The 227,895-nt window shown below is 52.9% G+C and overlaps 7 protein-coding genes, 2 long non-coding RNA genes and 7 other non-coding genes across 20 annotated transcripts in view; 4 read left to right on the top strand and 12 right to left on the bottom strand.

The window, feature by feature from the left end:
- Positions 1-576: 576 nt before the first annotated feature.
- Positions 577-27,137, bottom strand: CWC25 (CWC25 spliceosome associated protein homolog). The gene is made up of 10 exons (XM_062216428.1): positions 26,963-27,137; positions 22,657-22,829; positions 12,603-12,839; positions 10,899-10,968; positions 10,320-10,447; positions 9,591-9,654; positions 8,639-8,850; positions 8,043-8,141; positions 3,249-3,410; positions 577-1,951 (listed from the first exon to the last, which is right to left on the bottom strand). Exons 1-10 carry the CDS (start codon positions 26,978-26,980, stop codon positions 1,837-1,839), a joined length of 1,278 nt encoding a protein of 425 aa, XP_062072412.1. The 5' UTR covers positions 26,981-27,137; the 3' UTR covers positions 577-1,836.
- A 124-nt stretch (positions 27,138-27,261) lies between these two features.
- Positions 27,262-32,728, top strand: LOC133776980 (uncharacterized). Its single transcript, XR_009868469.1, has 3 exons — positions 27,262-27,495; positions 27,958-28,317; positions 32,076-32,728. It is a non-coding gene; the product is annotated as an uncharacterized LOC133776980 (long non-coding RNA).
- TRNAC-GCA (transfer RNA cysteine (anticodon GCA)) lies at positions 31,847-31,918 on the bottom strand. Its single transcript has one exon. It is a non-coding gene; the product is annotated as a tRNA-Cys (tRNA).
- Positions 32,564-35,105, bottom strand: SPMAP1 (sperm microtubule associated protein 1). The gene is made up of 3 exons (XM_062216337.1): positions 34,899-35,105; positions 33,464-33,563; positions 32,564-32,819 (listed from the first exon to the last, which is right to left on the bottom strand). The coding sequence occupies exons 1-3, from the start codon at positions 35,103-35,105 to the stop codon at positions 32,662-32,664; spliced, it is 465 nt and encodes a 154-aa protein (XP_062072321.1). The 3' UTR covers positions 32,564-32,661.
- Positions 35,106-39,389: 4,284 nt separating this feature from the next.
- Positions 39,390-43,188, bottom strand: RPL23 (ribosomal protein L23). The gene is made up of 5 exons (XM_062216367.1): positions 43,114-43,188; positions 42,450-42,533; positions 42,021-42,149; positions 39,632-39,745; positions 39,390-39,531 (listed from the first exon to the last, which is right to left on the bottom strand). Exons 1-5 carry the CDS (start codon positions 43,124-43,126, stop codon positions 39,449-39,451), a joined length of 423 nt encoding a protein of 140 aa, XP_062072351.1. The 5' UTR covers positions 43,127-43,188; the 3' UTR covers positions 39,390-39,448.
- Positions 42,284-42,419, bottom strand: LOC133747396 (small nucleolar RNA SNORA21). Its single transcript, XR_009864349.1, has one exon. It is a non-coding gene; the product is annotated as a small nucleolar RNA SNORA21 (small nucleolar RNA).
- A 3,432-nt stretch (positions 43,189-46,620) lies between the features above and the next one.
- Positions 46,621-46,692, bottom strand: TRNAC-GCA (transfer RNA cysteine (anticodon GCA)). Its single transcript has one exon. It is a non-coding gene; the product is annotated as a tRNA-Cys (tRNA).
- Positions 46,693-50,133: 3,441 nt separating this feature from the next.
- Positions 50,134-50,205, top strand: TRNAC-GCA (transfer RNA cysteine (anticodon GCA)). Its single transcript has one exon. It is a non-coding gene; the product is annotated as a tRNA-Cys (tRNA).
- A 1,430-nt stretch (positions 50,206-51,635) lies between these two features.
- On the bottom strand, positions 51,636-51,708 carry TRNAC-GCA (transfer RNA cysteine (anticodon GCA)). Its single transcript has one exon. It is a non-coding gene; the product is annotated as a tRNA-Cys (tRNA).
- Positions 51,709-52,391: 683 nt separating this feature from the next.
- LASP1 (LIM and SH3 protein 1) lies at positions 52,392-92,339 on the top strand. The gene is made up of 7 exons (XM_062175473.1): positions 52,392-52,562; positions 58,829-58,923; positions 66,885-66,969; positions 75,642-75,749; positions 86,986-87,148; positions 87,375-87,475; positions 89,637-92,339. The coding sequence occupies exons 1-7, from the start codon at positions 52,494-52,496 to the stop codon at positions 89,808-89,810; spliced, it is 795 nt and encodes a 264-aa protein (XP_062031457.1). The 5' UTR covers positions 52,392-52,493; the 3' UTR covers positions 89,811-92,339.
- A 2,184-nt stretch (positions 92,340-94,523) lies between these two features.
- LOC133777024 (uncharacterized) lies at positions 94,524-96,861 on the top strand. Its single transcript, XR_009868472.1, has 3 exons — positions 94,524-95,186; positions 95,405-95,511; positions 95,655-96,861. It is a non-coding gene; the product is annotated as an uncharacterized LOC133777024 (long non-coding RNA).
- Positions 96,862-103,035: 6,174 nt separating this feature from the next.
- Positions 103,036-133,972, bottom strand: FBXO47 (F-box protein 47). Its single transcript, XM_062216842.1, has 11 exons — positions 133,913-133,972; positions 129,615-129,821; positions 128,402-128,572; positions 123,814-123,890; positions 121,317-121,394; positions 117,149-117,257; positions 111,491-111,667; positions 108,503-108,649; positions 107,710-107,852; positions 103,973-104,132; positions 103,036-103,489 (listed from the first exon to the last, which is right to left on the bottom strand). The coding sequence occupies exons 2-11, from the start codon at positions 129,793-129,795 to the stop codon at positions 103,377-103,379; spliced, it is 1,356 nt and encodes a 451-aa protein (XP_062072826.1). The 5' UTR covers positions 129,796-129,821; positions 133,913-133,972; the 3' UTR covers positions 103,036-103,376.
- A 35,375-nt stretch (positions 133,973-169,347) lies between these two features.
- PLXDC1 (plexin domain containing 1) lies at positions 169,348-209,473 on the bottom strand. Of its 2 annotated transcripts, XM_062215992.1 has the most exons (14): positions 209,392-209,473; positions 202,616-202,794; positions 192,440-192,583; positions 192,119-192,188; positions 191,464-191,586; positions 190,767-190,885; positions 189,844-189,943; positions 183,849-183,944; positions 180,809-180,890; positions 176,986-177,046; positions 176,063-176,198; positions 175,743-175,778; positions 172,220-172,380; positions 169,348-170,698 (listed from the first exon to the last, which is right to left on the bottom strand). In XM_062215992.1, the coding sequence occupies exons 1-14, from the start codon at positions 209,465-209,467 to the stop codon at positions 170,579-170,581; spliced, it is 1,503 nt and encodes a 500-aa protein (XP_062071976.1). In that variant the 5' UTR covers positions 209,468-209,473; the 3' UTR covers positions 169,348-170,578. The 2 variants fall into 2 exon arrangements, with proteins under 2 accessions (XP_062071976.1, XP_062071977.1); XM_062215993.1 differs by lacking the exon at positions 175,743-175,778.
- Positions 209,474-211,286: 1,813 nt separating this feature from the next.
- Positions 211,287-211,358, bottom strand: TRNAC-GCA (transfer RNA cysteine (anticodon GCA)). Its single transcript has one exon. It is a non-coding gene; the product is annotated as a tRNA-Cys (tRNA).
- A 242-nt stretch (positions 211,359-211,600) lies between these two features.
- Positions 211,601-211,672, bottom strand: TRNAC-GCA (transfer RNA cysteine (anticodon GCA)). Its single transcript has one exon. It is a non-coding gene; the product is annotated as a tRNA-Cys (tRNA).
- A 10,824-nt stretch (positions 211,673-222,496) lies between these two features.
- CACNB1 (calcium voltage-gated channel auxiliary subunit beta 1) overlaps positions 222,497-227,895 on the bottom strand; it is an 18,552-nt gene continuing 13,153 nt past the window's right edge. For 2 of the 4 annotated variants that reach the window (XM_062215881.1, XM_062215882.1), the window contains 3 exons: positions 226,694-226,789; positions 226,119-226,304; positions 222,498-224,614 (listed from right to left, as the gene is read on the bottom strand). In XM_062215881.1, coding sequence (XP_062071865.1) covers positions 224,150-224,614; positions 226,119-226,304; positions 226,694-226,789 — 747 coding nt within the window. In that variant the 3' untranslated portion in view covers positions 222,498-224,149. Of the gene's footprint in view, positions 224,615-225,753; positions 226,305-226,693; positions 226,790-227,895 lie in introns of those variants that run through there. The other 2 variants (XM_062215880.1, XM_062215883.1) reach the window with 2 other exon arrangements.

Raw genomic sequence — 227,895 nt, 5'->3', positions numbered from 1 at the left:
GGAAAGGGTCCCCTGTCCGGGACCCCACAAAAGCCAGGCTTCGGCTCGTTCTCTCAATCCGGACTGCCAAGATGGCTGCCGCGCCACAGCTCCGTGAGGGGGAGGCGGGGTGGGACGTACCATCCCCACCCCGGGGGAGACGGGAGAACGCAGGGGGGAAAAGGAAGTCCAGCCTGGAAAACCAAGGAACGCCCCCTCGCCCCACCCAAGCGTGGATCTTCCCACTCCCCCGGACCGAGGGCGCGCTCCACTCGTGGGGCACGCCCCTTTCCCCCAGGACCAATGGGAGGAGTGGGCCGGGAACCCAGGGTTTTATGAATGGGTCCCGTGCCCACCCACCTGTCGCCTGGCCTCCACAGGCCGAAGGGTCTAGTTAAGACGCTGCTGGCGCAGCGGCCACCTACCCCGAAAACCGTCTAAATATCTGGCTCACTTGAGATGTTTGAGTAAACTGCTCGGGCTTTGTTACATAATTCCTCGGGGAGGAAGAACCTCCTATATTCGATACAAATCACCAGTCAACATTGTTCCCGGGGCAGGAATTCATAAACCCAGTACTCCAAACGTGGTCTCTCTTTAAACAGTTACAAAAATAAATGTAACCTTTATTACTCAGTAATAAAAACCATAATTAGCCATAGCATAGGGAATCAGGATGAGGTGATGAAGTGACTTCAGAGTTATGTTACGTTCTCTCTGGGAAAGACTGGTTTTAAGCATGGAAGTGCCTGGCTTCGTAAGTGCTCAAAAATATATATCCGAATATGTTTTAAGCACAAATAGGAATTAACAAAACAAGAACCTAGCTCACCCAAGGTGTGTATCCAGAGTCCCTAGGAGTTTACTGGACAAACGAGGCTTCAGGTCAAAACAGAAGGGAAAGGGTGAAGACGAGAAAGTAGCCTCGGGGGGGTTTTTTAAACACAAGACTAAAAAAGACTAGCAAACAACTCCTGAAAGCCCAGACCCTACTAAGACTACTACATGATAAAAGAGGCCAGGAAATAAACAGCTTCCATTTTATTTCCTTTAGGAGCCAGGAAGCGCACTGGCAATCTTCCTGACTCCTCACATCCTGACTGCGCCACTAGACTGCAGCATGGAAGCCGAGCAGCAGTAAGGGGGAGATCTCTGGATTCCATCCACAAACCTGGGCTCCTCCTACACCTGCTGGATTCAGAGAGAACAACTGACCTGCCTTAACCTGTTACCCACCAACAAGGGTCAACAGTAAAGGCATTTACCAAAGTAGTCTCACAAAGCATTTAAAAAAAAAAAAAAAAAAAAAAAGCATGTAGAAATCATACATTTATACATATGTACAGTTTTCAGCTCAAAAGACCAAAGAGTTCACAGTTCATCCAGGGCTTTTGTACTGCTTCCCCTTCCAGACTGTTTGCCACTGCCTTGGCTCTCCCTAGCCTGACATTATCCGGTCACATTATCTACTAAGTCAAGTAAATGTTCACTTGTACACCATCTAGCGGGGTGATTTTGAAGAGGGTTCTGAGAAGCGCAGTCTACACGCAGGTAGACATGGCCTGTCACAACCCAGGGAGCAGTCTCCCAGCAGGATGAGGTCCAACACCACCGGTTACAGACACAGGCAAAGCCCATTCTGCACCCAAGCAGCCATTACTAATGGTCTCCTACAGGGTTCTACCAAGGGTTCGCCCAAGAAGTGAGCTGGTTCAGGAATCCATGGGAGAAGGTCACTTTGAACAGTGGTAGTTTAACATCTGTGGAAGAAGTCATCTGAACTCTTATAAAGAGAACTTTGAAGGGGTCAGCAGCCTCCCTGGAAAATTCAGGAAAACCAGTGCGAGGAGACTGTATTCATCTTTTCATGAAGTTCTTCTCCAGAGCCACCGAGGTTCTCTGTAGGGAGTAGATGTTCCGCTTGACTCGGTCCTCCAGGGAGGAAGTGGATGCGCTCTGGAGCTTCATGTGACTAAGAAGACAAGACAGGCGAATGGAAGTCAAAAACGATTTCAACTAGGCAACTACCTGGCAGAATTAGAACAAACAGGTTGCTAGCCACAGAGCAGCTGCAAAAATGCAAGCTCACTTTAGCCCATACTTAGATAACTTTCCAGTGACTCCATCTGGAAACAAGTTTTTTAAATCACTGTTCATAAGGGGAGATATATCTGTTTTGGAAAACAAGTCAAAGCTTCATTGGGAAAAGGCTTCCTGAGCCATACATTTTTATTTCAAAGGAAGGCCAAGGATTGGCACAGTGATGCAGCAGGTTAAACAGCCTGCTGCAGCACCAGAATCCCATATGGGCACCGGTTTAAGTCCCGGCTGATCCAGCTCCCTGCTGGTGGCCGGGGAACGCAGCTAAAGATGGTCCAAGCGTTTGGGCCCTGCTACCCACGTGGGAGAATTGGAAAACTGGCTCCTGGCTTCAGCCTGACCCAGTCCATCTGAGGAATGAATCAGTGGATGAAATGCTCTTTCTCGCTCACTCTTTCAAATAAATAAATCTTTATATATATACATAAATATATACATATGTGTGTGTGTGTGTATATATATATATATATATATACACACATATATAAATAAAGGCCAGGCTGGCACTGTGGTGTAGTGGGTAAAGCTGCCACCTGCAGTGCCAGTGTCCCATAAGAGCGCCAGTTCAAGTCCTGGCTGCTCTACTTCTGATCCAGTTCTCTGCTATGGCCTGGGAAAGCAGTAGAAGATGGCCCAAGTCTTTGGGCCCCTGCACCCATGTGGGAGACCAGAAGAAGCTCCTGGCAGCTCTCTCTCTCTCTCTCTTCTTTCTGTGTAACTCTTTCAAATAAATAAATAAAAAGGTCTCACACTGGAATCAGGGCATGTGGCCCAAAAGTTAAGGCGTGCACATCACACAGGGCTCCAGCTCTGGATTCCAGCTTCCTGCTAATGCAGACCCCGGGAGGCAGCAGCGATGGCTCAGGTAGTTGGGAGAACTGGATTGGGTTCCAAGCTCCCAGTCTGGCTCCAGCACAGCCCTGGCCGTGTGGGCATTTGGGGAGTGAACCAGCAGACAGGAATGTTCTTCATCTGCCTCTCTAATTAATTAAATTAACTAGATTGCTTTAGGGGGAGCCTCTCTACTGTCTGGCCAGAAGCTGGGAATGGTAACAAAGTAGCCGGAGCTGATTTCCTGTTCTCTACACAGACCCCAGAAGGCCGGGACACAGAACCAGCGCCCGCCCTGGTCAGCCTCCCGATAGCCCTGGGCGGGAAGACGCACTCACTGGAGAAACCTGCCGTCCCGGGCGCCCAGCTTCTCCAGCCGCTGCTCCCGCTCCTCGGCCTTCGCGTGCTTCCTCAGGAGGCTCAGCCGCTCCTCCTCCCGCCACTTGGCGTTTTCCATCATCTCCTGCCGTTTTCGCTCGAGTTCCTCTGCTGAGAGCTTCCTGTGCACACAGAACCCATCCTGTGAGGCCTACTTCTCTCCCAGCGAAAATCCTGAAGCTGTGCAGGCAGAGGGAAGTGGGGGCGGGAGACCCGGCTCTCCGCTCTCTCTCCAGGGAAATGCCCAGCCCACAGCAAGCCGGCCTGAGCTGCTTTCCTTCCTAACAGCCTGGTCAGGGGGTTTCACCCGGTTTCAAAGACCTTCACTGAAGGATTCCACAGATTCAGTGACCCCCAGAGTGATTACTTGGAAACAATAAACATGAAATACACTGAGGACAAACCAGAAGTCCAAACCTATGGCTGTCTACTCTACAACTTCCAGAAGAACACAGGACTAGGCCACCCCGCGAATGCCGACATCCACCGTCCACCCACTGCAGGTAATCAGAAACTCGTGGCCACAGCCCATGCATGAGGAACCACGTTAGGATTATGCCACGAGGGAGAAACTGGAATGACTCAACCTAACCTCAGAAAGTAAGAGCAAGAAGAAAAGGACGAGGTGAACCAGCTTCGTCACTACGTAACCACGGCAGGCACCCAAGCCCTTTGCTTCTTGAATGGGTGTCATATACAGGAAGAATAATATCAGAGTCCTGTAAGAGAGTGAAGCCTAATTGGGGGATACAAACTTAATACTAAAACCTGACAATGAGTTATCTTTAAGGAAATTACTGTACTCTCACCATAAGGAGAATAGAGGGGAACCTAACAGCGGGTAAGAGACGTCAACAAACTGTCACAAGACAAAGGAGTGGTGACACCTTTAGCAGACTAGAAGAAACTGAATTCTGAGTGCCCCACACTAAGGACAAGCAAGTGGACTCATACTGCAAAGTCCAGCAGAGTGGCAGGCACTAGGGTGTGGTCAGTTAGGCTGCCACCCGGGACACCCCCACACTGCAGTGAGCTCCAGCCTCAGCCACTCAGCCTCCAGTCCAGCGCCCGCTAATGTGTCTGCAAAGCAGCAGATGGTGGCTGGAGAACTCGAGTTCCAGCCACCCACAGGAGACCCAGATGGGATTCCCGTCTCCTGGCTGCAGCCTGACCCAGCCATTTGACGAATGAACCAGAGATGGATGACTCTCCCTCCTGTTCCCTTGCATTTCAAATATATAAATAAATCTTTAAAAAAAAATTCTATGGTGGATAAGAAAGACAAAGTGCGACAAATTCAAGTAAAAGCAGATGGCAAGAAATAAGAGCAAAGTATAAAGAAGCTTAGTCACGTGCTGAAAAACCATAAAACCTAAACATGCACGCACTCACAGGCATCACTAAGGGCAGCATAAATTACGGTTCACCTGAAGGGCTGAACCCATCTCCCCAGTGGAAGACTAAGTTCTGCATGTGCGCATAAGATATTCTGTGGAAGCAGAAAAATGTGTAACATACTTTGGAAAGCTGTCAGTCAAAGTGAAATCAAATCTTTTGGGGCCAGCGCCGTGGCGCAGTAGGTTAATCCTCCACCTGCAGCGCCGGCATCCCATATGGGCGCCAGTTCTAGTCCTGGCTGCTCCGCTTCTGATCCAGCTCTGCTATGGCCTGGGAAAGCAGTGGAAGATGGCCAGCCTTGGGCCCCTGCATCCACATGGGAGACCCTGAAGAAGCTCCTGGCTCCTGGCTTCGGATCAACGCAGCTCCAGCCATTGTGGCCAACTGAAGGGTGAACCAGCGATGGCAAACCTCTCTCTCTCTCTGCCTCTCCTTCTCGCTCTGTGTGTAACTCTTTCAAATAAATAAATAAGTCTTAAAAAAAAAAAAGTTTCTGTTCCCTGGAAACTTGGGAAATCAGGCAATTAAGAATTAAAAGGGGGGCTGGCACCATGGCTCACTTGGTTAATCCTCCACCTGCGGCGCCGGCATCCCATATGGGCACCGGGTTCTAGTCCCGGCTGCTCCTCTTCCAGTCCAGCTCTCTGCTGTGGCCCGGGAAGACAGTGGAAGATGGCCCAAGTGCTTGGGCCCCTGCACCAGCATGGTGATGCACCTGGCCATTTTAGGGGGTGAACCAACGGAAGGAAGACCTTTCTCTCTCTCACTGTCTAACTCTATCTGACAAATAAAAAAAGAGTTAAAAGGGACCCTCAAGTCCATGGCTCTTCTGAAAGGACAGTAAATAAAACAACTTCATTCTCAGTGTTGGCTGTACAATGGAATCACTGGGGAACCTCAGAGATATGACTTTGGGGGGGGGGTAAGCATTTGGTGTAGAAGTTGAGATGTCACTTCCCACACCCCAATTTCGTGCTGGGTTCGTGTTGCCCAATTCCAGTTGGGTTCTGCCCGATTCCAGTTTTCTGCTAATCCACACTCTGGGAGGCAGCAGGTGAGGATCCAAGTAGTTCCGTGCTCTTGGCTTCAGCCTGATGCACCCCAGCTATTGCAGGAATTGTGGTATGAACCAGCAGACTAAAGATTTCTGTGCCTCTGCCTTTCACATAGAGAAGCAAAGAAACAGACATACTGACCTCTGGTCCAACTCTAGAGATGATGATGTAATTGGGCTAGAGGATAGCCAGATAAAAAGATTGCTTTAAAAAAAATTATATTTATTTGAAAGGCAGAGTTAGAGGGAGAGGGAGAGGGAAAGAGAGTCTTCCATCCACTGATTCACTCCCCAAATGGCTACAACGGCCAGAGCTGCACTGATCTGAAGCCAGGAGCTTCTTCTGAGTCTCCCATTCGGGTGCAGGGGCTCAAGGACTTGGACCATCTTCTACCGCTTTCCCAGGCCATAGCAGAGAGCTGGATCAGAAGTGAAGCAGCTAGGACTTGCAACAGCGTCCATATGTGATGTTGGCACTGCAGGCGGCGGTTTAACCGGCTATGGCACAGCGTTGGCCCAGGATTGCTTTTTAAGTATCCCAGGTATTTCTAACGTACAGCTAATTTATTTAGCAGCACTGGTCCAGGGGCTGGCATTGTGGCGCAGCAGGTTAAGCTACCACCTGCAATGCTGGCATCACATATGAGCACTGGTTCAAGTCCCAACTGCTCTACTTCAGATCTAGTTCCCTGCTAATGCATGGCCCATGTGCTTGGACCTCTGACATACACATGAGAGATCCAGTTGAAGCTCCTGGCTCCTGGCTTTGGCCTGGTCCAAGCATGGCCATTGCAGCCATCTGGGGAAGTGAACCAGCAGATGGAAGATCTCTCTCTATCTCTCCCTCTCTCTGTAACTCTTTCAAATAAATAAAGTCTTAAAAAAAAAAAAAAAAAAAAAAAAGGCAGGCCGGCACCGTGGCTTAACAGGCTAATCCTCCGCCTTGCGGCGCCGGCACACCAAGTTCTAGTCCCGGTTGGGGCACCGGACTCTATCCCGGTTGCCCCTCTTCCAGGCCAGCTCTCTGCTATGGCCCGAGAAGGCAGTGGAGGATGGCCCAAGTCCTTGGGCCCTGCACCCCATGGGAGACCAGGAGAAGCTGATCCTGGCTTCGGATCAGCGAGATGCGCCGGCCGCAGCGGCCATTGGAGGGTGAGCCAACGGCAAAAAGGAAGACCTTTCTCTCTGTCTCTCTCTCACTATCCACTCTGCCTGTCAAAAAAAAAAAAAAAAAAAAAAAAAAAAAAAAAAAAAAGCAGCCGCAGCAGCACTGGTCCATACCTTGCAACCTAGAGACAGTCTTTCATGCACAGAGCCAGCTCTGCAGGTCCCAGGGCTGCCCCCACCCCACCCCGTGCTCTCTCTGGCCCACTCCTCACCCAACCCAAATTCTCAGGATTTCTAACCCAAGGGGAGCATCCTCTTTCCCTTTCAGTGGATGCCTGGAGAGAGAAATGTGGTTTTTTGTTTTTGTTTTTGTTTGACAGGCAGAGTGGACAGTCAGAGAGAGACAGAGAGAAAGGTCTTCCTTTGCCGTTGGTTCACCCTCCAATGGCCGCTAAGGCTGGCACACCGCGCTGATCCAAAGGCAGGAGCCAGGTGCTTCTCCTGGTCTCCCATGCGGGTGCAGGGCCCAAGCACTTGGGCCATCCTCCACTGCACTCCCGGGCCACAGCAGAGAGCCGGCCTGGAAGAGGGGCAACCGGGACAGAATCTGGCGCCCTGACCGGGACTAGAATCCGGTGTGCCGGCGCCGCAGGCGGAGGATTACCTATTGAGCCGAGGCGCTGGCCGAGAAATGTGCTTTTAAGATTCTCCGTGGAATCTCTGAAAATTAGCACACTTAGAGATGGCAGAGACAGCCACTCAGCAAGTGTTCACTAAGCTGAAGCTCTTTACTTTGTCCTCACAACATGCTGTACATGAGGAGGAAGACCACTAAAGGCTGACAAGCTGGGGGCCAGTGTTTAGCCTAGCAGTGTGGATGCTTGTGTCTCCTATCAGAGCACCTGGGTTCTAAGCCTGGCTCCAGCTTCCTCCTGATGCAGATACTCGGAGGCCACAGTGAAGGCTCGAGTAACGGATTCCTGACACCCACATGGGACATCTGGACTGAGTTCCTGGATCCTAGCTTCAGCTTGGCCCAGCTCTGTCAAGGGGATCTGGAAAATGAACCAGCAGAAGGAAGACCTCTCTCTCTGCCTTTCAAATAAATAAATAAATATTTAACTAGGCCTCATTTAAGCCACCCTGGGTTGGTGCCCACAGTGTCTGAAATTAACCTCCAGGGCTCCTGACTCACCTGGTGTATCCAGGAGCATGCCGCCTTTGGTAGACTTCTTTTTTAGGTGATGGGCTCTTAGTCTGGCCTCGTTCTCGTTTGTTTACCTTAGAGTTGTGCCTGTAATGGTCACGGGGGGGAAAGTCTTTTCAATTCAGGAGCTTATAATTTACCCCCCAAGGAATGGAAGGAGAGCTAATAGTCACAGAATTACGATCTGAATGGACAAGAATAGAGGGCAAAGTGGAAGAAAAACAAAGGCATAGGGATTCCTAAGATTTTATATAAACTTACCCTAGAGATTTTACTAGCACAGCTTACTCCTACAAACATATGATTCTGGGGGCCTGAGCTTTATTGAGGAGGGGAAAAAATAATTTAAAAGTAACCAATAAGGGTAGATGTACCCTGCAGTTTTCTAATCATAAAACTCCAATTTATTGTGTCTTTATGTATCATAAATGATACTATGTCAAATGTGTTGTTTTTAACATAATTAAACACACAATTTTAAAACCAGAAAAAATAAAGTAGCCGCCAAGCAAACAGTAGGCAGAGTATCGCTAATGGGGAACAGCTGCTGTGACCAGGTCCCCTCCCAGCAGAATCTCACTCACAGTTTGCTGGGCCTTGGGGACCGTGACCTTCCGCCTGGGGATCGAGACCTCCTGTCCCGGAGCCCTGCATCCCTGCTGCTCTTCTTGCTGGCGTGTCTCGGGGGTGAAGAAGAGGAGCTTCTGGATCTGGATCGGTTCTTCATCCGATGCACACCTCTTTGCTCTGCCATCAAAGGGTCCTGCGGTCCCTGGTTTCGGTCAGAGTTCCTGACCTGTATCATTAAGGAAAGAAAGAGAAGCTACTAAGAGGAAACCGCAGCAGTTCAGAGAAGATGAGTGAACAAGGAAGAGAACGAGCAATGAGGTCTGGTAAGGAACAACAGAGAAAGAGCACAGAGGACTGGACACGCTTGGGAACAGTATCTCTAGAACCCCCTGGAAGGATGAACCCCCGTCCCAAGCACCTAGATTGGCTTGGCTTTTATAACCCAAGGAAGTGTCAGAGGCAGAGGCATGCAGGACAGGACCTACGACTGGAACTACAGTGATGTACGTTTGTCTGAAGGCATTAACCTGGGGTACAGCAGTTAAGTCACTGTTTGCGATGTCTTCAATCCCATATCAGAGTACCTGGGACTGAGTCTAGGCTACACCACTTCCACTTCAGCTGCCTGCTAAGGTGCACCCTGGGAGGCAGATGATGTTTCAAATACTTGGGTTTCTGCCACCCACCCACCCACATGGGAGATCTGGATTGAAACACAGACTGGTGGCTTCAGGCTGACCAGGTCCCAGCTGTCGCAGGCATCGGGGAGTGAACCAGTGAATGAAAGATCTCTGTCTCATCTCTCTGCCTCTCAAATAAATGAATACTAAGGAAGCTCAGCGACAAGGATCAGGCCTGTTCCCCAGCAGCCCCAGTCTTCCCCATCTAAACTCCCTGCATCTGCAGCTGTCCGGGCACCCCACTGCACAGCCCCACAGCCACTCCTTTGAGAAGCCCGATCCCTACCTGTAAGCCATATCCAGGGACTCTGGACAAAACGGGGACAGAATGTGCCATCTTCTTTTGAGATCTAAGAGGATAAAATACGCACACACTCTTGCTGAAAACGTGCAAAGGTCTGCTTTCAATCCCTCACGCTGAACGTGCCTGCTGCCTCCGCTGCGACCTTTCTCAGCTCCCAGCTCCTTCTGGGCAGTGGTGGCTCTCTACTGGGGCTGTCTGCTGCAGGAAGCATCAGCACAGGCAAGTGTTTCCTGGGAAAAAATGTGGGCCGAGCAGCCCCGACGCCCAACACATCCTCCTCTCAGCTCGTGTTGCTATTCCAGGGACTAATAGTGAGTCAGCAGCAACAGTGCTGACAGTTCCCACGGGGAAGGCACGCACAACAGGCCCACGTGGACCCGTTCGCCCATTAAAAAAAAAAAGCCCACATCAAACCCACAGCAGTCCTGAGGACTCTGAAGCTGAGAGAAGAGAGAGCCACACCCAGGACGTCTGACATAGACCTGTGAGGCTGAAGTCAGCTCTGTGAGGGGTCTCTCTCCAGGCACAGAGACCACCCAAGTTAGCACCTCGGAGGAATTCCAGGGCTAGCTGGTAGCTCGGCGGGCACAGCGCACGTGTCTGAGAGCTCTCCGCTGAGAGCCAGGGCTGGCAGTTCTCGGATCCTATCTTAGGAAAGATGAGTGAACGAGCAAGGGAGTGAGTGATGAGGGCGCAGCTCGCGACACTCACCTGCCCCGGCTATGCTCGTCGTCGCTGCTGGAGCGATCGCTGCTGGAGCTTCTATGCTTGTGTTTCTTGTGCTTCTTCTTTTTCTCCTTCTTTTTCTTCTTCTCCTTTTTTTCCAGACTCATTTGCAACTGGAAAATGCCAGAACACAGCTAACAAGATTACGGAGACCCCCCACACACAGGGGACTGGGTCATGCAGACTGCCTGACTCTGCACTCCTAAAGCAGTCCAGGCCATTATGGGAAGTTTCCCGTCAACAGAGGGGAGGAGGCTGATAACCTAGCTATGCACAACCCACCACTGACCACTGAACCAAACTCGGGGAGGTGGGCCAGCAGTCTGAGCTCAGGAGCAGTTCTGAACCACTGTTGAGGAGTTTCCATTCTACGTCAAAACCAGTCCGACTCCATTGAAAGCAATCAGATACTGTAAGGGCAATCCCCCACCAGGGGATGGGCTCCAAAAGCTAACAATTTGTAAGGCCACTGTTTTTCCTCTCATAAGGTAAGAGTGAATGGACAGAAGCTGTCACATTAAGTAGCTAAAAAAATACCTAGTGCTTATTTGATGTACAACTTACCAATTCTTTGATTTTCTTCATTTTCACGGGATTATTCAATACCTCTCTTTTTTTCTCCTCCTCTTTCTTCCTAAATAGAGAAAGTAATAAAAAACACAACTCCTTTTGGAGAAAGGACTAAGTCATTATAATCTCTACCCTCCACGTAACAAACTCTTCGCCACAGACACAGGGACAGGTCCTATGCTGCAATCTACAGAGTGCTCTGGAAGCCAGAGATCTCCCCCAGATCAGCACAGGACACTGCATGTTGTGGAGAAAGCTCGCACTGGTGTATTCTTGTGCAGCCGGCGCTGTGCTGATCCGAAGCCAGGAGCCAGGTGCTTCTCCTGGTCTCCCATGGGGTGCAGGGCCCAAGGACCTGGGCCATCCTCCACTGCACTCCCGGGCCACAGCAGAGAGCTGGACTGGAAGAGGGGCAACCGGGACAGAATCCGGCACCCCAACCGGGACTAGAAGCCGGGGTGCCGGCGCCGCAGGGGGAGGATTAGCCAAGTGAGCCACAGCGCCGGCACCCTGACAAAATATTTGTAACAATTACAATATACTGAACAGATAAATAACTTTAAAAAGAATTTGCAAAAGAGAAATGTAAAAAACATTTTTCAGTGTTTAATCTTACACACTAGAAATAAAATAATGCAGGAGTTGGCATTGTGACATAGCAGGTGAAGCCACTACCTGCAATGCTAGCATTCCATATGGGCACTGGTTCATAACCTGGCTGCTCCACTTCTGATCCAACTCCCTGCTGGTGGCCTAGGAAGGCAGATGAAGACAGTCCAAGTATTTGGCCCCTGCTACCCACGTGGGATACCTAGAAGAAGCTCCTGGCTTCTGGCTTCAGCCTGGCCCAGTCCCGCCATTTAAGGAGTGGACCAGTGGATGGAAGAGTCTCTCTCTTTGTAGCTCTGACTTTACAACAAATAAATAAATCTATTTTTAAAAAAACTAATAAATAAGGCAAATTAAGCCAAAGTAAATGTTATGCATAATATGATCTCATTTAGTACCCGAAACATAGCTTTAGTTTGATTATTTGAGAGGCAGAGAAAGAGAGACAGAGAGAGTTCTCATCTGCTGGTTCACTCCCAAAATGCCCTCAGGAGCAGAGCTGAGGAGCCACAGACTCAACCCAGGTCCTCCATTTGGCTGGCAGTAACCCAAGTACTTAAGCCATCATCACCGCCTCCCAAGATCTGTGTATTAATAGGAAGCTGAAAACAAGACCTAGCGTCAAACCCAGGCACTTCAATATGGGCTATGGGTGTCTACTACTAGGCCACATGACCCCTCCTGCAGCTCTATGTTTTATGTCATATATTAGGATTTCATCTAAGAGTCTAACATTTCTTTTTAAAGGGTTCTGCTGTGTCCCTCTCCCCCAAAAAGGGGGTTCAAGCAAGTAAAAAGGCCTGTTCACCCACCCAGCCAAAATCCCAAAATTTGCAAGAATCTGACAGTCTTGCTTCTGCCTGCTATTTTTGCTTAATGGCTAAAGGAAAATGAATAAATCTGGTCTGGTACACTTGCCAACACCTTTCCACATGGCCTATGTCAGACACCCTAACAGGAGCTCTTTCTCAACATCAGGAAGCCCAGAGACAAATAATTTTGCATGGTAGGTAAAGCCCAGGGGAAACCAACTGTACAGAGAACAGAGCCTTTGCAGAGTCACAGCACCTCCGAAACAACCCCTCGTACCTGATGATGAAGAGTGGGTCCTCCCGGATTTTGCTGGCCATGTCGAGAAGGGAATTGGCACCCGAGGGGGCAAAGATGGAGCCAGGGAGAAGTCCAGTCTCAGAGGAACAGCCCGCCTCCTTCTCCTCCATCTTCTCAAAAACATACTTGTCAATGGGACGTCCCAGCAGGTACTCATCACGGTTCACCATCCCACCAGGACCCTGGTACATCCAGTCCAACTTTTCTTCTTTCTTCCTGGTTCAAAGAAAAACAACAATAACAACAAAATACAATCAAAGAATAAACAGACTCCTGCAAACCTGCATACAAACTCTGAACCGATCAGAACAGGATTCAGTCTACGACCACAGACCCTGGGCTAACCACTGGACCCCACAAGAACAGGTGGTGCTCTCACCTTCACGGAGCCTATGACTGAGTGGACATGAACACAGCTCACGAGGAAATAGCCTTCCTTGGCCTGGGGCACAGACCTTTGCCGCAGGGCCTCTAGAGCCCCCTTCGCAAAGTCTTCCCATCAAGTTTACACTTCAAAGCTGGTCTAATAACATCTGGTGTTTTATGTCATTACCTCATCGCTAAGAACCACCTCAGTACCACATGTGCAGTTGTATGCATTGTGCATTTTGGAGCTCGCTGGCACACAGGCAACTCATTATGATACCCAATGGGGAGGAGGGGTAATAAGAAAACAACAGAGCTATCCTAAGAAGGCAATGACGCTTTTAAGCCAAAAGAGGGGTACCATGTGCTCGCTTCGGCAGCACATATACTAAAAGAGGGGCACCAGATTATGTCACTGTATCAAGCCAAACAAATATTTCCCTCTGCTTCTGGAAGAAAAAAGTAGTGAGAAAATGCAATCTTCCTATGACAAACTACAAGGGCACACTGAATTCGTCACAACATGTGTAATAACATGTTCACACTACAAATGGCAAAGCAGTCTCATTAAAAGAGTATAGTCTATAACATCTTATTTGAATGATATTGTTGTTTCAAATTTTTATATCTTCGTTTTTAAGGTCACAGAACAACTCTAAGCATAAGGAATGACTTCCAATACAGGTGTTTCGCCTAGCAGTTAAGATACCCACGTCCTACAACAGTGCTCGGGCTTGGTTCCCAGCTCTGGTTCTTGACTCCAGCTTCCTGCTAATACAGACCCGAGGAGGCGGTGGTGACGGCTCAAGTAAGTGGGTTCCTACCACTCAGGAAGCAGGGATGGACTGCATTCCTGGCAGGCACAAGCTGATGTAGGCACCTGGGGAATACCCAGTGGATGGCAGCTGTCTCTCAAACAAAAACTTTTTTTTTTTTTAAAGAGTGTCTTCCTAGTTGCATGTTCAGACATTTTAAATTATTTATTTATTTATTTTTATTTGAAAGGCAGAGACAGATCCTCTATCTGCTGGTTCACTCTCCAAATACCCACAACAGCCGAGGCTGCAACCAGGAGCCCAGAACTCAATCCTGGGCCCCCACGTCAGTGACAGGGACCAACCACTTGAGCAATCATCTGCTACCACCCAGGGTGCACATTAGAAGAACAGAATTACAGGTGGAGCTGGAACTCAAATGCAGGCATCCCAAGCAATATTTTAACCAATGCACCAAATACTTGCCCCTGGACTTTTTTTTTAAGATTTATTTATTTGGAAGTCAGAATCAGGGGGGAGGGGGGAGACAGAGAGATATCTCCCACCCATTGGTTCACTTCCCAGATGGCTGCAATGGCCAAGGTGGGCCATTCGTTCCAAAGCCAACAGCCAGAAGCTTCATTTGGGTCTCACATGTGGGTGGTAAGGGTCCAAACACCTGGGCCCTCCTCTGCTGCTTTTTCTAGGCCATAGCAGGGAGCTGGATCAGAAGTGGAGCAGTGCAGACAGGAACCAGCACGCATATGGGATGCTGGCAGTGCAGGCTGCTGCTTTACCTGCTGTACCACAACACTGGCCTCCTGTCCCTGAACATTTTTAACAGGAGAAATTTAAACCAACACTGGAGAGCCTGACCCTTCAGAATTTTTTTCCTATTAAGAGGATAGGTTTGAGAAATACTACAGTCTGTAATTAAGAATCGATTGTGGGCTGCTGGGTCACTCATGCAGGTCACCCAAGACTGCTCACCCGGCTGCAGTTAAGATGGAGGCGTATGTGGGAGAGCCACACTGTGAACTGTGACCCCCGCGGTGGGACCTTTACCATGAGTGCCATGTGGTGGTGGCTTCCAGCAAGCAAAGGTGCTCCCAGCTGTCCAGTGTAAGTAAACCACAGGCCAGGAGGAAGTCTGACAGCTATTAGACAGGGCGCCACTGTCTTGAGTGAATGGGAACTGAGGCGAAAAAGGAAACACAACCAGGGCTCCACAGTGAGGAAGGAGCTCTGCGATTCGGGGAGCTCTGTTTTTCACGAGTGACAGCAGAGTGGTTCACTGCAAATCTATCACAAGTGGTGCCTTACAGGAGCCATACTGGCTTCCAGAAATGGCCCGGTGCCCATGACTGTTGGGTCTGCCAAGGCTGGTGACATTCTACTAGGCTTAATTGAAGAAGCTGGTATGCTCTTGATAGGAATTGCCACTGAGCAGTTGCCCAACAGCCCTAAGTTGGCTGAAGATCCCTCCCAGTAGCCTTCAACCCAGTTACCAATCTTAGTTTTCAGAGACTACGGACAGTATCAATAAAACTCCTTTCCTGGGCCAGTGTTGTAGCATAGTGGGTTAAGCCACCACCTACAATGCTGGCATCATATGGGCGCTAGTTTGTGTCCCAGTTACTCCACTTTCGATCCAGCTCCCTGCTAATGTTCTGGGAAAAGCAGCAGAAGACGGCCCAAGGGCTTGGGACCCTGCCACCCACGTGGGAGACTTGGAAGAAGCTCCCGGCTTTGGCCTGAACAAGCCCTGGATGTTGCAGCCATCTGGAGAGTGAAATAGCAGATGGAAAATCCCTTCTCAGTCTCAGCCACTTTCTCTGTAACTCCGATTTTTCAAATAAAAAAATAAATCTGGGGGGGGGGGGTGTGTGTGACAACTGCTTTCCTTGGATTTCTTTAAGAGAATGTGCTATACTTCAAGAAAGATTTCAGAAGATCAAGTTTTAGCCTTTTTTTAAAATCACATGTAGGACAACTATGGACAAATGAGCTGGAAAGAGACATTTAGCACTTTTGGTAATTTAAAGGAACATGGGGGAACAAATACGTGTGAAAAGATATTATGTTTATTCACTAACATTTTATATATATATATATATATATATATATATATATATATATATATATATATATATGAAATACAATGGCTTAGAAAATGAAGGACCACAGAGGGAATAACAGGACCATCACTTCCTTGGAGACTTCTCAGCCTGATTTTATGTTCTGCTATTCACACAATAAAACGTGCTAGAGGTGGGAGAAAAGTATTTGATTATGAAGAGCACACTGTATCAGCTCCTAGGGAAGTCTGAGCAGGAAGATCAGTGGTGTGTAGCATAACCTGAGAAGTTCACTTTTTTAAAAAAAGATTTATTTATTTATTTGAAAGTCAGAGTTAGAGAGAGAGAAAGAGAGAGATCAATCTTCCATCTGCTGGTTCACTCCCCAAATGGCCAGGGCTGGGCCAGGCCAAAGCCAGAAGCTTCTTCTGGGTCTCCTGTATGGGTGCAGGGGCCTAAGGACTTGGGCCATTTTCCAGTGCTCTCCCAGGCCATTAGCAGGAAGCTGTATCAGAAATAGAGCAGCTGGGACGTGCACCAGCACCCATACGGGATACTGGAATTGCAGAGATGGCTTAGCCTACTGCGTCACGGCTGCTGGCCCCAGAGAAGTTCACTTTCTTGAAAGTGAATATAGCAGAACAGCTGGGAATGCAAGTTCTAGAATCAGGCAACACGGATTTGAGGCCTGGCTGTAAAGCCAAGTAGCCACCCTAAGCTTGGAGTTCTCATCTATAAAATGGGGATAGAGTAGGCATTTGGTGCAGTGGTTAAGTCACTGCTTGGGATGCCCACATCCCATATTAGAGTGCGGGTCCAAGTCCTAGCTATTTTACTCCCCATCTAGCTCTCCACTAATGTCCCTGGAGAGCAGCAAATCATGACTCAAGTACTTGGGTCCCTGCTACGCATGTGGGAGATGTGGACAGAGTTTCAAGCTCCTGGCTTTGCCCTGGCCTGGAAGTATTTGCAGAGTGAACCAGCAGAAGGAAGATATCTATCTGTATCTCTCTGTCACTTTGCCTTTCAAATAAATTAATTAAAAAGAAAAAAGATGGCCAGTGCCGCAGCTTACTGGGCTAATCCTCCGCCTGCAACGCTGGCACCCCAGGTTCTAGTCCCATTTGGGGCACTGGTTCTGTCCCGGTTGCTCCTCTTCCAGTCCAGCTCTCTGCTGTGGCCCAGGAAGGCAGTGGAGGATGGCCCAAGTGCTTGGGCCCTGCACCTGCATGGGAGACCAGGAGGAAGCACCTGGCTCCTGGGTACGGATAGGTGCAGCAAGCCAGCTGTAGCGGCCATTTGGGGGGTGAACCAGCAGAGGGAAGACCTTTATCTCTGTCTCTCTCTTTCTCACTGTCTAACTCTGCCTGTCAAAAAAAAGAAAAGAAAAGAAAAAAGATTCAGGCAGCTGGGTTGCCTAGGTAGGCACACGAGTCAAGAAATCACCCAACAGGGCCAATGTGAGCACATGTGGTGAAGGGACTCAGGGACACTCAAAGGAGAACTGCCTGCACGCAGCCGAATATACGGAGACATGGAGTCATCACCATGTAGTAGAACACTGGCGCTAGAGGAATGAAGGCATCTCAGAGAAAAGGAAACATGTGCAAAGCCACATAACTGAAGGAAAGAAAAGACATAAGAGGAGAGGCAAAAAGGCCAGGAACCTTCTGGTAAAAGAACAAACATTTTTCTAGGGAAAATGCAACTGGGTCAAATACAGAAGAAAGAATATGCAAAATGAAAACAAATCCACCTATAAAGCAGTCACTGTATCACTCTATCCAGTGTCTTTTAAAAGTTTTACTTATTTGGGGGGCCAGCAGTGTGGCGTAGCAGGTAAAGCCACAGCCTGTGGACTGGCATCCCATATGGGCACTGGTTCAACTCCTGGCTGCTCCACTTCCAATCTAGCTCTCTGCTGTGGCTTGGGAGAGCAATAGAAGATGGCTCAAGTCCTTGAGCCCCTGTACCCACATAGGAGACTCGGAAGAGGATCCTGACATATGGAAGACCTCTCTCTCTCTCTCTGCCTCTCCTCTCTGTGTAACTCTTTCAAATAAATAAATCTTATTTTTATTTTTTATTATTTTTTATTTTTGACAGGCAGAGTGGACAGTGAGTGAGAGAGAGAGAGAGAGAAAGGTCTTCCTTTGCCGTTGGTTCACCCTTCAATGGCCGCCGCAGCCAGCGCACCACGCTGATCCGAAGGCAGGAGCCAGGTGCTTCTCCTGGTCTCCCATGGGGTGCAGGGCCCAAGCACTTGGGCCATCCTCCACTGCACTCCCGGGCCACAGCAGAGAGCCGGCCTGGAAGAAGGGCAACCGGGACAGAACCCGGCGCCCCGACCGAGACTAGAACCCGGTGTGCCAGCGCCAAATAAATAAATATAAAAAAACAATAGAAGTTTTACTTATTTTACTTCTTTGAAAGAGAGACAGAGACAGAGATCTCCCATCCACTGGTTCACTCCCACAGGACTGGCCAGGCTAAAGCCAAGAGCCAAGAATTCAATCCTGGTCACTCGTAGATAGCAGCCATCGCCTACTGCCTCCTAGGTTGCACATCAGCAGGAAGCTGGAATCAGCAGGAGAGCTGGGATCAAACCCAGGCACTCTGAAATGGGATGCCAGTGTCCAGTTAGCATCTTAACTGCTGTGCCAAACATCCACCCTCTGTCAAGTCTTAATAGGACTCAGCTAATGTCAGTCCTTCTCAGGCCCTCAGGAACAGGGCGTGCTACACAGCAGAGATCCACGGCCACAGGACTCGGCTTCTGACTCCTTTTTTTTTTTTTTTTTTTAGGATTTATTTATTTGAAAGAGTTACAGAGAGAGAGGAGAGGCAGAGAGAGAGAAGTCTTCCATCCGATAGATTGGAAATGGAATAGCCAGGACTAGAACCGGCGCCTATATGGGATGCTGGTGCTTCAGGCCAGGGCATTAACCCGCTGTGCCACAGCACCGACCCCGGCTTCTGACTCCTCTAACCAACCCACTGAGCAGCCTGGTAACTCTGGTCATTTTTATTTTATTTTATTTGAAAGGCAGAGTTGGGGAGGGGGTGGTGTAAGGCAGACAAAAAGACATTTTCCATTTGCTGGCTTACTCCCCAAATGGCCACAATGGCTGGGACTGGAACTCCATCCAGGCCTCCCAAATGGGTGGCAGGAGCCCAAATACTTGAGTCATCTTCTGCTGTTTTCCCAGGTGCCTTAGCAGGAATGCTGTATCTGAAGTGGAAGAGCAGGGACTCAAATCGGCACTCATATGGGATGCAGGCATCACCAGTCACAGCTTAACCCACTGCGCCACAATGCTGGCCCCGGGCCTGGTACTTCTATGCATCTCCATATCTTTACCTCTAAAATGGAGCTAGTAGCTTCTCGCTGTCACTCTGCATGTTCAATAAGCAAGTATTTCGGGAAGGAAAAGCATGTAAAAGCCAAACAACCTGCAGAGTTTTTTAATTGCTGTCATTAAAGATGCAGGCCAGGGCCTCCATCAAGACTGCGTTAGGATCACACCAGAACTTTTTTGAAACCACACAGGTGCCCTTGCCCCACATACCTTCTTGTCTTCTGAGAGAATCAGCTTGCATGGGCCTCCTCACATCCTTATTTACCTTCCAAACCCACTTCGAAGCTTAAGAATTAACAAACTCTAGCACCAGTGCCGCAGCTCACTAGGCTAATCCTCCTCCTGCGGCGCCGGCACACCAAGTTCTAGTTCCGGTTGGGGCGCTGGATTCTGTCCTGGTTGCCCCTCTTCCAGGCCAGCTCTCTGCTGTGGCCCAGGAGTGCAGTGGAGGATGGCCCAAGTCCTTGGGCCCTGCACCCCATGGGAGACCAGGATAAGCACCTGGCTCCTGGCTGCAGCGCACCAGCCGCAGCGGCCACTGGAGGGCGAACCAACGGAAAAGGAAGACCTTTCTCTCTGCCTCTCTCTCTCACTGTCCACTCTGTCAAAAAAAAAAAAAAAAAAAAAAAAAAAAAAAAACACGCACACACACACACACACAGGTGGGCATTTGGTACAGCATTTAAGACATCACTTAGGTTGGCTCTGCTCCTGACTCTAGCTTCCTGCTTATGTGCACCCTGGGAGGCAGCCAGGTGATTGCTGGGTCCTATACCTACAAGAGAAAATCAAATTCAGTTCCCAGTGCCTGGCTTTGACCTGGCCCATCCCAGCTACTGTGGGCATTTGAGGAGTGAACCCGTGAATGAGTCACTTCTGGCTGTCTTCTGCTCTGTGTCTCTGCCTTTCAAATCAATAAATTTTGTTTTTAAATTTAATTTAAAAAAATTTTAATTTCAAAATAATTTTACCTTTTGTTAGTGTGAAATTAAACTCTTATGATTCTTGGATATTCACTCTAAAATCAATATATTTTAAATTCAAGGGTTTGGGGCCAGCGTTGTAGTGCAACAGGTTAAACCACCACCTACAAGCACCAGTTCAACTCCTAGCAACTCCACTACTGATCCAGCTCCCTGTCAATGCATCTGAGATAGCAGCGGAAGATGGCCCAAGTACTTGAGCCCACCATCCACATGGGAAACCCAGATGGAGTTCCTGGCTCCTGGCTTAAGCCTGGCCCAACCCTGACTGCTGCTGCCATTTAAGGAGTGAACCACGAATGACAGATTTTCTGTGTCTCTTGCTCTTTCAAATAAATACATAAATCTTTAAAATTAAATCAAAGGTTCATAAAATATAAAATTCCACATATCACACTATGTATTCACTTTATAAGTTACCTAGGATTTAAACCTAACCTGTGAAATTTCTTTAAATTATAATATAGAGTACATAATCTACATGAACTATGTACAGTTAAGTTATGTCTGTGGTGAAAAAAACTTCTCTTATTTATGTATTAACATCCTGATGAATGTATTGTATTGGATTTGGAAATTCTAAAATTCCATTTATTTTACTTCCAAATTTCATACATTCAGTCAGAATAGCCTTCTCCCAATCCATTTTCCTAAAAGAGTGTCTTAGGCAGGCTTAAGTCCACATCTTTTCCACAAACCAAAACAGCCTCAGAAATATACAACCTTGACCATCACAAATCTGCGAGTGGTGAAATGCCTGAGGAGAGGTCCAGCAGCTGGTGGGGCCGGGTGCCCTACAGCACCCTGAGGCCCTGCCCCTGCGGACAGCAGCGAGGAGAACACAGGCGACTGCATCGTCACCCGTCTGTAGCTTTCACTTCACCTGGACTGAGGAACGCACTGTGTATTTTACGCGTTTTGTTTCCCAGAACATATTCACTCCTATCTCGTTTGTTGAGAGAGCAGGTAATTATTCAGTGCTGCTCCTAGGCTGTCGGAGGGTCACACAAGACACAGCGGGGCCCATGGCGCAGTAGTGCAATCCTCCGCCTGCAGCACTGGTATCCTATATAGGAGCCGCTTCTAGTCCCAGCTGCTCCTCTTCCAATCCAGCTCTCTGCCGTGGCCTGGGATAGCAGTAGAAGATGGCCCAAGTGCTCAGGTCCCAGCACCCCGCACCCACATGGGAGACCAGGAAGAAGCACCTGGCTCCTGGCTTCAGATTGGCACAGCTCCAGCCATTGCAGCCATTTGGGGAGTGAACCAAAGGAAGGAAGACCTTACTCTCTGTCTCTCCTTCTCACTGTCTGTAACTCTACCTCTCAAATAAATAAAATAGATCCTTTAAAAAAGGAGGGGGGGGGGAGGGCAGGCAGCTGGCACTGTGGCATAGGGGGTCAAAGCCCTGGCCTGATGCACCAGCATCCCACATGGGTACCAGTTCTAGTCTCGGTTGCTCTTCTTCCATTCCAGCTCTCTGCTATGGCCTGGGAAAGCAGCAGAAGATGGCCCAAGTCCTTGGGCCCCTGCACCCACGTGGGAGATCCGTAAGAAGCTCCAAGCTCCTGGTTCCTGGCTTCGGATCAGTGCAGCTCTGGCCATTGCGGCCATCTGGGGAGTGAACCAGCAGATAGAAGACTCTGTCTCTATCTCTCTCTGTAACTATCTTTCAAATAAACAAATAAATCTTAAAAAAAAAAAAAAAGAAGAAGAAGATACTGCCACACGCCATTCCCCTTGTCCCACAGGACCTCACTGCCCCTGACGGGCTGCAGTACATCAACAGCAGTGGACTGAGGCCCCCACACACAGAGGCAGGGCAACTGCAGCCACCCTCAGTCACAGCTACCGACTCAACCGCCTACAATGAGCACGGCCTCCATTGCACTTGACCTGCTGTTATTTCATCTGATCCCCAACAAACTTAAGGACTTGGAACCTGGATTCCCTTGGTTCTACTGAAATAACCAGGGCACCCAGACTTGCTCCTGGCTGCACAGCTAGCATGTGTGAAGCCAGCGTTAGGGCCCAGGAGACTCTAACTGCAAAACCCATGCTCTTGGGGCCATGCTGTGGCGTAGTGGGTAAAGTTGCTGCCTGCGACACCAGCATCCCACATGGGCACTGGTTAGAGTCCTGGCTGCTCCACTTCTGATCCAGTTCCCGGCCAGTGCACTTGGAAAGCAGCAGAAGATGGCCTGAGTACGAGGGCCCCCACACCCACGTGGAATACCCAGAAGAAGCTCCTGGCTTCTGACTTTGGATTAGGCCAGCTCCAGCCACTGTGGCCATTTGGGGAATGAAGCAGCAGATGGAAGACCTCTGTCTCTCCTTCTCTTTCTGTAGACTCTGCCTTTCAAATAAACAAATTAAAACAAAATAAAACAAAGCACCCATGCTCTTAAGCACTCAGCTGCCACACAGCAGGTGGAGGAGGTCCCCCCAGGCAAATGCACAACCGCCTGCACCAGAGGCCACCAGCCCTCGCGTACTTGACGGCACCGACGTCCTCGGCGTAGCGCTGCATCTCCTCCCGGGCCCTCTCCTCTCGCAGCTCCCGCTGGAGCTCCTCAATCTTCTTCCGCTCAGCCTCATGCTTCTGCTCAGCCTTCCACACTTTCTCCACATTGCGCAGGGTCTGCGGGTGCCAGCTCTTCTTCAGATTCTGTAAACGAGAGGAGGGGAAGCTCGGGGAATGTAACTGGCCCCGCCTCACTCACCCATCCCACAACAATCCACATGCAGCAGATGTAGGGTGGGCTGCGGCACGCTCGAGTATATAAAGCTTCAGGAGAGAACAGGTCCTTCCTGCGCTCCCACAAACACTTAACTGCATACAAGTCCCCCAAGACAGGAGGACTGAGGCAGGGAGCGGGGAGGCACATACTGTGAAAAGCAATGGAACTCAGGCTCCTCTGGTACTGAGCATTTTTTTTTAAACCAAGAGCTCCAAAATGCTACCCCTCTCTCCAAACTCCTACAAATATTGAAGCCGACTCACTAATAAATGTGGGAAAGCAGCAGAAAATGGCCCAAGCACTTGGGCTCCTGCCACCCACATGGGAGATCCAGATGAATCCCTGGGGAGTGAATCAGCAGGTGGAATCTCTCTCTCTCCCTGTAACTCTGCCTTTCAAATAAACCTTTAACAAACAAAAAGGCCCTCAACTCAGCTCTCCCACATGGCTGGCAGGACCCAAGCATCAGTGTGGCCTGCACAGTGCACATCAGAGGAAGCTGGAACCGAAGCTGAGTCAGGACTCAGGCTCTCCCACAGGGGCTGCGGGCATCTTAGCCCCCAGGCTGAAAGCCCGTTGGACACCACTCTAATGAACACACCCTGTCTGACCTCAAGCCCACTTCACTCCTAAGTCCCCACACTTGCCTGGTTACAACCCACCTGAGACACCTTTCAACTTTCCTCCCCAGGAACCTCCCCTGGGTTCTGAACCCCCCTTTACCCTCAAAGAATGCTGCTTCTTGCTCTCCTCCCATCATCAGCCTTGCAGTTCCTCAAGCAGGGAAAATTTCCTGGAGGAAACAACTAAGAATTATGATAAATTGGCCTGCTGATGTGGGAAGTCAGGAGTACAGAGACCAGAGGAAAGAGAGAGAACCCAGCACATGTCACTCTATGTGGCTGGGAGAGGAGCACCAGCTGGTGGGAGTAGGGGTTCCGGATTAAGCCAACTATGAAAGGAGATAAAGGACCTTAAAGCCATGAGAAGAAATTGTACTTTAGCCTGCTGACAGCAGGAAACAAACTGTCAAATGCAGGTGAAAGCATCACTAGTCATCATGTGAAAAACAGACCGGAGAGAGCTGGCGCCATGGCACAGTGGGTAAAAGCCACCGCCTGCAGTGCCGGTATCCCAATTGGGCGCTGATTCAAGTCCCGGCTGCTCCACTTCTGGTCCAACTCTCTGTTATGGCCTGGGAAAGCAGCAGACGATGGCCCAAGTGTTTGGGCCCCTGCATCTGCATGGGAGACCAAGAAGCTCCTGGCTTCTTATCAGCTCTAGCCATTGTGGCCATTTGGGGAGTGAACTAGCGAATAGAAGACCTCTCTCTCTGACTCTGCCTCTCTGTAACTCTGCCTTACAAATAAATAAATACACATTTAAAAAGAGCAAACAGATAAATAATGTTATAAAAAAAAAAAAAAAACAGATTGGAGAGAGCCAAGACTACAGATTAGGAAACTCATTAAGAAGAGTAAGTGACGGTCTGGCGCTGTGGTGTAATAGGTTAAACCTTCGCCTGCAGTGCCCAGGCATCCTATATGGGTGCCAATTCGAGTCCCGGATGCTCCACCTCCAATCTAGCTCCCTGCTCATGGTCTGGGAAAGCAGTAGAAGACAGGCTAAGTCCTTGGGACCCTGCACCCCACAAGGGAGACCCAGAAGAAGCTCCTGGCTTCTGATCAGCCCAGCTCTAGCTGCTGCAACCATTTGGGAAGTGAGCCAGTGAATGGAAGACCTCCCTCTGTAACTCTGCCTCTCAAATAAATAAATCTTTAAAAAAAAAAAAAACTAAATGAGAAAATACACACAAGAACCTGGCCTGTGGAGAGTGCCACTGAGCACTCCTGTTCTTCCTTTTCCTTCTCCCTTCTTTTTATGAGCTGGGTCTGTCCTGTCATCCCCCCGTCCTCCCCCGACACCCCTCCCTGTCCTACGGTCTTCCCTTCCCTCTGTCCCTCAACTTCAGGTGACTCTGCCCACCAGGGGACATGTGGTGATGTCTGGAGAAATTGTTGATTGTCACTCCGGGGAGAGTGACATTTAATGGCATTTAATGGCTAGAGGCCAGGGATGCTGCTAGAGATCCTACAATGCACAAGACAGGCCGCCACCATCACCTCACACATCCTTACCCACAAAAACCAGCTGGCCCAAACTGCCAATAGCTCTGAGGTGGAGAAACCCTGGATCAGTGTTCCTGGCAGTTGCCTGAAAAAAACAGCCTAAACTAAACAGACCATTATGGGCCCTAGAACTTATCCTATTGTGATCAGTTCCAACAGGGCTACTGCACAGGTGGCTAAGCTGATGTATTTGCTGATTGGATTTGCTTCATTTCCAAGAGGTTAGTATTCTACTGATCATACACTCACTCTTGAGCATATATGTGCCCTACTTGGGGCCTTAACCCCTACAAATGAATTTCAAATTAAGAAAAACTGTCACTTTAGAATGGTAGTAGGGGCCGGCGCCATGGCTCAACAGGCTAATCCTCCGCCTAGCGGCGCCAGCAAACTGGGTTCTAGTCCCGGTCGGGGCGCTGGATTCTGTCCCGGTTGCCCCTTTTCCAGGCCAGCTCTCTGCTATGGCCCAGGAGTGCAGTGGAGGATGGCCCAAGTGCTTGGGCCCTGCACCCACATGGGAGACCAGGAGAAGCACCTGGCTCCTGCCTTCAGAACAGCACGGTGCGCCAGCCGCAGCAACCATTGGAGGGTGAACCAACGGCAAAAGGAAGACCTTTCTCTCTGTCTCTCTCTCTCACTGTCCACTCTGCCTGTCAAAAAGTAAAAAGTAAAAAAAAAAAAAAAAAAAAAAGAATTGTACTAGGGCTGGCGCTGTGGCATAGTGGGCTAAAGCCTCCTCCTGCAGCACTGGGACCCCATTTGGGCACCGGTTCAAGTCCCGGCTGCTCCTTTTCCGATCCAGTTCTCTGCTATGGCCTGGGGAAGCAGCAGAGGATGGCCCAAGTGGATGGGATGCTGCACCCACATGGGAGACCTGGAAAAAGATCCTGGATCATGGCTTCGGATCAACCCAGCTCCAGCCACTGCAGCCACTTGGAGAGTGAACCATTGGGTGGAAGACCTCTCTCTCTGACTCTCCCTCTCGCTCTAACTCTACCTCTCAAAATAAATAAATTTTCCGCCTTGCAGCGCCGGCAAACCGGGTTCTAGTCCCAGTTGGGACGCTGGATTCTATCCCGGTGGCCCCTCTTCCAGGCCAGCTCTCTGCTGTGGCCCGGGAAGGCAGTAGAGGATGGCCCAAGTCCTTGGGCCCTACACCCGCATGGGAGACCAGGAGAAGCACTTGGCTCCTGGCTTCGGATCAGCACGATGCGCTGGCCGCAGCGGCCATTGGAGGGTGAACCAACGGCAAAAAGGAAGACCTTTCTCTCTGTCTCTCTCTCTCACTATCCACTCTGCCTGTCAAAAAATAAATAAATAAATAAATAAAAAATTTTTTAAAGAAAGAACTGTATCTATGAAGTACATGAATTCTGTTCTCTGTATATTAATAAAACAAACTGTCACATAACATAAGTGCTATGAATTCAGAAGAAAGCTCTGTCAGTACAGATCAGAATGCAACACGGAAGAAGGAATGAAAGTGAGAAAGGTGGGCTTAAAATGGACCCCTTAAAAATGGCCTGGCTCAGGACCAGGGGGCACCGGGCGCAAACTCCTAGAGACCAGCCTCTCAACTCCTGGCTAAGGAAAGGGGCTGTATCCCAAGAAAATATACACAAAGCAAAGGACACGACAGGGCCTCGACGTCTGACTCCTTCCCTAACCGTGGTTCCAACTGTCCCCCTCCCGTCCCACCTCCCACAATTTCCAGCCGCTACGGCCCTGACCCCGACAGCCACCCTTCGCGACACACGTCGCAACACCTCCCCCCCAAATCGCAGCTCCGTCTCCCCGCGGACCTAACGACCCCTCCTGCCAAAGGCAAGGCTTCGTTGCCATGGTTACCCACCTCCTCTCCCTCCACCTCCCACTCCCACCCCTGCCATGTTCCAGTCGGTATCTCCGGCCTCAGGCCTAGCTCCACTTACCAGGTCTCCGCCCCCCATGATGCTGGCGACGTTTCCTCACTACGCAGATCTGAAAGACTCAGGGAGGATCCGAGGAAAGACAGAGAAATACTTCAGGGACACCTGAGCAGGATCTAGTCCCGAGAGACGCCGGCCGCCTCCTTCCCCGCTAGATGTAGGGGCCACTTCCGGGAGCAGCGTCATCTCCCCGCGTCGGCGTCGCGGGGCGGTGACGTTCACGACGCTGTCGCGCAGTGTGACGGTGGCCTCACGTACAGTTTCCGGCCCTACCTGCGGCGCCGTCGGGGGTCTTACTCGGTTGCCGGTTGTCGGTTGAGTTCCCGGCTGCCGTGGGCTCCCCAGCGCTGGTTTCTCTAACAGTGCGCCCGGGCGTCCGGCTCTGAGCTCCCCTCGGCGTCGCCCAAACGAGACCCCGGGTGGAGCAGCCCGGCCACCTCCCCCGGCACACAGCCCCACACACCGGTTTTGCGAAATGGCTTTTCACACTGGCGCTTTCCTCAGACCTCGACTCGCTGCCAACGCCGTGGCTCCAGGTCTGTTTTATGGAGACGGTAGAAAAAATAAGATCGAAATTGTCAGCGCACGTCTTCGGAAGCGGACAGCTTCCTAGTGCCTTCCCTTCCCAGGGAGCACGCGTGCTTCCCTCCTGCGGCTTTGCCTGCCGCTCGCCTCTGCGTCCCGTCCCTCCCAGGCCGTGTGACCGTTCTCCCCTCCCTGTCCCCTGACCCCGACAGCCACCCTTCGCGACACACACGTCGCAACACCCCCCCCCCCCAATCGCACGGGCCCTCCGTCACCAGCATTTCTGCCACGTCCACACGACCCCATTCCTCCTCCCCGGGGTCTCCAGGAGCCCCTGCGTTTGAATCACGGGCACGTTGCAGGCGCGGTGGTCGGGACTGTCCTATGCAAATACGTTTCTCCCGCAACACCGCCCAAGTTTTCCTCTTCTCGAAGAGTGTCTCTTTTTCTCCTCTTTGTCTCTTACATTCTAGCTCTCGTAATCGGCCCTCCTTGTGCTGCCAGCTCCTCACAGGGCCTCAGTTTCCACATAGAGGTGGCTGCGCCCCAAACCCTTGTCTCTGGCCGTGTTCTCCCAGGCTCCAGAGTTGTAAGTCTGGCTGCTAGGCATTTACAGCTGGGCATCCACAGCACAGAGGGAACTCACGGTCTCCCCTAATCCAGCGCTTTTCAACCCTGTTACGACCACTTGTCCATCCAGACTTCATTCTAACTTCTTCCTGACTTCAACATCCAGCCAAGCACCAAGACTCCAACTGCTAAAGATCTCTCAAATCCGTGATCTCTGTCCATCCCCAACACCACCCGCTTGATTCTGGCCGCCGAACTCTTTGGTGAGTCTCGTTTCCCCCACCTTCCGTGTTATTCTTTTTTTTCTTTTTTTTTTTTTTTTTGAGGTTTATTTATTTACTTGAAAGAGTTACTCAGAGAGAGAGAGAGAGAGAGGTCTTCCATCTGCTGGTTCACTCCCCGGTTGGCCACAATGGCCGGAGCTGGGCTGATCTGAAGCCAGGAGCCAGGAGCTTCTTCCGGGTCTCCCATGCAGGTCTCCCATGCAGGGGCCCAAGGGCTTTGGCCATCTTCTACTGCTTTCCTAGGCCATAGCAGAGAGCTGGATTGGAAGTGGAGCAGCCAGGACTGGAACCGGTGAATATATGGGATGCCAGCACTGCAGGCGGCGGCTTTACCCACTATGCCACAGCGCGGGCCCCCCATGTTATTCTTTACCACTTCATTCATGTAATAGCTACAAATGATTCCTCTAAAATGCAAATCTGACTGTATCAACTCCCTGCTGTAAACTGTCCGTAGCTCCCTATTATTCATACTGTAAAGCCTACATCTTTTTCAGAAGCCTACATTTTTATTTTTAAGGATTTATTTATTTCTTTTGAAAGGCAGAGTTACAGAGAAAGTTACACAGAGAGGTCTTCCATCCACTGGTTCACTCCCCAAATGGCCACAATGGCAGGAGCTGGGCCAATCCAAAGCCAGGAGCCAGGAGCTTCTTCTGGGTCTCCCACGTGGGTGCAGGGCCCCAAGTACTCTGGCCATCTTCCACTGCTTTCCCAGTCACATTAGCAGGGAGCTGGATCTGAAGTGGAGCAGCTGGGACACGAAGCAGTGCCCATATGGGATGCTGGCATTGCAGGCGGCGGTTTTACCCGCTATACCACAACACTGGCCCCTGAGTGTCTTCTTAAATACCGAAGATTCCCAAGCCATACCCTGACCCACTGAACCACCTTTTCTGCGGTTAGTTTTCACGGAAAAATAAACGAAATGGTCATGTCCCAAACCTGAAAACATGGCTGTGTGTTTGGTGCAGCGGTTAACTTGCCACTTGGAGCATCTGCATCCCGCATCAGCACACCTGGGACAGGCCCTAGCTACTGCATTTGGAATCTGCCTTCCTGCTGGGAGGCAACAGATGATGGTCCAAGTACTTTGGGGGGGGTAAGAGTTCTTTACATGTCTGGACACCCCATTTCTTTGTCAGATAGATGTTTTGTAATAATTTCCCCCAGTCTGTAGCTTAACTTTTTTTTGAGAGTATCATTTGATGAACAGACATTTTAAATTTTGCTAAAGTCTAACAATATTTTCCCCATGCTAATTGTCTTTGTCTAAGAAACCTTTTCCCCATCAGAAAAGATATTTTCCTCAAACAGCTTTATGGTCTATGATCTTTCTCCAATTAATTATGTCTGCAGGGTGAGATTCACCCTTTTCCATATGGATATCCAGTTATTCCAGTGTGATTTTTTAAATTTAGTTTAGTTTTATTTGAAAGGCAGGCTGACAATGCCAGACAGAGAGATATTCTCTCTACTGGTTCATTCCCCAAATGCCCACAACAGCTAGGGCTAAGCCAGGCCAAAACCAGGAGGCAGGAACTCCTCTGGGTTTCCCGCATGGGTAGCAGGGGCCAAGCACATTAGCAGGAATGCTGGGTCAGAAGTTTAGAATAGCCAGGACTCAACCCACAGCCCGATATAGGATGCAGTGTCTAAGCAGTGGCTTAACCTGCTGCACCAGAACGTCTGTCCCTCCAGCATGATGGTTTTTGGCAGGGGGCAGCCCAAAGACAGGAGGCTGGAAATCCACAGGTGTCTTCCACATGCGTGCAGGGGCCCAAGCACTTGATCTTTTTTTTTTTTTTTTTTTTTTTTTTTTTTTTTTAACAGGCAAAGTTAGAGAGAGAGACGAAGAGAAAGGTCTTCCTTCCATTGGTTCACCCCCCAAATGGCTGCTATGGCTGGCGCGCTGCGCTGATCCAAAGCCAGGAGCCAGGTGCTTCCTCCTGGTCTCCCACGTGGGTGCAGGACCCAAGCATTTGGGCCATCCTCCACTGCCATCCCAGGACGCAGCAGAGAGGAAGCACTGGAAGAGGAGCAACCGGGACAGAATCCAGCGCCCCAACCGGGACTAGAACCCAGAATGCCGGCGCCGCAGGTGGAGGATTAGCCTAGTGAGCTGCGGCGCCGGCCACTCGGTCATCTTTTGCTGCTTTCCCAGACTCATTAGCCGGGAACTGGATTGGAAGTGGAGCAGCAGGGACTTGAATCAGGGATGCTCATATAGGATGCCAGCATTGCAGGTGGTGGCTTAATCTGTGTCACAGTTGCTGAGCCCAAAAATATGTTCTTTAGATCTGACAGAAATATCCCTTCAAAATTTAGAAATGCGTCTATTAGAAATCATATCTAGGGCCGGCACTGTGGCACAGGAGGTTAACGCCCTGGCCTGAAGCACAGGCATCCCCTGTGGGCACCAGTTCGAAACCCGGCTGCTCCATTTCCAATCCAGCTCTCTGCTGTGACCTTGGAAAGCAGTAGAAGATGGCCCAACTCCTTGGGCCTCTGCACCCATGTGGGAGACCCAAAGGAAGCTCCTGGCTCCTGGCTCCTGGCTTCAGATCGGCACAGCTCCAGCCGTTGCGGCCAATTGGGGAGTGAACCATCGAATGGAGGACCTCTCTCTCTCTCTCTCTCTCTCTCTCTCTCTCTGTATAACTCTGACTTTCAAATAAATAAATATATCTTTTAAATAAAGAAATCATATCTAGTGGGTACATATTTGTAAAAGGTACATATCTTGGGGTTGGCGCTGTGGTGTAGCCAGTAAAGCTGCCGTCTGCAGTGCCTGCGTCCCATATGGGCACTGGTTCAAGTCCTGGCTGCTGCACTTCTGACCCAGCTCTCTGCCATGGCCTGGGAAAGCAGTTGAAGATGGCCCAAGGCCTTGGGCCCCTGCACCTGCATGTGAGACCCAGAAGAAGTTCCCAGCTTCAGATTGGCTGAGCTCTGGCCATTGCAGCCATTTGGGGAGTGAGCCAGCGGATGGAACTCTCTCTGTCTCTGCCTCTGCCTCTCTGTAACTCTGCCTTTCAAATAAATAAATCTTTAAAAAAAAAAATGGTACATCTCTTTCTCGAGCGACAGTTGCCCCTTTCTGCCAGCTGCACGTGAACATGTCACCTCCCATCAGACTGAAAGTTCCCTGATCAGGGACCCTTCTTTCATCTTTTTAAATTCACAGCAGCTTTGCTTGTGCTCCGTTTGAAAAATAGGTAGTGAATGGACATCTTTGTATTTACTCCATCATACATCAGATCGCTAGACTGTGTTCACAGCCTGCAGGCCTAACCTTAAATCCTAGAGCTAGAATTTCCTCTAGGACTCTGCCCTCAGTGAAGCCTGGGGCTGGGGGTCCTGCAGAAGCTTTGGCCTAGTGATGACTCAGATGGTGGCAAGCACTAGTATTTCAGGACAAGAGGGAGTTGAAAGTTCCTTGTCTTTCCCAGAGACACTGTGGCTGGCAGTTTTTACTCTTTCATTTAAAGGACTTACAAAAAGGAGGAGGGGGCACCCGGATTTGAACCGGGGACCTCTTGATCTGCAGTCAAATGCTCTACCCCTGAGCTATACCCCCACACCCTATAAAGGCCTCTTCCTTGTCCACTTTATGGTGACTCAATGCAATCAGTTTCCACCCACACAAGAGTTCCAGCAGGCTTTGTGTTCTGAAGCCTCACCTTCTTTTATATCTAACATCTGCTTTGGCTTTTTTCTTGGCCACCACTCAACAGGGTGGAGACACTTAAAAGATGACATCCTGGAAAGCAGCTGCAAAGGACAGTGACATAACCCAAGCAGAGAAACTGCCCACAAGTCCAGTATGACTGTACCTGAAGACTGGGGTGAAAAAATATTGTCTGGTTTACCTGCTGGCTTTTGGTGACCTGAGACCGCTGAGGATTTTGGATGGAAATCCTTCTCCTCAGAGCAGCCCACCATGCCTGGGGCCATATTGCATGCTGTGCTAGACATTGGAGCCAGCTTCTGACCCCAGGGCCCTGCGGATGCAGTGTGCTGGGGGTTAAGAGTGCCTGCTTGCAATCACACCGCAGGGGACAGCCAGGCCTCTAGGCTCCTTGGCCAGGAGTGCAAGGTCAGTGCCCTGACAGACCCTGTCTCCTCTCACTTCCCCTCCAAAGGGTAAAGCCGCTGAGGGTGGAGAAGCTAGCCTGCCCCTCCTCTCACCTCAGGGAAGAAGCAGTGCACTTGGAGACACAAATAAGATTTTTTTTTTTTACATGTAAAATCACATTGAGAGTCCATCTAAACATCTGTCTTAGCAATTCAGGTGGAGGACAGGGGAGGGGAGAGAGGCTGTTAGAAGAGGGGGAATGGCGTGACCTCTCCGAAGACAGACAGACGCTGGCGGAGGGCTGGGGTGTTCCGGCGGTAGCCAAAGCGGCCGTTGAACCCGGTGACGAGTTTCAGATCCCTGTTGTAGTGGTCATGGCCGGTCACCTGCTGGAGGGAGTGCCCTTGGGGGCAGAGACAGAGGCATGAGCCTGCGGCATGCAGCCCCTCCTGACTTCCCACTCCCATGCAGCTGCCCTCAATCTTCCGATGTCCTGCACCTCGCCAAGGCCGGTGAGGTCAAGAACATAGAAGGCTTCCCAGAAATCAAACCCCATGGCAGGCTTCCTTACAGGAGGACCTTGAAGAGCATGTGCTGGGGCAGGAGGGCTCAGAAACTCTGGGGCTCGGGCTGAACTTGTTTTGCTCCCAGGATAAATGAGAACATTTCATGTTGCCTCTGACCCATCTGGAGAAAATGGGTGACATCAACTTGGCCCCACGGTACAAAAGATCACATGACTAGAGGGTGGCGAAGTTGGGGTGGGAGAAGGCTTGGGATTCCCATCTCAGCACAGCCCTTCTTAGCAAATCAGTTTGAGTCAGTAAGTCTGTTTCCCCAGCTGCAACAGGGAATAGTGGGAGAGTCCAAGACATTACAGTAGGTGCTCAATACATGCATGTTAGGGAAGGGGTACTGGGCCGGCATCTGCTCACCCTATGAGAAGCGGCCCCCGGGCCTCCTCCCCAGCCAGGACCCTCTGCAGCCCAGTTTGTCTCTGAGTGGAGGGACAACAGGGAGGCTGGAAAGGGAAGAGGTGACACTTGCCTGCCCCTGCCCAGTTTCTCCTGTTAAGGTACCGCTGTCCTTGCCCAAAGATGTGGAAATAATCTACTACCCAGCCGTCTCTTCCTGTGCCGCCATGATCCTGCAAGTGAGCAAGAACACACAGATGCCCATTAGTGGCCTTGGGGACAGTGCAGGGTGCGGCCCCTGGGGCACGAAAGCCCAGAGACAGGGGTAACTGGGCCCGGACAGACGGTATTTCATCACCCAAGGCTGCGTAGCTGGGTGGTTAGAGCTTCAGTCTCTGCTGCCAGGAGGAGCTCCAGCTCCAGCTCTCCCCCCAGCAAACGCTGTGCCCTTAGGCCAGCTACTGGCTTTTCTGGAGTTCAGCTTCCTCATTAGGAAAAGGAAGGTTGCTGTGAGATTTACGTGACTTAGTTCAGCTATAGGGCCTGGCCCAGTCCAGATTTAAGAAACATATGGAAATGAAACACACAGGCTGTTTTTGATGATTAAAGAATGCTTTCAAAGTTAAAGTTTCCCAAATGTGTTCTAGAGTAGGTACTTCAAAAAGTTCGTGGAAAAATGGAATGAAAAGATAAGTTTGTTTTGGCGCAAAACAATTTTGGAATCCATGTGTAGCTTTCTTCTCATGACCAGCATTTTCCACGACGCTTGTGAAGGGTACACACCACGTGACTCCCGTGCTTTCACAGACACGTCCTTCCCTGCCCTGGCGCCCCAGCCGCTGGCGCCTTCTGTCCTAAGATGAGCGGAGGCACAGCTGTGTGTCCAGATCAGCAGGGCTGGGGGGCTTCAGGAAGTTCCTGGACAAAGGAGATTGATAACGTGGGTTTCCCATGGCCTTAGGAAGGCACCTTTGCGTATGCACGGGCCACACAGGCACGCACACCAGCCCTGTGGGCCACAACAGGGGGTCGCGGAGTAAGCCCCTTCCCCCGAGCACCGCGCTAAAACAAGTGCTGGGGCAAATGGAGCTGTCCACCAACAGCCTCAGGGTCTTCGGTCCCGGAAGCACTGTGGGGGCTTGGGCAGGAAGTGAGGTCGTCAGGTTAGGAGAGCTCCTTCGCTTCTCCGCGGTCCCGAGAGCGAGCTCTTCCCGCACGCTTGACGTCACAGGAGGGCGGTGCCAGTTCCCTTTGTCCTGTTCGGTGAGGGCTCAGAGGTTTTCGCATTTTGTAGAATTTGGAGTGAGGTCACCCAAAGGGCGGGCCTGTGACGTTCCAATGGACAGTTGCACCGATGAGTTTGGGAGAGGCAAGCCTTGAGCCCTGGACGCTGCTCTCAAGTTCCGGGGCGGACGGTGCTGGCGAGCTCAGCGCCCCGGGCTCCACACCTGTCACTCGGCTTCCCGTTGAGGGGCTGTGCGCACGAGCCAGTGTGGGAGGTCGGCCCCGCCCCTAGGGCGGGCCCCAGGCGGGTGGAGAAAGTGGGGTCCTCCCCGAAGCTCCCCTACCTGACCGGTCTTGCGCAAGATGGGCGGAACCACGTGGCTCTGGAAGTACCGACGCGCGTGGTAGTCCTGTTGCGCGTTGTAGGGTGGAATCGCCGACCACAGCTTGGGCCTCGTGCGGTCATAGGCGCGGGCCACGCTGCTCACGGCCACCCCGTCCAAGATAAAGCCCTTCTCCAGCCGCAGGGGGCACTCGTACAAGTGGGACATCCCAAGCTCGGCAGCCCCGGGGGCCCTTCCCGCAAGAAATGAGGGCCCGGTTGGGAACTCCCTTGCCCATTGTTACGTAGGTCATGTCAAGGCCCCTGCGCCACAAACCCTGGGGTTCGGTGCCACGGAAGACAGATGGAGACAGGACGATGGAGTGTGAGCATTTTGAATGCACTCGGCCAGCTCCCTGGCTGTTATTGTTTTAATATATCAAATTATTGGGTGGGAAAATCACTATGTTCCTAAATCTGTATACGTGAATTACATGAAATTTGTTCACCTTAAATTTAAAACATATTTTTTTAAAGATTTATTTATTTGAAAGTCAGAGTTACACAGAGGAAAGGTAGAGAGAGGTCTTCCACCTGCTGGTTCACACCCCAATTGGCCGCCATGACAAGAGCTGTGCCAATTCAAAGCCAGGAGCCAGGAGCTCCCTCCGGGTCTTCTCATGCAGGTGCAGGGGCCCAAGGACTTGGGCCATCTTCTACTGCTTTCCTAGGCCATAGCAGAGAGCTGGGTCAGAAGTGGAGCAGCCGGGACTCTAACTGGTACCCATATGGGTTGCCAGCACTGCAGGCGGAGCCTTTACCAGCTATGCCACAGTGCTGGCTCCTAAATTTTTTTTTTTTTTTTTTTTTTTTTTGGTATTTATTTAAGAGACAGGAAAACAGAAGAGAGAGCTCCCATCTGCTGTTTCATTTCCCCAAATGCCCAAAACAGCAGTTAGTTCCTTTTAATTTTCCTTTAAAAAAAATTTTTTTTTATTTGAAAGGCAGAGTTACAGAGGGAGGTAGAGACAGAGAGGTCTCCCATCCACTGGTTCACTCCCCAAATGGCCACAAAAGCTGGAGCTGGGCTGATGTCCAGGAACTTCTTCTGGGTCTCCGACTAGGGTGCAAGGGCCCAAGCACTTGGGCCATCCTCCAGTGCTTTCTCAGGCACATTAGCAGGGAGCTAGAGTGGAAGTGGAGCATCAGAAACTTGAACAGGCGCCCATATGGGATGCTGGCACCGCAGGCGAGGGCTTTAACCCGCTACGCCACAGCGCCAGTCCCTCCTTTTTTATTTGAGAGACAGGGACAGGAAGGACCTTCCACAGGCCGATTCATTTCCCAAATGCCTGCTACAGCCCTGGCTGGACCAGGGTGAGGCCAGGAGCCAACTCAATGTAGATCTCTTACATGGATGGTATTAGGCTTAATGAGTTTAGGGCTCAAAGAAGGCAAGGAAGCAACCAGTTACAGTAGAAAAGACTTTATTTCAAGGCCGGCGCCGTGGCTCACTAGGCTAATCCTCTGCCTTGTGGCGCCGGCACACCAGGTTCTAGTCCCGGTCGGGGCACCGATCCTGTCCCAGTTGCCCCCCTTCCAGGCCAGCTCTCTGCTGTGGCCCGGGAGTGCAGAGGAGGATGGCCCAAGTACTTGGGCCCTGCACCCGCATGGGAGACCAGGATAAGCACCTGGCTCCTGCCATCGGAACAGCGCGGTGCGCCGGCCGCAGCGTGCCTACCACGGCAGCCATTGGAGGGTGAACCAACGGCAAAAGGAAGACCTTTCTCTCTGTCTCTCACTGTCCACTCTGCCTGTCAAAAAGAAAAAAAAAAAAAAAAAAAACTTTATTTCAGTGGGGACAGAATGCAGGGGGCAGGTAAAGAAAATGGGGGTTCAGCCTGCTGGGGCACAGGGGTTTGCAGCCAGGCTTCCTTCCATTTGGACAGCAGGCACAGGCTCTGAAGCAGCTTGTTGGGGTAGGTGCGGGCACTACATGGACCCTGAGAGGGTGGCTGGGGAACTTGCACAAAGGGTCCTTGGAAGTGTTTACAATGCATGGTCTTAGCAGTTTGGAATGTCCCAAGTGAAGGGTTTTCCTGAGCAATAAAGATCCCATTTGCCTTTAGATTACCTGTGCCCAGTTTCATCGGGCTTGGGCATCAGAGGCCTAAGAGGTAACAGAGATCCAAGTTCTTGACCATCACCTTCTGCCACCCAGGGTGTGCATTAGCAGACAACTGGAATTGGAAGCACAGCTGAGGCTTAACCCAGGTTCCAAATGGGGTCTTACTGGCTGCACCAGACACCTACCGCAGCTCCCCATTTTAAGAGCAACTTGGTGTTTTCTCCCAATCTATATTAGTTTCCCTAACCTGGCTCCCTTAGGGTTTGTACTCAGAATTGGTAACATAGTTCAGACAGCTCCTACTTCCAACTCTTCCTTTTGCAGAACTGAAAACTGAAGCTTAGAGTCCCCAGATGTAGTTAGTGGCAACACTAGAACTCAGATCAGAGGCCACATCTCCCCCGCCCACTGGATCTTTGCATTAACTGGTATTCATCCTTCTACAAAAACAGAAGTGGGTCCATCATAGCATTTTCCCTTCTGCTACTCTAATGCGTATGCTTGTTGTAGAATACAGCATAAAATGTTTTCTCTGGTTGACTCCAGCTGATTGCTTCCTATGCTATTTCTCCCCTAATAAATCCTTACATAGATGTTTATATGTCAATGCACCTTCTAGAGTACTCACAACCACCCCCTTAAGGTGCTAATTAACCTAACTAGACAGATATCAGGGGCTTAGGGGATTTTACTTTGAACTTTTACTTAGAAAAGCAAGACAAATCTCCCATCTGCTGGTTCACTCACCAGTGCCCCTAACAGGGGTAGGTCTTATGGCACAGCAGGTTGAGGCACCCTTTAGGACACCTGCATCCTATAGTGCATGGCTGGAGTCCTGGCTACTGCGCTTCCAATCCAACTTCCTGCTAATGCATCCTGGGAGGCAGGCTTATGCTTGGACCCCTGCCACAAACTTCCAGCCCTGGCTGTTGTGAGCATCTGGGATGTGAACAGATGGAAGATAAACATTAAAACACACACATAGGACACTGCCTGACTGGGTGATGGTACACATCCTAGCTGCCTCACTTTAATCCAGCTCCCTGCTAATGGCCTGGCAAAAGCAGATGGCCCAAGTGTTTGGGCTCCTGCCCCCCCCCCCCCCCACACACAATGGGAGACCAGGATGATGCTATTGGCTTTGGTCTGGCCCAGCCCTGCCTGTTGCTGTCCTCCTGACTGAACCAACAGATCTCTAACTCTTGCACTTTCAAATACACAAATGCTCCCAGTGACTGAAGTCAGAACTGGAAGTTCAAGCACAATCTTCCATGTAGGTGGTTGGGATCCAAGTACAGGAGCCACCCCCTGCTGCCTCCCAAGGTGCACTAGCAGAAAGCTGGAACCACAGCATGTTTGTATGGGATGCAGTCTTCAACGTTATGCCAAACACTTCCCTGGGATGTATTTCATTTTTGCTAATACTTTTAAGATACATATGGAGCCACAACTGTGGCATGGAAGGTAAAGCTGCCACCTGCAGTGCTGGCCTCCCATATGGGCACTCGTTGGAATCCTGATCGCTCCACTTCTGACCCAGCTCTCTATGGCCTAGGAAAGCAGTGGAGGCGTGGAACAAGTTCTGGCCATTGTGGCCATTTGGGGAGTGAACCAGCAGATGGAAGTTCTGAAAACTCTGCCTTTCAAATAAATAATCCACATTGCCTTAAAAAGGCTGCATTACACAGCTACAGGAAAAAAAAAAAAAAGTTCTGGCCACGTCTTTTTACACTATCTCAAAAGCCTTCCTCACCATAGGACAATCAGTGTACATGAAGTAACCTGTCACCAACTAGCATTTAGCATTTACAGTTTAGGGACTTGAAAGCCTACAGCAGAAATTGAAAATACTGGAGCAAATGTTTAGCTTAGAAAACCCAACACCCATAGCAGAGATCCTGGCTCAACTGCCAGCTTGATGGCACCTTCCTGCAAGTGCACGTCCTAGGAGACAGCAGTGGTTGTCCCTGCTGCCCACGCGAGACCAGGCTTCAGCCTGGCCCAGCCCTGAATTTGGTCAGTGAATCTATAAGTATATCCGTCTCTCCACCTATCAAATAAACAAGCTTATGGCCACTGGTTCACTTCCAATGGCCAAGGCGAGGCCAAGTCGGAGCCAGAAGCCCAGAACTCCATCTAGGTATTCCCTGTCAATGGCAAGGTGCATCATCAGCAGGGAGCTGGATTGGAAGCAGAGCAGCCAGGACTAGAACCAGCACCCTACTATGGGATGCTGGCACTGCAACAGGCAGCTTCACCTGCTTTGGCCCCCAGAATGGTATCTTTGTTTACATATGCCCATGGAAAGCATGAACTGAACAGTCTCATTTTACAAAGCAATGGGTAGGGTGTGTCAGGAGGTATAGAAATGAACAGGAAGGTAAGGACTGGGAGCAAATACTTTTTAATGCGTTATTTATCTTTTTTACAAATACAATGGAGGATCACGCAATGCTGCCTGCATTGGATGCAATCCTAGGCCACAAGTCTGCACACTCCTTTGCAACTGGTCCAGTGATGGCAGAACCTGTGTTAAAAAGAGGGACAGTTAAGACATAAGAGTTCCTTGCCTGTACCCCTGGACCAGAGAGTTAAATCATTCAACCTCAGACACAGTGTTTTTTTACCTTTCATCTCGCCTTTATTGTTTACTATGACTCCTGCGTTATCTTCAAAATAAAGAAACACGCCATCTTTTCTCCGGTATGACTTTCGTTGTCGAATTACCACTGCTGGATGGACTGAGGGGGAGGAAAGGACAACAGTCACTGACCTGGCAAGCCCCAGAGCCGCCACACAAGCAGCTCATCCCTCTGGACAGAACATATACTTCTGAGGCCAAACCATCAACCTCAGGTAATATTCCACTCAACTATGTGTCAAACCCCCAAGAAAGCATGTACCCAATCTATAAGTTAGTTCAAAAGAATTTGTCAGAATTAAAGATGTATTTAATGTGCCAAGCTTGATATTAACTCATTCACATGACAATTGCCCCCAAAAAGCCTTCAACTGCTAGTGTGCACAATGAGGTATACTTCAAAATGGATGCAGGAAAAAGGAGTAAGAAGTTTAATGGGGGGGGGGGGGGGAGGAGGCATTGTGACACAATGAGTTAAACTGCCACTTGGGATGCCCACATCCCATATTAAGTGTCCATTCCAGTCCAGGCTACTCTGCTTCCCAGTTTTCTTCTGATGAACTTCGGAGGGAAGGCAGATGTTGGCCCAACTACTTGGGTCCTGGCCAACCATGTGGGACACCCAGATGGAGTGAACCAGCAAAGAGAGGTTCTCTCCAGCAATCCTGTCACTCTGCTTCTGCAATAAGTAAATTTAAAACAGTAGTAATAAAAATAGAATAAGAGCAATAATGACATGCCCACATTGCAGATCAAACACAGGAGATAGAAATAAGCCAGGGTTACTTCAGGCTAAGTATCAGACAAGCTATCTAGGTAGGCAGCCACGGGACACTTACTGAGAGCAGCCTTCTCTACCATGGCACATTCCTCCTTTCATAAACCACTAACGCTCACCAATGCATGAAGCAGACGAAGCTACGAACTTCCAGTCCTGCTCCCTCCTCCACATTTCTAGGCTTTCGTGTATAAGCCTATATCCAAGGTGAGGAGATATATTGCTCAGCTGATACAAACAGTAACAGAACTGGAAATTCACAAGTACAATTAAAACCACCAAATATTCCCCGGTCTGTCCCACCACTGCCTGAGGCCGACAGTATCCCCTGCGGCCACCGCACCACTAAGGAATGGCTGTTTGCTCTGCTCTTCTCTGACAGCTCCCTGGTCACCTGCAGACCCAGGAAGTGTTCTGAGAAGAGTTTGAAAAAGCCCTTGCATCCTCTTCCCTACACACTGACTAATTGATACTTGGTCACAAGCAGTGCCCACATCTTCAAGTGATAGTCAAGGGAACAAAGTAAGATTTCTGACCAAAAAGACCAAAACCCTACTGAGATGCACGGAGGCACATGGAGTCGGCTGCAATCCAGAGCGCTGACTTGTCACATCACATGTGTACTCCACCTCAAAGGGTGGTTCGACGTCTGTGCAGAGCAAGACACCCTACAGCAGACATGGGGAGAAGTTGAGAAAGCAAATACTAAAAGTTCACTGGATACCCCAAGTTCTTAAGCCAGACAGGACACCTGGAAGTGTCGCAAGGCCTCCCATTTCAATATGTACAATTGGGGTCAAAGCTTTGACAGGGGTAACCATAAATAAGCAATGAGCAGCCCCTTGTACCCACAACCTTGCATTCATCAATCTATAGAGAGTCTGCCTGGAAGCATACCATCTGTTATTCTGTGCTGACCAAGTGCTAGGCAACAGGCCAGATGCTCCACACCCTCAGCTCATCACCTGGCCTCACAGCACTTGAAAAACTAACTACTTGATTCCCTTTCAAACCAGTATTCCTGAAAAGGAAACCCACCTGGTGTGATCTCCTCTGTCCAGCTAAGTCTCTTACCAAGCATACATTCTTTCTCACACACACACATTCACGAAGCACCACCATGTGCACGTGTAGCCAAGGTATCAGCCAAGAACTGAACACATGCTCTGGTCAAGGAACCTCAGAGAACACCTTCCACGTCGCCAAAAAATCTGCACTGGGATTATCTGTTGAGGGGGCGAGGAAGATGTCATCAAGGCAGTGAGCTGGGCTGAGCTATTTCAGGCAGGGGGCACAGCGAGAACTCCAACTGGAAAAGGAAGAGAGCTGGGGCCCACAGCCAGCAGAAGAGGGCAGAATGTTAAGTTCCAAGGGGACAGACCTTTGCTTCTATAGGTATAAGCATGGGAGGCAGTCGACAAGGGGCCGATGAACTGAGCTGGGGGAGTGGCAGGGTAAACACGCCAGGCCCAAGTGAGAAGCAGCTCCCCAGGGCAGAACTCTTATTTCAGTTATTTATCTCAGATGGTCTCTCACCAGCAATCAAGCATGCAAGTGGTCTGTCTGCAGGACTCACTGTCCACTTCCCAACACTCACCCTTCTTCCTGAGCTCCGGTTTGCCTTTCTTGACCGTGGCCATCACCATGTCACCCACACCAGCAGCGGGAAGTCTGTTCAGCCGTCCCTTGATCCCCTTCACGGAGATGATGTACAGATTTTTGGCTCCTATGTCAAGATACAAGCAAAACTTCATTTTTTAACGAGGTAGGCAGCTCCACCAGTGTTCACATTTCCCAAACACTTCCAAGTCTCTCCAGCTCTGCTCCCCGCCCCCGAGGTTTGTCCCCGACAGTGGAACATCTTGTCACACCACCGATTGAAGCAAAACAACACAACACGCTGCCGCTTTACCCAAAAGCGGTGCTTTTGGCTCTGCCCCTTCTGGACGGCTCGATGGGTCATTAGCAAAGGCCCACTGAGTGCTTTTAAAAGGGGGGATGTAGCAGGCGCCAGCCAAACTCTCACCCGTGTTGTCGGCGCAGTTGATCACGGCGCCTACCGGAAGACCCAGGGAAATCCGAAATTTCGCGCCGGAGGACCCGCCACGTCCTGCGGGTGGGAAGGGAGACAGGGTAAGTGGTCACTGAACGGACACGGTCCAGTCTCACTGTCAAGAATAAACTCACTGCACACGCTTTCCCAGACTATACAATGCACATCAACTTTCCCTAGGCCTCCATTTAGTCTCTTGCTGGGTCCCACCGCCTCGGCCACCAAACAGCCAATGCCTTATTACTATACTCATGTGGAGATTAAGGGGCTTGGATAACTCAATTCTCGCTCCAACTTGGCAACAGTTCTTCCTACAAGGCGAGAGACTGCCTAAGTCCTCCAAACTGAGGCCTAAGCCTTGGCAATTTGAACTTCACCAAAGCCAACGACAAGCACGGAATGAGGATTCCGCCCACTACAGTCTAGAATCACGTCGGGATGTCGCCGGCTGAACTCCCCAGGTCCACCACCCCCGCCACTTTCGAGCGTTCTAGCTGTGCTCTCGCGGTGCCTCTCATCTTTCTCTCCGGCCCGAAGGAAAGCAGAGCGCACTAGCTGCTTAAAGCCTCCGCTCCCGGCGAGCCCGGTAAGCTCTACGCGGCCGATGACGAACGATTCTCTAAAGCCCAAAGCTCACCTCGCTTCGACATCTTGAACGCCGGAAAGGCACAGAAAGGAAGTAGGCACAAAGGACGCTGGGATATGAACTTCGATGCCCCGCCCACTTCCGTGACGGGCAGTTTGTTAAACCCGCCTCTTCCCGAGGGCGCTGAATATCTACGTAATAAATCCAGGACGTCCACTGGGCCCCTGGCTGGAAGTGGAAGGTTCACGGAGATCGTTTTTGCCGAAGTGGGTGAAACCCGGGCTTTCCACGCTGCGAGTCGAAAGTAGTTGAGGACATGCAAACATTGATTTGTTGTCTTACCTAGCAGTCTCTCTTTTTTTTCCCAGCAGTCTCTTTTGAGCGCTTAAAATGTGCCAGGCACTTCTGAAGACCAAGAATTCAGAAATAATTAAAATGTGGATTGTGCTATGTGGGGCTCCCCAAGAAACAGAGGCCCGGGGTGTGAGGACGGCGAGCTCTAAACAGTTTCATTAGGACGTGATACAGTTGCTGAGGGGTATTGCAGAGCTACAGATCATTCCTGTCTGTGTTTTGCATATACGGCATTACTCACGTCAACCCCCCACCCCCAGCTTCTTTCCTACCATCGATATTCAAATATTTATTGAGCGCCTACTTTATGGCAGATTCTTTTTATTTCAGAAGAAGAGAGAGAGTCTCCCATGCACTGGTTGACTCCCCAAATGGCTGCGACCGCTGGAGCTGCACCGACCTGGAGCCAGGAGCTTCCGGGTCTCCCAAGGACTTGGGCCATCTTCTGCTGCTTTCCCAGACCATAGCAGAGAGCTGGATCAGAATTGGAGCAGCCAGGACTCGAACCAGTGTCCATATGGGATGCTGGCACTGCAGGCGGCGGCTTTACCTGCTATGCCACACTGCCAGCTCCTATGCCAGATTCTTTTCCCAAAAAAAAATTTATTTTATTTTATTTGAAAGGCAGAGTTAAGAGAGGGAGAGACTGAGAGGGATCATTCCTCCGCTGGTTCATTCCCCAAATGGCTGCAAAGGCTGAGGTTGGGCCAGGGCCAGGGCCAGGCAGGAGCCGGGAGCTTCTGGCCTCCTAACGTTGGAGCAGAATCCCAAGTACAAGGGCCATCTTCCGCTGTTTTTCCCAGGGAAAAGCTTTTAGCAGGGAGCTGGCTTGGAAGTGGAGCAGCTGGGACTGCAGCTGAAGTAGATATGGGATGCCACAAGGTTGAACCCCCTTTTTTAGAGAGGAGGAGAGCCAGAGATCTTCCATCCGCTGGTTCACTTCACGAATGTTAGTGAGGGCTGAAGCCAGGAGCCTGGAACTCCATCTGGGTCTCCCACGTGTATGGCAATGAGCCAAGCACTGGGGCATCTTCTGTTGCTTTCCCAAGTGCATCTTCTGTTGCACTTGCAGGAAGCTGGATTGGAAGTGGAGTTCAGAGCTCATTTGGGATGGCAGTAAGTGTGTCACAGGCCCCTTTATAAGAAATCCTGTCTTGGGCATACGTGGGGTGACGTCAGAGAACAAAGCAGATCAACATTCTTGTCCTTATGGAGTTTGCATTTTGCTGAGATGCAGATGGAGGCAGATATTAGATGCTAAACAAAGGATACGAAAAATAATTGTGGGGGCATAGCAGGTAAAGCTGCCACCGGCAGTGCCGGCATCCTATGTGGGCGCTGGTTTGAGTCCCCAGCTGCTCCAGTTCCGATCCAGCTCTCTGCTGTGGCCTGGGAAAGCAGTAGAAGATGGCCCAAGTCCTTGGGCCCCTGCATGCACATAGGAGACCTGAATGAAGCTTCTGGTTTCAGGCTTGGCCACTGTGGCCATTTGGAGAGTGAATCAATAGATGGAAGATTCTCTCTCTCTCTCTCTCTCTCTCTCTAACTCTTCCTTATCAAATAAATATTAAAAAAATAAACAGCAACAACAGGGAAGACTATAGAAGCAGCAGTTTTCTTGGTTGGTGCTCCTACCAGTGGCTCAACCTGGAAACAGGAAGAAAACTAATCCTCTTCTCCCGGGCTCCCACATCTAGTTTCCAGATCTACCAACTTGCCTCTACTTCCTGAACTTCTCTCCATGCTGCAAAGATTTGCCCTTGGTCCAAGGTTATTGCAACAGTCTGTAAATGATTGGGCCATAGCCTACCATTGGGAAAACCCTTGTGGTGGTCCTCTAGTGCTCATCAAAGGAAGCCCCCGATCCTCAACAGAACTTTACAGTTGCTTCCCAAAATGGCCGTTTCTGCCCTGGCTTCCTCTCCCACCACCTTGGCCCCTGCACTTCATGCCCAGCAGCACCAGACTGCTGAGGATTCCTGGACACATCTTTGAGCTGCACTGTCTCCTGCCTTATCCGCCACGTGTTCCAAACGTGTCAGGCGCCGTCTCTTCCATGTGATATCTCACAACCACGGCCTTCTTACCTTGGTGCTGCCTCTTTACCTGGAGCAGTGGTTCTCAAATATTTTCATCTTAGATCTCCTTATTAAGTTATTGAGGATCTCAAAGAATTGTTGGTTATATAGGTTATGTCTATAGACATTTGTCAGATTCAAAATTAAATTTGAGAAATGTTTAAATAGTTACTAATGTGAGACAACAGTAATACTGCCATTATCAGTTAAAACAAAATTTAAGTGAAAAAATAACTTTTTCCAAACAAAAACAGTTTAATGCCAGGTGTTTGCACAACGGCTATGATGCCACTTGGGACACCCCATCTCGGAGCGCCTGGGTTCTAATCCTGGCTCCACTTCCGATTCTAGCTTCCTGCTAATGGGCACTGCAGCAGCCAGTAGGCAATGGCTCAAGCACTTGGGTCCTGCCACTCACATGGGAGACCAGGATTGAGGTCCCAGCTCCTGGCTTCCCCTGGCTGTCATGGGCACCTGAATCAGCAGATGGAAGACCTGTCTCTGGCTGCCTTTAAAATAAAATGGAAAAAAAAAAAAGATTTAAAAGTGAACCTGGGCAGGATATCAGAGGAGAGAGGCAGCGTTGTGGCACAGCAGGTTAAGATGCCTTTGCAACATTGGTATCCCATATTGGAGTGGCACTCCGATTCCCAGCCGCTCTGCTTCTGATCCAGCTCCTTGCTAATGTGCCTGGAAAGGCAAGCGTGAGATGGAGTTCCTGGCTCTTGGCTTCAGCCTGGACCAGGCTTGAATGTTGCAGCCACTGGGGAATGAATCAGCAGATGGAAGATCTGTCTCTCCTTCTCTTTGTTGCTCTGCTTTTTGAATAATTATTTTATTAAAAAATAATTGTGACTTTGCTTTACATCTTTTTGGACATCCCTGTGAAATCCGGCACAATGAATGAGAAATAGCTAGTTTGGGGGAGTTTCCTCCATCTTATCTGTAGAACAATGTGAGAATTGGCAGCCGAAAGGGTTTCTTTCAGAAACTCACTACTGGTCCAAAGGGATCCAAGTGTTGTAGGGACTACGTTGTAACTTTCTGGGTTTCCTTTGTGACTTTTCTCAAGATGTAGAAGCATCCTTGATTCCCTTCTACTTACTATTTTAAAAGTGAGTATACAAGGGGGCACCCGGATTTGAACCGGGGACCTCTTGATCTGCAGTCAAATGCTCTACCCCTGAGCTATACCCCCTCTGCTGGGAAAAAGCGAGATTACAGCTTAAATGTAGACTCACCATCCATTGTGTCCAGTGATTAACAATAGTTATCCATGATAAAAGGCTTCAAATTTTCTGTAGTAATACTGACAAACCAAAGATTACAGAATCAATCTAGACCAAAACGTTGGGAGAGGAGGGAGAAGTCCACTCTGACCCAGGCTCAACAATCCCGTGGGCCCCCTTTCCATCTCCCCTGCCTGCAACCTGAACTGCACGGAATCCATAGCCTGCTGCTTTGTGCGCAAGACTGCTATCCCTGTCTCCCTGGGTGATCCGGGCCACAAGAGCCCCCATCATCTCCGTTCTCTCCTTCGTCCTCATCACTTTCTCTCTCCAGCTCTTTCAATTGTCAGCAGGTTTCCCCTGGACAAGGAAAACCCTTCTTTTGGCTGTGATCACCTGCCCAGTTCTTGTTTTTAAAGAAAATCTGAGTTCATTTCATCAACGACCTGTCTCAGCACCTCTGTGACTCTGCATTTCGTTGCTCGACTGTCAGTTATTTTTCCCTTTGGAATATATATCTTATTTCTCCAACCAGACCGTAGGTTCCCTGAGGGCAGGGATCATGTCACATTACTTTTTATATTGCCTAAAATATTTGCCAGCCAAGCTGCAGCCTAACTCAGTGCAACTGTGGGATTCCTCCCAGGCTGCACACAGGCAGCTGAATGTTGTTGGAGAAAAACGTGCACGTTTGTGGCACTCCACCAGGTGCAAGTGGGTTTCTGCCTTGGATTCCTACACCCCTGCCCATTTTCTCCCTCTCCAAACTGACTCTCAGACATTTCTCCTGTCTCAGTTCTTCCCCATTTTATCTCGCCTCCTCACTCTCCCAACTCAAGCGCTTGCTTCTTTTTTTGGAGAAAACAGAATCACTCCGTTACAGTGTTGTGTTCACAAATGGTTAACGATCCGCTTTGGGGGAGGTTTTTTTTTTTTTTTCCCCAATACCATTTGCCAATTTCCATAGTGCAAATACACCCACCTGCTGACTGTGAAACATCAAAGTGAAGTCAACTGGCTGAAACATATCCTTGAAATGGAATCATTGGTTCTCACAAGCCAGCTTGAGCCAAATCCAGCACACTTTTGAGCTCCCCAAATTATATTTCCAGGCTGGATCCATCCTCTGAACTCCGGAATTAACTGGATCTCCACCTGCACCATCAACATCTTCTCCTAATGGCCTATTGGGCATCTCACACTCAACGCGGTGGCCTTGGTACTAGGACATAAAGTCCACAAGCACAGGAGGCCACACTCTATAATTTTCTGTGTAGGAGTTTAAAAAAAAAATTCTTGATTTTTTAAAAATAAACTTCCCCTTTGTGTGTGTGTGTGTGTGTGTGTGTGAAATAACTGCACCACCATAAAGATGGTAGGAAAATAAGGAGAGTCATTCTTGGTTCTTCTCTTTCTGGTTTCTTCCCCAAACCATCCAACCAACAGCACATGCTGTGGCTGCCCAGCCATGGTCAAGCTAGACGCCGCAGCCCCAGGGGTGGCGTGATAGCGAGCTTCCAGATAAGTCCACCTCCCAAGCCCCTTGTGAATCCACGTGCGTGTCTCTGCCCTTACAAGAGGAAAAGGACTTTGCAGATGTGATTAGGTTAAAGATCTTGAGATGGGGAGATTATCCCAGATTATCCAGGTGAGCTCAGTGCGATTACAGGGGTCCTTGGAAGAGGGAAGCAGAAGGAGCAGAGGCATAGAATATGATGGGATGGAAGTAGAGGTCAGGAGAGAGGCTGTGCCACTGGCATGGAAGGTTGAAGAACGGGTTTTGATCGGAAGAATGGAGCAGCCATCAGATAGTGAAAAACTCACGTGAGAGGACTCTCCCCTAAGGCCCCTAGAGGGATTGCCGGCATGCCATCGCCTGTTCTCAGTCCAGTGAAACTGATTTTACAATTCTTACCTCCAGAATCGTACAACAATCTGTTTTAAGCAAATGAATTATAATAACTTGTTAAGGCAGCAATAAGACACTACTACACCACTGTAGTCTAAGACATCACCATCACCTCTCACCCACACAATCGCAAGAGCTTTCTAACTGGTCCCTCTGTATTTTTTATTTTTTAAAGCTTTTGTTTGAAGTGGGGAGAGGGAGAGAGGGAGAGTATCTTCCAGCTGCTGGTTCACTCTCCAAATACCTGTAACATGCTGGGCCAGAATGAAGCTAGGAACCAGGAACTCCATCTTGGTCTCCCACAGAGTGACAGGAACCCAAGCAACTGAGCCATCACCTGCTGCCTCCTGGGATATGCATCAGTATGGAAGCTGGATCACAAGCGGAGTGGCACTCTGCTATGGAATGCAGGCGTCCCAAGCAGCCGTTTAACCCACTGCACCACAACGTCCCCTGTGCCCCTTTGCTTATCTTTTGGATATAATGAGAACACTTGATACGAGCGTTTCCTCCCCACAGTCCCCAGTAGCCTACTTGCTCTACTCCGTGTTTCTGAGGGTGTGACCATGTTAGATCGCTCACAGGGGTGTATGTGGAATGATGCATATTTGGCCTTCTGTGACTGACTTATTTCACTTAGCATCACGTCTTCAAGGGTCACCCAGGCTTTTGCATATTACAGGCGTTCTTCTTTTTTAAGGATGAATGGGACGGGTATATATTCTCCAACTGCACTCTTGACTCCCTATAGATCTCTGCCACAGCAGACTGGGTGACGATTTCAGATCCCACTGCTTGTAACTACCCAGGGGCTGCTGCTGCTGCTGCTGCTGCTTCTTCTTCTTCTTCTTCTTCTTCTTCTTCTTCTTCTTCTTCTTCTTCTTCTTTTTTTTTTTTTTTAAATAAAATCCAGGCTCTACACCTTGGCCACCAAACCCTGGCTACTTCTTCAGCTCTGTTGAGTAGTCTGGTTCTGGCCCTCCTTCCTCCACCCACCCTGGCCATAAACTCTTTGCCAAAGCCACTTCTTCTGCCTGGGGCCCCTGCCTCCTTTATGTCCTTCACTGGCTAGTATGAAATTTCCCCTAGTATTTCCCTAACACATCTTATTTTTAATTGGAATGATTTCCCTCATCACTCCTGGACATTCATTTGCGTGCTGTTTTCCTAGTCTGCTCCCGGGAGAGGGGGATCACCCACCCCAGCACCAACTGGGGGGGGGGCTCTCACGGGAGGTGTCTCTTTAGCTGTTGTCTTGTGCTGGGAGTCACTTGAGGGAAAGATTCCCTATCCAGGTTTGCAAGAGGTTATGTTCTGGTTTGTTAGAGGAGAAATGAATACCTGAATTCGCATGTTGCTATGTTTTTAGTTGGTCTTTTAATTCATGCCTCCTTGGTGGCAAAGTCCAGTATCACCCAGTAAAAATATTTTTTGGACAATTTTTTAGTGTGAAAAATTTCCAACCCGTAGGAAAAGCATTTACCGCGGGACTGCCAGCAGAGGGGGTATAGCTCAGTGGTAGAGCATTTGACTGCAGATCAAGAGGTCCCCGGTTCAAATCCGGGTGCCCCCTTCCTGTCCTCCACGTTTTTTTCAGAGAAAGCTGATAGCCCAGAATAACTTCAATAGTAAATTCTGAACCCCAAAACGCCCCTTATAATTTCCTCTTTGGCTGCTCTGGCTCATGTATTTCCCCTGCAAACACAGAACTCCTCCTGTACCCAAGACTGTTGGGGACCCACTGGCTCAATATTAATTCTACTTTGGCTTTGGGCAAAAAAGGCTGAGCAAGGTTTGAGGTTTTTTTTTTTTTTTTTAACCTACTTCATTCCTCGACTTGAAAGACTAGGGGATTGTTTGGGAGGGTTATATATGCAGGAAGTTTAACAGGCAAAGAGAGCAAGGCTAAAAGGCTTAGTTCAAGGGCAGGACTTTGGTGGTAAGCTCCAGGCCTGGTGTCCAGGAAGGAGAGAAGTTGGTTATTTGTGGAATCTGGCCTTTTCATGGCAGCTCTGCGGCATCTCCCTGTCCAGCCCCCAGATGGGGAAAAATGAGCCGCAGTATTCCCAGGAGGGAAATGACACAATCAGATTCCGGGTTTAAAATATCGCAGCTGCCCCCTGACCCGAGCAGAATGCCTCTCCCTTTTGCCTTCATTTTTCCTTTTTTTGGGCAAAGTCTAGAGGGACGGGGATGCCTTTGCTTCTTCCTTCACACTGGCTTCCTCCGGCCCAGCGACTGACACTGTGAGCCACGCAGTCAGCCGATTTTTGTCCCCTTTAGGTTATGAAATTTGAAGTCCTTTGATTATTAGTCTAGAAATTCTCAATGTGTGTGTGTGTGTGGGGGGGGGACTTGTTAGAAATGCAAATTCTCGCCCTCCAGCAGGCCTGCAGAACCGGAAGCTGGGGGTGTTTGATTTAACCCGCCGTTGTGATGCACCCTGAAGTCTGAGAACCATTGCCTTCGCGTATAGTAGGGCATGATTCTGTTTCTGCACATTGAGAGAGTGCCAGGGTGTGCCCTGGCTATGTCACCCTCCTCTGCTCGCTTTCACTCCGCCGTGTGTCGAGGAGCGAGAGCGCGCCCGCGTCCCTGGCAATATAGAAAGTTGAAGTTGGAGGCTCGTGTCTGCGGGTTTCCTTCTCTGGATCCGCCACCCCCCATCGGAGGCCGACGCCGGCTCGCAGCCATCGTCCTGTCCCCAGATTCCGGCACCTCGAGCTGCCTGGCACGTCGGAGGCTGGCGGCCGCAGAGACCGCGACACCGCGGCGCCAGCAGTGGGGACGCGCAGCTTTTGTACTTGATCGTGGTTGTGCGAGTACCCACCTCTCCCCCTGCCCTGCGCACAAAGCAAAACCGAAAGCTCCAAGCGTGGGTTGGAAAAGGAGGAAGGGGCCTTTTCTCCGTTTTGCTTCCTTTTAACACAGGATCCAACACGGTAATAATGTGTCAAGAATGAAAAATGGACCAAACCCTAGCTGGGGATGGAAAAGCCACCGAGGGGGCACCCGGATTTGAACCAGGGACCTCTTTGATCTGCAGTCAAATGCTCTACCACTGAGCTATACCCCCACGCCGGCCCCAACTCTGGAGGCGGATCTTTTGGGTGCTGGGAGACCTCTGTAGCCGTTACACTTGGCCGAGTAGGGAATGAGCAGGCAGAAGCTGCCTGTATCCCTGGAGCCCTGGGGAAGGAAGACCTGCCCGGCTCCGAGGCGCTGAGTCCGGGAGGTGGGCCGGTCCGCCCGGCAAACGTGGGAGAGGATGTGGGCGGGAAGGGTGCTCCCCGGAGGGCGGGCTGGGGGCTCCCGTTCGGCCCCCAGCTTTGCGCCTGGCACGGACCCGGAGAAAAAGTGCCCGAAACAGGCAGATCTGCTCGGGCGTCCAGGAGGGCTCCAACCCCACCCTCGACGGGTGCGCGGGGTTTGCCCGCCTCCCGCAGCCCGGTTCCCCGGGAGGAGCCCCTGCCCGGCCCGGCGCCACCCTCTGCGCTCCGAGGGCTCCCGGCGAGAGACAAGGTCCGCGGGCACACGGCGGGGCGCGGGCACCCCCGGCCCCCCAGCCCGACCCGGAACCGCCCCCCGCGCGGCCCCACGTCGCCCCACGTCGCCCGCGGAGCGCGCCTGGGCCGCGCGCGCCCCTGCCCGCGCCCGCGGCGCGTCCCCGCCCCGGCGCGGCCCCTCCTCCCCGCCGTGTTTATTAGGGGAAGGAGGGCGGAGGCGGAGGCCAGTTCCCGGCTCCAGCCGCCGCCGCCGCCGCGCCCGTGCAGTGGCAGCCGCGGCCGCCTCCTGCCTGCTCGCGGGGGGAAAGAGGACGCGCGCGAGTCTGGGCGTCCCCGCCCCGCCTGCGTCGGAGCCATGAACCCCAACTGCGCCCGGTGCGGCAAGATCGTGTACCCCACGGAGAAGGTGAACTGTCTGGACAAGGTGAGCCCGGGTCCGCGAGCTGGGCTGCGGGGTCGGGGGCGCAGAGAGGGGCCGGGTCTTCGCCGCCTCATCCCCGCGGTCTCGGGGCAGGGCAAGCGAGGGCAGGCAGTGTCCTCGGGCGTGCGGACAGACCCCAGTCTGCAAACCAGGGGATCCACGCGTGGCGGGCTACTGGCAAAGGGTGGGCTCTGCGTGCCGGGCTCGGGCGGACGCTGAGAAGCGGGGTCCCCAGGCCCTGGGGTGCGCGTTGGGGGCAAGATGCGGGGTGCAGCCCCGCCCCCTAGGGCCAAAGGAGTGCGAGGCAGACGGCCGCTCCCTCTCCCCGCCGCGCCGAGCGCCAAGTAGGCGGAAGCGCGGGCGCGGGGGAGGGGGCGGGGCAGAGCCCGGGGGCCCCGCGGAGCCCGCTGCTCGCTCCGGCCGCCGCCGCCTGCGGGGCTTCCTGGCCGGGAGCCTGGGGGTGGGGGTGGGGTGGGGGCGGGGGCCAACGGCTAGCGTCTGGTGGAGGGGGCTCCACGTAAGGACCGAGCCGCACTGCAGCCCCCCCCCCTCAGCCCCCCCTCCACTGCACCCCCTTAGTGGTTCAGCGGTTCGGGGACCAGCAGACGTCCTCCCCGGCTTCCCAACCCCCATCTCAAATTCAAAGGCAACTCCCCGGGCTGGGCGGCCCAGCCGGAGCCGGGCGGCGTCTGGGGCCGGGGCCCGGGCCGGGTGGGCGGGGGTGGGGTGGGGGGTTGCTTCGCAGAGATCCGAAATTGTGCTGGGCCTGGAGACCGGCTTGCAGAACAAAGAGCGAACTTTTCAAAGCGGATTTCTCCATCGCAGGGTGGGGTTGGCTGAGTTCTGGGGAAGCCGAGGAAAGGGAGAGGTGTTTGGGGGGAGGGGAGGGTGGCCTTTTAGAATTCACTGTCCCCTAGGGACCCTTACACGCCCACCCGCCCGTGTTGGACCGTTCATCTGGTTGCCATTATACTTGGGGGGCGGCATAGAGCAGAACTGGGTGTTTCCAGCACAGTTTGGGGTGAGATCCGGTGCTCTGGTAACCTCCCTAAGGCAGACGTGGTCTGCATCCCCTCCCCCGTCTGGAGGGGAGGCCTCTGTGCTCGCCCCCTCCTCCCCCTGCCTTGCACCCACTACCCCAAGCCGGCCGCGGGTCCAGACATTTTCTCCTCTTGGTCTAGCTGGCAGGGGTGGGGCCTTCGGATGGAAGGTGTGTGTGTGTGCACACACACACACGTGTGCAGAGGCCCCCGGGCAAGTTTGTTGCCCACTGGGAGCCAGGCTTTGCTTGGGAAATGATAGTTCCTGGGATACTTGGTGTCCCACCTCCCCTCCCCCTTTGGGAGTTTCGCTTTCCCCAGGGACTTTTGGCCTCTGAGTCAGGGTGAGGAAGGAGGTGCAGGTTCTGAAACAGTTGAACTTGCTCCTGTGGGGAGTGGGCATAGGGGTCCTGCTGTTTGTCCTTCTGGGGCTGGGCTGGGCAGGAGGAGACGAGGTGACTGCCGTGGGCATAGGTGAGGTGCTGATCATGCCAGCTTCTAGAGGCCAAGACCTGAGTGTGGAGCCCCCAGAGGAAGGCGCTGTCTCCCCGTAAGGACTCCTCTGCCTGCGCACACTGGGTTTTTGGCTTTCCCTGGTGGTAGGAGTTTGGCCTCTGCATCCTGAGTTTCCCATGCTCCACTTCCCCTGGGTCGTGAACTGGGAAGAGGCAGTGGGTGCTTTGGCCGGTGTAAGTCCGAAGCAAGAGATAATGCAGGGATCGCTTAGCTCTTGGGGTTGGGAGACCTGGTCCTGGTTCCAGGCCTGCTCCCGTCAGCTCGATGAAGGGCTTGCCCCCCAGTAGTCACCATCTGGCGGATGGGTGCGGTGATGGCATTTCTTTGGGGTGGAAGGAGCACTGTGCATTAAAGTGCCTACCGGAGTGTCTGCAAGGGGTGTGGTCTCAGCTGTGCCCCGCCTACCTTTCTGTATGCTGTCTCCAGCCCACACCAACTTCCCCTATAGTAGGGAGACCTTGGGTGAATTCTGTATCCTGGGGGAGGGGGGTGGGGTCCTGCACCTGCAAGGTGCCCTCCCTGTTATTCTCTCTTCCTGTCTGGAAGTCGGTGTTCATTGGGGGGGGAGGGGGCGGTGCCCTGCTCAGGGGGACCTGGAGATTCTTCCAGGCAGGAAGTGGCCTGGAGAGGCCTCACCTCCCTTCACTGAGCAGGTGACCCGGAATATCCAGGGGTCACACCTTTGCCTCCCAACCCCATCCAGGTAGTAAGGATAGGAACCCGGGATGTGGAGCCAGAGCCCGGGGATGCTGGGCTGGCACCTGGGACCGGGCAAATGCCGACCAGCTTCCCAAGGCTTCCCATGTACGACAAGAGTCAAAGCAGACTCACGGGTTAGCCACAGTGTGGCCAGAGCACAAGCTGTGTCCATGGTACTAAGCCTTTTCCCCTCCCTGAGCCTTTTCTCCCAGGGGCATAGGTGGGTGAAAGCTATGCCACGCCTGCAGGCACCCTGCCCCCAGCCCCCAGGGCTCAGTGTGCCCTGCGCTCTGTGTGTTGCTGCTGAGGGTATTTGAGGAAGGAGGTCGAGGTTTGCCTTTCCAGAGGACTTCTGGGAATAGAGCCGGAGTGGGGGTGGGGGGTGCGAATCGGGGTGACCTCATTCGCTCATTCATTCAACAAATATTTGTTGAGCACCTACTTCCTATCTGGGGACTGGCCTTGTGACGATCGGCCACATCGGTCCCCCTTGGCTCGCTTCCCGGGCTTCAGAAAGCAGGTGGAGACGGGAGGATGAGCAGAGGGTTGGTCTGCTGACACGTCCCCTGGAATCCCCCATTAGGAGGACCTCTGGGCTCCCGCTTGCCCCAGGGTCCTTCTCCCTTCCAAGGAGCAAAGCCCCTGCCCTGTTGCTGCCGGTTCTCTGGCTGCAGGTTTGAGTGCCACGCGGTCAGCGTGTGCCTTCCATTCACACTCAGGGTGCCAGGCATGGGTTTCCCAGCAGCCTCCAGCGGCAGGTGGGATGGTACCTGTGAGTGAATAGCCCTGTTCACAGAGGTCAGAGAGATGGCAGGGCGTGTTCCTCCCTCAGCTGGAATTTGCGTCCAAAGTTCTTTCTGCTCAGCTCTTCTGCTGCTGTGTTTTGCAAAAAAAAAAAAAAAAAAAAAAAAAAAGACTTTGATTTATACTGTTTTATTAGTGCCAGAGTGGGGGCCCAACCCCTTTGGGACCCTGTCTGGAGGAATGCCCCAGGCTCTGGCATCTTGGTGGGTGGGGAAGCTGGAGCCCTGGAAATACTACTGGCGCCCTGGAGGTTTGTGCCTCTAAGCCAGTGTGACCCAGGAGGCCCACACAGCTAGGCTGGTGAACCGGCCAGGGTGGGGCCAGGGGTGGCAGGGAAACTATGACCCCAGGCAGCAGGAAGGGAAGGGAAGGTCTCATACTCCAGCTCTGAGTCATGGCCACCCCAGGCAATCCAGATGCAGAGGGCAAGGTGCCAGGCTATAGGTGCCAGGCTATAGGTGCGGTGACCCAACGCTCACCATATCCCCTCCACCCCCGCCCAGATTCAGAGCCCACGAGGAACGGGAGCTGGCCCAAGCCCAAGCCAGCAGAGGGGCATCCTTGCAGGGCTTCTGCCCCTACCAGCCTGCGTTAGCCTTGCTCTCACGTGGGTCTCAGCAGGTTTGGGGAGCCCTGCAGCCCGGGCTCTGGCTGGTTTCTGTGAGCCGGGGAAGCCCTGGGTGCCCCGGCAGCCACAGGAGGGAGGGGTTAGAGTTGTGAGCGGCAGGTGCCTTGGCCTGAGGCCTGGGAGTGCCTGCTGGAATCTCCCTGGCCTCCATGGTCACTGGGGGGCTGTCGCCACCTCTTCCCAGACGTGGCTGAGACAGGACAGGGCTCCTTTCATCCTGGGGTCCTGGTGCGCTGCCCAGCCTTGGCTCGCAGGGGTTGTTGATTTCTGCCTCCCCAGAGAGGACGCGCTGGCCGCAGCTGCTGGATTCTCCTGACCCTCTGGGCCCCCTGGAGAGAGGGGAGGAGAGTGACACCATGCTGGGTGTTATTCTAGGTGCTGCCTTTGCTGCCCCGCCCTGCCCCTCCCCAGCCCGTGGTTTAAGTTCTACTTTACAGATGTGGACATGGGGGTCATCAGTTAGTTCTTGTTTCCACTTCGCTGCCCCTGATCCTCCTGTGAGGGAAGAGTGACTGTGCTTCCTGGCTGAGAGCACGAGGTCCCTGGGGCTGGGCTGGGAAGAGCTCCAGCCACTGGAGGAGGGCTCCGTTCCTCCAATGGCAGCCCGGGAGGTTCTTGTGGAACCCCTGGACCTGGTGTTAGTCCTGCACCCCAAGCCTGGTCGGGGCACTTGGCGCCCCTTGTCCGCCGGCCTCGGCTGCAGGCTGGGGTAAGGGTGACTGTGTCTCTCCCCCCATCTCCCCCCAGCGGATCAGGAGGCAGCCTGGGCCTGGGACGCCGTGCGTCGTGTGTGTGCACACGTCGTGCGTGAGTGTGTGTGTGAGAAAGTGGGTCACGGTCTGGATTCCGGGGAATGTTTTTCCTGGCAGGCCCCTGTGGGCTTGGGGGAGGCGGGGGCCCAGGCAGGGGCCTCTGCAGCTGAGCAGGCAGAGGCCCACAGACTGGGTGGTGACACGGCTGGGGCGCTCTGCCAGAGCCTCCCCGCCACCGGCAGAGGGAGTCAGCTGTCACTTGGGGGGCCTTAGGAAGTGCCCTGTTTGAGCTGTATGTGTGGGGGTTATGCCCTTGGAGGGCTGTGGCGGCTGCTTTGTGAAGGGGGAGAGGGGCTGGGGCTCTGGGGTGGGTCCAGGTTGGGGCGGGGCAGGACTAACAGCTGGCCTCCCCCACTCCTGGGGGTGGCGGTGGTTCTCATCAGTTTGTTTAATATTCCACCATTTGGTGTTTCCTTTGGGTCTCCTGGCTGTTCGAAGGCTGTGGCCCTGGTGGCATTTGGTTAAGGTGGGCCATCGTGGGAGAGGTTGGATCCCAGCCCCTTGGAAAATAGCTCTTGGTTGAGGAAATGCATTTTGAAAAATGCCACTCTGGGGGAATTCCTTGACCAAGCTGGCCAAGAACCTGACACCTCTGACAGCTTCCTGGGTCCTTGCCTGACCTCTGACCTCTTCCTTTGGGGGTCAGGGGTATCCCCCTAGACTGCTGGGAAGTGAGACCGTGACACCAGGAGGCCTGGGTTCCAGCAGCAGGGCCCCTGGGTGGGGCTGACCCTGGGTCTTTCTCCTGGGCTGCCTGGGGCCGCTTTATTACCTCACTGGCATGGGCTTCTGATGGGGACACCATATGGTACGGCCTGTCCTGCCTTCGTCACCTCTCCTCTGCCAGTTAGTTGGCGGCTGAGTTCCAGGTCCCTGGGCTTTGTGGAGTCTTAACCTGTCCCTCGTTCTCGCACATATGCCTGGTGCTATGGTCGGGCACTGTGAAGCTGCACCCGTACCCTGGCACACGCAGCCCCCAGTGTGAGCTGCTGTTCCTGGCCGGGGTCAACACCTGCCGTGCCTGGCACCTGCTAAGTGATTGCTGCTCCATCGCTCCCCCACCCAGGAGGGATGGCTGGGAGACTGCGTCCTGCAGACAAGGAGACGGGCTCTGAGGGCCAGGGCCTGCCCAGGGTCACACAGCCCATGGGGGTCCATCTCCCAGGCTTTGTTGCAAAGCTCTCAGAACCCTGGTGGGAGCCCAGGGGAGGGTGGAAAGGGTGTGTGTTGTGCTTTCCCAGCCTGGACCACCCACCCAACTCTGGTGGTTGGGAGGTCAGGGCTCCCATGGAAAGTGGAGGCACATGGGCTGGAGCATCACCAGGGTGCCCTTGGGGGCTCCTGTGTTTGAGGGAGCTGGGACTGCCTGGGTTCTGGGCTTGTGGGGGGAGCCAAGGAGCACCCCCTTGGTGTTCACAGCTGCTGCTTAGCAACCCTGGGGCTGCTTTGTCTCTCCAGTCCTGGGGCCTGGGGCGTTGGAGGGGTTCAGGGAACTGACCCTCAGGGGGCAGCTGCCACCTCTGTAACTGGGCGCTCCCTGCCCAGCTCCTCTCCGCCTGACAGCTCTCATGCTGGGGTGGGAGGGGCCGGAACCTGTGACCTGAAATGCCCCCAGCTCCCTTGGGCCTTGCCATATTCTCCCGCACCACAGCTGGGGACCTAAGGCTGCCCCCAGGGTGGAGGCCTCCTGAGCGAGCCTCCCTAGGGCCTGAGCCCCGCTCCCTGAAGTCCTGGTCTCTGACAGTGTCCTCCCTCTCTCTCGGTCCCCAGTTCTGGCATAAAGCATGCTTCCATTGCGAGACGTGCAAGATGACTTTGAACATGAAGAACTACAAGGGCTATGAGAAGAAGCCCTACTGCAACGCGTGAGTGCTGCCCTGGGTGGGGGCTGGGTGGGCCCCTTCTGATAACCACAAGGTGACCTTGCTCAGCACCTCTTCCCCCGACTCCCTACATATGAATCCCATTTTGTCCTTAAGGGCTGTTGTTAGCCCCATTTTCCAGATGAAGAAACTGAGGCTTGGGGGAAGAGGGAGGACTTACGTAAGGTCATGTGGCAGTAAAGCAAGTGTGTTCTCTTCCACTGCCCTCTGCTACCGAGAGACCACCCAGTGAGGTCTACCAAAAATAAGCAACCAACCCTGTCTCTGGGTCTAGAATGGGGGGTGTTGTCCTCCCTCCTGGACACTTCCTTGGCTTTGAGGGCCCCTTCTTCCTTGGCCCCTTTGAGAAAGCTCTGGAGCCCAGGGCCAGCATGAAGGGTCTGCTCTGCCCACGCGCTGAGTGTAGTTAGCTTGGTCTGTGGACCTTCTGCACTGGGACCTGCAGCCTGGCAGAAAGTGGGGGCAGTGGCGTGGGGACCCCATCCCGAGACACGGCTCTCCCGTGGTGGGCGGTGCCAGACAGTGCCATACCTTCCATCGTCAAGGTGACCTCACTGTAGCAAGTGTAATGTCAGTGTCAGGTCCAGGGCCCTGGGGCCCTCTCAGCCAGCCCCTGCTGCTTGGGGAGCTGTAGAAGGTCAGGTCACTTGCAAACAGGTGGTAAGATCTGTGTTCCGTTGCATTGAGGATCCGGCCTAAGCCTACTTTCTGTTTTTTGTTTTTCCATTCTCAGGCAAAAGGCTGTTTGCCAGCAAAGCTTAGCCAGGAAGGGAAACTGGAAATTTGTCTAAAAGGGTTTGGCACTTGAACCCCTTGGGAGGGGCTGCCCCATCCCATTGGGGCCAAGTCACTCATGCCCTCCCGCTGCTGCCGTGTGCCAACCTGTGCCAGGGGCTGGGAAAACAGGTTTCTAAGAAGCCGTGTGAGTGGTGCCCGTGTCACTCCTGGAAGGACCGGGTCCCTGCGCAGGTTGCCTGGGGTTGGGGAAGGGTCACAGCTCTGTCCTGGCTCTTCCTTGGCTGCCCCTGTGGTTAACAACCCCCATCTCTCCCCCTGGCTCACCCCTCCCACCCCCCCAAGGGAAATGGGACATTCTTGGAATTCTTAAGGGCTCACACAAGCCCTGATTCTCTGCCACTTCCTCCCTCTGTTGGGGAGTGGGGTGGGGTCCCAGGCTGGCGCCTGCACAGTTAACCCCTGGGCTGCTGGGTCACTTCAGGCTAGACTCTGGGGGTGGCCCGGGCGGGATGCTCCTTAGAGTCCAGGAGTCTAGAACTGAGTGAGCTTTCAGAGCCAGAGAAAGCTCCGAGGCTTGTCCTTGTCAGTCTTCTCAGCCTGGTGCCGAAGTGCCAGCTTCCCTTTCTTCCAGAACAAGTGAGGGTGGGGGGCTCCTGCTGGGGCTTGGGGCGTCCTGGCTGCTGCCTCGCACGCACGTGCAAAGGCTGAGGCTCCCCCGACTCTGTCCTGGAGATCAGCCACAAGCAAGCTTCCCCTCCAGCTTTCCAGCCCTGGCTCTGCCATTCCCAGCTGCTCTTTGCCCCAGTGGGGCTGTTCCCTGGGAGGGCCCTGGGTGAGGGGCAGACTTGGGCCATCTGAGGCCTCCCCTCCTTTCACTCTGCTTGTGGTTGCACCTTGCCCGGGGCCTGGTGCCACCTCCTTGGGTGTCTGCTGAGCAGCTGGTGTGGGCCAGCAAGCCAGACCTGGGCATTCCAGGACGAGCCACATTAGATGCCACCTGCAAGCAATGCCTGTTGGACTCTGAACCACGGAGCACTCGCTGTGTGCCCAGGCACTGGGCAGTTGTTTGCTGCCATACCCCCCCCCCTCCTTTTTTTAAGACATTTTATTTGTTTGAAAGGCAGAGAGAAAGAGACAGAGATCTTTCATCTGCTGGTTCCCTCCCCAAATGGCCCAAAGGCTGGGCCAGGATGAAGCCAGGAGCCTGGAACTCCATCTAGGACTCCCATGTGGGTGCAGGGGCCGTCTTCCCCTGCTCTCCCAGACAGATTAGCAGGGGAGCTGGATTGGAAGTGGAGCAGTGCTGGCTAGAGCTGGGCCAATCTGAAGCCAGGAACCAGGAGCTTCTTCTGGGTCTCCTACGCAGGTGCAGGGGCCCAAGCACTTGGACCATCTTCCACTGCTCTCCCAGGCCATAGCAGAGAGCTGGAGCATCCGGGACACAAAACGGCATCCACATGGGATGCTGGTGCTGCCCTCCTGTTTTCTTCCTACCTCTGGCACTATGCTTCGGTGACATTCAGGTGCCTGAGCCCTGAGGTTCCCAGGATGTCACTTCCCCTGATTTCTGTCCTGGCCTGACTTAGTGGAACACAGGCCTGGCTTCCTCCTCTGCAGTGCCACCCGCCCTGTGCCAGGCCAAGCCCTGGGCAGGGCTCTGCAAGGCAGGTGGTCTCCCCCAGCATTTTGCCAAGGACTTGGGCATGCAGGGGGACCTCCATGGTCTCTGGCCTGAGCTAGGATCTTGCAGGGAGCAATCAAGAGAGAAGAAGGCTGTGTTACTCGAGATTTGAGATCTGGAAACAGACTCTAAGCAGTGCAAAGCCCTTGTGTGCTTCTCTCCTCGCATCAGGCTGGTGTGGGAGTGAGGCAGGGGCGGGAACACGGCCTAGAGCTCCCCACCGGCCTGTGTGCGTGGTGACCCTCACGGACGTGCAGTTGCACACGTGCCTGGTGCACGGCCAGCGCCCTGGGCGAGCCGGGCTGAATGAATGGGCTGCGCTCACTTCCCCTCTCAGGCAGCCACGGAGGCGTCGCTGTGGCAAGGTGGAGGCCACAGCCCTGCCTGTGCTGTGTCCAGCGGTGGGAGAGCCGCTAAGCGAATTCTTTCTTGAAGCTTCTGGGTGGGTGGGGTGAGGCCGCTCTGTTGGTTGGAGTTTATGCCCTGGATTGTTTGTGTTGTGTACTGAATTTTCCCACAGCCCTGGCCTGGTGCAAACCTGCTTCTTTGTCTCCATGCAAATGGCCCAGGAGCTTGAGGTCAGGGCTGGGAGAGGCTGCCTGCCCTCTGTGCTCCTTCGGCTGCAGAGGTTGGGGGGAGAGTTGAGGAGGGGGTTGCATGCCAGGTCATCACCTTTTGGGGTGTCAAGTGGGGATCATTGACTGCACGTATCGGGGTTCACCTTGCAGTTTCCTTGGGCTATGGGGTAAGGGGCTGGGGAGAGTGGATGTGTCCCTCGTTTGGAGAGCCAGGAACAGTGTCCCTGCCCCGTCCCAGGCCTCAACTGCGAGCTGTGCAGCGGGGAGGCCTGGGGCCTCAGTGTCTGGATCCCAGCAGGCCATTTCTCCTCTGAAGAATGACTTGGAGTCTGGGGTTTTCCTGCTACCCCGGAGCTCTCTGCCTGTGTCGGAGGAGGAAGAGGGGAGTCTGGACCAGGCCTCTCAGGAGCTGTGTGGCCCCCGGAGTGGGAGGGCCAGGCTATGCGTGGCAGGGGTGACGTAGCAGACAGGCAACCAGAGTGGCCAAACGGAGTCCCCAGGCAGCACCCACATCATACTCACCCCTAAACCCTTACACTCAGAGAGATCAGGGCTCATTCTGCCTCCTAGTGAACCCCTTTTATGGATAAGGAAACCGAGGCCCAGTGTTTCTGGGCTCAACTTGGCTGGTGCAGGCTTTTTTTTTTTCTTTTTTCGTTTTGTCTGCAACTGCTGGGGGCTGGTAAGTTCTTCCTCATGTCTAGCCTCGATGGCCTGGACTGTTTCCTCTGGTCAGACAATGCCTGCTTGTTGCTTCCTTTCCCCGCCACTGCAGCCCCTCGGGCCGTGGGGCGGATGGAACTGGGTTAGCAGGGAGCTGGGCCTGCAGCCCGCGGGCGGCGTTCCCGGCAGGGCCCTCGGAGTCAGCGCTCTCCAGAGGCAGGATGTCAGGGCTGGGTTTTTTGTTTTTTCTTTTCATAAAACCAAAAGCTCCTTGTTGCTTTTGTTGCTGTATTTTTGTTCCTCCTTGAGCACAAAGCTGTGGTTTTCTGAGGGGGCCCAGGCCTGGAAGGGGTGGGGCTCCAGGGGAAAGCAGGAGTTGGTCTGTTTTTGCTCTGCCTCTGGGATGTAGCTCATGGCAGGACTGGGGTGTGCAGCTGGTACCCGTGCGTCCCTTGACCTTGAACTTTCTCTGAGTAGGGAGGTGACCCCGAGGGCCCCAGGGACAGCGTCTTTCCTGCATCCCCTCTGGTCCTTACCTGGTCTCTTGAAACGCCTGCTTTGGGAAAGTTCTCAGGCCCAGGCAGCCCCTGACTGGAGTGGCTGAGACCGCTGGGTTGGGTTTGAAGGACAAAGCACCTGTGTTGCACCGACCCTGTCAAGCACATCTTTCCCAGAGCCCTGGGAGCTGGGGGGAGATGGAGGTCCACCTGGCACACAGAAAGCAGCCACCCTTCGCTGACAGGGCTGCTGTGGGATAGGGGAGAGTGTACTGGACAGAGGTCCTGTCCTTGGTGCTGAGCCTCAGTTTCTTCACCTGTAAAATGGGCGCAGTGGTACGGCCTGCCTTTTCTAGCTGAGGCCTTGGGGCGGGAATGTGTGGGGGTCGTCATACATTGAGAAGTCACTTTGGTTCTCCCGCACATAGCTGCTTGGTGGCCCTGCCTCATCCCTCCGCTGGCTGCAGCTCTTCTCGGTTTTGCCTCCACGGATGCTGGGTCCCTGCCCCTGCCCCTGCCCCTCCGACTCTCTGTGTCAATGGCTGTCTCCCCTGTGCCTCGCACTCGCCCAGAGCCCTGTTGGCAGGCAGGGCTGGGGAGGAGCACCTGCAGAGAGCCCCCCCAACCTGGGGTGTTGAACCAGGGGCCCAGCACTGGCTGCGCACCGGACTTGGCTCCACACCTGGCCTCCTCGCCCTGACCCCTTCTCTCTCACCATGACCCAGTCTGTCGTGGGGTTGGGGTTCCAGCGGGGTCTCTAGTGGGAATGTGGGCCCCTCTTCTCAGCATCCACACTGGCACAGACACACACACCTGCCGCAGCTGGGAGCTGAGGGGAGGGGGTGGCACAGAGGAGGGAGAAGTGGAATTCCCTGCGGTTGTTTCTGGAAGGAGGTCAGATCCAGCGGAGCCCCCTTAGAAACCTTGGTGGGGGGAGGGGCACTGCACGGCTCCCTGCTGGAGACACCCACCGCACCTGTGTGCCCCACCTGCCTCCGGCGCAGGCCCTGCAGCCGCGGGCTCTTGGGTTTGCCCTCGCCCTGGGCTCCTTCTCGCTGAGAACCCCTTCCTGTCTGTATCTCTTCCCCCATTCCCGGATCTCCATTCCCCGTAACCTCCCCCTGCTCTCCTGCTCTCCTGCTCTCCTGCCTGGAGCTGAGGATGAGGTTGCCATGGGAACCTGAAGCGCAGCGAGCAGGGGAAGGGAGAGACAGGGCCGTCGCCAGGGCTGGGGGCTGTGGGGAGGGGACGGGTTGACCAGCAGGAGGAATGCAGCCCGCACCGTCTGCCACTGCTTGGCTGCCTGGGGTTGGGCTCAGGGGATGAGGGTAGAGGATTGGAGTCCCTGCAGCGCCTCGTTAATCTAGTTAGTCTGAGGCAGGATTAAAATCGATCCCCCACCATCCAGCCAAATCATCATCAAGCTGGTAGACCCTCCCCTCCGTGGGATTAGTGTTTCAGCTGGGACGGGCTGAGATGGGGGTCTTAGTAATGAGGATCCGCCAACCCCCTCCCCACCCCATCTGAGGCACTTGCTCCCTGAGGGAGGGGCTCCTGAACCTTCTGCTGGGGTGGAAGGGGATGGAGCAGAGGCCCACGCGTGGGGTGTGGGAGGTGAATCAATGCAGCTCCCATGTGGACCTGCTGGCCTCCGTGTCCAGGAGAGCCATCACTGCGGCGGGCATGCTGTGCACTCGTTGTACGTGAGGTGTGTGCGGTGTGCGGCGCGTGCCAGGTGCACCCGCGTGGCCCTCCATTTTAACTGTGCACATGCAGGCGAGTGGGAAGCCCCAGGATTTGCAGAGTGGCCCCCTGCGACATGCGTCGGTCGAGCCTGCCAGCCAGCCCGCCTCCGCGTTGCCCCACCTAATGCCACCAGCGCCGCCTTCTTGGGATTGGATTTCCTGTTTGGGGCCAGAGCTGCCTGGAGGTCCTTCTTCATCTCCCGCCCCTGCCACTCAATCTGTATTCACAGATGCTGGGCTTCTGAATGGCTCAGGTTTTGGGGGAGGGGGTTGTCTCAAGCCCTTCCTCCTGGGACCTCAGGGCCAGCCAGTCCTGCTGGCGATCTTACTGCCATCCCTTCTGCTCTCCTGCAGGAGCGGCCTCCCAGCCACCCTCGCTGGCCCTGGCCTGCGCAGGAATTTCCAGTGCTCAGTGTGGGTGGCCCAGGCTGAGTGGCGCGGGGCCAAGCCCAGGGGCCGGCCCCGCAGCCTTCGCCCCTTCCAGCCACTTGCTTTGTCCTCTGCGGAGGAAGCTGCTTCCTTCCCTGGGCTGACCTGGGCCACCAGAACCTGGGTGGGGGTGGGGTGGGCCCTGCTAGAGTCAGCTGGGTCCACGGCAAGGCAGAAGGACTTGCCAGGGTCACCCCGCAGGCAGTGGCGGGGAGCCCCTTGCGGCTCATTCCTCCGCCCAGCAGCCAGGTCCTGCCTTCCCCAAGTGGTGCCCCCCGGGGGAAGTCCTGTGTTTCCAGGCGGGGCTGTGGCCCCAGGTGCTACAGGTAGCTGGAGAAAAGACCAGGTTAAATGAGCGCACAGGGGGACAGCTCTCAGCGGGTTCTTGGACTTGTTGGCCAGCCGGAGTGGGTGTGGTCTAGAAGGACATCCCAGCGCCGATCTGTCCCTTGCCTGGGTGCCGCCTGGGGGACCAGGGCCTGCAGTGGTCACGGCAGGAGGGGAGGAGGCGTGGGGGCTAACATGGCCCCTGGGGCTCCTGCTAAGATCAGCCACACACACGCCACCCCCACCCCCAGTCCAGCACGCAACACCCAGATCCACATGCCTCGTGCCTCAGGGCTGCCGACCCCGCGGCTGATTTGCGGGCGGACCTGGCAGTGACTTGGGGAGGTAAGAGGCACGTTCTAGCCCTGGCTCAGCTTCAGGGCCTAGTGTGACATTTTTTAGTCCACGGATATTTGTTAAGCACCAGCGACCATCCTGGGGAGCTTGGGATGATCCAGGAACAAAAGACCGAAGAGTCCCTCCCCGCGCGCGGGTGACGCGTGCTGTCAGTCGCTTCACTGGAGAGGAGCGCCAGGGCTGCGGGCTGTGTCCTCCTATGTGGAGGGAGGGGCTGGTGGTCCCTGCAGGCTTGGCTGGGGGGCTGCCTGGGCGGAGACCAGCACACCAGCCCTGTCTCTGGGGTGCCATCCTGGGCCTAGAGGTGAAAGGTGTTGTTGAGCTTGTTGGCCTGCGGAGATTGGCAGGGGCTGGTCTGGACGCCAGCACGTAGTGCCTGTGTGTCTTGGCTGCTGTGGTCGGCCTCCCTGGCCTCAGCAGTGACGGTCCTGACCTCTTTGGGCAGCTGGGAGAATCTGATGAACTAAGGCAGGCACGCCCTTCAGCACGGGGGAAACAGTCACTTCTGACTGTTACTCGTCACCTCCAGGTCACCTCCCCTCTGGTTGCCCGCTGGTCTGTCTGCTGAGCCTCCAGGACTCTAAGCGTTTCCTCCAGGAAGCTCTCCCGGATGTGTATCCCTTTCCACTTCTGTCTTCCTGTTACACCTCTCGCTCTTCCTTCCTGTACACGGTGGTCTATGTTTCTCCCCATCCCCATCTTCTCCCCGGTCTGGCTGGGCCATCCTGGGCCACCCGATCCCCATGACCACCCCCAAACAAGGGTGGACTGAAGCCCTCGGGGAGTGTCCGGATGGCTGGCCCTGCAGCCCTGCGGGTCTGAGCAGTGCTTGCCGCCGCGTGACCAGGGGCGGGGAAAGAGGAAGTCACCAAGAGATCCAGAGCTCCCAGAAACCTGGGTGACCCCTACTCTTTTTGCTATCCTGCAGACACTACCCCAAGCAGTCTTTCACCATGGTGGCCGACACCCCGGAAAACCTCCGCCTCAAGCAACAGAGCGAGCTCCAGAGTCAGGTGAGGGGCGGGGCCGGGAGGCTGTTGTAAGCCCCGGATTTGGCAATGGCTCCTTCCTTCCCCTGCGGTTAGCAAAATCCTCACGCTGGCCTTGTCTCTCCGCCCCAGACCTGCACCCATGTTCTGGGCATTTCCTGCCTCTCAAAGGACTGGGGAGGGTGTGCCCCCTTCTTGCCTAAAGCAGGTTGGATAGATGTGGACGTCTGACTCCTCTCCGGAGAAGAGGGAGGCTAAAGCCCACCTCCTCCAGGAAGCTGTCCCCTCCCTCACCCCTCCATTCACAGCCACCCACAAAGGAGGGGTTTGGGGAGCACCAGGGAGTTCGCTTCTGCTTGCCTTGGAGGGCAGGGTGAGAAGGGCCCGGTCCTTGGGCCTGGCTTTCCCGAGTGCTGCCCACTGGTAGGAGATAGGACAGCTTTCTGGCCCAGGGAGAGCCAAGCCTGCACGTGGCTGGGAGGGCTTCCAGAGGCAGCAAGCTTTCAAGGGTTAGATGAGAGAATACAGGGGGCAGTTTGCCAAGTGGGCAGGGCACCCAGGCCCAGAGGCTGCTGTGGGGGTCCCTGGGCCGCAAGAGGGAGGGTCTTTTCTGATCCTTTCGAGTTGGATTCCTGCTTCCTGATTTATTTTTTAAAGATTTATTTATTTTATTTGAAAGTCAGAGTTACACAGAGAGAGGAGAGGCAGAGAGAGAGAAAGAGGTCTTCCAAATGCATGCAACAGCCAGAGCTGCGCTGATCCAAAGCCAGGAGCCAGGAGCCTCCTCCAGGTCTCTCACATGGGTGCAGGGGTCCAAGGACTTGGGCCGTCTTCCACTGCTTTCCCAAGCAGCAGAAAGCTGGATCAGAAGTGGAGCATCCAGGACTCGAACTGGCACCCATATGTGATGCTGGCACTGCAGGTGGCGGCTTTACCTGCTATGCCACAACAGTGACCCTATTACTTTATTTTTATTTTATATGAAGCACAGAGAAACAGAGGGAGAGAGAGACAGAGATAGTCTGTCCGCTGGCCCATAACAGCTGAGGCTGGGCCAAGCAGAAGCCAGGAGCCTAGAACTCCAGCCTGGTCTCCGACGTGGGTGGCAGGGTTGCAATTACTTGAGCCACCCACCACTTGCTGCTCCAAGGATGTGTGTGAGTAGGAAGTGGAAACTGGAAGTGGAGCTGGGACTCCGACCCAGGCACCCAATCTGGGATACAGACATCTCAAGTGACATTTTTATTTTTTAAAAAATGTATTTATTATTTACTTGAAAGGCAGAGCCACAGAGGAGGAGAGAAGAGACGGAGAGAGAGATTTTGTATCTGCTGATTCACTCCATAAATATTCACAACAGTGAGGACTGGGCCAGACCAAAGCCAGGAGTCTGAAACTCCACCTGGGTCTCCTTCAGAGGTGGCATGGGCCCAAGCTCTTGAGGCATCATCCCCAGCTTTCTCAGGCGCATTAGCAGGGGGCTGGATGGGAAAGTGGAGCAGCCAGGACTTGAACCAGTGCTATTCAGATGGGCTGCCCGAGGTCTGCCACCTGACCTTGACATGGCCTGTCTGGGTCCTGTCGGTGGAGCCAGCCCTGCCTGTGTAGGGCTGTGCACAGCTGCTCTCCCACGGCCTCCCAGCAGCCTGTAAAGAAGGTGCACAGAAGAGGGACTTGCTGAGGTCCCCCAGGCGGGGACAAGGGACAACAGTGCTCCCAGGTAACTGCTGGGCGCTCGGGGCCCTGGGCGATGACCGTCCTCACCACAGCTGGAGAGGAAGTCCACGCTGCTGGCTTTGCATGTGGATTTGTCTAACCGAAGACTCTGCAACTTTTTTTTTTTTTTTTAAGATTTATTTATTTATTTGAAAGGCAGAGAGAGAGAGAGAGAGAGATCTTCCATCTACTGATTCGCTCCTTAAATGGCTACAAAGGCCAGGGGCTGGGCCAGGCCAAAACCAGGAGCCCCGAACTCCATCCAGGTCTCCCACATGGGCGGGTGGCAGGGGTCCAAGACCTTGGGCCCCTCTGGCTGCCTTCCAGGTGCATTAGCAGGGAAGTGGAGCGGCCTGGACTCGACCGGCACTCTGATACGGGATGCCAGCCTCTCGGGCAGCAGCTTGATGCTCTGCGCCCCGATGCCGGGCCAGGCCTCCCCGCCTTTGCATCTGACTCCCTAGAACAGTCCCTGCCTTGGTGAGAGGCACGCAGTCCCTGGTGCAGCTGAGGGCTCTGCAGCTGTGTGCATTCCTTTAGCTGGTTCACCTGCTCTGTGCTTCGTTCCACTCGGGGTGCACTGGAAACCTGTCCGCCCCATTCCACAGGCCGGGAGAAGCTTGGCTTTTTCTCCCCATTGATTGACACTCGCAGTGAGGGAGGTTCCCAGACTGTGCTCCAGTCTTCTCACTCCCACATACTTGTGCAGCCGTGGTGTGGCCCGAGGGTCAGGCCTTCCCAAGGGCCCCGTGGTGGAGCCGAGCAGGAGGGACTGCTGGTTTGTTCCTCCCTCCCCTGGCCCGGCCCCTGCTGTGGCCTGAGCGCTGTGGTTCCTCGGCAGAGCTCACGGCTGCGGAGGGCCCCGTGGTACCCCCAGCAGGAAGATCGCCAGAGACTGCAGCGGTGTGTGCAGGCCACTGCCCGCCAGGCCCTGACTGCTGCTTCACAGTCCCCAGCCCGCGACAGCTCCACAGGGGTCACAGGGACCTGGAAGAAGCGGTGCTGGGAGATGGGCGGCCTGGCCAAGGTGCAGGTCCAGGAGTACTGAATGTACGCGCGCACACCCCTACTCTCAGGAGAAGTTCAGCTCCCTCTGCCATTGTCAGCCCCACTAAAGCTTGGCTGTAGCTCACTTTGCCCCTGGAAGCTGATCCCTGAGGGGCGGGGTCGGCCCCTGCCACTTGCAGACCAAGCAGGTACCACAGACAGGGTTAGGAGGCTCCCGGCCCCGCCCCCACACTCTTCTGTGGCCTGGCCTGCTGCTCACTGGGGCAGGCTGGGAACTCAAGAGGAGGGCAGTCACTATTTTTAAACGTTCGTGTATTTTCATCTACTTGAAAGAGCAACAGAATGAGAGATCTTCCATGTGCTGGTTCACTCCCCAAATGCCAGGTCCGGTCTGGGAGCCTGGAACTCCACCCAGGTCTCCCGTGTGGGTGGCAGAGGCTCAAGCCATGAGCCATCACCTGCTGCCTCCCGGATGCATTAGCAGGAAGTTGCTGTGGAAGCAGGGCCGGGACTGGAACCAGGACTCCAGTGTCATGGGATGCGGGTGTCCCAAGCAGCGGTCCTAACCTGCTGTGCCCCGAGCCCACCCCAGCCGTCACTTTTTGTTAGTGCCCTCCAAGGGCCACACCCCTTAGTGCTCACAGCCACCTGCTGAAGGGCAGGTAAGGAGTGAAGTTCCCACAGTTGTACTCTAGGGGCCACCAGCTGGGTGGGTGAGCAGGGAGGGACACCGACAGGAGTCAACAGACGGACAGACGGAGCTGAGCTCAGCCCATGCCCAGGGGGGTGCCGGCAAGGGGGTTCCGGCTTTGCTGCATGCACAGCCCATTCCCATGATGCGGGGGCCGGGTAGGCAGGGAGAGAGGACAGGGCCTGCCCTTCTGAGTCCCCTCCCACCTCCCTGGCTGCCCTGTGGTCGGGGCCCTCCCACAGAGCTTTTTTTTTTTTTGCCTCCTAACCAGTAAAATGGGGACAGCAACTCAGGGACCCCGAGGCCGGGGGAGGGGCCTGCCGCTCCAAGGTTGGGAAGGGTTGAGCTGGCCTGGCTGGGGCTGGTGACAGGTTCTGGTTGCTGTGGCCACTGTCATGGGGGCAGGGCCAGCTCTAGCTGCCTATGGGAGCCTCTGCCTGCCCCGCACCCCCACCCCCTGACCAGGGCCCCTGCCGTGGGGTGCCTCAGCCTCTCTCCGCCTCCGGGAGGCTGCCCGTGCTATTTCAGCCTTGTTTTCCCATCTCTATATTGGTCCCTAAAGTGGCACTTTGGGTGTCTGGGACACCTGGAGCCTCCGCTTCGGGGACAGTAACCACAGAGCTGTCCACAAATGACCCCTGGGTGAGGCAGGGAGCCGGCAGCTGAACCGCAGCTCTGCCTGCCCCTCTGTTCCCCAGCCCCAAGCTGAGTGCCAGCCGCAGTCCTGGGGTGGGACAGGGCTGGAGGGTTCAGTGAGACCCCCAGCCCGGGCAGAGTGTGAGGAGGGGTCTCCTCTTCCCTTCCTTGTCACCTTCATGGTGCTGTGAGGGCCGCTGCGGCGGGGAGGGGAACGCCCTGAGAGGCCCCGAGCTCTGGGCAGGGATCCACGCTTGCCTTGGCTCCTGTGACTAGCACGTCCCTCTGCCTGAGCTAGCTCCCAGCTCTGCTGCACCAGCTGTGTGTCCTTGGGCAGGTTGTTGACCGTCTCTGTGCCCCCGTGCCTTCAGCTATAACGAGGAAGCGGTGTGGGATGTGTGTGTGTCTCCAGAGACTGGTGAGGATGGGGGCCGGGCAGGGTAGTGTCTGGCGTGGAGCCCACACCCCAGGGTCCACTGTTCCTGTTCCCCTGGAAGAGAGAGGACGGGCACGCAACCTTGCCTGTTTCCCGTGGCCCTGGCTTTTCTCATGAGCTGTCTTCATGAGGTCCTTTAAGAAGCTGGTGGGAAAATGGAAGAAAGGTATCAGTTTATTTTGAGGCAAAAAAATTTTTTTGAAATCCTTGTATAGCTTTGTCATAAAATATATTTTCCATGTATTATAAAAAAAATTGGCACCAAGATGAAACTCCTACTTTTTTTTTTTTTTTAAGACTTACTTTATTTGAAAAGCAGAGTTACAGAGAGAGAGGGGTAGAGAGCAAGTGAGAGCGATCTTTATCTGCTGGTTCACTCTCCACATGGCTGCAACAGCTGGGGCTGGGCCAGGCCAAAGCCAGGGGCCTGGAACTCCATCCTGGTCTTCTGTATAGGTGGCTGGGGCCCAAGCACTTTGGCCATCCTCTGCTGCCTTCCCAGGTTTGTTGACAGGGAGCTGGATTGTAAGTGGAGCAGCCAGGATTTGAACTCATATGGTATGCCGGTGTCATGGGTAGCAGCTTAACCCATTGTGCCACAACACTGGCCCCAAAAACTCCTTTTTTATTTTTTATTTTATTTTTTAAGATTTCTTTATTTATTTGAAAGTCAGAGCCACACATACAGAGAGAGAGAGAGAGAGAGAGATGCTAGTATACTCCCCAAATGACCACAACGGCTGGGTCTGGGCCAGGCTGAAGTCAGGAGACTAGAACTCCATCCAGGTCCCCACATGGGTGGCAGGGGCCCAAGCATTTGGGCCGTCCTCTGCTGGTTCACTCCCCCAAGTGGCCACAACGGCCAGAGCTGGGCCAATCCGAAGCCAGGAGCCAGGAGCTTCTTCCAGGTCTCCCACGTGGGTTCAGGGGCCCAAGCACTTGGGCCATCTTCTACTGCTGTCCCAGGCCATAGCGTTGGAAGTGGCTGCTGCTCACCTGCGTGCCAGGGGCCTCCAGCATCATTTCTGGCCCTAATACAGGAGTTACCAGGGTATGCGGCCTGGGCACCGCTCAGGGAAGCAGTCACCCCGCTGAAGTTGTTGGCTGGCAGCTGGGTTTAGTGGCCTTGAGCAGGTCCCTTCCCTCCACAGGGGCACCTTGATGCCCTGGTGAGCTATCGTCGGGCCTCTGCCACCCCCTCCAGCACCGTGAGGCTCCTCTGAGAATCTTTCCTACCTTGATTCTCTGTAGTCAGGGCCTGAAGGTGCTTACATGCCAGGCTAGGATGCCTGTATCTCACATCAGAAAAACTTGGTTTCATTTCAGCTGCCTGTTTAGCTTTGTTTTTTTTTTTTAAGGTTTATTGGTGGGGCATAGCGGGTAAAGCCACTGCTTGCAGTGCCAGCATTCCTTATGGCCTCCGGCTGCTCCACTTCCAATCGAGCAATGGCCTAGGAAAGCAATGGAAGATGGCCCAAGTGCTAGGGCCCCTGCACACCCACGTGGGAGAACCGGAAGAAGCTCCTGGCTCCTGGCTATGGATCGAAACAGCTCTGGCTGTGTGGCTGTCTGGGGAGGAGTGAACCAGCAGATGGAAGACTTTTCTCTCTCTCTCTCTGCAACTCTGCCTTTCAAATAAATAAATATATGTATATATTTTTAAAAAATTTTACTTATTGGAGCCAGCACTATGGCACAAAAGCTTAGACTGCCATCTGTAGCCCTGGCATCCCACCCATATGAGCGCAAGTTCAAGTCCCGGCTGCTCCACTTCCGATCCAGCTCTCTGCTATGGCCTGGGAAAGCAGTAGAAGATGGCCCAAGTCCTTGGGCCTCTGCACCCGTGTGGGAGACCCGGAAAAAGCACTTGACCCCTGCCTTCAGACTGGCCCAGTTCCATCAGAGTTACAGCCAGAGAGAGGAGAGACAGAGATCTGCTGGTTCACTCCCAGATGGCTGCGACAGCCAGGGCTGGGCCAGGCTGAAACCAGAAGCCAGGAACTGCATCCAGCTCGCACTTTGGTGCAGGGGCCCAAGCTCTTGGGTCACCACTGCTTTCAGGCACATTCTCAGGGAGCTGAATCGGAGGTGGAGCAGCTGAGACTCGAACCAGCGCCTACGTGGGATGCTGGGCTGGCCCCCCGGCTTCCTGTTAATGTGCGCCCCAGCAGGCAGTGGCAATGCCTCAAGAAGGTTGATTCCTGCCACTCATGTGGGAGACCTGGGTTGAGTCCCTGGCTTCAGCCCCAGCCCAGACCCTGCCAATGGCATCTGGGGAGTGAACCAGTACATGGGAACTCCTGTTCTCTCTGTCTCTCTGCCTCATTTTTTTTTTTTTTTTTTCCCATCAAGAAACATGGTCACAGACTTGAGGGGGAGGGCTTTGAGAGCTCAGCTAGTCCACCCCCTCAGGGGACCCAGAGAGGGGAGCCCACTTGCTTGGGGACACACAGCAAAGTGGCCCTGGGCCCAGCTAATCCCCTCCGCCCCCTGTCCCCGAGTCCTGACCTGTGTGGGCTTCCTGTGATAGGAGTGGAATGAATTAGCACCCCCCGCCCCCCAGGCCTGGGAACCAGCTGCTGCGCTTGTGGTGTCGCCATGGCGATTTTCCCCGGATTAGGGGCTTGATCCTGGCAAGGTCAGGAGGCAGAGGAAGGAGCGGGGACACACGTGTGTCAGCCTTTGGACAATGCCGAAGCCCTCCTGTGTCCCTCCTCAGCAGCATGTACCGAGGGCTGCTCCCCACCCCCGTCACCCATGCTCATTATTGGGTGAAACTGCTGGGGGTGGGATTTCCATTTTATGGATGTGGAGACTGAGGCTCAAGAGGTTAAGTCATGGGCCCAAGATCAGCCAGGAAGCAAGTGGGAGAGGGAGCCTGGGTTCAAGTCTGCTCCACCTGGCTCTGTACCTGCACGTGGCACTCGAAGGCTGTGCTGGTGCTGAGCAGGCCTGGGCCCCAGTCCACGGCTAAGTGCTGGTTTGATGGGAGCTGGTGCATCCAAGCCTTTCTTTCAGTCTGGATCACAACAGAGGGGCAGAAGCACCACACACAAGGACCCTTGGGCTCCAGGAGTGGGGTGGGGTGGTTGCGCAGAGGGCCTGAGAGGTGTGGCTGTGGCCCTCGCCTGGGTAGAGTGTGGCTAGCTGCTGCTGTCGCCGTCACCAGCTGGCTGCTCCGAGCCTGGGAGCTGCCTGGGCTTCGTCATCCTGGAAACCCCCAAGGTCCTGACCCCGTGTCCTGAGCTGACCTGTTTGCAGCCCATGGAGGAAGTCCAGACAGCTGGTGGGGCCTGCAACAGATGGCCGCTGAGTGGCCAGGAGGCCGCTCCCGGTCCCACGAGGGGTCCCGGCCTCTGCTCTGTTCTGTGGGACCCCCAGGCGAGCACAAGCTGTTCCTCCTGTTGCAAGTCCCTTAGTGTCCTGGAAGTCCTTGCTGATGTCTGACTCGAGTTTTCCATGGAATTCTCGGAGGAGGAGGGCAGTGGTGGTGCAGCGTTCTTCCCTGGAGCCCGTCCCTCCCCTCCCGGGTGGCGGCCTCAGCGTCCAGCCTGCCCGGCTCCCTGGCCTGGGGCCTGGGGCTCTCACTGCCCCCTTTCTGGGCCATCCCCACCCCAGCTCCTGGCAGGTGCGGCCTCATCCCCTCTTGGGTGAGGCCCGGGCCGGCGTAGGAGCTCTGGGGAGAATCTTCTTCCTGTGAGTTTCCAGGCCTGGGGAGCTGGCGGTGAAGGGTCAGGGGTCAGGCAGACGAGGGTTTTCATCCTGTCCTGAGCCCTGTGACCTGGGCAGGGGCTTTGCCCCGGTGGCTCAGTTTCTTTGTAAAATGGAACAAATGGTGCGCACTTACCTACACCCGCACACAGACAGGAGGGTACTTTAAGAAAAGTTGGTAGAAAATGGAATTAATGATCTTTGTTTTTGAAATTCGTGTGTAGTATTTTCCTGATACCCGGTTCTGGGAACTTTCCAAAGACCCTGCATATATGCGTGCCTGCCGCCCAGAATGCACCCAACCCGTATTAGTGGCTTGTCACTGTCACTGTCATTTGTATTCTAACGGCTGAGGCTCCGCTCCAGCTTGGAGCGGGGGATTCTGACCAGGCTCTTCCTCCTGTTCCCTGTCCCTGTCTGCGCCGGCTGCTGCCTCCGAGGGGCCACAGGCTGGGCCGCCTGATTCTTGTGCCTCTCCCCTCCCTCCCCGCCTGCCAGGTGCGCTACAAGGAGGAGTTTGAGAAGAACAAGGGCAGAGGCTTCAGCGTGGTGGCAGACACCCCCGAGCTCCAGAGAATCAAGAAGACCCAGGACCAGATCAGTAACGTAAGCCCTGGCCCCCTGCCGCCCTTCCTCCTTGCCCCGTCCCGGGCAGCCCCTGCCCCTGCCCCTGCCTTCCTGGGCAGGCCTGGCTGGCTGTTGCCTGAGCAGAGGGCAGGGCTTGGGGTTCCCAGGTGTCTTTCTGTGGGCACCTGGGGTTTTCTGTGCCAGCTCTGCCCACGTGGTGTTTCCCCCATACTTTTGGGGGAGGGGCCCCCTACTTTTGGGGGGGCACTGTGTACTACGTCACCCCCCCGCCGCTTTCTGAAGTGGTTCTGCTTTCCTTCCTGGTGCGGTGGGTGTCAGGCTGGGGGCAGGGCGGCTGCCTCTGGGTGCTGGCTTAGCTGCCATTTCCGCCCTCCCTCGCCTCCTCCCCCACTTCAGCGTGCGCTTCCTTCCTGTGTGAAAACCCCAACTGGGTTTGCCTACTGGCCCCCACCTCCCGGGCCTGCGACAGCATGGGACGGTCTGGCTGCCCTGGTGGGGGTGGACACAGGGAGAGGGTGGTAGATCGCCGGGCCCCAGCATCGAGCTCCCTCCCAGGCACCTGTGGCCAGAAAACTAAGCCTCGGTTTCCTGCTTGGCAGAGCCACAGCCCGGCAGCCTGTGTGGCTCTGTTTGAGGGGAATCTTATTTTGGATGTCGGGTGGGGGCAGGGTACTGCTGCGAGCCACAACTCAGAACACAGGCAAGAGCCTGTGTGGGGTCCTGGGGCACACGGCTATGGCGCGCACCGCAAGCCTGGGCAGGGCCGCCGTGGGCGGGCAGTTGTCTCCGTGTCCACAAGGGAGGACTCACTCAGCTGTCCAGTGTCACTCTGGGAGCAAGGACTGGGACAGAGGCTGGCGAGGGCCTGGCTTTCAGGTCGCCCACCCGCTGGGCCCTTCTCCACCACCACCCCCGCTCCGCCCCCCGCCCCCTTAGCAGGGTGCTGCTTCTGCAGCTTGGCCGAGCCGCCCTGGGAGTGGGCTGTGTGTTTCAGACGCACAGGGCAGCCGGCAGAACCAGCCATGCCCAAGACCACGGCTTTCAAACTTCGACCTCAGTCTATAATAGGCAATACATGTTCCATCGTGACTCACCAAAAAGGCGCTCATTTATTTTGAGAATCAAAACTTTCATGAATGAGTACTTCCTGCTTGAGCGCTTCTCTCGGTCTGTGAGGATGCTGGGTGCCCACTCGCTACTAAGTCGAGTACAGGTACTCAGCAGAGCTCCCCTGGGACCTGGGAGCAGGGAGGTCCTGATGCTCTTTGCCTCAGGCCCTCCCCTGTCCCCGAGTGCCTGAGTCCCAGCCTGGCCGGTGAGGAGGGGGCAGATGGCCTTGGCTCCAGGGCAGGAATCCTGGCCCTTGGGCCTCTGGCTTTTCATTGTGAAGGCCTGCTCCCTGTCTGCAACCCCCAGCCCGCAGCGCGCTCACCCATTGCTGTAGCCTGTGGGTTTTGGAAGAGGGGAGGCCAGCAAGCCCAGGGATCCCTGCCTCCCTTTACAGAAGGCTTCCAGAATATTCCATCCCAGCCTATTCCACCTGCTCCCCCTCCCCAGTCACTGGAGATGTTAATGACTGAGGAGTAACAAAAACTCCCTGTGGCCCAGAACCTAGGGAGATAAGCATCTTATCAGTAACCACGGGGCTACGATTAGCTGGTTGTCCTCTGACCTTGACCTGCTGGCTGCTCTTGCAGCTTTCACTGTGCGGGCTGGCCAAAAACCTGGTTTTAGTGAAGCAAGCCAAAGGGGACCTCCAGACACCTGCATCACAATCCCCCTCTCAGCAATGCTCCCGACCGACTGACCGACCGGCCGGCCGGCCGGCATTTACTGAAAATGCAGACTCACAGGCCCCTCCCCCAGGCCCCCCAAGTCAGCATCTCTGGGAGGGAAGCCCAGGAACCAGCATTTTGCACATCCGGGGTTTCTGTGTTGCTTAATGAAGCTTCAGCGCCTAGAAGTCCTCAGAAACTTCTCCAGCCCCTAGGACACAGGCGCTGGTCCTGGCTGTCTTCCAGGACCCCGGGGCACCTCAGGCCACACCCAGAAGCATTGCTAAATTGTCCCAACCCCCCCCCCCCCCCAGGAGTTTTGGGAAAGGTGATGTTTAGAGCCACACATTTTGTTTTGTATCTGAAATGGTGTTTCTGTCTGTGGCTTGTGCCTCCCAGATTAGCACCAGACGACTTCTGGTGGCTTCTAAAGGTCAGGCCATCTGGCAGTGGGGTGAGGATTTGCTTCCGGAAGGAATGTGCTGCAGACTGGAGTTTTTTGTGTCTTTTAAACATTTTTTTAGGGACTGGCACTGTGGTGCACTGGGTTAAAGCCGCAGCCTACTGCGCTGACATCACAGTTCGAGTTCTAGCTGCTCCACTTCCGACTCAACTCCCTGCTCATGTGCCTAGGAAAGCGGTAGAAGATGGCCCAAGTCGTCGGGCCTCTGCATCCACATGGGAAGCTCCTGGCTCCTGGCTTCAGATCAGCCCAGCTTTGGCCGCTGTGACCATTTGGGGAGTGAACCAGCAGATGGAAGACCTCTCTCTCTCTGCCTCTGTCTCTGTCTCTACCTCTCTCTGTAACTCTTTCAAATAAAAAAAATAAGTGTTTAAAAAAATTTTTTTAGATTTATTTTCATCTTATTTGGAAGGCAGATAGATGGAGAACTTACATCTCTTGGTTCACTCCCCCAGTACAACAGCCAGTGCTGTGCAAGGCCAAGGCCAGGAGCCCAGAACTTAATCCATGTCTTCCACAAGGGTGACAGGGGCCCAAGTACGAGGACAGTCATCACCTGCTGCCTCCCAGGTGCATTGACAGGAAGCCGGATCAGAAGCGCAGTAGCCAGGACTCACACTGGCACTGGCACGGGATGCAGGCATCCAGATGGTGGTTCAACCCACTCTGCCACAACGCCCATTTGCAGCACGCTTGTACAGCCAGCACCTCTGTTTACTTACCAAGCAGCTCAAGAAATAGAACGTTACCATGTCCCTGGCAAAATCATTGTCGGAGTGCTAGAAACAGCTCTCATTGAGCAAGCCCCTATTGTATACTTACATGTCTTATGTAGTTTATGTATATGTATATTATGTACATATGTATACATAGCACACATGCATGCATACTGTGTAATTTAATCATGAGGGAGTCAGCTGGGGGAAAATGAGAAGCAGAGAGGTAAAAGTTAAAAAAGTGCCAGCTACGATTAGCTACAAAGTTGGTTCATGCCCTGCAGTATAATAAAACCATAAACTCTAAAGCTATCTTTGCTACAGACAGAAATTGTTTCCATGTCAGTCAAAAATAATCAGCGCTTTCTATTCTGTAAGTGAACTGTAGTCTTTTGAGTCTGAGCATAATCGGTAGTAAACAGTTTTATCCCGTGGTTTGCTGGTCCGGAAGTAGAATTGCTGGCTCTCAGAGGGTGCAGCTCTTCAGCTTTGTGGGAGAGGGGGAGGGGGAGGGGAAAGCTCCTGTCTGCTGGTTCGCAGCCCGAGTCATGCAGTGGCTGGGCTGGAACCCTGTCACTGAGCCCTCACCACCGCCTTCCAGGGTCTGCATGGTGGGAAACTGGTGGCGGGAGCCCGAGGTGGGTACTAGACCCAGGCCCTTCATGGGCAGGCATTCTCATTGCTAGGCCAACACCCAACTCAGACGTGTTCATTTTAGCCATTTAGCATTAAAAAAAAAAAAAAAAAAGATTAATTGATTTGAAAGGCAGACCAACGGAGAGAGAGGGAGAGAGAGAGCGAGCCTCTGTCTGCTGATTCATTCCCCCACATGCCCACAGTGGCCTGGACTGAGCCAGGCTGAAGCCAGGAGCCAGGAACTCCGCTGTAGATCTCTCCTGTGGGTGGCAGAGGCCCAAGGACTCTCGGACTTGGGCTGTCATCTACAGTTTTCCTAGGCACATTCGCAGGACGCTCGATCAGAAGCGAAGCAGCCGGGACTCCAGCCAGTCCCCTGTCGTGGGATATTGGTGTCGCAAGCAGCGGCTTAACCTACTGTGCCACATGCTATTCTGCATACTAGAGTTTCTTTATGGTTTTACTTACGTCTCTCTGTTACTGATGAAGTTTTCAGTGTTAGAGAGAGAGAGAGAGAGAGAGAGAGAGGGCCTAGCTGCTAAGTTGATTGTGGCATTCAGAGCCTGCCTTCCCTAGCTGGCCGTGACGTGGAACCACGCGGGGAGTCACGTGTGCAGCCAGACTTCTGTTTTCCCTCTACAGTCAGGAAGCAGGGCTTCCAGAAAACGGAACATCAGGAACACCAGGCCGTGGAGCTTTGGGTGGACCCTACCCTTGTCACGCCAGGACTTGGGCCGGCTGGGGTTGGGGGGGGGGCAGGGTTGGGGGGATCCTGACATCGGGGCTCCCGAGCCTCCACACGCTTGGCCCCTGTGGGCACATCTAGAGCGTGGCCTTGCTCTGTAGAGGCCCAGGGCCGTGCACAGGCTGAGCTGCCACCCATACGTCCCGGCTGTGGCCACCCCCACTGGGGGCTCCTGGGAGATCAGAACAATACTGAGCCTGGTGCAGGGCTGAGCCAGGCTCTTGGAGTTTAGAGCAGCTTGCTTTGCCTCTTGGGTGTGCTAACACCCCCTCACGTGCCTATTTGCTTAGCAAACCATGAAGTCAGCCAGCAAAAGCCAGGACACCACTTCCTCATTCTTTGGGGAGAGCCAGGACAGGAAGTTGAGGGCATGGAAATTTTGTCCAGGTGAGGGGGCAGGAGGGAGCTGTGACTTCATTTTTCTGAGCCCGTTTGTCCCTCCTACTGCCTTTCCTGAGCCTGTATGGCTGGTGGCCTCCTCTCCAAGTTGAGGTGACCTTTTGAGTGTGAAAGGGGGTGCTGTGGACAGCAGATTTGAACTGGGACCAGGGACATACCTTTTATATATATGATTTTATATATATGATTTATTTATTTATTTGAAAGGCAAAGAGAGAGGAGAAAGAGAGACAGATCTTCCACCTGCTGGCTGGTTCACTCACCAAATAGCCGGAATGGCCAGGGCTCAGCCGGGTGCCAGGAGCTTCATCCATGTCTCCCACGTAGATGCAGGGGCCCAAGCACCTGGCCCATCTTTGGATGCTTTTCCAGGCACGTTAGCAGGGAGCTGGATCGGAAGTGGAGCAGCTGGGACTTGAACTGGTGCCCATGTGGGATGCCAGCACTGCAGGTGGCAGCTTTAACCTTCTGCGCTCCAGCGCCCGCCCCCAGGGACACACTTGAGCGTGTGGCCCCCTGCTCCACACCTGTCCTGGAGAGGGCCTGTCTTGCTGCGACGTTGTCCTTGTGTTTCCAGCCTCAGCTGTTCGTAAGCAAGGAAAGCTCTGCCCCGGACGTCGCTCACTCTGGGCCCTTCCTCCTCTTCTGCGAGATGGAGCTTACAAGCTGCTCGTTGTCAGGGCCCAGGGAGAGATGGGAGCGCAGGGAAGAGCGTGCGTGTGGCAAGAGTGTTCTCACTGAGGGTGCACGCCGGGTGGGGGAGCAGGTGTCTGCTGTGTCCGGGCTGCCGCTGCTCTGGCCGCCCGGGTCAGCGCGCCCTCACTTTACATACAGTTGTCCCTGTGAGCGGCTTTTCAGGGAGGTAGATGAGCTCCAGCTGCTTGTGCAAAGACAACGTGTCCGCACTGGCTTTCAGCCTAGGGTTTCCTTGGGCTCCTGGAGCTGGGCCAGGCCTTGGGGCTGGCTGGGAGCAGGTGGCACCGTGAGGTACAGATGAAGAAACAGGCCCAGAGGGGAAAAGGTCTCTTCAAGGTCACGGGAGTAGGCGAGGGGCTGCTGATGCCCCAGGAGTGGGGTGGGGCTGCAGGTGGGGGCTGCACTAAGGAGGGATGCGACCCTGCCTTGCCTTGGCCACCCCGAGCCCTTGGTGTCCAAGAGGAGCCCAGCCCCAGACATGTCCCACCGTGGACCCCCTGTCGTCATCACTAATGCAGCTACAGCGACACCCAGGAGGGGCCCCCAGCATTAGGGACACCTGTCCCTGCAGAGCGCCAGCTGGCATCGTCTGGGCCCCATGCACACCTCCAGCTGCCACTGCCCCTGCACTCCCGGCCCAGGTCACCGTCTTCAGCCAAGGGCTTTTTGCATCAATAGGAAGCAAATGAGGGACGCTCACCTTCCGCACCCCTATGACAAAAGTCGCCAGAGCAGCTGCACTGGGAGCCTGTCCCTTTCCCTATCACCCTCCCCCCACCCGTGGGCACAGGGTCCGTGAGGGAGCAGGCCCTGCTGGGTTTGCCCTGTGGCCAGGGCCGCCTGGGACCCTGCGGGAACAGGCCCAGGCTGTGTTGCCCTTTGGCTACGGGTCCCTGCTTGGGTGGGAGGGGAGGGAGAGAACGGAAGAGCTGGTTCAAACCCATCCCGTGTGGGCGGTGGCTGTCTCCAGGGTGACCTGGCCTTGGCCGCTGCCCTGCCGGTTCTCCCAGCCCAGGCCGCTGGGAGCAGTCCGTGGGCAGCCGGCAGAGGCAGTGCCGGCGCCACGCTTGCCAGTTGGCTGCAGCGCCGTGCCCTGCCTGGCCCAGAGCTGACTCACCCTGCGTGCACGGCAGATGCCCGGGGAAGTGGATGGCCAGCAGGACTGCTGAGGCCGGGGCAGCAGGGCACGGGGTCTTGGGTTCCTGTCTGCAACAGGAAGAGCAGGCTTTGCCCTGCCTCTCCTTCTTCCCCCACCTCCACCCATTTCCCAGGAAAATACAGGGCAGGGTCCTGGTGGACAGGAAGCAAGAAGCAGCCTCTGGTCAGGTGCCCATGGCCAGCTCGGGCTGGGCCTGGCTCCTCTCTTGGTCGTACTCCTGGTGTCCTGCTTTCTCTGTCCCCTGGGCGGTGGGGGAGTGCTGCACCTGTCACTCTCTGACCCATTTCCTCCCCGCTCCCAGGCCAGCCCAACACTCACAGAGCACTGGGACCCAGGCCACAGCCCCCTCCCCACCTGGGCTATTCCAGGTGGAGTCTGGGGATCACAGGTGCGGGTTCGGGTCTGGTTCTCCTTCACAGACTTTGAAATTCATATTTTGTGTGTGAGGTTGATGATGTCCATTCTGGATCTGTAAAGTGATACTTCTGCAACATTTATAAAATGTACATAATTGGGAAGATTGAGCTAAAATTTTTAACATTTTATTGATTTGAAAGGCAGAACTGGCTCCCTCCCCAGACAGCCGGCAACAGCCAGGTAGCTGAGCCATCTCCTGCTACCTGCAGTGAGCAGGAAAGGAGAGCAGGGCCAGGGTTCAAACCCAGGCACAGGATGTGGGCATCCCAAGTGGCAGCTTAACCGCCATGGCAAATGCCCAGTCTTGCGCTAAAAAATTGTCGAAGCAATGGGATCTGCCGCGAACTCTTCTGGCAAGCGCAGCTCAGGAGGCTTCCCGGAAAAGCCAGGCAGTCAATACTGCACGAGCCACAACAACCAGAGCTGTGCTGATCCGAAGCCAGAAGCCAAGAGCTTCCTTTGGGTTTCCCACATGGGTGCAGGGGCCCAAGCACTTTGGCTGTCTTCTACTGCTTTCCCAGGCCGTAAATCGGAAGTGGAGCAGCCAGTTTCCATATGGGATGCCAGCGTGGCAGATGGCGGCTTTACCTGCTATGCCACAGTGCTGGCCCCAGCACAGCCCACTGAAATGTCAAGTTCAGAGAAATCTCATATGTCAAGAAATATTATTTCTCTTGTAGTCCTGCCCCTTCCTTGCACCTAAGTATTTAAGAGTGTGAAGCCATTCTCAGCTCACGGGCTGTAAGCAGGCAGGCAGGAGCTGGACACGGCCCATGGACTGAGCTTGCCACCTCCTGCTGTAGGCCGCTGGCTCCCGGGCTTGCACCTGCTCCGGCTTACTTGGGAAGCTTCTGTACGGTGCTCATTCTCAGGAGCAGCTGTTTGGCACAGGGGTTAAGCTGCTGCCCGCATCCCATGTCAGAGTGCCTCCTGGTTTGAGTCCTGGCTCAACTTCTTTTTCTTTTTTCTTTTTTTAAGTATTACTTATTTATTTGAGAGGCAGGGTTTTGCAGAGGGAGAGACAGACAGAGAGAGACAGAGACAGAGATACAGGAGAGATCTTCCCTCTGCTGGTTCACGCCCCAAATGGCTGCAACGACTGGGACAAGGTAAGGCTGAAGCCAGAAGCCTAGAGCTTCATCTGGGTCTCCTGTGCAGGGGGCAGGGGCCCAAGCCCTTGAGTCATCTCTGCTTCTTTCCCAGGTGCATTAGCAGGGAGCTGGATCAGAAATAGAGGAGCTGGGATCTGAACCTGTGCCCATCCAGGATGGCTGCATTGCATGCAGAGGCTTTAACCCATTACACCACAGCGCCCATCCCCACCTCCAGCTGTTTCTGATCCAGCCGCCTGCTAAGGCACACCCTGGGAGGTAGCAGGTGGTGACTCAAATCCCTGGGTTCCTGCCACGTCCATGGAAGACCCAGATTGAGCTCCAGGTTCCTGGCTTTGGGCTGTCTCAGCCCTGGCTGTTGGAGGCATTTGAGGATGGAGCCAGTGAGTGGGAGTGCTCTTTCTGTCTCTCTGCCTTCCAAATAAAATGAAATAAATAGAAGTGCAGATTCCAGAACCCCAGCCCTGGTTTTGTCGACTCTCCGGAAGGCCCTGGGACCTGCATTGTAGCCAGCAGCTCAGGTGCATGGGAGTCAGGCCCTCTGTTCCGTTGCCGGCCCCCACCCTCCAGGAGCCTGCATGCTGTAACCAAACGGCCCAACCCTAGGTATATTAGCCTGCGGATTCAGCCTGGGAGCCAGAGCCAGGGGCCCGAGGAAGAGGGGCTGAGATGGACCTTGGGCGATGAGAGAGGGCGCTGCCCCAGGTTCTGTGCGGTCCTGCACTCTTCCCACCCTTCGGCTGGATGACCTCGGGCAGATTCTCTAGCAGCTCTGGTCCTCAGGGTTAGGATAGCGCCCGCCCCAGCGGGCTGAGTAAGCGGATAGGCGGGAAGTGAGTCAGCGGGACAGTGACACAGTGTCACCATCTGCCTGGCTCAGTGGTCCTCAGTCTGGCGGGGGCTGGCTCTGCCCCACTAAACAGGCCCAGTGTTGGGGCAGCAAAGCGTTGTGAGGCCATGTGACCAACGTGGCTGGAAGTCAGGGCGTCTGGTTTCCACCTCAGCTGGGCCATCCAGGCTGCCCTTGTTGGCCTTGCCCAAGGACTTGGGCCATCTCCTACTGCTTTCCCAGGCCATACCAGGGAGCTGGATCAGAAGTGGAGCAGCTGGAACCGGCGCCCATATGGGATGCCGGCACTGCAGGTGGTGGCTTTACCTGCTGTGCCACAGCGGCAGCCCCTGGCTTTGCCCTTTCTGTTCTTTTTTTTTTTTTTAAATTTTTGACAGGCAGAGTGGACAGTGAGAGAGAGAGAGAGGGAGAGAGAGAAAGGTCTTCCTTTGCCGTTGGTTCACCCTCCAATGGCTGCCGCGGCCGGCACACCGCGCTGATCCGATGGCAGGAGCCAGGTGCTTCTCCTGGTCTCCCATGGGGTGCAAGGCCCAAGCACTTGGGCCATCCTCCACTGCACTCCCAGGCCACAGCAGAGAGCTGGCCTGGAAGAGGGGCAACCGGGACAGGATCAGTGCCCCGACCGGGACTAGAACCTGGTGTGCCGGCGCCGCAAGGCGGAGGATTAGCCTAGTGAGCCGCAGTGCCGGCCCATCCTTCAAATCTTAGCACCAAGGTCACCCACAGAGAATCCAGAAAGGCTGCCTGTGGCCGTGGGTACAGAAGCAGGCTTCCCTCTGGCTGCCGACCACCCTGGCTGCCGCAGGAGGGAGGGCTCAGCCCCGGGTGTCCACAGGCGCACGCCAGCGCCGTCACCACCTGCGGTTCCTGGTTTTGCTTGCAGGTACACCCAGGACAGGTCTTCCAGCCCCCTCAGAGGAGCAGGGGAGGCCGGGAGTCAGGCTCTTGTCCTCCTTTGTCCCCTGTTAGGCCAGATGCTGGGCCTGGGCCAGCCTGGGTGTGGTTGGCGGAGCTGGTCCTGAGCGTGAGGTCTGGAACCCTGGGCGCCCTGGGTGCTGAGTGGCTGCAGGGAGGGAGACCACGGGCAGCCGGTGTGGGCTCGGCCTCCCCGGGCGCCGGGGCTGTGTGTCATTCCTCAGAGGTCAGCTCTCGGGCTGGGGTCCGGGAGGCCTTTGCACAATCCCAGAAGGCCATGCGGCTGGCACTGGGAGCAGGAAAGGGTGGCTTCGGAAACCCGCCACAGAGCGTGGATGAGGGAGGGGCACTGGGGCCAGCTGGGAAAGCGCCAAGGCCTCTGCGGTGGCTTCCCTTGGGGCTGGACTGGAGGAAGGCGGTGGATGAGGGACAGTGGATTCCAGAGGGTGCAACTGGGGCACGGACATCCCCCCCCCCCCCGCTCCCCGTGGACCCTGTGGTTTCTCTGGTGTTTGGGGTGGGTGCTTCCTGTGGCTGGCCCTGCTCAGGCCCATCATAGCGCCCCAGAGGGCTCCTGCCCTCCTGACCTCGGTGGCCGATGCTGGCAGCCTCGAGCCAAGCTCAAGTCTCAGTCCCAGGCCTCAAACAAGGCGAGGCCCAGCTCAGGACTCCTGGGCGCCAGGGATAGAAGTGGGGGTCTCTGCAGCCAGTAGTGCACGTGGGGCGCAGTCTGGATTGAGGGGTCAGAGCCCCCCACACCCGCCAGGGGCTCTGGGCCTCTGCGGAGATGTGGAACATGGTGAGCAGAGGAGCTCCCTCTGAGACCGTGGCCTGCCCTGGGGCCGTGGGGGGCTGGTGTTTCTTGTCCCCACTGGCTGAGGTCCTCAGAGCGTGTCTGTGGGCCCCAAAAGCTGCGTGGTCTCAGCAGCTTGCTTGGCGTGTCACTGCCTCAGTTTCCTTCCTGTGTGCCATCCAGAGACGACCGGGTAAACTGAGTCCGTGACGTAGAGCTCCTGGCATAGAGCCCGGCCTGTTGTCAAGGTGGTAAACGGGCTGTGCTGTTGCTGGCGTTGACCAGGGAGGGGGTGGGGCAGCCACCGGTGGGTACAAAGCACAGCACGCACTTGGCTCAAGCCCTCAATCACCCAGCCCTCGTATTCTGCATCAACACTGACGTCCCATTTTACAGACGTGGGAACTGAGGCTTGGCAAGATCCAGTTGCTGGTCTGAGCACACACGCTGGTGCTGTCTGCTTGGATCCCAGCGGGGGGTCTCTGCCGGCTGCCATCCTGGGACTTGGAGTGGCACCGGGAGGGGATTGCTTGCTTTGCGAGGGGATCCTTCACCCAGCTGATAAATAACCCTCGCAGATAAAATACCACGAGGAGTTTGAGAAGAGCCGCATGGGCCCCAGCGGGGGCGAGGGCGCGGAGCCCGAGCGCCGGGACTCCCAGGACACCAGCAGCTACCGACGGCCTCCGGAGCAGCAGCAGCAGCCGCCGCAGCCACACCACATCCCAACCAGCACCCCTGGTGAGCCCGCCAAGGACCTGGGGCCGGGCTGGCTGTGGGCTGGGGAGGAGGTGGAGAGAAGCCCCCAGTACACGCGCATACATTCACAACACAGCCCCTGTGTGGAATCCCTGACACCAATGTGCAGTAGAGCCCCTTGAGAATGGGGTGGAGTGAGGTGGGGGATGGGGGCTCTGAGAGGGGCTGGGGGGGCAGGTGGCTGAGCCCTGTCCCCTGCCCCTTCCAGCCTACCAGCAGCCGCAGCCGCAGCAGGTGGCCCAGTCCTACGGCTACAAGGAGCCTGCAGCCCCGGTCTCCGCCCAGCGAGGCGCCCCAGGCGGGGGTGGGGTGAGTAGCCCTTGCCTGAAGAGAGAGACCCTGCTGGTGGGAGGTCCCAGGTCAGAGTTCTGAGGAGCCCAACAGCTGTGGGGACTCAGGCTTCACCTGACCTTTGACCCGGCCCTTGTTGTCTGAGCCAGTGGTAGGATTTGGCCTCCTGCCCTTGGAGAGGGGGTGGGGAATGGGCAAGACAATCACTCCTGGCCTGCCCCTCCCCTTTTCCTTAAAGGCAGAGTGACAGAGAAAGATCTTCTATCTCCTGGTTCACTTCCCAAATATGTGCAACAGCCAGGGCTGGGCCAGGCTGAAGTGAGGAGCCTGAACTCCATCTGGGGGCCCAAGGACTCGGGCCATCATTTGCTGCTTCTCAGGCCATCAGCAGGGGGCTGCATCAGAAGCAGAACAGCTGGGACTCGAACCGGCACCCATAAGGGATGCTGGCGTTGCAAGCAGCAGCTTCCCCCACTGATGGTTTCTAACCCTCGAGCCCCCTACTTCCCTTCAGAGCCCCTTTTCCTGCTCTCTGCTTGCCACCTCTGCGACCCTCCCTGGACTGGAGCTCCGTGCAGGCAAGGTCACGTCCCAGGGGCTCATCTTGCTTGGGCCAGGCCCACAGCGAGCGTGCTGTGCCCAGCGGGCAGGGGGCAGTCTGGCCCCCTCTGGGCGCATTGGAGCCTCCTGAGCTGACTTCCTGGGAAGGCCCGGCTCCTCCGTGCTGGGTGCCCGGGAATTCCAAGCTGTTCTTGGAGGAGTGGGAGACAGGGACTTAGAGAAGTGGCCTACAGCTCTCTGCTGTGGCCCGGGAGTACAGTGGAGGATGGCCCAAGTGCTTGGGCCCTGCACCCCGTGGGAGACCAGGAGAAGCACCTGGCTCCTGGCTTCGGATCAGTGTGATGCGCCGGCCGCAGCGCGGCAGCCATTGGAGGGTGAACCAAGGGCAAAGGAAAACCTTTCTCTCTGTCTCTTTCTCACTGTCCACTCTGCCTGTCAAAAAAAAAAAAAAAAGAAGTGGCCTGAGATGTGTGGCCAGCTGGAGCTTGTACTTGGGACAGACGGGGAATGTGGCCCTGTTCGGGGGCTCAGGACAAAGGTGTCATCTGAAACAGCAAGTTCCAGGTGGACCCTGGGATGCTCACTTAGCCTGACCTGATTCTGAGGGATTGGAAGACCACCTTCCTGTCCTCTTGGGTCTTATATTCGAGTAAGAAAGCAATAAATACATGGGCTATCAGCTAGGGCCAGGTAACGGCCTGTGCTGTGAAGACGGCAGGGTGAGGGGTAGAGAGCAGTGGAGGCAGACATCTGATCACAGTCCTCAGGAGTGAATGGAGCAGGGAGATCAGCAGGTGCAAAGGCCCTGAGGCACGAGTGTTCTAGGAAGAGTTCACGGACCCTCAGGAAGGTGGAGGTGACCAGACGGGGAAGACGACAGGTCAGATTGTGCAGGAATTGTAAGGCCCAGGAAGGCCTCTGTGACCGCCCACCCACGCACTGTGATGGGTTCCACTTCGGCTTGTAACGGTTACTGTGGCGGCTGTGCCGAGCAGAGGCGGTCGGAGGTTAAGGGGGAGGAACGGGATGCAGCCATGGGAAGCGTCCCCCGCAAGGCAGAGGCACAGGTGGTCATGAGAGAGATGGGGGTCACTTCCTGGGGGCTTCCTTACTGCTTGGGGCTGTGGATTCCTAACCATGTCCCGTGGAGCCCCCAGACCTGTCCGTGTCAAGGGCAGTGGAGGCTGGGGAGTTAGGGTGTGGTCCCCTCCCAGACCACTGTGCTCGCTGGGTGTGGCCGCGATCTGGGCCTGAAGCAGGACATGGGGTGGGGGGTGGAAGCAGAACCTGAGAGATGCCCCCTGTAGGTTTCCCAAGGTTCGTCTCCCCGGGAAATTTGGCCTTTGCCTTGAACCTGGGAGTGCAGCCAGGCTCACCATGGCTTCAAAAAGCAGACATTGATGCTTTGAACACAAATGATAGAGAGCAGGGCGTGGCGTGTTTTAACACCATCCCAGCGTCACATCCGTGGAAGCCTGCTCCTCTCCTGTTCCGCAGTTGTCACCCCAGTCCCTGTCCCACATCTGGCCCTGAACAGCTGCCCCGGTGACAGTGCTGGGAGGACCGCGGCCCAGGCCCTGGCTGACTGTGTCCCCCCCCCATGTCCCCGCCCCCGCAGAAGCGGTACCGCGCCGTGTACGACTACAGTGCCGCCGATGAGGATGAGGTGTCCTTCCAGGACGGGGACACCATTGTGAACGTGCAGCAGATCGATGACGGCTGGATGTACGGCACGGTGGAGCGCACCGGGGACACGGGCATGCTGCCCGCCAACTACGTGGAGGCCATCTGAGCCCCCGCGCCCCGCCCCCTCTGTCTGCAGCGCATTCCACGGCATCCATCCGTCCCGGGGCGTGGCCCGTCCACCCTGCAGTGTCCCTGTTAGCATCCTCGACAGCTCGTGTGCCCCACCCTCCTCCAGCTTCTTCAGCCAGCTGAAGCCTCCTGCCACATGCGCGGGCTCCCTCCTCGGCAGGTCTTCCCCTTGACCCATGTCTTGGTTTTTCTCTCTGGATGGAGCAGGCCTGGAGGAGATCTCTTGGCTCCCGGGCCTTGCCTGCCTCTCTCCTGCCCTCTCCGACCCTCCTGCCCTGCCCCTCACACCCCCAAACATTCCAGGGAGCCCCTGACCCAGGCCCCACCAGGGCGTGGCTCCCTTGCATTGTCTAGAGTGGGAGTCCACTTCCATGGTGCCCACCCTGGGGCTGGGGCTCCGCCCTGTGCAGGGCCCAAGGCGGTGGGCTCTACCTCTCTGTCTCAAGGAGGGGGCTGCCGGCCCACTGAGGGTTCTCCCTCACCACCCTCCCCCTCCTCCAGGGCAACAGCAAAGGGAGTGGGGTGCTCACTTGGGGTGAGCCCACACCCCCCAACATGTGTTCCTTTTGGCCACGTAGACCCGGGGTGAGCAGAGAGCTCCCACGGGCAGCGCCGCTGGGGCCTTTCCCTATGTTTAGGGGCGGCCGCAGGAGGGAGGGCTGCAGGGTGTTCTGTCCGTATTCCCACCCCTGATCTTGGGACCCTCACTGCCTCCCTGGAGGCTGGGTCCTGCAGGTAGGGAAAGGACCCCCTGGGGGTCCTGTGGCCTGCACCCCAGCCCCAGCCCCCAGGTTCTGGGTGAGGTGGGTGGCTCCTCCCTGCTGGAGGGAGGCGGTCTCAGGGCCTTCCTGGCCGCCCCTCCCCAGCCCAGTGCCTCATGGACTTGGAGCTGGGCCAGGCCACCGGGACCCTCCATGTGCCCAAGGCTGCCTGTGTCTGTGCCCAGTGTAGGGGAGCGTCAGTACGTGTCCGCAGTGGGTGCCCAGGGCCCCCTCCCCCGATCCCCAGCTCCAAGCCCACCGTGGGAGGGGAGAGACATTGCTAACGGTTTCCTGGAGTGGAAATTCCTGCTCTGCTCCCCTCTCTGAACGGAGGGAGCTGCCCTGCCTACTCCGGAGCGGAGCGGCCCGGCTGCGGAGCGCTGGGCAGACTCAAGGGCGGGGCGTTGCGTTGCCCTAGCTCGTTCCCAGCCTGTTGTCTCCCCCATCTCTGTGTCCTCCCCCTCACTTACACAGAACCCCCTGGAAGCAGGGGCAGGATTCCAGGGCTACAGAACTGGAAGCCCGGACGCTGGGGGTGAGGACGGGAAAGACGGTGCTATCTCCACGTCCCCTCCGACTCGCGGGGGGCGGGGCAGCCCTCGCCTGGCCTGATTCATCTCTGGGCTTTCTCGTCGCCCCTCCAGACACCCCCCTCCCCATGTCACCTTGAGTCTCACAGGCCACACGGCTGCCCGCCCTGCAGCTGAAGGCCGGGCGTCTTCTCGGGACTTGGTTTGGGAACATTTGCCCAAGGAAATGACTGGGTGAGGAGCCCTGCCCCCAACAATCCTCTCTGCCCCCCCCTCCCCCGGTGAGGCAGGTGGGTGTCAGGTTGGCTCTTGGGGGTTGGGGATGAGAGAGCACTGATCCAGTCCATTTCCTCTTGATCTCAAAGCACAATGGATTTGGGGACCAAAGGACAAGGGCACCCCCTGTTGGAGGACTTGCGGGCAGGAGGGGGCCCCCCTGGGAGCAAGCAGCCGCCTGTTTTCATTCAGCTCAATTTTTCTTCCAAAGCAAGGCAGGCCCGCCACTGGAATCTTGTGCCAGCCCCTCCCATCCTAAACGTAGGGGACACCTTACACGCCCCCAGAGCGAGGAGAGGAGGGACTGTCACTGGTGCTGAGGGGCCCAGGGGCTGCCAGGAGTCCATGTCCCTTCCCAAAACCCCCCGGGCTGGGGCTGAGCCCCTGGTTTTCTGGTGGCCTTCGCAGAGGTCTTTTAGCCAGTAGCCCCAGGACAAAAAAACACGCGTCAAAGCTAGAATGTGAATTCAACTTTGTGGACCAATAATAAAATACAAACAGCCCCACGGCGAGTGAGAGCGTGAGAAATGTGAATTCTCTCAACACTGCTTCCTGCCCCCTCCCACCCCTTCAGGTACCCCAGGGAAAACTCTTGCTTCATTTCTGCCTCCCCCCCCCCCACATATGCACTTTGGGGCCTTTTTTATAGCTGGAAAAAAAAGCAAAATGAAATAGCACCCCCAAACCTGTATTTAAAGGACACCGAGGTGGTGGCCGTGTGGCACTCGCCCTGTCCCGACGTTTCATCCGTGTGTGTGACGCCACCACTCATCTTTTTATATGGGGTTGTTGTCTTCCTGCGTCTGTTTCGGTCCCCTCGCTCGTGGGCTTGTGCTCGGGATCAAATCTCTCTGGCCTGTTAGGATTCTGAACGTTTGACTTGAACCACAAGTGAATCTTTCTCCTGGTGATTCAAATAAAAGTCTAATTTTTACCTGCGGACTTGGTTGCCTCCTTGGCTGTGGGCTACTGTGGGTGGGTGTGCACATGCGCGTGCGTGTGTCCAACCTGGGTGTTTGGGGCGTGGGCTTGCTGCCTTCCTGGGGGAGGAGGGCCAGTCCAGAGACCAGGAGGCAGATGCGGGCCTTGGCACCTGCCTGCTCCTTCCTTCTTTCCTTATTTCTTACCTCCTTGAAAGGCAAAGCAACAGAGCTTCCATCCGCTGGTTCACTTCCCAAATGCTCACAACCGCCAGGGCTCAGCCAGACCCAAGCCAGGAGTCCTGAACTCCGTCTGTGTCTCCCATGTGGGTGGCAAGGATCCAAGCACTTGAGCCATCATCTGGCAGGTGTGAAACCAGCACACAGGCGTCCCAAGGGGGGGCCAAGCCCCCTGTATCATAACACCTGCCCCAAACTTGCTCTCCTTTTTTTTGTTTGTTTGTTTGTTTGGTTTTTTTTTTTTTTTTTTGGTTTTGGTTTTTTTTTGGAAAAGCAGAATGACAGAGATCATCCAACCACTGATTCACTCCCCAAATGATCACAAAAGCCAGAAGCCAGGAGCTACCTTCAGGTCTCCCACATGCGTACTAGGAACCCGAGCGCCGGCCATCCTCCACTGCCTCCCCAGGCTCATTAGCAGGGAGCCGCTGGGACTAGAACGGGCTGCTGCAAGATGCGGTGCCAGCTGGCTGGTGGCAGCTTTGGCCAAGGCCCCGCAGCGCCAGCCCTCAGGCTTGCTCCGTGAGAACTTTTCCTCAAGCCTGGTTCTGGCTTCCCTCCACGCATCACCCTCTCTGCCCAGCCTGGTGACGAGAGACCGGCTCACTTCTCCACCAGCCAGTGCACTCAGGATAGGTCCCCTTTAAGTCCCTGCTTACCTGGCCAGGGGCAGGCCTGGAGCTGCTGGGCAAACCCACACTGAACTAGTGAATGAGCTCAGCCCGGCACGCGGTAGGAGGTCCACAAGTGTCTGAGGAACCGATGAGTGACGGCTCCCAGTGGGCGGGGCCCGGCAGCCTGCTGCAGTGCGCCTGATGCCATGGCAGTGTGTCAGTCTTCTCACAGTGTCCGCTCACAGGTGGCTCACTGACACCCCCACCCCGAAGGGCAAAATGGTTTGGTGGAAGCCCTACAGCCAGTGGCGGAGCTGGGACCCCCACGTGGTGCTCAGAGGGCCACGCTGTGCCCTGACCTTTGCTGCTCTCAGATCAGCATCTCCCACCCGCCCAGCTTTGTGACAGGTGCTTAGGGTTTGTGACTTCCGGCCGGAAGGCCAGGCCGCCACCCCTCTTGCTCAAGGGGTTGGGAAGAGGCTAAGGGAGAAGGGAATCCAGTCCCTTCTGCTGCCACTTGGCCACCAGTGGGCCCACGTGCAGCTGCTCAGTGGGGAGGGGACGCCCATGTCGGGCTCAGAAGGCGGGGGTTCTCTGGCCTCAGGATAAGAGCGGGGGGGGGGGGGGGGACAGGCTCCGCCCCCCAACCCTGAGGAATAAACCAGCAGAAGGAAAATCTATGTCTGTCTGTCTGTCCCCTCCCTTTAAAGAAAACGCAAAACAGCACGCCATAACTGAAACCGCCGGGATGGGCTTTAGTGACATCTCTGCACAGGACACTGTGGTGCAGCAGGGAGATGGGGGAGGGGGGAGAGGAGGAGCAGGAGGAGGGCTGTGGGGGCCCATCCGGCAAATGGAGCCACAAAACCCAACTGCACGGCACAGAGCAGCCAGTGCAGACAGGGTGGAGGGCTTTGGGACTCGCCCGGCCAGCTGGCCGGGAGCAGGGGAAAGGGTGCGGGCTGTGGGGTCTTCTGCCGGCCTCGTGGTGCGTCTCAGTCCCCGCCATTTCCAAGCTGTGAGCACGAGGTCACTTCCTGACCACGTCTGAGCCCCGTGGAGAAAGCCCTCGGGGAGGGTGGACTTGCGCCACGGGGGCAGTGTCCAGCGCAGTGCAAAGGGATCGCAAACAGGGTCGCCGTCACGTGCGTGACTCGGGACTTGCCACTGGCCTACCTGGCTCCCATCTATTGCTTTTTGTTAGATTGCTTGCTTTGAAAGGCGGGGTTACGGAGAGAGGCAGGGAGAGAGATCTCCCATCCCATCCACTGGTTCGCTCCCCGAATGACCGCAACGGCTCGGGCGGGGCCAGGCGGGAGCCAGGAGCCTGCACCGCCCATCATTTTTCGGAGACAATCCGCCAGGGAAGAAGCGAGCAGTCAGGAGGAGTCACGCCCAGGGGACCGGGCGAGCCTCTGTCCTCCCCAGCCAGGGGACGCCGCCGGCGGCCGGGTCCACACCTAGCCGCTCCCTGGCTACCGCCCCCACCCCTGCTCTGCGATTGGCCGGCTGCGGCGGAGGCGGGAGTGAGGCGCGGACGCAGCCGCCGCATCCCGGGGTCTCCAGCCTGGGGGCGGGGCTCGGGGACCAGAACGGGGCGCCGAGCCCGGGCGGGGCGAGGAGCCATTTCTCCGCACCCAGGGCCAGCTCCGCGCCCGCAGCCCCGGGGCCTGGGCAGCCGAGACTCCACGATGCTGGATATCTTCATCCTGATGCTGTTTGCCATCATCGGCCTGGTCGTCCTGTCCTACATCATCTACCTGCTCTAGGGGCCCGGAGCCGCGGCCCAGACAGCCGGGATGGAGCGCAAGGCCGAGCACCGCGCGCTGACGCCGGCCGAGTTCCGCTGCGGTCATTATTTCGGGTATTGGTTCAAAACAAGGTGAACAGGGAGCTCGTTTTCCTGTTTTGTTTTTTTTCCTTCTCTCAGGGTGCATTGATGTCGCATATCTGGAGCGCTCTGAACAGAATAAGAAACCTTTCTTTGGACCTAATTTAAAATGCATACATAGGTATAGTTTATAATCTGTGTAAAGTGTATGTGCATACGTGTAAATGTATGCATTGTGTGTGTGTGTGGAGAGAGAGAGAGAGAGAGTTCTTACAGCGAAAACCCACAATGCGAGGATTTTTAGGTGCATGGTGCAGGGTGCTGTGCGTGGCAGGGAGGGACGCTGCTCATTTCTGCCTCAGGTTAGGCGCTGAAACTCCGATTGTCTGTTTTCTCCAGGAAATGAAAGGTAGAACACACCCTCCTGCCCCCGCCGCGGTTCACAGCGTCCCCGGTGTGAGCGCATTCATTCATTCCCTGGTGACTCGTTCTCTCTCCAGGACCAGGTGGAGAATGACCCGCGCGCTGGGGTGGCGGGATGTCCTTTTCTCTTCCCCAGCTGGGGGTCGCGCAGAGCCGAGGGCGGGACTCCGGGGGGGGGGGGGCTTCCTGGCGGCGCTGACCCTTCGTGTCTCTGGCTTTCTCACAGCTCCCGGCCTCCAGCCCCACCGGAGGCCGCTTGTCCGCGGTCCGGCCGACTCGGGGGCGCTCGGCGGGGACAGCAGGGACTCGGGTCGTGGCTGACGGCCGCGCCGCGCGCAGGAGCTGTGGATGGCGCGTGCTGAGAACACGGAAAGTTGAGATGCAGACTCGCTGGAGCTGCCGCGGAGAGCTGTCCCGGAGTCCATTCCGCCGGCCTCTCCGTGGCCCCGACGCTGGAACGGGCCCCTTCCTCTCCCTCTTCCAGGCAGGGGTTCCCGGAAGTCCAAGGGCGAATTCCAGTTCTGTCACAAAACCTGAACTTGGCGGGCCGGGCGCCGCCGCGGCTCCGTGTCTCCTCCCCAGCCAGAACAACGTGTCCTGGAGTGTTTAGTTCTCGCCTCTTCCCCAGCCCAGAGCATGTGTGCCCCAGCTTCTCATTCTGGAGACGGTTGGTTACATAGGCCGCCCGTTCTTGTCTAACCGAATTATAAACGATTAAAACGAGATGGCACCGCTAATCCTACTTCGGGAAAATCCTACCTGACAGTGTTTTTGTTTTTGTTTTTGTTTTTTAATAGTGGCAAATGTCTCTTTTGGGAAAAAACTTTCAACACGCTTCTCTATCTAAGCAGGTTTAAAGAAACCGTGTATTATGGGGTCAAAGTCAAATTAGCTTCCAAATCTTTGCTATTTATTCCTTTGAAAATCTATCATAATTGTGCTATGTTTGATGTTGCTTTCTAGCTTATAAATAAATAAGAAGTAGAATGACTTGATAGCTTTTGGTAATAGCATGTCTCATTGCCATGATTTAAAAAGAAATAAAATTGGGGCAGTATACTATATGTCACAATTAAAATGGAAAACTTGCATTTCATAATTCTGGACAAAAAAAAAACCCTGTCCTGGAAGTTTTGTCTTGGCAACAAATTATGTCACCATCAATCAGTCATCCACTTTAGGCCTCCCGCTTGTTCTGTCAAGTGAGTTAGACTAGAACGTGGTTATTGTCCTTTTCCGCTCTAAAGCTCATGAATTCTAGGGTACATTATCTGATACTGTTTTCTTTTTGTTAAAGATTTATTTTATTTATTTGAAACACAGAGTTACAGAGAGGCAGAGAGAGAGAGAGAGAGGTCTTCCATCTTCCAAGTGCTTGGGCCCTGCACCCGCGTGGCTTCAGATCGGCACAGCTCCGGCCATTGTGACATTTGGGGGGGTGAACCAACGAAGGAAGACCTTTCTCTCTGTCTCTCTTTCTCACTCTCTGTAACTCTACCTCTCAAATAAATAATAAAATATTTAAAGAAAAATAAAATCTTTTAAAAAATCTGTATTATAGGGAAATCATGTCCAATAAAATTGGAGTTGTACTTGGCTCATGTCAACGTAGTAAAAACATGTCTGAAAATTGTAAATTACCGAAGAAAAGTTAGTAGGACATCACGCCAAGAATCACTACACTAATATCCGTTTCCTTGATGAAAATAGGGCACGTGTGCAGAAATGTTGTATTTTATCTCCGGAGAAAGCAGTACTAAGAGAATAGATTTTGATAAAGTTAAATAAAAAATAACTAACTATAGAATCATAACCACCACCAATTCATTGTTGTGGGTGCACCAGTCAAACCTGCCCTCTGAGTTCGAGACGACATGATTTATCACATTCCAGAAGATCTGCTTGCCTTCAAAGAGCTTGGTTTTAGCGTTATTCAGACTTCGAAAGCCCTGAAAAATGTCATTTCAGTGTAAAATTACTCAAAAATAAAATGGCTTTCCCTTACTAAGGACCTGAGGCATAGATGGAGTAGAACATGGGCCCCGTCAATCGAGTGCTTTGGCTTCACAGCTCTGAATACTGCTGAGCCTGGAACAGCCTCGTGGACGTCAGTTTTGCTCCTATTTCATTTTGTTTTTAAAAATTTTTTTAAAAGATTTATTTATCTACTTTGAAGGGCAGAGTGAGAGAGAGGAGATCTTCCATCCGCGGATTCACTCCCCGATGGCCACAACAGCCAGAGCTGGGTCAGGCTGAAGCCAGGAGCCATGAGTGGCGGGGGCCCAAGCGCTCCGGCCACCCTCCACTGCAAGGCCTGGCCCCGCTCCCATCTGTATGAACAAAAGGAAAGCCAGTCACTTACAGAGCGGAAAGAGAAAAGGGCGGCACAGCTTCCGCTACAGAACCAGACATGCTAAGGCAGATACATTTTCAAATATGGAAGAATTTCTTTGTTTTCAGGAAACACTCTAGGATCTTGTAGTCCCAGGAAATTATAGGTAACCCACAACACTTAATTACATACTTATCTGTTTTTTTTTTGTTTTTGTTTTTTGACAGGCAGAGTTAGACAATGAGAGAGAGAGAGAGACAGAGAGAAAGGTCTTCCTCCCCTTGGTTCACCTCCCAAATGGCCACCATGGCCGGCACGCTGTGCCGATCCGAAGCCAGGAGCCAGGCGCTTCCTCCTGGTCTCCCATGCGGGTGCAGGACCCAAGCACTTGGGCCATCCTCCACTGCACTCCCGGGCCACAGCAGGGAGCTGGACTGGAAGAGGAGCAACCGGGACTAGAACCCGGAGTGCCGGCGCCACAGGCAGAGGATTAGCCTAGTGAGCCGTGGCACCAACCATTTATCTGTATTTTCAAGATTTATTTTATTGATTTGAAAAGCAGAGTTTCGGAGAGAGAGAGAGGGAGAGACAGAAGGCATATTTTGTTTTTTGAAAGTGGTGATAAACTATGATAACTGTAGTATTTCTAGTTTCAGCAGCATTTGGGATGTTAATTTATAGGGGATGTCGATTTGGAACTAATTAGCAGAGCAATGTAGAATATTGTTCTATGTGCAGGTCACTGTTCCACTTATGAGTTGTTGCTGGTAGATGTAATTACTTTTATGCACTATACCATTAGTTGTAAATGTACATATAGACACGTAGGTATGTAGCCAATTGCAATGTTATTTGAAGACATTTCAGTTTTCGATCACGGTGGAGCTCCAGTTAGCACCTTAGACAACGCTCCCGCCAAGAACGTGGAGGACTTGCATCATGACCTACTCTGAACAGTTGGAAATGTTTCCAATGTTAATTTTATTAAACAGTAAATATCAAAGATAATTTAGCAAATATTAAATAGTTAAGTACTAAAAACATTTTTTCCATGAATACGTTCAAGACGACACCACATATTCTTCAGTTTTATGCTTGTGTGCAGTGATCTCAGAGTCTACGAGAATTAATTTTGTTAAAATGTAAGAGCCTTTTAGAGACTGAACAACTGTTTGTTTTTCAAGTCTTCAGCTGCCTGCGGAATTCTCCGGAGTTGTATTTGCTTCCTTGATGAAAACAAAGGTGCTCTCTGCCCTCCCACTTTTTCCTTGTAACCTGGAGAAGGTGTCAGTGCAGCTGGCTCTCAGGTTGTGTCCTCCCATCAACCACACAGCGGTTAGCCCCTAGGCTTCCCAGTTCCTTTCTGGTGCAGTTGCTAGGAAGGTGTCTGGTAACCAGGGAAGCGCTCCTTAGCAGCTTTGGTTTTCACCCCTCACAGTATTTAAAGACAGAAATGGTTATGTGCTATGTGCTATTCATATAAAGAGGTTAACTCTTCAGCGACAATTGCACACCAGGTTAGTGCCTTTCTTTCTTTCTTTCTTTCTTTCTTTCTTTTTTTTTAAAGATTTATTTATTTATTTGAAAGGCAGAGTTACAGAGGCTTCGGGGGGCAGGGAGAGGCGAGTCTTCCATCTGCTGGTTCACTCTTCAAATGACTGCAATGGCAGGAGCTGGGCCAATCTGAAGCCAGGAGCCTGGAGCTTCTTCCCAGTCTCTGACATGGGTTCAAGGGGCCCAAGGACTTGGGCCATCTTCTACTGTTCTCCCAGGCAATAGCAGAGTGCTGGATCAGAAGCGGAGCAGCTGGAACTCGATCCAGCGCCCAGATAAGGAGCCGGCACTGCAGGTGGCGGCTTTGCCTGCTATGCCACGGCGCTGGCCCTGGTGCTTGTGAGTAATTACCACAGTAATAAAATCTTTGTTCTTAACCAAGGACCTGGAAGCATGAACTGAGTCATCAGAGGCTGGAAACCGTGAAAGTGAAACAAGGTGCCTATTGTTTATGCTGCGCAGAGTAAGCCTGGGAGGGAGGCCTGGCCTTCCGTACAGGCACTGACTGCTGCCTTGAGATCCTATCCAGAGGAGGGTCATCCAAAAAAGTGCTGCAGATGGGTGTCGCATGGTCTCATAAGACACACAAGATTTATCCCAAGATAAAACCTTAGTTCCTAAGGAAAGGAGCCATTAGTCTTTAGTATTTTTATGGTGTGGTATGTGTTTAGAAACAGTAATGAAAACCAGTAATATGTTGTGAGCTTGTACTCTGGTGGAAATCAAAATCATCCCACAAAGCAAAGCAATGGAAATGACTAGAAAAAGGGAAAAAGAGCTGGGAGCCAGGTCTCCTCATTTTTAGGTCAATCTTCTAGTTTAGACAAGACACAGGCTGTTACCTGACTCGACAGTTTGTGCAGTTACACTATGACTGCTCTGAGTTAGAAATTGACGGTCTCTGAAGGTTTTAGGCTGTGCGTTTTGCAAATGCTTTTTTTGTGGCGATATGACTGCCTACACCAGCACGTACCTATCAACACTAGGGATTATTAGAGTATGTGCCAAGTTAGTCTCCCACCTTATAACTTGATGTGACACTTTATTCCTGATGATACATGTATTCCACAAAAACTGAACCACTGAATTGAAGAAACTGAAAATTTGGTCAGAAATCTTATTTATAACTCTTAATAAACAAATAAAGAATTCATCAGCTTTTTTTTTTCCTAGCTTTTTGCCATTTATGTATTGCAAGCAAAAATGAATCCGATTTTTTATGACCCAAATTTCTGGGGAGGGTAAGATAATAATCTGACATGTATGAAATATGAAACTGTAAGAAAGAACTAAGAAGTGCTTATAGAGCAGTCATGGCAGTTCACGTGTGTAACGAGATTCAAAGTCCGAGTCAAGGATGTTTTAAATTAAACCACATTTCTTTTGTAAACGTGCTGAAGTAGCCGTCGTACACAGTTGGATAATTCAAAGAATTCTGGGAAACTTCACAATGCCCCATTTCTTTCTCTAAGAAAAGGAAACAGCATCTATTTGGTGCAATATTAGAGATACTACTTATATTAACATTTTTACTTTTTTCTTTCCTCTGCAAGTAATCAAATGGGATATATTTTCAAATTGGAATCACCAATATTTTGATATATAAATTTATTAGGCTTTCTAACCAAGAAGGGGAAAAGGAGGAGGGGGAGAAAAAAACAATTAAAGAGTTATTTTGTACTCTGATACCTGCCAGCTTTTAATGTTTATAAATCCAGTTATGGATAATTATTAAATTGAGAAGAAAAAGATGAAGCCAAGATAAAAGCAATAACTTTGTTTTTAGCATAAACATGCAAATTATTAACTTGAGTAAAAAAATTCCTGCCCCCAATGGAATTATAATCGGACAATCCATCAAAGAAAAGCAGTTGATTTCCAACTCTCCCAAAATGAAATTAAGTGATTTTGCTACCAAAATACATAGTAAAATCTTGTCATCACATTTACATTCTCCACGGTTTTCACTCTTGAGTTCTATTAAATCTTTGACTGAGCCCCTTTATCCACACACCTGAGAATTTGGCACAGTGCACGCCCCTTTCCTGTAGGTAATTTCCAGACGAGCTGGTGTTCTTTGCTTTACCAGCTCCATAAGCTACTTACATCCAGGGATTGGGCAAAGAAATCCAGCTTGGAGAAGCCCAGCAGGAAGAACAGTGACTTCAGCAGAGATACAGCGAAATGGCCAAACCCAGGAGAAGAACTGGAGATTCGGGCAGCTCTAGCATTATTTCAGTCTGGGAAGGCACTACTGCCATCTCCTTCAACAGTGACAGTGCTGGTGGCAGGTGCCAAGCAGACAGAAACAGTCCTGAAGCTTCTTGGAACCCCACTCTTTCACTGGCTGCTCTAACCATGCATGCTTCCAGTTTCCTTCACCAAGTCCCATTTTTGAGACAGGGAGAAAAGCCTTAGGAAGAAGTGAAAATTTTTTGCAAAGACTGTTCTGGCAGAATAGCTACTTTCACTTTATATTTCCCCTTGTTTGCAACATTTTACTGTAATCCTCAGGAAAGTATAGAAGATGATTTGATTGTATTAAACATAAATACCTTCCTCTTTTTATAGATTATTTATATGATTAGTATTTTTTAAAAGATTTACTTGTTATTTATTTTCAAGTCAGAGTTACACAGAGAGAGGAGAGGCAGAGAGAGAGAGAGAGAGAGAGAGGGCTTCCTTCCGTTGGTTCACTCCCCAAATGGCTGCAATGGCTGGAGCTGCACTGATCCGAAGCCAGGAGCCAGGTGCTTCTTCCGGGTCTCCCACGTGGGTGCAGGAGCCCAAGCACTTGGGCCATCGTCTACTGCTTTCCCAGGCCATAGCAGAGAGCTGGACTGGAAGAGAAACAACTGGGACTAGAACCAGTGCCTATATGGGCTGCCGGCTCCGCAGGTGGAGGATTAACCTAGTGCACCATGGTGCTGCCCCCACCCCCCATGATTATTCTTAAAGAAATAAGAGAGGTCTTCAAAAAGTTCATGGAAAATGTGTATTATGAAAAACTATGATGATATTTTAAAAGTTTTTGTACAAAAATAAATTTTTAAAAATCCAAAAGACATTCTTTTATCTGAAAGGCAGAGAGACAGAGAGAGGGAGAGAGAGAATGATCTTCCATCTACTAGTTTATTCCCCAAAGGCTGCAATGGCCAGGTTGGGCCAGGCTGAAGCCAGGGGCCCAGAATTCCATCCTGGTCTCCTACACGAGTAGCAGAGGTCCAAGCACTTGGGCCATCTTCAGCTGTTTTCCCAGGTGCATTAGCAAGGAGCTGGATTGGAAATGGAGTAGCCTGGACTCAAACTGGAGCTCATATGGGATGCTGGCATTGCAGGCAGCGGCTTAACCCGCTGTGCCACAATGGTGGTCACATGTAACATTTAACTCTATATTTCCACAAACTGTTTGAAATAATCCTGTGTGTATGTGTGTGTGCCTGTAGTTTATACAAATATACTCCCACATATGTGTATGTATAAACACACACATATATGTTCTTCCTTTGAACTATAAAAAATCCATTAGTTTATACAAAACATGAACGAATATAATGACGTTTATAATCATAAGCCAAGAAGGTGGTGAAGAATGTGATTCATATTCTGTATATTACAAAACATCGTATTGCAAATCTTTACAAAATATTCTGGGCAAAGTCTATACAACCTAAGCAAAATGAACAGAAACATGCTATTTAGTGAATTGGATCTGCTCTAACTACAAAACAGAATTTTCTTTTGCTTCCCATACCTTCCAAGACACACAGCTTGGGCTGGATCCAGAATCTGGGACAGTTAAAATTCCATTTTGGTTTGGTGTTGGGTTTGCTGAAACCTACAGAGGCCACGCTTGTTTAGAGAAATCTCAATACATTCTTGGGTTTGTTTATTATTTTTTATAATACAATAAGAATAAGTAGTTACTTCTAAAATTCTATGCTATTTTCCTAGGTTATTTAGACGATGATAAGTCCCATGGCTGCTATTCTTCAGATGTGAAAAAGTAGCAATCTTCTAAGTTCAGTGAGATGTCCTCTAAAGGAAAAGCTGTCCGAGTATTTAGGAAGACACAGAACCCATGGTCAAATACAGGACCTCCTTATGGAAGTTAGCCTGAGCATGCACAAGATGGAACAAATTCAAAAAGCTTCTGTCGTCTTCATCACGGTCTCCTATATGCCATACACAGGAGTCGACAGTAGGGAAAAGAAAATGACAGTTAAACATTTAAATATACAATTGTGAAACAAGATGCTCCAGTTACCCCCAACAAGATTTAAAACAGAAGACTTTCTGTTAGTGACCTCTCCTAAGACAGACACTAACTGCTGAAATCATGGAATTACATAAGAACACTGGATTAGAAATCAGAAGGAAAGGATGCTGGACCGTGTTCTACTGCTTCAGCTTTATGACCATGGGCAAGTCAGGTAATTTTTCTAAGCCTTAGTCTTCTTAGCCACAAAACAAGGTTATTTTTTTGTCTAGCTAAGCCAGGAACTAAATATATCTAATAGAAAAACCAACAAGCTAAAAATGTCTGCTCCTTCCATTGTTAGTTTAGAGACAAAAGTCGACACAGAAATAGCTCTGTCTTCAGTGGGGACTTGAATGTGATTGGCCCACACCTGTACACCTCCTACATTTCTACTCACCAGACATAATTGATTGTAGCATTTCCATTATAACACATGCAAACGCACTGGCCACACTCTGCAGGAAGTTATTTCTTTCCATTGGAGTGTTAAAGACTTTACAGACTTTTTGCATCATTTTCACTGCCCAATCCATGCAGTAGAGTTCTTTCTCACACACCTGATTTAAATATACAAAGCATTATTGTCAATCTTGTGAAGAAAGCTATAGAATTTGAAAACTGTACTAATTATGCCTTTTGATTCTGCAGAATTTATTACACATTATACCATATACTGAGTCTATAAATGGAAAATGCTCTTCTAATACTCTTTCTTTCAAATGGTATAATTTTAGTAAAAAAATGAAGACTTGCTCTAAGGTTATTACAGAATATTATTTATTAGTGCAAACACATATTCAAAAGTTATTGATTATATGAGAAATAAGACTTTTGCTCATTCAACACATAAACATTTACTGAGTACCTGTTAAGTGTTAGAGGTACAATGATAAGCCATAAAGATACTGCTCTATTTTCAAGGAGCCTAATGAGGATTATGGACAAATAGGCTATTTCAATAGGCAGAAGAACTCCATGAAATTATCAAATTCCCACCTTAGGAGTTTTAGTAATATTTGTTTCTCCATTATTTAAATACAAATATTCAGGGGTCAGTGTTGTGGCATAGCAGGTAAAGCCACTGCCTGCAATGCTGGCATCCAATATAGGTGTCAGTTTGTGTCCTGGCTGCTCCACTTCTGATCCATCTAATTGCTAATTGCCTGGGAAAAGTAGCAGAAGATGGCCCAAGGACTTGGACCCCTGTTTCCCACAAAGAGACCTGGAAGAAGTTCTTGGCTCCTGCCTTAGGCATGGCCCAGCCTGGGCCATTGCGACCATCTGGGAAGTGAACCAGCAGATGGAAGATCGATCTCTCTCTCTCTCTCCTCTCTCTCTCCCTCTCTCTCTCTCTCTGTCTCTGTAACTCTGACCTTCAAATAAATAAATCTTTTTTTTTTTTTTTTTTGACAGGCAGAGTGGACAGTGTGAGAGAGAGACAGAGAGAAAGGTCTTCTTTTGCCGTTGGTTCACCCTCCAATGGCCGCCGCGGCCGCGGCCTGCGCACCCCGCTGATCTGAAGGCAGGAGTCAGGTGCTTCTCCTGGTCTCCCATGGGGTGCAGGGCCCAAGCACTTGGGCCATCCTCCACTGCCTTCCCGGGTCATAGCAGAGAGCTGGCCTGGAAGAGGGGCAACCAGGACAGAATCCGGTGCCCCGACTGGGACTAGAACCCGGTGTGCTGGCGCCACAAGGCGGAGAATTAGCCTGTTGAGGAGCCACGGCGCCAGCCTTCAAATAAATAAATCTTTAAAATATAAATATTTAAAGTAAAGACTACATGTTCCCAGCCAAAACTGACTGCAACGAAAAAGGTTTATGATTACCGTTCTAAATGGCTGATGTAATTCACATAGCCAAATAGATCATGTATAGCATGAAAACAGACTATATAATGATCTAAGTGAATAATGCTAATCTTACAGGAAAGATTTCCTATTCGTTCTGTGTAAAGCACTGTATCTGGCTCTACGAAAGAAGTAAGTGACGCAGCCCTGGATATCAATCTATTTTGGGAAATGACTTAGCCGATACACACAATGGCTTAAGAGTACTAATAGTATAAGAAGACAAAGAGAAGACAAATCAGAGGCAATTTAGAGAACATGACCATCAGAGTTATTAAAGGCTTCCAGAGAAAGCTTCCCTACCCCTCGTGTCCTTCTCTGTTTGCTACAGTGTCAAAAACACAGTTGATCACATTTCTGCCTTCCTTAAAACTTTTCAGTATCTCCCTGTTAGAGGTTGGGTTCCAGCTCCACAGAGTGGCCTACAGAGCTCTTCTTTAACTAGTCTCTCCCTTCCTATCTAACCTCACCTCCTGCTGCACATTTTTACCCTTCAGAAATAATACTGAACTGCTTTAACGGCCCTGATTATAGTTATGTGGTTCTACTTCTCAGAAGCCTTGAAGAATCTGTTGCCACTCTCCATCTGCCCCTGTGAACTCCTTTTTAAAAAGCCATCACTGGGGCAGGCACTGTGGCATAGTAGGTAAAGTCACCACCTGCAGTGCCAGCATCCCATATGGGCGCTGGTTCGAGTCCCGGCTGCTCCACTTCCAATCCAGCTCTATAACGGCTTGGGAAAGCAGTACAAGATGGCCCAAATCCTTGGGCCCCTGCACCCAGGTGGGATACCTGGAAGAAGTTCCTGGCTTCTGGTACCTGGCTTTGGATTGGCCCAGCTCCAGCCTCTGAGAAGACCTCTCTCTCTTTCTCTCTCTCTGCACCTGCCTCTGTAACTCTGCCTTTCAAATTAATAAGTAAATCTTTTTTTTAAAGGCCATCATTTACTGGGATCAGGAAAGCCCATTGTCCTCTACTTTCATCTGATACACACACATAAACACACACACACACATATATATACAGAAATAAACACATACATACATATATATTTGCTAACATATTTGCAGTTGTTCTTGAATGTATTTATTTATACCTTGATATTTCTTAAAAGATGTAAGCAGGGGTAAGGGTTGTGGTACAGGAGGCTAAGTCACTACCTAGGGCATCTGCATCCCTTATCAGGGTGTTGTTTCAAGTCCTGGTCACTCTGCTTCTGATCTAGGTTCCAGGTAATGCACGTGGGAAAGCAGCAAATAATGGCCCAAGCACCTGGGTTCTTGCCACCCACATGGGAGACCCGGATGAAATTCCTGGCTCCTAGCTTTGGCCTGATCCAGCCCTGGCTGTTGCAGGCACTTGGGAGAGTGAACCAGCAGTTGGAAGATCTCTCTCTTGCTGTCTCTCCCTATCTCTGTCACTCTGCATTTCAAGTAAAAATAAATATACCTTTAAAAATATTTAAAAGCAGCTTATGATCAGAGTTTTTGTCTATTAATTTCCATAGTCCTAACATCTGACTTAATTGATGGCTGATAGTAAGTCCTCAAAAACTGGTGTTAAGTTGATGAATATTAAACATATTTTGAAAACTTTTTATTTTTGTAAGCATTTTAACTATACAAAAGCAGAGAAATGAGTATAATGAATCCCTAATACCCATTTCCTAACTTCAACAATTACCAGTCTTGTTTCAACTCTACCTATATTCACTTCTACATCCTTTCCCTACCTCTCCATCCACACTGACTATTTTGAAGGAAATCAAAAAGTTTTTTAAAATTTGAGAGGCAGACACACAGAGAAAGAGGGACAGACAGACAGACAGAACTCTCATCCCTTGGCTTGCACCTCATACGTTCACAATGGCCAGAGCTGGGCCAGGTGGAAGCCAGGAGCCAGGTATGCAATCCAGGTCTTCCTTGTGGGTGTCAGGGACCAAGCACTTGAGCCGTCGCCTGATGTCTCCCAGGGTGCACATTAGCAGGAAGCTGGAGTCAGGAGCAGAGCTGGGCCTCACTCCCAGGCAGTTCTACATGGAACGTGAGCATCTCAAACTGGCCTCTTAGCCTCTAGGCCAAATGTCTGGGCCCTGGGGGTGCTTTTGAGCTATATAAGGAACAGGTTAATATAAAGAATGCTTCAAAATGCCATGGCTTGTTATATATATTCTAGTATTTTTAAAAAGAAACTTTAAAAATACATACTTAAATTCCTTCAGGGCAATCCCTGGCAGGTCAACTGTAATGTTAAACGTCTTGTTAGAGAAAAAATAATTTTTCACTTACCAAAGCCAAAAAGACTACGAGCCTTGCCAGTTCAGTGGCCCGTCCATTGACAGCTTTACTAGCCATGAAAGTGAAGCAGATGCTGTTCCCACTCAGGATTAGAAGTCGTGCATTATTCTCTAGAAGCCACTCACGGGGAACCACTTTTATTAGCAGGACAACAGTTATTTTATGAGAAATTACACTATGGCCATAGCAAATATCATTAATACATGCAACATTATAGCGCTTGATCAGAAATACAATTAGTGCCAAGGGAAACACTTGGGGAAAACGTTTCAGTTTTTCAATTACAGCATTAGCTAAAGACAGAGCTTATGGCCATGTCGTGACGGCTCTTATGAATGCCTTAGTAATCAAGTGGAAGCTGCTCTGCACACATGTCATCGGTGGGCAAGGTGGTCTAAGCTTGTGGTAAGGTAGAAACGTGGGAAACCTCAGAATCTAAAGGATTATGCAGGAATGGAAAAAACTGTTTCACCTCTCCTGCACCAGCAGAGAGGATTTTCTTCTTACATTACCTAGGAGGGTACTTTTAAAACTTGCAAAATGAGAGTAATAAACCTAGTTAAAATACGACAATAATAATAACATATACTTAAAAATTGACAATTGATATAAAGCTGATTATATGTATTCTCTGCAAACATAAAACCAAACTTTTAAAATATTTTAGAGCAATTAGTGTTTTTATAATAGGTACTTCATTTGCACACATAGAAGTATCATTGTAATTCTATAACTGTATTCTAATAATATATATTACTCTACATTAGTCACTATATATTGTTACCTGATAGTTCATCTACAAGACTGATAACATCATCTGCTGTCCACTCTTTGGTACCTGTGTCATACAGTAATTTAATAGCCTCTGCCAGACCTTTAAGACTGGACTCATCTGTAGGTCCTTCTATCATTTTCTGCCAAAACACCTGTCCTGAATTGAAACAAAAACTAGGCTATGACAGAATAGTTGACTTGTATTAAAGAATTCATGGATTGTTTAAAGAGGAAAGCAAATTACACACTGGAATGCCATTACATAGATAGACTATTGCCTTTTCATAATGAAGTGTCAATTCTGAAAACAGTATAGATTTGAATGTTTCATACAGATGTGACAAAGCACAATAACAGCCAATGAAATAAGGGTACTGTCACCAAGCAGAACAGTGCTTCCAGTTTAGAGATGATGCTGTCCCATAATAGAAACTGGAATAAGCGATTAATGTAATCTTACTAAAATAAAATAAAATCTATTATCTTTTCAAAATGAGAGTATGTTATATTCAAGAATCTATATCAAAACAGTAATTTAGTCAATTTCCAAGCAGAGAGAGTCAATCAATTATGATTCTTTGTCTATGATCAATTTTCTTTGTGGGTTACACACAACAAAATTCTAATCCCAGATTGGCTTCCTGCTGTGACTCAATATCCTTTAACTTGTTACTTCCTGAAGTAAGCCAATGTGAATTAAAGAAATGCATGACAATTTTAATATTAATCAAGACTTTTAGAGAGGTAAAACAAACTTGCCAAAAATCCTACTATGCATCCAAAATTAAGTAAAGCACAAATTCTGACTATTATTTTGCTTCACTATCACTGTTAGTCCCCTCCAGCAGGAAACATAACCATAAGTTAAAATAATGCTTAAAAAATGAAAAGCAGGGGCTAGCGCTGTGGTGCAGCAGGTTAAAGTCCCAGCCTTCAGGGCTGGTATCCCATATGGGTGTCAGTAGTCCCGGATGCTCCACTTCCTATCCCGCTCCCTGTTAGTGTGCCTGGGAAAGCAGCAGAAGATGGCCCAAGTCCTTGGGTCCCTACATCCATGTGGGAGACCCGGAAGAAGCTCCAGGTTCCTGGCTTTGGATCAGCTCAGCTCCAGCCATTGTGGCCATTTGGGGAATGAACTAACAGATGGAAGATCTCTCTCTCTTTCTCTCTGCTTCTGTCTCTCAAATAAATAAATGAATGTTTAAAAAAATGAAAAGCAAGGGCCAGCACTGTGGCACAGCAGGTTAAGCTATTGTCTGTGACCTTGGTATCCTATATGAGCACCAGTTCAAATCCCAGCTGCTCCACTTCCAACCTGGGTGAAGCTCCTGGCTTCAGCCTGGCCCAGCCCTGGCCATTGTGGTCACTTGGAGAGTGAATTAGCAAATGGAAGACCTCTCTCTCTGTAACTCTTTCAAATAAAAAAAAATCTTAAAAAAGAAAAGCTGCTATTTTGGGTAAACCAGAGATTATTAGAACATACTTAGTGGTATAGGCATTTGGCACAGTGGCTTAAGTCACTGCTTGGGATGCCCACATCCCATGTTCGAGTGCCTTGTTCAAGTGCTGCACCCTCTGCTTCCAATCTGGCTTCCTGCTAATGTGTACTGTGAGAAGCAGAAAATAATAGCTGAAGTAGTTGGGTCCCTGCTACCCACATAGGAAATCCAAATGGAGATTCAAGCTCCTGGCTCTGGCCTGGCCTAACTCTAGCTGCTGCATGCACACAGGGAATGAACCAGTAGATAGAAGCTTGCTCTCTCTCTCTCTCTCTCTCTGCCTTTCAAATATAATGAAAATAAATATTTTTTAAAAATATTTATTTATTTATTTTAAAGGCAGAGTCACAGAGAGGCAGAGTGACAGAGAGAGGTCTTCCATCCAATGGTTCACTGCCAAAATGACTGCAATGGCCAGAGCTAGGCCAATCTGAAACCAGGAGCCTGGAGCTTCTTCCAATCCCCACATGGGTGCAGTAGCCCAAGGACTTAAGCCATCTTCTACTGCTATATCAGGCCATAGCAGAGAGCTGAATTGGAAGTGGTGCAGCTAGTACTGGAACTGGTGCCCATATGGGATGCTGCTGGCAGCGGCTTTACCTGCTACACCACAGCGCCAGTCCCTGAAAATAAACACTTTAAAATTTAAAAAATTGGAGCCCACATTTTGGCTAAGCAGGTTCAGCCACAGTCTGCAACACCAGCATCCTGTATGACACTGGTTTAAGTCCCGGCTACTCTACTTCCCATCCAGCTCCCTGATAATGGCCTGAGAAAAGCAGCAAAAGATGGCCTAGGTGTTTGGGTCCCTGCACCCATGTGGGAGATCTGAAAGAAGCTCCTGGCTCCTGGCTTCAGTTGTTCTCTCTCTCTCTCTCTCCTTCCCTCTCTCTCCCTGTAACTCTTTTTTTTTTTTTTTTTTTTTTTTTTTTTTTTTTTTTTTTTGACAGGCAGAGTTAGACAGTAAGAGAGAGAGAGAGACAGAGAGAAAGGTCTTCCTTTTTCCATTGGTTCACCCCCCAAGTGGCCGCTACCGCCAGCCCGCTGTGCCAATCTGAAACCAAGAGCCAGGTGCTTCCTCCTGGTCTCCCATGCGGGTGCAGGGCCTAAGGACCTGGGCCATCCTCCACTGCACTCCCGGGCCACAGCAGAGAGCTGGACTGGAAGAGGAGCAACCGGGACAGAACTAGCACCCCAACCAGGACTAGAACCCGGGGTGCCGGTGCCGCAGGCGGAGGATTAACCTAATGGGCCATGGCGCCGGCCAACTCTTTCAAATAAATAAATAAATAAATAAATACTTAGCAATGATCTATGGCAGAACAATATCTATCTTGAAGCTTTGTGCTCAAATTAATGTAGTATGCATCTATGAAATCATGAAATGCAGTTCAGTCATTAGGAATGACAAAACTGACGAGATACAAAATGATACACTTCCTAAAGTAAAACTAATTAAGCAGCTATATAACACACATTCCTGAAAAATGGGTGCTCACCATCTTGAGGAGATATTGGCCCAAAGATGATATACAGCAATCTTGCCTGATTCACCATTGGCCATGGTTTTAATATTCGTGTCAACCAAAAAGCCGAATCACTTCGCTGTGACCAGTGATCAAGCAGAACGTTCCTACAGAACAGTCGGATCCTTAACTCCAGTTTTCGGGAACTTCCTGTGAAGACAAGAATCGTAAACCATCCTTACTAGAGTCAATGTGTACATTGGAGAGTGATCAGAGCAACACATCAAACTCTGTGGTTAAATAGTGATTCTAAACTGGGTTTCTAAACAAAAAATATACAAGGGTTTATCTGTTCTTAAACTGCCCTAACTTCATAGTTTGACTATCTGCTTACCTTTACTTCCCTGATAAATATTCAAAACTTTGAAGATATGCTTAAGGGGCTTTTGCTGTGGTGTAGCTGGCTGGGTCTCCACCTGTGGCGCCAGTATCTCAAAAAGATGCCTGTTTTAGTCCCAGCTGCTCCTCTTCCCATCCAGCTCTCTGTTATGGCTTGGGAAAGCAGTGGAAGATGGCGCAAGTTTTTGGGCCCCTGTACCCACGTGGGAGACCTGGAAGAAGTGCCTGGCTCCTGGCTTCAGATGGTCCCACCTCCAGCTATTGCGGCCATTTGGGGAGTGAACCAGTGGATGAAAGATCTTTCTCTTTGTCTCTCCTTCCGCCTGTCTGTAAGCCTACCTCTTAAATAAATAAATAAATAAAATCTTAAAAAAAGAGACATGCTTAAGTTTATCAGAATCTTACACAATTTTAGATTTAAAAAGAAATAAATGAAGGGAAAGACTACAGACATTTACCAGTAGCACATTTTTTACTGAAAGTATTACTTCCTTTACATCCACAAAAATCTTAGATCAAAGGACTATATATATTTTTTAAAATGTATTTATTTATTCACAGTGAACCAGAGGATGGAAGACCTCTCCTTTTCTCTCTGCCTCTCCTTCTCTCTTTGTGTAATGCTGACTTTGAAATAAATAAATAAATAAATCTTAAAAAAAAATATGGGTTGCCAGCACTGCAGGCAGCAGCTTTACCCACTGGGCCACAGTGCCGGCCCCAAAAGGGGCTATATTTTTAAATAGCTTTATGGAGGGGTCAGTGCTGTGGTATCAGAGAGTTAAGCCTCCACCTATAAATGTTGGCACTCCATTTGGGTGCTGGTTCGAGTTGCAGCTGTTCCACTTCCAAACCAGCTCCCTGCTAATTCACTTGGAAAAGCAGTGGAGGATGGTCCATGTCTTTGGGCCCCTAAATCCATGTTGGAGACCCAGAGGAAGCTCCTCCTGGCTTCTGGCTTTGGCCTGGCCCAGCCCTGGTCTTTGTGGCCATTTGGGAGTGAACCAGTGGATGGAGGAGCTCGCGCTCTCTCTCTCTCTCTCTCTCTCTCTCTCTCCTTCTCTCTCTGTATCTCTGCCTTTCAAATGAATAAAATAAATCTTAAAAAAATAATAGCTTTACTGAGATCTAATTCACATACTGATGTGGGCTTGAGCACAATAATTTCGAATCTAGGTTCTTGTCTCATACAGATAAAAATCATAAGAGGCATCCCGGGGACAAGATTTATTTAACAGTGAGAGAGAACACATACATTCATATGTGAATGTGGGCTACCCCACACGGAGAAATACCTATCACAAATGGGCCAGAGAGTTGCCCAAAGATAGAGAAACATTGAATAGTACCCCCAACCATGGTCTGTGGCAAAGAGAGCTCTCCCCCATTCTCAGCCTTTTCTTTAAAAAAAAATTTTTTTTTTATTTATTGGAGAGGTAGAATTACAGACAATGAGAGGGAGAGACAGGTCCTCCCTCCGTTGGTTCACTCCCCAGGTGGCTGCAACAGTGGGAGCTGTGCTGATCTGAAGCCAGGAGCTTCTGGGTCTCCCATGCGGGTGCGCCCTCCACTGCCTTCCCAAGCCATAGCAGAGAGCTGGATCAGAAGAGGGGCAGTCAGGACCAGAACCGGCGTCCATATGGGAAGCCAGTGCCACAGAAGGATTAACCTATTGTGCCATGGTGCCAGTCCGCCTCAGCCTTTTCCATGAGGTAGGGGCTGAAGCCTTAATGTGTGTGAAGTCATCTGGGAATTTTATGGCACCTCTACATGGAGTTTATGATGATCATGGCTTTTCTCCTTCTTGTCCCCAGAGGAGACAGAGGTGTTATCTTTGGAATGTGGGTGTCTTTGACTGACAGGTAAGGAGATAACATTTTATTGTAAGACTTGCAAGGATGCCAGCTCACTCAGATTTAACTAGTTGCCTGCCATATGATTTACTCATGTAGAATACAGAATTCAATGCTTTTTTGTACATTCACAGATATGTGTAGCCATGATCAATTTTAGAACAATTTCATCACTTTAGAAAGAATTCCTGTTCTTTTAAATATCACCACCCTACCTCAGTGTCTTTATCACCCCAGCACTAAATAGCCAATGATCTGCTCTGTGTATCTACAGTTTTCACAATTCTGGATTTTCATATAAATGAAATCATATAGTATGTGGTCTCTTGTGACTGTCTTATTGCACTTAGCAAAGCAAAGCATTTTCTTTTCTTTTCTTTTTTTTTTTTTAAGATTTATTTATTTATTTGAAAGTCAGAGTTACACAGAGAGAGGAGAGGCAGAGAGAGAGAGGTCTTCCATCTGATGGATCACTCCCCAGTTGGCCGCAACGGCCAGAGCTGGGCCAATCCGAAGCCAGGAGCCAGGAGCTTCTTCCAGGTTTCCCACGTGGGTATAGGGGCCCAACCACTTGGGCCATCTTCTACTGCTTTCCCAGGCCATAGCAGAGAGCTGGATCAGAAGTGGAGCAGGCAGGCCTTGAACTGGTCCCATATAGGATGCCGGCACTTCAGGCCAGGTTGTTAACCTGCTGCACCAGCATGCTGGCCCCCGCAAAGCATTTTCAATGTTCATCCATTCGTAACATATATTAGTACTTTATTCTTTTTATGACCAAATAATATTTCATTATATGGATATACCATAGTTTGATTATTCATTCACCATTGAAGAACATTTGGATTTTTTGCTGCCTTTTGGCTGTTATGAATAATGCTGTTATTAACATGTTTTTTTGTTAAGGAATGGCTTCAAGCCCTGGCCTGCAGCACTAGCATTCCACATTGGTGCCTGTTCAAGTCCTAGCTGCTCTACTTCCGATCCAGCTCTCTGCTATGGCCTGGGGAGCAGTAGAAGATGGCCCAGGTCCTTGGGCCCATGTACCCATGTGGGAGATCCAGAAGCTCCTGACTCCTGGCTTCTGATCAGATCAGCTCTGGCTGTTGGGATTATTTGGAGAGTGACCCAGTGGATGGAAGACCTCTCTCTCTCTCTTAGGCTCTACTTCTCTCTATAACTCTGTCTTTCAAATAAATAAAATAAATCTTAAAAAAAAAAGAAGAAGAAGAAGATGGCCCAAGTGCTTGGACCCCTGTCCATGTAGGGGACCCAGAAGCAGCTCCTGGCTCCTGGCTTCAGAATGGCCCAGCTCCAGCCATTGCAGACATCTGGAGAGAACCAGTGGATGGAAGATCTCTCTCTCTCTCTCTTTGCCTCTTCTTCTCTGTAACTCTGACTTTCAAATAAATAAATAAATAAAAGAAATTTTTAAAAAATGGTGACTTTCTTTAATCATTTAACAAATTTGTCATATTGTTTTCTAATATGGCCACATCATTTTACTGTTCTTACCTGCATTGTAGTAGGGTTCTAATCTCCATTATGGCCAACATTTGTTACCAAACTTTTTTTTAATTTTTATTTTTTGACAGGCAGAGTTAGACAATGAGAGAGAGAGAGAGACAGAGAGAAAGGTCTTCCTTCCGTTGGTTCACCCCGCAAATGACCGCTACAGCTGGCGCATTGTACCGATCCAAAGCCAGGAGCCAGGTGCTTCCTCTTGGTCTCCCATGCAGGTGCAGGGCCCAAGCACTTGGGCCATCCTCCATGCCCTCCCGGGCCACAGCAGAGAGCTGGACTGGAAGAGGAGCAACCGGGACAGAATCCAGTGCCCCAACCGGGACTAGAACCCAGGGTGCCCACGCCACAGGCGGAGGATTAGCCTAGTGAGCCGTGGCACCGGCCATAATCTACTTTTTACCACTATGAATTTGCCTCTTCAGATAAGTAGAATCCTGTAATACTTGTCCTTTTGTTCTTGCCTTCTTTCAGTTGGCATGACATTTTCAAGCTTCATCAATATTGTAGCACATATCACATTTTGTTTATTCATTCATCTGTTGATAGACACTCGGGTTGTTTCCACCTTGGCTATTGTGAATAATGATGCAATGAACTTTAGTGTAAAAGCATCTGACTAAGTTCCTGCTCTCTGTTCCATTAAGTATATACTTAGGAGTGGAACTGCTGGGCCACATGGTAATTCTACATTCAGCGTTTTGATGATTAGCCAATCTATTTTCCATAGCGGCATCATTTTGCATTTTATCCCATTTATGTTCTACTTACTTGTAGATAAGAGGCGTATAAATAGGATGACTACTAATGATCTGAGACTGTCCCCTCTGCTTTGTCAGGTCAAGTAATACGGACATGTAGAGAGAGATGATTGCCATCTGAGGCGATTAGGAAAGGCTTTACGGAGGTCAGGTACAGAGCAGCCTAAAGGATGGGAAGGGCAGAGGTGTCTCAGGACAATGAGACAGAATGGACAAAGCAGCCCTGAGGTGGAAATGTGTAAGAGGTGTCCGAGAGCAATATGCTTATATAAACTGATGTAAAGAGTACCTGGCAATTAGCTTGGAAGAGCAGGCTGGGATCACATTGTGAAGGCTGGTAAATAATTTCGACTTTATTTTGAAGACATCAGGAGCTAATAAAAGTTTTTGATCAAGGGAGGGACATGATCAATTAATATTGTTATTATTTCATTGAGCTTCTAAATCTGCTTTTTTTTTTTTTAATTGAAACGCAGAGAGTAAGAGACATAGAGACAGAGAGAGAGTTCCCATCCTCTGGTTCACTCCCCAAATATCTGCAACAGCAAAGGTTGGGCCAAGCAGAAGTTGGGAACTCAGTCTGGGTCTCCCACATGGGTGGCAGGAATCAATTACTTGAGCTATAAATGTGCCTCCTAGGGTCTGCATTAGAAGGAAACTGGAATTGAATTGGGAGCTAGAGTCGGGGATAGAATCCAGGTACTCTGATATGGGATGTGGGTGTCCCAGTTGGCATCTTAACTACTAGACCAAATTCCAGCCTCTGCATCAGATTTTAAAAATTACATAAAACATTACAGATGTTAAAGGTTCTTTTATATTCCTTCTAATCCTTTTTCCCACTCCTTCTCAGAAGTAATCATGACACTGAATATGGCTTCTGTAGAGGGAGGCCTGGAGGGAAAGAGAGAGAGAGCGACCGAGCACAGAAATGAGCCATTAGAGTTGGATGTATCTTTGGATTTGTATAGGAAAACTCCATCTTATATAGAGATTATAAACACATTGATACATATTTTCAAGTCTATCATCATTACAGGTTTGTCAGTTTATATAGCAAAAATATAGGAATATGTTTTTGAGCAGTCACATAGCATGTTAGCATTATTATAATGAATCTGTATGTTGTATACTATTGTTTGAGCATTGTAGTTCTTTACCTGGTTTGCTGCAAACAACAGCCTGCATCTTGCGAGACAGATTAGTCAGCTCACACAAGAAGTTATACACACGATGGCATTCGAGGTCATCCCAACCTGCTGTCAAGGCCTGAGGAAAACAAAATCAACACTGAAGATGTTCAGGTCATCAGGGCGATGTATAAGTCACCACTGTCTTATGTGTATACTGTTATTAGAACATGATCAAGATGACATGCAATTTTTATCCACTATGGAACTATTTAATAAGAAATTTACATAGCCATAACCTTGAAATATTCTAAAATCCAGTTTCTTTTCAGTGAGAAAGGAAATTGTCTTTCCGAGAACTTTATATTGATACTGAATCTTGAACTTTGACAATATGAGGAAAATGACAAAGTTAAGCCAAACCCTACAACACAGCTTTCAACTTCTCACAACTACACTGGTTTCATTTTAAGACCACAAGGAAACCCTTTTTGCCCCCTCTAGCTGTCATTTATGATACTGCTTAGAAATGAGAATGATCTCATGTTAATGTGACAATTCTTTTTTTTTTTTTTAATTGATTTGTCTTGAAAGGCAGAGTTAGAGAGTGAGACACAGAGAAAGAGAGCTCTTTCACCCACTGGTTCACTCCTCAAATGGCTGCAATGGAGAGGGCTGGACCAGGCCAAAGCTAGGAGCCCAGAACTCCATCTGGGTTTCCCATGTGGGTGAAGGGACCCAAGGACTTGGGCTATCTTCCCCTGCTTTCCCAGGCGCATTAGCAGGGAACTAGATCAGAAGTGGAGCAGCCTCACTTGAAACAGTACCCAAATGGGATGCCAGTATCGCAGGTGGTGGCTTAACCAGCTGTACCCAGACATGTATGTATAACAATTCTGAGCATTTATTTAAAGCAACTTCAAAAACTTTAATTAGGACAAAATTTAGTAATTATTTTTGAACATATTAAAATGCACAAACATATATGAAAAGGAGGTTCAAATGGTATGTTACTATAACTACATTTTGAAATGCTGATTAACACATAAATTCTTTTGAAAATAGGTAAGTTGGGTCCAGCGTTGTGGTGCATGGGGTTAAGCGCTACCTGTGTTGCTGGCATCCCATATGGGTGCCAGTTCAAGGCATTGCTGCTCCACTTTTGATCTAACTCCCTGCTAATGTGGAAAGCAGCAGAAGATGGCCCAAGAACTTGGGCCCCTGCCACCCACATGGATGGCTGGGGCTCTTGGCTTTGGCCTGGTCCAGCCACAGCTGTCTTGACCATTAGAGGAGTGAGTCAGTGGGTGGAAGATCTCTCTCTGTCTCTCTCCCTCTCTGTAATTCTTCCTTTTAAATAAATAAATATTTTAAAACAAACAAAAAAGAAAATAGTTAAGTGGATTACAGTAGTTTAAAATTTCATCTTAATCTCTCTGGAGGGACATGAAAAACTTAACAGTGGTTGCTTCTGGCAAAGGGAAATAGTAGACAAGGGACAGGCCTGGGAGGGAGATGGACTTCACTTCAGAGTAGATAGTGAGAGAGAGAGAGACAGAGAGAAATGTCTTCCTTTTTGCCATTGGTTCACCCTCCAATGGCCGCTGCAGCCGGCTCATCGTGCTGATCGAAGCCAGGAGCCAGGTGCTTCTCCTGGTCTCCCATGCGGGTGCAGGGCCCAAGGACTTGGGTCATCCTCCACTGCCTTCCCGGGCCATAGCAGAGAGCTGGCCTGGAAGAGGGGCAACAGGGACAGAATCCGGCGCCCCAACCGGGACTAGAACCTGGTGTGCTGGCGCCGCAAGGCGGAGGATTAGCCTGTTAACCCACGGCGCCGGCCCTGACATTTCATACCTTTTAAAGGTTACATAAATGCATCTATGTGTATTACTGTCCCAAAGAAAGAAAGAAACCACCCCTCACACATACATTAAAAAAAAATTGAGAAAAGGCAAAAATGTGTCTTGAAAGAAGGCTCTGGAAGCCCTAGGCTGCTGGAATCCAGTTATATGGGAGTTTGTGGCTGGAAGATCAGGATACAGAGCAAGATTTTCCCAGGGGGCTTGCACTGTGGCGTAGCAGGTAAAGCTGCCACCTGCAGTGCCAGCATCCCATATGGGCACCAGTTCGAGTCCCGGCAGCTCCACTTCCAATCTAACTCTCTGCTATGGTCTGAGAAAGCAGTGAAAGATGGCCCAAGTCCTTGGGCCCTGCACCCGCATGGGAGATCCAGAAGAAACTCCTGGTTCCTGGCTTCAGATTGGCTCAGCTCTGGCCATTGAGGCCACTTGGGGAGTGAACCAGCAGATGAAAGACTTCTCTCTTTCTCCCCCCCCTCCCCCCGCTTCTCTCTCTCTCTGCCTCTGCCTCTCTGTAACTCTTTCAAATAAATAAATAATTTAAAAAAAGAAAAGATTCAGTCCCGGTTGGGGCGCCGGATTCTGTCCCGGTTGCCCCTCTTCCAGGCCAGCTCTCTGCTGTGGCCCGGGAGTGCAGTGGAGGATGGCCCAAGTCCTTGGGCCCTGCACCCCATGGGAGACCAGGAGAAGCACCTGGCTCCTGACTTCGGATCAGCGCGATGCGCCAGCCGCAGCGGCCATCAGAGGGTGAACCAACGGCAAAAAGGAAGACCTTTCTCTCTGTCTCTCTTTCTCACTGTCCACTCTGCCTGTCAAAAAAAAAAAAAAAAAAAAGAAAAGAAAAGATTCTCCCATATGCCTACCTCACAAGGTTGTAAGTTTTGTTTTCTCTGGATTACAAAGAGTTTAATTCTAGACAATAATGACCCACTATCTAGAAGGTGAGAAGTATCCATTTAAGTCTGTTATAAATTTTAAATTAGTTAACACATGTGAAATGCTTATGATAGTGCAGCACATAGCAAAGACTCAACAAATGCTGGCAATTATTATTGTTTTTATGTTTATAATAGAAGATTAATCAAAATGTTACTGAAATAATAATGTTGATGTCTAAAATTATACCTTAAATAATTAGCTCAAGACTTCAAACTCATTATATACAGGTATGCAATACACACATACACATACTACCCTGTAACATTTCTAGTCTTTAGAATTGCCTGGAAACTTTGAGAACATTGGTATAAAGTAAATAAATGTTAATCATTTCTCACAAGGGAAAAATCTGAGATGTCATACATATGATGAGAGTATTATAGTCTCAAATCTGTACAATTTTATTTTGCTCTAAGATTATTATAGGAGTGAGTATTCAGCCTAGTGGTTAAGATACCCACATCCCATAACAGACTGCATGGGTTCTAGTCCTGGTTCTGCTCTGATTCCAGCTTTCTTTTCTTCTTTCTTTCTTTCTTTCTTTCTTTCTTTTTTTTTTTTTTGGTGACAGGCAGAGTGGACAGTGAGAGAGAGAGAGAGGAAGGGTGATCCGAAGGCAGGAGCCAGGTGCTTCTCCTGGTCTCTCATGCGGGTGCAGGGCCCAAGGACCTGGGCCATCCTCCACTGCACTCCCGGGCCACAGCGGAGCTGATTCCAGCTTTCTATTAATGCATATACCCTGGGAGGCAGCAGTAATGGCTCAGGTGATAGGGTTCTTACTACCATCTACATGAGAGACTTAGATTGAATTCCCAGCTCCCAGTTTTGGTGTGGTCCAAACCCAGCAATTGCAGGCATTTGGGGAATGAACCAGGAAATGAGAGCTGTCTCTCTGTCTGTTTCTCTCTCTCTTGGTCTCTGTCTCTCAAATAAATAAATAAAGCTTAAAATATATTTATAATTTCTATTAACCTATAGAAAGATAGATTCCATGCACAATTATTAAATAGTTCAAAAACATTCCTTTTCTTCTTTCATTAAAAAAAGTACCTGCGGGTCCAAGCTGGTGTTGTGGCACAGCGGATTAAGGCTCCGCCTGCCATGCCAATGTCCCATAAAGGGACTGGTTTGAGTCCCGACTGCCCTACTTCTGATCCAGCTCCCTGCTAATGCTCCTGGGAATCAGCAAAAGATGGTCCAAGTGCTTGGGCCCCTGCCACCCATATAAGAGACCAAGATGGAGTTTCAGGCTACTGGCTTTGGCTAGTTCAGCCTTGACCGTTGCAACTATTTGGGGAGTGAGTCAGCAGATGAAAGATCTCTCTCTCTTTCTCTTCTTTCCTTTCTCTCTGTAACTCTGACTTTTAATTAAGTAAATAAATCTTTAAAATAAAAAGTACCTGTAAAAACATGCCATAGCACGATAATCCTAAACATTGTATAGGAGCTGCACAGCCATTGAATTTAAAACAGGGAATCTGTAAAAAGAACAACTGTAAATTCTCCCTTTTCAGAAGAACTGCACAATGATTTGACATTCAAATTTAACAGAAATTAGCAAGAATATTTTCAGCATAAATTCTAATTATCCCTGTGTCACATAGACAGCGATTACAAAAAAAAGTATAAGAAGTATCTGCCCTCAAAGAGTTTAGATATATACATATGAAGTTATAACAATCTGGATTAGAATGTGTATAAATGTTTAAATTAGTAAAAAAAAAAACCCCTATATCAGATAATATGAAAACAAGGAAAAGACAAATTTAGGAATCACCTTAAAAGCTTTAAGTAGGAATCAGATGTAATGAATGGAAAGGATTGATGAGAGAGGTAGTAAAGACAAAATTGTATTGCGGTAGAATAAAAATCTGTACTTGGTAAGAAAAATATAACCAGTTTATTAGGCTCAAAGTAGTAGGAATTGAGGATGCATTGTTGGGAGAAAACTAAATACCCAACTATGGAATTTGGACCTTATCTTCTGAAAATGCATAGCCACTGGAAAAATCTCAGCGATAAAATTATCTTGATGAATGTGATGCTTTAGCAAGAATAACCTTAATCCAGCGTCAGAATGATTTGGGAAGTGACGAAGTGGATGGCGGAAAAATCATCTGGGAAGCTGCTGTAAAAATGCAGCCCACAACTCAACACCAATCCTAACATGAAGAAGAGTCAGTGCTTCAGAAATGCTGGCACACTACTGAGTGCAGAACTGGACCAGCTCAGTTGGATATATGTTTGAGTCTGTATAGAAAGCTCCGTCTTAATTAATTAGAGAGTATGTCTAATCACATTGCTATATATTTCCAGGTCTGTCATCATTAAAGGTTTGTCAGTTTACATATTAAAAATATATTCCTTGGCAATAGGAGAGGGAGGAGGAAGAGGGAGTGGGAGTGTGGGTGGGAAGAATCACTACATTCCTAAAATTGTATTTATGAAATACATGAAGTTTGTATTCCTTAAATAAAAGGTTTCTGGGGAAAACATATATATATATTTGACACCAGCAACCCATTTGAGTGCCAGTCTGTGTCCTGGCTATTCCACTTCCAATCTAGCTTCCTGCTAATAGTCTGGCAAAGTAGTGGAACATGGCCCAAGTGCTTGAGTCCCAGCCAACCAAGTGAGAGACTCAGTAGAAGCTCTTGGCTCTTGGCTTCAGTCTAGCCCAGCCCTGGCCATTGTAGCCATCTAAGTAGTGAACCAGCGGATGGAAGATCTCTCTCTCACGCTCACTCTCTGTAACTCTGACAAATAACAAATTAAAAAAAATCTTTAAATATATATATATTCCTATATTTTGGAACATTTAAGTAGTATGTTAACATTCAGGAATTATTTCATTTTAATAAAATATCCACATCATCACCCTAAAATCTCAGATTCCTATGGGAGTTAAAAATACTTCATAGTGTACTATGTTTTTTCTGTACATACTATCTATGATGTTAAAGTTTAATTTTCAATTAGGCAATGTAAGAGATTAGCAATAATAATAAATAGAACAATTATAATAATATATCAGTAATACAATTGTCAGCATCACTACTCTTGTACTTTGAGGCCATTACTAAATAAAATAAGAGTTACTTGAACACAAGCACTGTGACACCAAAAAATGGATCTGATAACGCAGAGAACCTAGCCATTGAGTGACTAACAGGCAGGCAGCACATACAGAGAGGACACCTTGGACAAAGGGCTGCTTCATCACATCCTTGGTGGGGTGGGATACAATGGCAAGAGATTTCTCCACACTACTCTGACTGGTATGTAATTTAAATCTTAGGAATTGTTAACTTCTGAGATTTTCATTTTATATTTTTGGTCTGTGGATGACAGTGGGTAACTCAAAGTATGGATGAGGGGTGGGGACTACCATACTATACTACCTAAGTGTTTTTTAATTCCTGAGTACTTGGCAAAGTATTAGATTACCATTAACAAATTCTTTAGTGATGGCCGGCGCCATGGCTTAACAGGCTAATCCTCCGGGTTCTAGTCCCGGTTGGGGCGCCGGATTCTATCCCAGTTGCCCCTCTTCCAGGCCAGCTCTCTGCTATGGCCCGGGAAGGCAGTGGAGGATGGCCCAAGTGCTTGGGCCCTGCACCCGCATGGGAGACCAGGAGAAGCACCTGGCTCCTGGCTTCGGATCAGCACGATGCGCTGGCCGCAGCGGCCATTGGAGGGTGAACCAATGGCAAAAAGGAAGACCTTTCTCTCTATCTCTCTCCCTCACTATCCACTCTGCCTGTCAAAAAAAAAAAAAAAAATTCTTTAGTGCTAATTCAGTACTAATTAAATAAGATTTAAAACAAGCATATGATGTTAGTAATAAAATGTCTTTACAGGCAATCAAGATTGTGAACTAATTCAGAACTATCTTACTTCCGTGAGTATCTTGTGAATGTACTTCAGTCTTTCCTTGGTAGGTAACAGCAACGTACATCTTTTAAACAGTAGACCTGAAAAGGTAGAGGTGGGAAAGAAAAATGACAATGTAATTAATTTAAGAATATCAATAGAACCCAACACAATGCTTCCTGGAAGTCAGGTATGGTTTACCACAGTGGACTATGAGTTGATATGATTTGTACCAGAAAGTTTGGGAGGAAGGGTATTAAATAATTAAATGGAATTCTCTAAGTGATTCTGATTTCTATCTAAGAGGCCTTGGGATAACACTGTTATCCTCTCAATTAGGCATACTTCTTTATTTTTTGCAATTCTCTTTATGTAAATTACCTAGAGATCGGTAGTGCTCCAGGATACCAAATTGATGCTACAGAAAATTATTTAGACTTAAAAAGATACAATAATAAGATATAATGATACATTAGGGAAACTTTGTCTTTATTTCCTAGAAAATATATTGCGATATCTCTTGAAATTAACCTCATGGCCACAAAGGAAAATGCTTTATGAGTTGTTAATGTAAGGCATAGAAAGACTGGGAAAAGAAGTTGATATTCCTTTCTCCAAATACAAAACAATTGAAATTTTAGTACTTAAAATTTCAGAGGGTAGAAGTCATCTTTGCTCACAGAAAGTATGTAGTTTGGATGAAATACCTATTTCTTCCTTGAAAGATATCCTTTTATGGGGTTTGCACGTTAAGAATGTATAGGATTTTGTGTTCAGACATTTAAAAAGAAAAAAAGCCCCTCAGTTCTCAGTGAGATATGTGACTTGAACCACAGTGACAGGAAGTATATGATTTATTTCTTCTAAGTGTTCTGTTTTTCCTAAAATGGCAATGCACTGTTAGCATTCCTATCGGGACAGATGTCCTCAAACTAAAAATAAGATACATAGTAGAGAAATATATGCCTGCATATCATGACTTTCTTCAGTTTTCAACTTCTTTGCATTTACTTTTTATATAATATAATATCTACTTTATATAATTCTGAAGAATCTATGGGAATCTAATTTATTTTTAGAAGTTGCTATGTTTGGGAAACATATGACCAGAATTGAGTTTTAAACATAAACCTTCCTTATTTTTGTACATAAAAGACATTTTCAGTGTTTTGGTTTTTAGGCTGAACTTTTTTTTTTCCCTTCATACTTCGGTATCTAGTCCCTATATCATAGCTGGGGAATTATAATTGCACGTTGGTTGCCTTTCTAATGTAAAACTCCTATTTTTAAGGATTACAGTTTACCATAAAACCCAATACTGGTTGATTTACTTTTTTTTTTTTCCCACACAGGTGCTCTGCTGTACCCTTTAGAGACCAACTTCTTTAAGTTCTCCCCACTAAAATAGAATCAGATGTAATGTTCTTTCCACACTGCCCATCTGCTCTGCTTTGTATGAAGAAGCAAATTAAAATTTATAATCTCTAAAGTGCAGGATTCTGAAAATGTTATTTTAATGTCTGAAAACAAGAAAAGATCCGATAGGAATGGCAACATGAGAAAACGTACTTACCATCAAACATTTACCTAAAGAATTAGACATAAACCAGGTGTCTGCATCAAAATTAAATGGAAAGCCGAAATCATTACACGAATAAAACTATTTTTAAAAGCTGGCTATTAAGATTGGTATTTTTACTTTTTAACTCAACCATCCATATAATTGTCTTAATGCTTTTTTGTTTAAGTAACTGAAAATTAGTCAAGGAGAAAGAAATTCTTTCAGATCAAAACCAAAGAATAGGGGCCAGAGTTGTGGCTTAGAGGGGTAAAGCTGCTGCCTGCAACGCCTGCAACACCTACAACACCCATAGGGGTGCCAGTTCAAATACCGGCTGCTCCATTTCCTATCCATCTCCCTGATCATGGCCTGGGAAAAGCAGTGGAAGAAGGCCCAAGTACTTGGGGCCCTGCCATCCATGTGGGAGACCCAGAAGAGGCTTCTGGCTCCTGGCTTCAGATTGGCACAGCTCCAGCCGTTGTGGCCAACTGGGGAGTGAACCATCGGATGGAAGACCTCTCCTCTCTCTCTCTCTGCCTCTCCTCTCTCTGCGTAATTCTGACTTTCAAATAAATAAATCTTGAAAACAAAACAAAACAAAACAAAAAGATCTCTCCCTCTCTGTAACTTTCAAATAAATAAATATTTTTTAAAAATAAAAAAAAAAAAACAAAGGATAAGCTTTATAAGAGTTCTCCAAAACATTCATCAAACACAGAATTAAAAGGTAAAGTTGTGGTGGTATGGCGAATTAAGCAGCCACCTTTGTAACCCTAACATCCCATATCAGAGTGCCAGTTTGAGTCTTGACTGCTCTGCTTCTGATCTAGTTTCCTGATAATGTACCTGGGAAAGCAGTAGATGATGATGGCCCAAGTACTTGAATCCCTGCCACTCATGTGGGAGACTGTTAGAGTTCCTGGCCTCTGGCTTTGGCTTGGTCTAGGCCCAACAGTTTTAGGCATTTGAGGAATGAATGCGATAGATGGAAGATACCTCCCCACTCCCTCCATCCCATCGCTCTACCTTTCAAATAAAGAAATAAATCTTAAAAAGAAAATAAGGGCCAGCATTGTGGTACATACAGTAAGCTGCCACTTGTGACACTGACATCCCATATGGGAGCAATTGGTTCCAGGCCTGGCTGCTCTGCTTCTGATCTAGCTTCCTGCCAATGCACCTGGGAAAGCAGCAGAATATGGCTCATGTGCTTGTGCCCCTGCTACCCAAGTGGGAGATTCTGAAGGAGTTCCAAGCTCCTAGCTTCAGTGTGGACTGGCCCCCACTGTTGTAGTCATTTGGGGAGTGAACGAGCAGATGAAAGATCTCCGTCTCTTTCCTTCTCTGTTACTCTGCCTTTCAAATAAGTAAATATATCTTAATAATAAAGGTATTTCCTTGAAGTGTTTGAAGTACCTCCTATTACCCAAGTACCACTTCCCCTGCAACTAACAATGCTTGAAAAAAGATATTTACAATGAGAAGTAGCAAAATGTATTTTGCTATAGGCTTTACTAAACCCAGTCATAAATATTAAAACCATTAACAGAAATTAAACACATATATCTCATTTGGTCTTATTAAATGTACTTTTCTTTTTTCTTTTTTTCTTTCTTTCTTTTCTTTTCTTTTTTTTTGAAAGGCAGAGTTACAGAGAGGCAGAGGCAGAGAGATAGAGGTCTTCCATCCACTGGTTCACTCCCCAGATGGCCACGATGGCTGGAGCTGTGCCCATCGAAGCTAGGAGCCAGGAGCTTCTTCCGGGTCTCCCATGGACTTGGGCCATCTTCTACTGCTTTCCCAGGCCACAGCAGAGAGCTGGATCGGAAATGGAGCAGCCGGGACTTGAACTGGCGCCCATATGGGATGCTGGCATTGCAGGAGGAGGCTTTATCCTCTACGCCATGGCACCAGCCCCCTAAATATACTTTTCAAATATACTTTGCTGTAGTTGAATATTTACATAGTCCTATTTTATTATCTTAAAACTAGGCATCTTTGGGACCAGCACTGTGGCTCACTTGGTTAATCCTCCGCCTGTGGCACTGGCATCCCATATGGGTGCCGGGTTCTAGTCCCTGTTGCTCCTCTTCCAGTCTAGCCCTCTGCTGTGGCCTGGGAGGGCAGTGGAGGATGGCCCAAGTGCTTGGGCCCCTGCACCCACATGGGAGACCAGGAGGAAGCACCTGGCTCCTGGCTTTGGAACGGCGCAGCACCAGTTGTAGCAGCCGTTTGGGGAGTGAACCAATGAAAGGAAGACCTTTCTCTCTGTCTCTCACTGTCTATAACTCTATCTGTCAAAACAACAACAACAACAACAACTTGGCATTTTGGGGCCACCAAAAGGAAATATTTAACTTATTATTGGGTCTTTATTTAATCCCAACATCATTGTGATTCTTGGTTTTATTGCCACGCTTTGGTTAATTATAAAGTAGTTTCATAATTAAGTTGGTATCATTAGTCAAGTTGAAATTAGAATTTTATTTCAGCGCTCTAGGGAGAATGAAATTAATGAATGGGGTGAAAGATATAAATGATTACATATCAAGGGAAGAAAGATTATACAGAATTTCCTTTGATAAAGTCAATTTAATTATAGCATAATGATTTATTAGTAATTGTACAGTGCTTAAAAAAAGAAAACCATAGTTTCTGATAAGAGAGCACATGATCCTCCATAATAATGTGTTTACACTTCTTTTTTTAAGGACTAGATTATGGTTGAAGGGAAAAGTGCTACGGAGATAAAATTCATTGAATCCACAGGAATTGAAGCACATGTTTCTGAAACTGGCAAAGCACCTAGACAATAAGCATCGGTGACATTGTATTCACATGAAATCACAGGACTTTGTATTGAAATGCATTTTCTTTTTTAAAGTGCAAGGGACTGTTAGGAGAAAGTCCTCACACTGAAGAGTAACACCATCATAGAAATGGGCACATTTTAGGAAGTATTTCACTTCCTGCTAGCATTACAGGACTGTATAATATCCTCTCAGTTAGGCACACTTCTTTACTTTTTGCAATTCTCTTTATGTAAATTACCTAGAGATCGGTAGTGCTCCAGGATACCAAAGTTCTGTCTCCTGCCATGTAGCTCAAGAGTATGAAAGTCCTGTAGCAAAAGTCTTTTGCTTCCTGATGAAGTTGAGATGTAATTAATAATGTTCTGGCTCACTGTTTTGGACACCATACTTAACATGCTGATATCCTTCACTACCAAAAGAACAGATACATGCATATATACATTTATGAATGGTTTAAATAGAAGAATGTCACTGTTAGCAATTTTTTTTTTTAGATTTACTTATTTATTTGAAAGGCAGAGTTTGACAGAGAGACAGAGAGAGACAGATCCTCTATCCACTGGTTAGCTCCCCAGATGGCTGACACAGCCAGCGATGGACCAGGCCAAAGCAAGGAGCCAGGAGCATCTTGCAGGTCTCCCACACTGGTAGCAGGGGCCCAAGCACTTAGGCCATCTTCCACTGCTTTTCCCAGGCCACCAACAGGGAGCTGGACCGGCAGTGGAGCAGCTAGGATGGGAACCAGTGCCCATATGGGATGCCAGCATTAGAGGTGGCAGCTTTACAGGCTATGCCCCATTGCTGGCCCCCAGTTTATTATCTTATAAGTTAATTCATTAAGAATGATAAGCCTGTGGGTCAGCATAGTGGCATAACAGATCAAGCCGCTGCCTGATACGCTGGCATCCCTGAGGGGTTGGTTTGAATCCTAGCTGCTCCACTTCCATTCCAGTTCCCTGCTAATGGACTGGGAAAGGCAGTGGAAAAGGTTCTGAGTGCCTGGAACTCTCCCATCCATGTGAGAGACCAGGATGGCCATTGTAGCCATTTGGGGAGTGAACCAGCGGATAGAAGATATCTCTTGCTCTAACTCTGCCTTTCAAATAAATAAATAAATAAATAATTTTTAAAAAGTTTAAAAATAATAATGATAAGCCAGGTGGGTAAAAATCTAAAAAGTCTGAATATTGTTTTACATCCAATTATTAATAAATTAGAAATGTTAGATGTAACAATCAGGTTACCATGTCATTATAATTAGAGGCATGCTTTTAAACAGTCTGAATTTTGTGCTTTCTCATTGACTCCTTATCTAACAATGCTGAAATCTTAAAAAAACATAAGTATCATTATCAACATTTTAGCAGGGCCTAAGATGATAAACTAGTTCTCAGGGGAAATTAAATTATTCTAGTATCTTGTGTAGCCTACTCACAGGCCCCAAACCTCACCTGACAAATATTTCAAAATTATTTGAAATACTTCCAATGGCAAGGCTTTAAAACTTCCAAGTGTTGATAAGGGCTGAGCATCTGAATCAAGAGTGTTGGAGAAGTCACTGGAACGACGATTGCTACGTCTATATTTCTGGTTGGGAATCAGAGTGAAACCAGTATTTATCTTAGATGCCATCCTTGTTCTTATCTCATGAATTTATCCTGTTTACAAAAAGAAAGTACAAAGAAGAATGGAAATTAAAGTAATTAATTGTCTTTTTTTTTTTTAAGTGAAAAGGTCAATAGTTTGATGGGTAATAACTGCCTCTCCATATCTACAAAACTCTTCTATGATACCCAGTTCACCAAGCTCCCATCAATACAGTCTATTTACTCACGTTGCCATCATTTGAAAAATTTTAAGGGGCTGGCACTGAGGGTAAAGCCACTGCCTACGATGCCAGCATCCCAAATGGGTACCGGTTCGTGTTCTGGCTATTCTTCCAATCTAGCTCCCTGCTAATGATGTGGGAAAAGCAGGGAAAGATGGGCCAAGTGTTTGGGCTGCTGCTACCCATGCGGGAGACCCCAAAGAATCTTTTGGCTCCTGGCATTGCAGTCATCTGGGAAGTGAATCAGTAGATGGACGACCTCTCTTTCTCTCCCCTCTCTCTGAAACTCTTTCAAATACATAAATAAATCATTTTTTAAAAAAGAAAAAATTTAAAATCTTTTCACTTCTTGACCAAATATTCTGGATAGAGTGAGTTTTAGTAGGAAAGGGAACCTATATTTGGATGAGATATATTCTAAGAAAATATAAATGTGGGGCTGGTGCTGTGGCTCAGCGGGTTAGCGCCCTGGCCTGAAGTGCCCGCATCCCATATTGGCGCTGGTTCTAGTCACGGCTGCTTCTCTTCCAATCCAGCTTTCTGCTGGGATAGCAGTAGAAGATGGCCGAAGTCCTTGGGCCCCTGCACCCGCGTAGGAGACTTGGAAGAAGCTCCTGGCTTCGGATTGGTGCAATTCTGGCTGTTTGTGGCCAACTGGGGAGTGAAACATCAGATGGAAGATCTCTTTCTCTCTCTCTCTACCTCTCCTTTCTCTGTGTAATTCTGACTTTCAAATAAATAAATAAATTTTACAAAAAAGAAAATATAAATGCAAAAGAGGAAAAAAGTAAATGATTTAACACAAAAAAATCAATATAACATAAAAATTCAATATCTAGTAAATAATACTAATTTGCTTTTACAACATTTATATTTTTTAAAGACGTATTAATGTAGCTTAAAATTTTGTGGAGATATTTTTAATTTCTTTAAAACAGAACATTGACAGGTTCTTTCACTAGAAACATTAAAAATAAAGAGGGTGCCTGGCGTTATGGTACAGCATGTTAAGCTGCTGTCAGCTACACCAGAATCCCATATGAACCCAGTTTTCTTGTCTTGGCTACTCTACTGATCCAGCTCCATGCTAATGCGACTGGAAAAACAGTGGAGGATGGCCCAAGTACTTGGGACCCAGATGAAGCTCCTGGCTCCTGGCTTTGGTTTGGCCCTGGCCCAGCACCAGCTGTTGTGGCCATATAAGGAATGAACCAGCAGATGGGAGATCTCTGTCTCTCCTCTCTTTCTATAACTCTGCCTTTCAAATAAATACATCTTAAAAAAAGAAAGAAAGAAAGAAGAAATAGAGGCTAGAACTATTTAAATTTACTACCTCAGATTAAGTTGGTGGCATTACTATTTCCAATTTGTGCTGTATATACAAATAAGCTGTGAATTAAAGTTTTATCAAATTGATAAACTAAATAGATGAATAATAATTCTTCCTTTATATCTTATGTTAATAATAATCACTGGTAAGTCTTGGGAAGAGCAAAACCTGTCATTTTAAGATTTATTTTATTTATTTGAAAGTCAGAGAGGAAGAGAAAGAGAGATCTTCCATCACTCCCCAAATGGCTGCAAGCCAGAAGCTTCTTCTGGATCTCCTGTATAGGTGCAGGGGCAAGGCTGCTTTTCCCAGGTGTGTTAGAGGGGACTTGAACCCTCGGCCATTGGAGGCTTCATCTGCTACACACAGCACCAGCCTCCAAAACCTGACTTTAAAGAGGAACACTTCCAAGGCCAGTGATGTGTTACAGTGGGTTAAAGCCCTGTCCTGCAGTGCCAGCATCCCATATGGGCACCAGTTTGAGTCCCAGCTGCTCCACTTCTGATCCAGCTCCCTGCTAATGCTCCTGGAAAAGCAGAGGAGGATGGCCCAAGTCCGTGGGCCCCTGCACACCCACATGGGAGACCTGGAAGAAGCTGCTGATTCTGGATCGGCCCAGTTCCGGCTTTTGCAGCCATTTGGGGAGTGAACCAGGGATGAAGACCTCTCTCTGTCTCTACCTCTCTCCTGTATTTATTTCAAATAAAAAAAAAATATATATACATATAAAGAAGAATATTTCCTAAAGAGAACTTGTTAAATGTGGCTTATTAAAAACCACTGATTACTCACAATAAAAAAAAATTCCTTAAAATATATTATGCGGCCGGCGCCGTGGCTCAACAGGCTAATCCTCCGCCTTGCGGCGCCGGCACACCGGGTTCTAGTCCCGGTTGGGGCACCGATCCTGTCCCGGTTGCCCCTCTTCCAGGCCAGCTCTCTGCTGTGGCTAGGGAGTGCAGTGGAGGATGGCCCAAGTCCTTGGGTCCTGCACCCCATGGGAGACCAGGAGAAGCACCTGGCTCCTGCCATCGGAACAGCGCGGTGCGCCGGCCGCAGCGCGCTACCGCGGCGGCCATTGGAGGGTGAACCAACGGCAAAGGAAGACCTTTCTCTCTGTCTCTCTCTCTCACTGTCCACTCTGCCTGTCAAAAAAAAAAAAAAAAATATTATGCATTCTGTATCATACATAGTGACTGTCATTTTATCATTTCAGTTCTGGAAACAACGTATTTTTGGTATATATACCTATATAAATGCATAACTACAGCTCTAATGTCATTGTTTCCAAAGTAACAATTACTACATTTCATCAGAGTTACAAAAATATCTGACCCAAATTCATTTTCCCTTTGCCAAACAAAATTGCTAAAATCACATTGTTACTTATCCATCTTAAAAGGTTACATAGTAACTTATATCTATTTGAGTTATACATCTGAAAACATGACAAAGAATTTGAGTGCCTGGTGGGTGGGGAGCAGAATCTGAATTTCTTTTAAACAACACCATAGCACTGGGCTTCTGCATTCCGGGAACATTTAAATTAGTCCGGGGATATTTAAATTAGCATACATCTTAAAATAACTATTACATTATTAGTAGACATTAAAAAAAAACTATTACACAAATAACATGGCAAAACACAGCTAAATAAAAATGCAAAAAATTAAATTCACTTATGTTTTACTTTCTATCATTCCATAATTTTACATATATATACCTATATATTACATATATTTTAATATATAATATGTATTTATTTCTTAACAAAGCAGAGGGATCCTTAGTGATACTATTTTTAAAGCTGCTTTTTTCAATGAATTTTTTCCATGCCAATAAATATACTTGTGCAAGTATATATGCTCTAATAGCTAGAAAAATCCTAGTTTACTTAATCAATGAGGTTTGTAACTCATCACAACAGGCATATTAGAACTTTTCCATTATAAGAAAACACCAATCTGGCTTGGATTTGTCCTGTTTATCTGCAGGAAGGGGGCCTGAGCAGGGGCCTATGGGCTTCTCAGAACTCAAGGGGGACTCTGAGTGTCAACCAGGAGGTATCCCTATTTGGAAACCTCTCAGATCTGAGTTCTTAAAAAAAAAAAAAAAAAGAACCAAAATTCTTTAAAACCGGAGTCTCCTCTTTCAATCTCTTATTTTCCTCAACTGGGACACTCTGGGGTAAGCAGCGTTTTCCGAAAATCCCTTGTTATTCCTGGTTTCCTATCACCCCGCTGGAGAGTGGGAATCAGCTCAGAATAAAGCCCTGGTCCACTCCACTCATACTTGAGCGCTACAGGTTTTGAGCGCCCTATTAGGTGAACATTTTTTCCCCTTTCAGGAAAAAAACACCAAACCCCTCAAACAACAATCAGCGGGATTTGTTTTGTTTTAAAACACAACGCTGATCGGAATTAAGCCAAAACCTCTCCAAAGAGGTAAACGCCGGAGACCATGAGGAAAATCGGCCAACAGGAGAATCACCGCACCCGGTGATGCATTTTTCACCGGCTTCAGTCCATGAAAAGCTGAAATTATCTCCACAAGAAAGTACGGGGGTGGGGGGGAACAAAACCACTTTTTACCACAGATTTTGAGTTTTCCGGCTACACAATCACGGGGAATGGGATTTAGTCGTATTTCCCCATCATCCTCAAATTACTTAATGTCTAAAAAGAAAAAAAAATCTCTCCTCAGGGTTTTCCCGCCGGCAAGAGCCTCTGCCTCCGGCCGACTCCGGAGCGGCGTTCCAGGCTGGCGCCCCCGCGGGCTCCCGCGGATTTCAGAATCCTCCCAAGATGCCCCGCGGGACGGAGGCCCCGCCCCCCGCGAAGGGCACGCGTTCCCGGTCCCGTGGGGCTCTCCCTCCACAGCAATGACTTCGATTCCTCCCAGGAGCCCCGGCGGGAAGGAGGCTCCGCCCCCTCATGAATAACAGGAGCCCCGCTCCCAGGGTGCTCCCCTTCTCGGGAGCGATTAATGGCGGTGAGGCCCTGGGAGGCCGAAGCCGGGCGACCGCCGCTCTGCTCCAAGCTGGGCGGGAAGGGACTGGAGCCATGGCGGTCTTGGGGCGGGGAGGGTGCAAACCGGCGAGTCCCACAGGTGTTTCCCTTTTGCCTAGTTTTGGGCCAGTGTTTGATTCCCTGCACCCTCACCCCGATGGCTTTCATCGAAATTTTATGTGTGTGTGTATGGGAGGGGGAACCTCCAAATATTTACTTTTAAAACCTGCTTGTCTGCCTCGAATCCAAGGAAGAGAAACGCCTCCAGCCTGGCAAGCTGCAGTCCGAGGCAGGTCTTCTTAGCAGACCCTCCCCCCCCCAAGCTTCGGTTCTCATTCCCTCATTCATTCATTCAGTAACTGTTGGAGCCTGCACTGGGCCAGGCACTGGGGTAGGCCTAAGGATACAACGGAGAACAAGACACATACGTTTCTTGCCTTCATGGCGTTTAGTAGTCTAATGGGGAAGATAGGATAAACACACGAAGGATCTACAGATGGCGAGGGCGGTGGAGGAGAGGAAATGAGGCGGCAGGGAATAGCAGGTGTGTGTGGAGGGGGAGCCGCTTTAGATGGACTGGTTACCCAGGTCCCTTTGAGGCGGTGACGTCTCATTTGAGAACTGACAGAGACGGATCTGGTCTACTGGGGCAGGGCTGGGGGAGAAGCAGAATTGGGAAACAGTCTCCTGCATTTGGGGAACTTTTTATATTTAGCAAATTGAAAAAATGCAACTACTAAAGGCTGAGTTACATGTATCAGTTTCAGCTTTGTATCTTTTTTGGAGCCAATTCTTTTTTTTTCCGTCCCAAACATTTTTTTATAGGTCCTTGAGAAGCTCTCAGCCCTTAGGCAGTGAGCCAGGATGGCCTGATGGATACAAGAATTCTCAGTGGTAAGAATTTAGGTTTTATTCAGAGTGTCAGGGAAGCCCTGGAAGGGTTTTATGCAGAAAGTGATATGACCTGATTCATGTTAATAAAACATTGTTCTGGCTCTTATTTGGGGAATGAATGAGACTGGAGGGAGTAGAAAGTGAAATTGCTGGAATGTTTTTGCAGGACCAAGGTGGTGACCCAGGAGAGATGGGTTTGAGATATGTTTTGAGGATAGAAGTAACTGAATTTGCTGATTGGTTGAATATGGGAGGAGGGGAGAAGGAAGGAGATCATGATGAGTCCAAGTTTTCTTTTTCTTTATTTTTTAACGATTTATTTACTTACTTGAAAGTCAGAGTTACACAAAGAGAGGAGAGGCAGAGAGAAAGAAAGAAAGAGGTCTTCCACCCTCTGGTTCACTCCCCAGTTGGCCGCAATGGCTGGAGCTGTGCCAGTCTGAAGCCAGGAGCCTTCTCTGGGTCTCCCACGTGGGTGCAGGAGCCCAAGGACTTGGGCCATCTTCTGCTTCCCAGGGCACAGCAGAGAGCTGGATTGGAAGTGGAGCAGCCAGGACTTGAACCGGCACCCATATGGGATGCTGGCACTGCAGGCGGTGGCTTTACCCCCTATGCTATAGCACCAGCCCCTTAAAAAATATTTATTTATCTATTTGAAAGGCAGAGTGATGGGAAGGTGATGGGCAGAGGTGGGGGGGCAGAGAGAGAGAGAGAGAGATTTTTCCTCTGCTGGTTCACTCTTCAAATGTTTGCAACAACCAGGGCAGGGCCATGCTGAAGCCAGGAGCCAGGAACTCCATCTTTGTCTCCCATATGTGTAGCAATAACCCAAACACCTGAGCCCCCATCACGGAGGTGGGGACAGTCTGGCCCGCAGGCTGTATAAGGCATGAGAAATCATTTGGTCTGGCCCTGTCAAGGCAACTCCAGACAGAACTAGAAATTCAATAAATCTACAGTGGACTAATTTTTAAAATGTATTTATTTATTTGAAAGATTTACAGGGAGAGAAAGAGATCTTCCATCCATTGGTTTACTCCCCAAATGTCCACAATGGCCAGGTTTGGGCCAGACCTCAGGCAGGAGTCAGGAGTTTCTTCTGGGTCTTCAACATGGGACAGCGGTCCAAGCACTTGAGCCATCTTCTGCTGCTTTCCTGGGGCATTATCAGGAAGCTGGATAGGAAGTGGAGCAGCCAGGACACAAATTGGTGCCCACATGTGATGCCTGTGTTGCAGACAGTGGCTTTACCTGATACGCAGCCCCAACGCTGGCCCCAGGCTAATTTTTAAGTTCATAATTTTGTTTGACACATGAATTGTTATAAATATAGAAATGGTCCTTGACAGAAAAAAGATTCAGTACTCCTGACTGCCTCACAGGTGCATTAGCGGGAAGCAGAGGTGGAACTGGATCCTAGACACTCTGATATGGAATGCTGGTTTCCCAAGCATTGGCTTAACCCTCTGCGCTGGAATGTCAGCCCCTCCCCTCCATTCTTTCTCTTTTCAATATTGTATATTATCATTTTAAAAAAAAGATTTTTATTATTTGATAGGCAGAAGCAGAGAAAGATCTTCCATCCACTGGTTCACTCACCAAATGGCTGCAACAGTTGGGACTAGGTCAGGCTGAAGCCAGGAGCCTGGAGCTCCACCTGAGTCTCCCACCTGGGTTGCAGGGGCCCAAGCACTTGAGCCATCAGCCGTTGCATTCCCAGGCACATTAGCAGGGAGCTGGATTAAAAGTGGAGGAGCCAGGACTCCCATCTGAGCTCATGTGAAATGCTGGTGTTAGGCAGCAGGTTAGCCGGCCCCATTATTAATGTATTTTATTTTATTTTAAAAGATTTTATTTACTTATTTGAGAGGCAGAGTTACAGACAGTGTGAGGGAGAGACAAAGAGGAACATCTTCCATCTACTGGTTCACTCCCCAAATGGCTGCAATGGAGCTGGGCGGATCCAAAGCTGGGAGGCAAGAGCCAAGAGCTTCTGGGTTCCCCATGCGGGTGCAGGGGCCCAAGGACTTGGGCCATCTTCTACTGCTTTCCCAGGCCATAGCAGGGAGCTGGGTCGGAAATGGAGCAGCCGGGACTAGAACCGGCTCCCATATAGGAAGCCTGTGCCGCAGGTGCAGGATTAATCTACTGCACCACAGCACCGGCCCCATGAATGTATTTTAATACCATTGAACTACACATGTAAAAATGACTAAGGTGATAAATTTTGTTTAGTATATTTTGCAATAAGAAAATAAAGTATAAAAAGAGATTATATATACAAATATATAAATGCAGCTTAAAATACTTGAAAGTATGATTTGTAAATAGGGTTAAGTATTGCTCAAGTGGTTGTTAACATTTATTAGATTTGTTAACAGAATATTGAGGGGCCGGCACTGTGGCATAGTGGGTAAGGCTGCCATCTGCAGTGCCAACATCCCATATGGGTGCCAGTTCGAGTCCTGGCTCCTTCACTTCCAACCCAGCTCTCTGCTGTGGCCTGGGGAAGCAGTAGAAGTTGGCCCAAGTCCTTGAGCCCCTGCACCCATGTAGGAGACATGGAGGAATCTTCTTGCTCCTGGCTCCTGGTTTCAGATCAGCGCCGGCCGTTGCGGCCAATTGGGGATTGAACCAGCAGATGGAAGATCTATCTCTCTCTTTCTCTGCCTCTCCACCTCTCCTTCCCTCTCTGTGTAACTCTGCCTTTCAAGTAAATAAATAAATCTTTTTAAAAAAACAGAATATTGAGATTTTTTTCATCGGAATTTAGAAGCATAAGGGAAAACTTGGATTTTTTTAAAAGATTTATTTATTTGTTTGAAAGGCAGAGTTACAGAGAGGCAGAGGCAGAGAGAGAGAGAAGTCTTCCAGCCACTGTTCACTCCCCAGATGACCACTGGTTCACTGGCTGTACTGGTCTAAAGCCAGAAGCCAGGAGCTTCTTCTGGGTCTCCCACATGGGTGCAGGGGCCCAAGGACTTGGACCATCTTGTCCTGCTTTCCCAGGCTATAGCAGAGAGCTGGATCGGAAGTGGAGCAGCCAGGACTTGAACTGATGCCCACATGGGATGCCAGCACTGCAGGCGGTAGCTTTACCTGTTATGCCACCGTATCTGCCCCAAAATTTGGATTATAATATATGTTTAATAAATCACAAATGAAAATTTAAAAAGTATCACTTAAAATTAGCATAAGCAAGAGATAGGAAATTCCAATCACAGTACTTATGAAGCTAAAACCAGAAGCTAGTTTTTCTCATCTGAACGAAGTCCAGAGATGAGCAGTCAGCACTGGTGTGGCACCAGCACAGCATCTGGAACCCAGGCTCCTCCTGTCTTGCTCCACAGCCTCCACCTGTGGCTTCCCCTTCATGGCCCAGGGTTGCCGCCAGAGGTCAAGCCAACATATTCATGTTTCAACCAATGTCCACCTATAGGACCTTTGTCTTAACATAGATTTGGGCAGAACTTAACTGTAGGGCTACTCCTGAGAAATCTTTTGGAGGGACTTGTGTGCAGCGGAGATAACAGGAAACTGTTAGTATATAAGAAGGGAAGAGCAGGTATCAGCATGTAACATGTTCCTGTATAAAAGTTAAGCACATGTTTTATTTTTGGTACTTTTTTAAAAGATTTATTTATTAATTTGAAAGGTAGAGTTACAGAGAGGAAGAGGCAGAGAAAGAGAGAGAGAGAGAGAGAGAGAGAGAGAGAGAATCTTCCATCCGCTGATTCACTTCCCAGGTGGTCGCAAAGGCCAGAGCTGAGCCAATCTGAAGGCAGGAGCCAGGAGCTTCTTCCAGGTCTCCCATGCGGTGCAGGGCCCAAGAACTTGGGCCATCTTCTACTGCTTCCCAGGCCATAGCAGAGAGCTGGATCAGAAGTGGAGCAGCCAGGACTCTAACCAGCACCTATATGGAATGCTGGCACTGCAGGTGGCAGCTTTACCCACTATGCCTCAGCGCCGGGCCTTTTTGGTACATTTTGCTTTTTGGTTTCATATCTTTTAATATCTGAAGTAATCTAACAACAATCTAAACCAATTGTTACGGTTTCTATATGTCCTCCAAACAGCTTGTGTTGGAAAATTAATACCTAATACAACAATGTTGGGTGGTGGGGCTTAACAGACAGTATTTGGGCCCTGAAGCCTCCATTCTGATGCCTGGATGAATGCCAGTTGTGAAAGGGCTGGAGGCTTCAAGATTCATCTTTCTCTTGTGTCCTGTCTCACCTTCACACTTTCCTGAATGGGATGAAGGTGATGAAGAGGTGATGGCCTGATGATGTTGGACTCCTCAACTTTGAGAAATATGAGAGATGAATTTCTTTTCTTGATAAATGACCTAACCAGCATCAGTCCATTGTAGAAAAAGAAAACTGGCTAAGATCCCAATTTCCTGTTGATTCTTAATAGAGAAGAACACAGTTGGTTTATGTCTTTTATAAAATTGAAAATAATTATACTGGGCGGGTGCTGTGGCGTAGAAGGTTGAGCTGCCTCCTGCAGTGCCAGCATCCCATATGGGTGCTGGTTCAAGTCCTGGCTGCTCCACTTCCCATCCAGTTCCTTGCTAATGCTCCTGGCATAGCTGTGGAGGATGGCCCAAGTCCTTGGGCCCCTGCTACCCATGTGGGAGACCCGGAAGAAGTTTGTGGCTCCTGTGTTTGGCTTAACTTAGCCCAGGCCATTAAGGCCATTTGGGGAGTGAACTAGCAGATGGAAGATCTCTCTCTCTCTCCTTTTTCTGTGTATGTCTGCCTTTCAAATAAATAAATAAATCTCAAAGAAAAAGAAAAAGAGGGGAGGGCACTGTGGCGTAGTGGGTAAAACCTCTGCCTGCAATGCAACATCCCTTATGGGCACCAGTTCGAGTTATGGCTACTCCACTTTTTTTTTTTTTTTTTTAAGATTTATTTGAAAGTCAGAGTTATACAGAGATAGACTGAGAGGCAGAGAGAGAGAGGTTCTTCATCTGCTGGTTAACTCTCAGTTGGCCACAATGGCCGGAGCTGTGCCAATCCGAAGCCAGGAGCCAGGAGCTTCTGCCAGGTCGCCCACACAGGTTTCTCTTCTTTAAACAAATTTGACTTCCTTCAAGTTTCCAAGTGCTATTCCATTCTATTGAGATACAGCTCATCTTCTGTTAACAGTGCTTGCTTTTGGGCCTTAAGTTTACTACATTTTCTTCCCTACTAAATCATAATTGTTTGAATTGAAATACAGTAACTTCATCCTATACTTCTGTGCATTTATTTCTTTCACTAGTAAGAGTAAAGCCCAGTGGTTGGTGGTTTTTCAGCTTCTCTTTTGTTCTCCTGTTTTTAATCAACAGGATGGGTATTTTCTACTGACTCTTTATTTTTAAAGAATAGTCAGTTGAATCACAAACACTGCTAGTAAAAATGATAAAACACATAGGACAGTTGGGAAAACATACACAAAAAAGTATATAAATGAAGGATGTGTAGAACTTGAGGCTATTGCATAGAGTCCTTAGGGTATAATATAGTGACAAGATCTCATCCAAAAGCAGGCTTTGGCAGGAGAATGGCTTTAAGCATTGGAAGGAAATTCTTCATCTTTCAGGCAAAGACACCAAGGCCCCAGGAAGTAGATGGCTTTCCAAGGGTTTCAACCCTGGCATCCCGGCATGCAGCTAGTTTGAGTAATTCTATTTGGATCATGCCAACTTTTGTCTGGAAAAGTGCTATGTTAAAAAGTCAACTATGAAATAATATGTACGCTATTGCTATTTTAGGAGGAAAATGTATATAATATAAATATATAAAATACTGGGAGGAATGACACTATTAATATGTCAACAGTAGTTATTTTTACATGGCAAGATTAAGAGGTTTTTTTTTTTTCTTTTGTGCATTTCTGGGTTTCCCAAGCTCTCTCTATTAAAATTATATTATTAGAAAAAGCATTTAAAATATGCACAGTTGTACATTTCTATACCACAAATGGAAGAGGTGGAGAAGAGTTGGGGAGTGGTTTTGGCTGTTCTGAAGGATGGCAATGAATGTCTTCCAATATCAAACCATTGATAGGTCTGTCTGGGACAGTACGAGGCTGAGGGGATGAAGGACACAGAGGAGAGTGGATAGGACCTCCGTTTTCCAAGATCTTTTCCTGAGCTGTTTCATAAGAAGACCCCTTCCTGGATTAGTTTTTAGAAAAGTGTGGGATTCTGATTTTATGACCCAGCAAGCTGCACTGGGCTCCAGACAGCTTTATAACCAACTCCAAGGTCATGTGAGTTCAGATATGAAGGGACTGGCTATTGGCTCCCATATGAGACAGGTTCAACCCCAACTGGCAGCAAATTCAAATCCTTATTTTATATTTTATGATTTAATTATTTGGACTACAAGTTTAGCATTGTGGTGGGAATTCTTGAAAGAGGCTTTACTTTTTTTTTTTTTTTTAAGATTTATTTATTTATTTGAAAGTCAGAATTACACAGAGAGAGAAGGAGAGGCAGAGAAAGAAAGAGGTCTTCCATCCGCTGGTTCATTCTCCAATTGGCTGCAACAGCCAGAGCTGTGCCAATCCAAAGGCAGGAGCTTCCTCCGGTTCTCTCAGGTGGGTACAGGGGCCCAAGAACATGCCATCTTCTGCTGCTTTCCCAGGCCCTAACAGAGAGCTGGATCAGAAGTGGAGCAACTGGTTCTCGAACCGGCGCCCTTATGGGATGCTGGCACTTCAGGCCAGGGCTTTACCTGCTATGCCACAACACTGGTTCCAAGGCTTTACTTGTTTTAAAGATTAGGGCTGGGCAGGCATGTGGTACAGTGGGTTGAGCCACTGCTTGAATACCCACATTCCTTCCATAGTGGAAGCCTGGGGTAGGTCCTGCTAATGTGTCTGGGAGGCAGCACATGGTGGCCTACATACTTGGAGCCCTGCCATCTAGGTGAGAGACCTGGATGCAATTCCTGGCTACTAGCTTTGGCCAGGTCCAGACCCAGCTGTTGAGGGCATTTGAAGAGTAAATCAGTAGATGGAAGATGTCTCTATCTCTGTGCCTTTTCTTTTCATTTCTTTTCTTTCCTTTTCTCTCTCTCTCTCTTTTTTTTTTTTTTCTTGACAGGCAGACTTAGACAGAGAGAGAGAGAAACAGAGAGAAAGGTCTTCCTCCATTGGTTCACCCCCCAAATGGCCACTACGGCCGGCGCTGCACTGATCTGAAGCCAGGAGCCAGGTGCTTTCTCCTGGTCTCCCATGCGGGTGCAGGGCCCAAGCACTTGGGCCATCCTCCACTGCACTCTGTGTGCCTTTCAAATAAATAAATAAATTAGTTTAGAAATTAGGGCCAACAAATTATACACTGGAGGGAAAATATTTGCAAAAGACATATCTGATGAAGGACTATTATCTAAAATAGAAAACTCTTAAAACTTAACAATACGTTAACAATCTGATTACAAAAATTGGCACAAGGAACAAGTGCTGTGGTGCAGTGAGTTAAGCTGCTGCTAGTATCTAATATCAGAGCTCAGTTCACGTCCCATCTGCTCCGCTTCCCATCCAGCCTCCTGCTGATGCACCTGAGAAGGCAGCAGAGGATGGCCCATGGACTTGGGCCCCTGGCACACATGTGAGAGGCCAGAATGGAGTTCCTGGCTCCTGGTTTTGGCCTCGTCCAGCCCAGGCTGTCACAGCCATTTGGAAAGTGAACCAGTGAATGGAAGATCTCTCTATCACTCTGCCTTTTAAAAAAATATATAATTTTGGGGCCGGCGCTGTGGCGCAGTGGGTTAACGCCCTGGCCTGAAGCACCAGCATCCCATATGGGCACCGGTTCTAGTCCCGGCTGCTCTTCCAATCCAGCTCTCTGCTGTGGCCTGGGAAAGCAGTGGAGGATGGCCCAAGTCCTTGGGCCCCTGCACCCACGTGGGATACCCGGAAGAAGCTCCTGGCTCCTGGCTTCGGATTGGCGCAGCTCTGGCCAAATAAAATAAATAAATAATAAAATAAATAAACAAAAAAAAATATATAATTTTTTAAATGGGCACAAGACCTAAACAGACACCTCACCAAAGAAGATACAGTGATGGCAAGTGAGCAGGTAGAAAGCTGGTGAATGTCCTGTCATTAGGGAATTGCAAATTTAGACTACAATGAGATGCCACCACACACGTACTAGAACGACTAACATCCAGGCCTCTAACACCAAGTGCTAGGGAAGAGGTAGAGCCCCAGGGACTCTCGTTCATTCCTGGTGAGAATACAAATGGCACAGCCACTTTGGAAGACAGTTTGGCAGTGTCTTACAAAACTAAATATACACTTCCCATATGATCCAGTAGTCGCACTCTTTGGTATTTACCCAAATGAGTTGAAAACTTATGTCTGCACAAAAACCTGCACATGGATGTTTATAGTTGCGTTGCTCATAATTACCGAAACTTTAAAGCAACCAAGATGTCCTGGTAGGTAAGTGGATAAATAAACTGAGGTACCCTCAGACAATGGAATTATTCAACACTTCAATACGTATCACCAAAAGAAAGAAGCCGACCTGGAAAGGCTGCATACCATGTGATTGCGCCTCTGTGACCTTCTGACAAAGGCAGAATGATCAGTAGTCACAGCGGTTGTGTGCGGGCTGTGGCATGAGCAGGCAGAGCACAGGTTGGAGGGCAGTGCGAACACCGTGCGGTGCCGTAACGGAGGATACCTGTCGTCACACATTTGTGAAAACCCACACAATGCTTAACACCTGGAGTGAGCCCCAACGTGCACTACGGACTCGGGTGATCAGGATGCGTGGGCGCAGGTTCACTGATTGCAGCAAAGGTTCCGCTGTGCTGAGGGATGTGCAAGGTGTGGGAGGAAGTGCTCGTGTGTGACTCGGCCTGTATGGGAAGTCTCTGTGCCTTCCTCTCAGTTCTGCTTCGAACCTGAAACTTGTCTTTGAAAAGATCACGGAGAGGGGAAGACGTGGAACGGTGGGGTAAGCCACCACGTGGGATGTCCGGGTCCCTTATCCTAGTGCTGGTTTGTTTCCTGGCTACTCTGCTTTTGATCAATTTCCTGCTGATGAACCTGGGAAGCAGCTTGTGACAGTTGAAGTATTTCAGTCTCTGCCACCCACATAGGAGACCTGGATGGAGTTCCTGGCTCTTGGTTTCAGCCTAGCCCAGCTTTGGCTGTTGTGGGCATTTGGGGAGTAAACCAGTAGATTTAAGATCTCTCTCTCTCTCTCTGTTACTCTGCCTTTCAAATAAATAAGTGAAGAAATCTTAAATATGTATATATATAGTGTAGGGGGCTGGCGCTGTGGTGTAGCAGGTTAAATCTCCACCTGCCACATGGGCATGCCATGGGGGCGCTGGTTCGTGTCCTGGTTACTCCTCTGGAAAAGGAGTCTGGAAAAGTAGTGGAAGATGGCCCAAGTACTTGGGCCCCTGCACCCACGTGGGAAACCTGGAACAACCTCCTGGCTCCTGGCTTTGGATCAGCCCAGCTCTGGCTGTTGAGGCCATTTGAGGAATAACAAGCAGATGGAAGAACTTTCTCTCTGTATCTGCCCCCTGCCCCTCTGTAACTCTGCCTCTCAAATAAATAAATAAATCTTTTAAAAATTTAGATTTTCAGATACAAAACTGTCAGATTTTTTGAAAAATGTATGTAGATTCTAGATTTTGGAAATGTAGATGAGCATTGTTACTTGTTTTTCTTTCTTTCTTTTTAAAAGACATTTATTTATTTGAAAGTCAGCGCTGTTACACAGAGAGAGGGAGAGACAGAGAGACCTTACATCTGCTGGATCACTCCCTAGATGGCCGCAATGGCCAGAGCTGGGCCAGGCTGAGTCAGGAGCTTCTTCCAGGTCTCCCATGTGGTTGGCCTGGACCCAAACACTTGGACCATCTTCTGGTGCTTTTCCCAGGCACTGTAGCAGAGAGCTGGATCAGAAGTGGAACAGCTGGGACACAAACCTGTGCCCATATTGTATGTCGGTGCCACAGGCGGTGGCCTAACCCACTATGCCACAATACTGGCCTCTACTTGCCTTTTCAAAGCACAAGAATTAAATATTTCAGAAGTCTTTAAAAATAATGTAAACTATATTTTTCTGTGTTATCAAATATTTCTTCTCAGATCTTGTGAATGTATCACTAAAGTCAATTATTTAAGTGAATTCTGTGCGAGTAGATTTGGCAGTGCAGTCACTGCCAAATGCTAGACAAATGAAAAACACTCCCATGTGGGAACAACAGCTGGACAATTAATTTCCAGATGGTCAAAGTTCAGGCTTGATTCAATTGGAATATTTTACAAATTGAAAACATTGAAACTTGGAAAACTCAGAAAACTATAATTCTCATTAATGGATTGAAATTACTAAGTAAACAAGCCACAGCGTCAAAAGGACTAACCCCTCACGGAACAGAACTCATTTCCAAGCAGAAATGTGTGCTGTAATTGTTCCAGCAGGTGGCAGCAGAGGGCTGTATAAGATGTAATGTGTTTTCTCAAATGGGGAAATCCTGAAGGTAGAAAACTCAAGCATTCTAGCTGTCACAAAACACCCCCAGTTGGGACAGGTGTTGGGTGCAGTGACTAAGACGCTGCTTGGGATGCCTGCATCCCATATCAGAGTTTGAGTCCTGGTTCCTCTCTGCTTCCCATTCCCACTGCCTGCTGGTGTGTAACCTGGGAGGCAGCAGATGATCACCCAAGTGCTTGGGTCCCTGCCACCTATGTGGGAGACCCGGGTTGAGTTCCAGGCCCCTGGCTTGCAGTTGACCCACCACTGTGGGCATTATGAAAGTGAACCAGTGGATGGAAGATCTCTGTCTTTCTACCTTTCGGGAAATGTAGTAACAGAACACCCCCAATTTACAGATGAGGAAACCAGAGAGCTCTGAAGAGATTACCTGACTTTCCTAAGACAGAACTCTTTGTTAAAATAACTTCCTTGAAACATGTCAGGCTGTTATGTTGTGTTATGAAAGAAAAGTGTGTGGAGTGTTACCAGAACTATTAGAGAGCCCAACACAGAGAGATCTTCCACCTGCTCGTTCACTCCCTGCATGGGCCAGGCTGAAGCCAGGAGTCCCAGACTCCATCCAGGTCTCCCATGTGGGTAGCAGAGACCGAGCACTTGAGCCATCACCTCTGTCTTCCCTTTTGGATTAACAAAATCTTTAAAAACCCGTCTGAGTGCTCTCTACTGGGAAGTACACAGGGAACGAGTACAGATTTGGAAAGCAAATTTGAATTTGACTCCTCATTCATCTGAGGCCTGTTGTCTTGACTTGAATAATTATTCAAGCTTTATGTTGACTTATAGAGTAGGGCAGTAACACGAGTATGTACCCCAGAGTTGTTGCAAGGTTTAGATGAGATCGCACTTGAAGTACACTTGGCTCATGCACAGCAGACCATCAACACTACTTCCCTTCTCTACCTGCTCCAGGAGGTGCAGAAGCTGGGTGCTTCCCTTTCTAATAGGACATTTCAATCCAGTTCTCTTCTGTGGGTGGCAGGGACCCGAGTACTTGAGCCATTATTGCCTCTTGGGGTGCCCGTTAGCAGGAAACTGGAGATGGGAATCAGGAATTGAATTGGGCCACTCTGGTGTGGGCCCCAGGCATCTGAACCAGCATCTTAGCCAATGTCTTAATTGCTAAGCCAACCACCCTCCCTGGTCCTGTGTTTTTGTTTGCTAAATCTACCAAACCTAATTTTTAAAACTTCCTGATTAATAGGAAATGTAGAAATACCAAAGTAGAGGCCGGTGCCGTGGCTTAACAGGCTAATCCTCCGCCTTGCGGCGCCGGCACACCGGGTTCTAGTCCTGGTCGGGGTGCCGGATTCTATCCCGGTTGCCCCTCTTCCAGGCCAGCTCTCTGCTGTGGCCCGGGAAAGCAGTGGAGGATGGCCCAAGTGTTTGGGTCCTGCACCTGCATGGGAGACCAGGAGAAGCACCTGGCTCCTGGCTTCGGATCAGCGCAGTGCGCCAGCCGCAGCGGCCATTGGAGGGTGAACCAACGGCAAAGGAAGACCTTTCTCTCTGTCTCTCTCTCTTGCTATCCACTCTGCCTGTCAAAGAAAAAAAAAAAAAAAAAAAAGAAAGAAATACCAAAGTAGTATTACAAAATCTTGGTAATGGTTAAATATTTGCATTTGATAAGTTAGAGTTCCAAACCAAGAAATGCATTTGCAATGTCTGTTGATGCCAAGATAGGGACTTACAACAAATGTTAATTCACAGAAGTGTGTGGTCTGGTACTGAGGCAGAGACTTGATGCTGTAGAACAAATGTCTTCATTTAATCTTGGCCATGTGGGCGTCTTTGTGACTATGCTGTAATCTCACTTGGAGATGAGGTCACAGATCTGAATTTGAGGTCCCTGGTGACCACGAGGGCCCTGCACTCCAGGTGACGAGGCCCCTCCTTTTCTGTGAGAGTAGAGATACTGGATACTTTATCATAGAAAAAAAATGTTTTAACCAAATATATATATATATATATATATATAAGATTTTATTTATTTATTTGAGAGATAGAGTTACAGACAGAGAGAGGGAGAGACACAGAGAGAGAGAGAGGTCTTCCTTCCACTGGTTCACTCCGCAAATGGCCACAACAGCCGGAGATGTGCCGATCCGAAGCCAGGAGCCAGGAGCTTCTGCCAGGTCTCCCACACAGGTGCAGGGGCCCAAGCGCTTGTACCATATTCTGCTTTCCCAGGCCATAGCAGAGAGCTGGATCGGAAGAGGAGTGGCCTGGATTAGAACTGACATTCATATGGGATGCCGTTGCCACAGGTGGAGGATTAATCTATTGTGCCACAGCGCAGGCTGCCAGAAAAATGTCTTCCTTGTCAGATGTGACAGGATGTTTCATGTAGCTGTATTTTATGTGCCTTGCATTTGTTCAAGTAGGAAAAGAGGCAGACGAAGGGAATGGGCTGAAATCAGCCAAAGGACAGAGTGGCCGGGTTTCTACCCTTCCAGGAACTCGAGGAGCCCCTGAAGGAGGAGGGCATTTTCTCCTCTTAACCACCTGTGCGGGGCAGAATTTCAGTTTGTGAGGCACTAAAGCTGTCTGTTTTCACAAGAACCTTTCTGGGCTCTCACGATCACAGGCACCTCAAGGGAAGAGGGAAGCCAGGTTAAGTCCAGTTAGGTAAATGGCCTCAGTGCCCTGTGCTGTTTTGTAAAGAAGGCCAGAATTGTAAAAATCTGTGTGCTTAGGATTTTTGAAAGCTGCATTTGTTAGATATTGAGTACATAAAAAGGATATTTGCAAAATCCACATAAGAAGGAAAAGTCATGAAGTAATGGACCCTGTGTGTCCCCTGCTACTTGATTTAAGAAAAAGAAAATCTGGCCAGCGCCGCGGCTCAATAGGCTAATCCTCCACCTGTGGCGCCCGCACAGCGGGTTCTAGTACCGGTCAGGGCGCCGGATTCTGTCCCAGTTGCCCCTCTGCCAGGCCAGCTCTCTGCTGTGGCCCAGGAGTGCAGTGGAGGGTGGCCCAAGTGCTTGGGCCCTGCACCCCATGGGAGACCAGGAGAAGCACCTGGCTCCTGCCTTCAGATCAGCGTGGTGTGCTGGCCCTGGCAGCCATTGGAGCGTGAACCAACGGCAAAAGGAAGACCTTTCTCTCTGTCTCTCTTTCTCACTGTCCACTCTGCCTGTCCAAAAAAAAAAAAAAAAGAAAAGAAAAGAAAGAAACAGTGATGTAGCAGGAGGTAAAGCCACCACCTGCAGTGCCGGCATCCCATGTGGGTGCTGGTTCAAGTCCTGGCTGCTCCACTTCCAATCCAGCTCTCTGCTATAGCCTGGGAAAGCAATGGAAGATGGCCCAAGTCCTTGGGCCCCTGCACCCGCATGGGAGACCCAGAGGAAGCTCCTGGTTCCTGGCTTCAGATTGGTGCAGCTCCGGCAAATGGAAAATCTCTGTCTCTCTCTTTCTGCCTCTGCATCTCTGCATCTCTGCTTTTCAAATAAATAAGTAAATCTTAAAAAAAAAAGAAAAAAGAAAAGAAAAGAAAGAAAGAAACAAAAAATCACCAGGCCCTCTGAGGCCTCTGGAGGCCCTCTCGTGTCCCCTCCTGATGATTTCCTTTCCCCCAGAGGACACTGCGATTCTGAAATTTGTGTTTATAAACTCCCTTGTTTGTCATTGTTTTTTTGCCATGTATGTTTGCATTTTTTTTTTTTAGATTTATTTATTTGGATAATCCTCTGCTGCTTTCCCAGTGGTGTTAGCAGAGAGCTGGATCAGAAGAGGAGCAACTGAGACTTAAACTGACTCTCCAATATTGGGTGCTGGCATTGCAAGTGGTGGATTAACCCACTGTGCCACAACACTAGTCCCTGATTTCATTTTTTTAAAGATTTATTTATTTATTTGAAAAGGTGACAGAGAGGGAGAGAGAGTGAGATCTTCCATCTGCTGTTTCACTCCCCAGATGTCTCCAACGGCCATTTTATTTAGGGGCTAGCATGTTGGCATAGAAGATAAAGCTGATGCCAACGATACTGGTATCCCATATGGACACTGGTTCGAGTCCTGGCTGCTCCACTTCCTATCTAGCTCCCTGCTGACGTGCCTGGGAAAGCAGTGGTGGATGGCTCAAGCCCTTGGGCCCCTGCACCCATGTGGGAGACCCAGAAGAAGCTCCTGTCTTCAGACTTGCCCAGCTCTGGCCATTGTGGACATTTGGAGAGTGAACCAGTAGGTGGAAAACCTCTCTCTCTCTCTCTCTGACTTTCAAATAAATAAATATTTTAAAAATTTACTTGGTCATTTTATTTTGAATGATAGAGAGATAGACAGAGATTCCCCCATCTGCTGGTTTACTCCCCAAAAACCTGCAACAGCTGGGGCTGTACCAGGGCAGAGCTAGGAGCCAGGAACTAAATCTGGGCTTCCCACGTGGGAGGCAGAGACCCAAGTACTTGAGCCGTCACCTGGTGCCTTCCCAGGTGCACTTTAGCAGGAGCCTGGAATCAGCTCAGTCGGGGTGTGGACCCAGGCACTTCAATCTGGGATGTGGGTGTCTTCATGCCACCCCAAATGCCTGCCGCTGTGGATTTCACTTCTAGCAAGAACGCCTGGAGTCTTGAACTTGAGTATCCTTTCATTTCCCATTCCTTTTCTCACTGTGCTGTCACCTGAGTCACTTCTTCAGCTTTGTCTCCTCTATTCAGTTGTGGCTAATCTACTATTAAACTATCCAGTGAGTTGTACATTTTAATTATTATACTTTTCACTTTCAGAATTCTATTTCTTTTAAGCATGTTCATTTTTGTAGTCTCTATTGTCTACTGCATTGTTAATTCCTTTATTCCTTGGAAGCTTTAAAACAGTTGTTTTATGTCATATCTGATGATTCCTACATCTGAAGCCTGTGCAGGCTGGATTTTGCTGTCGGTGTTTCTGCTTCTCTTGCTTGCGGTGCCTAGCTTCCTTGGGTTTGCAGAGTTTTGACTGTGAGCTTTTATTTCTTAAAAATTGCACTGTGGCAATGTTTTTGAGGTCTGAGATAAAGGTGGGTTCCTGCAGAGAGGATTGCATTTGGCTCTCCCAGCCCTTCAGGCACTTAGGGCCACTTTAAATTAAACTCTCTGCTGGAGGCTTCCCGGATCATGCCACTAATACTGGTCTGGGCTCCTGGCTTCGGATCGGTGTAGCCCCGGCCGTGGCGGCCATTTGGGGGGTGAATCAGCAGAAGGAAAACCTTTCTCTCTGTCTTTCCCTCTCACTGTCTGTAACTCTACCTGTCAAATAAATAAAAATAAAAAAATCTTAAAAAAAAAAAAAAAACTTGTCTTAGGCAAACACTGGGCTCCAGCACCCGTCCCTGGGGCTCCTTAAGTTCTGAGAACTGATTTGCCACTTCTCTGCTTGTCACTCAGAGTTTCCAGCATCACTTAGCTTTGACCGAACATTTCTTACTTTTGTTCGTATGTTCAGAACAAGTCATTTTCGGTATTTTATGCAGGATTTTTAGTTGTTCTTAGCAGGAAGGTAAGCATTAAGGGCCCTGCGTTAATTATACCATTGGAAACAGAAGCAGGCTTCCAGCTTCCTGCTAATGCACACTCTGGGAGGTGGCAGGAGATGGCCCTCGTACTTTAGTGCCTACCACTCACAAGGGAGACCTGGATGGAGTTCTCAGCTTCTGGCTTCAGTGTGGTCCAGACCACACTGTTGTGGGCATTTGGGGGAGTACTGAACCAGTGAATGGAAGATCTATCTGTCTTTCAAATGAAATGAAAATAAGGATTTAATTATGAAAATGAAATGGAAGGGGCCAGCACACAGTAGGCTAAGCGTCTGCCTGTGGCACTGGCATCCCATAAGGGCACCTGTTCTAGTCCCAGCTGCACTTCTTCTGATCCAGCTCCCTGCTATGGCCTGGGAAAGCAGCAGAGGATGGCCCAAGCCCTTGTGCTCCTGCACCCCCGTGGGAGACCTGGAAGACGCTCCTGACTCCTGGCTCCTGTCTTCAGATGGGCTCAGCTCTGGCCCTTGCGGCCTTGTGGGAAGTGAACCAGCAGATGGAAGACCTTTCCCTCTGTCTCTCCCACTCTCTGTCTATAACTCTACCTCTCAGATAAATAAATAGAATCTTAAAAAAAAAAAATGAAATGGAGGTAGGCATCACTTATTTTTCAATAATATCCTGGAGATTCTCTAGAAAGTTCTCAAGACTATATGTGCATTGATTCCCAAGCCTTTAAAAAAATTATTTGAGAGGCAGAGAAACAGACAGAGGTTCACTTCCCAGATACCCATAATAGCAGAGGTTGGGCCAGACCAAAGCCAAGGGTCGGAAACACAATCTGGGTCTCCCATATGGGTGGAAAAGAGCCAAGCCATCACCTGCTACCTCCCAGGGTGCACATTAGGAGGAAACTGGAATCAGAAGCAGAGCTGGGAGTTGACCCAAGCACTCAGATATGCGATATGGGTGTCCCAAGTGGTGGCTTACCTGCTGCAGCAAACGCCTGCCCCCCCCCCCCCGCCTTGTATCTCTTGATGTCACCATTCTTCCCTTTGCGTACCTGCTTCTTTAAGCGTGAAACATGCACAGCCAGTGAGACTGCTGCCTTTGGCTGGTGAAGAACTATGTCATGTTTGGCAGAGACAAAGGTGTCAAGGGCAGCTGGGGTCTGCAGTGTCCCTGCGGTTCTGAATTTTGTGTTTTGCCTCTTGCTTTCTCGTATGACTTCAGCTTCAATTTTGAAATACTCCTAAATAGCCCTGTTGTTTATTTTCCTCGCCAACATTTCTGGTAAACAGAACAGTTTGATGTTTATCAAAGGAACATTTTTAAGGACAGCATAATCCCATTGGCTGCTCTCCATTTTCAGCATATCTGGTTCCGAAGCACATAATAGAAACATTTGGAACGTCTGATTCTGCACATTGCATGCAATACCATGCTTTATTTTCTTGTGAATGCATCATTATTGCAGCAAGCCTCAAGAAAACACGCTGAGGAGGAGAGCAAGGGACTCAAACCTCTGTCCTCTGCCGCAGCTTGTAAGGGCCTTTCTTTCTCTCCCCGCCTTGGAGGGGGAGCTGTTTCCTCGGCCCCTGAAAGCAACAGAGGCAGAGCGCGCCTCTTCTCTCTCTCACTAGCATCCTCCCACGGGACCCCTTAGTCTCTGAAGCACCCCCTTCTCCTTGATTTCTTTCCTGTATCTCCAGCCTCTCCTTCTCAGGTCTCCTAGGTGTCAGAGCCCCTCACGGCTGGGTGGAGAGCCCACACTGTCACCCACTGGGGGCCCCAGCCATGACTAACGTTGTCTGCAGATTTCCTGGCTCCCCCGCCCCTCCCCCACCACTCTGTCCAGCTGCCTCCCAGACACCTCCACCTGGGTGCCCAACAGGCCTCTCAGTCCAGTATGTCTCAACTCCTTTTATACTCAGCTCCCCGACCCCAGCGTCTGCTTCTCTTCATGCCTGTGATCCAGCAGGAACCTGGGAATCTTCCCCCACCCTTCTGTTTCCTTCTGTCCTCAGTTCCCTATCTTCTTCCCCCGGGCCTGGCCAGTTCTTTCTCTGGCCCCCTTACCGATGCCTCCACCCAGCTGCAGGCTCTCATCCTTTCCTGTCCAGGCCACTATATATATATATATATATATATATATTTTTTTTTTTTTTTTTTGACAGGCAGAGTGGACAGTGAGAGAGAGAGAGACAGAGAGAAAGGTCTTCCTTTGCCGTTGGTTCACCCTCCAATGGCCGCCGCGGCTGGCGCGCTACGGCCAGCGCACTGCGCTGATCCGATGGCAGGAGCCAGGTGCTTCTCCTGGTCTCCCACGGGGTGCAGGGCCCAAGCACTTGGGCCATCCTCCACTGCACTCCCTGGCCACAGCAGAGAGCTGGCCTGGAAGAGGGGCAACCGGGACAGGATCGGTGCCCCGACCGGGACTAGAACCCGGTGTGCCGGCGCCGCAAGGCGGAGGATTAGCCTGTTGAGCCTCGGCGCCAGCCCAGGCCACTATATTTGTATCAGAACCTGTCACCCAGCATTCTCCTCTGCTCCATCCCCTACTGCCTCCCGGGTACCTCCAGGTGAGCATTCCAGAATGTAAATCTGATGCTATCTCTCCCTTGTATCAGGGTTTGAAAACCTTTCACTGAATTAAGGAGAGAAAACTAGCATTTCTCCAGGTGCTATGTTCCCCCTCGCCCTCTTGGCCTGCCCCTGTCCTGGGCCTAGCCACACACACACACACACCATGTCCCTGCACAATGAGTTGCTCTGTCCCAGAGTTCCAGGACTCTTGCACACCAAGCTCCTTTGCTGGGACTCTTGTCTTCCACCTCTTAGCCGACTCTTCCTGTTTGTACTTCCTGACTCAGCACAAACACGGCCGCCTCCTGCTAGCCTGCTCGAATCCTCTCCTGTCCTTGGTCTGAGTCCTGTCCTCAGAGCGCATGGGTGCCTGGGGGCGCGTTTGTCAGTGGGAGCTCCTAGAGGTCAGGCGCATTTCCAGTTCCCTTCGCAGGGCTGGCACCTAACACAGCGCTGTCATGGCAGGTGCTTGGTCTTGACTGCCTTTGTTTCCCAGAGACGGGAACAGCTAAGTAGAACAGGGAGGAGACAGGACGCTCGGTGGCGCTGAGAAGGTCTCAGAGAAGGAGGGGAAATCACAAAAATCAAAAGCGCTGTGTTGTAGTGGATAAAGCCACCGCCTGCAGCGCCGGCATCCCATATGGGTGCCAGTTTGTGTCCTGGCTGCTCCTCTTCTGATCCAGCTCTCTGCTATGGCCTGGGAAAGCAGTAGAAGATGGCCCAAGTCCTTGGGCCCCTGCACCAGCATGGGAGACCCGGAAGAAGCTCCTGGCTCCTGGCTTCAGATCAGCGCAGCTCTGGTCGTTGTGGCCATTTGGGGAGTGAACCAGTGGATAGAGGTTTTCTCTCTCTCTCTCTCTCTCTCTCTCTGCCTTTCAAGTAAATACAAATTTGTTCTTATTTCAGCCCTTTAAAAACATCTCTTCCTCGCCCTGGAGCCCCGGGGTCCTGTCTTCTCCATCACTGCCAGAGCCCTTCAAAGAGTGCTTTAGTGATGTCTTAGCTCTCACCACCCACTTGCTCTGTGATCGGCACGATGGGGCCCCGCCCTCCGCAGTCCCAGGACTGGTGGTGGACCTGCTGCTGCGGGACTGCCGGCTCTTTGCGAGGCGCTGCCCACTGGCCCAGGCTCCCTGCTCCAGACGCCCGCCCTGGGCTCATCTTCCCTTCCTCACTGCTCTCTGGCTCTCTTCTCTTGCTGGTTCAGTGTTGCCAGTCCTCCAAGCTCTGCCCTGGGGCTTCTTGTTTGCCCTCTTCCCCGCCTGGTGAGTGCACCACTCCCACAATTGCCACAAGAACCAGCTGGCACCGGCAAATGCCTTCTTGGTCGGAGCCTCCCTGAGCTCCAGGTGGCCAGCTGCTGGCTGGACCGCTCCCTTTATTGGCCCTGTCCAGGGTGAGAAGCATCCTCCTCTGCCTTTTCCCACAGACCCACTTCCACTCCCATTTGTCTTATTTCCTCTCAGCGGCCCCACTGCCTTCCAGGTGTCGATTCCAGGCTCTGCTTTCCTCCTCATCTGGTGCCTTGCCAAGCCCTGTGGATCCTCGTACTGAAGTGCCCGTGGCTCCCCCACCTTGGTGTGTCCACGGCCCTCCACAGAGGCCTTCGATGCCTCACCCCGAGCCTTCTGTGCCTCGGAACTGAGCCCGAGTCCTGAGACCAAAAACCGAAGGAAGCATGAGAGGCTTCATTAAGCCAATTGACGGACGCGAAGGGATTGCAGCCTGGGGCAGCAGGGGCAGAAGAGGCGAGGGGTTATACACGTTCTCGTGAGCAGGAGCTGACAACATTCCTGCACTGTTTTTAGCGGGTAGCCCCCCCAGGGGTCTTGCTGAGCTGTCCTCCCCAATCAGACACTGTGACAGCACTTAAACTTCACGGCTTGAGAGTGACAGCAGTAAGGCTGACAGGTGGTCAGCATCCTTCTGAGAGAGAGAGAGAGAGAGAGAGATGGGGGGCAAGGCTGAGGGTGGCATTATTGTAGTTTGCTGTCATACACCATCCACAGCTGTCACAGGTTTGCCTGGCTTTATTTTTTTGCTCCTTCCGTCTCTTTCACTCTTCTCTCCCCCCTCCCCTTCTTTGTTCTTTCTTCAACGAGTATTTATTGAGCACCTACTAGGTATCAGGTACTGGAAAAATAAAAAGTGAATGCAGCCAGGCCATTTCCACATGCTGAGGGCCAACAGGGGCTTTATTTCAGGCTCTGAAATAAAGGCTCGGATTGCAGGGTAGGGCCCGGAGCAGGAAGCGCTAATCAGCAGTGTGCCCGTGCCGGGCCTTCCAGCAGGCCCCTGGCCTCCGTGGGTTCCTCCACTCCAATCTGCGGGACTTGCTGAGCCAGATGCGTATTCCTCAGGCCCAGCGATGATTCTGCCAGGCTCCACCCTGGCTGCGCGTGGCTGGCTAAGTCCACGTGTGCCTCTGCAGGTTCTCACAAGTGCCCCTCCCAGGCGCTGCCCTGCTGAGCAGGAATGGAGGGCAGGGCCCTGCGAGTGGCCCTGAGTCCACCGTGCACGGCTGGCTGGAGAGAGCCTGAAGGCCACGTCCCCACCTCCCGCTCCCCTGCATGCCCGGGCCTCCCATGCCGGGCTGCTTTTGCATCTGCTGTGGCGTGTGGCGGGTTCCGCCTTGCAGTTACTTCTTGGCGAACGGTCGTCATCCCTCTGTATCTGTGAGTTCTCATCCTAGGGTCAACCAACAGTGGGTTGGAAATAGTTGTGGTTTTTTTTAAAGATTTGTTTATTTATTTGCAAGTCAGAGTTACACAGAGAGAGGAGAGGCAGAGAGAGAGAGAAAGGTCTTCCGTCCAATGGTTCACTCTCCAAATGGCCACAACGGCTGGAGCTGCGCTGATCCGAAGCCAGGAGCCAGGAGCTTGTTCCGGGTCTCCCATGCGGGTGTGGGGCCCAAGGACTTGGGCCATGTTCTACTGCTTTCCTGGATCAGAAGTGGAGCAGCCAGGACTAGAACCGTTGCCCATATGGGATGCTGGCGCTTCAGACCAGGGCATTAACCTGCTGCACCACAGCGTCGGCCCCTGGAAATAGTATATATGTATGTATTTATTTATTTTGACAGGCAGAGTGGATAGTGAGAGAGAGAGACAGAGAGAAAGGTCTTCCTTTGCCATTGGTTCACCCTTCCAATGGCCACTGCGGCCAGCGCGCTGCGCTGATCTGAAGGCAGGAGCCAGGTACTTCTTCTGGTCTCCCATGCGGGTGCAGGGGCCCAAGCACTTGGGCCATCCTCCACTGCCTTCCCGGGCCATAGCAGAGAGCTGGCCTGGAAGAGGGGCAACTGGGATAGAATCCGGCGCCCCAACTGGGACTAGAACCCAGTGTGCCAGCGCCGCAAGGCGGAGGATTAGCCTGTTAAGCCACGGCGCCGGCCTTATTTATTTATTTTTTGACAGGCAGAGTGGACAGTGAGAGAGAGACAAAGAGAAAGGTCTTCCTTTGCCGTTGGTTCACCCTCCAATGGCTGCCGCAGCTGGTGCACTGCGGCCGGCACACTGCGCTGATCCGATGGCAGGAGCCAGGTGCTTCTCCTGGTCTCCCATGGAGTGCAGGGCCCAAGCATTTGGGCCATCCTCCACTGCACTCCCGGGCCATAACAGAGAGCTGACCTGGAAGAGGGGCAACCGGGATAGAATCCGGCACCCCAATCGGGACTAGAACCCAGTGTGCTGGCGCCGCAAGGCAGAGGATTAGCCTATTGAACCGCTGTGCCGGCCGGAAATAGTTTTTTTAAATGGCATCTTTACTGAACTTATACAGACTTTTTTGGTCATTCCCATATTGAACTACCTGGATTTCAGTCCCAGCTCTGCTCCTGATCCAGCTTCCTGCTAATGTGCACCTTAGGAGGCAGCAGGTGAGAGCTCAAGTACTTGGGTCCCTGCCTCTCGCATAGGAGACCCTGTTGGAGTCTCTAACTCCTGACTTCAGCTTGGCCCAGCCAAGCCATTGTAGGTATTTGAGAAGTGAACCAGAAGATAGGGGAGTTCTCTCTCTCTCTCTCCCCCTGCTTCTCAAATAATAATAATAATAAACCCAATGAGGAAAAATGGGTGGGGGTAGAGGTACAGCACGAGTGAACTGATGTTGATGGTTTTTGTAACTTGGTGATGGATATCTGGTGATTTATGGCATTGTCTGTGGTGCCTCTGTGATGTTAGAAATTTTCCATAATAAAATTTTCATTTTGTTTTGTTTTTGAAAGCCCAGATGTTACAGCAGGACAGGATTAGGTTCAAATTCCCTGTCTGCTGCTTCTTGTCTGGGTGACAAAGTTGTTTACATTTTTGAATTCACTTTCCACATTTGTAAACTATTCATAATTCCTGTCCCACAGATGTGTTCCCCGGACACAAAGCACTCAGGGCAAGGCCTGGGCCGTGGCAGGCTGTCGTACGGCTCCCGTGGCTTTCCCGGGGCCTGACCGTGTTGCGTGTACATACTGCCCGCGGTGAGCTTCAGCTTGACGTCCAGGCCGCAGTCTTGAGCAAGAGCAGGGCCTGCCACGGCTTTGGTAGACGAAATGCAGCAGGGGAACGATAGACTCCAGCCCCTTTCCTAAGAATCCTCGAGGCCACTTTCTTTATCGTTTGATGTGGAAACGAAAGGAGAGAAGGTGGGGCTGGCGCTGGGGCATAGTGAGCCACGGTGCCTCGGCCTGTGACACCCACATCCCCTGTGGGCGCTGGTTTGTGTCCCGGCTGCTCCACTTCTCCAGCTCCCTGCTAACAGCTTGGGAAAAGATGGCCCAAGTGTTTGGGCCCCTGCCACCCATGTGAGAGACCTGATGAAGCTCTGGCTCCTGGCTTCAACCTGGCCCAGTCCTGGCTGTTACGGTCATCTGGGGAGTGAACTTTCTCTCTCTGTAACTTTGACTTTCAAATAAATAAATAAATCTTTTTTTAAAAAAAAAAGTGGGGGTGGGGAGAGCAGGGCTTGCCTGTGCCCCATGTTCTCTGGGCTGTAGGCGTTCCTGGGTTCACGACTGCTGTCCCTGTGAAGGGGTGGAGCCTCCAAGTACAGCGTCAAGGGGTGGTCTCTGCTGTGCCCCAAACACTCACTCACTGGCAGCTGGCATTTCTTTTTCTTTATGTGTTTTTGAAAATGTATTTATTTATTTGAAAGGTAAAATTACAAGGAGAAAGGAAAAGAGAGAGAGAAAAGTCTTCCATCTGCTGGTTCTCTCCCCAAATGGCTACAATGGCTGGAGCTGGGCCAATCTGAAGCCAGGAGCCAGGTGCTTCTTCCAGGTTTCCCATGCAGGTGCAGGGGCCCAAGGACTTGGGCCATCTTCCACTGCTTTCCCAAGCACAGTAGCAAGGAGCTGGATCAGAAGTGGAGCATCCAGGAATAGAACCGGTGCCCAGATAAGATGCCGATGCTACCGTCAGTGGCTTGACCTGCTATGCCATGATGCTGGCCGGCAGCTGGCATTCCACAGGCAGTCCTAGTATTCGGGCTTCTGCCCACTTGGACATATTTTGAGGCTCCCACTGGCAGCCCCACCGTCTCTGCAGAGGAGCGTGTGCTGCTGGAATAAGGGCGTGAGGTCACAATGGGCTCATTAGCATCCCAGGTTCATCCTCTTCTTCCCAGGCTTTCTCTCCTGCACACCTGATACCCACATCAGCATCTCCCTGCTTTAGAGTAACTGAGGGAATTGTTCCAGGCAGGCCAAGACCTGCCTCTTCTGGTGTCTTCCGAAGACACAGCATTCAGCCCCCACCCGATGGGAGCTGTCAGCCCAGCAGGCGGGTTGTGAGCTTGCAGCTGCAGGAGGCCTCGCGGTTGCTGCTGCCGTGGCCCCAAAGCCACATCATGGCATCCGTGCATGCCAAGCAGGCAAGATTCGCCTGGTCCAGTCCATGGGGGTGCGGGGTGGATTAGGGCTCCCTTTCCCACAGAGCTCCCTTTCCCATCAAACCTCTGGACGTGCACCCCACGTCTCTCCCTTCTGCCTGACAGCTGGGCCACCTCTGGAATGCAGAGCCCTTCTTGGCATGGACAGACGTCTCACTCAGTGGGGCAGGCAGCCCACAGTGGGCATGGCGTCTCCCAAGGTCATGAACTCCCCATTACTGGGATTATTCAAGCAGATGCTAGCTGGCTGCTCCTAGGGAAACTGCAGAAAAGACCTGACATGGGGAGGCTGATGTCAGGGTACTGGTTCAAGTCCCAGCTGCTCTGTGTCCGATCCAGCTTCCTGCTAATGCATCTGGGAAGGCAGTGGAGGATGGGCCAAGTGCTTGAGCTTCTGCCACCCATGTGGGAGACCCAGATGGAGTTCCTGACTGCTGGCTTTGGCCTGGCTCAGCCCTGGCTGTTACAGATGTTTGGGGAGTGAACCAGCAAATGGAAGTCGCTCTCTCTCTCTTTTTCTGCCTTTCAAATAAATAATTTTTATAGTTTTTTTTTTTTTTTGACAGGCAGAGTGGACAGTGAGAGAGAGAAACAGAGAGAAAGGTCTTCCTTTTGCCGTTGGTTCACCCTCCAATGGCCGCCGCGGCCGGCGCGCTGTTGCCGGCGCACCGGGCTGATCCAATGGCAGGAGCCAGGTGCTTCTCCTGGTCTCCCATGGGGTGCAGGGCCCAAGCACTTGGGCCATCCTCCACTGCACTCCCGGGCCATAGCAGAGAGCTGGCCTGGAAGAGGGGCAACCGGGACAGAATCCGGTGCCCCGACCTGGACTAGAACCCAGAGTACTGGTGCCACAATGTGGAGGATTAGCCTATTGAGCCACGGCGCTGGCCAAATAAATAATTTTTTTTAAAAAAGGAAAGACTTGGTGTGGGTAAGTTTGCCTCCCATGCCTTCCAAGGCCTCTTTACCTCTGTGGGTTTTCGTCATAGACCAGGGTTCAAGTTCTGGCTCCACAGCAAGCTGGCGAGATGGCGTTGGGCAAGTCATTTAATGGTTTTATTTAAAATAAGTTATGAATTTCATTTTCCCCAATAATGAGGGGTCATTGCCAAAAAAGAAAATGCCACAAATGATTGTGGAACTTTCTATGCCAATATGTGGCATTTTTACGTCTCCTCTTTAATAGCTACATCCTTAATTCCTTTAAACCATGGCTTCCTCATCTGTAAAAGAGAACAAGGTGACAGCTTGGAGACAGTGCAAGGATGAAATAAGAGACTGTATATGAAGCATGGAGTCAGTGTTCAAAACCAGGACTGCCCCATGGAAACCGAATGCAAATCTCGTGCGTAACTTATAACTTTCAGTAGCCTCATGAAACAGGTAACAGTGAACAAAATGAATCTTTTAAAATTTTATTTATTTGACAGAGTGGCACAGAGAGGCAGGGAGGGAGGGAGAGAGAGAGACAGAGAGGGAGAGAGAGAGAGAGAGTGCGCTTCCACCCACTGGTTTACTCCTCAAATGGCTGCAGTGGCTGAGGTTGGGCCAGGCTGCATAATGGAACTCCTCCCACGTGGGTGGCAGGTGCCTTGGGTCATCATCCACTGCCTTCCCAGGCACATTATCAGGGAGCTGAATTGGAAGTGGAGCAGCCGGGACTTGAACTGGAGCTCTGATGTGGAATGCTGGTATCGCAAGCAGCAGCTTCACCTGCTTTGCCACAATACCAGCCCCCCAAATTAATTTTAATTACTTAATCCAACATATTCAAAACATTAGCTTCAACATGTAATCAATATAAAAGCTATCAATGTGTTTATAATCATTTTTGTACTAGACTCTTTTTTTGAAAGATTTTTATTTATTTATTTATTTGACAGGCAGAGTGGACAGTGAGAAAGAGAGACAGAGAGAAAGGTCTTCCTTTGCCGTTGGTTCACCTTCCAATGGCCAGTGCACTGCGCTGATCCGAAGCCAGGAGCCAGGTGCTTCTCCTGGTCTCCCATGGGGTGCAGGGCCCAAGCACTTGGTCCATCCTCCACTGCACTCCTGGGCCACAGCAGAGAGCTGGCCTGGAAGAGAGGCAACTGGGACAGAATCCGGCGCCCCCACCTTGACTAGAACCCAGGGTGCCGGCGCCGCAAGGCGGAGGATTAGCCTATTGAGCCGCGGCACCGGCCCGAAAGATTTATTTTATTTATTTGAAAGAGTTACAGAGATTAGTAGAGAGAGAGAGAGAGAGGTTTTCCATCTGCTGGTTCACTCCCCAAATGGACACAATGGCCAGAGCTGAGCCGATCTGAAGCCAGGAGCCAGGAGCTTCTTCTGGATCTCTTATGTGGGTGCAGGGGCCAAAGGACTTGGGCCATCCTCCACTGCTTCCCCAGGTGCATGATTAGGGAGCTGAATTGGAAGTGGAGCAGCCAGGACTTTAACCAGTGCTCACATGGGATGCTGGTACTGCAGGCCGAGGCTTTAACCCGCTACTCCACATCACCGGCCCCTAGGCTTTTTTTTTTTAAGATTTTACTTATTTTGAGAGATAAGTTACAGAGAGAGGGGAAAACAGAGAGAAAGGTCTTTCATCTACTGGTTCATTGCCCAAATGGCCACAATGGCCTGAGCTGTGCCAATCCGAAGCCAGGAGCCAGGAACTTCTCCCGGATCCCCCACAGGTGCAGAGGCCCAGGACTTGGGCCATCTTCCACTGCTTTTCCAGGGCATAGCAGAGAGCTGGATTGGAAGAGGAGCAACCAGGACATGAACTGGCACCCATATGGGATGCCAGCGCCCCAGGTGGAGAGTTAGCTTACTATACCACAGTGCCAGCCCCTGTACTAGGCGTTCAGCTGGGTTCCTGTAACTGCTGGTTGTCAAACCCACACACTTGCTTGGAAAGAAGAAACCGTGGGGAAATTAGGCACAGGAGGCAATTCAAAGATGGCGCCCAAAGGAAGTAAGGTGGGCGGTACCCAAAGTCGTTTACCACCAAAGCTGATTGGCCACCAGCATCAGGGGAGGTGACGACAACTGATGACAAGTGTGCAGACATATGGCTGGTCCTGTAAAAAGTCACCCCGTAAAATGACCTTTTAAGTAATTAGTTGGTCTTTATGCCCTGCCCCAGTAATCCTGCGGTCTTGTGCTTTAAAAGGCTTTGCTACGCATGCAATAAAGGAGTTCTTGCTTACTTGACTTGACTCCCCGCTACGTCTGACTGTCCCCGGGATGGGGGGGTGGGGCTGGGAACGGACGAGCGGCGCACTTACCTTTCTTCGGACCCAGTCCATCCTCATCCGGGTGGACTAACACCCTGCAGAAACTGGTGGCAGAAACGAGCCACCGGCGTGCTGTGCTGGCTATTTCTGTCACCGTCAGACCCGGGTGGGAAAACGGGGAGGATCCATGGAGGAGGGCCTGTGGGAACTTTCCACGGCCTCAAGGCACCGTGACTTCCTCAGAGGGTCTTCTTGGTAAATATTCATCAACAGAGGAAAGGAGAAATCCCCCGATCACTTTGGTGCTGGGCCACAGTCCTCGCCCCCACACTCCTGGGGTGTTCACATCACAGCAAGTGATTTTCCCTGGAAACTGCGACTCTGGATTGCAAAGACCTGGCAGGGGAGGGATCTGTCGCGGAAACACTCGCAGTGCCTCCGGCACTTTGCACCCTCTGTCCAGCGGGGCCGCCTATGAGCCATTGGATGTTTGGGTGCTGAGGACTGAGAGTTCATTGTGCTTTTTTTTTTTTTCCCAAATAACTGGAAATCCAGAAGCTGCAGCCCTGGGCCCCTGTGTGCAGGCTGTGCATCGCGTCCAAGCTCCTGTGCCCCAGTTCTGGGGACGGCAGGGACATCGTCGCTCCCTTCCCATGCAGGAGAGGAAGCGGGCTCGGGGAGAACTGCGGATTCTAACTTTGGGTTCCCGGTGATGGTGTAGCTTTAGGGGCCAGCAGCTCCTTCCTCAATCCAGCGCCAAGGCCTTCTCTGGCCCTCACACAGGGCTGCTAGCCTGCAGCCCGTCCAGCTGCACAGCCCGCTAGAAGGCCAGGTCCAGGCTGGCCTTGGTCTTCCATTCCTTTGAAAGAACATGAATGCTTTTCACCTTGTTTCTTCCCATTGCATTATCCACGGGAGGGATTTCTCAGGCCAGGAAAAAGGACTCTGGATGGGCTCAGCTGCAGGCCCCTTGTTGGCCACTCATCCTTCCTATAAACCTGCATTGCGCACCTGCTGCACGCCAGAGCTCCCTCTATTGGCTGTCGGTGGTATAACCTGTTTTGAAAATGCAACAACTAGTGCTAACTGAAGTTTCAAAGGAAGTAAAAAGAGTAAGCCCAGAGCCTTATCTGGGCTACCTGCCAATCAGCCTGGGTTCTGAGATACTCCTCCAGGACGGGAAGTTTTGCCTTCTGAAAGATGAACTCGGTAGTATCCCTTTCTCAGATCTTTTTTTTTTTTCCCTCCTTAGAATGTAAGAATGAGGGGTTGGCGCTGTGGCACACTAGGTAAATCTTCTGCCTGTGGCACCGGCATCCCATATGGGCGTCGGTTCTAGTCCCAGCTGCTCTTCTTCCAGTCCAGCTCTCTGCTGTGGCCTGGGAAAGCAGTAGAAGGTGGCCCAAGTCCTTGGGCCCCTGCACCCATATGCAAGACCCGGAAGAAGCTCCTGATTCCTGGCTTCGGATTGGCGTAGCTCCAGCCGTTGCGGCACCACAGTGCACCCCCTCCTGTGAGCTCTGAGAACCAGCAGCCAGGGCTCCCCTACTTTCCACATGGTCCTGGACAAGTCATCCTTGGCCTTCACGGGGTTTGGATTCCCTCTGTAAAGTTGCGGGTCTGAAGAAGTGGGCAAGGGAGCCATCCCTGTAGACTGGGCTCATATAGACTGGAAAACAGCAGGTGCCAGGCTCAAGGAGCACCCAGGCAAGTTTATGTCTAGAGGCTAAAGCCTACTGAACTGGGGGCCAGGCTGTCTGAGGGGCTTTGGAGATTAAAGACTTCTCGAGGGGCGGGTGTTTGGTGCAGTGGTTAAGATGCTATTTGGGATCCCTGAGTCCCATATTGGAGTGCCTGACTCCAGCTTCCTGCTAATGCACTCCCTCAAGTAGTTCGGTCCCTGCCACTCATGTGGGAGACCTGGATTGAGTTCCTGGCTCCTGGCCTGTGGCCCGGCTATTGTGGGCATTTGAGGAGTGATCCAGTCGATATCTGTCTCTCTGCCTTTCAAGCAAATTAAATAAAAATTAAAAACAAAAACATTCCCCTTGAACCTGAGGCAGAGGCGCCTCTTCCCACCCAGTTCGGTGTCCTGCCTGGGCAGTGCAACTCCTGTGGATGGGGGGTCAGAAGTCTCGAGAACAGGAGCTTGCGCAGGCCCTGGCCTCAGGAACAAAGCTAAGGCCAGAGGTCAACGGACTTGTGGCTGCCATTGGCTTGCCTGAGTGACGACGTAGCCAGGAACTGAGCAAGTTCCCACGTGCTCTGCGTCTCCCTTCATGGAGCAGTGCCCGGTCCACAGTCAGCACTCTGTGAACATGGCCACCGCTGCCACCACCCCCACTGCTGCCAAGGGACAGTCAGTGGTAAGAGGGCCTTGGGCAGCGAGTCAGCTTCACGGCTGCCCATGAAATTCTTCCACAATGAAGACAATTCAAGACGGGACCGACACTGCGGGGAGTGTAGCCTAAGTCAGCGGAGGGGAAATGGGACTGAATTTTTGGGGGGTGGGGAGGATTTTCTGGCTTTGCTGAGCTTCACGGGCGGCAGTGAGTCCTCCTATGCCTTTTGGACACTCCATTGGATTGCACAGTGATTACAGCCGATTTCTCAGTTAAAGACCTTCAAAGACTGACCTGGAAGGGAAGGTTCTAACCTGAGACTCTGGGAATGTGTGATGAGATGTGTGAGATGTTTCTTTTTCAGAGCTTTTAACTTTGTGGAAAACAGTGGGTATGATCTAGCTCTCTCTAGGGACTAGATGTAAATGAAAAAAAAAAAGTAGTTATTTATTTGAAAGGCAGAGTCATTGAGAGAGATGCTTCGGTCTGAATTGCTGTGTGAACTGAAAAAAAAAAAAAAAAAGAAGAAGAAGAAGAAGAAAAAAAGCAGGCGAGGCTGCTTGTTGAAGTGCCACCGTGGACCATGTAACCAATGTTAGCACCTCCTGGAGAAGGCCTTGGCTTGGCCCACATCACACAGCGACTCGGGGTCAGGGTCGGGGCCTGGAACCAAAGCTCCGCCTCCTGATGCCCCCTGTAGCTCAGCACTTTCTCCACCACTCCACACTGCCTTTTCCAACACATTCCTCTTTACTTGGCTAACACGGCATGTTTATTTATAAACTGGCTTATTCAGAGCCTGAAATTTGGCATGGTTGGTTTTGGCTGTGGGGAGCTCAAAATTTTCCTTTGTTTGGGTTTGCTAACATCATGTTTTGTGAGCAAAAAGCACAATGTAATAAAAACACAATGAGACTGTAAAGTTGCTTGAATGCAAAGCCTCCAGAACCATGGCAGCATCAGCCTACTCAGATTCGTTTTCTAGCACTGGGTAGCACATTCAAATGCAGGATGTTAACTTCCAGGGGTGCACAAGCCCGATCTACACGGCCCTGCTGTTTTCTTGGGAGGTGGGGAAAAGCACCCTGGGTCAGCCGGGAGCCTGAGGCTGCTCCTCCCTGCCCAAGGGCAGGTCCCCAGTGAGGCGCCAGAGCCAGCAGCAGCCATCAGGACTAGGTGGGTGATTTGCAGAATGCCACCCAAATCGTTTGCACTTTATTTTGTGCACAGAAAAAGTCATAAAAGACTGCTATTGACATTGAGTGCGAATCTACACAGAGAACCTGCATTAAATACAAGGATACAACACAGTCAGCACAGCTGGGTCCCTCTGCCCACAGAGCTTTCCAACTACAGAAATTCAGGTAGGTTTTTGGAGAGAGAGAGAGAGAGAGAGACTGAGACTGCATTGTTTTCTTTCATTGATTCCTGTGTGGGTTCTCACGGCCAGGGAGTCTGGGAGCAGCCCGTGAGCCCCACAAAGTGCCAGCCAAGACTGTTCCAAGACTTGGAGGAGGGAGTCTCCGCCCCACCCATGACCGGAAGAGTGAGCGGGCAGCCCTAGTGGTGGTGGCCACCCTGCCTTTGGCACACGTTGTCTTCATTCAGCAAACCCAGCTAAGGGCCAAGCACAGCTGCAGCCTTTGGAGCTGTAACTCTATATATTTAACAACAAAATCCGAGTGTGTGCCGCAGTGTACATGTGTGCGCGCACAAGGGGATCTATGACAGGGGAGCTCTGGTAGACTGTGCAGAGGTAAACATTGTTCTTCGGCGGTTCATTAAGAACCTGTAACAATGACTGAAGTATCTTGTCGGCCTCGGGTTCTTGGCCGAGACCTGAACAAATGGCCTCCAGAGTCATGGGCCTGCTTGGGGAGGCTGGGGGGTGCCCGATTACAGCCGGAGGGAGGTGGCCATCTGCAAGGTTGCCAGGCCCGAACCTGGGGCACTCCTGGGCATTGAGGCTGGTGTTGAGCTCATGTGCACTTGTGTTCTGGAATCAGAACCCCGGGGGTCTTACTGGACAAGGCTACACGTCTAGGTATGGTTGGATGAAGATGACAACTTGCGCTTCCAGCCTGACCCCAGGGCCCTGTTGTACCTGATGGAACAAAGACATAGCTCAGCCATTCTCCCTCCAACTCTTCCTAACAGTACCAGCCTCTGCTTGCTTCCTCATACTCCCACTTTTTGTTAGCTCCCTCAGAGTTCTGCTACAGGGACTGGCCACAGCTGCACACCAGGTTAAGCCACCATTTGCAACACTGTTGCAATCCCATGTTGGAGCCTGATTCTAAATCCTGACTGCTCTGCTTCCAATGCAGCTCCCTGCTGATGTGCCTGGGAAAACAGCTGATGATGGCCCAAGTACCTAGGGCCCTGCCACTCATGCGGGAGACCTGGATGGAGTTCCACCTTCCTGGCGCCGGCCTGGCCCAGCCCTAGCTGTTGTGGCCATTTGGGGAATAAACCAGCACATGAAGATTCTTTCTCTCTGTCTTTCTTTCTCTGTCACTCTGCCTTGCAAATAAATCTTTTTTAAAAAAGATTTTATTTATTTATCTGAGAGGTAGAGAGACAGAGAGAGGAAGAGACAGAGAGAAAGGTCTACCATCCACTGGTTCACCCCCTAAATGGCTGTAATGGCCGCAGCTGGGCCAATCCAAAGCCAGGAGCCAGGAGCTTTTTCCAGGTCTCCCACATGGGTGCAGGGGCCCAAGCACTTGGGCCACCTTCTACTGCTTCCCCAGGCCATAGCCGAGCACTGGATTGGAAGAGGAGCAGCTGGGACTTGAACTAGTACCCACATAGGATGCTGGCACTGCAGGTAGAGACTTGGCCTACCTTTTTGTTTTCTTTTAAGATTTATTTATGTATTTGAAAGGCAGAGTTACAGAGAGGCAGAGAGAGGCAGAGAGAGAGAGAGAGAGAGAGAGAGAGAGAGAGAGGTTCTCCATCCACTGGTTCACTCCTCAAATGGCCGCAATGGCTGGAGCTGCGCTGATCCTAAGTCAGGAGCTTCTTCCAGGTCTCCCACGTGGATGCAGGGGCCCAGGACTTGGGCCATCTTCTACTGCTTTCCCAGGCATAGCAGAGAGCTGGATCCAAAGAGGAGCAGCGGGGATTCAAACTGGTGCCCACATGGGATGCCGGCACTATAGGAGGTGGCTTTACCCACTACACCACAGTGCTGGCCTCCAGACAGCCTACTATGCCACAGCATGGGTCCCTCAATTAAATAAATAAATCTTATTTAAAAGCAGAGCTCTAGGACAAACAGCCCTTCTCAGACCTCTGATCTCTGTGTACAACATGGAAGGCTCCCGGAGTCTGTGCTTTATTTCTGTTGAGCGACACATTCACAGACCCCACCCCCAGGGTCCCCAAAGACACCGCCCAGAGAAGGCACCTGCCGATGACTTGCTTTCCCTGGAGACCAAACGTGCACGGCAGTGGTGAGGAGGCCTGGGAGCCCACGTTGGTGAAGCGCCACTGGCCTGGTGAGACCACCAGCCACTCTCAGAGGAACCAGAGGCTGGCATATGTCTCAGTGGCACATCTTTGGTTCTCCTGGCTGTAAAGAAGCGGCTGCCTGCTGGCCAGCAGCTCCGCTCCCCTCACTGTGCCACGCCAGGGCTCAGCCGGCCTTGTTCTGACCGTCGCCGGGGCCAGAGTGGGGAGTGGCCATCACTGCCCCCACCCGCACTCAGCGTTCCTTCCCCCCACTCGGTTGCCGGAGCTCCGACAGGGGTGAGGTGTGCAGCAGTGTGGGCGTGTGTGGGTGCTGGGTGGCTGGTGTCCACTGCTTAGGAATTGTCCCCCTGACCATTTTAGACACATGAAGGTCATGGACACCTTGTCCACCAAGAGCAAAAGACACCCTGCGGGTGGTGGGGCAGCCGGGAGCCTGGACCATTTCCACGAGGGTTCCGCTGCAGACCTGTGTGTCCTGCCAAAGCCGGGAAAGAACCCGGCTCGCTGTCTTCCCCACGCTCCCCCAGCCCCGCCCCTCCCCTCCCCCAGCCCTTCCTCATCTGGTTTCCGACTCTGACTCTGGTTGTCATCAGTGTCCTCACCGAGAGAGAGGAGGCACGGAGAGGCTGGGAAGCCCTGCGCCTGGCGTCCGGCCACATCTGGCTGGGCGGGCTGCCTACCCCCCGCCCCCACCACACACAGCAGACCGCCCTGGACACAGACTTCTGTCTTCCTTCTGCTGTGTCCTCTGTGACACGCACAAAAGGCTGTGACTTGGTGAGGACTGTGATCTAACCTTTATTTCTGCTGATATTTTTTGCTCTGAACGAGGGTGAGCTATAGATATGAGTGACGAATGCCCTCAGAAGCATTCATTGCTGGGACGAGACTCCCTCCAAACCAGGGCGAGCCTGGGAGCCTGAACTCCCCGCCTCCAGGACTTTCTGCGGAGCTGGGGAGATGGAGGCCGCTTCTTGGTCAAGGTTGTGCGTGGAAAGCCCGCCCTCCCGCGCCAGCTCCCTCTGTCCCCGTCCTGCTGGCGGCTTCGCCTCTCATCAGCACTCAGCCAAGTGCCCTGCTGGGGACATCTCCCAGGGCTCTCTCGCCACCCTGTTTGCCTTCAGTAGCCACAAAAGTCTAGTTCAGAGAGGAGAAATAGAAATCAGGCAAGCCTGCCGTTGGGCGTGCTTCCCGCCACTGCCAGCAGGACAGGCCAAGGAGTACCACGGGCCCGGATGTGTCATCCAGTGAGGCGCACGCGGCCGGCACAGCACAGCGCGCCAGGCCCCGGGCTGGCACAGGCCACACACATCTGAGACGGAAGGGGTGAGGGAAGGGAGCCAAGCCCGAGCGTGCAATCCCGACCCACGAATGCTTTCCTCTGGGGATGGACACCAGGGCTGAGGGCAGCCAGCCCCGTGTGTGGCAGCCGGGGCGAAATCCTTCTCAGGGTTTCAGAGCCTTGGAAGCTGGGGCCAAGGTCACGACTCCATAGCCAGGAGGACCAGCTCTTGAGTCTATGGGCCCTGGAATGCATTAGCCCCAGTCTAGGCTTCTGGTAGCTGTCAGACACAGGGGCTCCAGGTAGCTGGGGCAGGGCATCCAGGTTGGAGGGGCTCTGGGACAGTGACCACTGACAGACCCAGAGGGAAGGACCCGAGCATCAGACGGGGTGAACTTGGGTTATTGTCCCTTTAAAAACCCACACGGTGGCTTTTCTGTGCCCTCAGCAAACCGCAGCTCGGGCACCAGGAGCCGCTGCCTCTCCCCAGCCCAGGGCACGCTGGGAGGAGGCGGGTGTCACGCTCCTCTCTGCTTTGACCTGTCTTTGTGGGAGTTCTTGGGTCCTGTTTGCTGGGGCTCTCAGCACTGCTCTGCCTCCACGAAGCCCTCCTTCTCGTGGCCTGCAGGCTCCACCTCCGTGTAGGCGGAGTGGTTGGGGTGGTTGCGGAACTTCATGGCCGGCCAGTGGTGCGGTCTCCGCTGCGGGGGGTGCAGAGGCAGAGTCAGCGGGCCTGGCCCTCCCAGGGAGGACCCCACCCCCAGCGTACAGCACCAAGACTCTCCCAGGGACCACAGGGTGCTGGGAGCCGGGTGACATTCGGGGCCCCTATCCCCAAAGGATTCCCTGCTATGATCCCTGGATCGTCGGGAAACCTGCTGGGAGCCAGAGTCTGGAGGGAGGACATTGCATCCCTCACTATGTGGTCTGCAGAACTCACAGCCAGAAGCCACAGCAGAGGCCTGAGACTGTGGAAAGCAAGGCAGTAGACCAGAAATGGCTGGAATGATCTGGAAGGCTCTGGAACTGCCAAGAGAACCTTCTAGGTAGCACAGGTCCTGCGTCACGGTCCAGGAGGGTGGTGTCCAGGGCTTATTCAAATTCAGACTCCTGGGCCTGCCCAGACCTGCCGCATCATGATCTCTATGGCGTGTGGTGTCTGCAGCTTGCAGGAGACCCCTGGCTGCTAAAGATTTCAGAATGGCTGAGTGCGGTTCATTGTTTTGCAAGAGAAAGGGGGTCGGGGTGGACATCTGACGGAGCAGTTAGGACACACTTGGGATGCCCACAGTCCATATTGGAGGGCCTGGGTTTGAGTCCTGGCTCTGCCTCCCATCCCAGCTTCCTGTTGGGCACATCCTGAGAAACAGCAGGTGATGGCTCAAGTGCTTGGGTTCCTGCCACCCACAAGGGAGACCTGGACTGAGTTCCAGGCTCCTGGCCTCAGCCTTAACCAGCCTGGACCATCACAGGCACTTGAGGGAGGGAACCAGTGAGTGGAAGATCTTTCTATCTCTGTGTCTCCACCTTTCAAATAAATGAATAACAAATTTAAAAAGGAAAAGCAGAGAGGTGGGGACCACCCAGGCTTCCGGGGAGAGAGGTCAGCCGGCTCCTGACCCCTACAGAGGAGACTGAGGTCCCGGAGGGGCTATGCCACGGTCAGGTGGGGAGGCTGGTAACCAGAGCCACTGAGAGCCATGGCCCAGGGCGACAGGGCTGAGCCACACTCCCCGCACTGTGCCTCGCTGCATCATCACACTTCCGGGATACCCCAAAACTGCAGCGTCCCAGAGAACGCTCCCAGAGAGGACAGCCTTCGTTCTTCCAGCTCATCCACTTTAACCCAGAATGCCTGCAGCAGCAACCCAAAGAGGCAGAGGCCTTGGTCCCCTACGGCTTTGACTTCAGTTCAGAGCCCGGAATGTGGGCGTGAGAGGCCGTGAATCCTTGGGGATGGACTGCCAGCCCCTCTCCCTCCCTCCCTCCCTCCCTTTCACCTCCCTCCCTCCCTTCCTCCCTTCCTCCCTTCGGATTCCATGAAAGGATGAACCAGGCCAGAGGGGCTGTACCCAAGAGCATGAGGGCTGAGGACGATGGACAGAGGGGGCTCTGGGGGATGAGCCTGGGAGGAGCTGATGGCATTTCTCGGGGGCGTGGCCGGAGGGGTGAGATGGGGAGCAGCAGGCTCGGGATGGGCAGGTGCGCGATTCTGCACTGACCTGGATGAAGAACAGGGCAGCATTGGAGGTGGGATGACCACTGATGTAAATCCCAGCCAGGATGATGGCTGCCACGAGGAGGACTGCCAGCGCCACGCCCACGGTGGTGCCCAGGGGCACCAGGGTGTCCTGTGACTTGGGGGACAGGTTGTTCTGGAGGCCTGAGGAGAGACCATGAGGGCAGGGAGCAGGAAGAGCAGGCTATAGTCAGGCTCCAACACAGCCCTAGGGGTGACGGCCGCCCAGGCCTGTGAGTCCCCTTTGTCAAATCCAGGGCCAGGCGGGGCGGGCGTCGCAGGACGCATCAGGCGAGGGGCAGTGATGTTGGCTTGGTGCCTCTCAGGGGGTCCCCAGTATCAGTTACAAGTTGCCCCGATGTCTAGGGAGGCTCCTAAGAGAAGAGCCCTGTGATACCCGGGCCTCCTAAGTGCTGTCAGAGAATTCACTAAGCTCAGGTAGTGGTTAAGCGCTGGAGATCTGGAAGCTGGGGGTGGCACTGTGACCCGGTGGGTTAAGCTGCCACTCCCAACACCAGCATCCCATATAAGCGCTGTTGCAAGTTCAAGTCCTGGCTGCTCTGCTTCTGATCCAGCTCCCTGCCAATGCACCTGGGAAAGCAGTGGGAGATGGCTCAAGTATTTGGGCTCCTACACCCATGTGGGAGACCTGGATGAAGCTCTGTGCTCCTGGCTTCGGCCTGGCCTGAATCTGACTGTTGTCATTTGGAGAGCGAGCCAGGTGAGCCAGCAGATAGAAGACATTCTCTCATCTCTCTGCCTTTCAAATAAATAAATCAGTTTTTAAAAGATTTATTTATTTATTTATTTGAAATTCAGAGTTACACAGAGAGGAGAGAGGAAGAGAGAGAACGAGGTCTTCCATCTGCTGGTTCACTCCCCAATTGGCCACAATGGCCAGAGCTGCACCGATCCAAAGCCAGTAGTCAGAAGATTCTTCTGGGTCTCCCAAGTGGGTGCAGGGGCCCAAGGACTTGGGCCATCTTCCATTGCTTTCCCAGGCCATAGCAGAGCTGGATCAGAAGTGGAGTAGCTGGGCCGGCGCCGCGGCTCAATAGGCTAATCCTCCACCTTGCGGCGCCGGCACACCGGGTTCTAGTCCCGGCCGGGGCACCGATCCTGTCCCGGTTGCCCCTCTTCCAGGCCAGCTCTCTGCTGTGGCCAGGGAGTGCAGTGGAGGATGGCCCAAGTGCTTGGGCCCTGCACCCCATGGGAGACCAGGATAAACACCTGGCTCCTGCCATCGGGTCAGTGCGGTGCGCCGGCCGCGGCGCGCTACCGCGGCGGCCATTGGAGAGTGAACCAACGGCAAAAAGGAAGACCTTTCGCTCTGTCTCTGTCTCTCACTGTCCACTCTGCCTGTCAAAAAAAAAAAAAAAAAAAAAAAGAAGTGGAGTAGCTGGGTCTCGAAACAGCACTCAAATGGGATGCCGGTGCTTCAGGCCAGGGCATTAACCCGCTGTGTCACAGTGCTGGCCCCAATAAATCTGAGTATGGGGGGTGGCGCTGTGGCATAGTGTGTAAAGCTGCCGCCTGCAGTGCCAGCATCCCATATGGGCACCAGTTCGAGACTCAGCTGCTCCACTTCCTATCCAGCTCACTGCTAATGTGTCTGGGAGAGAAGCAGAAGACAGCCCAAGTCCTTAGGCCTCTGCACCCACGTGGGAGACCCGGATGGAGCTCCAGGCTCCTGGCTTTCATCAGGTTCGTGGCTTCAACCTGACCCAACCCCAGCCCTTGTGGCCATCTGGAGAGTGAACCAGCAGATGAAAGATCTGTCTGTCTGTAACTCTGTCTTTCAAATATATAAAAATAAAATATTTTTTAAAGATTTATTTATTTTACTTGAAAGTCAGAATTACATAGAGAGAGAAGGAGATGCAGAGAGAGAGAAAGAGAGAGAAGTCTTCCAGCCACTGGTTCACCCCCCAATTGGCCGCAATGGCCGGAGCTGTGCCAATCTGAAGCCAGGATCCAGGAGCTTCTTCCAGGTCTCCCATGCAGATACAGGGGCCCAAGGATTTGGGCCATCTTCTACTGCTTTCCCAGGCCATAGCAGAGAGCTGGATTGGAAGTAGAGCAGTTGGGACTTGAACCAGCGCCCATATGGGATGCTGGCACCGCAGGTGGCAGCTTTACCTGCTACGCCACAGCGCCCGCCCCAAATAAAATCTTTTTTAAAAAATGAAATCTGAGGGCCGGCGCCGCGGCTCAATAGGCTAATCCTCCATCTTGCGGCGCTGGCACACTGGGTTCTAGTCCCGGTCGGGGTGCCGGATTCTGTTCCGGTTGCCCCTCTTCCAGGCCAGCTCTCTGCAGTGGAGGATGGCCCAAGTGCTTGGGCCCTGCACCCCATGGGAGACCAGGATAAGCACCTGGCTCCTGCCATCAGATCAGCGCGGTGCGCCGGCCGCAGCGCGCCGGCCGCGGCAGCCATTGGAGGGTGAACCAACGGCGAAAGGAAGACCTTTCTCTCTGTCTCTCTCTCTCTCACTGTCCACTCTGCCTGTCAAAAAAAAAAAAAAATGAAATCTGGGCTGGCGCTGCGGCTCAATAGGCTAATCCTCTGCCTGCGGCACTGGCACCCCGGGTTCTAGTCCTGGTCGGGGCGCGGGCTGGCTATTTGCTTCCTCACCCCACCCTGGAGGGCCGTGGGGATAGGGAGGCAGCAATCGGAAGTGAGTGTGTGGGAGGCAACAGAGGGCGGGATGTCCCCCGTGTTCAAAATCAGTGTCCTCACACCCTTTTCTCTGTGAGCAGAGAAAGCCCAGGAAAGAAATATTCCCAGATTTTGGCGAGCAGCCCATGCCTCGACCTGCCAACAGGGGGCGCAGCTGAGAGACAGGCCCCAACCTAGACCTCACATCAGATCTGGCTGCCAATCAGCACGCAGACAGCCAGGGATTCAGCTGCTGTGATGGAGAGCCAGGGGCCCCGGGGCCCAGCCAGCACCCAGCATCCACACAGACCCAAAGAGCCATGGCTGCAGCTTGGTAAGAGATGCAGTCACACCGTGCAGCGTTAATAACCACACCTCCCGCAGGCACCCCAGGTAGCATGCAGCTCTGGAGGCAGCGCGTTCCCGTTCCCACTCTCAGGGTGTCTGCAGCAAGGGCCTGGCCAGGGGAGACGGCCACTCGCCATCCGGGTCATCGGGGGGGGGTGGGCTGGGGCAACCCCACATTCTGGCACCTTCTGTTTTGGACAACTTCTATGTATTCTCTGCTAACCCAAGCTGGGACCGGAAGGGAACTTGATGTGAACAGTGATGGCCACAAGCCCCACCAGCCATCGGCTCAGCCCTTCCTCTTCCTCCCACGCCTTTCATGGCAGCCAGTGTGGATAGGCAGAGGGGCTGCGAAGGGGGCTGTGCCCGCCAGGCAGGAGGTCTGGGTGCTCAGGCTGTGTCCCTCCTTCCTCTCCATCACAAAGAAAGGCCCACCGGCTGCGGCGCCCTCTGGTGGCAGGAGAGAGAGTGGCCCCAGAGGCAGCAGGTCTGCACTCACCGTCTCCTGCTGCGTAGGGATTCAGCTTGGTGTCATCTTCAAAGAGAAAGGACGGAGGGGCGAGTTAGTGAGACCCGCATGGCAGCATCTTAACCCCTGCACAGAAGCCTGCATCCTATATCAGGGCTCCTGGGCTTGAGTCCGGTTCTGTTTCCGACTTCAGCCTCCCGTCAATGTGCACCCTGGGCGGCAGCAGATCGGCTCCTGTCTCCGAGCCCCAGCCCCTCACCTGTCTCGGAGGCCACCGCAGCGAGGGGCAGCGAGGGCCTGGGCAGTCTCTCCCCAGGGCTCGCCCGCTCTCACCCAGGCTCAGGCCTTACCTTCTGGAGTGAGGCTGTCCACAAACAGGGAGGAGGTGGTGGTGGTGAGGTCTCCATCCAAGGGGCTGGAGGAGCCGGCGGGGGAAGCCGAGTAGTGATCCTCGTCCTGGAAGTCCTCGCACGTCCTGCCCTCGGCCTGCAAGAGAGGCCCGGGCTGCTTCCTGCACCAGTGCAGGCCCTGTACGCGTGTGACCACCTCCCGCTTCAGCCTGGAAGCCTCCTGGCTGGCAGGGCCGCTGACCAATGGGCTGCTTCAAACCCTGTCTGGAGGAGGGAGCTGAGGCACTGGTGACCAATAAACAGAGCAGCTCTGGACCTTCATCGACAGCCAATGGCAGACGCTAGCCAGCAAAAGCCAGCTCACGGGGTGAGCAAAGCAGGCTGTGGTGAGTATGTGGGAAAGGCGGGAAAGGCCTGGGAGGTTTGCGGTCAAACGCCGGGCCTGGCCCGGTCCAGCTGTGAGATGCCGGCCAAGTCGTTCAGCTACTCTGAGTCTCAGTTTCCCCTCTGATGAAAGGGGACAGAGGGCTCCCTTCTGGGGGCATGTTAAACAAGAGCGAGTGTAGGGCCGCCCACAGCCAGGAGCTTGGCACATGCGCACTGGCATAGCAAGAAGACCCAGAGGAAGGCAGGGAAAACACAGCCGTGGATGAATGGAAGTGGCTATGCCGCCATAAGGGGTGAGCACTGGAGGCACCCCACCCAGAATCCCAGCGCTGGGTGTTCTGGAAAATTCTAGCAGTGAGAAGGACCTTACGTGGGAGTCTAAGTGGCAGGTGCAGCCTCACTTCCAGGATGATTGCTTCCTGGAAAGCCAGAGGGCTGGAGCCTGGGCAGGTGCATCCTTACTGTCACAGAGGGCTAAGGGCAGCTTGAGGAGAGGGGCCGCTGGCAGCCCGCCTGGCCCTGCTCCAGCCTCTCACCTCCTGGGCACAGCCGTAGGCCAGCCACTCCTGGCGGTAGCGGTCAAAGCCACTGGAGCATCTGCGGAGACCAAAAGATCAGAGGTGTGAGGGGACAGACAGAAGCCGCCCCCTTCCTTCCCCTGCTCTGTAAGGAGAGGGGCTGAGCTGCCGGCAGTGGGGTGTCCACGGGCAGGCGTCCCGGGCACTGGGCAGCCGTGGGACCAGCAGTCAGACCTTCCTGCCCCTCTCCTCCTTCCCCAGCAGGAGTGGATGGTGTCTGGGGCTTCCTCGCCCTCCTGAGCCCACTGCCTAGAGGTGTGCACAGGGCACCGGCTGCACTGCCTGACCTGTGAGACCGGTACAGCCCGCTGCCTGTGTGTTGAGTCAGCAGGGAACCACACTGTGGTCCCAGTGGGAGGAAGCCCAGCTCGCTCACAAGGCTGGCTCCCTCCCTCATAGTTGCGGGGGGGTGGGGTGGTGGTGTATGAACTTGTGAGGGAGGGGCTTGGTTGAGGTGGGTGTCCACAATCTCAGCTACCTGTCCCCGTGCGATGGCTGAAGGGCAGAGACCAGGGTCCCCCCAGGGTCTGGCAGGGACCAGGCTGACCAGGGTCTCCAGGTAGGGGGGACGCTGAGCAGCTCAGCAGGGCTGGAAGACACCACGCGCTTCCCCAGGGAAGAGGAGGAGGCGTGAGGATGAAGAGAGGGTTTCTCTGCTCCTCATCAGCACCAGGGGTCTCGGCCCAGCCCCCTGCAAGCTCAGGGACAAGGGTGCGGGAAGAACCACGTGGAGCCACGCAGGCTGAAGCAGTGCTGAAGTTAGCGCTGCACGGCACCACCACACCTGCCGGGAGGGCTGAGCTCCCGGGGCACTGCCTGCCAGTCCTTCCCCCTGAAGGTGCCTCCGGGGCGCCTGCGGCTGCTGGCTGCTGCGATGGCCAAAGGCCCCCAGCCACACGCACCTCCTTGGCTGTGACTTTGGGGGATGGCGACGGCGACTCCTGGAGCTGAGAACTCACGTTTCTCGCAGATCAAGCAGATTCTTTCATGGATGGAGCTTTTGCTGTAGATTTAAGCAGCTCATCCTAAGCCCTGATTCAAACAAGGGCGTGAGAAATGGCCGCTTAACTAAGCCTCTCCTGAATACCAGCTGCACTGCCCCAGGCCACCTCCTGGGACCCTCACCACGACCCTACTTCCTGGAGCTGACGCTGGGCTGAGGTCGCCGGGGACTCCAGGCTGGATCCGAGGGATGCAGTGTTAAGATGACTGACCTGAAGATGCGCGTGTGCAAATCAGCCCCAGCCCCAGCAGGGAGGGGAGCCCTGGGAGGGCTGGGGTGGGGGCAGGGCGGGGAGGGGCGGGGAGCAGGGAGCCATGGATTGAAAGCAGCTGTGGGTGGAAGCGCCCACGTCAGGCAGCCTCACAGACCCGGCCTTGCTGTCTATTTTTAAAAATTTTTTCTTTATTGTTATTTTATTTGAAAGGCAGAGAGAGAGAGAGAGAGAGAGAGAGAGAGAGAGAGAGATCTTCCATCTACTAGGTCACTTCCCAAATGCCCACAACAGCTAGCGCTGGGCCAGGCTGAAGCCAGGAGCCTGGAACTCCATCCCGGTCTCCCATGCGGGTGCCAGGGACCCAAGGACTTGAGCCATCACTGCTGTCTTCCAGGGTGTGCGCCAACAGAAAGTATGAATCTGAAGTGGAGCTAGAACTTGAATCCAGGCTCTCTGACGTGGGATGCTGTGTCCCCCGGAGAGCTTAACCATGTGCCAAATGCCTGCCCCGCCCCCTGGCTTTGAGGGACCTGGTTTTAGCTCTCTAGTGGAGCTGAGACTCTGGAGAGCTAGCAAGGAGGGGCCCTGGGCCAGGCCTCCAGCCGTGGCCCCTCTGACAGGGGTGCATCTGCACTGTGGTTGGCCACGGCTGACGTAACCACAGCAAAGGCACAGGCCCCGCCCCCTAGCCCTGACCAAGTCACATGGTCTCTGAGCCGGGCGAGCACAGTACATGGGGGTCACATGGCTGTGCGCCTTTTGCTTGCCCCTGACCCATTCTGCAGTTTCCCGTGGCTCGGCTGAGCTGGGGCCTGAGTCATGCGGTGGCAGCCGGCCCCAGGATCCCAGGGCTTGTAGCTCATCCTGGTTACCTCCCGTCGCTGAGGCCCAAGTCCCACATTTGAAAGTGCACGCGATGGACGGCTCCAGAAACCAGGTCCTGGGGACCTGGGTGCCGGAGGGTCATGTTCAGTGGGTTGAGACGGGCCCCAGGGATCTGCATTTTAACAAGCCCCCTGCAGGTGACTTTGTGCCTTTCACATGAAGATCCCTGAGAGCTCTGTAGAAATGCTGTGTGCTATTGGAGGGGTTCAAATAAAGGTGCACTGGGGGCCGACATTGTGGCACTATGGGTTAAAGCCCTGGCCTGCAGTGCCAGCATTCCATGTGGGTGCCAGGTCGAGTCCCAACTGCTCCACCTCCCGTCCAGCTCCCTGCTGATGACCTGGGAAAGCAATAAAAGATGGCCCAAGTCCTTGGGTCCCTGTGCTGGTGTGGGAAACCTGGAAGGAGCTCCTGGCTCCTGGCTTCGGATCAGCTCAGCTCCAGCCATTGTGACCATTTGGAGAGTGAACCAGCGGATAGAAGACTTTTCTCTCTCTCTCTCTGTCTCTACCTTTTTCTGTAACTCTGTCTCTCATATAAATAAAACAAATCTTTAGGGGAAAAAAAAGGAAAATATCTCATTAAAAAAAAATAATGGCGCATTCCTTACCACATCGCCCTCAGTGACAGCCTCAGCCCATTCCACAGGGCAAACAAACTGAGGCCCAGGAGAGTGAACAGAGGCCCAGCTGGTGGAAGAGCACCTCGAAGGCCCGCCAAGCGTCCGCCCCCTCCTCCCAGCCCTGTGCGGGGCGGGCTGCCGGTCAGGACCAGAGCTATTTCTGCCCCGGAGTTGGTGAGGAGCAAAGGGAACGCTGACAGGCGCACGCCAGCTGCCTGGGAGCTCGGAGACTCTCATTTTGCAATTTGCAGGATCACCTTAAGGGCTCTGGTAATTCCCAAGGTTTTCCACTCTCACGAGAACGCTGGTCCCCAAAGCAATTGCTTTATTTTCTCCCCTCCCGCCATTTATTTATCTTGAACAGAGGAAGAGCTTGAAGCCAGGAGCCCAGTCTGTGAGGAAATGATTCGAAGCAAGGAGTGGAAGAGCAGTTGCATTTAAGGACTTTATCCTTGAAATCAAATCTCACCCAGAGTTTCCAAAACACGGCCAAGACAGCTGAGCGTGCCCCGCCCCCCGCCCCAGCCCAGCCTTGCACCATGCCTGCAGCGCCCACGCCTGGTTTCCAGGAAACACTGCCTTAGCCCAAGAAAGACCTCAAGGTGCTGTTCGGGGGTCATGGGGCTCTGGCCTGGTGGCAGTGGCCCTTTGGGTCACCCCTGCCTTAAGCTGGCAGTTGTCACACTTGTTGGCAGATGGGCAGATTCCTGGGCTCTCTCCCTGAGAGCTTGATACAGAGGGGCTGGGACGGATCTGCCCACTGACCAGGGGTTCTCAGGGACTCCGGGACTCTGAGTAGCGCTGGCTCTAGATAAACCCTGCCCTCCCCAGCTGGAACCGCTGCACTGTCTTTCCATCACCAAGGCCACGCCCTGCCCCACACCAGGGCCACGCCCTGCCACTTTGACACCTTGGCCAGGCACAAGCCTCGGGGAGAAGCTCTCCTCCGCGCCCTTCTTGCCCTAAGGTCGGGGCCACCCTCATGTGGGCAGACTGTGGGCAACGGGGCCTGAGGTCAGAGTGGGCTGTGTCACCCCCGCCTGCCCTGGGCACAAACCTCTGCAGGACGTGGCACCAGCTGCAGTTGAAGTTCAGGTCCGAGGCCATGCAGGCGTCACAGCTCCGATGCTGCAGGCAGGCTGCAAGAGAGAAGGCAGGCAGGGGTCGCTCAGCGCGCGCCCCAGGGGTGCAGCTCCTAGATCCTCGGCCCTCTGATTTCGCAGGACCTTTGAGCTCATTCGTGCGGCCTCCTCTGAGTCTGCCCTACCCCTCCCTTTCCTTCATCACCAGGGGCGCAGACCTTGAGCTGGAGCCGGGCACCCCCAGCAGGGCCCGACCCGCGCCTTCTTGGGGCACAGAGCCGCACAGGAGACAGACACTCAGCGAGTATCAGACAAGGTAACCACAGGCCTCTGCTGAGGTCTCTGGAGGAAGGTCCCAGAGTGCTGGATGTGGGGGCTCCCCCGACCGCCGGCGAGGTTTCCTACAGCCACAGGGTTGAAAGCGACTTTTACAGGTCAGAGGGTTAAGGGAGCAGAGATGAGGATGAACAAGTCTGGAGCTGGGGTGCCCAGCACGGGGACCATATCTGGGATTCGTGCTGCCTGGTAGGCTGGCTGCGAGGAAGAAATGACACCCAGGGAGGCCCAGGCACGCGCCTTGCTGTGACCACTCGTGTACTCATTCCTCTCAAGAATCCCATGAGGCAGCGGGGGGCCAGGTGAGCAGCGGAGAGGCTGTCGTGGGCCCCGTGGCCACCTCCAGGCCCTCTGTGGGCACCCCGTCCTGTGTCTGCTATGGTGTTGCAGGCCCTGGCAGGGGGCGTGGGAAGCCATGGGCGGGAATAAGCAGCCAGACAGGTCCCTCGCGCCCTGGGCCTGGGGATAACCACTCTCCAGCCACACGGCCCCAAGCGTACAGGGCAGGGCTCAGGGCGGCACCTGGCAGTGGCTGCTGACCCCAGGTGCTCTTGGTGTCCCCACATTCCAGAAAAGGGACACCAGGCTTGGAGACAGTTGTGGCTCTAAGAGGGGGCAGGAATGGGTTTGAACCAGGATCTGCGGAGCCTAGAGCTCAGCCTTGAGGTTCCCCTGTGGCCTCCCCCTGCCTCAGCCCCCACCGTCACCCCAGGCCTCTCTTTGCAAGGATCTCTGCTGGAAGAGGTGCTGGTGTAGAGGGAATGAGGAGCGTGATGGCTTGGAGACGAGCATCTCGGATAAATCCTCCCCACACCAAAAAGTCAACGGGAAACCAAGGGATGCAGAGTTGTCTCAGGGCCGGGCTCACTGGCTGCTCCTCCCCCACCAGCTGCATCGACAGCTTGGCCACTGCCAGGGACTCTGGAGGTCCCTTAACAGGCTCCGGCCCAACCAGCCAGGACCAGAACTCCTGAAACAGGGTGAGCGTTTGGCACACAGGTTAATCCGCCACCGGGAAATCACCTTCCCCATCGGAGTGTGGGATCGAGTCCCACCTCTGCTGCCTATCCAGATTGCTGCAATGTGCACCCTGGGAAACAGATCAAGAACCTGAGTGCCCAGTCCATGTGGGAGACCCGGATGGAGCTTCAGTTTCCCGGCTTCGGCCTGGCCCAGCCCCGGCTGTTGCAGGCATTGGGAGAGTAAACCACCAGATGGAAGATCTCTCTGTATTGCTGTGCCTTTTATTTTTAATTAAAAAAAAAAAAAGATTTGTTTATTCATTTGAAAGGCAGAGTTACAGAGAGAGAGAGAGAGACAGACAGCCAGCCCTTCCATCTGCTGGTTCACTCCCCAAATAGCTACAACGTCTGGGGCTAGGCTGGGCCAAAGCCGGGAGCCAGGGACTTCCTCCAGGTCTCCCACATGACTGGCAGGGCACTTGGGCCATCTTTCACTGCTTTCCCATGTGCACCAGCAGGGAGCTGCATTGAAGTGGAGCAGTCGGGACTCGAACTCGTGCCCATATGGGATGTCTGCATCACAGGCCCACAATGCAGGCCCCTTGCTCTGCCTTTTAGATAAATAAAATCAACAAGTGTCAAAATGACGCTGCTTCCCTTATCAGAGTGCCTGGGCCAGGTTCCAGCTCTGCGCTCAGTTCCAGCTTCCAGCTAACGGGTGCCTGGGAAGCAGCAGGTGATGGCCCAAGGAGCTGGGAACATCCTGACATCCACAGGGAAGATCTGGATGGAGTTCTTGGCTCCTGGCTTCAGCCTGGCCCAACCCTGCTATTTGGGGAGTGAATGAGGGGAAAACACGCCTTTTGTCTGTCTGTATGCCTCTCTCTCTGTCTTTCAAATAAGTCAACAATTTTTTTTTAAATTTAACAAGCACAGAGGCCCTGAGCAGCCCGAACATCTGCTAACCTTTACACTGTCCTCTGACGTCCTTCATGGCGCTGCATACACATAAAGTGGGAGGGGAGGGGAGGGGAGGGGAGGGGAGGGGAGGGGAGGCTCCAACGCCCAGCCGGTGTCCCAGAAACGCACTCCCAGGGCGGCTCACTGCTTCTGCCCCAGCCCCAGCCCTGTCCTCAGACGTCCTTGCTCCTAAATGTGGCTGTGTCCACGTGCTGGGACTGGCGTCTGCGCTCACCAGTGCTCTCAGGCGTCCAGCCTCGATGGAGGCGGCCCCTCCTCCTCCTCCTCTCCCTGCCCCCCCCCCCGCCCCCGGGGAAGAGAGGAGAGAGGTGAGAAGCCCCACAGAAAGCAGGCAGAGGAAGCCCAATCCTCTGAAAGATGCGAGTGGGGGTGCTGTCCTCCCCTCACTGCCCCCACTGTCCTGCCACACCTCAATGGAGACAGTGACGATGACAGACTTGGGATCACTTCCATCCCAGTGGCTGCCCCCGGGGGCTCGGGCTGAGTGACCTCAAGCCCCCTCCTTCCCAGCTTTCAGCTCTGGGTTAATACCCAGAGTGTCGTCCTATCTCAGGCACACACCACACCCCGGCCCGGGACCCACCGCTCAGTGTCACAGCTCAACCCTGCCTGCGCGTGTCTTGGCCCCCTGCCAGCTCTGGGAGGGGGCCCCATGTGACATATGCGAAGTGAGGTGGCTGTGCCCCACTGGGTCAGTGACGAGCCTGGGACCTGCACCCGCACTGCCCCTACTCACTGGGCAACGGGGTGAACTCCACGGCCGACGTGCTGGTGATCTGGCTGGGGTCCAGCTCCACGCGGTGGTATTCAAAGATGGTTCTTCGCTGAGATTCTAAAAGGGAAGCACAGCCCGACGTCACAGCCTGACACAGCCACTGAGGCCTGGACTTGGTGCCTGGCCAGGGGTTAGGACGAAGCTATGGAGGGCGAGAAGCAAGCCCAGCACCCTGGGGTGATGATGCTGGCTCTGCAGAGACAGGAGGGTGGGGTGGACCTTGAGGAGGGCGACCTGCTCAGTGCAGGGGCCTGGCTGCCCCTGGGGCCAGGACACAGGAGACCCCATGCTTCCCCATGCCTCTGTGCCTTCACAGCTGCTGTTCCCTTCACCCATCATGCTCTTCCAGCCTGTCTCCCCTCATCTGGCCCACCCTCACAGATCCAGCACAAGGGCTACTTCCTCTGAGCAGCCCTCCTTGTCCAGCACTCAGACCAGGGCCCTCCTCCCCCTGCACTCACTACACTGTGTGGACATGAGGCTCTGTGTGGAGGGTGGGGGGTGTGACACTGTGAGTCTCTGGTCCTGAACTTGACCCGCAGTGAGCGCTCTGCACATGTGCAGCTGGACAGGCGGACCTTTGCACCTGTTGACCACATGCCCCACCACCCCCTCCCGGGTGGAGACTTGAGCAAGGGTCAGGCCGAGAGCCAGGCTTGAGCTCTGTCCAGGTCCCCGCAGAAACTTCCTACAGGACCTGAGTCGAGAGACCTGAGTTCAAGGTCTGCTTCTGGCTCGCTGGACACCCGGAGGCAACTCATTTGAGCCTCAGGTCCTTGTCTGTGAAGTGGGAAGACAGAAACAACTGCCATAGCCCCTTTCGAGGAAAAACTGGAATTGCAGATGAAAATGCGCTTCCCAAAACAGCAGCTGGGGTGCCCTGGCACCTCCCACTGCGCCGCCACACCACCTGGACTGGGGCCGCTGTCCTTCCGCTCTGGAAGGCACACAGCCAGCGGTCACAGAGCTTTGCAATTTGGTTTCTCCTGGGGAAAGGGCCACGCCGTGTGTGGCTTGCCCAGTGGCCCGCCCACCACAGGCACATCTGGAAACAGTATTCCCTTTGGCTCTGCATCAGAGCCAAATCTTTTTTCAGGATCCCGCCTCCCTGGCCAAACAGCGATTGGTCCGGGGTTGGGCATCAGATGTGAGCTGCACCAATCAGAGAGCTACCCTGGGACTTTTCCGCTCTCTGATAGGGAAGCTGAGAAGATGCAGGAAGAGAGAGAGAGAAGCAGGAAGTGCTGCCGGGGTGGGGTGTGGGGGGTGTTCCAGGTTCCGGAGTCCAGGGACCTGGCCTGGAGCCCACTTCCCGGTTATTCAGCTGGCTATTCTTTGGGTTGTGGGGCCACTTCAGTGTTCCCCAGCGTGCCCCGTTCCTGGGTAAGCCGGTTTGAATCGGCCATCTCAGAGCAGGTGGGGACAGTAAGTCTTTCACTCAGCTGGTTTGCAGCAAAAGCTCTAAGGGGGCGGGGCTTCCATGGAAGGGAGGGTCCTGAGGCAGCCTTGACACCCCCCCCCCACCCCAGTGTGAAGAATCTAGGAGAGCATCCAGTGCTGAGCAGGCTCTCAGCTGCATCCCATCATTTCTTCATCCTCAGTCTTGGAATTGCGCCCTCCTACTGAACTCAGAATTGAACCCAGCTGGCCTGGCACCAAAGCGAGTTTTTCTCCGCCACACGGCGGTGCCCAGCTGCAGGTTCACGGCGGACCCCTGGGCCCCCAAAACCTTGGGCCATCATCCTGAGCAGTGAAAAGCTGCTCTGGCTTTGGGGGCCTGTGAAGACTAAATAGGAGTCAGCATCGGGGAGCCTGTGCCTGCAAGGCCAGCACCACCCATGGCCCTGTCCCCAAGAGCCTCCATCTGCCACCCACGGGGTCACGGGATGCTCCCGGCCGAGTGGGCGGAGCAGGAGATGGGGAGACTGAGGAGACCACGCGGGCGGACTCCTGATCAGAGCTGGATCTTTTGTAATAAGCTTTTCTCTCCCTTCCTTCTATCCCAGGCAGGATCAAGGAACAGGCCACACCTTAGGACAATAGTGAGAAGGAGTGGGCGGAATGAGGGGTGCAAGTGTCTCAGGTAGGCGCCCACCAGGTGAGCACTGCCAGGTACCAGCTTTCTGAGAGATGGAGGGGGGCACGGCTTTGCCAGGTGGAGAGCTGTCAGGGAATGAAGTCGAATTTCAAGGGCTGGTGCTGTGGCACAGTGGGTTAAGCCACCACCTGTGCCGGCATCCCATAGGAGCCCTGGTTCGAGTCCCAGCTTATGATCCGGCACCCTGCTAATGGAGTTCCAGGCTCCTAGCTTTGGCCTGGTCCAGCCCTGGCTGTTGTGGCCATTTAGGTAGTGAACCAACAGACGGAAGACCTTTCTCACTCTGTCTCTCTCTCTCCCTTCCCCTTCCCTCTGTAACTCTGCCTTTCAACAAATAAATAATTAATTAAAAAATCAGATTTCACTGCCATTCACTTCACAAGTGGGGAAGCTGAGATTCAGAAAAATTAACCCACGGGCTGATAATATTCTGAATAACACATTATAATTTATCAAGACTGGGGCCTGCGCTGTGGCGTAGTGGGTAAAGCCACTGCTGGTGGTGCAGGCATACCATATAGGGGCCGGTTCAAGTCCCGGCTGCTCCACTTCTGCTCCAGCTCTCTGCTATGGCCTGGAAAAGCAGTAGATGGCTCAAGTGCTTGGGCCCCTGCACCCACATGGGAAATTCAGAGGAAGCTCCTGGCTCCTGGCTTCGGATTGGTGCAGCTCTGGCCATTGTGGCCATTTAGGGAATGAACCAACAGAAGAAAGGTTTCTCTCTCTCTGCCTCTGCCTCTCTGTAACTCTGCCTTTCAAATAAATAAATAAATCTTAAAAAAAAAAAAAAAAGGAAAAGAAAAGAAAAAGAAGGCAAGCTCACAGCAGGAACTAGGTGAGCCCCCCAGCCAAGCTGGGAGCAGAGCTGGGCGGGGCCCCAGGCACAGAGCAGTGAGCTGGGCTCCGCCAGCAGGGCCAGGACAAGAGCGGTGGCAGGAAGGGGCCAGGGTGGGCGTGTGGAAACGTCTCTAATTGAAAACATGGGCTCCCAACAACTGCCAAGTGTTGGAGGGTACAGCTGTGGGCCTGTTTTAATTCCTTAATCCACAGTCCTCCTGGCCCGCCGGAGACGGTCGCCTGGTGGATTCCTTCGCCAACATCTGGGGCTCAGCCGCTGATGACGCCCATCCCCGTGACTAGCAGATCCTCCCCGGGACAAGACGGGGGCAGCCCCCAGGCCACACTGCTGGCGGTTTGAGACCTTCTGTTTTATCTCTGTCTCCAGCCTACAACTCGGCAGTACTAAGGGCCAGACGCCAAAAGCCCTGCCGCCCAGCCGTCCAGCCAGGAGATAGCGCTGGCTTGAACTTATTTCAATACCAGCTGCACCTGGGAGAGCCTCCAGTTTGACCAGAAGTCCGGAGACAGAAAGGCCCAGCCACAGACTCCCCCTGGCACAGATGACAATGGCATTAAAAATGTCCCTGGGCCGACGCTGTGGTGTAGCGGGTTAAGCCACCACCTGTGACACCAGCATCCCATATGGGCACTGGTTCACGTCCCAGCTGCTCCACTTCTGATCCAGCTCCCTGCTAATGCACCTGGGAAAGCAGCAGAGGATGGCCTAGGTGTCTGGGCCCCTGCATCCTCATGGGAGGCCTGGATGAAGCTCCTGGCTTCAGTCTAGCACAGCCCCAGCCTATGTGACCACTTGGGGAGTGAACCAGCAGGCAGAAGATCTCTCTGTCTCTCCACTCTTTCTGTAACTCCGATTTCCAAATAAGTAAATAATCTCCAAAAAGAGAAAAGTCCAGGGGGCCACACTGCGGTGTAGTGGGTAAAGCTGTCACCTGCAGTGCCGGTTTGAGTCTCGGCTGCTCTCTTCCGATCCAACTCTGCTGTGGCCTGGGAAGATGGCCCAAGTCCTTGGGCCCCTGCACCCAGTTGGGAGACCTGGAAGAAGCTCCTGGTTCCTGGCTTCAGATCGGCGTAGCTCCGGCCGTTGCTGCTAATTGGGGAGTGAACCAGCAGATGGAAGACCTCTCTCTCTCTCTCTCTCTCTCTCCTCTCTCTGTGTAACTCTGCCTTTCAAGTAAATAAATAAATCTTTTTTTTTTGTAAAGTCCAGAAGATGGCTAGGGGAGCAGTCTCCACGCATCTGTTCATTGCTTTGCTCTTTTGATCGCACATTCAGTCACCTGCAGCCCCCGCAGGGACCCCCTGGCGCTCTCAGCTCAGAGGGCAGAGGAAGAAGAGGCGAGAGGGAGCAAAGCAGCGGCAAAACAGAGAACAGGAAGCGAGGGAAGCCCCACAGGGAGCCAAACCCTCCAATTTTAGAGTCCTTTCTCAGGGCAGGCAGGTGAAGGGAACGGCCAGAGCCACTCCTCCCTGGCACGGCTGTCCCCGCCAGGGCGCTGAGACCTCCGCCCCGCAGCTGACACAGAGAGACGCAGAGGCCTCTGACACACATCTGGACTCAAGCGGGCCTGAGAAAGGCAGGTTCTGTTAAGGAGGCCGAGTGTTGCAGTCGCTCTGTCCGAGGGGCGGGGCGGAGCCTTCGTTATAAAGCCGCCACCCAGACCTCCAGCGCTTCTCACACTGCTGTGCTGCTGTCGCTCTGGTACCAGGCAGGAGATACAGAGTTTCTCGAGCAAAGGACAGGGGAAATGGTGCTGACTTCTGCTTGTCCCAGCAGCCAGAGAGACCGAGAGACTGCTGTGCAGGGCCCCAGCGCTCTGCTCACAGGTGCACCCAGGGCAGGCGGCTCTGCGGACCCCCTCCCGGCCCAGGGAAGAGCGAGGCCAGCTCTTCTGAGTCCCCTTCCCTCGGCTCCAGGAGACCCCACTGCTCTACTTCCGATCCAGCTCTCTGCTGATGGCCTGGGAAAGGAGTGGAGGATGGTCCAAGTGCTTGGGGCCCCTGCACCTGCATGGGAAGCCAGGAAGAAGCTCCTGGCTTCAGCGTGGCCCAGCTCTGGTCGTTACAGCCATTTGGGAAGTGAAGCAGTGGATGGAAGACCTCTCTCACGGTGTCTCCCTCTTTATATATAACTCTGCCTTCCAGATAAACAAAATAAATCTTTTAAAATGAATAAATAAACCCAGACCATGGTGGCCTGGTACACAGCAGAGGATCAGAAACAAGTATTGACTGTACACCACCACCAACACACGCAAGCATCCCGGCTTCCCCAGCCGTCACAGCGCGGTGCTGCCTCACCCCTCCACATGAGGGCATCCTGGCGGCTCCCGCGCACCTCCCTTCTCCCAGCCTGGCCCGAGTTCAGAAAGTTCCCAGCCCCATCTAGCACAGAGGAGAGAATCAGACAGGAGCCCCTCCCAGGAGCCGCCTGGGGTCTGCGGAACGGCTGTATTCACAGCTCGGCAGCTCTGAGCCTAGCGTCTGCCTAGCCCTGCAGCCTCCCCGGGCCGTGAACCATGTGAGCACGGGCAGGGGCCGTGGTCCCCTAAAATGTCAGTGCAGGAGGCAGAGCTGGGGGAAGACGCACCCCCCTAGCTACTGCCCCATTTGACAGACGAGGCAAGTGAGGCTAGAGAGAGGCTGTGATTTGCCAAAGGACAGAGGTAGCGGCCTGGCTGGGGCTGGATTCCTGCCCCGACACCTTGTGATATTCCTTTTATCTGCTGGGGTGGGGAGCCGCTGTGACCTGGGAGGACTCAAAACCCGCTCTGGAAGGTCTTTGGAGGTTTTCCAAGTGGAGCAGGTGCTGAGAGGGACTCTGCCTCTCTCCCCCTCACCAACCAGAGCAGCGCCTCCTGCCGGCGATTTTGCAGAAAAAAACACTCCTCGTGCTGTGCCGAAGAAACAGGGGCCTGGTTGCGCTTCCTTTCCTCCCCTGCTCCTGCCGTCTGCCCCCCCCCCACACCTGGCTGGGTGCCACCGACTGAGGGGACTCACCTGGCACGCCAGGGGCCGGGTTGAGGATCATGAAGGCGTCTGACAGGCCCGCTTTCACGGGGTGCTGGGAGGAGCTGATTTCCAGGACAGACATGGGGATCTGCGGTGGGGAGAAGCAGCTCCGTCCACCCCAAAGACACTGGCCAGCCCTGCCTTCCCCTCCCCGCCCAGCCCCGGCACCAGCCTGCTCAGTGTCAGCCCTGGGAGGACCCAAAGACACCTCTACACCGGTGTCCCATCCAAAACCAAGGCTTCCCGCACCTCCATGCAGGCCACAGCCGGGGCTCAGCCCGGGTCCCACCCTTTCATTCATCTCCCTCCCCTATCCACAAATCCAGCTAAGTCATTGCTAGGTGGCTCTCAAATCCGTCCAGTTCTCTCCGTCTCCCTGATCTAAGCTGCGGGCGTCTTGACCCCAGCTCATCTCCCAGCATCTCCGAGCCCCCAACAATCTGTTCTCTCCTCCAAAGCTGCAGTGGCCTTGTTTCTAGAGCAATTCTGATGGCTCCCCTGCCCCCCTCACTTCCCCCTCCAGCCCCGCGCTGTCCTGCCACAGGGCCTTTGTGCACGCCCTCCTCTCTGCTGAAACACACCCACTCTCCTCTGCTTCCTTACCTCCTATTCGTCTTGCACATTTCAGGTCTTTTCCCCAGAGAAGCTCCCCTACCCCTCCGCCCCAGTCTCTGGCAAAGCGAAGAGCCCTGTGCCAGGCTCGACCAGCACCTGGTGGCTCCCCTTAGGAGCACTTGTCACAGTGGCGAGCCTCCATTAGTATTTCTGTCGCTCCCAGAGGACAGGACCCACAGGTCACCAGCTGCACCCTCGGCACCAAACCCTGGACCTGGTACCCTGTAGCGTCTCTCCAGACACCTGCTGCAGGCAAGGCTCCAAGCCCCAGCCAGCCCGGCAGCTAGCCCGCTCACCTCTTTGTAGCCGAAGACGATGCGGCCGTCCCGGTGCAGGGCTGCCTGGAAGGTGAAGCTGCCCTGGTCCTCCCGGCCTTGGAGGTAGACGTGGTCCCACTGCACCACAAAGACCGTCCCTGCGGAGTGGAGTGGAGGAGACCTGGCTGCACGGGGAGAGCCCTGCGCAAGGCAGCCGCAGCGCAGTGGCCACGGGCCGGTTCCCTTTGAGGTTGCGGGGAGCACTTTGCAAATCCAAAGGAGCAGGAAATGGGCACCCCCTCAAACACCAGCCTGGCCCCCAAGCTGTGGAGGACCCCGTGTCAGCCCTGGAGAGCAGACCTGATGGTCTTTTACCCAACACACGCCCTTCCTGTTTGCCCGCCTGGACCCCTGGAGTCAAAAAGGAGAAAGAGGAGAAATACTGCTTCTCTCGGGACAGGTGGTACACGAGGAACCACCTGGTGACAGTAAGGGATAGTACAGACCCCCACTACGCACCAGGCACTGCCATGTTATCCCATGAGATCCTGGAGGCAGCAGGCATTTTGTACCCATTTTACAGATGAGTCAACTGAGCCCAGAAAGGTGGAACAGCTGCCTGGCTTTGGGACTACAGGCAAGTCCCTTGCCCACTCTGAGCCTCAGACCCCTCCAAGGGGCCTGACCAAAGGGATTGCTGGAGCTGAGTGATTTAAACTCTGAGATCTCATCTCACCGTTGTCCAAGTAGGCAACTGTGGAATTGTCGGAGTAGCCGGGGTTGAAGTTGGCCATCAGGGGGGCCACGTACTGCGTGGCTGTGAGCATGCGGTGGGTCACATCTCCCACGAAGATGAAGCCTAGGGTGCGAGAGGTGCAGCGAGTCCCCAGAGATGGCCCCGGGGGGACTGCTTCTGGGGGTCTCTTGTCCGAGGGCAGCAGGGGCTGTCCAGATGGGGCTGGAGGTGGCCTGGGACCCCTGGTCTGGCATGTATGGGGCCAAGTGCCCAGAGCAGAGAAGGCTCTCCCACCACTCCTGTCCCTGGGGAAGTGGCAGGTGCAGTTGGGGTGCACAGGAATTGATGGTTCCTCCTGCCAACGGGGAGCCCGTTCCCAGGAGCCAAGATTCTCAGCACTGGTCCCCCTCTCTCCCTCATTCATGCACTCAGAAGCACAGGGACCCCAGGGCTCACCACACTGGCCCGGCACACACACACACACACACGCATGCACACACGGGTCAGCAGAGGTGATGGGGATGTCTGAATCCCCCAAGCTCCCTCTCGAGAATGGGACTCCCGACAGAGCCATGCACCCAATCCTGTCTCCAATGGGCCCCAGAGTTCAGGCCAGGTCGCCGACCCTCCCCCAGGCCCCATGGGGCAGCCTCACCTCCAGTTGCTATGGTGATCTGCCGCAGAGGATGCCCATAGAAAGGGAAGTCGAAGGACAAGACGACTCTCTGCGGGGTACAGGAGGAGAGGAGTCAGCGCGGCCCCACGCTTGTCTGAACACGGTGGGGGCAAGTACATCCCAGGCAGGTCCCTAGGGCCACAGGCAGGCACCCCCACTCTGGCCGAGCCCCTGGGGATCTCTTGGGGAGTCTGCCCCTGAGCGCAGACCTCAGGCCACAGCCATGGCTGCTGCCCAGGTCGGGTGAGCTAGCCGCAGCCTCCCAGCCCGGGGCTTCCCGCGGGGGCCCAGGGCACTCACGGACGCCTGCCGGTGGGTGTTGGAGAGGACTCTGTGGACCTTCACGTGGCTCCGATTCGCCTGGGCCACATCTACCCACAGTTCCCGGCTGCGGGGCTCGCTGGGGCCGTACAGACGGGACACATAGTAGCTGTGGTTGTCCTCCTGCCGGCACCCAAGACAAACCCCAGGGGGCATGAGCAGCCAGGCGTGCAGGGACTACCCGGTAGCTCCCCGCTCAGACTTCCTGTGAGAGACTGTACCTGGGGCGCAGAGGGCGGTGTAGGCCCGGGAGCCCCCGGGGCTCAGCTGGGCCCGGGACTGCTCATAGTCCTTGTCCTAGCCGTAACCCCAGCCAAACACACACCCTCCATGCCCAGGCCTGGCCCAGCTATTCCCAGACAAACGCCCAAGGCTGAGCCCGGCTTAGAGCACAAAGGAACAGCAGGATGGACCCCGCAGAGCGGCCACCTTCGGGGATGTCCCTGACCAACAGGGAGACATCGTACACGCCCTTGAGAGAAGAAACCAGGATTGTTGAAGGTGCCTGTCTAACGGCGGAGGCTGGCCCTTGATCTTGGTGAGTTGCTAGTCTGAGGGAAGAGGTTGGGCTTCTGAAAGCAGAGCTCGCCTGGGGGCACCCCGGGTTGAGAAGGGGGAGCTGGGCAGCAAGGAAGCTTTGGGAGCTTATTTTTGGGAGCTTATTTGTAGGCCTGAGCGGGGAAAATCAACAAGTCTGGCCCAGGGGCTGGGGACTAGGTGCTCCTGCAGAGGCCCACTAGGGCTAGGGTTTGGAGGGGGCCGGGAGACAGCTGGCAGAAAGGGCACAAGTGCAGGGGACAGGGCGATGGCATTGCATTCCCTGGAGCACTGGCGCAGAGCCGGGAGGCGCAGAGCCGGTGCCACCGCCCGTACAGAGTCCTGGGCGCTGCGGGTCACTGGTCAGCCTGCTGGCGGTAACAGAACAGAGCGCACTGTCTCTGCCAAGTTGCCAGCTGCCCAGCCAGCCCTTGCCCTGGGCCCAGCAGGGACGCAGGCTCCTGCCCTCCCCACCCACTGGGAGGCAGATGCTCTTCTGATAATTGACACACTCTGGGGACCTGGGGGCGGGCGCCCCGCGGAAGATGAGTGAAGAGTGGGGAGGGATGGGGGGCAGACATTCCCCCTGCCGCAGCCTGGCTCCCTCCCTCCACACCGTCCCAGGCACGAAATCACCCCCCACCCCTTCACCTCCCACCCCCTCACCTCCCACCCCCTCTTAAAGCAGAGTGAAGCCCCTGTGCAGGCTCCCACCACAGAGCGCCTCAGCCTGGGCGGCCGAGCAGCAGCAGAAACCCCCGCTCACAGTCCTGGAGGCTGGCAAGGCCCAGACCAAGGGGCCAGCAGACTTTGCAGGGGACCGCACACGGCTCCCCAGAGACCGCGACCGCACACGGCTCCCCAGAGACCGCGGGACGACGCCCCGGCCAAGCTGGGACTAACACCCACCGAGGGGGAGCCCCAGAGGCTGATGGGCTTCAGACACCAGCTGAGGGCAGGGCTACCCCACAGCCGAAACCCCACTCCTGTTGGACAGGTGGTGAGGTACAGCACACAAGGGCATTTCAAAAGTTCCTAGGAAATGGAAGTTGGGGCCAGTGCTGTGGCCCCGGGGCTGCAGTGTCAGCATCCCCTATGGGCACTGGTTCGAGTCCCGGCTGCTCCACTTCCAATCCAGCTCCCTGCTAATGCGCCTGGGAACGTGGGAGACCCAGAGGAAGCTGGACAGACTCAAGTTCAAGAACTGGCTCCAATCCATGATCATCAGTGCCACACACGGCTCCAGTGCCCCCATCAGTCACCTGTCTTGTGGGATTCTTGAAAAGATCCGGCAAAGTTTACCACCACGAAGCTCTGAGTGCACAGGGCCCAGCCCCCCGCGGGCACCCAGTGAGCGGGAGCCATTACAACGATTCCACTGGACCTGTCCCAGCAAAGCGCTGCGGGCGGAGCTGCCGGCCCCATCCTAAGCGCCTGCCATGACAGTGTCACTTCTGCCTCCATCACTGACGCCCGGAGGCTCGCCAGGCACTTCATTTCTGACAGCGGGGCTGCATTTACCTTGGCTGAGCTCAAGACCTGTCTGGACAGGAACTCCGGCTAAACTGTCACAGTCGGCTGTCACCTGCCAGCCAACTGGCAGGTGGAAATGCTGGGGCAGGCAACCAAGGGTGCCCTGCAGGGCCTGCCGGAGAGGCCTGGCCAGCACTCAGCTGGGTCCCATCCAGGAGGCGCTGCCGGTGCTGCTGGGGGCGGGCCCCCACCGGGGCTCAGGAGACCAGCAGGGATTGTTCAGGCTCCCTGCTCTCAGAGTGTGCCCCAGGACCAGCAACCCTGGCAGTGTGCACGGGAGCGCGTCAGAAGTGCAGGCTCAAGCTCAAGACCCCACCCAACACCTCTGAATCAGAATCCGCATTGGCAACAGCTTCCCAAGGGGTTCTGCGCAGAGCAAAATTTAAGCTGCACCCGAATTAGGATGTTGCTCCCAGCGGCGCATTAAGCTGCCACTCGGGAGGCCCATGTCCCATCCTGGAGTCCCTGGGATCAAGTTAGGCCCCCTCTTCCCATCTGATTTCCTGTTAATGTGCCTAGGAGGCAGCAGATAATGGCCCAATGACTTGGGAACCTGCCACCTCTGTGGGAGACCCGGATGGAGCTCCAGGCTCCCAGCTTCGGCCTGACCCAGCCCTAGCTGTTGCTGGGAAATAAACCAGGGGATGGAGTAGTTTTCTCTGTAACTCTCTCCCTCCCTCTCTGTCATTCTGCCTTTCAAATAAAAACAAACTAACAAACAAACAAACAAAAACAGATGTCACTCAGTTTTGATCCCAAGGAGATGGTAATTAAGAGCTCAGACTGCAAAGGCAGAGGCTGTGGGTTCTTGTCCTGGTCATGCCACTCACTAGCTGTGTGACCTTGGCAGGTGACATCACCTCTCTGTTCCCAGGAAGGAAACGCCTGCCTCACAGCTGTGTGGACTAACCGTGGAATGAGGCTCCACTGTGTCACCTGCCGTCAGGACTGCCCTTGCCTCAGGCCTCCAAGTGTGACGGCTTGAACATGGTTTGTCTTCTCCAAAGCTCGTGTTGAAATCTGGCCCCAGTGTAGCCATGCTGGGAGGTGGTGGAACCCACAGGAGGTGAGCAGGTCCTCAAGAGAGATCACTGTCGTTCCCACGGGACGGCACGAGCCGCAGCGAGAGCCCCCCGGGTGTTCTGTCTCCTGCACACGGCCATTCACCCTTCATTCTTCAGCGGTGTTACGAGGCAGCCCGAGGCTCTTCCAGGTGCAGCCTCCCGATCTTGGGCTTCCAACCTCCAGAACCACAAGCTACGTCACTTCTGTTCTTTATAAATCGCCCAACATCCACATGGGTGCTGGGCCACTTGGGACACCCACGTCCCATCCTGGAAAGCGTGGTTGGAGGCTCAGTTCCACCTCCAGGTCCAGCTCACCTGCTCATTGTCACCTGGGAGGCAGCAGGTAGTGGCTCAAGTACTTGGGTCCCCGCCACCCATGTGAGAGACCTGCATTGAGTTCTGGGCTCCTGGCTACAGCCTGGCCCAGGCCCAGTTACTATAGGCATTTGGGGAGAGAACCAGCAGATGGGAGACCTCTCTGTCTGCCTCTGTCTCTTTATCTTCTAAAGAAATAGAAATAATAAACAAATACATTTTAAACAATGACTCCGTCTCAAGTATTCTGTTACAGCAACAGAAAACAGAGTCAGAGGCCACGCAGCAGCCGTAGCCATGTTCACCAACATGAGCCCGCACGGCACACGTGTCATCACGCAGGCGCAGTGAGGAGACGACCTCGCAGGGGAACCCAGATTAGACCAAGGCGTCCTGGCCTCTGTGTGCAGCGGGTAAGGAGGTGTCAGAGCGGGGAGGCTGCCCGGAGCAAGCCTGGGAAACGCACGTCTGGATTAGCTTGGAGGGCAGGGTGTGGCCTGGCTTTGCAGCAGAGATTTCCCGCTGACCCAACAGCGGCAATGGAAGACTCATCCCACCCTGGCACCGACTCCACCCGTGTGGGCGCTGGAGGAAGCCGGCCTGCCAGAGAGACTGTGCGGCATCAGCGTGTCTCACACAGCCCCCGCCACACAGGACAGCAGGAAAAGAGAAACTGGCCTCCCCTCACTCACGGGGTCCTAAACGGCCCGCTCCCCGCTGGCGGCTTTATGATCTCCCAGAGTTGTCATCCGGGTGATCAGCCAGTTTCGCGGGCTGCTTCTGCTACATTTCCGGAGATCCGAAGCAGTTTCGGTGTGAACAGTGTGTGTCCCACTGTCACTTACAATGGCTTTGCATCAGTCCACTCAGAAGAAACCCACACTTCTCCCAACAGTTTCCCGGTTACTGGCGCTCAGCGGCGCTGGGACGAACTCACCAAAGCACACTCCGTGTCCTGGGTGAGTTCCCTGCTTCAAAGCCCCCGGGAGGGGCATGGCTCCCCTGACCCAGGGTGGGGGTGCGTTCCCCTGGGACTCAGGCTCGCCGTGGAGGTCGGACGGGCTCAGATCCGAGGCCAGGAAGCCCTCTCTCTTCCTGAGACCCTACTCTCGCCTGTGATGCTTTGGGGTCTTTGGGGTTAACGTTGCATCAGTGATGCTCTGAGCCATCTGTGCAGGCTTCCACCACAGAGCGCCTCAGCCTGGGCGGCCGAGCAGCAGCAGAACCCCCACTCACAGTCCTGGAGGCTGGCGAGGCCCAGACCAAGCGCCAGCAGACTCCGTAAGGAAGGCTTCGCAGAGGGCGCCCTGTCGCTGCACCTGCGCGGTGGGAGGGCCGCGTGGGGCCTGGAGCTCCTCCCTGAGGGCACCGATGCCACTCGTGAGGGCTCCACTGTCACGAGCGGGGCCCGTCCGGAAGAGCCCGCCTCTTCACCCTGCACTGCCGTGGGCAATGCCACTCCGACACACTCAGACTGCAGCAGACACGGTGGCTGTCTGAGCTGACCCACAGGACGGGGACCGGCCCTCCCGGTTTGCCTGGCGCCGAGGGGCTTCCCAGGGTGCTGGGTATTCAGCGCCCAGACCAAGCCCGTCCTAGATACACCGGCTGGTCAGTCCCCGGATCAGAGCCGATCCAGAGCCCATCCAGCGTCCACCACTTCTAACCCTGTGCCAGGCCCGTCACCTCCCGCAGTACCTCTGTGCCAACAGAGTTCCTGGAAGACGGGGACGGAACAACCTCAGAGCGGGAAGAGGTTTTCCCAAGACAGACGGCCCAGCTGGAAACCAGGCAAAGGGAAAAAACGGGTAAAGGACTTCAACCAGTATTTCTCCAAAGATATACAAATGACTAACAAGCACAGGAAAAGTTTCTTTAAAAAAAAAAAAAAATTTTCTATTCCCCGGTTCGCTCCCCAAATGGCCACAACAGCCAGGGCTGGGCCGGGCTGAAGCCAGGAGCCAGGAGCTTCATCTGGGTCTCCCACGTGGGTAGCAGGGGCCTGTTAGGAAAAGAGTTGCAGATTGGTGCCTCCTCCATGGGGCACCAAAATGTTAGGAAAAGAGGCGCAGAACAGAGAGGAGGCAGCGTACGGATTTACAGCCAGACCCCAGAAGGTGGCAGGGATGGCTCAAGACACTGGGTTCCTGCCACCCAGCGGGGACAGCTAGACTGCGCTCCCGACTTCCAGCTGCAGCCTGGCTCAGCCCGGCCATTGCAGACATTTGAGGGAATGAACCAGTGGGTGAAGACCTCTCTCTCTCTCTCTCTCTCTCTCTCTCTTTCTCTTTCTCTCTGCTCTCTCTGTCCATTTGTTTCTACCTCTGACTCTCAAATAAACAACATTTTAAAAAAGAAAATGGATGATCACTTTCTTAAAAATAAATAAATACATACAGGGGCCAGCATTGTGGTGTAGCATGTTAGGCCACTGCCCAAGACGCCAGCAGCCCATGTAGGCACCAGTTCGAGTCTCGGCTGCTCCACTTCCAATCCGGCTCCCTGCTAATGTGCCTGGGGAGAAAAGTGGAAGATGGCCCCAGTGCTTGGGCCCCCATACCCACGTGGGAGACCCAGAAGAAGCTCCTGGCTCCTTCAGCAGATGGGAGGTCACTCTCTGTGTCTCCCTCTCTCTCTGTAACTCAGCCTTCCAAATACATTTAAAAAATAAATCTTAAAAAAAATCAGACGGTAACACATGTTGGCAATGAGGAGGAGAAACTGGAAGGAACTGTGACCTGCAGCTGGGGAGAATGTGAACCGGCTTAGTCACTCTGGCAAACAAGGCGGTGGCAGGATGCTCCCACGACCCAGCAGCCCCCCCTAGGCGGGCCTCCAGAGCCCGCAGAATTGACAGCAGGCTCTCAAACCAGTCGGTTCACACCGTGTTCACAGCCGCACTGTGCCCACCAGACAGCCACCAGGAAAGGAACAGGGAACCCGTGGGAATCGATTCAGCCACACACACCGCAGGGGGAAGACCAGCCAGGGAGGGTCTGGCCACAGCTGTATGATTCCAGTGACCCTTCCTAGGACAGGTGACACTGGAGCATTGGGAATGCAGTTTCGGTACACACACACATTCAGAGCCGGGAGCGAGCGCCTGGGGGTGTGCATCTCCCTCCGGGGCTCGCGGTGGCGCCCCTTTCCTCCGTGGGCTTCCACTCCACCATCCCACCCAGCTGTCCTGCTCCTCAGTCCTCCAGGATGCGGAAGACAGAGCCGAACGGGACGCGAGTGGGCAGCCCCTGCAGGGCCACCCCAGGGCTTGGATCAGGGTGAGGTGAGGGCGGCACGCACTTCATTCACAACACATACAACGGAGCCAAAACACGGAGGAAGGCACAAAGACGTTGTAATGCAACATTTTAAAGGCAAATTTGAAATGACTGTCAAAAAAGATGATACGTTGATAAACAAAATACCGACGTTTTAAATAAAGAAAGGAGCAGGGCCAGTGTGGTGCAGCAAGCTGGGCTGCTGCTTGCAATGCAGCCACGTGCGTGGCTTCGAGTCCTGCCTCCGTTTCCCATCCACATTCCTGCAAATGCAGACCCTGGGAGGCAGCTGGAGATGGCTCCGGTGTTTGGGAAGTGGACCAGCAGATAGAAGGTGTCTCTCTGCCTCTCCTTCTCTCTTGCTAACACTGATTTTCAAATAAAATCAGAGTTACACACACACACACACACACACACAGAGAGAGAGAGAGAGAGAGAGAGAGAGAGTGAGGTCTTCCATATGCTGGTTCACTCCCCAATTGGCCACAATGGCCAGAGCTGTGACAATCCGAAGCCAGGAGCCAGGAACTTCTTCCGGGTCTCCCACATGGGTACTGGGGCCCAGGGACTTGGGCCATCTTCCACTGCTTTCCCGGGCCGTAGCAGAGAGCTGGATCAGAAGTGGAGCAGCTGGGGCCGATGCTGCGGCTCACTAGGCTAATTCTCCACCTGTGGCGCCGGCACCCCGGGGTTCTAGTCCTGGTTGGGGCACCGGATTCTGTCCTGGTTGCTCCTCTTCCAGTCCAGCTCTCTGCTGTGGCCCGGGAAGGCAGTGGAGGATGGCCCAAGTGCTTGGGCCCTGCACCTGCATGGGAGACCAGGAGGAGGTGCCTGGCTCTTGGCTTCGGATCGGCGCAGTGTGAGCAGCCATTTAGGGGGTAAACCAACGGAAAAAGGAAGACCTTTCTCTCTGTCTCTCTCTCTGTATCTAACTCTGCCTGTCAAAAAAAAAAAAAGTGGACCAGCCAGGACTCGAACCGGAGCCCGCATGGGATGCTGGACCGGAGCCCATATGGGATGCTGGCACTGCGCTGCCACAGTGCAAAGTCATTTCAGAGCTTGAGGTACAAGGCAAAATCAGCAACAAAGATGAAGAGGGCAAAAACAAATTGAAAAACTTTGGCCATCCTCAGAGAGAGATCTTTCACTCACAACACAAGAACAGGTTAAAAAAGAAAATAATCAGAATAATAGAGTTCTTTAAAATGAACAATACAGTAGTAGAAATAGAAAGTGGAACAACAATAACAAACAAATAAATAAGCAAAAAAAAAAAAAGGAGAAAAAACGGACGATGGAAGTGAGAAGAAAATTCAAGGATAATTGCAGACACAGTGTTTCTTGGAGAGAAATCGTAGGAAGGAAAGGCGATGGGAGGCAGAAAAGCATCATAGAAATCAAGCAGGGGCCAGTGTGGCGCCGCAGGCTTGAGTCCTAGCTGCTCTGCTTCCGATCCAGCTCCCTGCTGATGTGCCCGGGCAGGCAGCAGAGAATTTCTCGGGTACTTGGGCTCCTGCCACTCATGTGAGAGACCCGGATGGAGCTCCTGGCTACTGGCTTCAGCCCAGCCCAGCCTCAGCAGTTGAGGCCATTCAGGGAACACACCAGTGGATGGAAGCTCTCTCTCTCTTTCTATAATTTTGCCTTCCAAATACATAAAATATATCTTTAAAAAAAAAAAAAAAAGAAAAGAATTTCCAGAACCAGTGGAGGTGTCTCCAGACTGAAACACAGTCCTTGGATACCCAGTACGGGCAAAGGCATGGAGCCAGTGTGAGTTAAGAGCACAGGGAAAGGGGGGGGGGGGCACGGAGCACCTTGAACGCTTCCAGAAGGGGGTGGGGGTGGGGGTGGGTGGGTACAAAGGTCGGGAACAAGAACACCAAACCTCTACACGATGACACCGGAAGAGAATGGCAAGGCTTCAAACTTCTGAAGGAAGCGTATTTTTAACCTCGAGTTCTATATTCAGCCAAACCATCCATCAAATGGATGACAGACCAAAGGCATCTTCAGAGGCGCAGGTACCCAAGAGACGCGGCCCCCTGTGCGTGCCGCCTCAGGAGGCCACACAAACAAAGGGTGCGGCAGACACGGAAGACTCAAGGTCAAGGGAACAAGGCAGCCCCAAGGGAGAGAGACGACAGACCAAGGTTCCAAGGACGAAGGGGAAGGGAGGGCAGGCGGCCCAGGCTGGAGGAGAGGCTAGGCGGGGGGAAAGAGAACTGACCCAGAGCACCCAGGAACCTCAGCTGGAAGGCAGCGGGTGATGTGCAAGACAACGCAGCCACGTAAGGACGGCCAATTAAGTGTGTGGGGTGGGGTGGGCTGGGGGAGTGGCAAGGGAAAACAAAACTTATCCCAGACACAGTGACACCTGCTTGTGGTGCACGGGACTTGTGCGACAGAAAACGGAGTGTGTGGACTGAGCACAAAGAGCCCAGGGAAGCCTTGGGGGGCTCGGGGGCCGGGCAGAGCAGCCAGAGCTCCACTTGCCATGACGGGGGTCCCCAGACAACCCTGCACCCCACGATCACGACCATGAGGCAGCGGGTAGGCAAATTACTTGGAAATAAGGAAGTGAGGCCGAGAGGACTTCTCAAGGGCACGGCACGGCTGCGGAAGGAGCCGGGATGGAAAGGGGGCGGGACTGCGTCCTTGTACTCAGCACTGTTTGGTCTTTTCCTTACGTGAAAGACAGAGTTACAGAGGCTGGAGGGAGGGGATATCTTCCATCCTCTGGGTCCCCAGATGCCCAAAACAGCTGGGGCTGGCCTAGGCTAAAGCCAGGAGCCAGGACTCCATCCGGGTCTCCCACGGGTGTAGCAGGAATGCAAGCACTTGGGCCATCCTCCACTGCCTCCCAGGGTTGCATTAGCCAGAAGCTGGATCGGAAACGGATTAGCTGAGTCTCGAGGTTGGCACTTGGATATGGGATGTGGGTGTCCCAAGTGGGAGCTTAATGCTCACCTCACTGTGTGACCTCATTGACCTTTGGCATGGACTTTTTAAAGAAAACGTACATGGAAACAAAGAGATAGGGGGCCAGTGTTGTGGCATAGCAAGAAAAGCCACCGCCTGTGATGCCGGCATCCCATATTGGTGCCAGTTTGTGTCCCAGCTGCTCCACTTCTGATCCAGCTCCTTGCTAATGCACTTGGGAAAGCATCAGAGGATGGCCCAAGTGCTTGGGCCTCTGCCACCCACATGGAAGACTTGGATGAAGCTCCTGGCTCCCCACTGTGACCATATGGGGAGTAAACCCAGGGACCCAGCCTCCCAGGACAGCACCTCCTCCAGGCTCCTGGGATCCCTCTCTACTCTGACCACCAGGGCCAGCTCCAAAGCATGCATGACTTGCTGGCAGGACAGGTGCACACCGGGCACCTGGCACGACCCCCCCACACCCCGTGTTTGGAACTCACCACCACCCTGGTGCTGTTGTCTGGCAGTGTGTCGATGGCCAGGGTACCCCCACCCAGGTCCTGGCTCAGCTGGGTCCTGTGTGACCCTGACACCTGTGCAGGGCTCTCTCGGGTTCTCTGATTCCAGCCCTGCGTGGTCTCCTTGGCAGCCCATCCAGAGCCTTGACCTTCACTGTGACCTGGGGGGAGAGAACAGAAACTGAGCGCAGAGTGGAGAACTGGGAGGGGGAGCCAGCCCGCTTACTCTGCAGAGGCCGGGACCCGTGCCCTCACCACCTTGGGGACGCCTGGGCACCGGGGCAGGAGATGCCCCACATATGCTGAGAGCAGGAGACCGGCCTCAGAGCGGAGTCAGCCATGGCGGGGGATGGAGGGAGGGGGTCTCAAGGCCAGATTGGTCTCCTCCGGGGTGATCACTGTCAACCTCAGCACTGGAATCACCCAGAGCTTTAGAGGCCCTGACACATGGACCCCACCCTGGAGAAGTGATGCAATCGCTCTATGGTACGGCCTGGGCGGTTTGTTTCTTAAAAGACCCCCAGGGGAAATTTTGAGAAAGCCTGGACTTAGTGAGCTCTGCGACTGAGAGACGCTGCTCTAGAACCTCCCAAACCAGTTCCTTATTTCTCCGCCAGAAATGGCAGCAGCCCTATTGTGCTGGGTCTCCCATAGCAGGGAGCTGGATCAGAAGGGAAGAAGCCGGGGCTGGAACCGGGGCTCGTGCAGGATGCTGACATCATGTCACAGTGGTTCATTGCCATTTTGGACAGGATAATTCTCCACCCCCTGCCCCAAATTTTTAAAATGGTGGCAAAATACACATAAAATTTACCCTTAACCATTTATGAGTGTACAGTTCAGTGGTATTAAATATCTAAGTGGACTCACACAGGACTGGTCTTTTTGTGACTGTCTAGTTTATGTGAGATGTGCCTTCAAGGTTCACCCCTATGGTAGGCAATGGTAGAGTCCCCTTTCCTTTTCAGGGCTGAATAGTATTCCATCATGCACACAACATGATGCTTATCAATTAGTCATTTTACCTACTGTAAACAATACAGTGAAAAGCACAGGTGTACAATTATCTCTCTGAGGCTCTGCTTTCAGTTCTTTTGAATGGGTACCCAGAAGTGGAACTGCTGAGTCACAGGGTCGTTCTGTGACTTTGAGGTGAACTTAACTTAACTTTGAGGTGAACTGACTGCTGCATTAGTTCACACCCCCCACTGACAGTGCACAAAAGTTAGAGTTGTTCCACATCCTCACCAACACTGGTTATTTTGCTTTTCTTTTTTTAGGATTGATTTATTGACTTGAAAGGCAGAGTGACAGAGAGAGAAAGAAAGAGAGAGACCCAGATCTTGCATCCATTGGTTCATTCCCCCAAGGGCTGGACCAGGCAGAAGCTAAGAGCCGGGAACTCCATCCTGGTCTCCCACAGGGGTGGCTGCGACCTAAGGACTTGGGCCATCTTCGATTGTTTCCCCAGGCACGTCAGCAGGGAGCCGGATCAGAAGAGGAGCAGCTGGGACTGGAATGGGCAGTCCCACATGGGCCGGCATTGCAGGCGGCGGCTCGCCCGCTGAGCCACACGCCAGCCCTCGGTATAGTCTTCATTTGCACTCCCCTGACTAGCAGTGATGGGAGCGCGTCTCCAGGGTTTAATGTACATCTCTTTGGAGAAATGTCTACCTCAGTCTTTTGCCTGTCTTTCACCTGGGTGGTTCTTGTTGGATCATCATTTGTTGGGGCTGGGGTGCTACCCTGCACACTTAGCATCCTTGGGCTGTACCCACAACAGAGGCCAGAAGTACTTGCCCCTGACCCGCAGGCCACCGCAGAGTCCTAGTCCCAGCCTTGGGTCTGCTCCAGTTGAAAAATGTACCGGATGGGGCCAGCGCTGTGGCGCAGTGGGTTAAAGCCCTGGCCCGAAGCCCGGGCATTCCATATAGGCGCCGGTTCAAGACCCAGCTGCTCCTCTTCCAATCCAGCTCTCTGCTATGGCTTGGGAAAACAATCAAAGATGGCCCAAGTCCTTGTGGGGGGAGACCCAGAAGAAGCTCCTGGCTCCTGGTTTCAGATCAGCACCGGCCGTTGTGGCCATTTGGGGAGTGAACCAGCGGATGGAAGACCTCTCTCTCTCTCTCTGCCTCTCCTCTCTCTGTGTAACTCTGACTTTCAAATAAAGTAAATCTTAAAAAAAAAAAAAAAGTCTCCGAGGGTGTTTGGTGTTTGTGTGGGGGTTAAGCCAATGCCTAGGACACCACACCGCATCCCGTGACAGAGTGCCCGAGCCTGAGGCCCGGCTGTGCTGGGTCCCAGCCTCCTGCTGACGTGCACCCCGGGGGAGGGTCCCTGCCATCCACAGGGAAGGCCTCCACTGAGTCTGGCCTGGCCAAGCCCTTGCTGTTGGGAGAGGAAAGTGTCTCCAAACACTGCCAAATAAATCCTGGGGACAAAACCGCCGCCTCCCTGAGCCCACCGGGAAGCACTGTTGGAGTCCACTGCCACCCTCGAACACCCGAGCGGGTCCCTTTCCCCACCGGACAAGGGCCCAGCTGTCATCCAGGACACAGGCAGGTTGCATCGTCTCCAGTCGGCGAGCGGCAGCCGGGGCTACGCTCACTGAGAAGAGTCCTAAGCCCCCATGTCCGATGAGCAGGAAAGACTGTCGTGGTCGGCGCCTGCCACAGGCACAGGACGGCAACGTGGTCCCACACGAGCCGTGCAGCGGCCGGCCCAGACGCCACTTCCTCCAGGCTGCTAAATGAATTCTAAGCGACTCAGGCACCGTCCTTTTCCATCTTAGAAAGACCCACATCCCAAGAGCTGTGCCCTGGATTGTCGTTCTGATTGCCACACTTTCTGGGCACGCGGAGCTTCTCCGTGGGACACAGATCACGAGACGGGTAGAGCAGACAGTCTCCACTTGGACTTTCATCAGATTTTGGGCCCACTCTGTCACGGTCCTCCTCGGCCTCTGCCTGGGCCCAGCCCAGTCCCCGGAGGCCCTGGACGTGCACCCACAGGTACCACTGTGTGCCTGTGTCCTGGCCAGACTTGAGTTCCCCCGGGATTCTCTCCACTCCCTTCAAACGTACAGTGCCTGGCGAACAGCAGGCTCTAATCACCGCACACTGACAGAGCACCCGGTGCTGGGGTAACTCTCGGAGGCAGCGAGGACAGAGGTTGGGACAAGGCTTGTCCAGGACAGGCCCGGGGCTCCGTTTCGTCATTAGACATTTTATCCAATTAAGTCATCCTTGGCAGCTGGAGCCTCTCACGCCTCTGCCCCTAATTGCAACCAGATGCTCCTGGAGAACACGGGAGAGGGTAGTCTCCAACCCCCTCCCCAGGGTGCCTACCGGCTGCCCACCAATGGCCCCGAGCCCAGAGCCGGGAAGGCAGCCTACCTACGGATCAGACCTCACGCCAGAGCTGTCGTGCGCTCTCGCGCCGGGACCATGGCTGCCTGGGAGACAGGACTATTTGTGCTGGGGCCACCCCTCCTCCCCCACACACCGGGTCCCCCTGCAAGCAGCCAGGGCCTGGCAGGAGCCCGAGCAGGGAAGCAGAGGTTGTGGAAGGACTCAGCCAGCTCAGACTGGGGTGCCGCAGGCGTGTAGCCATCTCAGACCGGAACCTGAGGCCACAGGGCCGCCTAGGGGAGGCCCTAAGGCGCCCGCAGCAGGCAGGAGGGGGAGCCCAGGACCGGGGTGGTCAAGGAGGAGACACTGGGGTTTGCCTGCCACCCAGAAGCTGTGAGACACGGGACCCATCCGCTTACCTCCCTAAGCCCCAACTTCCTCATGACCACAATGGGGCTGCAATCACGGCTGCCCACGGCACAGGCTGCCGTGAGCATCGAGTGAGGACCCAAAGGAGGTTTTAAGAAGCCAGGGCTCAGCGCCAGCATCAAACACAGGGAGTTCAGGAAAGAGGGCAGGAGGAGAGACAGAGGGAGACGTGGAGGAACAGGCCCCACCCTGGCCCGGCCCTGACTCTCGCCCTCCAGCCTAAGCCATATCTGCTTCCCCTCCCCCCCCCCCCAGCAGAGAACCCAGCTGCTGCCCAGGTGCCTGTGTGGGGCTCCTGAAAACCTGGCCCTCCCCCCCTTATGCCACACCCACCTGCCCCCTCCGCCTCCCACTGGAGGGCTCCATGCTCCTGGCACACCTGGACGCTCAAGAGTGTCCACCTGTCTGTGACACAAGGGGCTTCCAGAACACAGACTGATGGTTCACGCATTCATTCGGTCAATCATGGCTCCCAGTAGTGGACAGTTCAGTGGGCAGTCATATACTAATGGTGGTAATGAACATGAGGGCTAAGTCACTGTACATACAACAACCGATTTAATCCCCATGATCACCTGATGGCATCCTTCCTAGTTTTAGATCCCCATCATGAATGGGGAAACTGAGGCACGAAGACACAAAGGCACCGGCCAAGGTCTCATGACCAGTCCATGGCAGGACTCGACTTCAGGTGAGCTGAACCACAGCCAGGCACTCGGGGGTGACCAGCAGTGCCCACGGCAGTGGGGAGCCCCAGGCATCTATAAATGGGGATGACGAAACCGCCACTTGGTTTGAGTCCTTAGCCAAAGAAGGTACACTGAGCATGCGCAAGGTCACCTGGCCCCGCCGTGGGCTTCTCACGAGGACTGACTTTCCAGGGGACCCCGGGAAGGCGCCAGACGCTCAGCTGAAGCCCTGCCTCCTAATTACAGGGCAGGCTCCCACTCCCACACGGAGGACCCTAGCCTGGGGCACAAGGAGGCAGGGCGGGGAGGAGAGAAGTCGGCTGGGAGAAGTCGGTTGTCTGTGTTTTCCCCCTGAAGGGACAGTCTGGGGTCTGGGACCCCTCCGAGTGCCTCAGTTGCTCACTCACTCATTCATTGATTCATTGAGAACCCGCCTGTGTGCCAGGCCCTGGGTGCTGGGTCGGGGAGAGCACCCGGAGCAGGCACGCAAGCCCAGTCGGCTCGGTGGCACACACAGGGCAAGCAAGGTGCAAGCAGGACCCGGTGCGATGGTGGCGAGCGCTAGGAAGTGTGTAGGACACACCCAAGGGCTGGGGCTGGGGCTGCTCGGGACAGAGCCATCAGGCTGGCTTCTCGGAGGAGGGGACCCTTGAGCTGACCCTTGTGAACCCGAGGGGCCGGCTGCAGGGTGGGGAGGGGCCGTCTGGTGACCAGGGAGAGGAACACCAATTTTAGGGTCAGTCTGTTAAGAGGTCCCCACCGGGCAAGGAGGAAGCTGGAAGCAGAGCCGTGGCGCAGGGGCCTTGGAGACCCCGGAGACAATCTGGTCCAACTTCCCATCTCGCAGAAGGGAAACCAAGGCTTGGAGAAAGCAGGAAGCGGGCAGGGGCACTGGCCTCTCCCCCCACTCCCATGCAGGACACCGCCAGCTGCTTCTTGCTTCTACCTCTGTTCCAGGGGCCTCCGGCTCCCCCAGGCCAGACCCTCAGTGCCCCCCGCCCAAAGGCCATCTTCCTGTCTGTCCATCTCTCTCTCTGCTGCCTATCTTTGGGGCACACACCTCTCCTGCTCCCGTTCTAACAATGGATGAAGGCTCAAGGCTCTGCCAGACAAGCCCACGCGCCCCAAGGCAAGGGAGGTCCCAGTTACCTCCCAGGCCCCCACCCGCCGGGAGGACCCCTGGCCACCGTCTTCCAGCCCCTCCTTGCTACCAGTGACCCCCCCTTCCCAACCTTCTCATGGTTCACCCACCCGTCAGCTCACACCCCTCCCTCAACCCAGTCACGCCCACCAGTCAATCACACCCACCAGTAATTTCATGACCAAAAATCTCAAATGTTGCTAACAGCCTCGCTTTAGAAGTGCAGAAATAAGCCCAGAAAGGGAAAGTAACTTGCCCGAGGTCACACAGCAGCTGAGACGGTAGGACCAGAAGCCAAGGCTGCACCAGCAGTTTCCACTGCTCTCTGCCCTCAGGTCCACCATCAGCCCCTTGCCCTCCCACCCCCACACACGCTTCTCAACAGGAAGCCAGGCTGTCTCCGCTACCCCGAGCCTGAGCCCGCACACCCTGGAGACACAGCAGCCCCCTGACCAGTACCTCCTTCGGCCATCGGAGGAGCGCCCGGGGCAGCCAGGCCCGGGTCTGTCTCCCCACTTCTCTCTGCCAAGGGCCTGGCTGCAGAGTACCCCTCTCCCCCACTCCAGAGAAAGTCTGGGCGCAGAGAACGTGGTGTTAACAAGGGTCCTCCTACAACACGAGGGATCTGGGCCGGTCCCAGAGGAGACTCCCGGCTGGAAGGCTGGTTGTGGAGAGCTGCCGCGGAAGGGGGGGGGGGGTACGCGGAATGCGCATCTCCAGGCTCAGGGGCTCCAGACCAAAGGCCCCCAGGGCAGAGCAGAGGGGACGGCTGGACGGTGGGTGCCAGCGGCGGGAGGAGCGGCAAGTCGCTGCCTCCTGGGCCCACAGCCTCTCCACGGCGAGGCGGACCCTATATGCCCTAGCCAGGCAGACACGCGGGGTCTGCACCACCCCCCTGGCTGCTCCCACTCAGCCCCCAAATCTGACTCAGGAGCGGCCCGGGTCCTCCGCTGAGGGGGGGTGGAAGAGCAGGGAAGAGGCAGAAAGAGTCAAAGCCTCCGCCTTCAAGGGCAGCGCGGGGTCCCTGCCCACGCACCCGCAGCGCCTGGCCTCTCCCGGCCAGCCTGTTCCCTTACGCTCAAGCCCATACCTGCCGGCCTGCCTCTTCCCGCCCCCTGGCCCACCCCGGCCAACTTCAGCCGGTCCTACCTGCTCCGGGCTGGGGGCTCAGCGCCCGGGCAGCCCCCCTGAGCACCAGCACTAGGAGCCAGAGGTCGCCCCGCATGGTGGGTGCCAGGACCCGCCCCCGGCCCGCTCGCTGCCCCGGCCCTGGCTGGCGCGGCGCGGCCCCCGGGACGGGAGGGCGGAGGGGAGCGAGGCGATGGGCGGCGGAGCGCGGGGCCCGACGAGCGGGCGGCGGCGGCGAGCGGGTGAGGTGCGGCGGCGGCGGCCGCGGGGAAGGGCTGGGGGGCGGGGGCTGGGCGGGGCAGGGGCGCGGCGCTGCGGGAGCCCCCCCCCACCGCGAGCCGGAGGCGGAGACAGGGCGGGGGTGGGCCGGGAGACCCCCTCGACAGCATCAGCCGGCCCCCACCCGCACTTAGCCCTTGCCTCATTCCCTCCCCCCCGCACCTTCCGGGGGTGTAGGGGGGGAAGCCGGGGTCCCGGGCCGCGGGAAGGCACCGGCGCCCCTTGCTGGGCCGTGGGCTCCCGCCGTCCCCGCTCGTCCGCGCCGCGCCACGCCACTTTCTGGGCGGTCCCTCGCAGTTCTGCCCCGCAGGAATCTCCCCTTGCACCCCAAGACCTCCGCGCCTCTTCCCCGCAGAGGCCCGCCCCCTCCCGCGGCTGCCCCCCACTTGGTGCCCCCGCGTGTCCGTCTAACTCGCCTTCCTGTCTGCGGCGCTCGCCTAGGCAGGGGCCCGGGTCTCCCCCAAGGTAATCGAAGCACCCTCCCCCCGGGGGACCCCAGGCCACCCCGGAGCGAGGACGTCCTCGCCCCACCTGCCACCGCCTACAACAGGCTCTGGGGAGACAGCATCTCTTTTTCCGAAACTTCCAGGACAGAATAAAAATACCCCAAATGTAGGCGACTTCATAGACAGCAGGGAATCAGGTCAGGACGCGAAGGCGCCTCTTCCCCGCCCTGGCCTACTTGGGGCGAAGGCGAGGAGCTGGGGCGCTGGCAGAGGGGCGCCGGGCGCCCTGGCTTCCGCGGGGCTGGGGCCCCGGGTTAGGAAAGTCGCCCCGGGAGAGCAGCCCGAAGGAGGCACCGGGGTGGGCACGGGAGAGGGCGCCGGGGGGCTGGAAGAGGCCGGTTCCCGGGCGCAGAGGTCAAAAAGGGGGCTAAGAACGGGGGACGCCCCGATCTCGCAGAGCCCCAGGGCCCCAGGGCCCGCCTCCTCCAGCGCTCCAGCCTCCACCCTCGCACCGCCCGCAGGACGAGGCGAGGCCTGGCCGCGAAGTTCCCCAAGTCCGTCTTCTGCCCCAGCCCGGCGGAGCCGGGAACGGGCTGCGGGCGGCGGCGGCGGCCTCCTGCTGCCCTCCAGCGGCCGCGTGGCGAAGCTGCAGCGCCCGCGTTCGGCCGTTTTCCTCGCGTGTCCGGGCCCGCACCCGCTGTCTCCCCTACCAAGTCTTGGTGCCCTCCTTCCCGAAGGTCAAGGTAAAAGAGGTCGCAGGCTGGAACTCCACGCCGGTGCCGCGCGGGTTGTCTCACAGGGTCTCTTAATCAGGGCTCAGGCTGGAGCAGCAGCTGCTTGGAAACACTAGAAGCAAATGATGTGCGGGTGCGTTTGTTAAAAAAGGCCAGCCTCTGGAACGTGAGCGCCCCGAGAATCGCCTGGGGGGGGGCTTGTTTAAAGAGTTCCGGGCCCCCCGCCCCGCGTTTCTAGGGCGCTAGGCCGGGGCGGGGAATTTGCCCAGGCCACTCTGCGGACCCGAGGCCACATTTTCTTGCACGGCCACATCGCACCTCTTCTGCTCAGGCAGGCGACGAAGGACATGTTAAAGTGTAGGGGAAGAAAAAGAGACACTCTCAGAAAACTGTTCAGAATGAGAAGGTGGGGGACCACAGGTTTAAAAAAGAAAACGCATGTTTCAAAACACCGAGTAGGGGGCACCCGGATTTGAACCGGGGACCTCTTGATCTGCAGTCAAATGCTCTACCACTGAGCTATACCCCCTCTGCCGGTGGCTTTGCGCAGGTGGCCTCTTAGTGTGTCTCTCACGCAGGCGCGGAGCCGAAGAACGTCATCTGGGCTGCGGGAGGGAAACGGCTTGGATCCAGCCTTCGGGCACTTGCTCCGCTCTGCTCACGCTTGCACATACTCGAGTGAACCCGCCTGCAAAACGCTGGGAAGGGGCTCCAGCTCCGGCCGTGCTCGGGAGAGCACCAGGGGAGTAAAACAGGAGACCCGAGTCAGAGAGGGGGCACCCGGATTTGAACCGGGGACCTCTTGATCTGCAGTCAAATGCTCTACCACTGAGCTATACCCCCACCGCGGTGGCTGGGCCTCATTACAATTCCTTTCCATGGTGGAAGGGCGGGGGCGGCTTCTTCCCCGAGCATTTCTGGTCAGAAGGTTCCGTCTGGATCAGCTAAGAGAAAGGAAGGGCACGCGGTGGGGACGACCGCGGGCCGAGGGGCTCCGCCATCGCCACAGCTCAGAACCGCACGCCTAAGGAACCCTTCCGTATCTGTGCCCAGACTCCCCGCACGTCCACGCCTGGCGTGGGAGGGGGCGAGACCCCTCGTGCCCGGGGCCATTCCGGATCCTGACGGCGAACAGCACTGCTTCCCGGGCGCAGGTGAGCGGCCCGGCCTCCGGCTCTAGGCAGATCAGACTGATTTCCATGCCCCTGGACCCCTCCCCTCCTCCAGGGGTTCGTATCAGATCAGCAGCTCCTAGCGCAGCTGGCACCAACCGGTGCCCTCCAGGGTGGCAGAGACCTGCATCCCCTAGCCGGATGGACCCTGGAGGGAGCTCCATTTCCAAGATGGGTTTTGCCAAGAACTTTACACAAAACCCAAAAGCTACTCTCAGAAGCAGGCCAAGACGAGAGCTGAATGGTTTTCAATGGCATTTATTACACTTTCGTAAAAGTCCAAATGCAATTCTATAAAAGAAAAAATCATTACGCAAAGACAAAAGCAGCAAGCCCTATCGGGATTGCATACCTGCAAGGAGTGGAATTCCCCGGGAAGGACCCTGGGAGTGAGGGGGCTGCGCCAGGGCGGCCCCAAGCCCAGAAGCTGCGCTCAGAGTGCGCGTCTACAAAGGACCCGGAAGGAGAACCGGAGCGCCCAGCGCCAAGGACCACCCGGGCTGGGGCCTCCTGCTTTTCTGTGCAGACAGAAGTGCACCGGGGGCTGTGCCAAGCCCTGCACAGTCATGGCCGCCTGCAGGCTCAGGGAGAGCCCCGAGCATCAGCCCGGTGTTGGCCTCGTGGTACAGACAAGGAGACTGCGGCTCGGCCAAGGCTGGGGAAAGGCAGTGCTGGAATTCCAGCCCAGCTCCGTCTCACTCCTTACTCAGCCGCCTCTGAGAAAGGCAGGCCCTAGACAGAGGGCCTTCCTCACCCGCATCCTACAGAAAGCGGCCAGCAGGAGGCAGCGCCACCAGGAAGTCTTTAGAATCGCCATCAGCAGGGCCCTGTGCCCAGCACTGGCTGTGGTTTTATGGCGTCGTGTTCACAACAGCTCAGGGAGGTGATTAATTTTTTTAAAAGACTTATTTATGTGAAAGGCAGAATTACAGAGAGATAGAAAACGAGCTTCCATCCCCTGGTTCACTCTCCATGTGGCCACAGTGGCCAAGGCTGAGCCAGGATGAAGCCAGGAGCCAGGAGCTTCATCTGGGTTTCCTACGTGGGTGCCGGGGCCCAAGGACTTGGGCCATCTTCTGCTGCTTTCCCAGGCCATAACAGGGAGCTGGACTGGAAATGGAGCAGCAGGGACTCGAACTGGTGCCCATATGGGGCGCTGGCCCCAAAGGAGGTCATTCTTATGCCCCACCCCCCCAATTTCACAGGTGGAGGAACCCAGGCTCAGAGAGGTACAGTGACCGGCTCACACCACACAGCTGCCCTTGCGACCCCTGCAGCCCTAGTGCCCTCCTCACCTGTCCCAGGTGGAGCTCAGCACCCCCTGAGTGCCTGTTTCCCACATGAGGAAGTGAGTCTCCCACAGAATCAAGTCCTCAGCATTGCTACCAATGGTGGGACGCCCATGGGTCAGGCTGTGGAGGTGGCAGAAGATGCAGAGAGCTCAGCCCAGCCCCCTCCGAACTCTGGTCACCCCACCCCCAAGTCCGGCTGAATTGCACTTAGAACCACACTGCACAGGTTGACCAAAAACCTGTTGTGGGGGGGAGGGGGGAGCTTGCACCACAGGGAGGGGAGGGGAGGCATATTAGAGTCGTCTCCCCAGGTACATGCAGTCGGGTTGGCTGGGAGCCCTGTCAAAGTGCAGATCTGGGGCAGGGGTCTGGGCTGGGACCCAAGGGTCCGCATTTCCCACAAGCTCCTGCCTGGTGCCCTGGCTGCTGTGCTGTAGGCCACACTTGGAGTCCTGAGGGTGAGAGAAGGGGGATGCACAGCGAGGGCCATCAGGGAGGTGCTTTGTCTCAAGTGGCACAGGAAAGGCACACACGGCTTGTTTGTGGATGGAAGGAAAGCCCCCGAAAGGTGGCCAGAGGTGATGGCCTCTGAGGCGGGAGCAAGGGAGATGGGTGGGTGAAAGCGAACTTGATTAACTGCACCAGGGCACCTCAAACAGATTAGTGGGAACGTAGAATTAAGTGATTACAGGGACACATGTGAGACCTGGGACATCTGCAGCCCACATCAGAGGGTCTGGGCTGGAGTCCCTGCCCCTACTCCTCTTAATGCCCACCCCGGAGGGCCTTGCCATCCCAGTGGGAGACCGTATGGGGTTCCACAATCTTGGCATCTGTCTCTATCTTCTCTCTGCTGAAAACTTTTTTTAAGGAAGATTTTTATTTATTTGAGAGGCACAATTACAGAGAGAGAAGCAGAGAGAGAAGTCTTCCGTCCACTGATTCGACCCCCAGGAGGCCCCAATGGCTGGAGCTGGGCCAATCCGAAGCCAAGAGCCAGTAGCTTCTTCCGAGTCTCCCACGCAGGTGCGGGGGTGTGGTGGAATGAGAAGGCCATGCCAAGATGGCCACAATCAACAAAAACTGCCTGGCAACAGGCTGTGATTGGTTAGGGCATAGACTGCCCCTTGATTGGATTGGCTGTCTTGGCTATTTAAACTGCTGTACCAACTGAAATAAATGAGTCTGTGGGTTGCTTGCCTCTGGCCCGCTTTCACCTGACTCCCAGGGTCTGTGTGGTGACTCCGCACCTCTTGCCCCCACCACGCTCCTCCTCTCAGAACAAATCAATCTCAACATCTGGCGTGCCAACGTGACTGAGAGAGAGCGTGTCAGACTCGGCGAGGTCCCCCCTTGATTTCAGCAAGTAGGCCCCTTGGTGTTTTGTGTGCTGTTCGGTTCTGTGAGGGTGAGCACAGAACTCCCTCCTACGCCCCCTTCCTTGTCCTTGTCCTCGGTCGAAGTGACCCCAGGTTAGCACACACCGCCCAGAAGCATAACGCCGCTTCTCGGCTCCTCCTTTTACTTTCGGTTTGCCTGGCAAATTTACATAAGGGACTGATCATCCCAGAATTCAGAACCAAGTCATCGTCCTTCACTAGAGAGAGGTGATGCTCCAGAGACACTATGTGGGCATACGGCCTTGAGACCCCTGGAAGTCCCCCACGAAGCACAGGACATACTTAGGATCTGATACACCACTGTCTGTTCGTCTAAGGTAGGGAACCCCTGCATGATGCCATCAGCTGCTGAGGTGCTAGGAATTTGCTTTGTTATGGCAGCAGTGCTGTGCGTGTCTTTCCTTTGGCTAGAGCTGGCGTGGCGCACTGCTCTTAAACACTCAAACATGGGAAAGATACCCCCTCTCAAAAGCGCACACATATTTCCAAACACAATGAATCTGTGAGTGATAAGAGCCTGCCACTCCAGGTCCCTGTCTCACAGACAACAGTTGATGACTTAGGGAGAGAGAGCTCTGACAGCGAAAATGACATGACAGCAGACAACGCAGAATGCCTAGTCAGCCACCCCCCAAATACCCGAGGCATGAACTTAGGCGACCTGGAGGTGATAATCCATGCAAAGTCATCCCATCCGCACCCAGTGAGGATGCCCACACTTGTGGCAGTCCCCGGGCACCCCAGGCTCTCAGGGCAGCTACTAGACCCCATCCCACCCGTATGTTTGCCATTAATGTTGGAGCAGACGCAGAATTCAGGCGCTGGATTCCAACGCCTATATAAAGGCTTCTGCTAACCAAGGGCCAAGGATATGCTTGTGTCTTTCCAGAGAATGCAGGACAGCCCATTGTGTACCAGCCAGAAACATCAAGCCTGCAACTAACAGTCAACCAAAACCAGCTGACCAAGACTGAGAGCCCGCCTTGTTAGCGGATGCACCTGCCCTATCATCCTACCCTGAGGAACTGCCCACAGCCACATCCGCTACTGCTTTATGCCCCACTAGCTCCAGTCAGCCACTCGAACGGCCCACAGCCTGCGTGCGGTCATGCCATTCCTGATTCCCATTGTTCCTCATTCCCATCTGAGCAAGCACTCCCGTAGTCTCCCATTTTGAGGGCAGGTTAGTCAACGATGGGTAAGATCCCCTGGGGGACAACCTAATACAGGCACAGCTGTGTACAGAGACCACATGGAAACAGCATCAACAATGGGATGGCCAAGAATCATGCCTCCTGTTACTCAAAATAAACAAAAAGGAGGAAATGTGGCGGAATAAGGCCATGCCAAGATGGCCACTAGCAACGAAAACTGCCTGGCAACAGGCTGTGATTGGTTAGGGCATAGACTGCCCCTTGACTGGATTGGCTGCCTTGGTTATTTAAACTGCTGTACCAACTGAAATAAAAGAGTCTGCAGGTTGCCCGCCTCTGGCCAGCTTTCACCGTGCTCCTGAGGTCCGTGTGCTTACTCCGCGCCTCTTGCCCTCACCGTGCTCCTCCTCTCAGAACGAATCCACAGCAACATGGGGGCCCTAGGACTTGGGCCATCTTCTACTGCATTCCCAGGCCATAGCAGAGAGCTGGATCGAAAGAGGGGCAGCCGGGACTAGAACTGGCGCCCATAGGGGATGAGGCGCCGCAGACGGCGGCTTCACCTGCTGGCCACAGCGCCGGCCTAAAGACTGATGATGATGACTATTATTATTTTAAATGCTCGTTTCAACAAACTTTTTGAAGTCCGTCCTATACTCTTCCACTGTTTTTTTTTTTTTTTCTAATCTTTAAAAACCATTTTTATATACTATCTTTTCAGGGAAAAACTTGTTCTAAATAAATAAAGTCCTCTGGGGGCTCCAGAGCGGGAAGAGCAGAGAAAGCGCCCCGCCAGCCTGCCTCCTGCGGGCCCCGCAGCTGCAGAGACCCCCACGCCCCGTGCTCAGAAGGTGCACGGGCTCGGGTGCGGAAGGAGGGACCTGCTGCCGGGGCCAGCGAGACCCAGGGAGACAGGAGAGGACAGACGGGTTCCGATGGCTGTGGAGCGGCCGGGAGGAGACGGCGGGCGGCCCTGGCAACTGGGGGTGCCCGCGCCCGGTGCAGGACAAAGAGCGTCAAGCCGGGGGCCACTCTACCCGCGAGATCAAGCCGCCGGCCCCCTCCAAGCTTGCGGGTGACCCGGGAGCGCAGGGAAGAGCTGCGGTGATTGGTCCAGACGCCTGTCAGTCTGGCAGGAGACCCAGCTCTGTCTCAAACCCCGTGAAGGGTGGCGTTGCCGGCTTTGTCCACTTCCGCGAGCACAGCCAGGTGCTGTGGGGGCAGCCGGGGAAAGTAGGGTCAGGGCCAAACCCGATGGCCACGGAGGGACTGCGGGCTCCCGGGGGTCCTCTAGGAGGGTGACTGTGGCCCCTCAGTGCGGCTACTGCTTCCCCCCGGGGGGCCAAGACCCGCGCGGCTCTCACATCGTGGGAAAGAGTGGAGCCCCACCTCCCTTCACATTTCTAGAATGTGCTTGTCTGAAAGACCGAGAGGAGAGGTCTGGGGGAAAAAAACAACTCGAAGTTAGGGTCAAAGGAAACCCGCCACGGCCGCCACCACGCCGCGCGCACCCTGCGCCCCGGAGCGCACAAAAGTGCGGGGGCCGGGGGAGGAGGCGGCGCGGCGAGGAACGCCCTCGCAGAACCCTTGGAGTCCGAGGTCGCCGGCGTCCTCGATGGAGAGGACCCCAGGAGAGACCCGGATCAAAGTGATGGCTTGGGCATCCTGGTGCGCCCCGTTCCCTGGCTCCTGCAGCCACCCATCAGCTTGGCGACCGGCTGTCCCATGGCACGCTCTGGGCTGCGGAGGCGAAGAACTCCGCGGGCTCCGGTTCTCCAAGCCCTGCACCCCAGGGAGGGCCCAGCCGGCTTCATCCATGTTAAGTCCGGGAAGCGCCCCCCCAGTCAGCAGGAACTGGGAGTCGCCTGGGCCACTGGCCTCTCCCGGACGCTGGGGACATCCAGCAGCTGCAAGCTGCCTGTGCAGAGCCCTGGAGGTGCTAGAAAACCGGAGTCTCAGACTCCTCACCCTCCCACGAAGAGTTCCCCGCGTGGGCTGCTCCGTGTTCCAAATCTAAGGCAATTCAGCACAGTGCCCCAGTCGGATCTGAGCTCTCCCTCCTCTGATTGCCATGTGGATGGGGGGCACTAGACGGAAGTAGAGCCCCAAAGGACTCCCCTTCTGCAGGAGCAGCTGTGTGGGACAGACAGGGCTCACTGATCCTCTCTCAGCTGGGAGAATACTCCAGCCCTCAGCACGTCTCCGACCAGTTCACTAGTGTGGGTGGGGCCGCGGGGAGCAGCAAGCGCTCCCTTTCCTTCGCAGGTGGTGCCTTGGTGCTAGGCAAATCCTGAGGATAACCAGTGCTGCTGTACCATTCACCGACGAGCCAAGCACCCGGCGGCAGTGCCCTGGTCCCCAACAGTGGTGTCTGAAAACACAGTTTAGGCCAGAAGAGAGATCCCTGGGCCAGAGATGGGTGTGTGTGTGTGTGTGTGTGTGTGTGTGAAGGTCCAGATACTGGAACCCAGCAGAAGAACAGGGGTATGGAGGAAACCAGGAGGCCGGAGGCCAGGCAGGAAAAGGGAGAGGAGCCCAGAGCCTTTGTTGTGTGTGTTTCCGCCTTTGCATTAAAAAAAAAAAAGTGGAAAAGGCAAATCAACCCCAGGCTGCAGAGGATCAGAAGGGGACTCTGGTTATCCCCCCCATGGGCTCAGCCCAGCCAGGGCCACAGCCCTCCTGTTGGGCTCCCTCCACTGAGGCAAGGCCCTGTAGCTGGTCTCCCTGCCTCTACCTCTCCCTTACCCAGGGCGTCCTCCTCATGGCTCTGTTCGCCTTCCTAAAGCACAGCACAGCGGCTGCTCCTCCCCAGCTCATGAGTCTTCAGTGGTTCCCTGCTGCCCGGGGATTGAGATCATTCAGGAGCCTTAAGGAACAGCCTGCACCTGCTGCGGCAGGTTCAGCTCCCAGGTTCTACAGCCAACGGTCCTTGCCCATGCATGCCCAGATCTTTCTATTTTCTTTCCCATAATTTAAATAATGTGTTTATTTATTTATTTATTTTCCATCCACTGATTCATTCGCCAAATCCCTGCAACAGCTGGGATTGTAGACTAGTTCTCTCCAGTCGCCTGCGAGAACTGGAGGGTGGGCTGCAGATCTGGCTCGCCAGGAAAGCCCCCTCAGCCTGGCCCAGTGCCTGGCCATGGCAGGAATGTGTCCCAAGTGGACTGACACAGAAAGAGTTCGACTACAGCCTGAGACTAGTAGAAGAGGAAGGCGAGCACAGCCAGTTAAGAGGCTGGAGAGGCTGGCACCGCGACTCACTAGGCTAATCCTCCGCCTTGTGGCGCCGGCACACCGGGTTCTAGTCCCGGTCGGGGCACCGATCCTGTCCCGGTTGCTCCTCTTCCAGGCCAGCTCTCTGCTGTGGCCAGGGAGTGCAGTGGAGGATGGCCCAAGTGCTTGGGCCCTGCACCCCATGGGAGACCAGGAGAAGCACCTGGCTCCTGGCTTTGGATCAGCGCGGTGCGCCGGCCGCGGCAGCCATTGGAGGGTGAACCAACGGCAAGGGAAGACCTTTCTCTCTCTCTCTCTCACTGTCCACTCTGCCTGTCTAAAAAAAAATAATAATAATAAAAAAAGAGGCTGGGAAGTTCGGGGGAAGAAGAGAGAGAAGTCACTACGTCCAGAATTTCATTCCCCACAGTGTGGTGTCCAGAGCTAGGATGGGAAATTGACAGCCAGAGCCCATCTAGGCTGATTCTATGTTAGCACTGGGAAGGAAGGGGCTGGGGCACAGAATAGTGCTGGGGAGAGCAGCCGTGTCTTAAGCACTTTCATTATCTATTTCTGGGGGTGGGGTGGGTGGGATCTCTTAGAGCACCCTTCCCCATGAATGTGACATTCCGCAAGCTGGGAACACCTTCAGTAAACAGACAAGAGGCGTCACCTGCCCTGTGTGGTCCCAAGCCTGGATCTTGGGGGTGGGCATTTATTTCTTCACTTGACAAATGTGAGCCAGAAAACACACCAGGCAGACAAAATAGATCCATCCATGTCATCGTGAAGCTTCTGGTCTAGAGTGAGGCCAACACACATGTGCAAACACACCCACCCAGGGAGAGAGTAGGCGAGAAGGCCTGATTCCCTTTCTCTCCCCCTGCCCCTTTCTCTAAGGTAGAGAGACACACAGACACAAAGAGAGATCTTCCATCTGCTGATTCATTCCCCAAATGCCTGCAACAGCCAGGACTGGATCAGGCTGAAGCCAGGAGCACAGAACTCCATCTGGTGTCCCACGTGGGTGACAGAGACCCAAGCAGTTGAGCCACCACCTGCTGCCTCACAGGGTGTGTTTTAGCAGGACGCGGATCAGAGGTGGAGTAGGGACTCTGGGAGGGGCTTGAAGCAGGCACTCTGAGAGGGGCATCCCAAGTGGCGACGACCACCATGCCAAATGCCAACCCAGAGGGGCTGCTTTAGAAGGGAGGTGGGCACCCTTCTCCAAAGAAGTGACTATTGGAGCCAAGCAAGGGTTCTTCAAGGTGGTGGCCTGGGACACCCTTGTGCTGGGCCTTGGTGACCTCAGCTCTGCTCATTTCATTCTAAAATGGTGGAGCTTTAGTTGAAATCCTCACGTGAACAACCACCAATTCGCTGACTGCACAGAGCTGGAGTGAGCGGAAGGTTTGTGGTTCCTGAGAACCACGAGTCTCTCCCAGCTCTCAGCATCTCCACGCCAGCCAGACATGCCCGCGCGGCACAATTCTGGACAGACGGAACTTCAGGCAGGTGGCCCAGGGAGGGGAGACTGAACCTATTCACGAGCCAGCTTCTTCCCACCTCCCTCCCCTGCAGAAGCTGGGGCGCCCTGGGGCAGAGGGATTAGCACTGGACTTGGCACCATAGAGCTTGAAATCCAAATATCTGGGCATCAGCTCCGCTCGAGAGCTGTGTAAGTGTGGACAGGTAACATCACGTCTCTGAGCTCCCTATGTAAACTTAGTTAATGATAATCCCTGCTTGTGGCTCAAAGTACCAAACTCACCCGCAGGCCCCTCTGCAGAGCCCCCAGACCGCGCACCCAGCTTTCCCTGGCTTTTTTGTGGACATCCCACAGGCACCTCGAACCCGCACACTGCCAAAGCTGGACTGATGAGCTTTGCCTCTGACCTGGACTCCTCACCTGCTCTCTCTGTCTGTGACCATCCCCCAGTCACCCCAAACACCTCCCCCTCTCTCACTGGCCACCTTCCTCTGTCCCTAAGAGCTCTCCATTCTGACCGCCTCCCTTCCTGTCCCGCTGCTGTGGCCCAAGGCAGACCCTTGTGCTCACGTGGGGGTACTGCAGCTGTCTCCTGGAGAGGCCTCCGATCGACGCCCCAAATGGCAACCCAGGCACCTTTGCCACAGCTGCTCACGCTGCATCAGCTTCTGCACGCCAGCTTGGGAACAAACCCAAACTCCTCAACACAACTCAAGGCCCACACCTGCTAGTGCCTCCAGGCCACTGCCTCAAAAACACATTTTACTTGTGAGGTATCAAGACCAGGACACGTGTGTCCCCTCTCCCTTGAACACTTTGTCCACCTGTCCACCCAGGTTAACTCATGCCAAGCTTCTGGACTCTGTTCAAGCCTCCTCTCCTGCAGGCAGCCCTTCCTCGACACCCCAGGTGAAGGGAGGGACCCCGGTTCTGGATTGCCATGGCACCCAGCGTGGCCCGCACCAGAGTTCGTTGTACTGCAACAAAATTGCCTTTGGCTTCCGCTCAGACTTGTGCCTGCTACAGAGAAGGTGCTTAATAAATGTTCATTCTATGAAAAAAGCATAGGAATGAGGGGTCGGTGTGATGGCAATGCAGGTTAAGCTGCTGCCTGCAGTGCCAACATCCTGTATAGGCACCGGTTCGAGTCCCGGCTGTTCCCCTTCCAGTCCAGCTCCCCGCTAACATGCCTGGGAAAGGAGAAGATGACTCAAGTGCTTAGGTGCCTGTACCCATGTAGGAGACCTGGAGGAAGCTTCTGGGCTACGGTCATTTGGGGAGTGAACCAGCACATGGAAGACCTCTCTCTCTGCCTCTCCCTCTCTCTCTGTAACTCTGCCTTTCAAATAAATAATCTTTAAAGCACCCATGTGCGTGCACACACGCAGTGGAACGCATGACTGATTCCAACCGAAGGCAGGGGAAGAGCGCTGTGCTGGGAGGTACCCATCAGGTTCTCGTCAACTTTGCTACCACTCCCTGGGAAGCCTAGGTCAGCTACTGGATCAGGCCGGGCCCGCCCTGTTCCTGGTCTTCATACCTCGCTCTGTAGCTCCTCATGTGGAGGGTCTCGTGTCTATTGTCCTCTGCACAGCTCCTGGCCCAGAGCGTCCCTGCAATGGACTCCGGAGCTCTGGTCCCCCAGGGCCACCACCCCATGTGCAAGAACCAGGAGGCTGCAGCCATGGCTGCGGTGCTGTGTGAGGCAGGACAACTGTCGCCAGGCCACGTCCTGCCGGCTGGGGATGGAGACGGGCTCAGCCACCTGCTGACTTGCCTGCTTGTTCTCTCAGGCTGGCTCCGGCAGACTCTCGCCCCTCCAACCAAAGGCAGGGGAAGAGCGCTGTGCTGGGAGGCACACACCTGCGCCCCACCCCCACCCCAAGCTGGTCAGTGGGGATGTGAGGAGCATCTGTGGAGCCGGCACTCAGTCCCTCCTTCTCCTGAGTTGGCACCCAGCAAGGCCACAGGAGCAGAAAAACAAGCATGTGCCTTTAAGATTTTGTCCCAGTGAGCTTGGGCTTGTACCCTGCATGACAACAGTAGCTTCCATGTCTGTGGCCCTGCTTGTGGGAAATAGGCAGGGCCCGGGGCCACACAGGGAGCTGAAGCTTGCCACGCAGCACCAAAGGCCTCAAGGAGCCGCAGAAACAAAGAACCAGCTCTCCTCTGAGTCAGCAGGCTGCACCTGCAACCTACCTTGCCCCACCCCCCAACATGGCCGCAGCCTCCGCGTTTCTAGGCTGACAACAAAGATGCAGGCTTGGGAGGTGGCCGCAGAGGACAGGACGGCGATTTTATGTGTGGCAAAATACTCCTAGAGTACAGACAGACAGACAGACGGGGGCACAGGACACCAGACTGGGAGGGGGGAAGGTTGGGCAGTGGTGTCTTGCCTTCTAACCAGTGAGTGAAAGCTCACCCCACCCCCGGGGCGGGGAGTGGGACAACATTGGCACAGGAGGTGGCGAGACAGGCATGAGTGCCTATCCCTGAGGTGGGCAGCCGGGCAGGGCCCAGTCCTCGTTGGCACATTCGGCTCTCTCTGGCCCAGCCGGGCTGCTGGGCTGCTGGGCAGGTGCGTGCGGCACAAGAACCCCAGTGGGGCGGGTACAGAGGCCCGGGCAGGGGTTGGGGGGGGTGGACATAGGCAGACAACAGGATCAGAGCAGCAGCAGCAGCAGCAGCCAAGCCCCTCAGAGGAGGCCGAAGGTCCTGAGGTGGTGGTCACCTCCTGGGCACCAGCCTTGGGACCCCAAGATGTGGGTGAAGGAGATTTTTTTTTTTTTTTTGGTTTAAAATGAGAGGGACCAGAATGTTCTATGGGTACCATACCCAGGTGGCACAGGGAGAGGGGTGGGGGGCTCAGATGCAGAGGAGCCCCCTCTTCTGATGGCAGCAGGCGGGGGATGTTGAAGGCAAAGCTCATTCCAGGGGTGGGTGAAGGCTGGGGCAGGGAGGTGGGGGTGGGGGCACTGCCAAGGCTGTGCAGGGCAGAGGGTGCCCTATCTGACGGCCACTCACCTTCCCTCCAACCCTCCCAGGAGACAAGCTCCTCCTCCGCGGCTTTCACCTACCAGGCAGTGCTGCCAGGAAGCTGGGGCAAGGGCGTGTGGCGGGCGTGATGAGGGACCAGGCTGCGGGGCTTGCGGAGGAGGGCCTCCATGGGAAAGAATCTGCGGCCTCCCTCTCCAGGAAACTCAGCCACCCCTTCCCCAGTACCCCAGGTGGGGAAAAGCAGGGCCACCCTCTGAAGGCCCCTCCCTCAGAGCCCGGCATAAAGTTAGCAAGTGCACCTTTCCTCTGGGCGAAGGGAAGCGCCCCTAAGACAAGACGGGAGAAAGGGCCACGTGAGAATGGTGGGCATCCCCGCCTTCCGCGCACGGGAGACGTGGGCACACCGTCAGCGGGTGCCTACGGGCCTGCCGGGAGCTGGAGTGACACCCCCCCCCCAAAGAAACCCTCACCGCCGAGCAAGGGCATCGGCCAGGAGGACCACGGTGCCCCCTGCAGGCAGGACACAGCCCCGGGGGCGCCCCTGCGGGCCCCTCCCTGGGCTGCGAGCCCTTCTGCCCACTGCGGGACTCCTGGTTCTCAGCGGATGTAGACGCCTCGCCCCCAGCCCTCCAGCTCGTTCTTGTTGCGCCCCAGAACCCGACCCCCACCCTCTGCGCAGTAGCGGGCCTTATTCCGGGCCCGGTTCCGGTTGTCGGTCAGCTCCTCCTCATAGTCTTCCTCCTCCTCCTCCCAGGAGCCCTGCCGCGCTGGCGGGGTGCCGCCCCCTGTGGGGTCTCCAGGCCCCGGCCCCTCCGAGGGGTCAGTCTCCATGTCCACACACGAGTCGCCCAGCTCCGTGTAGGCAGAGTTTCGGCTGCCGGGGGTGTCGGCATCGAACGTGTCTTGGCGGGACAGTGCCCGCAGGGTGCCTGCCCGGCCCGGCGGGTGGCTGCTGGAATAAAGGCCCGGGGGCTGGCCCAGCTCCCCCGGGTACTCGTGCACGCTGGCGTGCTCCCCGGCGGCCCGTTCCAGCGGCTGGTCCCCGGGAGCAAGGTAGGGTCCCTGGTTAGCAGACAGACGTCACACACCATGCAGGTCAGGCAGAGGCGAGAAAAACACAACAAAGCAAGGCAGGTTAGTGACGGCACCGAGAACCCCAGCCTGGCTGGGGGCAGAGGGCGCTGGCTCTAGGGGAGGGGCACCCGGGCAAATAGCAACCCTGCAGGGACCCCCGTGTGTTCGCTCCTCTGAGAGGGCAGGGGGCGCCCCACCTCCTCAGCCCTGAAGACGCACGCGCTCTGACAGCAGCCATGGGCGAGCACCCACGGACACAGCCACCACGTCCTCTTCCGTGGTGTCATTAATGCCGCTTAGGGCGGATCATTGTTATCAGCTCATTAGTCTGTTAGTGGTTGCCTGGGTTAGTCACTGTCTCCAGTTTTCCAAATACATTAAGAGCATTTCAACTCAGACTGACCCTGGCTTCTGCGGCCCACATCAGACCCCAACCACGGGGTCTTCTCTCCTCCTCCCCAACCTGGTCTGATGACAGCCTCCAGGGTTGATGCGACTCCTCCACTGCCCCCATCAAGGCCTCCGAGCAGCAAACCGGGCAGGCCCAGGGTCTCCCTCGCCCACAGGAGACCGCCAGCCGGCTCAATGCCCTCAACACCAAACGCTGGTGAAAGGCAGGGGTGGCCACTGCCACCACAGAGGCCACCACATGGGGTTCAGTGGGAGGTATTCTAGCATTCTAGCGTCCCTGCCACCTGCGGCTGTGTGGCCCTGAGCAAATGACTCCCGTGTCTGTGGCCCCGTTGCAGAGTGATGGATCAGACGGGGAGACCTGGGCGAGGCCAAGCCCCAGCTCCCTCTGAGCGGAGTCCGGGTGCCCTCTACACATAGAGCACTTCCACCTGAGATCCAGAGAACAGACGGGCACATTTGAAGAGCCACAGTGTGGGGCATCTCCTGAAACCATGCACGCAGTGGTGTGACCTCAGAGCTGGGCTGTGGCTCCCACAGGAGGAGGGCCTTTCCTGGATTCTGCTTCATGAGGGTGGGGGTGCGACCTGAACCCCCAGGCTATTCTACAAGGTGGGTCTCTCCTAAGGGGCCGCTGGGGTTAGGGGAGCAGGAAGGGCTGCCTCTCGGAGGTGAACGGCCCCTGCTCTGTGGAGTCCAGCAAATGAGTCCATTGGTCTTGCTCACGAGTTCCTCCCGGCCCGGTCTTCTCTGGGCCCCCAGCAGGCCTCACGGGCCACAGGCAGCAGATGGAGTCCCAGGGAAGCCGGCCCGGGGAGGCAGCACCAGCCAGCCCCAGTCCCATCAAAGACCACAGACACCGGAAGCTGCCGCTCACCACGTTTTTTACAAAATAAAGTTCTTCCCTTCCTTGCCCATGTTCCCTGCACTCCAGTTCCACGCCCTAGGCGGAGGGAAGACAGGCGGTCCCCCGCTACATGGCATGCTCCTGCTGTTGGGGCACCGCGCCGCCGCCCCGCTGGGAGGTTTCCAGCCCGCCCCAGAAGCTGAGGTTTCTCCTGAGCGAGGTGAGCACCTGTACCTGGAGGTTGGAGACAGGGGCAGGGCTGGCAGCCAGGGCTGCGGTGGCCATGGTGCGGTTCAGCAGCGGATTGGGCGGTGTGCTGCTGGGCGGGTGTGTGGCCTTCCAGTAGGCTTCCAAGTACTCGGCCAGGTGCTCGCAGGCATCCTCCAATTGGTTCTCGTCCAGGATGATGTCAAACATTTCCTGTGGAGGCGGGGTTAGGGGCGGGGCTGGGATGAGCAGGGGCGCAACCAAGGGGTTGAGGGTGTGGCCTGGGTGCAGTGGGTGGAGTCAAGGGGTTGAAGGACAAGGTTAAAAAGAAGCCTCTGGCAGCCCAGAAAGGGAAGGCTATAGAGGTCTTGGCACTGGGTCCAACTCCCTCCACCATAGGCCTGACTCCCCACAAAGAAGGGATGCTTCTGGGGCTCAACCCCCCCGTGATTGCCTGGCCAGAGCTCTTCCCTGAAGACCACTCTGCACTCAGGGACCTGGCCCAGGAGCTCCTGGTGATTCTGTCCCCTGTGCAGGCCCCGGGAAATCAAAGGAACCCAACTGTGCTCCCTCATCCTCCTCCCCCGGGGCCCAGCACTCACGGGCGGACACTGGGCCAGCTTCTCCGAGGCTGCTATTTGGACGTTGAGGTGTTTGGACTGAGACTTCCCCCGGGACTTGATGAGCCTCTGAAGTACCTGTTTCGGAGGGGAGAAGAGGAGGAGCAGTGGAGGGATCTGGGTACTGCACCAGGCAGACAGGCAGAGCGTGTGCTGAGTCAGCATGAGGGCCCCGCGCCGTCTGAGCACGCTCAGCTCTGGCCACCTCTGCAGAAAGGACCCTTCCAGGGCTGGGCATCTGGTCAGCTGCTGAGGCTCCAGTTCAGACACTTGGGGAATCCCAAATTGGTGAGCCTGGGTTCGAGCTCCAACTCTGCTCCTCATTCCAGTTTCCTGCTAAAGCACACCCTGGGCAGTAACAAGTGAGGGCTCAAGAAGTTGGGTCCCTGCCATTGGTGTGGGAGAATTGGCTTGAATTCTAGGTTTCAGCCTGACTCTGCCCTGACCGTTTTGGGTATTTGGGGAAGAACCAGCAAATAGGAGCCCTCTTTCTCAGTCTCTCAAATAAGTAAATAAATATTTTCAAAAATTCTATGTTCTGGGGCTGGTATTGTGGCACAGCAGGTTCAGCTGCTGCCTGCAATGCCAGCATCCCACATGAGCTCGTTTGCGTCCCGGCTGCTCCACTTCCTGCTAATGCGCCTGGGAAAACAGCAGACGATGCTCCAAGTATTTGAGCCTCTGCCACCCACATGGGAGACCTGAATGAAGCACCTGGCTCCTGGCTTTGGCCTGGGCCCTCCCTGGCTGTTGCAGCCATTTGGAGAGTGAACCAAGGATGCAAGATCTCTCCCTCTCTGTCTCACCCTCTCTCTATAAATCTGCCTTTCAAGTAAATAAAGAAATATTAAAATTAAATAGGAAATCCAAAAAATTGGACTGTATGTTTTTAAAAAATAATTTTCATTTTTGTTTGAGAGATATAGACCCACAGAGAGAGCTATTCCATTGACTGGTTTACTCCCAAAATGCCTTCAACACCTGGTCTGGACCAGGAGCTCCATCTAGGTGACCCACACGGGTAGCAGGGACCCTAGTACTTGGGTCTCATCGGCTGCCTCCTGAATTGCACATTAGCAGGAAGCCGGATCAGAAGTGGAGCCAGGATTTGAATCTAAGCTCTCTGCTGCAGGATGTGGGTATGCCACACAGCATCCTGGGTGTTGTGCCAAACACCCACTCCA

The sequence above is a fragment of the Lepus europaeus genome, chromosome 18 (genome assembly GCF_033115175.1).
Source record: "Lepus europaeus isolate LE1 chromosome 18, mLepTim1.pri, whole genome shotgun sequence".
Lineage (NCBI taxonomy): Eukaryota > Metazoa > Chordata > Mammalia > Lagomorpha > Leporidae > Lepus > Lepus europaeus.
The sequence above is the reverse complement of the archived record's forward strand: the minus strand, read 5'-3'. Positions and strand labels throughout refer to the sequence as shown.

Coding starts and splice junctions, on each gene's coding strand:
- CWC25 (XM_062216428.1), bottom strand. Junction 8,851..9,590: donor TCCCTGGATATGGCTTACAG/GTAGGGATCGGG, acceptor TTAATGATACAG/GTCAGGAACTCTGACCGAAA. Junction 8,142..8,638: donor TCCCCAAGGCCCAGCAAACT/GTGAGTGAGATT, acceptor TGACCATTACAG/GCACAACTCTAAGGTAAACA.
- LASP1 (XM_062175473.1), top strand. CDS start 52,494: ATGAACCCCAACTGCGCCCGGTGCGGCAAGATCGTGTACCCCACGGAG. Junction 52,563..58,828: donor AGGTGAACTGTCTGGACAAG/GTGAGCCCGGGT, acceptor CTCGGTCCCCAG/TTCTGGCATAAAGCATGCTT. Junction 75,750..86,985: donor CCCAGGACCAGATCAGTAAC/GTAAGCCCTGGC, acceptor TAACCCTCGCAG/ATAAAATACCACGAGGAGTT.
- SPMAP1 (XM_062216337.1), bottom strand. CDS start 35,105: ATGTCCCACTTGTACGAGTGCCCCCTGCGGCTGGAGAAGGGCTTTATC. Junction 33,564..34,898: donor TCTTGCGCAAGACCGGTCAG/GTAGGGGAGCTT, acceptor GCTCACTTGCAG/GATCATGGCGGCACAGGAAG. Junction 32,820..33,463: donor GAGAAACTGGGCAGGGGCAG/GCAAGTGTCACC, acceptor TCTGCCCCCAAG/GGCACTCCCTCCAGCAGGTG.
- PLXDC1 (XM_062215992.1), bottom strand. CDS start 209,467: ATGCGGGGCGACCTCTGGCTCCTAGTGCTGGTGCTCAGGGGGGCTGCC. Junction 202,795..209,391: donor GAGCCCCCAGCCCGGAGCAG/GTAGGACCGGCT, acceptor CTCTCCCCCCAG/GTCACAGTGAAGGTCAAGGC. Junction 177,047..180,808: donor TGGTGCCACGTCCTGCAGAG/GTTTGTGCCCAG, acceptor TGGTCTCCGCAG/ATGCTCCAGTGGCTTTGACC.
- RPL23 (XM_062216367.1), bottom strand. Junction 42,150..42,449: donor CAACTGCGCCGACAACACGG/GTGAGAGTTTGG, acceptor ATCTTGACATAG/GAGCCAAAAATCTGTACATC. Junction 39,532..39,631: donor CAATAAAGGCGAGATGAAAG/GTAAAAAAACAC, acceptor TTTTTAACACAG/GTTCTGCCATCACTGGACCA.
- FBXO47 (XM_062216842.1), bottom strand. CDS start 129,795: ATGGCATCTAAGATAAATACTGGTTTCACTCTGATTCCCAACCAGAAA. Junction 121,395..123,813: donor TTCACAAGATACTCACGGAA/GTAAGATAGTTC, acceptor TTCTTTTTACAG/ATTCCCTGTTTTAAATTCAA. Junction 104,133..107,709: donor TCGTAGTCTTTTTGGCTTTG/GTAAGTGAAAAA, acceptor TATTTAAATCAG/GTGTGTGAGAAAGAACTCTA.